Consider the following 219522-nt stretch of genomic DNA (forward strand, 5'->3'; position numbering starts at 1 on the left):
GTGTATGGGAAGGCTCAGGGCTGCAAACTGCCTGCCGGAAAACAAATAAACATCCCATCCCATACACCATCGTCATCATCATAATCATAAATAATTAATAATAATAATAATCGTCATAAATAATAATTATTATTATTAATAATAATAATAATAAATAAAAGCAGCTACAATTGATGGCTTTTTTGGCTCTTACACTAAGACCTTGAGATAACTGACCCCTCACTGCACCACTGCAGCTGCTTTCTCTCCTAGTGCACCTCTGAGTCCTCAATCCCCCCATAATGAAGTAGACAGGACATAATGGGCTTTCCATCACCTCTTCTGCAGTAGAACATGCGTACACGGGACAGTGACAGACCCCATTGGACCTGGAGCACTTCAGGAAGATATTTCAGTCCTTTACAGGGCTGGGCAGCGCAGGGAGGAAGGCATCAACTCCCTTTTCAGTTTAAATCAATGCAGGGCTCCCCTTCGAACCCTTTATCCATGTGATTTTTGGCCAATGCCTATTTAAATCCCTCCTGCAATGTCCTGGTGGGGAAGGAAGGACACAGTAGGAAAACACGTCCCCATCTGACCCCTTCCTTCCCCACCCTGGATCTGCAGCAGCCGCCACTGACATTTAAACCCGCTATTATTAGGCATCAGCTTCATCAGGGCCCTTTGCACCTCGCAGGGTTATGGCTTTGCCAGGCTGCCCTCAGTCACAAGCAGATGCCCACCTGCTAAACCTCCGTGCAGTGACCTCCACACATGTCCTGCCCACCTCCTCCCTGCTCCTCAGTACCCATCCCAAGGTGCTCGCTGCATCGCTCTGTATTTACGGTCCTGTGGAGCACTGAGCCCTTCGTTACACCCCACTTGAGCCCAAAGGTGCTGTAAAGCATCCCCAGCTTTCCAAGGCTGCTCCTGGGCACCAGGCAGGGACCTGGGGGCTGTCCTAGGAAGAGACCCTCATGGGCTGGAGAAAGACATCTACCATAGAGAGACCACGGGGTTGCTTGGGAGGCTTTACTTCATGGGCACACAAACCACTTCCTTCCCATTCTTTGGTCCTGTTCTTGGGGCTTCCAGCCGGACCATGAGGGAGCAGGCTTGGGTAAGAACACTCTTGGTCTCCAGTCACACTGCAAGAGGTTTCCTGGGTGTTCAGGGCAATCCCCTCGCCTATGCAATCCTCCATCCCAGACCGAGACCTCAAAAGGGAGAGGTGTTTGCTACATGCCCCTCTCCCACCCACCCCACGCTGCTTCTTGCTGCCAATGCAGAGGTCCTTGGACCAGTCTGAGGACCAGTATGTGGCTCCGTTTTGGCCCTTGCTGTGAAGGGGCATGAGCAATCTACAGCCTGAAGGCAAAGTAGAGTTGCAAGAGGGGTCATGGGGCTCCCCAGGCCCTGCTCTTGCTTCACCCTGCTGCAGAAGGGGATGGTAGGTAACTGGTGCAGCAAATACAGCCTGACCACTCCATCACTACCACAGGGACTGATGAATGGCAAAGGACCCCAGGCCAGAGCAGCTCCGGTCTCACATGAAGCTGCCAAAATGCTCAACAGCCTCCAGAGTTAACACTGCAAAGGCTGCTTCCTTCTTTTCCTGAGAGCCTGTCCACGTATATTTGATTTACTTACATATGTGTGTAAATATATATATATATGAGGGTCACCAACATTGCTTCCAGGACAGCTCATGCTGCTAAAGGCCAGAACTGGACCTCTCCATGGAGGAGGAATCCCACAGGACATGGAGATGCAGCGGATGGAGGCAAGGAACAAGTCTTGACTCTGGCTCCTCTCACATAATGCTGCCAGCCCCACATGGTCATTCTCATTCTTATCCTTACCCCAACCTCAGCTTCATTCACATGCGAAAAACCCCTCTTTCTGCTAAGTGAGCTTTTCCTGGTGGGTTAGAGGGGGTTGGAGGGCAGCAATCCAAACCTGGATCCCAGGGGACAACCAGCAAGTTTACTCCTTGGAAAAAGTGGATCCTTCTCAGGTTCCCGTATGACAAAACTCTGTGTTTTGGGCTCATCTCTGGGTTGGATGATGCCAAGAAAGTCAGAACCACAAGGTCCAATTGCTCACAGAGCACCACATCACATTAAAAGCTGCAGTTATTTCTTACACTTCCCCGTTAAAGGATGAAGGGATCACCTTTTGGGCTCCCTGGGTAAGAACACGTGTCCTTACATTCTAAACACAGAATGCTACAAGCGTTGGGGATTACAGAGCACTTCACCTACTACAGGGGCCCCCATCAGTTCACCAAAGAAATACACACATCAGCGCTGGGAGACAAGCCTAAGCTACGCTGGGAACGTCAGGTTAAACAAAGGACACTGATTAGGCACAGAGTAGAAATATATAAACAGCATATTTCTTTTTATTTTGCTTTTAAATACAGAGTTTCCTTATCCAATAAAGGAATTCCCTCTCCCTCCCCCCTGCCCCAAGCAACTCTTATCAAAAGAAATCATTCACTGTAAAATCAACACTAGATAGAGGCATGCGCTGTAAGAGCGGATTTAGCAAGTGCAATATCTATAGGCCATATCTCCCTAAACAGGAACATGTGCTTTCCCTCACTTCAAATAGTCCCCAGCAGCCTGTGACACAAACCTCCTGGTCACCAAATACAGACACGTTTAACCAGTTACGTGCCACGGGACCTGCTGGAAATCAACCCGCCGCTGGTCTTCTGCATGGAAAAGGGATGCGGGATTTGAGATGAGCTGGATCCGCTTCTGCCTTCTCCTGAAATCACATCTTCGGAGTTTATCCTGCATTTACACCCCTTCCAAGGGATGCAAGAGGGGACAATGAGGGAGTATTGAAGGTGCACCCCTTTTAGGTTGGACCAAGGGCAAGGGGGGTTGGTTTGCTCTAATATTCAATAGCATGTACTTCGGAGAAGGTGTTTCTTTAGCAGCTGAGCTGCTGCACTTCAATAGGAGAATTCCTGCTTTATTGGGTGACAACAACTGTGTAGGAACAAGGTACAGCTCCACATCAATGAAGGGCAGAGAGAACAGAGGGGCTAAACACCTCCGAAAATAACAGGGCACTAAGCCACCTTCCTGACTAAATCAGACCAGCTCTGCCGGACATGAAAGGCTAAATCCTCAAAGGGCCAACAGCACGATAAGGTGCCCACTTTGCAGCTGAATCATGCTTTGTCCCATGGGAATAGATCCATTTAGACCTGGCTGGGCACGAGCATATCCCATGCACATCCTGGTGGCCACAGCTTCTAAACACGGGCACTTCAATGCAGAGTTCCGATTACACTTTGGCATCAGAAGGGTTGGAAATGGGAGGTGGCTGCTAACAGCTAGGTGGGCAAATGGAGCTCCATAATGAAGATGCGAATCACTTCTAAGAGCCAAACTCTGCTGGGGATGCAGTCTGGAATCAGCAGAGCTGGCCCCAGATTTGAGAGGTTCACAAATACATGATGCTTTAAATAATAGAAAGGTGGCTAAGACAGCTCCAGAGGTAAGCAGTTTACCGGGAGCAGGGTACACTGCATGAGCTCAGTCTTGTCAATCAGATGTCAATCAGTTGCCTCCTGCAGAGAGATCACCTTCAAACTGGAGATGCTGTCACTCATGGCACCAAGGGATGCACCTCCTATTCCAGCCATATCCATCAGAAACCAGTACGGCTTGTAACCCTGCTATCACTCCTATGGACACTTGCAGAAACCATCTAAGCCATCCCATCATGTGAAACTTACCTAAACATGATACCTGGAAAGAGTGTGCTGAGACACCCATGCTTGCTGATAGCAGAGCAAGAACTGATCTCAGCCCTTCACCCGGCCTCCCAAGCACCAAAACTGATACTGCTGAATTTGATATGCTGATTTCCTGCAAAACCCTGGTCACGTAACAAATACTTCACTGCTCGAGAGCTCTTTTTTCTCCATGCTAAGAGCAGAACTCCAGCATGGCTCAGGTCAAGGAGGACAGAATTTAATTGCAAGCTGGTTTTTCCAACTCTTCACCGTTTTGTTCACCTTTTGGACTCCTGCAGCTAGGACAAGGGATACCAATTGCTTTTACAGCAGCAAGGATCTGACCAATGGAGATGCCACATGCATCCCCCTCTTCTCCCCCTTCAGCTCTCCAAGTCAGCGAGCAGCAATTCGCACAGAGATGCAGATGGTGAGCAGAAGGCAGCATCTCTCCCAGGACAGGCTCTTAATATTTAAAGCGACATCAGAACAACACCAAGTGATCCGAGCTCATGCAGAGTTTTCTACAAGGGAAAGGCAGGCACAGCCAAGGATTGTGTGTTTTCCTTTCAAACCAAGACAAAAGCTGAGGAGGAAAGTGCTAATTTGTATTTCTAAAGCCTGTACTCCAGCAACTCCCTCGTCTGTCTGCTCTTTACACAATATTGATGGTTTGCTCTTTGCAACCAGATCCGCAGCCAGTAAATGTAATGGACAGGGTTTGGTACTTAAATGCCTTAATTAGATATGAAAACAATTACAGAAGACTATTCTCTTCTAACATCCACAGGCCTCAGCACAGATAGAAAATGGGGCAAACCCATCCCATTATGTCTATTTAAGTTGCTCTGGAAGCTTGACAGATGAAAGGAGTACAGCCCAACTGGAACACTGTGCTGTAAAGTAATCATCTAAAGAGATGCAAGAAGACAGTGCAACTGTAGGACAATTATGAATCCTTTGTAATTGCTTATTATTATGGCAAAGTGAGTCCCAAGGGAGCTGACACTGCTATGCTGCTGCTCAGCCACAGGCTTGAGTTCTCCAGAGAAAAAGATTCCCAGTCTGGCAGCATTTCCATAGTGGAGATGTCAGATCCAGCTTCCAGAGAAGGGCTGGGGAAGATGGGAGCTGGGTCAGGAGATGACAAAGTGGCTGGCACTGAAGTTTGTGGGGGACAAACAAAAGGGATGAGATTGAGCCAACTCTGGTTCTGCCCATTTACAGTCCAGGTGGGCAGAAACACTGCAAAGGGCAGATATAAAACACAACAAACAAGATAAAAAGTTTGATCAAGCAGTAACATGAACATGCGCCAACAGATAGTGTAGATACATGCTTAGCGGGACACAGACTGGAAAAAGGTAGGTGCTTTTGGTGACATGGCATGTCTCAGGTCCCTTTTTTGTTGCTGAGAACTCCACAAATAAGAAACCCCCTTCCCTCCCATCCCAAAGCATTCTCCAGCTATATCCAGCTTTGGCCAACTTCATCTTTCTTCCAAGAGCATCCACAGAACGCAGTCCAGCAGCAGTTTCTAAAGCAGCCAAATACAATACACACAGGTTTACAGTTTCAGTCTTTTGGTGCAGCTGAGGATGTGGACCTTTGGGGAGAATCATTTGACCTACAGTATATGGAAATGTGACCATCTACTGTATTTCCTTCCAGAGCATCCCAGTTCACTTCATCAGGAAGTATGCACCATGTCTCAGTCACTGGGCTCATCGTGAAGCACATCACCAGCCCTGAAGCAAACCAGCTGAATTCATTTACTCCATGCCCATCCTCTCGCAGCAGTGTACTGATGCATATCCAAGTAGAGCTTGACATTTATTAATAGCTTCCAATGTTGACGCCAGGGTATTTGGGGATTGTTGCTAGTGAAGTTGTCAGATTCGCTTCCTAAGCAATCTAGAAAGTGCAATGCTGCCTGATCAGCAGTCCATGTTTTCACCAGCTTCCCTTAATTTACACGGAGAAACACATCTATTTCCATACAGAGCGTGTCAAGAGTATTTTTGAAGGCAACAAAATCAGTCTCAGACCAACAAAGCTATTCAGGTATAAATCCAGTTTTAATTGTCAAGATAGTGTCTAGCTCCTACATTCAATGCAATGATCAAAACCTACAAGTTTAAGGGTAGAAGTTTATCCTATCCCCAGATTCTGATCATTTTGGCAGCTGTCAAAAAGGTAACTTCCAAAATCCACTTGTTTTAGAGGCTTTTTACTACCTGCGCTTCCAGGTGAACATTGTGGACTCTCCTGATAGCCATCAAGATCTTTCAAACCCAGTTCTTTGGCAACAGTTATACATAGCATTGTGCGTATATAAAGAGCTTATAATAAAACTTCTTTTACATTCTAATTGTCTTAACCTTCACAGAAGTATTAAAGTGCTCAGTCGACTCTCAGCTCCTTCCCTAGTTAGCCTACTTCCTGGAAACGCCTGCACTTAAGTCAGCAAAACCAGAAGCAAACAAGAAGAGAAAAGGTACTTGTATGAAACAAAATCCTCTGCAGGATCATTACAACCCCTTATTAGGCAAGAAGCCTCGAGTCTCACATCTCCTTTCTACCCATATATTAAGACATGGGTCCAAATATTCAAGAAGTCTAAGCCAGCACAACTTCTCTTCCCAAGTTGTGCTGATTTCCCACCAGTTGATCCTTTGGCCCCTGACTTCTGTAGAAAGAAAACCCTATGAAACAGAATCCTATTGATGCTACAAAGCAAATATGAACACTGAAGTCATAGTGGTAAAGCAACAGCAATAAAAGATACAAACAAGAGTTGTGATGGATATTTAACACTCACACTCCCAAGCTATCTGTATTTTAAATTATCTCAGTTAGCAACATTTGACGCTGTTTGAAATGGATGCTGTCAAAAGGGCTTTAAATGGGGGGCTTTTTTTGGTCCTTCTAAGCAGGGGGATGGAGGCTGCATCTCAGAGCTATTTCCTCTGGCAAGACCTGTGTGCCAGTTCACCCTACTATGCTCTGTGCTGGAGGAATTTTTACCCAAACCCTCTGCTCTTCCTCAAAAAGGAGCAGAGCCGCCTTCCCTTGGACACATCCTCTCCTCCCTCCAGCCACAACATCCACAGTATGATTTAAACCATCCCACAGGGTGACTTCTTCCTGCCAAGAGATGAGACACCAAAAATGCAGCGCCAGGACACGTGTGTTTAATAGCTTACTCAACCAGAGGATGCTCACACACTTTTGATCCTAGTTTTGGTTAAATCTTTTGACATCTGTGGGAAAAGCACGTTATTTAAGCATCATCAGGCCTTTGCACTCCCTGTCTTATAGCAGGTACTGAACTGTTTGCTGTCACCTACTCTTTTTCTGTTGACTGAAGATCAGACATCCTTTAACCACCTCTGCCTTTACACTGCCCCAAAATCCTGTTTGCTGACTGTCTGCACCCTGCTTCTACATGTAGACCTTCATAACAGCTATTATTGATCTCACCACATCAATGACTCAAAAGCCAGGAAATATTGATGAAGGTGCTCAGAATCCACACACAGATTTATACCTGCTGTCACACCACCCATCAGACATGGCATGAGTGACCCTTGCTGCCTCCAAGACAGACAGAAAGCAAAACATGGTGTTACCTGCTGATGTACTGGAGTGGTCATCCTGACCCTGAGACTCCCAAAAGAGTTGGTGGGTGCAATATGAGCATCATTCTTTCAACGTCTTGTAATGCTGTTTTGGCTTGCTAAGCTGAGTGCTCCTGTGATTGCTTGGGGATATATAAACCATGGCAATGTTCTTGGGAACACTTACTGATCTCCTCCGTCAAATACCAAAACAGAGATGAAGAGTTTCATAAGAACCTAAAAATTCAGTTTTCCATACAGGTTTTAAAGCCCTAAGCAGCTACATTAAGATGAAATAACACCTGATATTTAGTGTAAATACACCAAATCTTCAGTGGCTTGATTCTGGCTTAGTTTCAGCATAGTCCTCCCTCATAACAGAGCCGGTCTTCCTCATCATGCAGAGGAACACCCAATCAGTAGGGCATGTGCTGATAAGAACCCTGCACCATTTACTGGGCCAGCAATTGGTAGGTAACACTTCCCTGCGCTAATAATATATTTGCATTTCATTTTGCATTACTTTTCTTTCCTCATTTCTACTCTTTTGAAAGTTCATTACCTTCAGAGGTCCACATTTTTCGGTAACACTTCACCTGCTATCTGTAGTGTGCAGCAAAGGGCAAGCACTGAACTAAAGGGCAGCCTGTTTCACAGTACTCCAAATCAGAAAACTGACCATAATACAAGCAACTTTAAATAAACTGAAATATAAAAAGACAGCAGAAATTAGATTCATCCAGAAATATAATATAACGTCTGGGAGCGGGGGAAACTGGAGATGAGCTACAAAACAGAAACAAATGAAATGACTGACAAATATTGATTAGGCAAAAGAGGAAAGCTTTCATTGCATGCTGTACATTAAAATTAAATGCAAAATTCACACATTGGAGCATCCAGACAGAATGATGAAGGCCTCAAGCCATGGGAAGGAGAAAGCAAAAGAAGACCTTGAACAAAACAACACCTGAACAAAAACAGTAACTGAAAAGTGACCATATCACAAATGAGAAAAAGCAGCACTGAAGCAGAGAACGAGTACGTGGTCAAGACATCATGGGTAACACTGCACAAAACACTTGATATTTGGAAAGAATCAGGCCTATTTGTATATCTATGCAAAATATATACACAAATCCATATGTATATATGTACACATAGGCACTACTGTACATATGTATATGCAATCATTAACACAACTGCCCTTTGACAAGCTTCAGCATCTGACTCTGGGTGCAAGCAAGAACGTTGCAGTTGTGCAAAACTACACTTCTGTCTTTGATTACCGAGAAGTATTGGTAGAACCATCCAAAATAATTCCCAAATAGCTTAGACCCAGATGTGGTTTCAACAACATCTCCATGCGAGCCCAACTTCGAAACATTTCCAGCTCATTTGTAGGAATTACATATTCATCCAAAGCTGTGGATTTTATCAGTACAAATTAAATCTGTCTCCAGCCCTGCTAATCTGAAGAGATGGCCAGACATCTCTCCTGACATCATCAGTGGTTTAGCATGAGGCTATCCCACCCAGAATACCAATTTGGGAATACTGGTTACATGGAAAATTGAACTCCAACCAGAACAGGACTGGCATTCTGTAAAAGAAAGGTCAGTTGCTGTCCTTATAGTGTTTTAGAAGAAAGGGACACAGTGCATGAAACGATTCCCCCCACCCTCAAACAAGGGGCTACATGACAACTCTGAGGATGCGTGCTCCAACCATACAGACATGCTGGTCTTTGGGGTTTCCAGTTTGGGGATGTGGAAAGTAGCATTTTCCATAAAGCTTGCTTGCCTCACAGCTCCAAAGAGCATCGGCCTCCCAAGTCCAAGGCTGGTTTGGTCTGACACTTCAACGCTCAATTGATCTTTGATATGTGTGCATTACCAATGCTGGATTAGAGCAGAAAGAAAGTAGTGAAAGAAAGAACTGCAGATAGATTGTTCTACGCTTCGGCAAAGCCACCTTCCAACTCTAACAGAGCTGTCCTCACTGCTCTGTGTGCAGGGGACCTCATTTAATGTTCTGCATCCATAGCATCCAAGTACTTGGCTTCGATGATCCTAGGGAGCAGGTTATACCTAGGATTGAACCAGAAAGGCAGCATTAGTGCTTGCTTATAGTCATGTAACATTGTCTCAAGACTCTCAGTTGAGTTTATCCACGGCCATGCATACATCAGATTCACCCAACTGAATGGGACACGAAATGCGGCAAAGTGAAAACAACCAATCATGCAGGCAAACACAGTACTTAGAGGAATAACAGTGCAGAGCTCCTCCTGCAAGAAGCTTCCTCATTTCAGCTGAAGAAGAAAGAGAACACTGTTACCCTTCACAAGAGAAAAAGTCACTTGCCTACAGCATCCTGTCACCATGAAGTCTTCAAGGGGCCAAAAATGCACCATCTCACCCAGTCCTCTTCTATGCTCCTGGTTTGTGCTGGGGAGCCAGTTAGTAACATCCCTCTGCCCCTAGTTTGCCAGTGGATTAATTACTTTGCCAAGAATCACCCTCTATTTCCAATTACAACTTTCCTCACCACTTTCCCTATAGTGGGAATGTTAGCCCAAAGACCTGCATACAAGGATTGTCTTGCACTTCCTCAGTTCTCCAAGTATGCCACATCACTCCCTTCAGCTCTCACCACAAAGAAGCTTTAACAGACAACCCTGAAGTCTTAATCTTTAGAGAAGCATCAAATATATTAGCAAGACTTAAGACCATGACAAGAGGCTAAAAAGGGGCTGTGATATTCATCCCTCCAGCTGCTGGTAACACTCCATCCCCATCCAGTGTCTGGATTCCCTGTTGGATTGTAGAGACAGTGATTCCCTTACTTTAGGGGTTTGGGGTTGCTCTCATTAAGTCCTGCTGCAAGTTTAGTTTTGAAACTTCTCCTTACTTAACAGGAAGCTATTCTTCAGCTGTTAAAATAAGGCACAAAGCACTAAAAAGCTTGGAAGGGCCCTTTCAATAGCTGTGCAAGAGATCCTAAACAGCACTTACTACTGAGAATACCAGCATCTGCTTAAATGGACCTGTCATGAGATAAAACTGAGAGCTATGTAAAAACAGATAAGCATCACAGAACTTGGAGAGAAGATTCTTCCTCTCTGAGGAACTAAAATCCAGTCATCCCAAAGTTTTGAATCAAAGCCAGGAACTGGTAATACCTAAAGAGATCACTTGTTCTCCCCTGCAATAATGAGAAGCCAATGAAATCCATTTACTTTCGCATTAACACTACACCACTGGTGCCTCACCACTGACAACACAAATCATGGGTCTAATGCTGTTGGACAGATGGAAACGTGGGTTTAAAACTGATAAGTAACATAACTGTTTTTCTGGACAGGACACTGAGCCATGATTTACTCATCTGGGTTTGATTCTAGACTTTGACCCCTGGCTGCTGTCCCATCTCTTCCTTCCTTCACTTCTTAAGAAGAAAAGAGATTTAATTTCTTCTACTCTGTCTCATCTACTTATAGTGCCAAATCTTTGTGAAAAAGTCACTGCTAACTACACAGCTACATCATGGTGCTGCCTTCTCTGCTGGAATCCAGAGGAACTACATGAAGGCAAAAGAAATCGGAGAGGAAAGCCGAGGGCAAATCTCTGTATTGTGCCTGGTAGCACCATCTTTCCCTTAGCAGCAGGGCTGATTATCCAGCTACTAGAAAAAGCTGCTCTGTAAAGGGAAATTAGCAGCAGAGCTAGGATGACAGTATCTTATTTACTTAAAAATAGATATTTGCACCACCAGATTATCTAGCTCTTACTATAAAATCAGGTTCTTTGACAGCACTGTCTCCACACTGATTTAGCTTATTACACTATGCCCAATGTCTTTGGCAAGAGTGTCCCATGTTTATTTCTATACTGAGCTGCTCTGTGCAGAGACCTGCAATTCCCACAAGAGTCAATCACCAAGCACCGCACACAGCTGAAATCCTTACCAGCAACTTCAACAGTCATCCAAAGTGATGCCTGTGCGATGGATGGGTGACAGACTCTTACCACAGGAACAACACTTTCAGTGTTTTCCAAGATTGTTTATCTCTAAAAATCCAAGCCAAACAGCTCTAACCTGATCCTGCTGAAGGCCACGGCAGCTTTGACATTTGCTTTTGTTTTGGAAAGAACTGGTCTCATCTTTATCATCCGAGGAAAACACCGCAATAGCTGCTTTTGCAGATTATCACGTTGGTAGCTCTGAACTTTGAGATCAGACAGAAAAATCTCTGAGACTGCAAGTTCAAAGACAGTCAGATATTACTGGATACCATCCTGGCCTAAAAATAATCGAATGGACTGGAAACAGATCTGTTCCTTCCAAGATCTTATTATGGCTTCTCATTATAGCCAAAGGATGGAGAGCATGAATGATTTAACTGGAGAAGGATGGGCAGTCACTGATAATGAACATTAAGGAAGAAATTAGTTAAATTTCTCTATGATTCTCTCTCAAGACTGCAAGATATTAGCCAGTTTGACCTAATTGATCATTGGCAATAGCATTCAGCAGCGCAGGAGGTCTGAAAGGTCACCACAGCTCTGGCTAAGAGATAAGGAAAGGTTTCTAGCTCTGCTCCAAGCACAGGGCTTAGGAAATCAAATTACAAAGCAATTTGATGAAGAGAACACTATCAAATACCACCTAGGGCAAGGCTCAGCCTACAGCTTCTCAGGAGCACCAGGCATCTTACAGGCACTGCAAAGGGAGACTTATTTGCCTCTCTGCTAGCTGGAAGAAGAGTCCATGCCAGCACAGAGCCTTGTGCACAACACCAGCATCAGTGAAATCACAGGCTCTCTGCATTATTTCTCCTCAAACCTGAGCAACTGGTAAAGAAGAGGTCACCATCACCCACCTCTAGGATCTGGCTATTCAGGAAAGTGCTGGTTGCACTTCCAGACCACTTAGACTTCCGGCAGTTCAAGCCTGAAGACAAAAGGTATGAGAGACAAAGAAAGTGCAGCCAAGCTTCATACCTGATTGGGATCATCCCTATCATGATGAGTGGGAAGATCATCTTCATGTAGGGCAATGGTGACATGCCAAAACCACAGAGGATGAGGAGCTGCAGGACCTGCAAGCCTGTGAAATAGTGGATCTTCCTCTGGGGCACTCTGCGGATGTAATGTGTCGGAGGATAAGCAGTCTGGGAACAGAAGAATTACATGTTAGACAGGCAGAAACCTAGACTTGTGACTGCAGAATGTGGCACAGGCTTTTGAGCACAAGGGTTTTAAAGAAGTCATCAATTTATACACACACAGAGTGCATCAGCATCAGCAGGTTCAACAGCAGAACACAGGATTTGTAGGGTTAAAGCAAGTGTCTTAAACCACAGCACTGGCAGCAACACACAGAAGATGACTGGCACTAGAAACCCGTAGAAGAAAAGACACACCACAGAAGTAAGACTGCCTCTGGGAGCATCTAGAGTGCAATAACATATCTTGATAAGTGCAGTAATAAGATTCCCCTGAGTAGGATTATCAGGGCTTTGCAGCAATAGGTGAAGTGCCTGTGGGCATGGCGGGGGGGGGGGGGGCGGGTGGTGATGGTAAGGAGATGCATTCAGGGTCTGTTACTGCTGGCTGGTTTCTCCACCTGCAAAACAGCTCATTATTTTATAGCCTTCTGACCTCTGCTGACCGGACTCAATCTCCATGCTTGCCCCTAGTGGTCCCACTTCCTTAAGCTGAACCAGGAGATGTGGTTGGGGAGGTGCAAGAAGATGCTGTACTCACTGCAGTAATTTTCTTAAGTCATATCAGATATTAATTTTTGAGAAAGAAGGTGAGGGGGAAGTGACATTAATAGGCTAAATATCACTAGTGGTTTCTTTTGACAGTTCCTTGCTCATGTCTGAGCACGGGCTTTGACTCATTGTCTATACATCAATGAAGAGTATGAGCGACTGTCTGCTGGCACTGATACAGACTCAATGGATTTCAGATTGTGCCATGACTCATTAAAAGGTTTCCAGAAAAGGGAGATCTCCATATTTGAGAATAGTTTTTAATTTTCCAACTTGGAAAATTCCACGCTATTTCTAATAAAAGCAGAAGTCGCATTCTACACACATCAGTAACCATTCAATCCTCGTTCAAAAATTGACATGACAAATGTAATCTTTACCCAGATTTCACAGTTTTTAACCTCTGGGATGTAATATTAGAGATCAAGATGGATTAGCAGAGATGCAGAGCCAAATGTTGGGCTTATTAAGCCCTTGACCATTGTTACATAAAAGAAGGTGAGATGGAAACTCACAATTGCTCCCAGGTACTGCCTACACTGCAAACTAACACCTTCGTAGCACTTGTAACAGGAAGAGCTTGAAAACACATCTTCCAGATTTGTCTGCATCCCACATCAGAAAGGCTTCAATAATGTAAGTAATTTCATTTTAAGTTTAAAAATCTTAATCTGTGGCATTTCACACATGTCAAGATGAAAGTGTAAAACACAGCAAAAAAAAAAAAAAATCACCTATTGTGAATTTCTGTTGGGGAAATGAAACATCACCATTTACTGACATCGTGCCTGTGCTTTTTGATATTTGTTATTATTGGTTTTAAAACACATGGCCACTGCAGCTGACAGCATCACAGAGGGGTTTTAAAGCTTACAAACATCCAACATTCAGTGAGCAGCAGTTTGTGCAACTGTCTTGTTTCAAAAGGCATTGCCTATATCTCTTTTTGGTTCGGTCTACAACAGGGTCTTCACTGATAGCAGCTATCCTGGCTCCATCCATGCACTAGCTTTCACTTTCCAGAGACAGAAGCCCCACAGCAATTCTGAGCAGACTGAGAAGGATTATATGTAATATAATGTCCTAGTTATAGGACAAGTGGGAATGGCTTTAAAGCTGAAAGAGGGTAGACTGAGCTGAGCTCTTAGGCAGAAGCTCTTCCCTGTGAGGGTGCTGAGGCGCTGGCACAGGGTGCCCAGAGAAGCTGTGGCTGCCCCATCCCTGGCAGTGCTCAAGGCCAGGTTGGACACAGGGGCATGGAGCAAGCTGCTCTAGTGGAAGGGGTCCCTGCCTGTGGCATGGGTTGGAACTGGATCAGCTTTAAGGACCCTTCCAACCAAAACCATTCTATTATTCTATATCCGAGATATCACTCTGAACAAGAAAGCTCAAACACTTCTGTGGCAGGGAAATGCAGAAAGCAATTAATTCAGAATTAGAAGACAGAAGAGATGCAATGCCATTCTCCGAACAATTCAGCTACCACCTCTTTTTAACCCAAGAATAACCATGTCACTTTCCCTATTTGACACTACATTATTCACCCACTTATTTGTCCCCTTTAATGAAAAAGGCATCTCTTGCTCTTGTCTCAGTGGCAGACCAGGCTAAACTGGAGACACCAAATTTCATTCCCACTTTGCAGAGAAAGCTGAAATGGATGCAAAGTTCAGATTGGAGCTGCAAATCAGCCTGCCAAGAGCATGAGTGTTAGGGCTAGTCCCATTCCCATCACCAGCACCTTTCCGTGTTAGCTCCTGCTACGGTTTGGTGCTAAAGTGGTAAAATAAAGGTTGTAACTAACGTTTCCTTTCCTGTTCCGCCAGCGCCGTGCCCCAGACTGTGTACCTGTTCTTTGAGCAGGAGTGCCACCCTTTCAAAGAGCTGGTTCCCATCAATGGAGGTCAGCGCAATGTAGAGGAAGAGGCCATAGAGCACTGGCTTTGGGATCCACTGGAGAGGGAAGGGGAGGAGCAGAAGGGAGAGGCCAACCAGGAAGTTTGCCACTAGACTCGTCAGCCGGGTCTCCTTCACACTCACAATCCTGGAAGCGAGAGAACAGGGATTAGGGGAATAGGATAATATTGCAGTATCCACATAAGATTATCGCTGGGGCTCACTGTACATAGGTGCAGGACACGTGCCGCTTGGGAAAGGGAAACTCATCTCCACTGCACTGAGATCAGCACTTCTGGCCTCGCGCTGACATTGAGAAGGCAGAGCTCTGCTGGATCCAGGCCAGGCACTTAATCCACAGCTCAAACACAGAAGCTGGAAAAATGCCCAATTCCCCTTCTGCAAAGCTCCACGGACCCTATCCTGAACTGATTTGCCCTCTAAACTAATTCTGTTCTACACATTGAAGAAAAAGAAACACCAACAAAACCAGAACCCAAAACCAAACTAAAACCCCCAACTAAATAGGAATCCTTTTCCTGGGCAGCAATCCTTTCCTCAATTTACCCAGTGCATATGCAATTGGCTCCTATCCAGAAGAAAACCCATTGACTTCTACAGGAACTAATGAACCTCTTGTAAAAAGAACTCTGCATTTTATTGCCTGCGAGTCAGCATTTCTGATGTATATGAGCATCTCCTTGTTTATACGGAAGGGAATGCTGAGAGCACTATGGAGGGAGCTAGAAAGCCAATTCTGCTGTGGATAATGGCAGTTGCACTGCAAATTGCCTATTACCATGCAAAACATGTAATTAATTAATGCAGGTTTTCCATAGCTGGCAGAGCACAGATTGATTTTTGGGGGGTGGAGGAGTGGGGGCGATTGACAGGAAAGCAAGCAGCAACTTTCAGAGCCCACATGGGGAATGAAGGGAGGTTGCTCTGTTTTCTTTTCACTTCAGCTAAACCTGTGAGCATCTCCTCCTACTTTGAAGCAAATTACCAGAAACAACAGGAGGAAAGAAAAACCTCATATTTTAAGACTACTTGTAAATAAAGAAAAGGAGGATTCCTAACTTCTTCTGAGAAGATAAATCCACCCCTTCAGTAGATAATAGGGGGATTTACTCACTAGCTTATCAGGGGAAATGAAAGTCCGTAGGCTGTTTTGGTGTCATCTAGTGGCCTTATTCCCTGAATGCAAGACTTCATATTCCAAATAACCCTATACCCAAAAAATCCCGAGGATTAACACGAGAACCAGCCATGAGATCTATCAAAATACATTTCCTTCTATTACATATGTACTGCTGGGACTTCATAATCCCTTCTGTTCTAAAAAAGATTGCTTCTCAGTGATTTCTTTCGATATTAACTTTTTGAGTCTTGCTTATAAAAATAAGGTCAGGTTGAACTTCAAGTCTGTGAATACATTCAAGAGCATAACGAAGCTGTGGGGATGAAGGAGCCTTCCACACTTAGAGAGAACGGGAAGGGTAACAGCCTAAGGCTCGCTCTCAGGGTTTGGATAACATGGCAGAATTAACATGAGCTCAAGAGCAACAGATATCCCAAACAGTACACAAAGTCCTGAGGACAAGGCTTGAATTTGTTGATGAGTAAGAGTGGAGATCATACATATTATCTCTGATTACTAAGAGAGGATGCACCGAAGAGCCACAGGAGGTGCTAACCTTTAAGTAGCCTCTCCCCTCCCTGGCTAGGTTTAAACACCAGAAAAAAACAGCTTTCCTCCTTCAAAACAGATTTTGTTCAGATCCTCTTGCAAGTCTCCTATGTCAAGGGGTCCCTGTCGCTGCTTAAAGAAGCTGAGGGAGAGCAGAGCGCTTGACTCTTATCTGCAGACTGCTCTTTCCGGCTCTGGAAGAACTGGGACATCACCTAGGTGGATATAGCTTGGCACCTTTTCCATTGTCTCCGGGTCTGGATCACCACAAGAAGAGAAGTCTCTGAGATGAACAGAGCCAAGCAGCTTAAAGTGCAATAGCAAGTGCTAATTCAGAACAATTTGATAGACTGATAAGGAGTGGTCAAGACTACCTGAGAAGCTCATAGTGGTTCTGGTAGCTCTGAAGTGGCCCAGTGAAGCAGGAGTGAAAAGATGCACCAACTGATTTAGCTTCACCCAGGTACAGCAAGAGTTTCCCTGGCTTCAAAATCGGGCAAGCTACAGAAGCAGCATTTCTGCTACTTCAGGCAAAGATCTAAGCTGCTGCTGGGGATGCTCATGACCTGCAAGCATCAGTCTGAGCACACACATCTGCTAGGTTCAAAGTCATGCAAGCTGAAGAGTTCAGGACCAAAATTAGAATCATAGACTCATAGAATAGTTAGGGTTGGAAAGGACCTCAAGATCATCCAGTTCCAACCCCCCTGCCATGGGCAGGGACACCTCACACTAAACCATCCCACACAAGGCTTCATCCAACCTGGCCTTGAACACTGCCAGGGATGGAGCACTCACAACCTCCCTGGGCAACCCATTCCAGTGCCTCACCACCCTCACAGGAAAGAATTTCCTCCTTAGATCCAATCTAAACTTCCCTTGTTTCAGTTTGAACCCGTTACCCCTTGTCCTGTCACTACAGTCCCTGACGAAGAGTCCCTCCCCAGCATCCCTATAGGCTCCCTTCAGGTACTGGAAGGCTGCTATGAGGTCTCCCCGCAGCCTTCTCTTCTCCAGGCTGAACAGCCCCAACTTCCTCAGCCTGTCTTCATACGGGAGGTGCTCCAGCCCCTGATCATCCTCGTGGCCTCCTCTGGACTTGTTCCAGCAGTTTCATGTCCTTTTTATGTTGAGGACACCAGAACTGCACACAATGCTCCAGGTGAGGTCTCACAAGAGCAGAGCAGAGGGGCAGGATCACCTCCTTCGCCCTGCTGGTCACGCTCCTTTGGATGCAGCCCAGGATACGGTTGGTTTCTGGGCTGCGAGCGCACACTGCAGCCGGCTCATGTTCATTTTCTCATCGACCAGCACCCCCAAGTCCTTCTCTGCAGGGCCGCTCTGAATCTCTTCTCTGCCCAACCTGTAGCTGTGCCTGGGACTGCTCCGACCCAGGTGTAGGACCTTGCACTTAGATATGAAGTTATATTAGATATGAAGCCACCACATTTCAGTCAGATACAAACCTGCAAGTACAGAACAGGTTGTAGTAGTAGCTCTTTGGTAATGGATTTTTGAAGTTCATGAAGTTTTCTACTGTGAACTCTTGGGATGCAGCAATCACGGCACTAAAGAGTGTTTGAACACATATGAAAAATACTGCAACTACTACTGCCAGTTCCTGCTAGTGCCACTTAAAGTAGTTAGGAATTTCTCATCAGAACACAGTTAAAATTACCCATAATTGACCAAAAATGAGATGTTTAAAGCTGAAATTCCAAGTCTCAAATTGGTCTTCTGCCAATTCTAGCATGTTTCTTATTTCTAGGGTAGGGACATCACAGTCACATTAAGTCAAAAGAAGAAACTCTGTCATTTGCATGTGTTCAGAATCCGTTTTACCCTTGAGGAAACAGCTCCAGAAAGCCTGCTGCAATGGAAATGAAGCAATTAATGGAAATTAAAAGAGCATAATCCAGGCTCATTTCCCCAGAATCCTTTAAATCTGGCTAGCACAGGATTAGCCATTCCTGACCTCCTCCATCTGAAGAGTGAGAGCCTATTTGCTGCATGAAACTCGTGTGGTTACTCTACAGGGGAGAAGAAAACTTTGCTTTCATTGAGACAGGTCTTCATCCTTGTTTTTATCATCATCTTCAATAGGAGCTTTGATTTGAGTGCAGGAAAGGAGCCTGCCAGGGGAGCCAGCACTGAAAGAACTCCTGATTTTTTAACTGAGCTTCAGTACATTTCTTTTTCAGCAGAGCTGACTAGGAGAAAAAGCAGAAAGATGACAATGTTGCTTAGAGCCTCCTGTTTATAACTCAGTGCTTTGCAGAGAACAAAACCACTTCCGTCTCAAAGGGAGTTCAAATAACTAGGAAATCCTTGTTCCCTCTTTCACTCCCAATATCAGGCTCAAAGCACTCATCTACCTAATGACTTGCCTCCAGCAGAGAGAGAGCTGTACTAAGAGGGAACATGCCTAGTGAGATGAGGGCATCCCTCTGCCCTTTTGGGATAATCACTGGAGCTGTATTAGATTTTGGCTTAGCATGGCCAAAGAGGGTTCTCTGAAGCTAGTTTTGGGCAGCTGGGTAAAAGAGGACAAGGACGGCAGGTAGACCTTAATTCAAGCTGAGAACTTGACTTTGTCAAGAAGCAGCCAGAATGCAGAATCAAGACAGTGGGTGGAAAAAACAAGGGAATAGCTACCAGGAATTAAAACTGACAACGGAAGAAACAGGAGGGAGGCTTAGTACAGGGATTTCAAAGTGTAAATTCTGCCTTTCACAAAGAAATGGAGATCAAAGATATCTTAGAGCAGATCAGGAAGAAATTAGGAAGAAGTTTGTCCCTGTTAGGGTGCTGAGGTGCTGGTAACAGGCTGCCCAGAGAAGCTGTGGCTGCCCCATCCCTGGCAGTGCTCAAGGCCAGGTTGGACACAGGGGCTTGGAGCAAGCTGCTCTAATGGAAGGTGTCTCTGCCCGTGGCAGGGGTTGGAACTGGATGAGCTTTAAGGTCCCCTTCCAACACAAACCAGTCTGAGATTCTATGATTAGGGACACGAGGATCAAGGGCACCCTACAGAACTCAGATTGCAAAGTTGTTGGGAATTTTAAAACAGGGTTTAGCATTTATTCAAGCCAGATACAGCTGTGGGAACAACTAATACCAACACATACTACTGGGAGTACAAGCCCAAGAGACTGATCTCCCAGGAAAGGTCTGTAAAAGCATTGGAGGAAGCAGCAGGACAGCAATTTCCAGATGTGGAAGGTGAAATCTGTACATCACTGACCCAAAAAGCAGCTGTGGCAGGTTGGGCTGGGCCGGCTGGCACAGAAAACAATATGAAGGTGAGACTGAAATGAAAGAGACTGACCCACTCCATCCCCCAAAGTAAATGGCCACTTAGCCTCGGTTTAGATAAGTGGCAACTCTGAAAATGGAAACCAAGGCAGGATAATTAAAACTAATGGTATGTGAGTGGAAATTACCACTTCTGAGGTAAAAGCACTCAACTGGAACATCCTGAGATCAAACAGACCAGATATATTCCCTATTTTGAAGCAGGTTTCATGAGAAATGAGATATTTCATTTTAGTTTTTCTTTAAATAGGTCTCTGATAAGAGTGTGTTGGACAACTCAGAACAGCCAAAAAGCTGGTCTTAAATAGGAAGTCGCGACCTGGGCATGGCTTTGGAGTTGCTTTTGCTTAAAAGCAGGAGAATTTAATAAGAGTCTCGCATTCCCGGAACGTGGCAGAAGATGCCATGGGAGCTCTGAAACAATGCTGCATTTTTCCTACTCTTTGTAATAACCACCAGACAGGTTTCAGCCAATGAATCAGACTGGATTTTTTTCTGGTGGAGACATCTGGGAAGATCTGGCTAAAGCATCTCTCCCCAGCTTTCCACAAGGATAAACCTGAAAAAGGCCTTGGCTGACTCTTCCAGAGGACAATTTGTGCTGGAGTGGGTGGAATCCCTGCAGACTGCATAAAGAGCATAAACCTCTGTCCTAAAAACAAGCACTTTGGTGAAGGAGGATGAAGCCAGGTCACGGGTCACGCTGGCTGAGGTGGCTTCATTTGGCACATCTCCCCTCTACCTCCATATCTTGCAGGTCCTCAAGACGACAGCTAACTCCTCAGCCATGTAACCCACTATACCCAAAAGGATTAGGAAGCCACAAATAAACCCAAAGATATTCAAGACAGTTCCGCGGTTCCTACTTACGTCTCATAGATGTGTCCACTTTCAACCCTCTCTTCCACATAAGCCAGGGCACGGACATGCATTGGGGAATGAGGGAAGGCAGCATGGATCCATGGAAGGCCGAAGACAGACAGCCCTGTGTTAATCAGCGCAACAAGCAGGAGGTCCCAGTGGTAAGCTGTTCCCTTCACCAACCTGAAACGAGGTTTTTGTTGACAGCAGTTACACCCAGCACAAGCTGACAGGCTGCCCTTGCTGAACCTGGGCTGCAGTGTTAAACACCAAAGTGCACTTCCATGCACCGAATGATTCCACACCTCCTGCCTTACAGTCTGTGCTACATGAACACAAAACGTAATGAAGCTTGATAGCTTGCTCCCAAAGCAGTCATCTCCTGGAAAGAACAACACTGAGCAGAAAGGCAACCCACTCAAGTAACAGCCCATGAAAACTTCATCAGCATTTTGCCCCTATGCTTGCTGCTGTTCACTCAAAATCTGTACTTGCTAGCAGAGTCCATGTAGGGAGTGGTTGTAAGCCTGGGCATGGGTTTCCTAACTACTGATGTTGAAGTTTCCCCATCTGTCTAATTTTTAACTCTGGCCTCCCTCCTTCCCGATGAGCAGAACACGCGCTGCAGTAATCCCCTGACTGTGTAATGTTACTGTATGATAAGAAAATGAGGCACGAATTCATTAAACTTCAGCTCCTCCTTTGTAGTCAAACAAGGAGATATGCTCCTAGCTTTGGTGAATACTGGGGAACCTCTGTTTTGTTTCTTAGAGGACAGAGGAAACTGGTAGCCTTCATCAAGGAAGCTGACCTTCCCTTTGCAAGGACTACACAGAAAGCAGCTACTAACATTGAACTCACATCTAGTTTAACCTTGCCTTTTTATGCAAGGTCTGCCCCTTTCCTCAATGTACCCATCTGGTACAACTCCTCAGATACTATAAGTTTAGAAAAAGGCTGGGGAAGGATTTAGCTCTCAGACTTTGACACCTAACTTAAAAGTCTATTGCTGTTTTCCTGCCTGGCCATCAGACCAGCCAGCAGTTGGTCCCTCACATGTAGGATCAGCTGAATTGCTCTCCAGGCACCATCAACTGGAAAGGGATCACCATTTAGGTGTCTTAATGTCACCAAACAAGCTCTGTTCAATATGTAAGCAGAGACTCGGAGCCATCCAAGATGCTCTAAGACATGAGGTGCATGGATCTAGTAGACGTGACCCAGCACATGAAGATCTATGCCTAGTTTCTACCTCAAAGAGCAGTATATGCCATTTTTTAGGCAGCAGAAATCTTGGGTGGGGTTTGGTTTTGAAACAAAAAAGATTTGTCTCATTGGAAGTGCTCACCTCTATTGACTGAAGAGGCCGCAGGGTGACTAGGTCAGGTAGATGTCTACACTGCAATACCTCAAAGCTGGAAGGTGCTGGCAGGAAAGGTGGGATTGTAAACACACTTCCTGCGTTGGCTCACACTTTGAAAGCACTGCCCCTGCTCATGTGCTGCTTTCTCAGAGCAAAGGCATCTCCGGCATCCCCAGGGTTATCATTTGATTGACCTGTCTGCCCTTTTCAGAGGGCTTTCTATGTACAAAGGCCACATCATTTTAGTCCCCTTGGGACACTATTTGGTCTCAGCTACCTGGTAGCACTGTGTAGTATACACCTGCTTTAATCAATGGATAAAGCTACACTGAGCCTGTCCAGCCCAACACACAAAGATGCCTTATCCTAGATTATCTTCACATAGCCCAACCAGCCCAGTATTCCCTGGACTGCCTACACCCTTGCTTTGATTATTAACAAAGCACATTAGTGTACTTTCAGGCAAGCATCATCTTTTCCCTGTTCTTAATACAGGAGGAAATCACTACTTTTGTAAAGACACCAAGAAGTACATTCTCCATTTGGCTGGTGTAGACAATGGTATTTTCATTATGTGATGGTACAACAAACAGAAGGTGTCAAGTCCTGTTGTTTCCATCTCTAAAAACCCATGCCCTGGTTTCTGCTCAGTCCTGTAACAAGGCATTACAAAAAACACTAGGAAAACCACTGAAGAATATTTTACATTCCTTAAAGATGCTTTAGTGGAAAAAACCCACAAAAGTTTAGAAGAAACTCCTATCAGGAAACAGATGACCCAGTTACATTACAAATTTATGCAACACTTTTAAACAGATACAATAAAGATGAGAGGAACAAAAATCAAGTGGTCACAGAAAACCAAATTAGTATAACTGAATCTCAGCTTGTCTTCTCCCCGCTCAGTGTCACTCTAGCTACAGCATTAGAATATTAATGTAGGTTATGCAAGGAGAGAACCCTCCCACACATTACATTAGCAAAAGAATCCTCTGAGACATGGTAGTTTCCCTGGAAAAGTCATACACGTTCATTCTTGATATCATATCTGATTGCAGCTGGCACAGAAACATCAGAGGGAATATTTTAATAGCGCAACATCTCGACTCAAGTTTGCACATAAATCAGACCTATCAGACATTAGACATACTGTGCTATTTCCACCTTCTCAGCTGGAGACTAACAGCTCCAAACACTTTTTTCTGATGCTCAGCTGCAGCATATCATGTTATGACATTTATGCAGGTCATTGACTTTTTCATTTTCAAAAAGTTCCCTGTAGTGCAAGAGCAGTGCAAGTTTTAGACTCCCTAGATATCTGTAGACCTCAGACCATACAAAAGATCTCCATAACATTCACACACTGGCAAAGAAAAAACATGCTGAAGTGATGAACTCATAGATGCTCTGTGGTTTTGACTTACTGCCACAATGTTGGGTACTGGGGATGGTGAGGAGTTAAGCAGTAGAGTTAACCTCATCTGTGACAACAGAAGTTCTGAGGAACTGATGTTCAAACAAGCTTTGGACAAGCAATGCTGAGAAGAGACTAAGTATATCCCTTCACACAGGAGTACTAAAAGCATTACCTGTTCTCCGGTGCGTTTGTGAGTGACGCCACGATGTTCTGCTCTATAAAGAAGAGCATTGACAGGAGGAACCCCAGCCCCATGGCGCTCATCACTGACCCAATGGAGAGGGACTGGACTGGGGCCAGCACGAACAAGCTCTCAGATGGATTGTAGTTGAATTTGGACACTGGAAAGAGTAGAGGAATGATGTTAGGAGGCACCTTCTCATCCAACCATCCACACGGACTCAAGTAATATTTTTACACATCACGAACTGTTGGGAACCAATGCAGCAAACCAGACACGATGCTCTGGCATGTGGGAGCCAGAAGGCCATAGAAGACAAGCTCATCTGGCTGTTTTAGTTTATTTTTTTCCTCCATCCTCTTAGAACTTGGCTGCTATCCTGATTTGACAGATTACTGCTACTCCTACTGAGGCATTACATATATTTGAACAAAACAAAAGAGGGAAACTTGTTTTCCACAGATGCAAGGCATTTTTAGATTAGAAAACCTTATTTCTAACAACAGTATCGTCCTCCTGCTCAGTTAATCAACCGACAGAGGCATTTCAAAACTTCCTCATATCCAACAAGCTGTGCAAGGCATTTGAGTATGAAATGCCCCTACTTTCCTGTCATTGGAAGAAATCCATGACTAGGGATAAATCACACATGGCCACACATCATTTTACAATCCAACTGGATGGAATGGCCATCACAGAAAAAAAAAAAAAAAAAGCCATTTCTTATTTGTTTCCATACATTTCCTCACATCACCCACTCACGTCACTACAGGACAATGCAATTCCTGTCCCCATTATCACTTCCTGATATGGAAAAGCTGATCTATTTGGCCAATGAATGGTGCCTCATATTTAGATTTCCTTGTGTTAACTTCAAACCACGCAGATGCTCTGCACCATTTCACCTAAATTAGGAAAACGTAAACTGGAGACAAAGACAACAGACTGGGATCATCAACTCTATGCCTGTATGACTGGCAACAACCCTTCCTGCCTGCTAATTACTCTTCCCTTTGTTCTTGGCCAGAAATTGTTGATCCCCTTCATTGTAAGAAATATGTATTTTAAATTACATTGACACGAAAACGCACACCACAATAATTTGTCTAGAGAAAAAACTTCATCCAGCCTCATTTGATTAAGGGATTTGGATTAATTAAATCTAATACTGCGGAAATCTGAGGTCTTTGGGTGGTGCGAGGCACGTGAGGCATTTGTGAAGTTGTATGGAGTTATATTTGCTATTTCTTTTGCATAGCAAAACCTTCCTAGGATTTAATTTCTCTTTTTTATGCATCCTACTATTCCAAAGCATAAGAATATAACTTACTTTCAATTTCCTTGAAGATATAGGAACCCACAGCAGAGAAAGTCAGAACTGAAATCGGTAAGGCACAGTCGGATAGAATTTCCCGTACTCTGGCATGCAAATAAGGGCTGCAATTTAAAGACAAATAAAACCTTCCATCAACACCACACTGTAGGGACAATCATGCAATCCAGATAGCATTAATGCTCTAACAAGTGAAAATTCAGTCCAATCTTGCAATTCTAAAGAGATACTTGGAGTGAAAAATTAGTCTGCAAATCAGCTTTAAATCCTCTGGAATCTATAGCCTTTGAAGGTTGATGAATGCATATGCAAAACCCATAAAGAAAGAAGAAACTAAGATGCAAGCTAGAAAATAAGTCCTCCAAACACCAATTTGTGTCTCGTTTCCACTTTAGTTTAATTGCTTACTCAAGCATTTCAAATGAAGAGCTTTAAAGGCAATGGGAGTAAATCCCAAACTACAGCCGGGCATTTGACACCCAAGAGGTACCTGAAGGTACATTTCCAGCAGACCTTCCAGCACCATCAGTGATTTTTGCCCACCAAAATGATTCAATGCCTATTTTGAGGGAGTTACAGGAGTTCCAACACGAAATACATGGTTCACCCAAAGCTTTCTAACAAGTCACTTGCGACGGCAAACCAAATAAGGAAGGACATCGTCCAGTGACTGAACATTTTGTTGTGCTGCAAACATTTTCCAGGTGGCCAGCCAAGTTCATGTCTGACTTTGGCTTCCACCAGCACTAATGGAAGAGTTCCATCTGATTTTTCTGGGTTACAAAGTTAAGATCTAAACCATTAGTGACTCCTCACAGGTAATACGAGATAATCAGTAGTCTGAGCTCTAAGACTGAAGTAACTCACCTTTTCTTAAACTGATAGAGCGTATGACCAAGCCAAAGGGTACCCAGCATCAACATGAGACTAAGGACGGCAGTTTCACGTCCATAATGCACATCATGCGTGCCTGTTTGATTCTCTAGGGACATGGATCTGCTCACTGATGAATTCATCAAGAAGGTGGTATTGATGCCGAGGCTTGGAATAGCATCAGTTGGTGCTTTTTCCAAGTAACTTTCTCCTGTGCGCCCACTGTAGTAATATTTCTTAAAAACTGCACAAACAACCAACAGGCAAAGCATTAGGATACGTTTGTGACAATCAAAGCAAGTAAAATAAAGTGGTTCTTCCTTGCTTGATCATGCAGTATTAATGTTATGCTTCACCAGGTTTATAGCTCTACCCTCGAACCAGTGAAAAGAAGTCATGAGTGCTGCTTCTCTTATTTTAACAGCTAAGAAGTTAAGTTGATCTAAAGCAACGTTTGAACTGTAAGGACTTTCAGTGCTAATCATCAGTGTGATTTTGTTCCTGGTACTGGAATCACTGCCCTTATATGAGTATATACATATATATATATATATATTTAACACTTACTTACAGCAGCCTGATAAACAAATTCCATCAGCATCTCTATAGAAATTAAGAGCAGCCAGGCTGCACAGATACTTCAATGGACCTCAAAATGTACAGTAATTACTTTTCCTCCAAGGCTGGTCCAGAGTTTAAAGGTAAGTGTTGATGGCATGCAAAACCTGGCAGAACATTTGAATTTACACTGCAAATGGAAATTGAGTTAGAGAGTACCCGAAGTAAACCTGTACCAGTGAAACACCCATGAACACCTTTGGAACGATCCATAAATGTATTAGGTTAGCTCAGAAGCATTTATAGAAGTAATTAACGGTTGAAAATACACTCTTGTTTTTGAGCATTTAGGCAGCTGTGTTCCCATTTCTATAATGTTGGCTAGCTCCCAGCATATAAATGTGGGTTTGGAGTGATTTCACCTCTTTGGGAAGCAAGAGCTTGAGGTGCTATGAGGAACAAATAAAAGCAGAAGATGGAAGTTGGGTTTTGCATCCTTGGTGCTCCTATGATCAGACAGCAGCAGGCAGCACCTGCTGCCCCCTGTACCAGTGGGAAGATACAGAAGGATGGAAACCACCATATCAGAGCACTGCGGCCTCTCTACCTCTCTTCTCTTTAGTCAAAATACCCCTTGAACTTTGCATAGAGAAACTCAATACTCTTGAGCCAAAATCACAACAATCTGAAGCTTAGGCTACAATACCCCTCATAACATCTCCCCCCAGCCCCAAATAACAGCCAATTTTCTCATCTGCAGCAGGAAAAGCAGGCAAACCAAACTGGAATTCTAAATAGTTGAAACCAAGCAAAACTTTAAGCATTCTTGCAAAGCACAACTGCAATGTGCAACCACCTTGATTTTGGCTGAAGCACAGTTTACTTCTGGTTTGGAGCTCACCCTAGTGTAAAATGCCCCGTGTTTTACCATTTTGTGATTTTAACGGCAGTAATAATCTTTTTCTACCACCTTTACGTTTAAAAAGCAGTTCGGGCATTTGGCAAGTGGATAGAGTCAAAAGGACATACAAGTCATGAGAAAAAAAAAACCCTGGTTGCTTCACATTCAATACTTCTGTATATGGATTTATAGATCATAGAAGGTTTACAGTTCAAGATTTAACCTTTCAAGATTTACTCTCAGCCACAGAAATAAGGAGACCATTGCACTATTAAAGCATGAGGAAGGTTCCCCCAGGAAGGAGCAATTACAGCCTCAGTTAGCACCGAGTATTCCTGTACCATGAGCTGCGGAAGATATTTTGCTGTCATTTCCTCCCTCCACCCTCACAGCTGCATCCAGCCCAACAGGACACCCACACCTGCTTTGCTAAGAGGTAAACTGAGGCACTGAGCAGTGCCATGACCCATGTACCAGTACAGAATAGGTTGTGTTGGAGGATTTGTGGTTTCTGGCTCTAAACATGAAAGGACACTTTTGTCATAACAGAAGTGATTATGGCAGCATTTCCTGGGGATTAGCAGCTGGCCAGGGCTAACTGGCTGTTCACATCTCAATTGACCTTAAGCATTACTAAATCCTAAAGACATATACAGTTACTGAGCATGTGATAAACCAACAGCGTGCACAACCCAGCAACTATGCAGAGTGTATTTGCATTCATCTGCATTTAGATTTGAACTAGAATGAATAAGAAACAAGTTACTTTGTGCTGGGTGTTGTGGATTTGTTCAATCTCCCAACACTTAGAATCATAGAATCAACTAGGTTGGAAGATCACTTGGCTATATTGCAATAATACATTTAGGGCTGAGCACATCTTTGGTGCCCTGCCTTCAGCCTGACTATACCCACACTTCCTCTCAGGCTTCAATTTGCACCCACATCAAAACCAGACAGGATTGCTCCACTCAATCCTGGATACAGAGAAAGAAACTTTGACTTTACTCTTTAGTTAAAGCATCAAAAACATGCCAACGTGGCTAATGAAGGCCTTCATCCTGCACCACGGACTTGCTATAATGTGACTCCTGCAGATTTATAGCTAATTTTTTTGTAACAGAGATAAGTGAATCTGGTTGCCCACACTGAGAGAGAGCAGCAGAGCAGGTGGTTCCCTTGCTGAAACAGAGCCATGCTCAAGCCTAGCGTGTGCTCAAGTTCCCTCCAACAACATTAACTCGCTTTGTTTGCTTCAGCCAGTTTGCCACCATTTCCTGCAGAGTGCAGATGTCAAGATCAAACAAACACAGCTTTGGTGGCTGGGCCACATGGCGAAAACAAAGTGTCACCAGGATAGCATGAATGCACATGGCTGGATTCCTCTGTATGGTATCACATCCCTCCCCCCTTCTTTCCTGCACATGTATGAGTACCTTGCAAAAAAAATCAAGGCTATAAACAGACTGAGGAAAATATATCTGGGCAGGAGAAAGTGTCCTCTTGGCATTAAGAAAGCCCAAAGCTGCTGTCAGCTGGCTAGCCATAACCAGAACACATTGAACAGCATGGAAAAGGTACCAGCTTTCTCTTTCTGCTTAACTGCTCAACTGAAGCTCTGAGTGGGAGGAAGAGGAGGCAGCAGCAGCCATCACCTCCTACTATAAAACAAGAGTGAAAGATGACAGACAAGCATGCAGACATGGTCTGCACTGTTATGTGTTTAAATATGAGCACTGAGGGGGTTAAGAATAGTCTGTGCCCAGCAGCATCAGTGCCTTTCACCTGGGGACATGGCTGGATCTGGGGTCCCATCTGTTGAGGCACTGATAGTCCCAGGTGCAGCTGAAGCCAGAGTGAGCTGGAAAATGGCTGGAGTGTTGGTTTGATCTCATTACCATTGTTCCTATAAATTCAGCCCTTCCCAAGTACAAGGGAGAATGGCACTAATTCACTAATTATACTAATTAACCTCCAGAATCCTCTCCTGTCCCTGCTGCAATATTCTTGCATTGAGTAAATACTCACATATTACTTCCATTTTCCTGGGAGTCTGGCAGCTGAGATCAATGGATGCTTTCTGTACCTTTAACGTGCATTCTATGCCCCTGCTATGGGAAATCAGCTCTCTCCTACAGAAGCACTGTGAACACTTGCAGTTGCTCACTTTTACAGAGCAGCTGAATGTTCTGTTCAGGAGCACCTAAATGCCACAGGGAGACTGTCCTATGCCTCCAGAACAGGGCACCAACACTACACAGTAAGCAAAGTTCAGAGCTACACAGTGAGCAAGTAGAAAGCAAAGTATCCCAGAACAGCTTCTCCTTCACCAAGCTTTGTCTAAACAGGGTATTTGAGAGATGCAGGTGTTCTGCAGAGTTAAATCCCCCTCCTATTGCACAATCAAAGCACGTATAAGCCAAATTAAGGATTCCCGATGAAGCGAAGAAGTATCTCACTTCAAATTGCTTTGCAGTGTCAAACTTGCTCTTTGAAGGTGTTCTCATTGCATGCAAGATACCATGAGCCAAACCGAAGTATCTCAAAAACAAGGGGTGTGCTCAGTGTACTTAAGGTATGTCCTGAAGGATTTCAAAGGTCACAAAACCCAAGGAATGTAGACTCTGACAACTTCCCACTGGGATGAACAGAAAGATCGCCACCCACAGGGCATTTCTGCCAACATCTTCCACCTTCACAAATACATCCTGCCAATTCTGATGGGAAGAGAGGTACCAGAGAAACCTGTTACATCCCAGGGCTGCTCACCTAGAACTTAACTAATGAGGACCTAGACTGGAAGGGCAGAATAGCTTTAGGAGCATGCTGGAAAGCACTAAGTCCTCATGCTGCCGTTAAGAAAGGGTCTCGCATTAGAATGGGCAATCTCAAGCCATATAGTTTTAATAATACAGTTAGGAAAGAGGTCTAGATGCCTTGCATTTAGAATGGACCATTTTTATTTTTGCCAGGACCAAAGAGACTGGTATCAAGAAAAGACTTCCACAGTAACATTATTATGGTTTCTCCATCCAGTAAAAGTTAAGACATTAAATCCTATCTCAGCTAACTGAAATTAGATCTGATAGAAATCCTGAACATCCAGGTAAACTGCTGACAAAGCGGTACTTCGATCTCACACTGACAAAGTTTCCCCCCGGAGACCCTGAACGAACATGGAACAAGCAAACATCATGCATATTTGCAGCCTTGCATTTCTCTGACAAGGAAACAAAGCAGAGATCTGCATTGAAAAACGTTGCTGGAAAACTTACCTTTAATAATGCCTTTGAAGGCATCAAGCACAAATGTGATGGATATAAAAAGTGCAATTATTTCTTCTGTTGACCTGTGGAAAAAATTCCAGGCATTAATATAGCCATTAGCAGAGTCTGCATTCAACTCCATTCAAAGGAAAAATCAGCATATTCATGCATTTACATAAAATTATACCGATTTTAGTTAAACTCCAACTCAGGAAACAAAACCCAGCGAATCTTTTAAGCGCTTCTTTCAAGCTGGAACAATAAGCTGAAATGATACTAGCTTCATCTCGTAAAACACATTTTGCAGTAAGTTTGTAATTAAGGAGCTTGTGGAATGTATAATTTTTCCATTTGCTGAATAATCTGATCAAAATATGACTTCTTGAAAATAGCTACCTTTTAAAGAGTTTCATCAGAAGACTGAAATTAAAGAGGGAGTACATCACAAGGAAAAAGCTGTTCCACAGTCCAATCCAGGCATAGAAAGCACTGAAATCCAAGTTGTAGTCATCACAGATTCCTCGGATGACTGCAAAAGTGAAGCATTCACGTGTCAGATTAAACTTCTGATATTACCACCCTGTGAGCACCATCTGCTTGATGGCAAAAAGCACCATTTTAAAGACTTCACTCCAACGGACTTATGGCAGATACCGTTAAAGGTCTGTTATTACACATCCAAGTGAGCAGTGGATCAATCCAAACTGTTTTACTCTTCCCCGCCCCTTTCCTCCACTAGAAATGGGAAGAAGCACTTGGAAAACTATTCTCTGCTCAAAGCATCTTTCCTAGGGATTAAGGCCCCAGAATCAGCCCTTGGAATTTGCTCTCACTGACATTTCAGGATGCTGTTGATCAAGGTGTCTCATACATGTTTTTGCACCCTGCATGCTCAGCCACTGTGCTATGGACAAAACCTCACGTCTTAAACCTTTCAACCTTACCATAGCCTCTCTGATTGTTCCTATAGATATTGAGTTTGCTCCTTCATACCTCTGGCTCAGTAATAACAGTGTGCAACTGCAACTAGAAAGCTATTAACCACATCTTAACAGACAAATCAAAAAGCTCCCAAACTAACCCACCTCACCCCCCATAAAAGCTACCAAACCAAACAACAAGAAACATTTTGTTTCAGGCTCTTAGCATCAAGTTTGTTAAAGGCAACCACATAAGAAAACCATTAGATGAAAAATATTTCCTCCCTTAAGCATTTCTTTTCATTGCTTCATCTCACAAGTGTTTTTTCTACACGAAATGATTCCTTTAGAAACCAATTTTAACTAAACCTGAATCAAATTTCCCCCCTTTCCCTGAGCACCAGAAGCATCTCTTTAACATTGATATATTAAACAAATGCAGCTAAAGCTCTAACAGGATTGTAAAGTTCTTGCACAAAGTCCCATTCCACCAAACCCAATCACACCAGTCCCGTGACATACATGTTTAATAGACTTACCATTAATGTAGAGTGCTAAGGGAGCTGTAGTTAGGAGTACAACTAGAGGCTGCCCTGAAAACAGTGCATAAAGAAGCCCTCCAATACACTGGCCAACGATTGTCTTCTGCACATCTACAAGCAATTAGGAAGGAAGGAAACAAACAGCGTTTTAAACCAACACCTTCTTGACCAAGGAGCATTCATGAGGCATAGAAGCCAACTGCTAACGAGTAAGAGCGATGTTCAGAGGGTATAGAGGTAAGATTGTGAAAGCAGGAAGTGATTCTTTGCCAACAAACTTGAACCAGTAATTTAGGAGGCCATCAGGTTTCCAGATGTTAAACTGCGAATGCTGGGGTTTTTATTTGATTTGAGGGTTTGGTTTCTTTCCCCTCCCTCCTTTGTTTTGGTTTTTAGCACCTATTTTGAGCAGCTATAAAAACATAACCAGTGTTTGTGGAGGCCTTCAGGACAAGATTTCAACTAAGACTCCTATGGACTCTAACAGCAGTATGAACTGCTTCAGGGCCACAACTGAGATAGAGCAAAGCATCATTTGCTACAGCAGCAGCTTGGATACTGGCAATCATACTGGCAATCAGAATCAGATCAAAAGCACAGGAAAAATGTGCAGATTACATAGTCATAAAGTGGGCATCATTTAAAAACACAGCAGCATGTATCTAAGTTCAAGTCAGATGATACTATCCAAAGTAGTGTTAATTTTTTCTAGTCTTCCAAGAAATAGTCATGGACATACAATTAGAAAACCTTCAGTTATGGGGTTTTTAAGTAAATAAAAACTATCACAACTTTCTGTGTCCAGAAAACTATCACAAACTTCTGTGTCCAGAGCTACCCAGTTTGAATACATGGAATCTTATAACAGATGCACAAACTGATAAACTTACCAATAACGCCTCGGGTATTTTCATCATTGAGTGACCCAAAGGCAATGGATGGAAGGAGGCAGGCAAAATACAGAAAGATCATGGTTGTGATGTATTTCCCTATAGCTTTGTTGTTTCCAATAATACCTAGTGTAAACCATAACAAAAGTCATGTTAGCACTGTCCATTTATAAAGGATTCAAACTCTACTCAAGTCAGCCATATGTACCAATAACTCCTTTTCATGTTGAAAGGCAGATGTAGAAGTTCAGTCCATACTTAGTCTTAACATATAGGTATGTCTTTAACATTTGATTTTGTATAACCACGCTCTTTTGTTCATCTGGGACCATAAGGAGAAGCACCAACATGCCATCAGTTTGCTTCAACTGGCATTCCTGGCATCATAAAAGCAGGAAATACTCGAAGCCTCCCATTCAGTTTTGTCAGCCCCAAAAGCTTGGAATAGGATCAAAGCAGAAACTGTAAGTTTAGGTTTTATAAACCCCCTATCCCTACCTTTTTAATACCAATTTTATAGGCATCCCGGTCTATGCCCCTAATGAATTTCATGACGATCGCTCATCTTCACAACTCACAATGCCTTGGGCAGGAAAACATGAAGCACTTCATTTTCCCTTAGGTAGAAGTCTGAGATTATAGGCTTGAAATCAATAATAGTCTGAGATTATAGGCTTGAAATCAATAATATGCTATGCTGAGCCAATTAGTGCTAGCAGACATACAAAAACAAATAGCACAAGAGGTCAAGAATGTGTATGTTGAGAGTTTTGTCCTTAAAAGAGCCTTTCTAAAAGAATGGCTTCTTTCTTTTCCATCCACTCACCCCCTCTCATCTCCATCGGAAAAAACACACCAGGCCAAAACAAAAGCAGCCAGAGAGAGAATTAAAGTGTCATAATATGAATTTGAGGGCCTCTGAAGTAGCTTCCCTTCCCTTTCCTGTTTTCAGGCTGATGCGCATCCCCCAGTGAGCTCATATCACACAAGAGAAAGGATGAGAGATGGCCACAGCTGATATTGCTTGAGGAGAACAGCTTTTCCACAGAACAGCCTCTTCAGAGAAAACCTTAAAGCAGCCTTCAAGCTGCTTGTGCCACCATCCTTGAGGGTGTTTCTGTTGTGAGACACTTGGACGAGATTGGAGTTGCCTAATTCCACTTTCTGGAAGCCTCTTTAGCAGTTAAGTCTCACACAGGCATCTGCCTCTAAGCTCCCCAAAGTCCATCTCAGCTTCTGCAAGCATCAGTCCCTTGCCAAGAGAGCTACAAGCTCCTGAGTTGAATCAGAGAAGGGAGGGCTTTGCATTAGAGGCTCTTGGTGCAACGCAGAGAATCTGGACAGTCACAACAGACTAACTGCATCACTGGAATGAAATTTCAGCCAATGACTTTGGGATCTTATCTAACATCTGCTTTCTGCACCATTTGCTGTGCAGAGATAAGGAGAGGAGGAGGATGCAGAAACCAAAAATCAAAGATGATGAGTAATGAAAAGGCAGCCACATGAATAAAGGGACACCTTAAAGGTTCCTGTTCACAGACACAAGAAACAGACAAAAATAGGAGTTTTGATGCTCAGCAGCCTCAAAATAAAGGGCAGGGGCTAAAACTTGACAAGAGACATTTCAAGCATGCAAATATGAACCTGACCTTCAGGAGTCATAGGACCAGCTGTTTCCAGGCAGATTCCTTTTAGTTTACTATGAGGATACAGAAACCACAGACCACATTCCTGACCAATCTTGGCAACCAAAGGGCCTGAAATCTACTTCTTGCAGATGAAGCTTTCTCATGTGATCTTAAGTCCAACAGATGTAGGCTCCTACCTCACACTCCCAAGTGCCTGAGACCTTGAGGGAAAAGGAAAGACTTGGCAGGGCAAACAGTGGATTGAGTGGCAGATTTATATGTTGAGATGGTCACATCCTTGTTCAGAGGACTCTGTGCCACTCCAGAATACTACTTTTTAGACAAAGGAGACTTTCCAAGGTCAAAGGCAACAATGCCTGAAAGCTTTGAAATCATTCATAAGACGACTGGCAACCAGGACCAAAGAAACAACTTATAGTTAGGAAAAGAAAAGCTCATTTGCTGAGCAGAGAAAGGTACATAAATGATGAGGTGCTTCCTAAAAACACCTTTCAGGTAGATAAACCATAGTATGAGAGGGCTGAAGGAAGGAAGAAGCCTTCAAGAGCATCACAAAAATCCATGCATGGCTTTTAGTTTCAGGTTCTATCCTTGCAAAGCAAGCAGCAGGAGTCCTTCCTGATCAAGGGGGTCCTTCTGCCACATCATGGCTGGATGCAAGACTTCCTGTACAAAGCAATACTTCTATTAGACCATAATCAGTCAGATGAGATCCAAGGAGCAAAGAATCCCTCCTGGTAGGCAGCAAAATTCACTTCATAATGGAGACAATAATTGAACATCCTCTTTCACAAACATGATTAATCACTTTAATTACAGTTTAAACCATGATGAAATACAGCCTCATTGTACAGACTCACCTGAAACAAGCACTAAAAATGCAGTATTAACCACAATTTACCTTTTGCCTTTTTAAAGCCAACATCTGGCTAAACAGATTCAGGGTCTATTTGCAATCTAGGGACTGACATGACTTCATTGAAAAGAAGGTGGGCTGCATCATGATGGCATTTCGTCTGCAGCAGGCTCATAAAGCCATTGAATAACGTTGTCACTCCAACTGCACAATCTAAATGTGTAGCAGAGAAATCAGCTCTGGGTCCAGCTGTGAAACTGGAGTAGCTGACTATTACAGAAGCAATCCTTTGAAATTAAGGTACATCTACGCATTGAAATGGGAGGCAATTATGTGCATCAACATGACAGTTCTATTTCACTTGCTTCCATTTCTAAAATGTCGTCATTTTTAAAAGACAAGGTTAGAGCAGCAGAGAAAACCGAAGCACTGCTGGCCTCACTTTGCTTCATCAATAAATTAACGGCCAAGACACCCAGAGATTGGGACTAGAGCTCCTTAATCTACTAATTGTACATTTACTGGAGCAAAATTGAGACAGATGAACATTCTACGTGATGTCTATTAACATTCCTTCCCAATTCTCTGAAATACCCAATGCAAAGCAAGTTTAATTACACTGATCTGCAGCACAGCAGCGAGGATGTGTCTATTAAAACCCTGATTTAAAAACATCACCTTTCAGTGCTAAAGCTCAGTACGGATATCTGGTCACAGGTTTTGAGCCATAAAAACTCAAAGCATTACAAACTTCTGCTAATGCCATTAAGCTGGCCATTAACTTATGTGAATGGCTGCTAAATTCTGCCCAGTTTTCTGAAGATGAAAAGAAGATCAGTCTCCCCTTATGTCCTGTGAAGAGTAAATCACCATACAATTGAGACTAAGAACTGGAAAAGGAGCTCCAGCCTTACTGATTTTGGAGCAGAGAAGCCAAGCATGTTCTCAGACTAGAGAGGTATGAACAAACAAATCAAGGGCTCAGCTTTTGTTTCTTATTTCTTTCAGCCCATTTGTCATAAAGCCTCTTGGAAGGAAACATCCGCAGACAAAACAAGATGTTTTTATGTATCTTTGATGTGTTCCCATTCACCATGAACAAAGAGAGAGACTTCAAAAGTAACCCAGGTCATGATGACCCAGAGCAAACCAACAAGTCTGTCTTCAGTTGGACACTGAACTGTTACATTCAGGTTGCAAAGTGATGTAAGAGCTGCCTTATCATCTAACAGAGGGTAGCAGAGGCGATGAAGGGAAAAAGCCTATATGCAATCCCTTTGCTCTTCTTCCTCATTCAAGGATACAGTCCAGCCAAAGTAGTCAGTGCAATGAGGTGGGACAGTCAGTGAAGGTTTGGCACATGCCACAGTCAATCCACAGCAACTTAAGCTCTGTGCTATTGTAGACAGCCAGCAAAACAAAACTTCCCTTTCACATCCCAGTTTCCCGGTGCCTTCTTCAAGCCTTCCTTCTAAGCCTGCTCACATTACAGGGAGCTCTGGAGATCTCCCCCTCCTGCAAACCATCACCATCAAATCCCAAGGATGCTGCCAGCAGATGCCTTACTCGCAGGAGCTGGTGAGGGACCCTCTGCAGGACCAAGGACAGGGAGGAATCCACATTTCCAGCTGAACCATTCACTCACCACATCCATGTGTGCTGAGGACACAGGTCCAGGAAAACAGAAGGAAGCAGAATAAATCTCAGCTCTCCTATCTTCCCTTCACCCTCTCTCCCCAAGAGGGGAAGGGATACAACAGAACACAGCATCAAAGCTCACCATAAGAATCTCAGGCACATCAAATTTCCCCTCTGGCACTCCAGGCGCTCCATTCATAAGTGTTTATTCCTCCATGTTGCAGCAGGAAATACACACTGAAGAATAAATGTAGCAGCTTTGAGGGGTTTTGGGAAACTGAGAGCTGAGTCCAGGCAGAATTCCTTCCTCCATTCAAACCAGCCATAATATTAAAAAATTCAGGAAGCTCCTAGAGTTTTGACTAAGTTTTAAAGACTAATAATATTGATACACATATATTTTGAACCTATTTGACAAAATCAGAATGACACTTGGTACAAGCTTTTTTTAAGGCAGAATCCCATAAAGAAAGGTTGTAGTCATCAAGAGGAAACTACATATCAAATGGTGTGAATCCTAAATTAAAAGGAAAATGATAGGTGTTCTTAGGCTCTGCATAGCCCAATTGTTCACCTTCAGATGCTTCCACTGGAAGAAACCTATTACAAGCCATAGTTATCACTAAAAGTTTAGCAAACTCTTCCTTGATCCGTTGAGCATTCAATAGAATGCGCAAGACTTCACAACCCAAAGCAAAGTTGACAAGTTCCTAATCTGCAGGTAAAAGAAATGAGAATGATTTCTTTCTCTCCTCTCCCAAATCATGATGTAAGGATAATTTAATAGCCAGATTTGTGCAATGTGTGAAGACCACCAATCCCACTAACATCCAACTGACCAAACGCTTGCTGGCTCTACAAAAGCCCTCTTATTTATCACCCTGTTCATCTGTCTAACCCAAAACCCCAGGATGCTTCTCAGAGTGATGATTTAGAGACTCCAACCATTGAAAAAGGCATCTTTGTATGTCAGAGCTCTTTGATGGTGCATGTGTGGTTGTCTGGAGTGCAGACATTTGGATGGCTCAAATCCCCAATGTTCTGGTAAGCTGCTGCTTTGAGATGGCCCAGGAGTTTCACATTCCTGATCACCTTCAGTCTTGGTTTATGGCAGATGCATTATGCTCCATCTGGTTTTCATTCCATGCTGATCCTTAAATAATTCATCCTAATTTCTGATATTTTTAGGAAGAAATGGCATATACTAAATATATGTTTCTGGAAAATATCCTCCTTTTCCTCATCCTATTTGAAAGAGCACAACTGCTCCTAAGGTGGATATTTCACATTTGAGCTTCAATATTTCTTGAGTTTCACTTGGCTTGTGTTTGTACTTTCTTCTCTCCAGACATTGTATAACAATGCTCTGACACTTTTAATCACATACCTGCATTTTATACCAAAATCAGCTTTCTGGAATGTTTGTAACGCTGGATTCTCACTATGACAGTGTTTTATCACTCAGGGCAGATGTATGATGGACCCAAGGGAACAATTATTTCAAGCTAGTCAATCCCGGCACCTTGTTTATGCCAAGCCTGATCTGCTATGCACGCCAGTTCATTGAAAGCTTGTGGAGCTGGATATAGCTGACAGGCAGCTTGCAGAGTTAATTTGGATACATAGAGAGCCAAAACATAAACCCTGAAATGCATTTCCAAATTTGTTGACAGCCAAAGTTGGCCACAGGACCATCATATGGTCCTGTGCTTCTGAACCTACTGTGCTCAGGACACCAACAGCCGCAGCACATCTGCAATGGGTCCTTACAAGGTGTTTCTGCAGCACTTCCCTTCTGAAGTGCTTTAATATCCCTTTATAATGAAAGGTTAGCACTACAAAGCAACAACCATGGAGATGAAGTGTCTTGAACCCACTCCAGAGGTGTCCGGATTAGCACCATAAGTCCCCTGCCACATCTGGTGCCAATGATGCACATGCTATTCTGTTTTGTCAGACTCCTTGTTGTTCCCTCTACCCCCAACATAGGCTCAAATCCCCTATGAATATAGTATTACCTTGACTTCAGACAGAGCCTGTCCTCCTATCACCCCAAGCCTCCTGCGAATAGTTTCACCCCAGCAATTACAAAGCACCTGGAGAAAGCATCCAGAACTCAACCACTGTGCTAAGCCAGCATCTCACCCCATTTTATTCTTTCCAGCACAGTGGACATCACTAGCTTCAAAACACACTGTGGTGGATGAAGCATTCCTAGTCAACAAAGCTGGATCTCTGCAGGAAACAACTACTTGGCAGCTCCCCCAGACACATGCATCTCCTTCAGCCGGGCAGCCATTAGCTGATTCCTATGTTTCTCTGCTGGTGGTGACCATCCTTGTCAAAATGCGGTGAAGGACACACATCCATACCCTGCTCATGCTTGCTCTCAAGCTTCAGCTGCTGTGAAAGGTGGCTTTGCACTAAAAGACTTATCTACAAGATGGGGCTCAGGTATGCATCTTCTTTTCTTATGCCAACTCCAAGGGAGAGAGCCTTCAGCAGAGGTGCAGGGGGGAAGGCTGGGACACTGTGTCTCAAGCTAAGAAGGATTTAAACAAAAGAAGGTGTCTGATAGAGCCCCAAGATTCTCCTTGCCAACACTCTTCATTTTATGGGAGCTTTCTTGGTTTGATACTTGAATATATTAACCAACTCTCTAGTAAGCTAGGAGAATTGAACATGTTTTGATGTCAACCTGAGGCTCTACAATCATGGTTTGCCTTGAAGACTTTTCACAGCCTTTAAGAATCTCTGAAAGTGGAAGTTTGAGAGCAAAAAGGGGAGAAAGTGACTCTTAAAACTAAACAAGGGCATTGTGGGAGCTAGATAAAGCCTGAAACCTGAGGCTCAGTATAAACACTCCTGTGATCCGGCTACCACAGACAAGCTATATCCTGTTTTTAAAAGCACCGAGCTGAAGTTACTACAGCTCAGAAGTTGTTTAAGCATTCTCAACTCCCCCAGCATCACCATAATTGCTATTGATGCTGGCTTGCAAAGACAGCAGTAAGGGTCTATTAGCCCAGAGCTGAGCAATTAGGTTGCAATGAGTTGATTTGTGTCTACACACGACAACAATCAATCCATTTAATCGCTTCATTGCTTAATAAAAATTAAGATCCTCATCTACATACAGCCAGCATCTTCATTAAGGGAAGACTGCAAGACTCATCCATAGCGTGCCACGCTGCCTAGTCACGGGCTTTAGTCAAAAGATGCTGTTAAATCAGGAGTCAGAGAGGTATTACACATATCAAAGAACACATTCAATGCACACTGTAAACAGGACATCACATCACAAAAAATTCAAGATCGGGCCAATGCTTTCATAAACATTGGCCAACATACCATCAGTGAAGTCCAAAGCGTACACTGGAAATCTTCGTGCAATGTCATCAGAAATCCCCTTGCCAACATTGAGAAACTCATGCAACTAAAGAAAGGAAGGAAGTGCTGTGTCAGTTGAAAGACTCATGTATTGTTAAAGAGATTAACCTCCTTATTCAATACTGATAGGAGCAAAACTGGTCATGTTGAATAGGGCATTCAAATCTGATTCTGTAATGATAATAACAATAAACTCATTGCACTTCAATTTATATCCTCGGAAGCATTGTGAAAGAGAAAAATCCCCCAGACCACCCTGTTTTCCTCCCTTCCTTCCCTTTTTCCCCTCCCATTCATGTCTGCTTTGCAGGTGAGGGAGCTGATGCACAGTGTGACTCGCTGAAAACACCCTGGCCAACAGCAGGATTAGACCTTGCACACCCTGGGGTTAAATATCAAGTCAGAGATGCCTTTCCTGTCTCTCTAGCAAGCTTGTTTTTCTTTGGATGCCACAACAAAAACTCTTCCCCCAAATTCATGTAAAGAATTTGAAAGGGGATCCCCAGAAAGTGCTCCCTTCTGTAGCATTGCCATGGGAAAAGGCGATCTCAAATCGATGCTCAAGGCAAGTTGGACAGAGCCTTGGTCTAGTGTGAGGCATCCCTGCCTATGGCAGGGGGTTGGAGCTAGATGATCTTAAGGTCCTTTCCAACCCAAACTATTCTGTGATTCTAAGGGAACTGTCTAGACCTCAAATGCCACCAAAAGCTTGAATAACTTCATATAACCAAGCCATAATTACTACCCATTAAAAGACGGTAGGGTCACTGTGAAAAGGTTTCAAATACCCAACATCTTCCCTTTATTGCTGGTCTGGGGGCCTGCAAGGTGCAGTGTGATTGTTTATAGGATATGATGCTCGCCACAGGCAATAAGGAGCTTCTCAGAAGTATGTGACAGCTGCTACTGACTTACAGCCTCCCAATTCTAACAACTACATCCTTACAGAAAGCACATGGAAAGCATCAGCATAGGCAACACTTGCAAATGAGGCACCTGTCAGTTTTTTTCCCTGTTATTCTCAACTCAAGAGGACACATTCTACTCTGAAAATCAAATGCACCTTTATACAGTGCTAATTACTCCAGCTGTCTCCTCTGAAACATTCCTTGTTTGTTGAAGAACTAGACACACAAGACTGATTACCTCTGTAAGGGTGGGAAAAGAAATCACAGATCCAAAATTTACATCAACACATCAACACAACATGGACATCTTCCTTGGGATGGTTTATGTGGAAACTGGTAACTACTGCTTTGGAAAGGACTCAACACTACAGTGCTTGTTTAACAGCCTACACACATGCTTTTTCTCATGGGACTCACCTGCTTTGCAGCTCTTGGAAGATCGAAGCCGTAAGTAAAACACAGCAAGGAAACCTCTGCTTTAGAAGGAATACCCTGGGCACAGCAAGCACCAACGTTTGGGGTACAAAAGATACCTCAGAGGACCAACTCCTGCATCTACCACTGATATCTCATCTTTCAGCTACTTAAGTCAGTTCTGTTGCATTTTGCCAATGCACCTGTATTACTTTCAGACAGTTTCAACTCTCTAACCTGAACAATCAGGATGAAAAGACAAACACCTGCATTTTAAGCGTTTCCGAAAAAGCTAGGAGCTTAAAACATATTTGGAGGCGTATTTGGACATCAAAGCCATATGCACTTGAAAAGCAATTTAATTTCTACCCCCTAGAAAGAGATTCCAGAAGGCACGAGTCAGCCAGAGAATCACAATAGCTGTAATGACTAATATGTTTACTCATCTTGCTGCAGTGAGTACATGGAAAACAATGCTCGGGGTATCTCGTGCAGAAGCCACAGGCTCACTGCTGGTCTGGGGCTGCGTGTAGGGTGGGGAGGGAAGGGGCATTCATGAACAGCACCTGTCCAAAGGCAGCAGTGAGTGCGCAGAAGGGGAAAGCGCTGCCCAGCTTCTCGTCCTGCAAGGTACATCGAGGCAAATTTTGATAGAGGGGTGAGCCAACGAGTTATGTTTGAGATACCAAATACCTTCATGCATTTATGCTTGCACGTGTGTGAGTTTAGTCGAGAGCTGGACATAGGGATGTCGAGCTAAACCTCATCTAAATATGGGGGAACCTGTTTCTTCTGTACAGCTAACCCTCCTCTTAACTTCCCTCTCTATTCTACTAACCTCACACTTAACTTGGGTTACACTGAGGAGATAAAAGACCAAGTTTACTGACCTCTGAAGTTCCTGCTCTTTCTGGTTTTACTTTTATCCCCCAACCTGTCCACCACTCATCTTCACTGCCCAGCTCCACTCCAGACATGTTTCAGTCTGGCTTTTGCCTCCTGCCTTCTTCTTGCTCCCATCTCATGAAGTTTCAAAACCCCTTGGGAAGGGCAGAGGTGACACTTCATTCTTGCCCCTTTTTGATCTGCTTCCTCATTCACTCCAGTGATGGGAATTTCTTGGACTGCCATTCCCTGCTTCCTTCTCCTTCAGTGGGTCACATTTGGCTGACCCATTGGCTTTCCACTCCTGTTCACGGTGGCACCTCCCATGGCCCTAGTGTCTTTTGATTTAACATCCTGTGTGGCCTTATCCAGGAGGCCAAAGCTGCATCCCCTGCCAACACCAAGCTCAAGGCTTATTAGCTTTAGGAGCCACAGCTCAGGTTCCCAACACCTAACCCTCCTTCACTCTCCTTATTCTCTTCTTCTGAAAGGCCTTCCAGTGCTTTGCCCATGCTGCTCCTAATACATAACGGAGGAAAGAACAGCAAAAGGACACACACAAAAGACCTAGAGCAAGTTCATGAATTTACACTCTCTGTTTTACGAATCCTTTCAAGTCTCTTCTTATAAGTGACAATTGTTTGTGTTATAGGAAGAGGCCAAGCCAGCACTTAGAATCATAGAATAAACCAGGTTGGAAAAGCCCTTTCAGCTCATCCAGTCCAACCATTCCCCAGCACTGCCAAGGCCACCACTGCCCCATGGCACTGAGGCCTCATCTCCACGGTGTGTGAACCCTTGCAGGGCCGGTGCCTGCAGCCCTGCCCTGGGCAGCCTGTTCCAATGCCTGAGCACCCTCTGGGGCAGGAATTGTTCCTCAGCTCCATCTAAACCTGCCCGGGGGCAGCTTGAGGCCGGTTCCTCTTGTCCCATCCCTTGTTCCCTGGGAGCAGAGCCCAGCCCCTCCTGGCTCCATCCTCCTGGCAGGCACTTGTAGGGAGCCATCAGGTCCCCCCTGAGCCTTCTCTTCTCCATCTGAACCCCCCAGGTCCCTCAGCCATTCCCCATCACACTTGGGCTCCAGGACCTGCACCAGCTCCACTGCCCGTTCTGGACCTCTAGAACCTCTTAACAGCAGTTAAAAGGTCAAACAGAAAATACCTGTTCCAATACCACCTACTCTTTCTCAATCCTCCCCTAAAGTACTGGGGGGCTGCAGAACTATTTTACATAGACCAGGGACACACACTATCCTCCCTCCTGCTAATGCTGAGCAAGTATAACCCAGCCATTTCAGCAAACCCACACAGGTATCAAACAGACACAAAAATCACAGCCAGAAAGCATCACAACTGTCGGAGGCTCCTCCATGAGCAAAATCACAATTAGATGCCTCAGTAAACAAGAGGATTTCAGGCTGACTTAATTATGACTGAGTCTGTAGACTTCCCTAAACAGTCCTCAGACACGAGCCAAAGCAAACTGACTGTGCTGGAAGCACAGCATGGTATGCAACTGTCATGTCTCCTTCAGCATTTCAGCAGGGGTAAAAACAAGCACTTGCAAAAGCCCCACAATCAGAGAACTTGAGGCCCATTTTTTCCCCGTCACTTCAGGGCCAATGGTGGAAAAGATCTGCAGGAGGCAGATTTTTATGCTACCAAGAGACTTAACCCTCCTGGTCCCTCCTTAGGGCTCACTTGTAATAATACAGTGGCTCTGACTTAGGGTATTTATTTCACTGGGGGTGGTTCACAGGTTGAAATTACACCCCGGTCTCATATGAGTTTGTGCTCATATTAAATGCTTCCTTCTAGAAGACTATTGCACTAGGGCAGGGAGAGGGGGAAGAGATGCTGGAGATGGCTCTCATAGGAACTGAGGAACACAGGCTATGATCTCCAATCAACCTCACTTCTCCAGGCAGATCTTTGCTTGCCAGGAAAAGAAATCCCCAAGCCAGCTCTTAAGGTCTATGCTGGCAAGGTGGAGTGGGGGACAGCTTCTTCCAAAAGACAGGAGAAAGCAGAGTTACTACTAACACAGGCTGCATCTCCTGAGGGCCGCTTCAAAAACAACGGTTTACCTAATCCAGACCAAGAAAGATCAATGCCAAGGGCAAGCACTAAAGAAGCAAGCATTGCTATCTACAGCACTAGCTCAGAACCATCAGAAGCCTGCCTGGCCAAGGCTGCTTGCCCAGCAAGGCAGGTAGGAACCACCACTTCTCAGGGCCAACATTGACAAGCTCAGCAATGCATCTAGCCCTCCTGCTCACCAAACCAGAAAATCCTCTACAGGATTGTTTTAGCAGAAGACAGAGCCAGACACTTCAACTGCTACAACAAAAACTCCTTTGAAAGACCAAGTGTAAAGGGTTAAACCTGCTTTATCTAAATGACACCTTGGCAGCTACTCTGAGTACTACCACTCTGCACAACCTAGGTTTAAAGAGGGCTTCAGGACTTGTTCTGCAACGTTAAGAGCACGTATGGGGTGTAGGAAAGTTCAAAGCGCTACCTATAAGCAAGAGGATTGTGCAGGAAAAACATGAGCTTTGCTTATTTCCAGATGTGTAGATCAAAACCCAGGGGGGAGAAAAAAGAAGTGATAAGTTAACCAGCTTCTGCACCGCAGGCAACTCAAAGCTTTAAGGTTATTTGTAATTCAGGGACAGGAGCAGCAGGCTAAAGACAGCACAGTTTGTTTTTCAGGTATGCTGTCTGCTTAAAGAATGAATTTCTGAGCGGAAAAACAAAGCAATGACCAACACACAGGAAATTCCAGGGGAAAAAAAAAGCAGGGTTACAGCATTTCCCTCGTACTTTAAAGTACGGAGCAAGTAATGTTTTACAGAGCTACAGATCAAACAGCGAGAAGTCAGGCCAAATACTGACAGGCAACTTTTAAGTGAAATTACTATGCAGAGATGGCCAAGAAGTCTTTTGGCTGTGGAAAAGACAAGCAGCAGTTTCCTTCAGAGACTGCTGATTCTAAGGATTAAGTACCCTGGACTGACAATGCACAGTGATCCATTAATCCCACCCTTGACTAAGCATCTGGAATCAAAGTCTTGTAACCATTTCAACCCCCTGCTGTTCTGCATCCCTTCAGCACCTGCCTCTTTGAAGTGGGTTTTCTCTTGTAGATTTACAGTAGGAGCTAAGGAAGGTGGACCTAGACACAGAAGCAGTGTGTAGAAAGCTCAGCACTGACAGCTTGCTAAGGGAGCCCAGTGGATGCAAGCAGCCCGAGTGCTTCATCATCTTACCCACCCCCATTGCATTTATGCACTTGGACATCCCTGAAGCAGGGGTAGGGCAGATGTTGGCTGGCCTTACCTTGAGTGGCTTAGAGCCGTGCGACTTGTGCCCATCGCTTATCGAAGGTCTTTGATTCACCACCGTCAATAAGTGGCGTTGGTGGACTAAGGCTTCCTTGAACTCCTCTTCTGTTTTGGTTTCTAAGAGCTTCTGCCGAAAGGTTATGTCTGAAAACATTGTGGCAAAGGTCCTGCCCACTTCTGTGGCTGTTTTGGTACTTTTCTGAACAGGAAAAAGAAAAAAAAGACAGAAAAAAGACACTTACAAAACTATTTCCTTTCACTTCTATAATGCAAACCCACTGATTTACCCCACTGAGCACTGAAGAGCAAGCTGCTTGGCTTCCAGGACCTGAGACACCCAATGGAAAAGGGCACATGCGGCAGCTGTTGCAAACAAACACACCAGCCACAGAAGGATCCTGTGAATTCATCAGCATACAGAAGCACTGATCCATCTTACCTGATCAACTTCCCAGGATTGATCCAAATCTGAATTGTGCTAAACATGCATTTTATCCCTTGGTTTCCCTTCCAAGCTGCTAAGACTAAACAAAGAGTCTTTACTATCCTCCAGCATCTCAGTATTACTGCTGCTAAGGTGGAAAGATGCTGTAGTCAAGGTTCCTGCAGGTACAAGTGTCCTGATGTCTTTTCTGTAAGACTGAGATTATTGTGCGTATCTGCTTCATAAGCTTCCCATTTTGGGGGGATTAAAACCCAATTCAGTTGGCCTCTCTGGGGCAATTCTGGCAGCACAAGTGGAGATTTAGAGCTCTCAGCTGAAATAACTACTCGCACATAGGAAAGCATAAGAAAGAAGCAGCTGAGCATGCAGATGAGCTGCCCTATATAATCATAGAATCATAGAATAGTTAGGGTTGGAAAGGACCTCAAGATCATCCAGTTCCAACCCCCATACCATGGGCAGGGACACCTCACACTAAACCATCCCACCCAAGGTTTCATCCAACCTGGCCTTGAACACTGCCAGGGATGGAACACTCACAACCTCCCTGGGCAACCCATTCCAGTGCCTCACCACCCTCACAGGAAAGAATTTCCTCCTTAGATCTAATCTAAACTTCCCCTGTTTCAGTTTGAACCCGTTACCCCTTGTCCTGTCACTACAGTCCCTGATGAAGAGTCCCTCCCCAGCATCCCTATAGGCCCCCTTCAGGTACTGGAAGGCTGCTATGAGGTCCCCACGCAGCCTTCTCTTCTCCAGGCTGAACAGCCCCAACTTCCTCAGCCTGTCTTCATACGGGAGGTGCTCCAGTCCCTGATCATCCTCGTGGCCTCCTCTGGACTTGTTCCAGCAGTTCCATGTCCTTTTTATGTTGAGGACACCACAACTGCACACAATGCTCCAGGTGAGGTCTCACAATCTCACTATCTTCATTAAATGTTTGGAAGGGACAGGAGACATGTAAACACAAAAGAGGAACAAGTGCTATGTGCAGGTTTTAACCTTTCTGTGAGCCACAGACCTGATCTTTGAGGACCCAGCTTCAACAGTATCCAGCCTGCTTGCTTAGTGCTCCAAGCACATTAGCAATTAGACACAAAGGAACAGGAAAGAAGAGTGAGCTCCCCATCCCTGCACAAACCCACCAAATCCAAAGCTCTACATCCCTGACCTGCTCAACTGCTTTTACCACTTTGTTCAGGACAGATACTTGCCAAGGCAAAGTTATGTAGAACCATAGCTCATTAAGAGCTTCTTTCAATGCAAAGTTTTAACCCATCCGCCTTAGCTATGCTCAACACTCACCACGCAGCAACTGCCAAAGACACCCAAACAACCACCCTCCTTTGGAAAGCCTCCAACCTCCTCGCAGTACTGTGAAAAGTAGTAGCGAGCATGTGTGATTGATCTGAATTAGTTTGCATGATTCATAACAAAGCAGATGAACAAACTCTTCATGAACACAACCAAATAATTCATTGTTGCTTGATGGAAACAGCATGGACATGTGGGTGGCATTGCACTAATCCCAGAGGCATCACTAACGCTATACTTCCTCGTCACTCACATTGCCCTGCCACCCCCTCTCCTCCATCACCCTTTCTTCGTTACAGAGAATATCCCTTCAGGGATTGCTAGGACATGTTCAACTTCACTTTTTAGGGCAGGGTTTGGATTAAGACAATCTGCTCTGGGAGCAGAAATTGTAAGCTTGGTTCTTTCAGCCTGGATTTCCCATCACAGGAGAGTCTTCTCCTTTCACCTCTAAGCAGTGGCCCTTGGGCTGGATGCTGCAAGCAGTTACCCCAAGCTTCCCAATGCTGCTTCCTTTCTTTGCTTTCCAAGAGAGAAGGAGCACTGAGATTTGCAGAAGAACAAGTTTTTTTCCATTCTCTACATTAGAGAAGGCCGAGGATCTGGATTCCTTAGCACAACAGATGCCCATTTTCTGGGCTTTTTTTTTTTTTTCCTCTCCCCAAGCAAGGCTCATTTCATCTGTTACTGTCAGCAGGTTAATTATTTTAACTGCTGTACCAGAAATGCGTACTTAGAGCTGGCTTAGATAAACTCATTTAAAATAAAAAGCACATTGGCAACTGCAGCTCTGCTTGGCCTCCACTCCCTTCCCTTAATTTGATGCTGTCCATCGGAAATGCAAACTTTGAGGCTACAAGCGGATGCAGACCCGTTTGCTGGGTGCTTTGCACGTAGCTGGCCGGAGATAAGCAAGCTGCCATACAATGAAAGAGAGATCAATGCAATTGCACACAGGTTCAGTTGTTTCCCTGCTGCTTTTCATAAGGAACATCAATATGTTTTCAGCCTGTTGGGTTTGAGATCTATGCCAAAAGCATTGAACTGCTCAGTTGTGAGAAATCTGCCAAAAATCCTGGGAAATAAGGAAACACCAGTATTTCCATTTAAGCAAGGGTGGTGGTGGAGGGCTAGAGGAGACAGACAGACCAGACTAGAAGGTCCCAAGGTCACGCAGACAGCATTGAAGAGCAGGAAACTGAATCAGGATGTGTCCTGCTCCAGACAAGGTCTCCAACCTCTCCAGCACCTCCCAGAAGCACAGACCCAGTAGTCCAAGGGGTAAACAGCCAGCTTAAGTGTGAAAAGGTCTTGAGCTTTGAACCATTCAACCATTAGCTAGAAGAACACTTCATCTTGATCAAGCCAGGGCTTTCTAGGAAGACAGGATGGTGATCCTCAATTAACCTTGATGCCCCCCATGATATTACAGTAAATGTAATACCATGCTATTTGTTGGACTTGTCTACACCAAAGAACCAGTACATTTGGTCAAGTATTAGCCTTCCTGCTTTGAGCGCCAAAAGCTATGAAAGCACATCCCAATGGGCCTCAGGACAGTCTGAGCTTACAAGCACCCCAGCCCCCAAGTAGTCTTGCCCGTACTGTAACAGAGCTCACAAAATTACATCTTCCTCTTGGTTACATCAGTCCATCTGCAACTGCTGCAACCACATCTGCAGGATGACTCAGTGTTCCATCAAGAGAGCTTGCCGGGAAGCAACCCCGATCTTTGCAATGGGGTATCAGCTGCAGACTCACAGGCATGGCTTTAACCAGGACTGGCATTCCTTACCTCTGAAAGTAGTAGCTAAACCAGTAAAGCTGGAGGGGGGAAATCTGTGGAGTTAAACATGCATCACAGCATGCAAAAAGTGCATTATCTGTGCAGTAAAGCATGCATCACTGTAGCTCTAGCAAAAAGTATATGGAGACTAAGACACATTTGATCTGTAATGTTTTCCTCCCAGTCAGGCTAGAGGCCATTCTTTGGGATGAGACTAGGATGCAGCTGACTAATCTACCCCTCACAAGCACAGTATAAATCATCTTGACAGCTACCGAGATGATCTCGGGCTTTTTCACATCCCCTTGTGTTTAAAAGAATAATATGTTGTCATTAACCCTAAGGGACCAAGGAAAAGCAATCTTGGGAGAACACTCTGAAGCACCAAAGCAAACACAATACTCACCATTTTTGGAGGAGCCAGGACTAATATCACAAATCTCACTTCGCAGGAGTTTTCACCCCAATTCTGAGGCCTCTCCAGGCGGCTGATGCAAACATGACGTCGCTGAAGGGACTTTATAGTGCAACTGTCAAGGAAGATGGCAATGTTATACTAGGCTCTATGACACAGAGAGTCACGGAATCAACCAGGTTGGAAGAGACCTTTAAGATGATCAAGTTCAACCATTACTCCACCACTGCCAAAGCCACCACTAACCCATGGCACTGAGGGCCTCATCTACACGGTTTGTGAACACTTCCAGAGATGGTGACTCCAGCCTTGCCCTGGGCAGCCTGTTCCAGTGCCTGATCTACTAACATCCAGTCTAAGCCTCCCCTGGCACAGCTTGAGACTATTACCTCTTGTCCTATGACTTGTCACTTGGGAGAAGAGACCATGGCATGCTCTTTCCAACTTTTACACACACATTTCAACTTTAAGAAACACCAGATGTTGGTTGTTAAAGGGTTACCTCTGAACCCTTAAACAGTGCCTTTAAGTTACTACCAGCCCAATTCTAACTCTTGTATAAATTTACATCCATATTTTATGGGAAATAACTTCACAGATTTCAGTCTTCCCTCTTCCCTATCTGCTTTTTAATAGCCAGGAAATCAAAAGGTAGAGAGTGCAACATACCTAGTACTTGCAGTGCTACGGAAGCTTCTACAGAAAAGCCCTCTTCAAAACAACCACCACCTAAACATTATTGGAAAGCAGTTTACACTTCATTTCATTTCACCTCATCTCCCAAAGTGCTTTTGGAGACATCAAGGCAAGGTGCCAAACCAACATATTTCCACTTTTGCCTTGGGCTGCTCTCTCTGTTGGAAAGGTTTTCCCTCTTTGCTCCCAGCTGTTATTTTCTCCCGTTCTGGTACAGGTGAGTTATAGAAACCAAGCTGACCTCCTTGCTCAGGATCTACAGAGGCTGTAGCAGGCAGGATTACTGCTCAGAGGGAAATCCCTGGCTTCAATCCAGCCAGCCCTACTGGTTGTGATGACTGTTTGACTCCCATAACAAAGACTAGCAACAAGTCGAAATAAACACAAAGCATCTTTGGATGCTGTGAAAGAGCAGAATGGGATATTTAAACAGAGCTGTGATCTGAATAGCCATCTTTTTTCCTGATGGGAAACTCTGATTAAGCAGCAAAGTGGTTGGGTGCAGTTGCAGTAGGTAGCTGACACCAGCCTAGACTGCTACTCTGTTCCCATTAAAGCTACCTACTACTTCCCAACTCCTCTGAAAAGCACTGGTAAAACACGTACATAGGGTTTGCCTGTTGACAAGAAAGAAGTATGGAAGTGTGTTTTCCTACCTCAGAGTGTGTTTCCCCCTTTTTTTCCTGGTTCAAAGTCACTTTGACTGCTTGCTACACTTTATTCACCTAGCAAGCACCCATCTCAGTCCTCTGTGACACGAGGATTCATCTCTCCTTTAACTTCTCTCCTGCAATCCTAGCCTGTTTCATTTCTTTCCTTTCAACATGTATCCTCACACCCATGTACCCTGAAGGCAGCTGCAGTAATGACTCTTGAAGAGATAAAAAGCCATCTCTTTGGCTGGAGATACACTCATCAGGAGCACGTTGTATTTTCTATTCAGTTCTCAATAATTTGCATGCAAAAATCACACCACCAAGTGTTTTCTTATTGACTTCCTGATCACAGATTGGAAGCAGCCTACTTACACAAATTAATCTGACAAAGGCACTTGTCAGAGAACAACCAAACAGCTTAATTAGAACAATATAGGTCATGAGTAAAGATGACAGTATTTCATTTATTTCTCAACTCTCCTCCATCACAGTCCCTTGTGCTTTTTCTACTTGAATCAGCTTTGGAAGAGAGAAAGATTAAAGTAGGTCCTAAGGTTAGAAGCAAATCTCTTCTAAAGTAATTGGAAACAGAGTGTAAGCTATCATCTTGACTAAACCCACAGTTTGGGTCTGCAACAACCCTTGTCCTTCCCTCCCAAGGGATCAAATGAGCACAGACAACACTATTTCACAAGCAAATCAAAGCTCTTAGTAGCAATCCTGCTGTGGCTGGACAGCATACAAGTCTCCTTGTGTTGTATTTCAACAAGTCAATGGGGAAGGTGCATGAACTCTGGGCTTTAGACCGGATAAGAACCTTCAAGTTCTCTCACCTTCAGCCACCTGGTCACCAACAGTGAATGGTTAATGCACACGAGCAAACATTATTCTTGTATTTCGAACTCTGTTCTCAGCATTTTCACACCTCTGCTGTTGAATTCATCTATTTGTTTTGAAAAGGAAGTCTTTCTGGGCATTCTGAGCATCATTTCTATTCCTGAGATGGCCAGAAGCAGATATCAGATACCTACTGCTCACACAGCCATACTAACTACACTTAGCTGTACTGCACTTCCCAGATATCATCCCTTTCCTACCATGTCTACTACATGTTTCCTACTATGTATTTCCCCTAGCAAGAAACTACCTACACGCAAAGTCTGGCCAGAGAAGACTTATTAAAGGGCAAGGGCTGATCACACCAGCACATGCCCTGATACCTGAAGTGGTGCAGGATACCAAGTTGTGCACATGAAGATAAGTTTACGTACGTGTTGTGGAGGGACAAGTTATTGCAGCCGTCTCTTGGCAGTGCTTCTTAGCAGTGCCTGCTCCCACCCAATTTGAGTAAATCTAATAACAGAAACCTCACGAAAACCAGTATTCAACTGCTCCTACCTGGAGCAGAAAAGCCACTGTGCCAGAGCCCTGATCCTCAAGCCACAACACATCAAGTCATGCTGCAATTTAGCAAGTTATTTGGAAAAACCTATTACATAGTGTAATAATTAAACAAGCCACATGCTCTTCTGTAGCTAGTTTTCTCCCTGAAGTGACAGGGTTATGTTCCAGCACTGGTAACTAGTCCCTAAGGCTGTGCTCTCCAGAAATGACAGTCCTGCCAACAGTGCCAGTCCACAGAGCTACACCACAGTTCAGTTCAATAACTTCTTGGGTATGGAAGGGAAAACTTGACTCTAAAAGGCTGCTCTATTGGATCGCTTTCACATACAACCAAATTTTCCTGGCAGCTAAGCCAAAACCTTGTGTTTCAATGAATCAGGACTCCACTTTTTCCTTAACTGGAGGGACTGGGAAAGTGTGCAACACGAGGATCTTGCAGCACTTAAGCAGTACTGGAAGATTTAGCAACACTGAGCAGGTTTATAAGACTCCAAGAAACCCACTGTCATCATTACTCATTTTTATCTGAAGTAGTTTTATCTACAGTACTGGAGTTTGAAACTTCTCACACCTATGAGGCAGTTCCTTCCAACTCTTATGTGAGGAGCTCTATTGACACCAACACATGCATATGAATGCCAGCATCACTTACACCAGTAAAGCTGGTAGAGCAGCAGCCTAGTTCAGGTCTATGTATGGACACAAGTCAATAATACCTTTATAAACCAGGCTGAGTTGGCTTAGTGAGGCTAAACCAGAGTAAAACCAGACTTAAACAGGTGACACAGAGGTCTGATGCACTTAAGCACTGCTGCAGGAAGAGGAGCAGCAGCAGTGCCTGTGTACAGAATCCAGCCTCATCTTCACTGAGCCTGGTCTCCCTCTGTTATTTCCATTTATCTAGGGGAAAAAAGGTGTCTCAGTGATTTTGGTGCAAGGACAAGTCGCTTTTGCACAAGCACCATTCAGCATCTCAAGCCTTCCTTCAAATCTGAGCCATTATTTACCTGACTCAAATCACATTCTCTGGTGTAGCACTTACAGCTCCCACTTTTCTTTCTATTCCAGAATCAAATATAATACAACCCAAACTGCAGTCCCTACTAGACTTCTGCAAATATTTGTAAAGCACAAAAAGAAATAAAGTTATTCAGTTCACACCGCGAAATCCCACGTTATGCAAGAGCGCAGGTAAAACTCAGCACAGCTCAGGCCAGGAAGAGAGTCACTTTCAAAGTGAAGCAACTTATTTCAAGTAGCACTTAAGTAAATTCCTACTAGGAAAAAAAGCAGCAATAATCTGAAGGATAAATAGCCAAAGCTCCCAAAAGCTTAAGGACTAGCAAGATGTTTTCAGTTGACTCTAAATCAAGTCTGGTTTGGCCAAAGTCTCCAAGTTCCAATTTGGTTTGGTTTGAGCTAAATTTGATTCCCTTTTGGTTTGGCCTGAAAGCTGAAAAAAAAAAAAAATCTATTTTCACCAAGTATTAGTCACACAAGACAAAGCTGGGCTATGATTTAATGAGATGCCAGGTTGTGTTCTCAGCAATTTTATCTTGATCCTCCAATAACTGAGCTCATAAAAAGGGCATTTAAGTTACAGCATTCATTCTGCTTCGCTGTGCTCCTCTCGTTCCAGGCTGTGTATCTAGCAGCATTGAGTGTGGCACTCTGATGGTGAGAACTGGCAATGCTCCACCAAAATCACTGATACACCGAGTCACACACAGCTGCAGGTCTGCCCCACACCCAAGATGTTATCAGAGTAATAACACATTTCTCAACCAAATCATCAAAAGGGTCAGACTATGGAGACCCAAGAGAAACAGAAACCCTCTTTAAACAGGGCAAGAAAGGAAGTTAATTCAGAAACAAATGATCCCCTGCAGTAAGAAAAAGTGCCCAGCAGAGGTAATCAGCTAGCCAGCCTTTTCCTGTCCTGATGCAGAATAACAATGACACTTCTTGTTCTCATCCACTGCACATAAATCTTCCTCCATGGAGCAGCTCCAGGCACAAGCTTTCAGAAACCAGAATTTGCAAGTGAGGAATGAAGCTGTGACCAGCAAGCCAGCTCACCCGCAGCTTGGCACAGAGCTGGTACAGCAACAAAGTCGCTCCAAGCTGGATCATTTTGGACTGGTAAATGCACTTTGCTGGGCTCCAGAAAGACCCATCCTCTCTAGCAGTTAATCTCTCTAGGGGAATGTGTTTCCTATGGGTCAATGCAGAAAGAGACACCTCATCCTCTCTGTACAGATGCTGCAGGCACTGAAACGAGTCATCCTTCTCTCCAACAGATCCTCTCAGGGACCCATATTCCATATGGAATTTGAGAACACCTTTTCCTAATGCAGCACCTGCAAGAGCTTCAGCTCTCCTGCATAACCTGTGAGAGCCCAATAAGGGTGGCCAGGCACTTAAAAGGAAATTAATCTGTTCTTTGAACCCAAGGAACACTTCAGATAGATGACGGTGATAAATTTTGGAGAAGAGGCTCTTGTAAAGAAGACTCCATATTTTGTAATCATAAATCTGAAGGGCAGTATTTGTTTTAAGCAGCTGAACTGTTTAATTTCCCATAGCACCCGATTTAGCTCTTTGAAAGAGGGGGCATTATTCTGAGGAATACACAGTAACTGAAGGACTCTACTTGAAATCTATTCAACATCTGAATCAGAAGGAACATGGCTTTACCCACAAACCTCTGGGTCTACACTAATCCTTAAAACCTGAAACAGCCTTTGCATTACTTATGTTACCAATGGATCTCTCCACAAGTTTCACACAACCATCATGCATTAAAGTCACTACCCAAACGTTACTCTATTTGGCCAGCAGTGTTGCTTGATATTCAACATAGCCTCACAATACCTGTTTTTGAAAAGCTACCTGAGTTTTTTTGAGTTAAACTTCTCCATATGAATCATTGCAATGACATGCTATACGAGAGTAAGCAATTTTTATAGCAACACAGAGCACACAAACCACTAAACCACTCTTTGCTTGCAGAAAGGCTTTTTTCCTCTGCTTTGCCTGTTAAAACAACTTTAGCAAATCAGTTTAATGCACTGCAAATATGTCCTTCACCAATCCATGTGCCTCAGCAATGCAGCTAAAGGATACTGCTCTTCAACTGCTCAATCCAGACTATGAAGCAGCTTGCTTTCTTGTTTTTCTAAGGATTCAGCTTTGGAAGAAAGCAATTATATGTATCTCCTGGTGAGAAGAATATAGCCTGCAAGTTGTGATGCCTGGGGAATTCCACTCAGCTCAGGGAGCATTTGTTCAATAACCCATACAGCTGGTGTTTCTCCTAGAGGACTTCAAGGAGACATCCACCAGCAGTCAGTTAAAAGCTCCTTTAACATTCTTACCATTAGGTTTCATTCATTAGAAGTGAAAAAATAGTTTAAAATAGGCATTTGCATCTTTATATGTCAGAGAGTGAAAAAAACAATTAGGTGTGATAGGGCTTAGCTTGTGATGAGAGCTACTTTCCCATATACTCTCCATTGGATAAGGGTAGAGGCCTTCACTGAGCTTTTTGGGCTACAAAACTGTGCAACACCAAACCCAATAGCTTTCACAAGGGTTTCGTCCCCACCTTTCATGATCCAGGCATGCAAAGCATCCAGTTTAACTGCTCCAGACTCCAGATCATGGGAGGTCTGGGTGGTTCATAGGGAGCTCTGAGCACCCTCTTACCAGCACACCTATGTCCAGCAGTCACTGCATGCTGGAGGGGTACCAAAGTACACCCCTAGGCTCCTGCTAATGGCAGAGCTTCCTCATGTTAAATAACTGAATAAGTCCGAGGATAGGAGTTCAGCACTTCCCATTCTGGGACAGGTTCGGTTATCCCTCATCCCAGCTTCTCTAATGAAACAATCAACCAGCAACTTCACAGAGTTGGAACAGCAAGAGATCTCTATGCCAGCTTGCGTCTTGCTGTTCCGGCAAATATCGTGAGTAGGAGGAAGAAAGAATTGTGTCCATAGTTTCCAAGGTAAGAGATCATGTCCTTGGGCTAACTTGTACTCTGAAGTTTGTTACTAATTTGTAACTCTGAAGTTTGCTTTCCAGTTAGGAAAGCATGACATACACAATTCTTCCCAAGCTGAACACTGCTGGCTAGCAGGCTGTGCAGGACTGTGCTACAATCTCAGCTACATGGAATTCCACTGAAGGAGTCTCAAGGTTTCCATTAGCTTATGTTCCCTGGTATAGCTTCAGCAAGAGCAGGTTTTGGTCATGCCTGACAAAAAACCCTGTTGTGGATCAGAAGCCAGTTGTTTCCCTGGACTTCAGTAGAACATTCAAACCTTGAGATCCTCAACTCCTCATTTGTTCTGTCATGTGGCTATAGCCCAGATCCATATAGCACATCTGACCTTGCTGGTGGTTCAATAGACCTGAAACCATCAGGAAGGAACCAATTCCAACAGAAGCAGAACAGCTATTTCACCCTTGGTTTTCCCCATCACTCTTCTCACTGAGGACAACTAGTTAAAGGGCAGCCCTTTCTCCAGCACAGAAGAGAGAGGAAACCAAAGTATCATGTCCTTTAGGAATGGTCTTCAGCAGCCGGGCTCTGCACAATTCTGAAGATCCTACACAAGTCTTGTCTTCCTTTTTCCCCTTGAAATCAGTGCAGAAGCAACACTGCCAAAACCATATCTCTGAGCTGCTCTTCCTCATTAATATAATCCCAGAACAATACTCAAGCCTGTCTCATCCACTAGGAATAACAAGTTGGTGAAGGTGCACAAAACCCAGCAGTAGTGGTTTAAAATACAGCCAAGAGTATAGACTAAATGCAAGAATGAAGAACAACGTATCTTCAAGCTTCTCCCCGCTCTTTTCGTCAACAAATTCCTTTTACTTCAGAGCTTTGGAAATCGTTTTGCAATCTGACTTCAAGAAAAATGTGAGATCTAAAAATATGGTTCACAATCTGTTGCACAATCGCTACAGCAGTAATACAGCGCAATAATTAGATAATTATAGTTAATAACTCATCACTGCTTTCCCACCACTTTCTTCTCCCTCTCCAGAGTAACAAAAGGGAGAAACAAGGAAAGTTTTGCACAAGACACCTTCAGGCTGTAAGCTTAGTTTTCAAATCATGTCTTGTCATGGAAGCTAGTATTACTCACATGGATGCATTTAAAGCTTTGGCACACTTTCTACGGAGAGGCTGAACCTACCCTTTTCAGTTTTATGTATATAATCACAGCATTTGTATCATGATCTCTAGAAATGCTTTGTTATTAAGTCAACGCTCTCCAAAGCCCTCCATAGAGCCGTGTCACATGCCACGGTAGAAACTTCCACCCTTCCTAGAGTAGGATGTACGTAACCTTGTTGCCACTCTGTTACCTATGGTACCTGAGGTGGACAAAACTGCTCAAAAGCCTCTTTATTGATCAGTATGGAAAGACTGTTTTCCTGTATAAACTCTTCCTAGTTTGTGCAAGCTGCTCTGTACATACCAGGCATAAGAGTAGTACAGGTAACATAGCCATTATCCAGTTCACTCACAAAGAGCAGAGCCCTGATATGCAAGTCCCCTTTTTATGTAGAGATGATTTCCTTGTCTCTAAGGAGTTAGAAACAAGGGTGGATTTTTTTGTTGCTTCTTGGTCATTTTTTATTCTTTTTATCTTTTTAATCATCTGTTCCCAAGGCAGAATACTCCACATTTTTTCCCAGCCATAAGCAAAGGGCTGGAGAAGAGCTGATAGTACAAGGAAAACTATTGTGACAGTTGTCCTAGCAAACTGGCTGTGAAGGCTAAAATATGTGCATGCACTCCCCAAGCCTTTAGGCCCCTATCCAACATATCCTAGTAATTTCTCTAGGAATTAACATCCTTCTTGACAATTCAGCTTAGAGACTGCATATGCATAAAGCAACAGACAGAAGTCAAACTGCAATGCTTTGGTTGGCTCAGTGACTCAGGTTCTGGCAGGGAAGAATGGGCAAGCCAAATTGTGAAGGGACAGTTTGGCTTGCCCAACATGCTTGACTTGGAGACAATAGTTTCAAAACCCACTTTTGGTCAAGTGGAAGCTGGGGTGAAGCCACCGTGTCTCATAAATCCCAGGTGACAGAGTCCTTACTGTCTTGAGTGTCTGCTCCAATGTTTAGCAGCGCTGACAATTAATCAGCGCCTGAATTAATTGCCAGACAAAGTAATCACTGTCTAAATAGTGTCAGAATTTCTGACTTCAATTTTCAGTTACAAAATTTAGATGTTCTCATCAAAGGATCTATGAAATCTTTTGGTATGAGTTCCCAGACTTTGGCAGGCAAAGTAGTCCATCAACCAGTCTGCTTGTCCCTTTCAGAAGTTCCTCTCATTAACATTTCTCAGTAATTAGGATTTTCTGGCTTGAATTTATTTTCAGCATTCTTAGCTTGTTAACACCAGATTTCTATAGCATCCAAGAGTTTAATGGCCTGTAGAGACTGTGGTCACCTCTGCCTAGGCTACTGCTTGTCCAAGAGGAGCATCCCAATGCTGACACTGAGATCCCACAGGGTGGATGAAGAGGGCATCACCATCCTGACCTACAAGAATGCATTCTGAAGCATTATTCTTCCCAGCAGTAGCAAAAGTGTCAAGTTTTGAGCAGCCAGAGGATTCTGTTAATCTAACCCAATTACTTACATGATACAGAGCCAGGACTGCTGATACTGCACCCCTGTGACTGTCGCTGTGACCCCTTGAATTGTATCTGATAAGAGGTGAACTAGGAGGAGAAGAGAGGGAAACATTACAGACTGTTTGGTTTGTCACTGGAAATAACATTTTCTCTCAAATGGAAGCTGAGTACTAATACAAAGCACACTTATCTGCACAGTGGATTGATGCAAGGGCAGGGGGTGACAAAGGTGGAAACGTTTGTCCTGATGCTTTTGGATTCTGCCCTTAAGCTATTCACAGCTTGGAAAGGCAGCAGTTTGCTCCTCCCAACATCAACCTACTGCAATATTAGGCTATTAGTTTAGCATTATTCAACACACACAACACAGAGACAGGACTGGAAGAGGCATCTTGTGAATCCCCTGCCCTCTCACCCCCTCTTCCCATTTACTGTTTTTATGGCACTGCTTAGGTTTTTCCTTACTGGCAGAAAGCCTAAATTAAAGAGATCATAAATGCAAAGCTTTAAGACAGGTAGCAAGAAGTAACCAAAGCATGAACATGCTTACTACATGCTCAGGACTTGACATATCTGTTAAACAAATTCACTCAGGCTGTGACAGTTACATTTGAGGTGCGATGTACATGTTTGTATATTCGCTCCTGTTGAGTCTGAAACATCATGGGTGCCTACAGAGAAATAATGCTTGGTTAAGCTTCTTTACATCTTGGGCTAAAAGGTAGTGATTTAGATTATGCTATGACATTTGCTGATAGCTTAAGGTAACATATTTCACAACGTTGGCTACAGCTGCCCCACTTGAGTTTCTGGAGGAAAAAAAAAGTTCTTCTTGTCCCTTCCAGTGGGTAGCAACATGAAGGCTCAGCCTTCCCCAACCAATCACTCATCCAAAGCAGGCAAAATTCCCCAGCCTGTGTGAATTCAAATGGAAAAACAATCACAAGGCAAAGGAGCCATTTCTGAAGAGACACCATCAAGTGTCTCTGTGCTGAAGAGCACTACAAACTTGTCTGAGGACAAGCACACCTAATGGGTCCAAACAGACAAGACAATTCAGTGGGTAAACTTCTCACCCCAGAGAACACCACTACACGTTATCTTAATGAAATAGGGAATCCACCAAAACATAAAAGCTCTGGAGACATGAGACCCTTCACTCCAACTGACGTGGAAAAATAAGCCCCCAGTGACACGTGCAACATGCAAGGCTGGGGACCACGCAGTACTGAGTGTTCAACACACCACCAATGGAAAGGACGACAACTTAACAGTAACCCATAGGCAAAAAAGCAAGTCAAGAGTTGGTTACCATTCCCTTCTCGTGGGGTCCCTGAATCTGTGAATAAAGTGCTCATGATTTTTTCAAAGTTGCAGCTTGGCTCCATGTTCTCAGGATCTTCAGCAAAGTGCTTCAGCATCTCTCGAAGAACATCGTCTAAGGAGGTGGCCGTTTCATCGAGGATGATGCTGGCTCTGGCCAAGAAGCCATCCAGGTCTCTGTGGGCTCTGACTTCCTCCTCAAAGTTCTTTAATTTCAGATACTGTGTTAAGAAGAGGTCAGAGCATTAGACAGGTACATACAACACCTAACAGCAAAGGCCTAGGATCTGTGCAGTTCACAAGCAGTTTTTGCTGATGTTACTGCCACCCAACCAGTGATTCTGGAATCAACTTGACCATTCAGATCACATTATAGAAGAAAAAAGGCGGTTTATACATTGATGCATTGTGCATTCATACACTGAAGGCTTGCATTTTCAAGGCTTATTCTGACACAGTACCCATAGGCAAATGCCTAGACACCATTAATTCTGCTTTCTATGTCAGGGTATAAAAAACAGAAGGGTTTTTTTGCCTAGGATAAAGCACATAAGTTAGCCTAAAAGAAAAATGCCTAAAGGTAGCATTTAAAATCCTCTTCAGGTTTAAATAATTCAGGAAGTTCACAGAAATGTAGAGAAGTTATTTGGAAGGAAACTGAGCTCAGTAGCATGAAAAATCACCAGTACGCATCTCAATGCAATCTAATCCAGAACCATCTCTCCCCAGTGCCCCAAGTTAGGGAGCCTGAAATGGGAGATGTTTTCTTCTTTTGTGCATAACATTTATGCTTTGAATCAAATAAAGAAGGGCAGCAGACAGAGGCTGAAACTGTCTCAACTCTCTGCTGGTTCCCTCTATTGTACCAGGCTCATTGGCCTTGAGATGGAAGAAACACCCATGCTGTATTACAGAATCTCAACTCCTTTCTGTATGTGTCAGCTGTGAAGTTTGTTAATTGAGTGATCAAAATGCAAATGCATGGTTCCCATTGCACAGTCCTTGGAAATCCACACATGAAATTAGCACTCACAGTGCTGGTCAGGAAGGACTGACAGTTCTGTCCTTTCCTTCAACAGCTCAAGATTGAGTGAGGAAATGGGAACCGCACTTTGTTATATGGATCTTCCTTCTGATGGGAAAGGAGCCAAGCTTGAATTCATGATGTTGAGGACCAGATTGTCAAGATACATTTAAACCTCAGCTCCCCTTAAGCTCAGTAACAAGCTCTGAATTGCTTTCACAAATCTGTCACCAAGTTGCCTTCACAACCTGGACCTTGGCACATTCTCCCCCAAGTTAAAGGGCCACCCCTAAGCCTGACTCATGGATCCCCTCCTCTCACACGTACCCTCTCTACCTTTTCCATTTATAGCCTAGACACAGGGAAAAAAAATGCTAACATCTCACTAATTACTGTAATTATCACAGCAACTATCAAGTTGTCAGTACACATCCATTGCAATTAGCACTGTTTTACTTTGCATCAATCACTTCTTACACAGCATTCTCGAGAGGGAGGATTCTCTGAAGTATTTCAGCTCCCACCCCCAAGGCTTTGTTACCATCTGCTCTTAGGAGGGGAGACAGTGACACAGCTTCATTAAATTCCACCTAAAAGAGACCATATAACTGCAAGCAGCTGAGTCAATCTCAAATTATCACAGCATGAGAGCAGATTAAAACACCTATCACCATCTGTAACATTGGTGTTCATAGGGTCACCACATGACCAGCAACCACCTCCCAAAGGCAACTCATTTTGGTTTGTTTGGCATGCAGAGTCCAAACTAGGCTGTAGGCTCAAACAGCAAAGAGGCCAAATGACCTAGACAGGATTTAACAAGGCGGATGGCAGAGGAGATAGCCTTCCTCATACCTCCATGGGTAAGAGCATTAGGAGTGCCGGGGGAAAGAGTGGCTTCACGTCACCAACTGCTCCCATGCATGAGAGAAGCCACCAGAAGCAGAACACTGGAAGGAGAAAGTTGAGCGATAGCTGAGGGAGAACAGAAATGAATCAAAGGCATTCAGAAGAGGGCTATTATCTGCCCGCATCATCTCAATCATTTCTGATCCTCCAGCAAGCTGTGCATGACAGCATCGTTTGCTTGTCGTGGCAGGACAGCCCTGTCAGCAGCTTACTGCAAGTCACAAGGATGAGGCTCCAGCTCTGCCACAGGTTTCAGGCAATGCCTTGGGTACGTGATTTTCCATGCTACAACCTTCTATCTTCCTGTTTTATTCCCTTGCTTCTTTACAGGAAATAGGGGCAATATCCATCCCTGTTATCACTCCCATAACATCAGGGAAGATATGTTCATTTAACATTACAAGGCAACTACCATGGAAGGATACAAATACACCACCCCCCCCCAACACAACCCAAAATCATATTGGTGGGAGCATTGGTACAGCAACACCTCAGAGATAGCTCAGAACAGAAGGAACTGTTCCAGTCAGGACACTGGTGGTTTCAGGGGAGATTAATGATTGCTCCTTCACAAATACTTTTTAGGTAGATAGTTAAGTCACACCAGGATACCTGATGCTGGAAACTTGATGCTGGAAACTGCTTAGCAAGAAACCCAAGACAGCTACTCCAAAGCCATTTTAATAGCACTGAGTATCCTTGATTGCAAAGCTGCACATTGCACGGCAACAAGAACAGAGGCTGTTGGCTCAAAGAGGAACATGTTGAAACAGCCACCACCAACTTCAGGCATGTCTCTTGGCCAAAGTCACACACTGTCTGTGCAAAAAAGAGCTCTCGATGCTCACCAAGAAGGTCTGAAATGCAAGTTATCTGCTGGTTGGCTGTTCTGAAGACCACCTCCACTTACAGACACTGCAAGAACCTTACAAAAAGGGGTATCCAAAAACCATATTGTCCCTGGCAGAGCTCTACCTGTGCTACTGCTGTGGTCACTTGGGCAAATTTGCTCAGAAACACACCATGATGGTAATTAAATAGTTCAAATCACATCAACAAGCTACTCCTTATTTATGCCTACCAAGTGCCATGCTGGACAGCAACTTGCCTGAGGCACAGATGGCCCTTCCAGTACTCCGGAAGGGACACAAGCACCACAGGCTATCATCAGACACAGGGACAACCTAGGAGGAAAACATCTCTAGACAAAGCTTCTGACTTAACCACTTTTCTGCTAACAGTTTGCTCTTCACAGACACTTGAAGCCATCTCAGGTCCCAGTTTCCTTTGCATTTAAAGCACAAAATTTCCACTCATCCTGCCTGGAGGCAAAATCTGGTAATAGCATCTTCTCTCAAGCCCTGCTAAAGCATGCTAGCTCTCTGGTATTTGCTGTTCAACAGCTCACTACAATGCTCAAGCACGAACTGTAGGCCAGAAAAAGCAGGAATCCTACAGCTCTGAAAAGGAAAATTAAAACAGAAGAGACACTTCCATGTTAGCAGTTTTAAAGTATGGGAGGCAGATCCTGCATTGGAGGTTAGAATTTGCACTTTAAGCGATTAGGTTCTTAGGTTACTTTCAGTCAAGTGTATACAGCTCAGAACCGCAGCACTAGTATTAGACAAAACAAATTACTGACAAAGACGTTTCCATTCTGGAGCACAGAATAACTAATTTTAACTTCTATGGCTTAATAGCAAACAAGGTTTAATGTCTTTTTGATGGTGGTGGGTTTGTTTTGTTGAGGATTTGTTTGGGTTTTCTTGTTTCAACTTAAGGGGAAGAAGGTTTCACCTACATCACACATTTTCCTCCCCGTATTTCTTCAGCCCACTCAAATACCTTTTCAGGATTTCAGCTTAGAGGCCTAAAAGCAAAGCAGAGCTAAAGAGCTCTCTGTGATTCCCTAAAAAGCCCCCAAGGCTTTGGTACATAGATTTCAGAACCCGAGGTAACAACCTTCAACAAGGCTTGCAATATGATTTACCAGGATCAGTGATGCTCCAAGCTCCCAAGGCAGGCAGGCAGGCAGCCCCTCCAACCAGCAGATGAGGCAAGACTCAAGACAACTCAAAGCTTCACAACCCCAAAGACTTCATGTGGTATTAAATATCAACCCATTTCCTCCCTGCACACTTTGTGTGCTTTCATAGTCGGAGGTTTGTAAGAACAGAGAGTTTATATGAGGGGTTGTTTTTTGCACTTTCACCTTATTGTTATTGAGTTACAGTCTCGAGAGCAAGTGTAAACTAAGCATTGTTTCCTAATTGTCCTCCTAGACTGTGTGTTTCCAGGGAATTCACTCCTGCTGAACCTCATGAAGGCAGACCTGATTAGATGGAATAAACAGGAAACCAAAAGCACAGCAATGTCTATTGGGTGTTTCTGCTTTCGGCTCGAGAGGAGCTCAGCAGCCTGAATCTCTATGGTGTATGCTTGGATCCCTTCGCAGGCAGCTGCAGAAAAGAAAGTGATGAATTAACACGTCAAGGAATTGTCTCAGACAAAAAGCAGTGGAACAATCAGAATTACAGAGAAACAGGAGAATGGGCAGCACATGGCTTGTTAGGTTTAGAGAAAGAGGAATTCAAGGAAAAAGGCACTAACATGCCTTCTGTCTAGGCCAGTAACAAACATCTCTCCACTCCCACAAAGCGTTTTAAGGTCCTTTTCTCTGCTTCTAGATGATGTAAGAACAAACTGACCATGCAGCATCCCTACTTACCTTCCTTGATGTGTGCAGTAACACGCAGCCAGCACTTTCATTTTCATCTAGGAAAGGGAAAAATAAAATCCAATCAGAACAGTGTTGCTATCGCAGGTACCTGACAGGCAGCAGGAACCAAGCAGAAGGCTCAGAATGAGGTGAAGTACCACTCTTTTGGCAGAGGGTGATCTCTAGAGCAAAGCAGAGATTCAATTTTTACAACATTTCCCATTTTGGAAGTGTAAACCAATTGCAGAAGCAGCATTTAGCATTATCTGATTAGTAGGGGGTTGTCTCTTGCAACTTTGGGGGGTTTTATTTTCAGATTCTCTCTATATTTTTACTCTTCTCTTCCCTAACCCCCGCCTCCCAAAACCAACTAACTCCTAATCCTGTAGGTAATCATTTAATCCAATGCATCGTTGTTTGATAGATTGAGGCTAAGATTGCATGAGTCACGCTCAGTTGGAAACCATTCTTGTCCTCCTTAAAGAGTCAACAATAACACCCAGGCACTTCCAAGGGAGCAGGCTGCGAGAGATCACACGCAGTGACTCCAAGATGAGCAAATTAATGTCCTGTCAACTCACCACGCTGCCTCTATAAATCTCAGCGTAAAGCAACTGCGCTCTTGGGAAAGAAAACTGCTGTTTAGTGACTATTAAGCATCACTTAACATGTGGCCGAGATACAGAGGCAGGGGTACAAGGAAGTTCCCAGTTCAAACTTCCAAGCACCAATGTTAACATTTTGTTGGGGTATTTATGAAGCAACTTTTGGGGTATAAGCTAAAAGACAAAGAAAAATCCGTTGGTTTTGCCACAAGCCCATTCCATACTGCTTGCATCGAAGGCAGCTTCTCTGTAGCATCCTTAGTAACACAAGTACTGTCTGTGCATCCTTCTCCTTAAGTCCTCATCTTCACCCTCCAAAACACCCACAAGACTGAGCTGCTACCAAAGTAATAGCTGAAACACGTGAACAGTTGTCGTTCAAATGAGCATGGAAAAAACCCACTGAAGACCAAAAACTTTTCCAGAGGCCAAGCTGTGGAAAAGTACAGAGATTTAACACAGGGTTACAGCTACTCAGATGACGGTTTTGCTTCCTTTCCAGATTCGGGCTTCCAAATCCTAGCCTATAAGAACTGCTGCAATCCCTTTTCACAGGCTGAGCACACACACAGAGGCACCTTCGAGCCCAGCCCTTGTACTCTCCAAAACATAAGCTGATTGAGGATGCACTGCACATGACAACACCAGAACTCAAAACCAACCCAATTACTTTTTGCACAGAGAAAGCTGCTTTAACCAACACCATTGCTGATCAAACAGGAATTCAAGTCATGCCCATGGTAGGGTTAAAAGGCTACAACTCAAACTCGGAGCAGATTTGACTGCAGTAGGGAAGAGGGTTCATTTCCCTTATCTCCCTCTAAACAAAAGAAGCCAGTTCAGAGGCTTTGGTTACATCACCCAACTTTGGAAGAAGTTGGGTGAAGTTGGATGCTGTACATGTGATTAAAAACATCACTTTACTAGACAAGTCTGCTGGTGCAACAGTCCCAACTATTACTGCACTTTTGATGCAACTTTTGGAAAACACAAGCTGTTTCATCTAAAGAATGCTATTTATTATTAAAAAGCAAGCACCCAAATAAACCAGAAACATCAAGCATTTTCCCTAGGCTCTTATATCTGTAGTTCTCCATGGCTCACTCACTCAACTTACAGCCTAATTACACATGCAAAAGTATGCTGGAAAATTTGGAAGCCATAAATATTCAGTGAGGAGAAAACATGTTTTGGTTTTCAGCTCTTGCGAGAAATAGTTTTATAGAGACAAAAAAAAATACCCCCAACCCTGAACAACGGCAAGCACGTGCTAAAGAGATATCTGCATATCTGCACTCTGTCCTTACAGATGCCTGCAAACACAACAGAAATTCATGCTGTCCTTTTATCGCGCAGCTACAGCATTACTCAGGGACAGTAGCAAGTCCATCAGAACATGAAAAATAGGGGGAAAACACACACAGACTTGCTAAGTGCTCTCCTACCTCAGTTAAAAACCACCCATTTACTTACTGTGGGGGAAGCCACTAGGCAATGTGGGATAAAACCTTAGCAGCATTCAAGGCCAGGTTGGATGGGGTTTGGAGCAACCTGCTCTAGTGGAAGATGTCCCTGCCTATGGCAGTGGGGTTAGAACTGGATGATGTTAAGGTCCATCCCAACCCAAACCATTCTATGATTCTATGACACATCCATGACACATGAACCAGGAGATAGCTTGGCTAAAGCCCAAGACCAACCACCATTAGCCTTTCACCCATTTTCTCCTCCTTCAAAGCACTATTATTGCTTCCTTCCAGTTATGGAGGAGTTGGAAAGATGCAACACCCTAGAGCCTTGTCCCTCTGAGAAGGAGCCAGCCCTTCATGAGGCCAAAATAGAGAAAGCCATGAATCCATCCTCTATGACAAAGAAGAAACCATCCATTAATCACCAGCTACATCTCACTACAAGGAGTAACAACTAGAATTCACACCTGAATGTCAGGATTAAGTGTACTTAAACAGAAAGAAGAGGTCAGAGCCATGAAAACTTTTCACATCTATTTTTATGGCCCTCCTTGCTGGACAAAGTACACTGCAAAACTCTATTTTAGGCAAGCTAGCTAGCTACGGGCATTATTGTCTGTGTCCTCACACACAGTTAAAGGAGAGCTGCCAGGGGTGGCCAACCTTATCTGTTGGGCTATGTTCCAGGTTCTGCCCAAGGGAAAACCAAAAGGCCAGCAATGCATCTCCAGCATCCCCTGGCAGGCACATCAAGGGGACACTCATATCCCGAATTCCTAGGACGCGTGCACACAGGCACGCAGCTCTACTCACAGTGACTCGCTGGGAGTTCACTTCAGTTTTAGTGAAGCTGAGGAACTGCCAATGTTAGACTTACACTTGTGGCCTCGTGTCAGCACATTGAGAGCCCTGCCAAGGCACTGTGGCACGTCTCCATTGTTTATTTCCCACCATTTGCAGAAGAACAGGACCCATCCAGCTTTAAGATGAACAAGGAGATTTAATACTTGGAAGCAAGAAATGGAGCAGGAAACTTGCTGTATTCCAATGCCCTACAAATAACACCCCTGATAGCAGCCCAAAGAAATTAAATCCCCTACTTGCATCCCTGTCACCCCCTGTTTGGACAATGCCATCTTCTATGCAAAGGCAACCCTGAAAACAAACCCATGAAAGTCATACGCTAAAGTTGAAGGCTTTTCACCTTGCCTTAAGAGATCTCCTTTCACTTAAGATCCCCTTTCCCTGCCACAGGTTCCCAGTGCTGCCCTTAACACCTGAGAAGATCCAAAAGTCTTTGGAGTGAAGCCACCACCGGAGGCTTGCAGCACCTTAAGACCATGTCTTTCCTTGGGATAAAGGAGTGTAAATTAGAAAGCAGAAATTTTGCCTGTGCAGGTCTCAGTGGACATTACTTTAGATCTATATTCACTTCCTAGTGCATCTGCATGGTAAACAGGCTAATAAATCAGCGCAGAATACATTAACACTTCCATGGTTCTCTCAGAAAAATATCAAGCATCTGGTGTTAAGTGTAAATATTTAACGTATGGGGAGTTTTAGTATGAAAAAAAAAGCTATTTTATCTGGGCTTTCTTCAGAGGGTTGAGCAAATCTAAGCTCAACCACTTGTATTGGACTATGTTGTAAGCAGAAAACGAGTCTGCTTTTAGAATCTGTCACCTTAAAGAATAAGAACATCATCACATAGTGTGATGAGAGCTTGTTATGAGCAGTGAAGATACCTCTAACTCATCACAAACAGGATCTCAAGGGGATCCTCTGTTTCGCTGTCCTGCCATGGCTGTACTGAGTGCGGACTAATCCCCATCAGACCCGAGTAATTTAGGTCAAATATTGTTAGATAAATAACAGTGCCCCAACTATCCCACAATAGCACAGTGAGCTGAGCTGCAGCAGAAAGCCTAAAATCAGCTGGGTTCATCCCTCTTAAACCAAAACCCAGGTTAAAGGCAGGTGGGAATAAGCAACAAGCTGCAAGTTTCTGGAGCAGGCTGGGAAGGAGCAAGCAGGGTGAGAAGGAAAACCTCACCTGAGTAATGCTCAGCACAGACATCACAATGGCTGGGGGTATTAAAGACTGTCGCCTTGCACTGCACTATGGACATCGTGTAGGAGTTAGAAGATGACAGTGCAGACAGACTGACCGGGGCTCCTGTACAGAGCCAGGACCAGATAAGAGTGCTGAGCGCTGTGTCACTTGTCACACGCAACTCCTCAGACACGCAAGCACTGCAAAGACATCTTATTTGCTTTGTGCTTTTTAAAAGAAAAGCTGCGATAGGTTTCACAGCATCATTAGGGTTGGAAGGAACCTCTGGAGATCATCTGCTCCAACCTCCCTGCCAAGGCAAGGCCACCTAAAGCAGGTTATACAGGAATGTGTCCATGGTGGGGTTTGAATGTCTCCAGAGAGGGAGACCCCACAACCCCCCTGGCCAGCCTGTTCCAATGCTCTGCCACCCTTGAAGGGAAAGAAGCTCTTCCTCATGCTGAGGTGAAACTTCTTGTGCTTTAGTTTATGGCCCCTGCTCTTCGTCCTGCTGCTGGGCACCACTGAAAAAGAGTCTGGCACCATCCTCCTGGCACCCACCTTTGAGATGCTGAGCTGCACTGATGAGATCCCTGCCCAGTCTGCTCTTCTCCAGACTGAAGAGCCCCAGCTTCAGCAATCTCTCCTCCCAGTAGAGACCCTCCATGGAGAGATCCCCCTTGTCCATCCTTGTGGCTTCCACTGGACCCTCTCCAGTAGGTCCTTGTCTTTCTTGAACTGAGGAGGCCAGACCTGGACACAGCACTCCAGATGTGGACTCATCAGAATCAAGTAAAAGGGGAGGATCACCTCCCTCGAGCTGCTGCCACACTTCTCCTGATACGCCCCAGGATACAATTTGCCTCCAACTGCAAGGACAGGGTACTTAAAAACCCAGGAGAAGCTGCCCCAAAGCAAACTCAAGGTGAAGCACCTAAAAGGAAGAACATTGCCTTTGTGCAGAGCCATTCCTGCTACCCAACCCCCCCTCACACACATACACCTCCCTTGGCTTTGTGAACACCGCTTTGAAAACACCCTCATCAGGAAATTCGGAGGGAGGTCATCTCCCCCCCCACAACACAACCAGCGTATCCACTTTCCATTAGAGTATAGGAAGCTTCAGGAGCCCAACATCCCACGCTGACATCAAACTGCTAAAACAGGAGTTATCAGATGGAACGCGTGGGTCAGCATTGTGCCTCAAGACATAAAAAGGACCTTGGTATTAATGTGAGGAAATGTGACTATTGTGTGCAGAATGATACCCATTCAGGCCCAGACCACTTGTCTCTGGACGCTACTCTCTCTGGAATATCCTTGGCGCCAGCATCTAGCATTTCTCCTCATCCCCTTAAAGAATAAAGTCATCTCAGCAGGGGCTGGGCCAGGACTTAGAGCACAGTGTTTTGCTCGGAGCAGCAGCGTCGGGCGTGCACGTGTGTGCCTCTGGAGTGGATTACAGGAAACTGTTGATTCTCCGTATCTAGGAATGATCAATTGTCCAGAGGGTGGAACAGGCTTTAATTTCTCATGAAGCGTAAATCGTGTTCCGTTATTTCCCCCCCCTACACCCTGACAAAGCCACATCCTGCTTTCCAATTGGCTTTTCACTGCCATCAGGACTTTGCTTTCTCCCCACAAAAGAAACTGCTTCAGGCACCTCTCTGCAGCTAAACCCACCGGTACAAGCATCAGCTACAAGTGACAACACATAATGCCAAAAGTTGAGCAGCTACAGCCCCACAAATCCCTACTAAGCTGTGCCCACATTTAGGAAACCCCTGGGCAAACACCTCTACTGCAATCTGGTAAAAGGAGGTGATGCATTGTTTTTAAGGCCCCAATTGCAAGAATGAGGTCTAAAGAATTGTTTTTAACCCCCAAACCGCAAGAATAAGGTCCAAATGATGAGAATATTTGCCTGGCTGATTTAAGGGGGCTGTGAAGCAGACAAGAACACTGTGACTGACAGCAAGGCTGTGGCTCTACACACTTCACAGACCTACTGCAACAAAAAGAGGCTTGCATTCCTTGTCCACAAACTTCAAGGCTTAACCTAAACCAAAATGCTGGATATAAATCCCTGTGAATGAATACAAGCATGCTACAGGTAAAGCAGCAAGTGGTTGAAATCACTAGTTTGGTGTTTCTGTGACAAGCTGAAGGGATGCAGGTACATATACCTGCAGCCCAGCCTTCAGAGGGATTTAAGGAAAAGCCTATGTATAAAATACAAAGAGAGACAGTCAAATTGACATCCAGATAGCAGTAGGACAGAAGGGTTAATACACTTCTAGCTAAATGAGATAATGGGAAAGCAGTTGTAAAGCCATCCTGATCTTCCCCTACAAATGCAGATCCCAGGTCAAAAAGCATCCAGCTTCACATGAAGACTCACCTTCATGTTGAAGCTGCTAACATTTGCTGAAAACACAAGTATTATCACCAAAACCTAAGCCAGAAAGATGAGAGACCAAAGAGAACAAAAAGTGCTTTTCACCAGCTACTGCAAGGGAACAACAAAACACCCAGGAGAAGGGACCCAAGTGTCAAGATTAAGAAGCATTAGTGCCTGGGCATCTGCACCGATTTTGGCCCAGTATTCTATGCAACTACAGCCAGTATTCATGAAAAATGCAATAGGCCATGCCTCAAAACCTAGATTTCTTCAAACTCTCCTGTTTTATACCCAGCTGTGCGCAGAGCCCAGCATTTTATGACAATGGTTCATTGTCACAGTTTTATGGGCCGTGCTATGTTTTGTTGGCTCAACGTTTAATCCCACGCAGTGATCTCTTTAAAACAGAATTATAGTAAAGTGCATCCAATTATGTTCATAAGCAAGCTGTACATACATCATACAGAGACTAACAGCTTGACAGGATGATGGCAGAGCTGTCACCGCATCTGTAATTCCACTTAGGTTGCCTGCCAGCACCCGGACCCTGGGGTACCAACTTATCCTCTCCCCAGATGGGACTTTTTGGATCTTTCAGCCCTAAACTAAGGTGAGCAGCAGCCTCACAGCAGCTTGCCGGAAAAGGTCTCTATCAGGAGAGAATCTGGATACCACCTTCAGCCAAGAAACCCAACAGTGATGCCTGGAACATGCAGAGACTCACAGATACCACATTTGTCTTGTTTCAAGTCACTCTAGAGGTTTTTCCTGCTGGAGACTGAGCAAATGTATTTCATGCAGCAAGTACATGTGACACTAGGGAGCTAATCAACAAAAGCAGCACTGGAGAGGCCTCTTTGTACAAGAGGGCCCATGCTCAGTCCATCTTTGCCCAAGCCCCAGGAGGTGATGAATGACAACAGCACAATATCAAGCTTTCTGGCACAAGGAAGCCTTTCAGCTCAATACAGATTTCACCCAGCTTGGAGAAAGCAAGAAAATGAGATGGTGATGGAAAGATGTCATTCCTAGTTTTGCTTTTCCTCTGTGTTTAAAGTGCACCAGAGGATCTTGTAGGATCCTGGTGCACTAGGTCTCTTACGGGTTGGAAATGAGGTGTTTAGGGGATGCTGCATTGCCAGGACAAAACCTGCTCTCTTGTTGGAGACAAGCACTGCAAGTGCTCAGCTCCACAGTTCTGTTCCAGGAATGCAAAAGGTTGAGTATAAAACAAAACTCCCAGAGAGCAGCAGCAATGCAAGGGCACTTGTGGAAAGCATCCCCTTGCAGAGCTCAGTAAGGAACAACACGCATACCTTGGTCATGGCATAGTTAAACTTCATTTCTAGAAGGGGCTTAAGAAACTTGTGAAGAGGGTCTTTTTTTCAGCAGGTCACGCTACTTTCATTAGAAGAGCTTAAGGGGCTCATCTCGGCCACTTTCAACCACCTCAGAAGTCAGCTTTCCAGGAGGATCAACTTAACTCTCTGCAGCCAGAGACTGGCTTTGTGTGTATATAATCCACTCTGGAAGATGCTTCACTAAAACTACCTCTGAGGAAGAGCTGACAGCATAGAAGACTCAAACACCTGGGGTCTGAGGAATCCTATGCCTGATAGAGAAGAACCTGAGTTTTGGCTACCTGGACTGCTTTAATGTCGTGGAAAAGCAGGAAAAATAAATCTCACTTCATACCTGCTCTTACTGAAAGTCTGGACTTTTGTTCTGCCTGAAGTCCACTTTTAAAAACCTGCATCCTCACATTTGTAAAGGAATTCCAGCACATCAGAAGTCCATTTTGCCCTAAAAATGCTAAACATCTCAGCTGAACAACACAACTAATACCACCATCACAAACATCAGTGCTGCAGGGAAATAAGGAAACCTTTTTTTGTCCTGTTTTGAATGGAAGGGAAAACAATTATCAAAAGCCCAGGAAGATACACAAGGAAAGTCAGCTTCTTCAGACACTGAAGAATCCACAGCACTTGCATTCCTCATCCCAGAACAATGCACCCCACGGCATTAAGCCCGGACTTGCCATAGCAGAGCACAGCTCCGTTTAAACCTTTCCATTAAGATGGCATTTGTAAAATTGGAGGCTTGAAAATTGCTAGATATTATTCCTCGGTGAAAGTCACTGCTCTGGTTCAGAAAGCAGACTTCAAGATGGCCAAAGCAGACGTCTGGGCCATGCCTATTCTGCATCACCATTTCCAATAATCACTCACTATAGGTCAACTGTAACCTAAAAATAACTTAAAGGACCCTCCAACACTGTGACTCCAGAGATAATCCAGAGCCCTTTCATTTACCATCCAAAACAGTGCCCACACAGGCTCCAGGACGCCACCAGATGCTGGGATGAAACCCAGGCTGCTGCCATGTCCCAGAGCTGCATTTTCCAGCAGCTGCACCATTTAGCACATGCATTACAGAGGATGGTAAACGGTGTGCTAGAGGCAAAAGCAACCTTTAGAGCAGACCAGGGATTTTATCCTTTGATAGAAAGCAGTTTAGGTTTCCACACATTTTGCGTTAATCAGGCTTTGCCCTTCACCTTGGGCAAAGCTTCTAAAGGGTGCTGGCTTGGCAGGGAGCACACAAAGAGCACAGTCTGGGGCAGATATGTCTGTCTGCACAGTTACCTGTCTATTCCCAGTCAAGGAGCAGCACACTCCCACTGCCAGCAGTAAGAGCCTTAAAGCCCCTGGTAGATGAAGCACTCCCTGCCGCTTGCTTTCTGATCAGCATTCCTTCACCCTCTCCCAAATCACTTGGCACATAGGGGCAAAGCCACCACACTGCAGCTTCATGAGGATGGAAGCCTTAGGGATGCGTTTCTCTGCTGGATTCACACCCAGCACCAAAGAGCATTGCAGGCCCCCCCACCACAAACAAACCCTGTCCTCCTCCCCTGCATGAAGCTTGCAGCAGGTACAGATCCTGCTAAAGCATATTTGGGGGAAGAACTCACCTGGACCAGGCAGTTTGTATTTGTAGAGCATGGTGCCCAACAGCAATGCCCAGACTGCAGACACAACTGCCTGGCCTCCATCAAAGCTGTCTAACAAGACAGTCAATCTCCTCATATTTGCTATCTGCCTGCACACAGCAAGTATAGGGATTACTTGCCTCCAATCCAGGGTGATTAACCCCAAAAGGCAAGTGCCATAAGCCCCAAGACACCTTCTTCCTTCCCTTTCTATTTGCTGTGGAAAGCAGTGACTGCCCCAGGCCATCCATGCCTCCCACTCACCTCCACCATTTCCAACTCAAACACAACCAAAACACCTCCAAAATCCTTGGGAAGCCCCAAAGCAGTGCCTGAACGATCTATAGAGATCACATGCACCACAAAAATCCCTATTTCCCAGCTAGAAATGGCTCTGGAGAGCTAGAAATGGCTCTGCAGCAAGCAGGCAACAGCAGCAAGAGCAGTGGCAGGGTGTCAGGCCCCAAACCCGACACCTTGTTACCACAGGGAAGGGGGAAAAGGAGTCAGGACACTTCATGCTGCTGCTCAGGAGATGGTTTCCTCACGTTTTCCATGCTATCATTCCCAAGTTGCTCAGGGAAGAGCAACCATGCTCCACAGAACACTTTTGGGGTGGTGGCGGTGGCACTCACCGGCGGCGTTCGGCGGCACCTCGAGGTTAACGTTGACAAAGAAGCGGATGCTGTCCCCCGAGACGACGGTGTTGTTCACGGCGTCGAAGAGCTCCTCGCCCCCCGTCTCCTCCTTGGCCTCGCAGCCATCGTCCATGTCGCATTTGAGGTACCCTGGTGACAGTGACAAGACGGGGAGGGTGGTTAGGGACAAGGCGGCGGCGCCGGTGTCCTGGCGCTGGTTGCGCTGCGGCGGTACCCACTGGTCATGGCCGCGCAGAGGCCTCAGCAGCACCCAGCGCCTCGTGACGGGCTTCTTTGTCCCCTTGTCTGGTGGAGGGAGAAGCAATCAGCTCAGGTGTGGCTCTGAAGGGCTGCTTATGGAGGTGAGACTACAGGCTTCACCCCCCCCGGTGTGTGTAGCCAAGCCGAGAGTCAACACCTTGCCCCTCTCAGCTCCAAATCCATAATGAAAACTCCCAACATGAAGCCATAAAGATCACCAAGCAGGCACCGCAGCCTCAGCCCACCCCAAACCCAACATCTCCATCCCCTCGGCTGTCGCTGGGCAGTTTGAAACCGAAGGAGGAGGGAAGGAAAAAGAAAGGGAATAAAAAGTTTCCAAGGAGACACCTGATAGGGATGGACAGACCCGGAGCTCCCCATGGGGCAGAGGAGCAGTCACTGGAGATGGCAGCGCCGAGAAAGCGAGACAAGACTCTTAATTACAGCAGACAACTCCTTAGCCTTTTGCAAGGCTTCTAATGAGAGTTTAACCTAGCTTCACTCGACAGCGAAGCTGGCTCACTGCAACGCTGTCTTACGAGGCAGCTGGAGGACTCTTGTGGCGTGCTCATGTATCGTGTTTAATTAGGAGAATTAGGAACATCATAGAATGTCAATTTTTACATTACCGGGATTATTCACCAGCTTCTCACAAAGTCTTTTCATGCCTAATTTGAAGCAGGAGGGACCCATTTCACGAGCAGCGCAATGAAAAGGGCGAGCTTCGAGGCTTGAATGGGAACTGAAATATTGATGGCTTTTAAAGGCTCGTATAAGCAAACGTGGAGGCGGCAGCAGCTGAAAGCAGCAGGCAGAGCCTCGGAGGGATCCTGAGACCACAGCTCGCCACCGCAAAAACAAGCCCGGAGCAGGGAGGCCACAAACAGGAACTCAGCAACACAGGACAGGGGCTGCAGCACTTCCTGCTGCGAGCAGAGAGATGACAGGCACTTGCAGTGTGCCCGGGAGGGCTCAGAGCTTGCAAAGGGGATTCAAGCCTTCAGGTGGCTTCTGAGCTGCTTATTCAAGGTGTGGAAAACACAGCAAAACCCTCAATTCATAGAATATTCCCTCTCCTAATTTTGGCCTCCTTCATTTGTCTGCTTGAAAGGAATAAACAGGAATCGTCCCTAGCAGAACCGCTCTGAAGGCTTCAAAAAGCATCCAAGGTGCTGCAATCCCCACCCAGCCAGCCAGCCAGCAAAATGCACCAAGGGTGCCATCCTCTGCTGGTGGTGGAGCTTAGGCAGCCGTTGCCATCCCTGCACGATGGAAACTTAGAATCATAGAATCATAGTCAGGGTTGGAAAGGACCTCAAGATCATCCAGTTCCAACCCCCTGCCATGGGCAGGGACACCTCACACTAAACCATGGCACCCAAAGCTCTGTCCAACCTGGCCTTGAGCACTGGCAGGGATGGAGCACTCACAACAGAATCACAGAATCCCAAGGGTTGGAAGGGACCTAAAAAGATCATCTAGTCCAACCCCCCTGCAAGAGCAGGGTAACCTACAGTACATCACACAGGAACTTGTCCAGGCGGGCCTTGAATATCTCCAGTGTAGGAGACTCCACAACCCCCCTGGGCAACCTGTTCCAGTGCTCTGTCACTCTTACAGTAAAGAAGTTCTTCCTGATGTTAACGTGGAACTTCCTATGCTCCAGTTTACACCCATTGCCCCTTGTCCTATCACTGGATATCACTGAAAAAAGCCTAGCTCCATCATCCTGACACCTACCCTTTACATATTTGTAAACATTGATGAGGTCACCCCTCAGTCTCCTCTTCTCCAAGCTAAAGAGACCCAGCTCCCTCAGCCTCTCCTCATAAGGGAGATGTTCCACTCCCTTAATCATCTTTGTGGCTCTGCGCTGGACTCCTTCCAGCAATTCCCTGTCCTTCTTGAACAGAGGGGCCCAGAACTGGACGCAATATTCCAGATGCGGCCTCACCAAGGCTGAGTAGAGGGGGAGGAGAACCTCTCTTGACCTACTAACCACTCCCTTTCTAATGCACCCTAAGATGCCATTTGCCTTCTTGGCCACAAGAGCACATTGCTGGCTCATGGTCATCCTCCTATCCACCAGGACCCCCAGGTCCCTTTCCCCTTCACTACTTTCCAGCAGGTCAACCCCCAACCTGTACTGGTACATGGGGTTGTTCTTCCCCAGATGCAAGACTCTACACTTGCCCTTGTTAAATTTCATCAAGTTTCTCCCCGCCCAACTCTCCAGCCTGTCCAGGTCTCGCTGAATGGCAGCACAGTCCTCTGGTGTGTCAGCCACTCCTCCCAGTTTTGTGTCATCAGCAAACTTGCTGAGGGTGCAACCTCCCTGGGCAACCCATTCCAGTGCCTCACCACCCTCACAGGAAAGAATTTCCTCCTTAGATCCAATCTAAACTTCCCCTGTTTCAGTTTGAACCCGTTACCCCTTGTCCTGTCACTACAGTCCCTGATGAAGAGTCCCTCCCCAGCATCCCTATAGGCCCCCTTCAGGTACTGGAAGCTGCTATGAGGTCCCCACGCAGCCTTCTCTTCTCCAGGCTGTACAGCCCCAACTTTCCAACTTGTCCAAAGACAGAAAGAAGTGAGGCGAGGGAATGACAGGGAAGCCTTGAACACAGCACCTGAAGTACCATGGCACTGCAGGCACCACCGAGGATGAACCGGCACACGTGCTGGCAGATGTGCCAGGACTGAGGGGCAATGTGTCCTGGAGGAATGGAGGACACCTACACAGGGTGCTTGCTGGCATCAGAAGTATTACAAAGCCCCGTGCAAGTATCTCCCAAACAAAGCACCAAATTTGGGGTTTGTTTCCTCTGAAGCACATCATAGACATCATAACCCTTCCTCACCAAAGCAATGCTGACAGTCTCCCTCGTGCCAGAAGAGCTTGGGCAGCCCTACAAAGCAAAAGATCAGCTTGGGGTAGGCTCAAATCCATGATCCGGGCTTTTCCATCTCAACCTTATCCATGATTGCAGCCCCGGGGCAGTTGTCACAATAGATTTGTGCTTCTCCATCCTTCCCTCTTTGGGGTCAGATGGGAGGCACATGGGGCAAGCTGGTTTGAGCACACAGCTCAGAACATGGTTGAGTTTTTCCCCTGCTGTCCTAATGCAGTTAAGGCACAGATGGGTAAGTGGGTAAAAGCCAAGCAGTGAAGAGTGTTTCTTCACTTCCCAGGGCCACTGAAACTGGCTTGGTATAAGCACAGCAGCAGTGGTGGGCCCCGAAAGCAGAGAGAGCTGGAGACAGGCGAGAAGCAACACAGGAGCTGGAAGAAGGGCAAGGGTGGAGTAGGATCAGAGGGCTGGGCAGAGGTCAGCGAGGACTCTGGCAAGGGAAGCATCCTCTGTTCCTCCCTCTTTAGGGGAGGAAAGAGCAGAACAAAAGGCAGCCGAGCCTCATGTCCCTTGGGCAAGGGAACGGACAAAACACTCAGCTAGCAAATAATCCCAAACCTGGGCTGCACAGGAACTGCACTCCCGGGCAGGTGTCTGCTTTGTCACTAAACCACCTCAAGGCTTCAAACCACTCCTGGGTTGAATCCTTCAGCCTATCAGTCCGCCAGGCTGTTTTAAAACATGAGCCAACTTCTGCCTGTCAAACGCAGGGTCACCTCGAGGTGAGGAGATAAGCTGTGTGCACGGCAGATGCACCTTCCCTTCCCTCTAAGCACAGCTCAATGGCTGCCTCCAAGCCTTGCAGCTGTTTTCTTCCCCATGGCCTGATGATCACCGAGTGCCACCCCTGCTGTTTGAAGGGCAGCAGATGCCACAAGCGACAGCAGAAGCTGTTCAGCTCCTCTCAGTGTCTGATTGGTGTTCTGCAGAAGTTCAGAGTGGGATCTGATGAGGCCAGTGCGTCATTTGTCTAAATATCAGTCAGGTTTCCATACGGAAGGACTGTCTTAGTAATACTTTATAGCCTGTGTTATGAGCAGTTGCTTCAGTGAGGTGGAGGACTCAGACACCCTTGCATACTGACTCAGATCAGCTGGGGAAGAGTTTAAGACCTCCAAAGTAGTGCTCCCTTCATCCCTATCACTGCAGATTACTACCTTCATATATGAGGGCAACATTTGTTGAAGCTCCATGAGATACATTATAGGCAAGTCAGACCTCTGAGCACAGGATGTACAGCTTCAGCCTGAAATACGGTCTAAAAGCACTACAGACAAGAGATTTAACTGAGTTAGGAACCAAGTTAAGGGCGGTTGAGAATAGGTGCTGCCCTCCTTTAAGAACACCATGGTCATGACAATCCCCCTCACTCCACCCTGCCAGACAATTTATAGCAAAGAGAAACGAAAACCACAGAAAAGTACATGAGGGCAAAGACAGCAAGGCACCACCCTTCAGTGCTGCAGGAACTAAATCCACTCCTCACTCCATACAGCCACGAGTAGCTCATGCCTTGGCCCTAAGTCTTCTAACACCTTAAGCCCACCCTATGCAATATTAAACCATCTCTCATTTTATGCAGATTTTATTTTTTTATTTAAAAATATTTTTTAAGATTTTTAAGAATTTTTTTTATTTAAAAAAATAAAGCTAGAAAACGCCATTTCTCCAACCATTCCCCCCCCACCAAAGCATCACCTCTTCCCCTGCAGTTCATGGCTGGCCCAGGCCTGTCTTGCCCTGGTATCAAAACACCCATCACTAGCCTGCTCTCCTTCCATCACCTCCTCAGATCCACTCCATCTCCCTGGTCCTGCTGCTATAAACCCTCTCACAGCTTTGACAAGGCACCTGCCCTGCAGCTGTTTTGCTTTTGAGCTGAGCTTTAAGAGCTCAGGGCTTTGTCAGGAAAGGCAGTGAATAGAACAGCAGCAATGGGAGGTGGCATTGCCTCTCCCACCACTGCTTTGGTGACACTGGCAGCTGCACCTGGAGTGATAAAACTCAGCACAGTAGTAATTAGCAGGAAGCACAACTTCAGCCACATCATGTATGCTCCCTAGAAAGGTTTAAGTGCTCTGCGGGAGCAGCACTTGCAGCTCAGGGCCTGCAGACTTCTTCAAGAAAGCCAAATCTTAAACTCAATTTCCTGGGAGAGAAGCAGCTCTATTACCAACAACATCATCTTGCATCCCAGGTTATGAGGGTTCTGCCAGAAACAGCCCCAGCATAACCTCTCAGTGAGCCTCAGAGAGGACAAAGCAAATCATGGTATTCTAATCAACATCTGCAAGCATGCACCAGGAGGCTGGGAGTGCAAATGCATCTACCCCTATTTTCTGCAGACTCAGTTTAACACTCTAAGCCAGACAAAATAACTAAGAAGGACGTTTGGGGGTGGAGATGAGGCATTTTTCCTTTTAGCATTAGCATAGTTTGGGGCATTTGCATGCTACACGTTTTATTTAGGCAGATATAGTGCTGCTATTGTTTTAACAGCAAAAACTTACACAGGCAACATTAAGGTACATACGCCTGTAACGAGATTAGCAGGGCAAAATAGGAAAGCTGAAAAATCAAAGCTTGTCAAAAGCTATCGACTTCTGCCAAGTCTCTGCAAGAACGGCTGCCTTGATTTCTGTAGGACCACATATGCTGCGCTAACACTCTGAATACCCAAAGCAGTTTTGTGGAAACCGCTGATCTTTACCCTCCTCTTCCAAGGTAGTCTACACTAAATCTGGAAAAGCATTCTCATTTATAGCACCTGTTTGCAGAGCAACACCTATGCCCTCAGCCAAAAGCAAGTCCCTGCTTCCAGAATGACATTGCCTCCTCTTCAGAGGTGGTAGTTTCTTCCTCCCACAAAAAGTGTCTTCAATAAGCCAGAAAGCTGAAGTTACATTAAAAAATCCCTTCTGAGCTCTTATGGTTGGCAATCCAGCTTTATCAACTAGCAGTTTCAGGTTTCTCAGCTGAGATTTTAGGCAGAGAAGGCAGCTAATTGCAGGACAGCCCTTTTTATTGACTATGTGAAACAGCATTTGTGGTCACCTTGCCAGAACATAGGAGCATCAGTACACGCTGTGCTCTGGCTGGATTCAGCAGCCTCAGGCATTTCACCCTGGGAAAAGAAAAGGCTTTCCTTCTAACATCACTGTTTCTGCTATTTTTGTCACTCATCCTGATCCATTCAGACCTGAAATCCAGCGGTTGGCCCCACTCAGCATTTCCAGCTGTAAACCTCACACTGCTACATAAACAGCCAGTCAAGTGAATTGGCAAGTTCTTGCTTTAGAAGAGCCCAAGAGCAATTTACATCAACTTTCTCAGAAGAATTACACGTCAAGTACAAAAGGGCAACTGAAGCAATAATATATTCAATAGCTTGTAAAGGTAACAGGGCATCACCCTAAAATCAGGTCTGGTCCTTTGAGCAACGCAGTGCTCAGCTGTAAAGGAACTCAGAGAGAATTAAGCCTTGTATCAACCCAAACCCTAGTCATGAGACTGGCATTAAGTTAGAAAGAAGTCAGCTTCAGCTGATTTTTCCACTCGTGGATTTTCAACTTGCTCTATCCAACAATAGACACTCATTTTCAAGAAAAGCATGAAGTTTTAATTAACCTGAAGTGATCAGTCTGAGCTTTCAGCTCGTGCTTTGTTCCCCAAGTGCTGCAGGCTTGCAGCTTCACTGCGTCACTCGGAAAATACCCAAATCCCCAACACTGGGTGCAAAAGGAAACTCAATTAATAGTGGAGCCTCCACCTCCATTTTGACCTTTACACTCTGCACAAAAACAGGGACTTGTGTTGCCTCCAAAGGTTAGATAACCTTACAGTTAGTTAAAATTAGCAGGGATCAAGCAACCAAAGGATTCAAGAGAGACCGGGGAGAACTTTGTACAAGTGTTAGCAGTCCTCCAGTCTGCACAGTGTTCTAGAGAGGAAGGTTTAAACAGCATCCCACTCGCACACTAAGCAAGACAAGCTTCTGATCACATCTCATGTGTCAATGCACCTCACTTATCAAAACATATATTTCAGACAAAAAAAGAGACCAAGTGCATTGATGGAACAGCATCTTTTTGGTAAATACTCTTACGTGCTTCTGTTGAGTTTACTTATTGTTTTGACTCACAAGAGTCTGAAAAGCAGTCGTTTAAGATTCCTTCCTAACAGTTTACTCCATTTCACAGACAAGAACAATTGCAGGGCTGTACCCACAGCGCGATACCCTCCAAAGGCTGCCATCAACTCACATCTTGCAAAGCTGTCTCCCACAGAATTAAAGATGTAAGCGCTGCTGATTAAATGAAGGAGTTCTCCGCATACAGCCGGGTGCTCACTAGAATGTTAAGCTTTTTCTTTGGTTCACAGTCAAGAGATTCCCTGGCAAAGCTCACTATTTTTGTCCTAAGGAGCTTTATACCTGTCATGCAGCAGGCAGCCGCATGGACAGGGTTTATGCCTGCTCAGGAGAAGACAACTAGGGAAGGTAGGGGTCACCCACACACTCTGTTCTTGGACTGAGGGTTTGCTGCTGACAGCTTATTGGCAAAAGGGGTCCTGAACCTACCTCCCATGCTTTTGTTAGAGGACCTCCTTTATTAAACCAGATATTACGCATTGGCACAGGTAAGCTAGTGACTTCTGTGGACCATCTAGATGGGATTTAGAGAAGTATCCCCAATCCCAGCCCCTCCACAGGTAGCTTAATGGGTAGATGTGGGGAACTTTTGGGTGATGCTTCTTGGCTCTTGAGCAGTCCTGAGGAGCACATATTGGTTTGCACCCTTCTGGAGTAGTAGCCACCTGCTATGGAGATGTCAGTCCATTACCTAAGCTTTCAGAGTGCTTTAAAACAACACATTAAGCTTCTCTTGTCAACAAAGAGAGATAGAAAGAGGCTAGCAGGTGAGTCACCAAAACCAGACCTGCATCCTTGAAATAACAACTCCCACTACCATTGGCCATAACTTCAGATGCACGTTTCCAACTCTACTTCAAGTCACACTTTCATCAGGAAGAGCCAGATGGAACCATAAAGTTTCCCCTGCCACTTCAGTAATAACTCATACCAGAACTGGAAGAACTGATCTGCTACACAAAAAAACAACACCCAGGCACTTTTGAATTAATTCCAGTATTGTATTTTGCAGCCAGATTTCTAGGAAATGTTGTGAATAATCCAAGTAATTCAGTGGGGCTCTGTTTTTATTTCTTTGCCTTGTTTTCACAAAACACAGCAGCACGTGGAATTGCAGTTCTATACCAGAACCCACGGAAACCAAGAGTGTTCATTTTCTTATAGGCCTCCTGATAGTTCTCAGCAATAAAAGCCTGCAAGAGACCTGCAAGCCTTGGGCTGTTTATAGGCAGCAGCAGTGCATCTCCTGCTGGTAAAAGGAGCATCTCATCGAGGAAAACCCATCACAAAAGGATTTGCTTCCAAGACATTTAGATTAATCTCCTAGTTAAGGAAAGAATTCCAAGGCAGATAAAGACAAATTTGAAGAAGAAAAAGAACACCCCATAGCACAGCATACCAAACTGAACAACAAAACCAAGCAGACAAAATACAGCCAAGCATCCCAAGCCAGACTGAGGCCTTGGGGACCTTCGACACAACTACAATTTATTGTGCCAGCAACACCAATTAAAAAGTCAGAGGAGACCAAGCAATGAGGGATTTTCTCTGGAAGACAAAAATCTATGCTGCAACATCTCTTGAGCCAGTTTTAAAACAATGCAGCAATTCAGACATCCCCAGCACTATAGTGGGACTCCTTTCCTTTGGATTTTCCAAGAGGAACTAGAAAGCCTCTGGTTTTGCATCTTATCAGGGAAAGTTCTTGGGTCAATTAAAGACCCCATCATATACTGACAGTTTAATCACTTGCAGCTAATACCAGTGCCTTCAGAGCTAATCCACTTGTAGCAGGCACTGAATACTCCCCCATCACCACCAAAGAGGGTGCAGGAGGCTAACAGCCAAGAGACAATGTGGGGCTTGATGAGTAGTTATTCTACACATTGATTGCCAAGCTGCATTTCATCAGGACTCCAATTATCTTCAGGTCTGGATTGGGTCTACACAATCATCTCATTAGTCACTTAAATTTGCCAACTCATTTGAAAACTCATTTGACAAATCAACCTTGCTGAAGATTCAAGTGAAAAGCACACAGCCTGCTCCTGGGGTGGGAAGGGGACACCAACTATTACTGAGCCATGCCAGATTTTGTTCATTTGTGTGTGCAACAGGCTTGTTCCAGACTCAGAAGTAAGAGTAAAGGCCTGGATTTTCATCAGCAACACGTGTCAGAGGACAGCTATTATAACTGACACTGTACATGGGTTGAATATAGAACACAGCCAACAACTGCCATCATACCTTCTGCCACCACACTCCCCAATCAGGAACTTCTAACTGCACAGGCACAAACTTCTTTCCTTATTTTTCCTCTTAATGTTGCCTCTACACAGCAAGGTACTAAAGAGCTTATTTTTTTCCCCAGTCATACTGCATGCATTTACCTTCTGCAATGCACTAAAGGCTACAAAACTGGCTTTCAGTCAAGTTCTTCCTAGCGATAGGGGAAAAGCAGCATATGCTGGAAAGTGGAACTTGCAGCTTACAACAGGGACTCTGATTAGCTTTCCAGACTTTCAGCCATTTAAGAAGTTATCTAATAGGTTTTTACATATTTGGGACCATAACAATCCTCTGACCTTCAAGAAGAACCATATATTAGCATATGTTCGCTAGAAAATCCTTCCTGGGCTTTCCTCAGCTCGTCAGTAATCAGCAGAGCTACAGATTATTAGATCCTTCAGTAAGTTTTTATGAACAGTAAATAGGCAACAGATTCATACAAAGCACTGCTTTGGTGCCCCAGCCAAGATGACCCTCACTACAACAGCTTAAACTCAAACTGGAGCCTCAGCTTTTAAGTTGTAAGCATTGCTGCAGCTGCTATTGAGAACACAACAAGAGCATGAAAAAAGGAGCGAGCTGGCAGACAGACACAGTGTCTGAACAGAGCCTCAGATACGGTCAGAAACAAAAACATCCTAATTACTAAGGATACAGAAAACCATATGTATATGCAAGATCTTAGGAGGAGATAAGGGAAAAGCTTGACTGTGCAAAGAGCAATAGCACTAAAAGGTGTTTCTCTGCTGAGAATCTAAGCACCAAGGGAATCAAAGAGGTTTATTGTTTTTTCTTTGCCTTCCCCCAACACACAGCTTAGGGGATTGGTTTTTATTTTACAGGTGGGACAAGTGCATCTCTTGTCCTCCATAACCAACTGGCAGATCTGATCAAGTGGTGCCAACAAACACTTAATGATTCCATAACTCAGTTTCAAAACCACACGGTTTTGAAACTATGTGAAAAGGTGGCTTCTTTCTCTGTTTCCTCTCACCCTGATTAAGCTTCTGGGTAAGTCTTTAAGAACCTGAGTGCATGAACCTTCTGTACAAAAAGCACCCAAGCACTGCCTTGCAGGGGGATGTGAATATTCACACCGGCAGCCCCTGAGATGTGCTGTCCACGTATTCTGTGCAGGAAAAAAACAAGCCCTGAGTGAAATCAGGCAGTAGAAGGTGACTCATCACTCACCAGCAACTCAGCTATCAAAAAAGGTCAGTTTATAATGAGAAACAAGAATGACAGCGGATTTGAGCATGAAATAACCAAGAAATGCGCTGTATTTTCAATGTCAATTAATACAACATTCAATACCACATGCAGGCTGAAGAGGAACTTTCAAGCAACCTTTCCTCCTTCCCCTAAACCATGCAGAAACAGGAAAGAAGTATACAGAGTTTCATTAAATCATTAATAGCAGCTTGAAGGTAGTAACTCCTTAAGATAACAGAGGAAGCTGAGTAATAACACAAATAGGGCAGAAATAAATGCTCACTGCCATGGCACTAGGTTGACAAAGAAAAGCATATCTCATAGGGGAGTTTTGCACAACCACAAACGTGTGCTCTAAAAACATTCAGAGGTTTGGGTTTGGATTTATTTGTTTGGCTAGTCTGAGGAAGACAAGGCTGATGTAAGAGAGTAAGAGACCTTCCACATAAGATGCTATGACAAGTAGCTGTGCTTGTGTTCTGGGTGGCAGGAGGGCTTGGGATGAAGTAGGTGACTTTAGAAGATCACCACGTTTGTCCTTTCTTTAAACACAGCAGCATTTCTACCCAAGCCCTTAGAGGCTGGAGGCTTAGTCCAACCTGGATCACTCTTACATTCTCAGTCCTCAAGAAAGCACCAACAACATCCCAAGGGGCCACAAGTACGCTACAGAAGGTAGGAGCAGGGCTACCCATGCTCCACATGCCCACAGAAAGCCTCCCTAAGAGCAGGCATTAGTTTCTGCCCTTCTGCAGCTCAACCCAGCCTTCAGAAAAGACCTCTTACTAGAGATAAGAGTATTTGCTTCCAGTTTCATCCTTTTACTCCTAGAAATTGGCTCCATATAATGCTTTCAGAGCAAGCAGTGCCAAAGGAAGCACTGTCAACAGCGATGATGGATTTACTACAGCTGATGTGGCAGACATTCAGCTTCCCCTTCCCAAAGGTTAACCTAAGTCTTGGACCCCTGGAACAAGAAGGAATAGCCTTGTGACAGCTTGCAAGCATCTGGAGACTTAACTGGAGCATTTTAGCCTTCTGCTCTCACCCTTTGGAAGACCCTGAACACTCCCAAGCACTGCACCTTCTCAAGGGCAAGAAGCCCAAACCCTTAGAGGCTGTTCTTGAGTTAAACACTAAAGATGATCTCTCGCTAACAACCCTCACACGTATTATTCCTCCAAATCCAGTAAAGAAGCTGGGACTTCACTTCCCGTTTGGTTGTATGATACTTCCCCCCCTTGATCAGTACAATATCTCCAAGAACTCATACACTTTTGTTAGGGCAGAGGATACGCAGGTTTCTAAATGCCAAAACTTAATCTTGCTTCAAAGAAAACAAATCTTAGCGAGCACTTTGCAATAAATATGCGTTTACCAGAGCCATCTGACATCTGCCTGATGCTCTTGGCAGGATGTCTCCAAAGGGATCTGACACCTACATCTGTTCTCCGCTCCAGAAACAGAGACAAATACACCTGCCAGCCTGTATTACAGGAAAAACATAATGAAAGAACTTGAAAATCAAGGAGCCACCCAGAACAGTCACTGATGACAACATGAAGATGATTATTTACTGCTTTGAATATCTACAACATCTACAGGATTTAAAAATGCAGAGTCTGCTTCCAGTACAAGATTACACAACCTCCATGCAAGACTGTCTTTGCTTGCTGCTTAAGCTAAATAGATGTCGTATCACCTCTTCCAAGTTCTCCCTCCACTAACGTGATATAGTAGGCACAAAGAAGACAAATAATACTTGCCACTTTCTTCAAAGAAGTATCCATTTCTTGACATCGCTGCTGGTGGGGACTCTAAAAAGACAGGAAAGAAAGGAAACATAAGAATCATCAAGACGCTGAATGTCTTCACCTTACTGCTAAACCCACTGTAAGCCTGGATTACAACAGAAAGCCAGTCACAAAATACTGCGGTCATTAGGTTTTCCTGAATGTGGAAACTTTAACCTTTTGATTATTGACTTGAACATTTACCAGACTATCCCTTACAGTCACAGTCACTGCTTGACTATAAGCTAAGCGGTCTCAGGCATCCTGGGCTGGGACCACAACGCTGCAAGACTAAAGATCAGGACAAGGCTTGATCATCTCGCTGACATATCAAACCTGAACAAGTGCATCCAAACATTAATAGAAGCTAAATATCTACATGGCTTTTATATGCCATAATGAAGTCTAAGCTGTAGCTTGTGCTACAGATAAAAAGAACCAGTTTAATTTAGAAAACACAACTCAATTTAGCTGGGAATGGGATTTCACATCCTATTTTGCTGCTCCCTAATCATTAGGATACCCCCAAACAGTGCTTGGCACTTGAAGATAAGCACCAGAATGCTGCCGCTTTCCTTGGCCCACTTCCTGAGCTGGAGTCCTGCAGCAAACACCATCTGCACCAATAGGGTCCTCACAAGGAAGCCACAAACAGGAAATGACGCTGACCAAGAGTGAACCCACAAACACAGCAGCACCAGGACTGAATCCCCATGGAACACACTTTATTTGCTGGTGAGTCATTTCTGCAAATAACTGCTGGTAAATGGCGTATTTATTATGCAAAGAGATGATCCAGCAACAGAGGAGCACCTGCTTGCAGGTGTGATCAGTCTGGTACCCAGACCCAGCCTGGCTGTTTTTAATACTAACAGTATTTGACAGTTCAGACTGTGTGGACTAGAAACACCAGCTTTCCAGTACAGGTGCATGCCCTATTTTATGGTGAGATAACCATAGAATCAGATCAGAAGAACTCTTCATATCAAGCCCTGAGGAAGAGTCACCCAAGCAGTCCCTTCAAAATCTGCTCCTAGATGCTGCCTCTTGACATGCTTCTCCCCAGCCAAAATGCAATCAGAAAGAGGAATAGATTTACTCTGTCTTTCCCCACTTCATTAGGCTAATCAAACATTACCTACACAAGCCTGGGATGAATTTGGGCCAACAAGGAAAGAGGTTTTGCCTGCTTTATTGTTCTACAGATTAGGCTTCCTGCTTTTCGTTTGAGGTACGAGACTGTTTCCCAAAGACACTTTCTCTACCCCATAACTTTTGGCTTACAGGTTACATGGGTGGGTTCCCCCCCCTTGCTTTTACAGTGCACCACATTTTCAAGCATCATAATTCATCCAGGTCCACCGGGAGCCTTTGTTTGTCAGGCGGATACAAGTCACACCACTGACGACAGCACCTTCCAGCCCTAACACTTGTCACAGCCCAGCATGGCTCAGACCTTTCAGTGCAGACAGCATTTAACTGCACAGGCTCCTGGAGGGACACCCTGATGACCACTTCAATGCCAACAAACCAACCACACAAACCCGAGGACAATTCAAGTGTCTGGTCCAAGAGAGAAACACGATGTTCCAAGTTCATCCCAGAACAATGGGTTGGAGGAACAAATGCGCAGTGGCCAAGGGGCACCCATTACAATAGTTTCCCTCCACCTGGAAGGGAAGGAGAAGATCCATCCAGGCTGATTAGTATGGTAGTGATCAAAGGAAAGTTCTTTAAAGAAAGACACTCTTATTGTGTAATGGTTGCATTTACGTATTTCAGAGAAACAAACAAAATACGCCTAAGCGGACAGATTACCCAAGGAAGTGACATTCCCATCAGGATGGCATATCCATTTCTCATCCCTACTATGGCTTCTGAGAGAGCCTGAAGCAACACATTCATCCTTGACTAGGCAAAATGAGACGCTCTTTGCTTTTTCTTTAACCAGACACCCTTATTTCTATGGGTTGATAACACCCAAGGAGCAGGAATTCAGGGTTGGCTGATTGGTTTCTTCATTAGAAACATCTTCTAACTGCAGTATTGCCTGGGTTGACTTCACGCCTTTATGGGAGACTCTGGTTTGGTCGCTGCATGGACTAGGCATGAAAAGGGCAAGGCTGGGGTATTGCAGCAGGCAGTGCCATTTCATTAGGTGGCACTCGTTGCTTTGAGTCACTAATGAGCAATAGTCCCCTAGGCAACATGCTCAGGCAATTATGTTGGAGGTGCTGTTTTTTCAGATGAGTCATAAACCAGAGGTCTTAACCTTGTAATTAAAAGATGCAATGGCACGTTTGGGAAAGAGTCAGGCGTTCACCTTACCATGTCCTGGCTAAAGTCCATCCCTGGTAATTTGTCTTCTCCCTACATAATCCTGTCCCATTGCAACAACGGGATTCAGACTTCAAAACAGGCTTGTTGGAGCCTTTTGAGAAGTTGTTACAACCCCCACGGAAGGGGCCACGCACATTAACATCAGGAATGGTGTGTAACATGCCCAGGAGGTAAAAGGTGGTGGGGTGTATACACAAGTGCAGACACAAGCATGGAACTATGGGACTAGCTTAAAGGTCATCACGTTAACGGAAGTGATGGCAGGAAGGGTAAATTGTGGGCTACATCATCTGCATCTGAGAATCTAGAGAGAGTGGCATCCAACTATTTAACTGAGCAGAGTAAAAGGAGACAGATTTGGAGAGCGTGATTAATCCTTCCTCCTGCTCTTCATATTTCCCCAATCAGTTTAGCACAAGCAAGCATAGCTTGTGTTTATGGGGTGCTAGCTAAGGACAAGGCCAGCCAGACCGTGCTCAAGTGCATGCTCAGTAGCAGCCAGCAAGGCAAACATATCAGCAGGCTCCACGTGCCTCTCCTTTCACAAGGCTTACGGGATTTTAATATCCAAGGTCTTGGCTCCTTAGTCATGTTTTGCTGGAGAGAGAGGAGCAATGGGTTCGAGTTATGCAGAACAGAGCAAGGCAGCATCCTCTTTTCTCTAGCAATATGGTACAGACTCACAGCCTGATGCACACACACAAACCCACATTTCCTCTCCCCATCTCAGCTCCACTCTTGAAATTAAAAGAGCTCAACCAAGGGGCAGTTATAAAACATTGCAATAACCGATGCAAGTGTTTAGCTCGGGGAAGCCTGGGCAGGAATACAAGTCTCCAGACGCATAAGAGATCAACATTACAGTGCTCCAGGGTTTGCCTGAAGTTGCAGAAGGGATTCCATGAAGTATGAATCAACCCCAGCACTAGCCTTTGCAGGCAGGAGGAAGAGACCTACGGTCCCGGGAGCACTTTATTACCATGGTGTAGGAGTTCCCCCTCTCCACACTGGCACACCACTTCCCTCGATCCATCAGTTCCTTTTCCCCCAGGTTTTTTTTCCTAAGACTTCATCACTTAAAAGAATGCAAACAAAGCAATTTCAGCAAGACAGAAGGTCAGGCTTCTAGAGACAAAACTGGAAAGCATTACCCCAAGAAGCTAAGATACACAGCACAGCACTCCACATTCATGCCTCTGGTATCTCCCCAGGTCCATGTCTTCACCCTCCAGACTCTGCTTTCTCATCTAACACCTACAAGGACAACCAGATTTCCCTATTTCTCTCCCTCTCAAAAGGCAGAACAAGAAGCCATCTTCCATTACACACCAAAACCCATGTGGTATAGTTCTTTTAACAGTTTAAGCAGTGCTCTTAGTTTTTATGAGTGAATTTACTGCAGCAAATAAGTTTTGACTCCCACCCCCCCCCCTTATTCCCTACAGGGATATCTATTAGATGAGACTAAAGTGAAAGTGTCACCACTTAACTGCTTTTTCAAATGCAAGCTTCTGACTAGCTTCTCATCCCTTCATGAGCACCGAATTAAAAGGTGGAAGAGCTGGAGCACTGAAGTACTGCAAAGTGGAAAACAAAGCCTATTTCTCTAGACTCAAGATGCAGCTTAAGACTTCAGAAATAAGCCACTGCCCTTTGAAGCAATTGCAGTGACTCCAAGAGCCACCAAGGGGGAGGTACATGAAGTTTACTTAACTGGTAACTACATTTGCTGTAGTTTAAGGTTCTTGGTCTGAGGACTAGGATGAATCAGATGATCTCTAGCGGGACACAGAAAGTGGGCACACTTCCTGATTTCTTACATTCTTATCATTTTTACATTTACATTTAACAACAAAACGAGGTAAAAGCCCACCATACCATCCTCCGTTATTAAATTCCTGTGGGAAATGTGTCTCAGAGCTAATAACCCAGTTTAACTCTCTTGTTTTAAGGTTAGCAATAAGTTCTCTTGAGCCTTGCAATATTAGTGGATTACAAACAAAAACACATTCTCTGGATACTCCAGTAACTCAATTACAATGTTCTGCTGCTGGCATCTTCCAAGTAAACAGTCCTCTGCAGCACAAGCCTTATATTGAAGCAAACGTAGCTCTGGAACAAGCTTTCTACAAGTGGCAGTACAGACTTCGGCTTTTATGATTTCCCTCCAGTACATCTCTCCAAGTCCTAGTGTCCTGATGTTTAATTGGAGTTCACTTTGAAACAAAACCACTTTTAAAGGAATTACTGGAAAGGTTTTTGCATTTACAAGCCCTTTAATATCGGCTGTTTCTTGGGTTGTCTCTGAACATGTAGTTACCCTATAAGTAATGAGAAAACATTATGTACCTCCATAATCTTTTACTCTGTGTGTGCTCCAGTATCCCAGTTTCCACTGCCTTCCTCAACACTGTTTTGCTCGCCCTTTGAGGACATTTCTGAAGCTCATCAGCTCGTGCGGTGCCTTGCCTTAAATTTGATAAAGCAAACCACTTGAGCCTCTGAACAAGAAGCTAAACAAAAATCACTTGCTCAGCAGAAAAAGACTTCAGACTTTCCCAGTTTCCTTCCAGGAGGAATTACCAGTTCTTAGCACGACAGACTGAACTGCCCAGTTATCTGGAAAGAACTCTACTTCCCAGAAGACACTTCAGGCTTCAGCTTTGAAGCGAGGTTTTGGCCACTTCAAGCTGACTTCCAGGAGTTTGTTAGTCAGTGCCAAAAGTGTCCATCACTACCATTAAATAGTTGGGCATCAGTTTCCCTGCATGGTTGGGAACATTGCTGTTAGTGTCACTACATCAAACAGACCCAGCGCCAAGTCCAGCTTAACCAAATATATTGTCTCATCCAAGGCTTACATCCAAGGGAAGATGACAGAACCACCCCATCCAAGGCATCACAAGACCTGGTGTTCAATACTAAAGTCCGAGCTCACTTCTTACACTTAATTCTCTCCCCCCTACCATGAATTAACATCACAGGACAAGCAAGCCCAGAGCTACGTAAGTAACCTGGGAGCTGCACCCAGGATTGTGCAGTTTGGGGCAGGAGGAGAGCCACAACTTATGTGCTTCAGATACCTACTAACCACACGATGCTTCTTCCTCCCTCCACCCAAAGTCAGCAGAAAAGCAGACAGACTTAGCAGAAAAAGCCACACGCACAAGGAATATCCCAAGGGAAATCTGCAGGAGAGGACTTTTTAAAAACAAATTATGTGGAGCATCATCTGAAAGGAATCCACAATTGAGAGTTTAGTGTTTTCTGTATGCAGCAAGAGCTCAGCAGCAGGAGGATGAGGAAGCCTCAAACTCCTTTTGTAATACAACCACATCACTGCGGAAGAACAGGGAAAGAGGCAAAAACCAGGCAGCAAATCTGATCAATTCCAAATGCAGCAATATTGCGGGATTATCATTCAGAGCATCACTTGTGCTTTTAAAATATGAGATTTTGGCAGTTTTCAGGGAAGAACCAAGCAGCGAGGTCTCCTGGTGGAGACATTTGCTGCAGAGTGGAACTTGGACCATCCAAGTCATCAAGAATGAATGGAGAGCAGCATGCAGAAAGCCATTTTGCCTGAAGTCACCACTTCTCATTTCTGTCTACGCCTCAGTAACTGATCCCTTTCCCACAGCATACTTGAACTGGAAAACACTGGTGAAAGCACAGCTCATCCTGACACAGTCAGAGATGTGAAACATGTGCCTCTGCTGCTGCTCTGGGCAGTAACAACTGACAGGACAGGATCTTGACATTTTACTGCATTTTCTTTACACCTAGAGAGGCATGACAAAAGAAAGGGAAAAAACCAAACCTCACAAGTCAGGATTCAAAACCAGTCACTGTAACTCAAGGAAGTGTAAGATGAGTAAGATGTGCTTGTTAATACTTGGGCAGGAGAATGCCCAGGTACATAACTGCTGCATGTGGCAAGCCCAGTTTTAGACCTTTCCCCCCAGACCAACACTTCGTATTGATAAAGGAAAACATAATAGAAAGGAAAAAGTAAGAGAAAGTAAAGGAAAATGTAATAGAAAGTAAAGGAAAACATAATAGAAAGCAACTCAGGGGGGTAAAAAGACCTTTTGTAAGTCATTAAATGAGAAATATCAGCACCACTACATCACAGGGAGTTTTAACTTGAAGGAGTAAGAGTCATGATCAACTAAAGGACTTGTCATCGCAGCTTCACAGGCTAACTCCCCCTGCAAGCACCACACCTGCTTTCTCAGTGCATACATACATAGAATCATAGGAAAGTTAGGGTTAGAAAGAACCTTAACATCATGTAAGTTCCACTTCCATCCATAGTTCATCCCAGCAGAGGCTGACAGGAATAAACCCTTTCACACAAGGCACACCAAAGCTCTATCCCTCCTCAGCTTCCCCTTTCTTTATCTCAGTGGCATAGCTGCACAGCCCCATGACAAGCTACCCAGCTCCACAAAGAACCAGCTGTGTTCCTCCTCCCCCTGATTATATCCACATGCCCATCACACATGTCTAAATATCTTCCTGTCAGGCCTTTGGAAAACACAGCCAGATGCTGAAGGATGGGTGAGGGACACATCCTCGCATGGCATGCCTAGAGGTTTAATGGAGGCAGCAGTACCAGCAGGTATTGGCACCACATTGTAATAAAGCAGGGATTTTTGTTGGAGATCTTTACCTAAATGGGTTGATTAAAACATCGCCTGCATGCAAGCACCTATAAGAAATCATCTTTTGAGGTCTTGAAAACAGTCTACAGGACATCCATGACCCAGGAAGATTTAAGTCTATACTCCAAACCCCTTCACCTTGGTAGGCTTTCAGGAGATGATAAAGTAGTTGGCCAAAGCAAGCACAAAGAAGGAAGGTGCTTTTAAAGTAACCCAAAATCCAATGGCATATTGCTGCTTAGCCAGAGCACTCAGCCCTGCAGAGACACAAGCTTTGCTCTCTTTATGTGTAGGCACGGCCAAGTCCTCTGGCAAAGCTTACAAGAGCGGGTGTTGCTGTTAGTAAAGAGCACTCTTGATAAGTTATGTGCATTGAACACACTCTTCTTCCATGGAATTGCATACATGCATCACTTGTGTCCCCTGCCCCCTTGCTATAAATATCCCTAAAGGATCTTTACCACCTTTTTGCTTCCTACCATGGTTTCATTTCCCCAAAACACTTTTAGGACTGAGAGGCTTGGATTACAAAAATGAAACATCTCTAGCACACCTGGGTAGCATCCCATTTCTAGGGCTTTTGAAAGGCATGACTCCAACCCTCTGATATTTCCATGGTGCTCTGCCATAGTGCGCTAGTCACTTGGACAATAAAGCATTGCCCCATGGATCTATGCAAACAGTATCCTCCACCACAATGTGACCACCCTGGCCTGCCAGTCCCGAGCCAGGCAGAAAATCACCTTTACAGCTTTGTGAGAGAAGCTGTGGCTGCCCCATCCCTGGCAGTGTTCAAGGCCAGGTTGGAGAGGGTTGGCCCAATGGAAGGTGTCCCTGGCCATGACAAGGGGTTGGAACTAAAGGAGCTTTAAGGTCCCTTCCAATCCTAACTACTCTGTGATTCTAAGGCTCAGGAATCATAAAACATCAAATCAGGGATTATAATGCAAGGGGCTGGATATTCTTCTGATGAAAGCAAAAGGTGCGAGGAGGTCTTCAATCACGCCACAGTAAATGAAATCCCAGAACTAATTTTCACAGCTACTGGCTGTGAAAATCAAAAGCATCTTATTGAAAGGATGAAGCAGGAAGCATCCTCCTGCCTGCTCACTCCAGGCGAACACACACCCACACACAGGCTCAGGGATCAGACATGTCTGCTTTCAAAGCATTTCCCTCACTGCACTCAACAATTCCCCTCTTCATCCCTTCCGCACCTTCCTCCAGAACGCCCATTGCAATAAATCCAGCTAATAAAAGATCACTGGCTGCAGCAGCGACAGCTATCAGAGACTTCCCATCTCACACACAGTAAGGGTTGGTATCAGTGATGCTTGGATGTACCAGCAGCAACAGCCTGTCCAGCTTGAGTCATCGCAATATAGCCCACCCAAGCAATCAATATCCAAGGGTGCCTCCCAGAGGTGAGCTGCAAGAGGAAATGACCCTGGAAATGGAAAGCCGTGCTCTCTGCTAATGGGATATAGCTTCTTCTCCTCCTCAGCTGGGTTTCTTGGTGTTTTTCAGGTGAGCGGGACAAGCTGGGCAGCAGGGGCACAACCACACTTTGGGATTTGGCTGGAGGACAGAGAATTTGCCCTATCTGCCTTTCTTCTTGTCCAGGTTGAAGGGGGAGGTTGCATTTGTCTTGCTAAAGAAAAAGTGATTTGAGACTTGCGAGGATTTCTTGCATAAGTGCTACACGGAAGGGAAATGAAAGCAAATACCTCCAGAGATCCCACAGGCTGGCAAAGGCTCAAGAACAGACCGGTTGAGGCTTTTCCCTAGACTTTTCCTGAAGCATTTAAATAATTTAGAAAGCATTAACTCTTCCTGACAGCTTTTCAGACAGCTCTTTTGCTTGCAGGGCCCTGTCCAAACCCTCATAACTCTTAATAAAATGAAATACCACAAAGGTCCCAAATCGTGGTCACGGTTGAACATGGATTCAAAAAGGTGCCTGAGATGTGTCGTTGTTGAAATGCTTCCCTTGGACAGGGCAGGTCTTCCAGAGGCCACCACCTGCCACTTATCAGTAGGGGTACTGTGTAAAACACGCAAGAATGGCTATGAGACAGTCTCAATGTTTCACTTGCTTGGGGCTATTCAGAGGAAGGGAGCTGTTCCCTGCAGTGGTCCAAGTGTCTTAAACTAGAGCAAGGTGTAACCTAGCAGCTATAAGATTAGTTAGGGGTTAGTTGGAAGAGATGCTCCAACAGCAGCAGGTTCACACTCCAGCATCTCCCCAGGGTACCAGGGTCACATTTTGGAACAAAGTGCATTTGTATGAAGCAGAATCTTTGTTGGACAGGGCTTGGAGCAACCTGCTCTAGTGGAAGGCATCCCTGCCCAAGGGGTTGGAACTGGATGAGCTATTAATTAAGGCCTCTTCCAACTCAAACATTTTATGGTCTTATTACGACCAGAAACGAGAACAGCAGCAGTGGCCAGGCCAAGCTTTCACAGAGTAATTCCTGCACCCCTTCCCATCACCACCCTGCAAAAGGCATCTGGATGAAACAGGAGACCAGCTCCAATTCACACAAAACCAGAAGTGATAGCAAAACTCAAGCTCCATACTGGAAACACAGAAAGACAGAAGTAAAGCAGTGAACTCAGCCACCTGGATCACCAAACAGATTTTCAGCTGTGGTCCCAGGCAAGACACAGAAAGAAAAAGCCTCCTCCTGCTACTAAGAGTAAGAACAGTCCAAAGGATGCTCTGCAACCTCAACCATCCCCTCAGAAGCAGGGATTTTGGATCTCAACAGGCTTGACAGGATAACACACATCACCCCATCCAGTCTTTATGTCTAGGAGCCACAGAACAGCAGCAGTGACAACAACAACATAGGAGGGAGCAGAACCAGCAGCACCAGAGCTGATTTTGCTGTCCATCATCAACCTAAAATAAAGATGCCCCTTATCCAGTGGTGAAATAATTGCAGTCTGACAATGAACGATGAAGTGTTATTCATTAGGACCTTGTTTATGGTTCGTCTACACGGCTTCCATGGCTACAGCACCAGGGCTGATGTTTGCTAGCATTTTAGATTACATACATGCATTTTGTTTTCACTCAGCACTGCACTCTCCCCACGTGAAACATGAGCATGTAAAGCCTCGCAGCCAGGCTGTGAGGATGTTTTAGCATTAATTAGACAAAAAACAGAACCAGGTAAGGATCTCTTGTGCTCATCTCTCCCCCCATTGCATATCTTGAAACTAAATTCAAAGCCTGACAGACAGCACTCTGCTTAATGTAAATTGAATTCAAAAGGTATTCTCCAGCCTTAAACACAACAGCACAGAGACATCCAGCACAGGCAATAGATGTTATCACTAAGCAGCAAAGCCCACTGGAAACGCATCAAGTACTGCCTTATTTTAGTGAATTAAATAATTCAAGAGCTGGCAGAGCTGGGTTTCTACATTTCCTGTCCAAATGCATCACCCAGCAACAGTAGTGCTCCCGTTTGGGGCTTTTCCCCCTTAAGACTACAACTTACCTGCACTACTTTTGATAGAGATGCTGTTCCAACAGCCTCCGCTCCCCTCCTGGCTGCTCTCCCCCCCGGAGCCACCACACTTTGTCGCCCAACACCACTTGCTCAGGTGGCCACGGTGGCAATGGCTCTTGCTTTTTCAATGGCTCCAATATTAATCCATCCAGAGCATCTTTCTCCCTCACTTCCAATTGGTGAGCGGCGGATGGGTGGAGTGAGAGCACAACCCATTAGCTCCCAGATGGACACCTCCAACCCGGCTCTCCCAACCGGAGCAGCGGTGCCGGCGAGCCGCTAACTTCACACTGGCAAAGCACTGCTCGACATGCCACCACGGGCTGTGGCGTTTGGGTTTTCTCCTCCAGCCACCCAGATCCCACTCCCTATTGGAGCTATCCGCCTCTGGTAGTGAGGAGGAATGATAGAACAGTTAAAGTGCCCCTGCGCTTCGGAGCCGGAGGGTTTTGCTGGATGCTCTACGGAGAAAGCCCGTGTGCCTCCTTAAGGAAGGAAAGAAGCTTTGTGGCAGCTAGGCTGAACTGAAGTGAGAGGATAATGTACATTACAAACAGAAGTACAGGGAAAACGAGAGGATGGGAAGATGCAGGAAGAGGAGAAAGAGGAGGAGAAACAAAAACCTGCTGCTAAGAGGTAGATAGAACAGATTTCTTAAAGCTATAGCTGCTGTACTTTCCGAATGTGGTGCCTGGCCAGTACCGGGGCTCTGGTGTTTTCTCCATGCTGCTCAGCATGACAGTTCGCTGGCAGCAGCAATGCGAGGGTTAATGCATGCATTCAGTGAGAAGCCTGCCTAAGGGAATGAGAAGCAGGGCAGTAAGTCTGTGTTCTAACAGCAAGTCACAGAATAAGAACTGAAAAGACCTCACCTCGTCAGAGACTTCTATCCAAGCCTGTCTGCCCAATGCCTAAAAAGCTTTGGAGGGAAGATGCCTCATCCTCTCCCCCCTCCTCCTCCAGCCTATTCTGCTGCTTCACTTTCCTTACAATTCAAGATTTTCATAACAATAAGCCAAGTCTCCCCCAGCTGGGTATTTAAAGCCCAGAGGAATGGTCTACCCTGGCCAGAAATAAAGGAAACAGCCCCCCCCCCCCCCCCCAACTCCCCAAAGCAACATCAAGTCAGCCTTAGAAAAGGCAGAATCCTAAAAAGAAATGAAACAGAAACAAACAGCGAGTTATCCTCATGCTGGCAAGAATGGGTCAGTTGAGTAAAGGTTTCATCCTATTTACCAGGAGGCAGCAAAGGTTTCCCAGCACAAAGCACGGCTCGGGAAGCAGCATCGATTGTAGCAGCGGGATTCAGGCAGAGCCACATCGCCCCGTTTTCAGTCCCTGCCTCAGACTTGTTTCCGCTGCATGAAACCACAGGCAATGCATGTTTTTAAACACCTCCTACACGTTTTCTCTGCTGAGACTGCTCATCCAGCCTCCTCCATATTCTTTTTGCATGCCACCTGACGAGCTTTGCCAGGTAAGCGCATCCTATTCAGGCTGTTAACAAGACGTAAAGGAGGTACGTTGTGGCTCATGGAGCGTCTTAGAGCGGGAGAGACCTTTGGAGGTCTCCATCCCGCTCCTTGCTCAAGGCAGGACCACCTTCAAAGCTAAATCAAGCTGCTCAGGACCTCATCAAGCCTCATACCTTCCCAAAGAAGTTTCACAAGCTCCCATCCTTGGCATCAGCACTTACAGCCACGCTCAGCTCCTAAACCAGGAGGATTTACGAAGTCTCCCTATATAGATGCTTTGCAGTAAAGCAACATGTAAAATTCCAAGTGAAGCTGACGCTTGTAAGGTACTTCTCCTTTTAGCAAGACAAATCTGCTATAGAGGATCTTAATACCTTCCCCTATACCCACACTTGATACCTTCAACAACAGTTTAAAGGACAGAGTTGACAGCATCGCAACCCTGAAGGTGAAACGAGCCTCCAGCAGGTATTTCAGGTTCCCAACCCCGGATTCATTTCAGCAAGAGCACCAGCTTATGTAACAAAGGACTGGCTAAGATCAGCTTCTATTTTTATTTTACCCATGCTGAAGTTGTTTATCACCTCTCCCTGGCCATCCTGCCCGGGCACGAGGGTGTAGCAGGGACCGGAGCTGCCCCTTAGTGGAGATGACAGCAGCCAAGCACCATCGGGAGAGGTCCAAGAGGAGAGCGCATCAATACACCCATACCAATGCACCCACCAACTCCTACCTGCCTTGCTTCCCTCCTTAACCACTGCATCCAGAGCCTCCCCTCAATCTCAGCGGGCTTCTCTGCCACCCCAACCCTTCCACCCCCATTAACGCACCGTCCACTGGCCTGGTCCATCTCTGCGTCACCAAACGTTGTGGCCATGGAGCCAGATCCTGGGAAGAGCCAGCACTTGCCCCAAACTGGCCATAGGGCGAGCGGAGAAAGGTGAGCCGGGGGTAGCAAAAAGAAGCCGGCTCCATCAGGACGGAGAAGAGAGGAGAGCCAGGTACAAAGCAAACCGCGTCTCCCTTCACCTCCCTCAGCGGGTACTGTTGGGACATGCAGTCTCACAGCCTTCTCCCCCAAAAAGTTCCTTTTTAGAGAGGAATTAGTGCAAAAAGAAGGAGAATAAAAGCCACTCGAGCAGCCCCGCTGCTGCTGTCACAGCCCAGCAGAGCACACTGGAAAGGCTGCGTCTCCAGCCTGTATTTAAACGCCCCTCTCAGAAAGCAGAGATGCAGCACAGGAAGAGACAAATTCCAGCTCTGCGTCGGGCTGATAAGCCAGGTTTATAATATTCAAGAAGTATTGGCATTACTACAGTTCCTCCTCCCCCCCCAAGCGAATGTCTTGTGCAGGAGCTTCTTGTGCACAATAAGCAGAGGAAAAAAAAAAAAGGAAAACTCAATCCCTAAAAAAAAAAAAAAAAAAGAAATCAGCCTGTTCCGGTGGGAACAGCCAACACGGTGGAATAAAACAAACACACGCGTGTTAAACCCTGGGGATGCAATTAGGCTCGGAGCAGGGAAGAGGCGTTTAACTCCAGCAGAAGGAGATAGCAGCGGGCAAGAGGAAAAGGAGAATAAAGCTGATGCCTGACACTGTGCCCTGTGGGATGCTTCTTCCCCCCGGGGGTGAGCCCACGTGGCGGCTCCTACCGCTGCAGGGTGCCAGCTCCAAAGGGGGAGGAAGGCCGCCTCATCCTCAGCCCAGATTGCCCCATCTTCCGCCCAGATTGCCCCATCCTCCTAACTTTCCGCTTATTATCTGCCCCCATGAGTAAGCAATAAGTCATTCCATCACCTTCACTGTTCAAAACCCACCCGCAGCACACTGACACGAAGGTTGCCCAGCTCCAAGCACTGGCCAGCTGAGATCTTGTGTCCACCACCTTCAAATCTAACTTTTCCCACCCTGCTAAAGCCCACATTATCACTAGTCTCCATCTGCCCCACTGGGGTATGGCTGCAAAGATGCCCCCAGGGCACCCACAGCCCCACGAGCGCTTCTGCTGCCATTTGCATCAGCTTCTTCAAACCTGTGGAAGCCAAGAGCACAGGGAGGAAAAGGTTCCTACCCAACACAAGTATAACGTCAGTATTACCCACTCCAGTAGCTTGTATCAGGTTTTCATGCTTTGCTCCCCATCTTCATACAGTTTTTCAGCAAGGCATCCATGAGGATTGAAACTGGACTCTATTCTGTATCCTACCCAAATCACAGCTCCCACTGGTTCATCACAGCTTGCAGATCCTTGCTCATAGAATCCCAGAGCGGTTTGGGCTGGAAGGGACCTTAAAGCTCATTCAGTTCCAACCCCTTACCACAGACAGGGAGCCCTTCCACTAGGGCAGGTTGCTCCAAGCCCCGTCCAACCTGGCCTTGAACACTGCTAAGGACGGGGCAGCAACAGAGTTAGACTCTTCAGCCACAGAGTTAGATTGAAGCCCTTAGTACTGCCTTGGTTTTTAATTGCAAGTCAGAGCCAGGGATGAATTTAGAAAGAGGGAATAGAAAAGCCACGGAGTTACAAGTGATAGCTAAGTGCTTTGATATCAAAGCCAGCAATGACAGATGCAGAAGCCCACAGTGCTCTGTTCCGGGCCAGCATGTCACCATGCTCTGCAGACAGGCTTTATGAGGCGCTTATCCTAAATCATATTTAGTAAGTTATATTGCAATAATAAAAATAAGGAGAAAAAGATGCTGTTTCACCAAATCCCAGCACAAACTCCCATAGGAGCCTCCTTGCAGATTTCCTGCCCACAAAACACTGCTTAGACCCATGAGGATGAACTTGAAGGAACTACCTCAGCATTCCCAGCTTTTAACCTTTCTGTACTGCCTCCCTCCCAGCAGGCTCCCTACCAGCAGCGACAGCACCATGCTGTGCCCCAGCTGCTGCTAGCAGCAAAGGTAGCTTGGATTTAACGTATGCTGGGTATCTGCTGGTGTGCTTGGCAGCTATTTGCATATTTAGAGGGGAGATGACAGTTTCATGATGATGAGTCATTAAAATGTCCCAGAGTTGTTTACTCCCAGAGAAATCCTACATAAGGAAACGGGACCTTTCTGGAAGCTGTTTTGCATTAGGGAGATGCAGCTTAGTGGGTTTGCATTGGGAAGAGGTAAGTCAAGGGCCACCCAAACTACAGCAGGAGAAAGCTTGGGTGACATGGTTTAGGGCGAGGTGTCCCTGCCCATGGCAGGGCGGTTGGAACTGGATGATCTTAAGGACTTTTCCAACCCAAACCGTTCTATGATTCTATAATAAGCACTGGGGCCCCACAGAGAAGCCTAAATCACAGCACAGTATTGTAATTACTCACTAAGAAAAGCTTTCCCAAAGGTAACATGATTTAGCACCTGTGTTTAGGCATGAAGTACACACACAGAGCATCACCACAGCTCTGCAAGAACAAGGCTTGAGGTTTGGGTCGCATACAGGCAAATAAAACAACGCCAGGTTAAGTCTGATAAAACTCTGGACTAAAACCCAACTTCACAGCTTGCCTCAAGCGCCGTTCTGCAAGAAACAACCAACTTTTCACAGGCACTTCTAAGCCAATAAAGAAAGCTTCCATTTCAGATCCTTTTGCTTTCAAAACCAAGGCATCTTTGTTCTCACATCCACTCCACATAAAAGTAAAGCTTGCTTTTACAACTGTTTACATCCTCAAATGATTTACTACAGCTTCACTGGAAGTCAAGGCGCTGAGAGTTTACATACAGCTATCTTATGCCACCAAGGGAGTCAAACAAGTGCTCCGTTTAAAAGCCCAGCACATCTCTAGCACTCCTTTAAACAAGCTGAAGTGTTCAAATCACCAAGGAACAGCACAAAAGCTGGAGAGGAACTTTCTCTGTGGTACTTGATTCTTACAGAGCAGCAACTGTATAAAAGCCACTGATATTTTGGAAGTTAAGGGCTCTGGCTGGTATGGATTAGCCAATACATCTTTAGAGCAGGGAAACGGTGACGCATGGTTCATAGGGTGGTAGGAATCATAGAGTGGTTTGTGTTGGAAGGACCTTAAAGCTGATCCAGTTCCAATCCCTGCCACTGGCAGGGACCCCTTCCACTGGAGCAGCTTGCTCCAAGCCCCTGTGTCCAACCTGGCCTTGAACACTGCCAGGGATGGGGCAGCCACAGCTTCTCTGGGTGACTGCAGACAGGACTGAAGCTTTGCATCGAAGTTTCCTTCCAGCCTCCAAATAACCAGCCAAAAATCCAACAGCAGCAATGCTGGTAAGAAGGGTGAATCACGCTGGATTTATCCAGTCCTGGGTCAGGCAGTTTACCCCATACTTTAGCTACAGCATTTGAGGGGGAATAACTTTGCAGAGGAGGGACAAGGATAGGTTCAGACCTACAGAAAACCCACCTGAGAAGTCCTGCAAGCATCACAAGGTGCAGTAATCTGGGAACGAAGGTGTATATTCCCACGTTGTTCCCATGTGCATTGCTGCTGGACAGCCAGCCTGCACTGGTCTACGAGGGAGACGGACAGACATGGCCATGACAACACCAGGTTTGGACAGGGCTTGGAGCAACCTGGTCTAAGTGAAAGGTGTTGGGGGTTGGAACTGGATGAGCTTTAAGGTCCCTTCCAGCCCAAACCAGTCTGGGATTCTGTGACAAAGCCGCACAGAAGAAAGCTTTAAGGAAGAACATCAGATCCAAAGCAGAACTTTTCCATTAAACTGGGAGGGGGGGAAAAGCCCCAAGGACAGAATCCTCCGGCAGAAAAGATCCTCAGAAGAAGCTGGAGGAGCGGCCTCCCGCTCGCTGCTCGGCGGGCAGCAAAGCTGTTGTGCCACCTACAGTTGCTTTTACTCCAGAACAAACCCCGGCTTTCCTGCACAAACCCAAGTCCCTGTCACTTCGCTTCGTGTCAAAGCCGTGCTCACGCAGCCATGCTGATTAAGGAAGTGCTTCCTTTGCTAAGGCGAGGGGGGAGGCACTCAGAAAACAACTTGTAAAGTTCGGTGTAATTCACAGGATGCGTTTCAACCCACCCTCTTCCCTCCTTCCAACGAAAAGGAGGGATCACTGAGCCTTTGGCCAATGCACACGACTGCCCAAAGCCCTTTACGTTAGTTCAGCTTGAGCCACAGTGTCACCTTTTTAGCTCTTCCCCCTTTTTATTGCAGCCTTTACAACACGAAGTCAGGCAACCGCATCCGCAAGTGCCGGAGGGGAGCTGAGCCCCTCACCGTGTCCTCCTCCCATCATTATGTATAAGTATATAAAAGGGGGAAAAAACACACCCAGAACAAACAGCTCTGAAGTTGCCATCGCTCTTTCACTCTTTGGTGGCACTTTTATGCTGTATGTGGGCTGACACATCCCGCTACAGCCCAGATTCAGAGGGGTACCCCCGTCCCTGCAGCCAGCAACAGGCTCCTCAACCAAAAAGCCTTGAAGCAAAGATCCAAACCGAACACTTCCCACATGTCCCCCTCCCTTCCAAGAAGGAAAAGCAGGCTACATCCTCCCCATCACATCCTATCCCCTCCGCTGCTGCATGAGGCAAAGCTGGAGTGAAAGAAGGGGGTGGGAAGGGAAAACCCCGCAGGCTGCCGGCCAAAACTCATCACACTTGTGCCCCCCTGCCCGCGGAGGGGGGACAGCTCTGCCTCTCACCGCATGGCTGGAGGTGGAACAGCCGTCTCACTGCCATGGCTGCCTCGGTTCCTCCGCTCATCCCGTTCTCATCATCATCCTCACGACGCTTTTCAGGCTTTCTTGTGGTTTCAGATGGGGGTGGGGGGGGGGGTCAGTTATTTATTTCCCCTCCAAACCTCATAAAGGCAAATTAAAGGGAGGCAGCACAGCCCCCCAAATTAATTAATGAATTAAATGAGCTACCCGTGGAGTGGGAGGGGACGGAGCGGGGTCACACCCCCGACCGGGTCCTAGCGCCCGCCCCGCCTTCGGAGCGCATCGCGCCGCGTCCGGCTCCTGGTGCGCCCCGAAGGAGATGATGCGAAATCAGTTCTCCCCTCACACATCTCCTATGCTGAGGCTGCTCACTTCAGACAAAAGGAACAAATCAGTTTTCACTTCTCGAGAGATGCTTTGGGAAACATTATAACAGGTTGCCCAGGGAAGATGTGCCTGCCCCATCCCTGGCAGTGCTCAAGGCCAGGTTGGACACAGGGGCTTGGAGCAAGCTGCTCCAGTGGAAGGGGTCCCTGCCCGTGAGCAGGGGTTGGAGCTGGAGGAGCTTTAAGGTCCCTTCAACCCAAGCTATTCTATGATATCAGAAGCTTTATCAGGTGAAATGCTGCCAATAGCTTTGGAGCTGGGGAAAAGCATTGAGCTGACAGATCTTGCTTCTCCCATGAAGTGTGCTGATGTACACCACAGGCTCCTCTCTGCCCCGTTAGAACCGGCACAGGCACATTGGAGCCCCAAACAGCCAACTGGGATTTAAAAATCACCCCGTGGAGCTCAGCACTGGGATGCAACTCAAGTTCCTTTACAACACCAAGCAACATCACCACCACCATATTTAAAAGTGGGCACAGAACGCTGCCCCCAACCTCCAGCCTTCAAGAATAAAACAAGCACATTTCTTAGAGTCTTACACTTCACTGCTCTTTTTGGATGTTTTCCCCAGCTGCTGCCTTGTTTGCTCACAACCCAGGCAAGACATGGTGAGGGGTTTTTTGCCTCTCTGCTCAAATCACTCTCCCCAGGAGGTAGATGACAACACCAGCAGCACTGGACATGAAGCAGTTGGGGAAGTGGTGAATGAAGCTTAACACTGAAATAAAAGCAAGGCAGCAATAAGAGAGCAGCAAGAGGACATATGCATCACCTCCGGTCTGTACACTGTATCATATTAGGATCAATAGCTCTACTACCACAAAGACTGGACTTGGACCATCTTGTTTCTCCATCTTTCCTTCCTCCAGAAGGGTCTGAGCTGATCCAGCTCCAAGAAGCCATTTGGAAGTTAGGAGTGAAGGGGATTTTTAAAGAAATCTTAAGAACACCTTGACATGTGATTGCTGCAGATCTTTGTCTCATATCTGTGTATTTGCATATCCACAGCAAACCACCCCCATCCCCTAAACCAGCAAACCACATCCAGAAACATGCACCTAGAAAACCATCTGACATCATTGCAGGTAGAGGTGGGAACCCCCCTTCAAGCTTTGGAGGCTTAAGCTATTGTATAGATCAAGCAGATACTGGAAAACAAAAAGAGCATCCATGCCTATTTAGCACCTAGATTCATTTCAAGAGCTTATTTCCCAGTTTCAAATGCTATGTTCCACCTTTGAGCTCGCAAGAGAAACGCATTCCCACCCAAAAATTATCATAGGAAGAAGAGTGAGGAGATCTGATTCAAATTCAATTATGGTGGGCTGGAAAATGCATGCAGTGCAGAAGTCCGTGCTTGGTTTAGTGGTTTAGACTGTGTACATTTAGGACAACACATTGTTAAGTACACACTTAACACCTTGCCAGCTCCTCCTGGAAGAGGACGACCAGGAAGAAGACAACCAGGAAGGAGACGGCTATGGGAATACATGCGAGAGCATGCAAGGATGGCTTTGCAGGGCTGCATTTCACCCAGGTCTGCAGGATGCTGCAGGATTCCTTCAAGACCTACATCCTATGGGCACACAGCCAATGGTGGGAAGTGGGATCTATAGTAATTCCCTTTTATATGTCAAACCAAGCCATGTTCCTCTATGAAGATGAAGAATCATTACAGCAGTAGGTGCCCTTTGCTAGTAATACTACCCCCATGCCAGTATAGCTTTCTGCAAGGTATCAGCTTATCTGCTATGGTGCCAGGCACCAGAGACACCTTCTGCCTGGCACTCACTGGTCTACCCCTGTGTCTCCAGACCTGCTCTTTACAAGCAGCCTCTGCTGGCCCAGCTAAGCAGAGTTACCCAGAGGGAGCTGGATCCAGGAAGCAGGAATTACACCCTACCACGAGCCCTTCAGCTTCTGAGGAGCCTCACTGAATATTCTCCTCCAGCCAGTTACTAACTTTATGCACCTCCCTTCAAGGCAGATGTTCATTATACTCTCCTAGCAACTTGTTCCTTATTGACTGTCTCATTGGCATTAAGCAGCTCTTTGTACCAAGGCTGGTTTGTGGCTAGGAACCAGTAGGAAGTGGATTTGTGCTTGTGTTCACAACCAGATCATACAGGACCCGACTGCCTGGTCCAGCAGGACCAGCCATGTATCTGAGCAGAAGGCACTCAGGTTTCCCCCAAGCCAGGGACAAACCCCAGGTATATTTGTTTTCTAATAGGAGGCTTTTGCCAAGACTGATGTTCCTGGTGGGCTGGCACTGGGGACTGCAGGAGTCTGGAGCAAAGAAACACTAGGTGGACCCAAGCATTGCAGAGAAACCCTTATCCAACACTCATGCATGAAGCAGCACTGGGATCCCCATACCTGTGACACAGCCAAGACTAAACAATAGCAAAGGGATCATGGGATCAAAAGGCACCATACCTGCAGTCAGAGATGGTTCATTCCGTTTTAAATATGCCCTGAACTCCTTAAATCATTGAATAGTCAGGGTTGGAAAGGACCTCAAGATCATCCAGTTCCAACCCCCTGCCATGGGCAGGGACACCTCACACTAATCCATGTCACCCAAGGCTCTGTCCAACCTGGCCTTGAACACTGCCAGGGATGGAGCACTCACAGCCTCCCTGGGCAACCCATTCCAGTGCCTCACCACCCTCACAGGAAAGAATTTCCTCTTTAGATCCAATCTAAACTTCCCCTGTTTCAGTTTGAACCCGTTACCCCTTGTCCTGTCACTACAGTCCCCGATGAAGAGTCCCTCCCCAGCATCCCTATTGCCACCCTATAAATCCCCTCCCTACCTCCTGCTGCTTTGACTGCATCTGAAGTGAAACCTCGGCTTGCTTCCCAAGTGGAGCCCCTGCTTTGTGCCACCAGCTCTGCCTGCAGGACAGTGCAATAAATGCTGCAGCACAGCAGAGGGAGCAGTGTCCTGCTGGGAACCCCCTTCCTGAGGGGGAAACCACCAGGTAAGAGCATCCCTTTGAGCTCTTACCATTTGGAAGGGGTTTAAGTGTTTATCATAACACTATTTTGCTGGAGCGCTCTTGGGTCGCAAGCCTGGAGCTGAATCCCACAGGTCTCAACCACAGCATTAAGTATCCCACTTCAGGACATGCATTTCCAGTTGCTCTGCAGAGACCCAGGCTAGTTTGTGGCACCGGATTTGCTTTTAGAGTCAAGAAAATTCAATACTAGAGACTAAGGCTGCTATTATGACCTTGTCATTCAAGCAGTTGCAGCTTGCAAATCAAGACATTGGGGTGAGCATCGCAGCTATTGCCTTGCTCTTTGGTGCCTGTCCTCTAACTCACAAGGCCACAAATCAATACCAGACAGAACAGTGTTGGTCCATCCAGATGCAAGGGAGCACATCTCAGGACATCATGAAAGAGTCACATCTTTTAGGGTTGCCCCCTGCCTGAGAAACTCATCCAAATAGGAGAAAGGAGCACAGGAACAGTCACAAAACAACTCCAAGGAAAGGGACAACAGTCTCTTTAGCACAAGGAAGGAAATCAGGGGAGTTTAAGGAGCAGCACAAGGAGCTGACCCATAAGTCTAACGCTTTAAGGCAAAGATGCAACACTTTGCTTCTCCTTGCTCATGTTCACAACAAAGTTGAACAGCCAGTCATGTCTGACAAAAGAAGTTAGTTATATATAAGAGGTACAAATACATTTGTAAATACATATAATGTATGTAACAAATACTCATTCCTTTGTCTCCCTCCTGTAGTTTCTTCTCCTACACCTTCCCACAGCCCCTCAAATCACTGCTGGCTCTCATCCTCAGATGCTCAGAGCTACGCAGGTCCAGCAGGGACCAGAGCTGGTGCTCCAACCCCGGGCTGCTGGGAAGGTCAGGCTCCTTTAGATGCAGATTGCACCCAGATGGTGATTTCCTCCTGGCACTAGTAGGAGCTGGGAAGGCAGCCAGTCCCTCCAGTGTGCGCTGCCAGAGCTAGAGGCAGAAACTCCCTGGCAAGAGTTATGCCAGCATACAGGTTTTATTAGGCCAGGACTGCACAGCCAACTCCTGTTGCCACCAGCTAGAACAGGGAGATATGAACAGGACTGAGTGCTCAAACACTTAATTGTGTTTGCTGCACAGTCCTTACCCTAAATACAAGCCCCCATCCTCAAACACCAAGCCCCCATCCTCAAACACCAAGCCCCCCATCCTCATGCCCCAAAACAGGATTCATTCTTCTTGGGAAAAAGATGCTGTCACCTCCAGGAGGTATTTAAGGTCTCTTGTAAGCACATAAAGGGAGCAGCTCTCACACAACCATTGTCTTCATGGGAAGGAGCTGAATGCCACAGGAGGGAACTGCTTGGAGAGGATCTGACTGCAAAGCCCCTGCTCCAGCTCTCCTAAGGGACACGAATGTGGGGAAGGGATAGCAGGAGGAATAAGTCTTTTCCTCTTTGGAGGAGCTTCCAAGTATGTCTCACATCAATAGCAGCATCAGGAATATGGATTCCCTAAGAAAACCTAAGCATCCCAGCTGGAAGGTCTGCAATACTAAGTTGTGGTCCATGTGATAGACACCAACACAGCCTGGGCTTTTGTCTCTTGATTAGCAGGGACTGAATGAGCCCTGTTCTCCTTATCTGGTGCCCTAAGGGCCAAAACGTTAACTAGAGACTACTTGGGTCATCCCTGGAAGCTGCATGCACACAGTAAGAAAACCACCCTCTCAGCATGCGTGCAGAAACCAGGGATGCTCAAGCCTTCCCCTCAGTAGGGACATACAGAGATGCTCCTCATCCAGCCACCTATTTTCACAAGCCACGGTTGAGATCAGGCAGCCTGAGACCAGCCAAACTCACACCTTACTAGCAAGATAAGGGCACAACACTAAGACAAGACTTTGTCAGACTTAGGTCCCCACTAGCTGGGCTTAACTTGGACCCAAAGGGAGCAAGAGAGACATTTGGAGGTCTGATAAAGAGCTATTTCCTCATGGAAGTGCCAACACAAAGCCTTATCTAAATCTAATCCAGACCTTGGAGTTCTACAACACACCAGCACCATCTCAAGTCTTTCCACCTCTTACAGGAAAGGAGAGATTGATCACACCTAAATAAGGTAGGAAAGCTGAAGGGAGCTACGGGGGATGATGCAGAAAGAGCAGCACAAGAGAGAATAGAACACAGACTTCATTGATCTTACAGCTTCGGTCTGTCCTTGGGCCCCTGAGCATGTTCCACCCAAGGGCAAGATTTGAACCAGAGATTGGAGGAACATTGGTCATGGTTATTTTGGTCTAAATGAAAGGGTTATTCTAAGGAAACGTGCGGTTGGAATCTGTCCTCCAACCAGCAGCTTAAGCTCCAGCCTGCCACTTCAGCACTTGAGTGTCAGTTTACCTTTCTGTTGCAGTTAAACAGAGGATGTCTCCATGGAGCATTGTCTCTATTTCATTGACAAGAGGGCAAAGTGCCTCTGCCTGTGTCATTGCTCCCTGGACCCAAGTCAACCAAGGATCAGAGCACCCAAGCTCCATCTCCCTCCTGCTAGAACATGCCTGAGAAGCAGCGCATAATCTTTACAGGACACAATATACTTGTACAACAGGATTAGCAAACCTGGCCGTGCCACTTGAGAGGTGACATTCAGAGGATGATTTTCAATTGCTTTGGTTTCTACATTGGTAAGATCATGGGAAAAGCCTACCCTTAAATGACATTACAACTACGCGAAGAGTCCTACAAGCACAGCGAGCAGGTCTCAATCAGAACTAAACACAATAGATTTGCACAGAGCCACCACTCAATAGCTGACTTCAGCCTCCGAGCATGAAGAGGTTGTTGATTCCAGTACAGAACACACTTGCCAGGCGTTTATTTGTGCAAGAGTACAATCTAAACCCAAAACCCCCTCAGTTACTAGAGCAGGCACTGGGAACCCAGCCTGTCTTCTGCAGTGTGCCGCCACTCAGACAATGTGAATGTTTTCACTGCTGCTGGAGGCAGCGTGCTGGCACTGAGGGCTTTAGCACGGCGTTTATTTATTTGCAGAACTCTAATGGATTTAGACATAAATTACGGCCCTTACCCAAGACTCAGCTGAACGTGTTATGAAGCTCAAAGAACAGACTAGAGCAGCAGATCCAGATGATGTCATGTAATAGAGCAATAAGGAATTACACAACTGAGGGCAACAGATAAAAAACAGGAACACTCAGCAACGTCTGAAGATGCAATAAGGAATAACCTTCGGTCTTAGCTATGCACACTTGCAAAGCCCCTTGCCTAACACATCCACTTAGATCACACCATAGAAAGGGATGTAACTATTTACCTGAAACCTTCATGACCAAGAAGAGGAGGGCACCAAGCAGGAGCACAGCTTCGTGCCAAGCAAAACAACACTGAAAGCAGCAGAGATGGAAACAACAAAGGCAAAAGCCTAACAAAGACCAGCATTACCCAGGCAAAGACTCGGCAGCAGGTTCACAAGGACTTGCAGCACAGAGGAACTGGTAATTGGGAGCTGCTCTAACAGCTTCCACACAAGCTAAAATCCCCTCTTTTAGCACAAAAAGGGATCATTATCTGGGATGCCGTTTTGAAGATTCTTCACTCTTTGGGATGACGCCTTTCATCTCACTGAACAGATACAATTGCTAGCAGCAAACACACAAGAACTGGAAAAAGCCCAAGTCCCACACCAAGCTTCAAAGCCCAGTGTTTTACTCGCTGCTGAACTAGATTCAGTTTGCTATGCTTGTTTAGCTGGAATGAAGGTGCGCGAAATGCCCCTCTCTTTTCTCTTCTTCGATGGCCACCCTCTCCAGTGATGGGACAGTAGGGTACAAGTAGCAGGGGTGCACTGTTTTTTCTAAGTGATTACAACTTGACACGTCCAGCTTTGACACTGCAGACTGGGACCAGAACTGGATATTTGGGAAAGAGGATGCGGCAGAAGAGGCATTTCAGTAAACATGTCAAGTCCAAGTAACCAAAGGTTTGGAACCGAGTGTGAGAAAGGCGTCATCCCTGTCCAGGTCCTTAGAGAATGGGCATTGTATCCTCTGTGAATTCACCAGGGGCAGAGGGTGTTCCCATACCCATGGGTTATCACATCTGCTCAGGTTTGAGATCACATCACTTCAAAACAGCACCGGTTTTGAGTAGACAGCCTCCAAAACAAGTAAAGGAATGGTAAAAGCTAATGCAACAGCACCAGCCAACAATGAAGCAACGCTTTGGGACTCAGCTCATCTTAACAGATGAGGAAGTGAATGCAAATGCCAATACCTTGTTCCTACTGGATTACCTCTTGGACTACCTAGATAGAGAGGTTTATGGTGAGCAGAAGGCCCCACCAGCAATAAAGCTGTGTTAGAACTGAATTTAGTAATAGATGCTCAGATTAAGCCAAACTTAATCTCAGCTCTGGTCAGAACAGATCATGGCTTCACCACCCCACCATTGGCACAAACACAACTTCCAGGCTCCTGTAAGAAAACAGCAAGGGGAACAGTTTTCCTACTGTTAAGTGGAAGCTAATAGATACCAGTGCGCTCCAACGATATAGACAGGACAAAACGCTTTTAATAGCAGCTTCAGTCTGATTTGGGGCACTAAGGGATGAGCTTAAAGCTGCCTCGCTTGCAGTCCCATATCTCCACTAAGGAATGAATGACACTTTGGTCATTCACAGAACTAAGATGTTAGCTGCCTCCACCACTTTCCTTGGTAGGAAATGTTCTAGCATAGAGCAGCCAGGCAGCATTTATACATATAAGAAAAAGCCAATAAAATAGCTCAAGTTTTATAATTATAAAAGATTTCCATCCTATTCCAGCCTTAGAGATACAGGGTAGAAATATTCCCATTTACAAGTCAGCCTTTCAGAGCTAATTAGAGCATGAAAGCAGTAGCTGGGTATGCACGTACTGAAGCACACGCTATTAAAATAGTGCTCTCAATCAAAAACTTAATCAACTGCTTGATGATTAGTGGCAAAATAGACTGCAGGAGCCACTGCCTGAAGATGAAGCCAGAGTTTTACCTATTTCCACACACAGTTAGGTGATGTGGGTGCAGGGGGACCATCACCCAGCATGGTTTAGGATGCTGGCACACACAAACCTTACACCATCACTCCAGCATCAACACTAGCAGCACCCCTCAACAGCAAGGTCAGCATTTTGTAATCCACCTCCCATACAAAAGTTGTTTTCCCTAATGCCGTATTAAACAAAAATCAACCTCTCCTGATGTTAAAAGCTCAACTCAAATATGCAAGCTATTAGGACTTGTTCTTAAAACTAGTTTGGATCAGTAGCATTTCCAGCACCCGAAGAACTGGATAAATGAAGCCCTTGATGCTGTTATGAAGGAGCTCAGTACCTGTATAGTTGTATTTTTGCATGAAACGCCATAGACTGTTGATGCCATCAGGGACTTTGCTACTCCCCCTGTGAACAGTGACAATGTATAAGGCCAAGCATGAAAAAGTCTGGAAGCATTGCAAATAGCCTTCTTATTCAAGCATATACTTGCACTTTGTTGGTTAATGCAAGTAGTCAGGCTCTGAAGCTGTGTTTTAAATGTAGGTGAAGTTGACTCGATGCTCAGGGCTTTCCTTCTTGACCTTGCATTTCAGTTCACCATTCCACAGTGAGCTGCCCATGGCATGTGTTGAACCAACCTTCTCACTCAACCCAAGGCTTTTCTAACTGAAGCAAGACCAAGTTTGCTTTCAGAAGAAACCTTCTGCAGGAACTCAAAGGGTCTGCAGAGAAACACATCTACCTGGCTGAGGCTGGTAGATGGTGATAACCATCTGCACCTTCTCCAAACACCACCTCACTGGTTGGTTTTGGGGTTTTTTCCCTCTTTAACACCATCCACACACTTCATTTTCTTATGAGAGGGAATAAACAGCTGGACAAGCCATTCTTGAGATAGAGTGTTTGCAGTTGGAAGGCACCTACAATGATCATCAAGTCCAACTGAAAGGTGATGAAGCCTGCTTTCTACAACCCTTTGTAAAAGGGGTAAACTGCTTCTAGAGTGGTTTGGAGGCCTGTAGCTTTCTTAGTCTTTGCAAGACACAAAGGGGAAACTCTTAAGCATTTGATACCCAATCGAGGATGCTTGAAATCGCTTGCCACTCTATAAAAGCTTCAAGGAGAAGCTGTTGGGTGAAAAATTCCAGGTAGACAGCAAGATTCTGTGCCTATTTTGTGCCTCACATTTGCCCCATTCATATCCATAATCAAGCAGCTCTACGTTAATTGTTGGCATTTTAATAATTCAGCTCCATTGCTTGGCATGAAACATTGGGCAGGTAGATATAGAGCCTGCAGCTGGAATCACTCATTCCAGCACTGTTGGCAGAGAAAGAGGATACTGAGAGCAAGCAATAAAATTATTATGGTTTCTAAGCAAACTGACCTGAAAACAATTGAGGACAAGCTTTGAGACAGAGGAACTGGGAAGGAACAGAGCAAAACCAAGCAAGGTGATTCTGGCTCACAAACAAGAAGGATTTCAACTATTACGCCACTCAGACCGCGGCTCAGTCATCCTCTCCTAGGAGAGTATCATTCCTACACACACACTGGAAAAACCTACAGGTTGCCATATAGCAAACAAGGGTGTTTGGTGTGGTCATGTTTTTTTAATAGCAGAGATTTGCAAGAGAAACAAGTGGCTCTTATCTCTGCATTCAGTGTCTTACCTTTAACCCCGTGCCAAAAGAATGTAAAATTACTTCCTTGTCCCTGAAAAATCCCTGCATGTAAAGGGATGCAAGATGTTCAATGTAGAACCCATTTCTTAAACCTTGCAACTGCACACAACGATTCAGCCATGTTCAGATGCACGGACACCGCAAGGCAACAGAAAGCTTTTCTTATCTGTGTAAGAGCTCATAATACATCCAGGTAATTTCAGCTCATACGGATGTGAATGAGGACGCTCAGTCTTGGTGCACAACAGCAAACCCGCAGTGTCCAGCCAAGCTTGAAGGCTTCAAGCTAATGTCTCCAAGACTCCACCACTTCATTTTTTAATCTATTTTTTAGATAGCATATCCATATTCCCCTTTCCTCCTTCTCCACTTGAGATTACACAACTATGTGACAGGGCTTAAAGTAGAGCTCTTCCCCTGACAATGAGCAGAAACAAGACTTACACACCAACCTGACAAATCCCAACCTTTATTTGCTGGTTTGAGAGCTGCATTCAGAACCGTTCACCATGGCAGACTTGCGTATGCCAAGCTGCAGGTCCTGTTCCGCAGACGGCTGCAATTGCAACACCTACAACACCTACCCCTTGTCCTTCACTGCTAGATATTTTTTGGGTGCTCTAGCTGAAGATAACAAGTAGACTTCAAAGAGCCACCTACAGAAGCGCTGGCATGCTGTCATCTATTCAGATGGTTTCCTCTCACAGACAGACTGGCTCCTGGCTAGGAATCCTGAGGAAGTAGGTAGAAAAGACTCAAATTAAAGCAGAGTGTAACTTGACAGTAATTCCCTTCTCAGGAGCTCCCATATGCTGTGCCCTGCCCTTTTGCCAGCCTCACAGTGAGGAGGAACGGTCCTGAAGTCCTAGGATGCAGCAACTGATACACACAAGACGACAGACTGAAGCATGTCAGGAGAGCAACTCCATCACAACACCATGCCCTCCCTTTCTTTTGAAGCATCCACAAGGAAGGAGCCTCACCTTAATTCCTGATTTCTCAGCACCAAACCACTAAAACAAGGGTAGGTTTCACTTAAAATCATAGAATAGTTTGGATTGGAAAGGGCATTAAGATGATCCAGTTCCAACCCCCCTGCCACAGGCAGGGACACCTTCCACTAGAGCAGCTTGCTCCAAGCCCCATCCAACCTATCCTTGAACACTGCCAGGAGCAGAGCATTCACAGCTTCCTTTGGCAGCCTGTTCCAGAGCCTCACCATTCACACAGTAAGGAAATTCTTCTTTATATCCAACCTTATCTCCCCCTGTTTAAGTTTAAACCCATTATCCCATTATAGGGAGGGAATACTCCCTTGGACTGGTTTAACACCCACTACAGAAAAGCCATGTGGCCTCTAAATAAAGCCAAAGACCCTTGGTAGTTTAAGGGGGTTGCTCCTTTGCCTGGTAAAAACACAAGATTTAGATGCATCTCAGATCTGAAAATCTCTGATGTCTGGGTAACTGCTGCTATGAAGAGAGGCAGCTACACTCAGCTGATCAGACCGGCCTGCAGAACTGCTATTCCCACAAGAGAGTATCTGTGCACCCTGGTAAGGCAGACAGCACTTTGATTTTAAGAACATTTTGGTTCAGAGCTAGGAACAACTCTGCTATTCACAGCATTTTCTTTCCCCAAGACAGCGCCAGCCTCAGATTGTTTTGCTTCTGAACACTGACATCGTGAACTTGAGACCTGCTGGGAATGAGAGAAGTAGCGAGAATTGGGGTCACAGAGTTGATGTTATTAAGCCAACTAATGCACGACGCCGTGGAGGATGTCCTTAAGTGATCATGTTTACTGTAACTCCACACTGCTCTAAGCTTTAGGGAAGGAAAGGTTCAATGATGCCTTTCCTGGATCAACCTGCCTGCAGGGCAGGAAGAGGTTGAGCTTCCATCCCCTTCCAGGCACCCAATCTGCTGATCCATAGAAGATACCTTGTCAAAAATGCCTGCAAGTGTATTTGCCTTTATATACAACCACATCAAACACATATTGCACATCAAGCAGTGCTCATCCCCAAAACAATGATTTAGGTAAGAAGCTGCATTACATCTACTTCATCTTCTTGGCCATGAAGCCGTTTCAAGATGTTTGTCCATCTTCCCTTACCCGAGTCATGGTTGACATGAACTTTATTCCTTCAAATCTTTCTCTCACCATCAGACTAAGCTACCAGCAGGCTGTAATGCTGTCAGCTGGTGAAGGAGGGGAGCAAATCAAGGGAGCAACTCAGGCAGGCTGTTTTCAGCCTGGAGATACAAAGCAGATACCCACAGAGCATTTGAATAGAGGGCTTGTGTGCCATTACGAGTATTTTATTGATTATACACTAAGAACGCCGCAGCAGTTAACCGCCAGCCATCTTCTGTCAGCATGTGCTCCAAGACTCCAATCTTGCTTAGTCAGGCTATTTTGATGATTGCTACCTGAATTATCACAGTCTGAATACTTTATTGTACTCTGAAGCAATGCCACGGGGATTACAAAGTACTAAGAACCAATGGTAGTCATATTTGCTGAGTAATACAACCTCCCCAAGCCTTTTCTCACCTCCTTGGCATACAGGCATTCAGTGCCCAATAGATAGGGATGAACATATTCCATCTTGGTTCACACATATAAATTAGGCTCTTATAAATCACTCCTATTAAGAAATCCTCATTGAAGATTTGACCTGAGTTTGCTACCCAGCTTTGTGTTATCTATCTTCACCATGAGCTATTCTCCCTAGACAGCCTGCTTAGACATCACGTCCCTGGTTTTGGTCCCCCAGCAGCAGACTGGAGAAGGAATTCTTGTCCTCACCAGAAACAGGCTGGTTCTGTCCCAGTACCAAAACCCACCAAGGTTTTAAGCTCTTCCCCAAGCAAGGTAAAAGATCTGACAGCTCTAGAGCAGTTCATAGCCTTGCTAAAATCCCGTCCCTTATTGCCCAAGGTGCATGCTCCAGCTCTGAACAGTTTAGCACAATTAGCAGTTCATTTCAAACTATGTCAAGCTTATCGCTGGCTACATCTGGTGTGGGTTGAGACCGTTTTCAAGCCTCACTCATTAAAAAGGTGGAAATCACTAGCTAGTCCCACAGAGCATACTGAAGTGCTGAGAGCACCGTCCTAACCAGATTCAAGGTTATTATCTGACTTTCTGGTAGATTAAGAGGTTCACCTGGTACCTTTCCTCCATAAGAAGGGTTACGATCATCATCAAACAACAGAAACTATGAGGAAAGGGTTTAGCAAGTCCTATGAAAAACAAAGAACAGCTTAGTAAGAGCTAGGGGACAAAGGTAAAGACTCAGCCCATGTTCCTTACAACATCCATGAGCTGTGGGCCATGCTTCCCACACAAACATCCCATTAAGGTTTTGGTTCTGCAGAGAAAACCAAGGCCTGGAGCACTGCTGCTATCAGTACGTTACCTTTGAACACAATGGGAACTGCTGATGATGGGCATGGTAACCCTTACACTGAAGGGTTCACTCATTCTTTGAGGTCATCTGCATTTCAGCATCTCCAAAACCCTGCAGCAGGGAGCTCCACAGCTTAGTGCAGTGCACAAGAAGAGTTTCCTTTTGCTAGATCTTTAATGTACCTTCATTTCCCACTTGGGTCTGCGCTTTTCAACCTCTTCCCTTGTGACCTTTTTCAAGTTGGAGATAATCTAACTTTGCATTATTCCTTGTACAGAAGCTGTTTCTGACCTTGTCCATCCCTGTTACCTTTCTGACTCCAGTGATGCCAAGGGACAGTACAGGCACCTCTGCATTTTGAAGCATGGCATTTAATAGGAGTACAACCCATGTTTAAAGGAACAAGGGAAGCAAAGGCATGAAGATGCCTCTCCTTGCCTACCAGAGGTCACAGTGGTTTTCCTCCATTATTGTCTGCATAAGCCAGAAGCTTCTCACTGCACTTCCAGTAACCAAGAGACCCTAAATCAAAGGGAGATTAGATCACACAGAGTCATTCAGATCTTCAGCCACACAAACAGAATTAGTGGTGGCCTGGAGGAACACAACTTCAACAGACTATTTTAGGTAGGTTAAGCAAATTTAGCTCAATAACACAAGTTGTTGTTCCAGTCTGCTCTGTAAATCATGCCCCAGTAATGACACTGGAGCACAGCTTAATGAAGATAGCATGGATTAACAGAGAGCACCACAGAGCTAAAGCTGGGAGTTAGATTGTCCGCTTATTATCCCAACAGAATACTTGCTGCTAACACAAAAGACTTCCAAAAACTTGGTGCCTGATGAAGCAATAGCACCTCTGCTCCAGAGCGAGGTGATTTGCACAGTGATTACAGCCATCTGGAAGAGGTTGTTGGAAGGCACAAAGCATGGCAGCCCAGAACAACAGAACAGTTAGCTCTATGGGGGAAGGAACCAAGATGCTCTGAAGCAGGCTTCCTGCAGGTAAAGGCTTCCCTATTAGAGGGAGATACACACAGATGTACTTCCAATCAACCATCCCTGAGGACAGGGTGATTAGGGAGCAGGATGAGATCAGGAGAAGCAACAAGTTTACCTGTAAAGTAGAATTCCTGCAGTTTACAGCAGGAGCTTTCATATTCTTTGAGCAGACAGTGCCCTCAGGGTGGTATTCCCATTGCCAGACTATCATGCTGGTGGCAGAGGGGTACTGGAGTCCTGGTAAGTGTCTGGGGACACCACATCTGTCGGAGATGACCAGAGCATCCTCCAATATCCAAGAGATTCCAAGGCTGCCAAAAACTGCCTTTAACACAATTACAGGCTTGGAACACGGTTCCTTGGCACAGGAAAACTTGACAGCAACCCTTTTCTACCTGCACTGCTTTGGAGCCAGCTCCTTAGAGCTGGAAGCTCTCCATAAGTTTAAGACCAGCAATTTTTGGGTGGGTTCCAGGTAGTTTTCATGAACAGCTCCCAGCCAACCCATACTCCTGAGGGCTGGAGAGGCCTGGGAATCCCAGTCTTGGCGAACTTGAGCTGCTGCCTCTGTACCTGCTCTAGGAGCAAGAATGAAGCTGCAAGACCAGCAAGCACTGGAGCTCTCCAGGGTATACCAAAGCCCTCCATGTCCTCCTTCACCCACCTTGCAGCTCTACAGGGCAGAGACCTCATCCCCAGCTGCATTCTGCACCACATTGTGTCCCATCTGACCCACAGGATGCTCATCCACTTAAATACATCTTGTTTTCTATTTTACCATCATAGATTCAAGTAGGATGGAAAGGACCTTTTAGACCACAAAGTCCAGCCTTTACCCCAGGACTGCCAAGGCCACCACTAACCCATGTCACTTCATCACACTAATAGTGTGTCTGAAAGCAGTAAGAACCAACTTGCAGTAGGACAAGCTCTCACCATCTGCTTTACAACCCCCTCAGGACCTTTTATTCCAAGGGGGAGGCAGAAAGACATAAGCTGAGCAGATTTCCTACTGATAGCCCTGCCTCCAGCCTCTCCATCCAAAATCAGTGCTAGTTTGCTACCCGAACTGTCACAGCCCCAATACTTCACTGTACGCTGAAGCAATGCCATGGGAATAACTCAGAATCAGTGGCAGTCATATTTGCTCAGTAATGCAATCCCCAAACCTTTTCTCACCTCCTTGGGATATAGGTATTCAGGGACCAATAGAGAGGGATGAAGACATCGGCCCTGCCATCACCACCTTTGCTGGGGGAAGCCACACCATGGCCATGGACTATTCCACCACCTTGCCTCCTGCTGCTTCATCCTAACCCATGAGTGGGGTTTTCTCCTCTTCACTACGGCAGTCCAAGGCTGGACCAACGCAGTGAGAGTTGCACGGGGCTGTGCTGCACGGATCCTCCAAATATAGCCAGGAAAGGGCTGGCATCCCCATGCAGGAAGACCCCCTGCCTCCGGAAGGAGCTCCAAGGGGAAGCGCTCACTCAGTGGCTTCCTGGCTGGGCTGGCCAGGGAAGCTGTTTGCGCTGGCCATGTTTTGTCTCTGCTTCAACAATTACCCACATCCAGGGAAAGCCCCCAGGGGCCTTGCTTGGGCACTGGGAACAAAGCCACAAGAGCAGATAATAGCATCCCAAAGCAGCTCATCCTTTCAGGATCTCCTGAGGTGCCCCAACTCCTGCATGGGCTTCTCTTTACTCCCTTTCAAAGAAGAAAGGTTTGGAGGAGACTGAAGCAGAGATAAAGGCAGAAGCCCGAACTCAAGAGGGGAATAGAGCAATAGGAGCAAAACTGAGGTCTCTCCGGTCCCAGCCATGCATCTGGGTGATCCTTCCTCTTCTCAATGCCCTGTGGCTCATTTCCTGCTTTGATAAGCCTGGCACCCTCATCCCTGTTCCTTTATTGCCCTCGGAGGGGCTATTTCTTGGAGAAAAGCTACTCCTACCGGGAACAGCAGGGAGGAAAAAGTACAGCTGAGAACAGCACATGCACTTCAAGCTTCCTGGCTCAAGGGGATATGGGAGAATAATAATAATTATCATAAAATGTTTAAAAAGGTTAGAATTGTGTGCAAGCAAAGCTGTGTTCTGTAACTGAGCAAGTTTGTGAGGCAGAGCCCAGTTAAGGCTGTCACTTCTGAGAGTCACAGCATTCCCGGCACAAGCACACTCTGCTCACAGCATTCAGTTCTTAGAAGTATTAAAGGAGCAGGCCGGCAAAGCCTGCTCTTGAGGTTTTCAGCTATCCAGATGCACATGGAGTGAACGCAACATGCTTAAACGCAGCAGAATATCTGTAATGGACTTTAAGGTGCTCAACAAAAGCAATCCAGAAATGTCCAGAGGGATCTAACCAGGTGCAGACAGAAGCAAATACTCTTCAGAAAAGCTTCTGCAGATCAGTTCATCTTCAGTTGAAATTGTTCTCCAGATTTCCCCCAGTTTCTCTAGACTTTACCCCAACATCACGGTACTAAAACTGACCTTGGAGAAATCACAGCATCCCAGATTGGTTTGGGTTTGGAAGAGACCTGAAAGCTCATCCAATTCCAGCCCCCTGCCACGGGCAGGGACCCCTTCCACTGGAGCAGCTTGCTCCAAGCCCCTGTGTCCAACCTGGCCTTGAGCACTGCCAGGGATGGGGCAGCCACAGCTTCTTTGGACCAGTGCCTCAGCACCCTCACAGGGAACAGCTTCTGCCTTGTATCTAACCTGAACTTCCCCTGTTTAATTTGAACCCAAAGTCATTTGGGCTGTGTGGTGTATTGACCAAGGCTGGATGCCAAGTGCCCAAAGCCACTCTGTCACTGTCCTCCTCAGCTGGATGAGGAGATTAAAAAAATGCACTGAAAGGCTTATGGGTTGAGATAAGGGAGAGATCCCTCATCAGTTACCATCACGGGCAAAACAGGGTGGGCTTGGGGAAATCAGGTTAATTTATTACTAATAAAATCAGAGCAGGACTACGAGAAATAAACCCAAATCTTAACACACCTTCATGTGACCTGAAGGCAGGGGCACAGCCTGCCTTACTGTGGTGTACACCAAGGGATGCAGAAGGACCTCTGCTCCAGCATGAGAGCACCTCCTGCCCCATTCTGCACTGCCCTTGGGGTCTACAGGGCTGCTCCTCTCACATATTCTCACTCCTCTCTTCTCTAGCTGTAGCTCTCATTGCACAGTTCTCCCTTTCCCCCTCTTAAATTCGTTATCCCAGAGGCTCTACCACTGTCACTGATGGGCTCAGCCTTGGCTAGGGGTGAGTCTTTCTTCAAGCTGGCTGGCATTGGCTTGACTGAGCAAAGGGGAAGCTTCTGGCACCCCTGTAGCCCTGCCTACCAAAACCTTGCCATTTAAACCCAATACAAAGCTTTTCCTCATCTCCTCAAGAGCATGGGACACCAGTTCTGCCAACACCTTTCTTGACCCCTGTTTATACCCTTGCCTCTGAATGGGTCCCTCATCCATCTCCAGTTTCACTTCTCTAGCTGGAGCCGAATAATCTCTCTGGTTATTTCCCTCTTGGTAATGTCTCCAAGGAAAACCTAAAGGCACGTCAACAACCTGAAGGTGTTTTTTTCAGAGGCAGGAACCACAATGCAGCCTGTTTTGCTCCCTCACTTTGTTGGTGACAAGTGTTTCACATCCAGCTCCCTCTGCCCGCTCCATCCTGCCACACAGACCCTTGCTCCTGGGGTGGCCAAAGCCAAGCTGATGACTAAAGCCATTTCAATAGCTAGCTGCACTTTTAGTGCAGTCTGTAGCAGGGTCACACATTACGAAACATCTTGAATTAGTCAAAATGGACTTTGCTACATCTAAAAGACCCCCGCAGTAACGTAAGAGTTTCTTTTTAGAGAGGCACTCTGCAACCCCACCATTTAGCAAAAGGATTGCTATGCTGCACTCCATGCAGTCATTCTGTCGTGCTGGATTGGTTTTGTGCTGCAAAGTTAACTCTTCCAGACAAAGAGGGAACACAGAGTGGGGTTATGACTTCCTTCTGTTAAGTTGTTTAATAAGAAAGGAAACCCCAGCAGAATATACAGCACAGCATGTCCTGCTTTGTCCTGCACCATAGGATTCCTGTTCTGCACATCTTGAATCGGACTGAATTTAATTGCAGAGTTCTGCTTTTCTTCCCCCCAGAAGAGCATTTTCAAGAGCTGGCATCTCCCAGCATGAGTGCCTTTGAGTGTCAGAGGCTTTTCTGGGGACGGCATGTTTGTACAGCCAGAAGAGCCAAGGACAGCTTGAAGAGGAACCCCAACCACCATACAACAACCATGCTTTTGTAGGCCAACAAAACAAAGTCCAGAATAGGTACGTATGGTGTGCTCTGCTCAGTTCTGGCCAGCATTCCTGTTGGCATTGCTGTGACATCTGTTCCTTCATAGCAAAGTTTCATGTGTGTAATCTCACAGGATTCAGCCCTTGCAACCTTGCCAACCTCGCACATCATTACCACAGCCACTTCTCATGCTCCTCTATGACACCACCTTAGCCTACAGGCTTGTAGTACGATCTGGCCATCCAACCCATAAAGCAGGACTGCTCGACTAAAAGCCCTCTGAAGTGGGCCTGAACTCCTGGCTCTTTTGGATTGTGGCTGGATAAGCTCTGGATTTGCTTTCACACACTCCAAGTTAGAAGTCAGTCAGATGTGAAAGTGGACATTGAGCCAGAAAGAGCTGCTGGAGCTCAAGTTCAAAAGACTCTCAGATCTGCTATAAATGGCCAAGCGTCCCAAGGGAGAGTCTGTAGGAATTAAACACTCGGTGCCTTAAGAGATAGATTTGTTCTCCATTTGTAACATGGGGGTGTTATCCCAGGGGTTAACTTTAGCTTTTTAATAAGCAGAAATTACTCACATGGGAGACTTCTTAGGAAGTTTGCAAACTCAGACCTATCTTGCAACCCAGCGTGACTTTAGCAGTGCTTTAAGCTTAAGAAGCTTTAATTTCAAAGAGTTGTTTTGCATTTCATCTCAAAGTTCAGTTGGTTTGAAAGAAACACGGCTGCCAGAGATGGGGGGAATGCGTTAGGCTAAGACATCTGGGTGCATTAGTTAGCAAGATGTGCAACCACAGGCAGCTCACCAGCCTTATACTCTGTGAAGGGGATGTGCTGTTACAGGTAAATCTTCCTTAACGCAGCCATCCTCCCTCATTTTGCAAGTGAGGAGTGCTCATAGGCAGAGTAGGGCATCCCAAAGCCTCCCAAGCACTGACAGGAGAGGTGAACAGGGAACACCTCTGCTCTGCAACGCAAGCCACAGTGATGATCCCTTCTCCCACAGCTTCCCCAGAAGATGAGGGGCCAGAAGGCCACGTGTGTTGTTCAAGAGGAGAGGCCAAAATGGCTAATGGCATTGAGGGAAGAGCTGATGTAAGTGGATCAGGCTGGTTTGGGTTAGCAGATTCTTGCTGCAATAACACATGGAATGAGCCAAAGGCTTGGCTAACCCACAGGGAATTTCAGATACCTTAGACAGGATATTTTGAGTACTATGTAATAGATATATTCTATACTGCCTTACCCTGAGGGGACCCTTAAGGCAAATTTAATTTCAAGTGCTCAGATGATACCAGTATTTCTGTATTAATATAATGACTGGTAATGCAAGCAGGTATTAGAGTGTTGTTTTAAACACTAGCTGCCTTATACTTTTCCAGTGGCAATTTCAAACACCCTCATTAAGATCATCACTAGTGGCCGTTTAACACAAGCCTTACTAACATCACAGTACCCTGATAGGTAAACCTCACAAGAAAGCTTGCTTTCCGATCTTGAAAGCACTGTTACCTCAGGTACAAGTGATTAGGACAACCAGAATGGGTTTACCTTAAGACTACTAAACCCACCCTTATGGAGGGACCTGCAGGCACTCATAGAATGGCGTTGGAAGGGACCTTGAAACTTCAACCCCTGCCACGGGCAGGGACACCTTCCACTGGAGCAGCTTGCTCCAAGCCCTGTCTAACCTGGCCTTGAGCACTGCCAGGGATGGGGTAGCCACTGTCGCAGAACTTGTTTTGGGCAGGCTCATGGACATTATTGTCCTTTTCATGTTAAGGGCATTCAGGGACCTACAGCCGAGTGCTCTGGATTATCCACAGTTTGTGCAGAAGTCAAAGAGTTTAGATGCTTTATTCTTCCCATCCAAGCAGCAATGAAAGACTTGCAAATAATGCAGTCCATCATGCAGAACTGTATTTTCTAAGAGGTTTTCAGGCAAAGCGAGGTGGGTATTAACTTCTTTTAATCTCCTGCTCTGCTTTTGCTACTGCTTGGATAGAGAAAACCAATTTTATATTTATTAATAGTAAGACAGCATACAAAAAGCTCCTACCATAGATTCATTTTTAAGCTGTCAGTGCCAGGCTGGCTCTCAATTCAACTATAAATGCAGCTAAACCCACATTCACACGACCTGTTTTATCTGAAGTTGGATTACAGATGTATTTAACGCTGCCCTTCCATATGATCAGTCAGGTAGAGCAGACCCCATCACCCCATCTCAGCAATAACTGTGAAGAGCTGATGGATGGCTTATTACAATGGGGGTCAAGGTCACTCCTCACTCCATGGAGGCAAAGAGCAGTACTCTTTGCTTTTAGACACTTAAGCAAAGGCTTCAAAAGCCTCCAAAACCCATCAGAAGTGAAAAGTGAGATCAAATTTGCAGTGCTGTCCCCTCCAGGACTTCCCAGGATGCTGTTTTCCACATTCCCCCCCAGTTCTCTCACACAAGCCCATTTGGTATAACTAAAACTTACAATTAACTGAGAATCCAACAGTCAAAGGCCTTGCAAGGGTTACAGAGGATGCGCATGCATAGCTGTGTTCCTGCATTCAACCTTTAAAACAGAATCATCAAACAAGCATTGGGGAGAGCCTGCCCCACACCACATCTCATTCAGTCACTGGAGCCGCTCTGTTAGTTGCTCTCCAAATTCATATTTCCCATTGCAAGTGGTGGTCAGGCAATCATCCAAGCAAGCAAATAAACTTGTGTTCTCCAAGACACACAGCCTGCCTCCACAGATGAATATTCATATGCTCTATCAGCGTATCCTTTAAGACTAAAAAGATGTTGTTCTCAGATTCTTTCATCTGCAAAGCTGGGGTCACCAAGTGACCACGGTGCCTTCATGGCATGTGAATGCTCTCCACTCAAAGTTGACACGCAGGTAAAAGAACTGAGTCAGCTTAAGACATACATGCCCAGACCTATTCTTCTCCAAGAGTCTCTGCACTACTGCATACAGCACCTGCATCATGCCTTCCGACAGTTTTGGGAGAAGGCAACAGTCCAGCATCAACACATCAGGATCCATCTAACTATTCATATGGCATAGGATGGCAACAGAGCCCCCACAGCTGGAATTTGAGCATGGATGAAGTCTGGGCAAAGAAGAAATTCAGAGCGGCCCTGCAGAGAAGGACTTGGGGGTGCTGGTCGATGAGAAAATGAACATGAGCCGGCTGCAGTGTGCGCTCGCAGCCCAGAAACCAACCGTATCCTGGGCTGCATCCAAAGGAGCGTGACCAGCAGGGCGAAGGAGGTGATCCTGCCCCTCTGCTCTGCTCTTGTGAGACCTCACCTGGAGCATTGTGTGCAGTTCTGGTGTCCTCAACATAAAAAGGACATGGAACTGCTGGAACAAGTCCAGAGGAGGCCACGAGGATGATCAGGGGCTGGAGCACCTCCCGTATGAAGACAGGCTGAGGAAGTTGGGGCTGTTCAGCCTGGAGAAGAGAAGGCTGCGTGGGGACCTCAGAGCAGCCTTCCAGTATCTGAAGGGGGCCTATAGGGATGCTGGGGAGGGACTCTTCATCAGGGACTGCAGTGACAGGACAAGGGGTAACGGGTTAAAACTGAAACAGGGGAAGTTTAGATTGGATCTAAGGAGGAAATTCTTTCCTGTGAGGGTGGTGAGGCACTGGAATGGGTTGCCCAGGGAGGTTGTGAGTGCTCCATCCCTGGCAGTGTTCAAGGCCAGGTTGGATGAAGCCTTGTGTGGGATGGTTTAGTGTGAGGTGTGGTTGGCCCATGGTGGGTGGGGTTGGAACTGGATGATCTTGAGGTCCTTTCCAACTCTAACTATTCTATGATTCTACAAAGTCACTCATCTCCCAGACCAAGCTTTAGCATTTCCAGTAGAACTTTTACGGATGTATTTTGCTAACAGACACCATTTCCTCTGCCTTGTGAGGAAATACTTATGTTGTAGAGACCCCAATCTTCTAAAGAGCTTCTGTTGAACTTGAAATACACTTTCTTGATGATCTATGCAGACTCTGATTAATCTGAGCTAGAGCTGTCACCTGTTGCCTTTGGAAGGTGAAAGCAAAGCTACTCTTATTCCTATGCAATTAGGTTTTCTTAAGAAACTCAGCTTCCAGCTGCTTTGTTTTCAGAGTCAAGTACCACTCCTGATGAGCACTAGCCCAGCTTCTGAAGGAACTGCTTACATCAGGGATGTCATAATTAACCCTCCTCTCAGGTAGAGCAAGATTGAAACACCATAAGCAGATGCTGGTGTATAAAACCACATTTAGATCAGTGAAAAAAATCCACCTTCTAGGAGGCAGAAATTGGACAAAAGCTGTCTCTTAGACAGTGAACAAGATACAGGAGACCCATGGCACAGAGGACACCCTGGATCAGTCAAACAGGAGGGTTGGGGTATTTGGTGATGAAGAGGGTACCACATATGAAGGTTAAGCTACACTGAGCTCAGGTTGATACCCAGCTTCACACATCCGAGAGATCTTTAGTTCTGCAGGAAAATGACAACTTACTGATGTATGTCAGCATGAAGAGAGCTGAATTCCTGCTTGCAACTAATAGCAGGTAGAGGAAAAGCAGAGGGACATACAGAGCTATAGTGCCCCCACAGAAATCAGCAATAGGAACAAGGTACACTTGATGTATGCAAGTAAACAACACAAATATACAGTAAGAATTCATGATGAATCTGCTTTGCAGCTTGCTAGAAGAACTTAAGAGAGTGTTTTCCAAAAGGGAAAAGGAAAACCATGTTGACATGGCATCAGTATGAGCTGAGCAAGAGGGTAGATTAACGGCAACGAAGAAAACACAAAACCAAGATGTGCAATCACTACCCATACCTTCCTTCCTTCCTCCAGGAGAAAGGAGCTGTCACCACAAATAAACAGCGCTGATGAACTGCTGAGGACGCCAGTTAAGCCGAGAACCTTGTTATTTTAAGACATCTTTTCTTCCCCCATCAAAGAAGGTTTCCTTAATAAAAACCCCTTTTTGCTTATTTAAAAGCAACTCGAGCAAACCCGATAACATCCTCACACAGCCAGCCTCTATCTTTGTATTTTGGCAATCCTGGTTATAAACCATACCTGCTAGGGGAAGAATCCACAATCACAGTGTGGATATATCCCTTCCCTGTAGCACATTTCTTGGTCCCTGGTACACCATGTACCATTTGATATATCCATGTAGAAGAGTGAGACAAGAGCTACAGCCAAAAATTATTCAAGAAATAGTCATGTTAATAGCAACCTGCCTCAGAGAATTAGTGCTGATCATTTCAATCTTCGCATACCCATCTGTATTGGTCTCCTTACTAGCTATCTGCGTCACACTTGGGCTACATAACTGTCTGCCAGACCTCCATCTTTTACTGTTTTAGGTAGTAAATGACTCCAATATAGGAGCATCCCATTCATTTTCTGCCAGTAGCCAGAAGCTTTATTTCCTAATAGCTACAGTAGAATTTAATGCACACTCAGTACTTTTGAGATATAAAGTGTTATTTAAGTGCTATCATGAAGTATTAAAAAAAAGGCATTTTAAGAAAAGCTAAGATAATTCAGCAGGGAAAAATCATTTGCGTTTCTCATAAAGAAAGGGTCTCTCTTCCAAGTGTTTTTCCATCAGCAGTATCTTATCCGTAGAGTTTTCCTCCCCTAATCAGCAAGATGGGAGTCATACATACATTAAACCAAAATGCAGTGGGGAGCAGTACCCTGGCTTGTTACAGCTCTTCAGTCAGCCTTGGAGAACTTCATTACCAGAAACAACAAAGAACAGGAAAAGCCTAACTTGTCAGAAAGAGGTGATTAATGCTTCAGCAGCAACGCTCCCATCACTCAGGTTTAACTGTTTCTCTGAATGAACAAAACAATGGATCAAGAAATAAAATTGGTGGCTGGATTCTGCTGTTGCCAATAGAAATTCAATGTTCATAAGAAATTCAATGTTCAAAATCATTCCCCACCTCTGCACAGGGGACACAAACAATCCTTTCCTTGCCCACGCTTATTCTTCACCTGCTCCATACTACCACACAACATGGGGACATGGCCAGATGTACCACACTAACTCCCTACATGCCAGGCCCACCAAGAGGGAGAGTGACTTCCAACAGTTTCCTTTGCAAGCCAGCATCCACACGCTTACATATGGGGCACGCTCTCAAGTTTGAGCTAAAGCATTGCTCAATGACTGAGCAGTTACGGGGGCTGTTACTTTCAGGAGTGCAGATTTCCAAGTTTAATGCCCAAGAGTGATGGAAACCAATGCCCAAACCCTTCTCAAATTGATCCTACATCATCCACCTCGAGCCCAGGCTGCAGTTTCAGTACCCAAACTCATTGGCTGCTGTGCCTTGTGGCCCTATTGTGTTTCTATTAGATTATATTCATACAGCTCTCATATGCAGTAGGTAAAAGATGAGCACAAGGACTTCTCCATTTGGGAGTGTTAAAGGCTGAAGCAACACATTTCCAAGGCTCCAAAGCCTGTGATAGCTCATGTTGCCTGGTCAGCTCAAGTCCTGGCCAATTTCTAGGCACTGAACAGCATTTCCAGTAGACATGAACTGGTCTCCTCCAACGTGCTTGTGTTCACCTTCAGGTAGAGGTCTCTCTATACATAAGGAGGTCCTCAACTCTTTCAGCACAGAAGTTGAAGCCTTTCAAGGCGGCACTCACACGCACAAATTGGAACTCCTGAGAAGCCAACGAGCTTCAAGAGTACAAGATGTACTGTTAGAAACACTTTAGAGGACATGAAACAAATCCTCACCAACACTTGCCAGCTATCACCACCCTCTGATGAGAAATGGAAATCCCGTGGCTTTGGGAAAATCCAGTTCCATTAACCTTTGTCCTTTGCTCTCCAACCCACAGCCTAATGGCAAGACCCTTAAGATGGTCATGCTGAAATCCAAAGAGTTTTCTAGCTACTCTGGTGCAAAGGAGCCCACAATAGCTGGAGGGCATGTGAAGTGGATGCCTAGCACTATGCTCACTGCCTGCTGCTTCTTGGTCCCTTCCCTGAACTTACTCCAGCTCCAGCAGAGCCCTGCAGAGCAGACCAAGGGCCTATTAGAAGAACAAGACTTGGGTTGTAGGTTCATGAAGTAGCATTAGTGGCTACTTCAGTTTGAACCCAGGTCACACCTGAGCCAGGCATCTGCTCCTCCAGCTGCAAGGCTATTTTATAAGAGCTATTGAGCAGAAGTGGCTATTTTCCTTGTTAATCCCTTTGCTTGTTACCATGGAGCTCTGTTGGGAGTTCAGTGCTGTTCGCCCACGCCAAGCACTGAGGAACATTATTCCAATCAAGATGCTTCAAGAGCTGGTCAGGGAGATACTCAGCCCACCCAAAATGCCATGAGCAATGTAAGTTTCCGTCAACAAGTGTAGCTTGAATTCAAAGTGACCAGTGAGTGGGGTGAAGAAAGAGGTGGTAGACTTTGTTCATCTCAAAGCTTGGCACCTATGTTCATCCCAGGTTGAATGCTAAACACTTTTAAGGCTCAGAGCATGAGAAGCTTGGAAAGCACAGAGGAAGGGAAAAGACAGACTGATGCACTTAGGAAGAGATGTCGGGCTTCAGCTTTACAAGCAGCAGTTGTACACATCGACAGCCTGACTACTGTACCCAAGCAGCCAAAGCTTCAGGGAGCATTGAGGAATAGTTCTTCTGGTGGGGACTAAAGCAACTGAATTAACATCAGACTCAAGACCATTTTAGCAGAGACAGATCACACACTGCAGTTCATCTTCATTACTGCAAACCCCAATTCCCAGCCCTGTTGGCAGCACCATACCTTGCTTGCCACCATAATTCAGGCCTGAGAAAAAGAGTCTAGAGGTGTTGTATGAAAGGATTACTCACACATCAGCACTTCCGAGTAAGGAAAGAGGAGGGAAGAAAGGCCTGGCATAGAAAAGGATCTAAGCAGAGGTCCCTCATAGTCCAGCACTACAGATGTGGCATTAAAAGAACAGCAAAGGCAGAAGAGGAGCCCTAGTTGAGCATCACAACTAGTATCTCTTCATTCTTTCACATCCAGGCTGAGGGATGGCAAGGATCCTTCACTGTGGGGAGTCTGAACTGCAGAAGTTGCCAACATGCTACAGCCCTTACACACATGATGGCCAAACCAATGGAAATAAAGACTTAAAATCATTCTCTCGAAGCCCGCTGTGAAGCACCAAGTAATACACCATAACCCCCTACCCAGGCAGAAAAAGACACAGAACACTGCTCTTTTCCCCTTCAGTCCCCAAAACTGGGACAACACAGCCCCATCTAACACATAGGTATTCATGCTGGCTATCACAGAGCTCACACACGGATGTCAGGCGACACAAATGCCACTGACCTCTCACAGGAAACATCTCCATTGCTCGAACAAGTCAGACGAACACACTGTGAGACTGCCAGTAATAGAGAGGCCAAGGAGCAAGTCTTGAGAACCCAGACACTGGGATAACATTGACAAAACACATTCAAAACAGTGAAGTCACCCAACTCCAGCTTCCCCATTTAAAGAATCACTAGATCAACACGAGGCTTATTCCTTAAGATACAGACAGTAGGAGATGAAGTTTTTAAGAAGTTGTTGAATCACACCCATTCTTAAAAATAAATCAACTATTAAAAGACACTCTGCTTTAGAGATACGTATTCCTCATTGTCCTAATTGCAAAGTTGGCTGAATGCAGCTCTTTGAATAATGAAACACTTCTGTTGTCATGCTGTTTCAGCAGGGTGGTGTGGCAGAGGAAGTCCTCCAGCAGACAATGTTCTTTCAGGGCCTGATTGTATATCTAAGGGAGGGCCACATGGCCCATGACCCCTGAAATGCATCCATTAAGGAAAAGAGACTTTGCAAGCACACAAACGTTTCCATTTGTCTTTTGTGCTATTGTGGTGGATTCAAGAATACTGGGCTGTTTAAACAGGAACGATGTGGGGTCTGTGGAGGTCTGCGCAAGAGCGTGGCAGGGTTGAATTAAACCCTTCGTGTTCTTATGGGAATTCAGCTGGGCTTCATTTTCTCATTTCTAAAAGGACACATTTTAAAGAGATAACCTTCCTCCCAAAACCGTATCTTTAGACAATATTATTAATGCTGCCTAACCCTTCCCAGTACTGTTTTCAGTTGCTTATAAATTCACCAAGTCCTGGCTGTTCACGATAGGAGTTTGCATGCTAGCTGGGTCTGCCTCGGGCAGAGTTGTTTTGGAACATGTGAATTCAACTGCTTCTCAGAAAGCAGCATGGGAATAAACACATTGTTTTGTTCAATTTCTGGTGACTTCCCCCCCCCCCCCCAAAAAAAAAAAGCCTCAGACCCATGATTTAGAACTGGGATTTTAATGAGCAGGGGATGGCTTTGTGTGTCCAATTTAATTTTTGTCATCGCCAAAGCCTAGGCAAATTATAAGGCTTTTGAGGGGAGAAGGAAAAGCAACTAAATTGCATATGTTCAACAACCCTTAGACATTAGAATTTAAGACTCGAGGGTTTTGGCTTTGCTGAGTAAAATTGGAAGCAGGTATGGGGCACACAGAAAAATAGGGGCCAGTGAAAAAGAGAAGAGAAAATACGCAGCAGCAGGAGATCTAACAAGATAATTGGTGACTGAAGGAGGTTGAAAACCCGGGTTTGAAGCCAGCAGGCCAAGGTAGCAGCTTGGGAAGACCAGAGCTGTAACAGATAGTGTTGGACGGATGCAACAAGAAGTCCTCTGCTAGGTCCATCACAGGACATGCCTTCTGTATCATGGGGGGATACTCATTTCACCCCTTTCCTTGTCAGGAGAGCTGTTGGCCAAAAGTACATTGTGTATATCCAGTGCTGCTCAACTGGAAAGCCCTTTGCTTTCCAGGAGCAGAGCCTGCCCGGCAGCTCTGGAAACGCAAACCTAGTGATGGACAAGGCTGCCGCCAGAGGCACACTGAGAAACACTTTCACAGAAGCAGGCAGGAATTAGCTTCTGCAAGTTTTTCTTATTTTGTGAGGGAAAGAGGGGAAGTCAGTCTTTAATTATCCAACCATAAAACACACAGCGTTAGTTCCATTATGCTGTGCTTTCGAGCGATGCTTTTGTGGCCTGCGCGTTCTTAGCAGTTTGGCATGAAGTTGAGCGTTGGGCATTATGCTTAAGGGAAACAGATCCAAAGCAGTACTGTTTACTAAGCTTTACTGCACATTTGTAGAACCTTATAGATGATTATTAGTCAGTTTGCCTTTATGTTTTGGAACAGAGATGAGCTATGGTCACCTCTTCCTGCATGAAGTCAACAATAGATGACTGCCCAAGGAAGCTGTGAACGCTCCATCCCTGGCAGTGCTCAAAGCCAGGTTGACATGGTCTAATGGGAAGTGTCTCTCCCCATGGCAGGGGGTTAGAACTGAATGATCTTAAGGTCCTTTCCAACCCAAACCATTCTATGTTTCTAGCACCATAAATTGCTCCAGAGATTTCTAGCTCTGTGGAGTGGAATCTACACAATACCCAAAGATAGAAACCAGTTGTACATGGTAAACTACCCATGCAGGGTGCAAAGGTTATAATTACAACTACTCAGCGAAGTGTCTGGCCATCTGATGTCTAGAACATGGAGATGAAGGACACATCTCCAGTTCAAATCTCACATCAACAACATACACACAAGTTTCAAGCAGTCTTACTTGTGTGGTAGAGGCTTTGTGAGAAGTCGGAACTCTGATCTTTTCCTCCTTCAAAGCAGCTTCAAAATCTGGTAACACCTAATTATGATTTTTCATGCTTAAAATGAGTCTCTAATGCAACTGCAATGGGTTAACTGCAGTATTTGAGCATTTCACTATTTCCTGGTGAAAGCCAAGTATACCCGCTTTTAACCAGACATCTTTAAGGCAGAAACCCTGCCTGTGACCAAGAGTAACATACCACCTCTTTCTGTAGAGACTGGATTTCCCCAATATATACAGTGTCGGTTTTGAGCTGAAGAGGGAGAATCCTGTCAAGTGTTTTGAGGTTTATGTTGGAAGTGTAAGCAACTAGAGGTACACAACTTATGCAAACTTAACCTTCAGTTCTGACCCCAGCAGCTCTTTCTTCCCCTTCCATCAGCCTACACTCTTGAGAAGGTCAACTTTATATGTTTTTACTTCATTTTTCTAGCCCTTGCCAGCTTTTCATCCACACAAAGTTTTCCATAACTTATTCAGGGTACAGTAAACATATGATAGCATCTGAAAACACTGCAGAAATGGATCTGTTACACTGCTTTATTGAATCAGTGCTTTGCAGAATGGTAATGAAGCCTGTCCAAAACAGGAGTCTACCCCTAAATGTTACCCCTTGCAGTTCAGTTTCACCATTTGCAATTTCACAGCACTTAGTGTCTATTTACTGAGACAAAAAAAGGTTGTTTACAATGGGATTGCTTTCACAAATGAGGTTTTTTGGATCCCCAACCTAGGCAGAGTCCTCATTAGCAGTTCTGTAATCCTCCTGTGCTTTAGACAGCTGTGCTTACAGTACAAGCAGTCATTCTGCCAACCTCTGTCAAGGCAAGTGCTTGTTAATGATCTCAACTAAGACCCAAATACGTCAAACAACTTTGACTTGCTCTGCAAGATCATCCTTGTAACAACTGCTGGGCATAGCAAAACTGTTTTAAATTCTTGGAAGTTGAAGGGTGATAACAAGACTAGCATCCAAACCTGATGATACCAAGCTAGAGAATGGGTCTCACCCAATTAAGATGATGATCTCTTGGCTTTCGAGCCACGGGGAGTAGTTGGGATACCGCTCTCAATCTATACAGTCTTCTTCCACAAGATGCTTCCTCAGGAGATCATGAAGCTTTATATCAGCTTCTTTCTTAAAACTCCCAATCTCATCCTCAAGGTTCAGTTCTTTATCTACAGAGGTAAGAGCCTTCTAACTAACTTTAAGAAGTCCAATATAAGCTCCCCATGTATGTCACACCTCTCCCATTTCAACCACAAAGATCAAGCGCAGCTCTGCCCAGACTCAATAGCTTCATACTTGACACAAAGAACAATCCTACATCCATCCTCTCATGCTAATATGAATCACTGCAGCTCATCACAACCTTTTCCTTACTGGAAAGGGACTGAGCAGCAGGTCCTTTCCCTCCAGCCATGCTTTAGCATTGCCTCATTAACCAGGTTTGAGCTGCAGAGGTTTATGAATAGATGAAGCAAATGACACTCTCACTAAGTGACACTATCACTTCCTCTGTGCTTGTGCAGTGAACGCCCGAAGGCACATTGTCCTGCAGGATAGGCAGCTGCAGAGCTCTTCCTTTGCTTTCTTGTTTCTTAGAAGTGCTCTGCTACCCATTTTAGCATCCTAATCACAGGAAGTTATCTCAGTCTTAAGAATAACCTCACCCACATCCACTTTTTCTTACACAAACTGATAGTGCCTTAAGTTGAGAAACTGGTCAACACCAGCGTTGAGGAAGGTTCAACTCTCAGCTCAGCCACATGATGTTTATGGGGTTCGTGTGTACACACAGGCTTTGCTTCAGGTTTGAGCCCTCTCAAACCTTGAGTCTCTCAGCCTCATACATCTGCTCTCAGGTCCTAAATAACCAGGATGCATCCTGTTTTCCTGAAGCAACAGAAACATGGCTGTATGTCCAACAAACATCCTTCTTCCAAACAGCTCATTTTCCCTGCAAGTGAATAAACTTAAACCCAATTGCACAACTGCTTTGTGCTCCTGCTCCAAAATTAGAGTGAATAGGATTTTGGTGAGGACTGCACCCACTGCCAGCATCACTGTCACCCACCTCATGTCAGCTATGCTACACTGCCAGTCTTGCTGTGTTGTCAGGAACCATCAGTCATCAAAAAATGACAGGCAAGGGAAAAAGGTTCAACTGTACAGAGTTAAGGAGCTTGTCAGAATAAAAGTTTAATACAACCATTATCCATCCAGCAAAGCATTATTTTAATAATGCTTTTATTTCATTTTATTTAATGATAAAATATTAATGAGACTGCAATGCTCTGCAAAGCGCAGCCTCCAACCCTCTCCTACATCAAGGAATAGAAAGGAGGGGGCTAGTTAGAAGTAGCTATATAATCCAAGTTGGACAGGACTTTGGTATTTGAGACTAGCACTGGATAAATAAGTCTTTCCTTGAGAAGCAGAACGAAAGTCAGTGACTTAGATTTATCCCTGGAATCAGAATCACAGGTGGATTCCTCAGTATCCACCATAGCACAAGGCAGCTCCTTTAGCAGGATGCTAGTTAGTTCTTTGCCTCTTTGCACCCCTTCCCTTTAAGTCTTGTGAAAGGCTTTGAAATCACCTGTCAAGGCTGGCTGTAGCTGGTTGTGAGAGGAGGGACACACGTGGTACCATTACATAAAACCTGCTTCCTTTAGGGGGTAAAGCAGCTAAAAGCATCTCCTCCATAGTTATTAGCCTACTTCCAATACCCAGTGCAGAGACTACAATAGATCTCAGAGTGACAAGATCTGGATGCAGACAGTGCTGGGGGCTCAATCAAGTTTGATTCTTCAGGGACTGTGACAGCTCATGGCGCACACAAGTCCAGGGGAACATTTCTGAGGACAAAGTACCTCATTCAGTCACAACAACAGCTTGCAAAGGCTTTGACATTTATTTCTACTTTGGTTCGAAATAAAAGGCATCCCCTAGGCTGAGCAAGCTGTCAGCTACAAGCCTCCAGCACACAAAACAGCCATTTCATCTCTGCTGCACAAGGCATCGCTGTGCTGTTTTGTTATTATAAACCCAGTCCTTAATTCCCTTCTCCTGGGGGGGAGATGCCAGCAGGCTGATAGGGCCTGGAGAGCCAAACCCTCCTATTCATAGGAGATACATTCCTGCTTTTCAAGAAAAGAATGGCTAATTTGAAGGGAAGCTGTAACTGCAAGAACACAGGAACCCAGAGATCAGTAAACCAGCAGCCTCTAGGATCAGCCTAAGGATCATTTTGCACAAGCAGACACAGATGTGCAACATACATGCAGGTACATGGAGGCTCTGACTATGCAGCTGTTAGACTCTAAACCCAGACCTTACTGCAAATAGATATTGCCATTGCCAGCAGAACCAGACAGGTTGATGGAGGAGAATGGTATCTCCTACCATGTCCACCCTAGCAACCAGATGCAGTGTTCTGCCCCATTCCCAGGAGCAGAAACCGCATCTGAACCTACCAGTGAGGGGCAGGAAAAGGAAGTTTGGGGTCTGGATTAGTGATAGGACAACAGGAATGGCTTGAACCTGCCTGAGGGGAGACTGAGCTGAGCTCTTAGGCAGAAGCTCTTCCCTGGGAGGGTGCTGAGGCGCTGGCACAGGGTGCCCAGAGAAGCTGTGGCTGCCCCATCCCTGGCAGTGCTCAAGGCCAGGTTGGACACAGGGGCTTGGAGCAAGCTGCTCCAGTGGAAGGGGTCCCTGCCCATGGCACAACTAAACGGTCTTTAAGGTCCCTTCCAACACAAACCATTCTACGGTTCTATGATTGTAGCAGTGTTATGGACAAACACTGGCAGAAGCTCCATGTGATAGAAAAGCAGGAAAATCCCAGCACTCACTTATTTTACCTTTTGCTGCTGATTTAGCAAGATGACTTAGCTGTCAAGCTTGTAAAGCAAACAGTCTTGAGAACAGCTTCAGCAGACATACAGCACCGACCAGCTGCTCTGATCTAGGGAATGGCCCTCCCCATGCAATAAACTGGTTATCCCAGAAAGACTCAGTTTGAACCAAAACAACATAGGCAAATATATCAATGCCCGAACTGCTCCCACCAGAGCAGAGCTGGACCTATAACAAGTAGTAGCAATAATGTAGCCTGACTTCCTAACAAGAAATAAGCACAGGCAAACTTTAGCAGCCATGGCTTCAGACCTCTTGTTAGGACAAGACCAGACCAGACATTTGCGTAACACAGCTGAAATCCCACTGAGACGTCAGATACAGACACTTGTACTTGAAAGAAGCGTTTGTCATGACAGAGTTACCACCAGATTAGGCAACAAGGCAGTGCCAAGGCAGAGTTACCACATGAACAAGCCTGGCCACATACAAAGGAATCCAGGAAATCACCCCAGGAGCCCTCTGGTCTCACTGTCTGTGCAGGTGAAAGCCTCCCAACTCCAAAGTCACCAGGCTAATTGCCTAGAGAAGCCCATTGTTTTAGTGCTAAAGCAGCAGCTGGTGCATGAAGTTTTACACCTTTCAATTATGAGTCATCTGAGAGCTGATACCAAGCTTCAGCCTGTTTGCTGCAGCCTTAAACCTTTTGTTTATCACCTTAATGCAAGACAAGAAGGAGCCTGAGCATCAGGTCGCCTCCCTCACAAGCAAGTGCGTCATCTCTCCTAAAGGAACAGAGGAGGAAGCGAGTTATTTGGGGAAATGCCAACGTTTAGAACTATTGAAAGAATGTACTTGCACCAGAGCTGTGGGGTGGCTATTGTTATTCGTGAAATAACAATAAGGGTCTACAAGGATGCTGGAGAGGGACTCATCGCTAGGGACTGGAGTGATAGGACAAGGGGTAACGGGTTAAAACTGAAACAGGGGAAGTTTAGATTGGATATAAGGAAGAAGTTCTTTCCCGTTAGGGTGGTGAGACACTGGAATGGGTTGCCCAGGGAGGTTGTGAGTGCTCCATCCCTGGCAGTGTTCAAGGCCAGGTTGGACAGAGCCTCGGGTGAGATGGTTTAGTGTGAGGTGTCCCTGCCCATGGCAGGGGGGTTGGAACTGGGTGATCTTGAGGTCCTTTCCAACCCTAACTATTCTATGAATCTAAATATCTTAGGGGATGCTATCAGCTTCATTCTTGAACTAGCAAGATCCGAAGAAACAGCTAAAGCTGTGTGTTTGCTCATCAAGAATAAGGGGTAACTCAGTGGGACCTCTCCTTTTGGCAGGCACACGTGAACCAGGTTGCAGTAGAGGAACACTTTTCTTTCAGACTACCAAGAGCCCATGGTGTTTAGGTCATGGTAAAGTAGCATTACTACCATTGCTTTGTAGATTCATAGTAAGATTTAAGCTCTTAGTTGTCTCATCTTACGCTATTTTGTGTTTTGCCTTTCTTCTTTTGAAGAGATAACCAACCAGGAAAGCTGCTGCGTGGCTTCTAACCACTGTCTTAAAGCAAGCAGCTCTAACAGTGACTAAGAGTCAACACAGAGCCAAATTCAGGTTTGCTACTTGACAACATCCCAGACAACCTCTGTTTGAGAGCATGTTAGTTCTGACCTCAGGAAGCAGTGGGCTTTGCCTTGGCATCTTCTGCCATGTACCATGGATGTAGAAGCTCTTCTATAACTTGCTGTCAATTCTTCCCCCCTGGTCAGGACTGATAAGGCCACATCCCGAGTGCTACATCTAGTCCTGGGCTCTCCAGAACTAGAGGCAATTGAAGTGAAACCAACATGGAAATACCAGAACCACCAGGGACTGGACCAAACAGTGTGTGAGAAGAGTGGGAGAAGTGGATCTGTTCAGCTTAAGGTAACACATTGCTGCATGCAGCTACCTAGCATAAGGCAATAGAGAAGACAGACTTTAGAGATGTGCAATAACAAATGCTAGCTGTAAAAACCAGAAATGCCAACTTAGTAATATTGTGGGGTTCTTTATTTCTTCCTTAATGACAGGATCAGCATGTTAGGGAGGTGGGAAAGTCTTCCATCCTTGGAATTACAGCTTGACTGGACCAAGCTCTTAGAAACTTGGCTTTAAAAACCACTGGGTTTGGAGCAAGGGGTTGGACTGGAGACCCCCAGACTTCCCTTCCAACCTCACTTATACATAAAACATACGTTTTTGCCAAGACTGCCAATCTTTGCTCAAGAAATTAAAGGCACTTTCCCCTCAGGACAGCATCCACACAGGGGGAGTACAATTCCGCTCCAGACTTCTCTATCCTGCTGTCATGGTTTAACCCCAGCCAGCATCTAAGTACCAGGTATCCATTTGCCCACTCTCCTCCCACCCTAGTGGAATGGGGAGGAGAACTGGAAGAAGAGAAATCCCATGGGTTGAAATAAGAACAGGTTAATAAGTAAAATAACACTACTAAAGAAGAGGGAGATAGAGATAGGAATAAACCCCAAGACAGACAAGTGATGCACAATACTACTGCTCACAACCTGCTTGACTGATGCCTAGCCTGTCCCCAAGCAGCAATCAGTGCCTCCTGGGCAACCACCTCTCCAGCTTATATACTGACCATGACATGCTATGATATGGAATATCCCTTTTGGAGTCTTATGAAACATACCTTTGGGTCAGGTGTCCTGTCTTTGCTCCCTCCTGACTTCTTGTGCCCCTCCGCACTGGCACAGCATGAAAGACTGAGAAGTCCTTGAGCGGGGTCAGTGCTACTGAGCAATAACTAAACCATCACTGTGTTATCAGCATTGTTCTCAGACTGAAGCCAAATCACAGCCCTGTACAGTGACTAGGAAGAAAATTAACTCTATCACAGCCCAAACAGGACACCTGCACAGATTAAGACTAAGCATTATAAGAAACACTGCCTAAGTCTGCCGCTGTTGATGCTGAAAGCACCAGTGAGTCACGTCACAGTATGAGACCAAACAACAGTTCCTGAAGGAAGCTTAGAACAGGCTGGGAAGTTTACCCAGAGTGGCTTCAAGACAGATATTTCTATGCAGAACAGGGCTAGAGTGATGCTGCAGTTGGGGTTTGCCTTTCAGCTTCAAGATAGCTCCCTTTGCATGGGTAACTCTTGAGACGAGACTGGAATAACTGAACTGCATATTGCCCATGGCAGGGGGTTGGAACTGGATGAGCTTTAAGGTCCCTTCCAGCACAAACCATTCTGGGATTCATGGCTGAAATGGAATATACATGTTTTCTATTAAAGCCCCACCAAACACCCTCTGTTTTGTCTCATTCATCTCCTCCTAACCTTTCTCTTATGAGGACTGCAGACAGATACAGCACACACACACACCTTCCCATACCAGCTCCTCCACCTCCAAGCACTCAAATGTGAAGCAAGTGGCATTTCTGACAGCTGCCAGTCACAAGCTTTCCTTGCAGAACTACAGTTCCCAAATGCAGTCAACTCAAAGGAAACCCTGACTTGCCTGCCAGGAGATAGCAATCAGAGGCAGACAGCACACAATACTCTAGGAGAGCAAGAGGAAGAAAATACAGTCTTTTTGCAGAGAACACGGCAAAGCTGGCAGGGGCTGTTAGTTTTGGTGTGGGTTTTTTTGTTTGTTTGAGGGTTTTTAATGTGTATTTTGGCTTCCCCCCCCCCCCCCCCCCCCCTTTTTCATTCTAGGATGACAATTCTGTTTACAAGATACAAGTCTCCAACATGCAACACTGGTTAGTCTGCGAAGGAATGTTGGGGATAGGGGAGGACCACTCAGTAAGGAAACACAGATCTGGACTAGTGGTGTTTGCCCACCCAAGTACATCAAGCCAAGGCAGACCCTGCAAACAGACTGTCTACACAGCAGTGGCTTATTGAAAAGGATTGAGAAGCATTTGAACAGCTTTCCTTTGCCATACTGTATGCCTTAACCAAGGCGCAGTAGCAAAACATGTACTTTCCTACTGCCATCGTGACCATACTTTTACCACCAGGAGTCCACCATCCTACCTCAGGGCTTTTAACAACAGAGATTTGTAGAGCCCCAGAACACTAATGAAAAACAGAGAGGTCTTTCAAAGAAAGAGCTACACCCAAGCTGGTATTTTCCTTTCAGCTGTCTTTATGACCTGCATTTCAAAGCCCACAACCACAGAGTTCAGCAGCAGCGACAAGGTAACTGTGCCCCCCCCTCCCAACAAACCAAATGTATTCAGCTGAGATTTCAGCAGCCGTCTCAGGCAAGAGGAGAGTCGGTCCCTGGAGATGCTTATGGTCACACTGGGAGCATCACAGCCTCAGATCAAAGATCACAAACAGCAGCCTAACTGCAGGCTGCTGCGAACACAGACATGAAACAGAAAAGTGTTAACCAAGGCTAGACTGTGGCTTGTTTTCTGTCCTGAAGCCACTCTCCACTGGTCTCTTGGCCATTGGTTTGTAGCACTGCAGCTGGCAAACTGGATGCCAGCAAGGGCAGCTAGCTAGGACTTGCTGCAGGGTTTCTGGAGCCTACCTACCAGATCTTATCACCTAGAGGCGTCAGGGAATACAGGAGCCTCAGCCAGATGATGCATTAAGCACATCCACTTCAGTCCCTCCCTCCAGGTGGGAAAGGGACCAAAACATTTCTCTGCTGTCATGCAAGCCATTTCAAAAGCAGATTGTATCTGCACCGGGAGCGATTCAAAAGGAAGCAATCCTCTTCAGGCTCCAGCTATCACACATGCCAGTTCCTTCAGACTGGGAGCTGATGAGATGGAAGTTGTGAAACACAGTGTCTCTGTTGAATGTGACCTCACCACATCCAAAGGGGGAATCAGATTCTCTCTATCCAGACTCACCACGGCTGCACATAACTACCCTGGCAAAGGATGGGATGCTGTCAGCACCTATCACCAGCCTTCCTCATGTGCACTTCAGAGGCAGGGAGCCATCTCTAACCTATTTGAGAGGCTCTGAACCCAGACAGCCCAACCCAAGCTTAGATTTGCATAAGCCAGCAAGCAGTCATGCATGCGCAGCAACATCAGCCTGACAGCTCCACCTCCAGCAGCTTTGCTGCCTTGCCTGTTCACAGCCTGTCCACCTTTATGAGATACAACACATTCAGAGTGGGAGGCATTATCTTAAGCCTGACCTTTATTTTTAATTATAATGGCACAAAGGAGCTTTGGAGCAATAAAACAGCATTTGTGCTAGAGGCTACTTGTTAAACTCATCTCCACTCAGTCTCTCCCATGCAGGGCAGAACGCAGAGGACACTACCTGTAAGGTCTCATCAGAGCAACCATTGTAACTGAACGGCAGGGGCTCTCTTGAGAGGGAAAAGGCACGTCCAATGCACTTGCCTACTGCAGGAAGAGTCACGTATCATAGAGGATGGGAAAACCAGGTTTGCCTTAACTAAACTTTGCAGGCATAACTTCTTCAGCAACCCAGGCTGCAATAGGAGCACAAGAGGTTGAGTTATATATTCCAAGCTTTAGGTGGAGATAGAAAAAGAACCTGGAGGAAGAATAAACCTGACTTTCAAATTCACCACATCCGTTACTAGTATCTCAGCTACAGGCAGTTGTGAAGCTGGGGTCCTTTTTAACCTCATTTGAATACACAAGTCAAGTTAAAATTGCTGAGCAGAGACAGACAATGGTGCAGGAGCCCTGCAAATCGGAACTGAGGTTGCACAGAATAAAGAATCTGATAGGATCAGAGTCGTTTGTGTAGAAGGGGACCTTAAAGCTCATCCAGTTCCAACCCCTGGCACAGGCAGGGGCATCTTCACTAGACCAGGTTGCTCCAAGCCCCATCCAACCTGCAGGCAGCTACTATCCTATTATTGTCAGGAAATACCTTCCTAAGGATCAGCCAGTTTGAAACGAATCACTGTCATCTTAAGATATGATACAAACATACACACAGCCACTAAGATAAAGAAATTATCAGTGTTTTCCTTCACCAAGTCACCTTCCTTGCTTCATAGATTATGTGTTAGCGGCATTTATTAGGTGATATTTCACCTGATGGAGCAGAGTAAAAGCTTGAATAGCATCTCCCACAGGGGCCATTCCACTCAACTAAAAATAGTACTAAAGAGGTCTGTAAATAATTAAAAACAAGGGTTTCTTTTCTTATAATGCATATATATTATATATGTACACATATATACGCACACACAAGCAGAGCAAACTCAAAGCCAATACCCATTAGACGCACCTGCCGACAGCTCGCACAAAAGGAAGAGCAAAGACAAGGTTCTGATCTGCACCCACCTTTGGCCTAGGGTTGCCTTGGCCAAGTGCAGGCAGACGCTGGCAGCACAAAGCTCTTGTTGGTATCATTGTTGCCAGCCATGAGCCTGTGCCAGATTTGACTGTGCCAAATGCAACTTTGCAAAGTCATGCAAAACAGGAACCTGCCTACCTCTTTGAATAGAAATGCTTGCCATATTCCACACTATTAAGATGCCAACCACGATCAACATGAATCGACATCAGCAGCAGAGCAAACAGGCCTGAAAAGCACATATTTTTTCAGCCCTCTCAGATTCAACAACTGCTCTCAGTTTACATAGTAATTATTCAGATTTCATTTGTCATGCTGAAAAGCGGTGAGAGAGAAATAAGCCGGGTGCTCGCTTTCCTCACTAGGTGCAGTCCAGCTTTCCCCATGAGCTTTTCCATCAGGATGTGAAGCTCAGCTGGCTCCAAAAACCAATTTCAGAGCCATTTCAATATGCTGCGTTAGTGCATCATCTATACAGCGTCACCGAGAGGAAGACGCAAGTTTATTTTCTCTTTCAGTTGGGCTATTTTCTTTCTACTAGATGAGTTTTGATATCATGCTTAGCAGGGAGCCGGAGATAAGCCGTGTGCCGGGCGAGAGATCCGATGTTTTTATAAAGCATCTTTCATAAGGCAGCGAGGCAGACGTTAAACAGGAAGTGTTTATTGACTTTATACTCACTTCATAAAACATTTGCATGGTTAAGAGGAGAAACAGGAGCTCCCAACAACCCAGCCTGGGTTAAAACAAATACGAGTTCTCTCATTGTTCTAGCATGCAAGTGACCTCAAACACCGGGCAGCCAGAGCTTAATAAAGCCGCAAGGCACTCCTGGAAGTAGCAAGACAAATGGAGCTATCCCAGTCAGGGTTCTCACTACTCTGCCACTAAAGTATAGTTAGAATCACAGAATGGTTTGGGTTGGAAGAGATCTTCAAAGGTCATCTAGTCCAACCCCCCTGCAATCAGCAGGGGAAGTTCAACCAGATGAACTAGTTATCTGACATTTTCCTTGCAATAACAAACACACAAAGAGCCTGTGCATTTTCAGTTTTAAAGAGATGTGAACATCACAAAATGAGTGCATGGAGGGGAAAAAAGTTGCTGGTGCAGGCTAACTGAGGAGTTCACCTGCAGATCTGCCCATCTGCAGCCTCCCAAGCTCTGATCACACCAGCCTCTCACCCCTCCATCCTTTCAAGGAGCTGTGCTGCCAGCACCGCCCTGTAACTTACCCATGTTGATTGCCCACCACAAAGCTGCATTTCTTGTATCTACTCTACCATTCTCATCCAAGGACCAGCAACTCCCAGCCCTACATCAGGAGCCATCAAGTACAGAAGCATTAAGGAAGCAACACTTGAACCAGCTTTATGAAGAATTACATTCAGTTGGGCATTTGCACGTGTCATTGCACATACTTCATTCCAAGCGAAGTTCAATGCACGCAAGTTCAATTTCAGCTCATACTCGATGACTCAGGAAGGTTGGCACACATCACAGACCATGCAAGGTCAGGCTGGTGGGACAGACACACCACATCCACCAGCAACACATTCACCAGCCATGAGAGCTGCAAGCCCCTCAGCTCTCAAGTCTTCCGTTCATCTAAGAACAAGAAGTTACTTGGGTATATGAGCAGCATTTCTCATGCTACCCATTTAATTGAGGCTTTTCAAAGCCTTCTGTAGGAAGCTAAAGCCTCAGTTTTCCTTCTGCCCCACAACAAAACCAGGAAGGCAATTGGAGGCAGTTGCTATGCAGTTCAGTTCTGCACCACCACCGTGTTCAGCAGCGGAAGCTGGATCCTCCAATGGCATCCACCAACCAGGGTATTAACATTTCACAGCCTTCATCCTCCTTATATCACTGGTTCCAATTTCAGTCAACACTCTGGGTAGGAAAATCAGCCCTCATCCTCTCCTCCTCTAAACCCCTCTTTATACATCTGCAGTAGCCTTGTGCTACGTGCTACAAAAGCTTTGGGACTCTTTCATTACCAGTTATATATGTATAATTATATACCTGCATAATAACCATGTTTAATGTACAATGTACACATTTTAAAGAAGACACCATGGAACCAACTATGAAAACAGAAAGCTTAGCCCGGTAATAGTTTCATTTTATAAAAGCTTATTTCTTTATTAACTTGACAAAGGAGCTATTCCATCCTGGCATCAAGCTGAGCAACCCACTTGCAGTCTGGTAAGGAAGCATGGAAATATCCAAACCTAATTAAAGGCATTTCCCATGAAATATGGCATTCTAGGAAATACTTCAAATGCTCTTGCCTACCACACAAATTGCATCCCTACCTCCTTCTGAAGTTGCTGACAGATGCCACATATCAGATCCCTTTTTTTGTTTCAATTGAATTAAGCAAAGAGCTTGATTCGATTAGCGTGAGGAAGCCAGCAATCAAGATGTTCTCACAGCAGGAGCAGCGGGTCCTGACCAGTCAGTCTTCCAGCTAACGGGTTTAGACACACATCACATTGCCATCATGGGAGCAAGAGCACAACAGCACAAGTACCACCCGCAGGAGGAGAGTTACCATCAGCAAAGATGTTCTGCACATGCTGAGAACGGATGCTTCAGATGGAATACCTATAGGCTATTTTAGATTGGTCATCCAGGCACCACTCACAGCTTCCATGTGTTATTAATACACCCCTTGCCTAGATGGATACAGCCACAAGCCCTAACACACCCATGTCAACATGCATTATGCTTTTAAAAACACATTCATTTCTTTATAACCCAGTGCAGATTTCTGCATTTTGTTCTATTCATTAGCTGAGAATTGTGAAGGAAGGGTTCCTATAGTCAAATGAAGATAAAAAAACCCCAATGCATGACATCTGGAGGTTTTGGCCTTAATTCCACTTAATGGGAACAGCTGATGTAAGTGTTTTTGTTCTGGGAACTTACATCCATTAATTCCAACTGCACCAGAGCATCTAGAAAGAGCCACAGTGAGATCAGTAAACCCCAGATATGAGAATGAATCAGCCCTTTACCAGGGCTTATAGGGGAAATGGGTGAAATGGTCTCTCCAAGCTCCAGCAGACCATTCCAGCTGCTTTATCACAGCATTTACACAGCAGATCCAATTCCCAACAGCATATCATCTTGTCTATACACCAGGTGTGTGGCTGAAGGATGCTGCACCCACATAGCTTCCTCATTGAGTACTGCTGAGCCATTAATAGAGTACCTCCATGCCCTCTCTGAAGGTTGATGGAGGTCAGTAGGTGCTAGCTACAACAGCTTAGAACTCAGCAACCTTCCTTCCACAAAAGGGCTTCCTCCTGGGGAATACCCCCCTTTAAAAAATTAAATTATGAAGATATCTTTTTATTTAAAAAATAAAAAGATAAAAATTAAAAGATAAAGAAATAAAAAGAACTATGAGCTCACTTATCGATGATGAACAGCACAATGTGGCTTGCTTTCCCCCTCAAGAATCTTCTATTTGAGGTCTCACAAGAATACCAACCTCTGCTTCTACCCAGAGGCCACCAATATCCCAGACCAGAGGCTATTAAGTGTTTCTCACTCTAATGTTATAAAGCAGAACATCAACCATCCTGTTGATGCTTTGCTTTATGAAAGGTCTGTTTCTCTCCAAGCTGATCTCTGATACCACACACCAGTACAAGGTGCAGCACCAGAGATACCAAGCAGACACAAAGAAATACCTAAGCGTAGGCACTGTTTCTGATGATGGGAACCCCTCCTGTCCTCTGTATTATGCAAGCCTGTCCCCTACCAAGACCAGTAGAAGCCTATGGCTAAGGTGGACTCCATGTCATCCCTCAGACTCCTATGTTAGCATATATATTGTATGGTTGAGGATATGAGCATGTCCCTTACCTCAGTTCCTGCCAGGAGCATGCAGATGGGATGATTAACATTATATCCTGCTTCACCTGATTCTGACCCCGCACTCTGATGGGGGGAGCAAAACTTGAACAGTCAGTTCTACATCAATACCAATAAATCATGGGACTGAACAAGGGTTTGGCAAAGGGCAGCTCACTCCACGTGCATATACCTGTGTGAAGTAGAAGCTTCTGACAGGCAACTGTAGCTGCTGAACCATAGAATCATAGAATCATAGAATGGTTAGGGTTGGAAAGGACCTCAAGATCACCCAGTTCCAACCCCCCTGCCATGGGCAGGGACACCTCACACTAAACCATCCCACACAAGGCTTCATCCAACCTGGCCTTGAACACTGCCAGGGATGGAGCACTCACAACCTCCCTGGGCAACCCATTCCAGTGCCTCACCACCCTAACAGAATCCTCTAAGACACTGACTGACTGAGTAGTTGCACTTCAGGTTGGTCACTGGGATGAAGGGTCGAAAGCCCAATTGATTGAATTATCACTTCTCAATGATAAACAGTAGAACGTGGCTAGTTTTTCCCCCAAAACCATCTACCTGCGGTCTCACAAGAGCACCATCCTCCATTTTTTACCCAGAGAGGGTACCAGTATCCCAATCCAGAGGCTATTAAGTGTTTCTCACTCTTATCCTATAAGGCAAAACAAGCATCCTGTCTCTGTTTCTCCCTCAAGCTAATCTCAAGATACTCCACATCAATTCAAGGTAACGCAGACAAGGTTTACAGCATCTGCCCTGGGTTCTGACATGGGAAATTCTTCCCCAGGTCTGCAAACCAGAATGTAGTCAAAAAGCCATCTCCAGTTTCCACCCCCCTCTCCTTTGCTGGCAGGTTTTGGGAATTGAAGATTCCCATTTTACTAGAAACAATAATTACAGAAGTGGTCAGAACAAGGAACCAAAAAACCTCCAGGCTGTCTCCTCCCACCAAACAGAGTTAAGATTGGTCAGTGGGTTAAAGAACAGAGGATTTAGGGTTTGGTTTTTTAAGGGTGGGTGACAAAGGGCAACCTGGGAAACAGGAATGAAACTTGCAGACCAAGCAGATGATGCATCTCATCCCATCAAGAAAGAAAGGACGATTTTAAGGTGCGAGTTTCAGTTCCAATCCTTTTTTAGAGGAACACTTGCAGTAGAACAGAGTTCCAGCTAATGTTCCTTCAAATACCAGAGAACTGTGAAGTTCAGAGTTGAAAGGCACCCACTGAACCATGGCTTTCCCAGGAAGGGGAGCCTGGCTTCATTAGAAGATTCTCAACCACTGCTTCCCCAAAGGGAGCTCTTCTATCACGACCAATTGATTTATGAAAGGGAAATGTTTCTCTGCTCCCCAGAGTCTCCCATGGAGCTCCCATGCGAGTCCCACCCCACAGCTTGATGTGCAGGGACAGCCTATGGCATCACAGAAGACATTCATCAGGAGGGAGATAACAGGGGCCTTCAGCTTTTGACCTGCAGCTCCTATTCGCTGCAAGGAACAGGAGACAGCTTCATATTCTGGGTCAGTTCCGTATCTCAGCTCAGCAAATGAGATTATTGCTTTGAAGATTGAACTGCAGGGAGGTTCAGTCTCACATTTTCTCCCAGGGCCACGCAGAGAGAAGTTGTCCAGCTCCCAGGAGGAGGACAGTTTGCTCCTCCGTAGCTTTTCCTCTACAATAGCAGAGGGCACGGCGGCATACCTAGATCCCCTGGGAAGGAGGCAAAGTGCCTCCTTTCACAGCAGTGACCCCGTAATCAAGTCCTAAGCAGCAGAAACAAGCATTGGATGGCTGGGTTGCAGAGTACATCTGAACTCCAGAGCACGAGTGACACACAGGTTGGTGCAGCAGGTGACTGAAGTGACTGCTATGTGCTAAGACACATCTGAGCCTCTCACAAACAGCAGCCCACCAGCTACAAACACAACCTTTTAGATAGGAGGGCACCCCACATCAACAGCAACCTCAGGGATTGAGGGTATTTTCCTAGGCATCTAGTTGCATGCTAGGGAACATTTTCCCTTGAGCTCATCTCAGCTGCCTGTATCCCAGACCTGATGTATAGACCAAACAAAGGACCAGACATTCAACCCCCTTCATGTCGCCTACATACAAGATCCCACCTTATGGTTACCTACATCCCTCCTTCTTTCTCTTCAGGAGTAACCTGACCCATCAAGATCTACTTATTGTCTCTTCTCATCAAGATAAAGGAAAAGAAATCACTCTTGGAACAATGAGTCTCCCCATTGCCCCACCATCAGTATTCATATAAAGGTGGCTCTTTAGCCAGAGGTAACATGCACAGCCCAAAGGCTGCTCTCATATGTGGATGGAGGAATAATCACTGCACAGAGTCCATTCCCATAGCTTCATTTCTGTCTCTCAATGCAACTGTGCCAGGTCCCCCAGCACAGCATTACACAGGTTGTGGCCTCATCCCTGGTGACCAAGTGCTTGTAGCTCCTTTCACACTCAGTTTATTTCATCCCCCTCCAGCCCAGGCTCTCATTGGGCATTGTGTGAAATCCCCAAGCACCACCACTGCCTGGTCTCCAACCCATACACTTAGCTTCTCCCAGCGAGGAAAATCTTAGCATTAACCCAAACAGCTCATGCATCACCCTGTCCACAAGCTTAAGCTACCATAGGAGACACAAGGAGCTTCACTGGCTGTTCCTCTGAAGAACAGCAAGGGAATTCCTTCCCAGGAGCTATTGGCAATAGCTGCCTTTTCTCTTGAAGAGCACAGTTAGAGATGCCACCACTTAAGGGAGAAGAGACACAGCCTTTCATCACCTTGGCTTCCCCACTGCCCAGGCTGTGGTGTAGCCTCTCTGCCAATGGCTTTTTGTAAGCTAAAAGTACAAGTCAGTTGTGGGATGCGTAATAGGCAGGGGGGTTTTAATAGCAACTTAATATTAGAAGATTAATAATAATTGAATAAGCAGTCCCCTACACCAGCCTTTGTATTCAAGGGAAAGAATTTATTTCTCACCTCTGTCCCTTTCATTGTTTCACATCATCTCACAGCTTTGCCTCCTCTCCTCCCTTTACAGTGAGGCCTCTACAATGACCCCTGAGCATTGCTGTTCTCAGAAAAGGCATAACAGACAAACAGGGCTCCTCAAAAGCACACTAGAACTCCCTAAATCCTTAAAAAGAAAAAGGAAATACAAAAAAAATCAGAAACCAGATGCCCTTTAACCAGGCTGTTCAGCAGCATTCCACTTGCTCTACCAGCCCCACACAAAACCCAAGCGCTCACTGCATTGCTTCCATTGTCTCCCTTCAGTTAAACCAGCCACAAAAAGACAAGAAAACAGCAAAAGACAAAAGGCACAACTTACCTTGCTGGGCAGAGAGCCCGTTTTCATCAATCAGAACCTCTATTGACTCAGTTTTCATCTTTCCAGGGCTCAGGAGGTGGAGGATACAGCCCCCTCCTTCTCCTCCTTTCCTGCTGGCTCCCAAAGGAGTCACCCCATTCATCACCCCACTACAAGCCCTAGAGAAAGGGCTTCCCTCTACCACGAGAGAAGAAAAAAGGGCACAGGGTAAGGTGGCCAGGTCCTTTAATGAGGGTGGGGAGGTTATCTTTATGCTCAGCTGTTTCCTATAAGCTGATTTTCACTCTATCGTGGGGGAAGCTCCACAGCTCACTGGGTTAAACTCAGTGGTCCAACAGCCCAGGCTTGACTTGCCTGGGGAGGTTAAACTCAAGTGCTTAGTGTGTCAGCCAGCATCTCTCCTCCAGGCAGTGGTGATGGGTCAATGAGGAGTAGCTGGAGATGTTCAGCTTGGTGGGTTGTTGATGAGGCAGTGGTGATGGGTTAACTGCTGCTCCATGGGATCCTCCTGGGGTTTGAAAACACAACAGATGCTGGGGTGGGACAGGGAACTGGGGTGGGATGGAGGCTACACAAGTGATGCTGGGCAGCCTGATGGGGGAACTTGGTTCACCTGGGGGCAGGAGCAAACCAGGCCCCTTCTACAGGAGTATCGTTTAGGGAAAGGAGAGGTTTAGAGAGGTCATAGTGAGTGATAAGTAAAAGGAAAGATCCCCAAAAGAATTGGGATATCTGGGGACTACCTGAAGGTATACATATATAAGAAATATATATATAAATATATATATTATATATATATATATATATACACAAGGAAAGCTTAGACCATACAGCCAAGTCTGCATTTAGTTCTTTGTCATTTCCCTGCTTTTTCAGTGTTATTCCAAGTGATGTTTTTCTGGATTGTAACTAGGGTTTCTGGTACAACCCCACACTCCTGATACTTCTCCACAACAAGATTCTTGTCCTGGTATCAGAGCATGTTTCTTTATCTTTCTCTCACAGTAGTGACAAGATATTGATAAGATAGAAAATGTCAAGGAACCATACAAAAAGAAATGAAAATCAGCGGGTCAGTATCATTACAGATTCTGTATCTCAGGGAGAAGGCTTAATCCCGGTTTCTGAGGAGAAAAAACGTACACCCAAGTACCTACTCAAGTGACAGTAAATCTCACTCTTTTGTATTATATGGCATCTATTTCATTATTTCATTCTTTTGTATTATATTATCTCATTCTTTTGTATTATTCTACATAGGGCTGTGTCGCACAGTCCTCCTGTTACCAGGTGCAAATGTTCATTATTTGCTTCTTCACAAAATCCCAGCCTGGTTTGGGTTGGAAGGGACCTTGAAGCTCATCCAGTTCCAACCCCTGCCACGGGCAGGGACCCCTTCCACTGGAGCAGCTTGCTCCAAGCCCCTGTGTCCAACCTGGCCTTGAGCACTGCCAGGGATGGGGCAGCCACAGCTTCCCTGGGCACCCTGTGCCAGCGCCTCAGCACCCTCCCAGGGAAGAGCTTCTGCCTAAGAGCTCAGCTCAGTCTCCCCTCGGGCAGGTTCAAGCCATTCCCCTTGGCCTGGCCCTACAGGCCCTTGTCCCAAGCCCCTCTCCAGCTTTCCTGCAGCCCCTTTAGGCACTGGAGCTGCTCTCAGGTCTCCCCTTCAGGAGCTTTCTCTTGTCCAGGCTGCCCCAGCCCAGCTCTCTCAGCCTGGCTCCAGAGCAGAGCTGCTCCAGCCCCTGCAGTGTCTCTGTGGCCTCCTCTAGACTTGCCCTGACAGCTCCATGTCCCTCTTGTATTATTATATTGTGTCTTACACTGGGTCTAAAGAAATAATCAAAAAAACTTCATTAAAGTTGCAAAGTTTTGAGCTTTACCCAACTGCATTTTCTCATCTGTTCACTGTGATCTGGATTTGCTCAATTACAGATATTAGGGTTTCCTCCTCTCATCAGGGCCTTTCACTAAAAAGAAAACTATTTGCTATGTCTTTATATCCTTCATACTCAGTGTGGAGCTGGTTTTACTTAAAGACCACCATTCAATCTTGGCTCTGAAGATGGCACAGCTTCTTGGAGGGCAAAATCCATGTTGATTTGCATATGGTAGTTTACATGGACTTGCAAAGAGCTCTGAAATGATGGGGATAGTGTTATTACTCCCTCTGTATAACTGCTGCAGTGAGCCTGGGAGATTAGGGGCAGATGCTCAACTGGAGCCCCTGTTTTCCGTAGGTGACTGTATTTTGTGGCAGGTTTCTACAGGGACTGACTCATTGGCAGGCACAGAGCCAGGACTGCGCACCTCTGCCGCACTGCCCAGGAATGGGGAGGGAATATCCTCCAACCCATTTGCTTTGTAAAATCACTCATAATTAATGAGATGCAAGAATTCCACTGTGAAAATAGTTTCCACCCAGCATGGAAATTACCTCAGCTCTCAAACATGTTGCCCCTGACAGCTAGGTTATACTATACAACACAACTGGTGCCAGCATTCTGCTGCAGCGTGTTAGGACTCAAATCAGAGATCAGGTCACCCATCAAGTGGGATTTCCTCTGGCTAGTCTCATTTACAATCCCTAATTGGGATCTGTCTTGCTATTTTTGATAGTAAAAGCAATAACTTCACAGAGTTGTTGTCAGTGTGAAAGATGGAGGATTTACTCTTTAATGAAGACATGTAGTGGCTCAAGAAGGCAGGATGATGCCATCACACACGTCTTGGTTAACTGAGTACCTGAGCTGCTCTTACGTGAACACCTACATCCAGAGCAGAATCTGGCATCCTCAACCTTTCTCACTTAAAACCAGACTGAAAGCCAAATAGCTGTGGCAATAACTGAACACAGATGTCTGCTTTCCTATGGGTTTGGGGTGAAGAGATGTGTGCTGCTATTCGCAAGGGCATGTTACGGGAGCAGGAGTGCATAGGAGATTTCTGTGGTCTCCCGCTTCTGCTCAGCTGTTCTAATGGAACCTGCAGAAAATCAGTAGTCTTATGGTTCTGCTGGAATCAGGGCAAGGAGTAAAATATTACACCAGGGAGGAGTAGGGTGGGAATAACATGTACGTTCGCACAGGATGCTCCTATGTACCCCATTGCATTAGTAAAGAAGGCTGCTAATGTTTCCTATTTTCCGTTCTTTACACCAGAAACACCGTTGTTTCCTGCTGGAGATGCCTAGAAACTACTGTTATCTGCTCCTGTAGTGCAGAGGACAAACACCACTGCAGCAGAGAAATGAGAGTGAGATGGAATACATTAAGCTCCTTTAGCAGTCACCCTTACAGACCCAGGTGAACCCCAGCCCTAGCCTTGCTCTGCTCTCTGCAGGGAATTTGCCTGCATGAAACATATTCTGCTGAGGCTGATATTGTCTTGATAGTGATTTCACCTTAAAGTAAAGCAGACTTCACATTTATTATTCTTTTTTATTTGTGGGACTCCAATGGATTTGTCTGGTCCAGCTCAAATCTGTGATCAGGGAAAAAATACACTGGTTTTTCCTTACCAAGGAAGGCGAGAAATGGGTAGAGGATTTTTTTCCCCCCTAGAAACCAGTTTCCTAAGGAAATGAGGCCTGCGACATGAAGCTGTGTGTGGAGGGGCAGGTCAGACAGTCACACAACAAGGGAGTGCCGTCCGCTCAATATAGCACATTTCTGAGGTGCAGGCTGGGAGCACGCTGTCAAGATCTGACAATGAGGACAGACAGGGATTCGCTTTTTCTCCTCGGAAGGTGACAATTTGCGCTACAAGAGCCTGAGAGTATGGAGCCAAAATTAACTGAAACTTGTGGGTTTCAAAACGACAGCATTCCTTTAGGACAAATAGGAGTGGCCATGCTGTTGAGGAGTTCAAGCCTTTTATAGCCACTTGAGAAGCCACACAGAGCGATGTTATTGTTGATCATAGGAAGAGCTTCAACTGGATCTCTTGTGTGACTAGACGTGAGAGCTCAGCCATGAGATGCTAATCCATATGCCAAGGACAGAAGTTAATCTCTCTGCTGTTCCTTGAACTCCTCATTTTCTTCTTCAGTTTCACCGTACTGCCCTGGAATGGATAAATTCAGGGAGCTAACTGAAAGACAGGCACTTGAGCACTTAAGAGTAATGCACATTTACAAGAACTGGATCATATAATAGCTACCCACGCATCCAGGGCCATAATCTCAAATGGCAACAGCACAAGGCAAGTTAGTAATAGTCATTGTTACATGATTAAATTAGGTAGACAGGAATAATCTTTGCAGGATTCGTAATGGTTCTAATGATATTATTTAGTTACCAAGAACAATATATCTTCTCTATTCATGAGTTCCTGGAAATCAAGGGTGTTGGGTTGTAAAATATGTTTTTAAAGACAGAGTTGTGAGCTACAGCCTCTCTAGAAGTTAGTTATATACTATAAAACAGTCTTACAGCTCTTTCACTGTACATACTTACTTGGCCAGCAAGCAGGAGCAAGATGTGAATGGGAACAATAGGTCTGTGTGTGATGTTTTGGTGAAGTTTGGCTTTTAAGTCAGGATCCAAACTCTATGGAGGGATTTCAGTGGGTTAAAGCACAGAGATCATTTGCATCCCCCTTGCTGTGATTGATTTAGAGGAAGTGGTACCATCATAACACAGGTTGATATTGATGTCCTGCTCTGTGTCTGCACTGTATCCTGGACCCATCAGAAGTAGACCAGCCCCACTTGGATGTCCCACCACACAGGTTGGTGATGTGGCTTTTGGGATGCCCTACATGGTATTTCACCTTGGCTGATGTGGTGGCAAGATGGAACCAAGGCTGTAAGTGAGACAGGAGCACGATGCACACAAACTGGACTCGATCTGGACCATGAGAACTGGATGTGCTGAGTACCCTGTGCCATATGAAACATTTCTTTCATTTTCCTAGAAAGCCTTTGCAGTTTTGTAGTGTGCATTCTCCATGAACCACATAAAACACCCAGAGAATCTCCAGCTGTAGTGATGCTGCTCTGTTGCAGTGCTGGCATTTGTCAATGTCTTCACGCTGCTGGGAGTTATTTCACAGGGCAGTTTGCTGTGGAAATGCAAGCTGAAAATCAGGATGGCCTACAACAACAACAGCAAATGGACATTGAGTTGAATCAAAACAGGCCTGATAGCTTTTTCCTCATGCTGCTCACAGTGAGACGCATCTGAATTCATGGTTGTCTTGAGCTGGACTGCACCAGCAGACACACCGTGTGTGGGTTGTTCCATTGCTATAACAGCAATAGTATTATAAGCACATTGCTATAAGTCCAGTGGGGTGAGAGCCAAAGAAAAGCAATTGGGAAGCAGAATAGAAAGCCTGGAGGAGCAGCTGACTGTATCTCCCCAGCAAGGGAGCAACACATGCCCCTTGATAGGACAACATTGAGAACAGAATTGTAGAATCATAGAATTAACTTTGCCAATGCTATCAAGAGACCAAGATGGCATTTATGCTGAAAGAATATGACTGTGCAGGTGGATTTGTCAAAATAGATAGCAGCTGAATATCCACCCTTGGGAAAAACAGCAGGAGGGAAGCAAAAGCTACATGGCCAATGGCTGGCAAGGAGCACAGAAGATGCACACTCTGACTTTGGAGTAAAGGAACAATTTCACCAGGCACTTTAGAGAAACAGTGAATGGCAGAGAAACATTTGTGGCTCCCAAACTCCTCCTTTTATCACCTTTCAGACTGTATTTTGACAACATCTGTCCCAGTCAGCAGCCTAGTCAAGGCTGTGAATAAAGACACCCAGCTTTCAGCTCTTTATATAAACTCATACCTTCTCCCAAGAGTAAAACCAACTTGCTTTTGTTGTATTAACTCAAATAGACGTTCTCTCATGGAGCAAGGCTGACTGAATGTGTCAGTGTGGACATCTTCTGATGCCAGCCTTCACTGGCAAAATGGAAGAATGTCATATAAGGTTGCATGTAGATTTGTCATCAACTTTTAATGAGTTAACAAATGAGATCACTGTTATCTTAATTTCATTATTAGATTTAATGTAATTCCAAGGCTGCTTCCAATAGGAAAAAAAATAAAAGGAGGAAGTCACAATGAAAACGTTCTTGCCAACATTTGCAGATGTCTGTTACACGGGAGGGTGTAACCCTCTCCAGTGGCACCTGCAGAAGCTCATGAAGCAAAGGATGAATCCCTCTCTGTGGCAGTTTGCAGATTAAGGGTGCCCAAAGGCTGACAGCAGACTGTCTATCAAGGTTCCAGCACAACGTTTGGGGTTCTTTTTCTCAATTCAGCCAAAAATTCTGCATATTCTCAGTAGCCAAGAGATTAGCTTCTGAGATAAAGAGAAGTAGCTGCAGCCATCAGCTGCTAAGCCCTTGCAGTGTAGACCAAACTGAGTGAATTTAGCCATGTTTCCTTTTGACTATATGAATTACTTGTGTATTCTAAGAGCTTCCCCCTTTTCCCAATGTGGACTAAGCCCCTCGTTCCACCAATTATTCCCTGTGAGGGTGCTGAGGCGCTGGCACAGGGTGCCCAGAGAAGCTGTGGCTGCCCCATCCCTGGCAGTGCTCAAGGCCAGGTTGGACACAGGGGCTTGGAGCAAGCTGCTCCAGTGGAAGGAGTCCCTGCCCGTGGCAGGGGTTGGAGCTGGATGAGCTTTAAAGGTCCCTTCCAACACAAACCATGCTGGGATTATATGAATGTGAGATATGGGGGACCAGTGATTTCATGGTCGTACCTGATTTGGGTTGGAAGGGACCAATGGAGATAATTCTCTACATAACTACACCTTGTACAGAGAATATAGAGAATATAACTACCCAGCACCTTGTAATGATGTTAGCATGAGGCCAAGCCCAGATCAATTCATCCAAGCAAGGAAAGACTCTGCCTTGATTTCCCTTGCAGGAAAACCCAATGGTGCTGCTTTGCTGGGTTTGGGAAGGAAAAATGTTGGGATTCATTGCTAGAATTGAGGTAGGAGCCTGCCTTGGTAGTGCCTTTTTGGGATAGACATAGAGTCACAGAATGGTTTGGGTTGGATTCTATAATATGCAATTACATTTTAGAGAAGACGCTACCATTTACAAGGAGACAACAGTCCATAAGTGCTGGTGGGAATAGCCCTGTGTTATCTCTGCCCTGAGCTCAGTGGGCTTGTTTGAAATGTCAGTACTGGAGAAGGCACTGCTAAGGTGAGTCTCCCATCCCAGAGAGCTTGCCCCATGCTGGAGTAAACTGAGGACACAGCTGGAGCTGAACATCCAACCTGAACTCTGCAGCTGCAGGCTCTGAGTGCCTGATCCTTCTCTCAAGCTGAATGAACGTTATTGTGTGTTGGGTTGATTAAGCATTATTAAAAGAAACCACTTATCCCTAAGAAGAGAGAAGCAAAAAAGCAGTAGAATAAAGAATTTGTCAAGCAGATTTGGATCTGCCATTCCTGTCCCTGCTTGAGAAAAGCTTGAAGAGGCAGCTAGAAACCCTTCAGGTGTTGATGACAAAAGCTCTTTGTGATGGCCCAGAAAGCAGAGACCACAAAACATGTTACATAAGGTTTAGACATCTGACAGCATTTCTGTTTGATGCTGTATTAATCTGCCTGCAAACAATAGTCACATTCCATTTCCCTCCGCTGCTTTTCTGTCTGTATTAACACTCTCACTGTGATCTCCTTCTCTTTCCTATTTATTTGTGAGATCACATATATCAATCTGATAAGCAAATAAAAGCCAGAGCTGTCCCAGTGGTGATGGAAAGAACAAGTGAACAAGGCCAGGTTGGACACAGGGGCTTGGAGCAAGCTGCTCTAGTGGAAGGTGTCCCTGCCCGTGGCAGGGGTTGGAACTGGGCAAGCTTTAAGGTTCCTTCCAACACCAATCATTCTAGGATTATATGATGCTATGGACTCCAGCATGTCCTCCAGTGATGTCCTAGCAGGTTAGTGCAATCAGGTCTAACATCGACTGGCCTCCACAAGGGCTTTTCATAAACTTTGGTGAATCTCGGGTAAGGCCTTACCCCGGAGAAAATGGAATATAACTGCTCAGTGATACGAGATCTCTCAGCTGCAATGGGTCAGAGGAGAGAAAGCGAAAACCACAAGTTTGTCTTTGCTTTACACAATCAAGCAACGTGGCAGTAGATACTGTGATGCAGTTTGGGTTGGGTTTTAAATACCATATCTGGACTAAGCTGGAGCAATCAGACCTTGTGTCCATATTCTGATCTTGGGTACATCTAGAGCTTTCTCACTGATTATCCCAGAATTAAGTCATTTTGGGGAGTTTGATGCCCATCAGCCTTTTGACGGAATGGGGTTGAACTCCACCTTGAAGCTGTGGCTTTCTCTGTAAGACTTTTTCTTGGCCAATGAACAGGACTGTCGTGTTGTTCGCTTTTGTGCTGATGTGAGAGCATGTTTTGTTGGCATAGTTTTTGCCTTCTTTCACTTGATCTCTACAAGCTCTGGTAGGAAACATCAAGGAGAAAAGAGCTGATTCCCTTGCCTCCCAAGTAATAAGACCTAAGAAGACCATAGGCAACTTCGGTTGAAGGGACACTTCTTTGCAGCACATACTGTCTCTTCAAAACGGGCTTTCCTATTGTTTGTAAGGCACTTGCATCTCCTCATTCTTGCATTCAAGAAGAGCCAAGGGCAGGTCGTTGTTCAATACTAACCCACAATAACATCCTCTTGTCCCTCTCCACCCCTTCACAACCCACTTCATGGCCCTCATGAACTTGGCCATCTTTTGCTCAGGACAAAGCTCTCCCCTCGAGACAGAGGATAATGTCTGTCATGACTCACATTGTAGTTGGAGGTCACAGTGTCTGATGCAGTTCCCACCCCGCCGCCTCTGAAGCACAGCAGGAACCATTCTGTGCCTAGGAAATAATATCTCCACCCCTAATTCTGAGGCCATCTCAGACAGAAAATCACAAATACCGTAATGAATAACCACAGGGCTGAGGAAACGTCCCAGCAGAGGCAGGCTCCATTGCTTGTTAATTAGCCCAATCATTAGGGTGAATTTAATGCTGTTTCTGGAATCCTGTTGCCTGGTACTCCCAGCTTTGTTAAGTGAGAGCTCCAGAAGAGATGCTTCACCAGCTGAGGTAGCTGAGAGGGCTTCCTTGCAAGGTTTCTATGTTAAGTCATAACAACGCTGTTTGTGCTAATGGTGTTTGCAAGAGCTTTCTCACTTGGAGCAATCCCAAACATGGAAACAGATTGGGCAATGAATGGACTGAAAGCAGCCTTGAGGAGTATTAGGGGTGTTGGGTGAGGAGAAGCTCCCCATGACCCAGCTTCAGTGAGCGCTTTGAGCTCAGAACCCTGCCATGTGCTGGGCTGCACCCCCAGAGTGAGCAGCAGCTCAGGGAGGGGATCCTGCCCCTCTGCTGTGTGATGGGGAGACCCCCCCTGCAGCCCTGATCCAGCTCTGGGGCAGCAGCACAAGAGGGATGTGGAGCTGCTGGAGGGAGGCCAGAGGAGGCCATGGAGATGCTGCGAGGGCTGGAGCAGCTCTGCTCTGGAGCCAGGCTGAGAGAGCTGGGCTGGGGCAGCCTGGACAAGAGAAGGCTCCTGAAGGGGAGACCTGAGAGCAGCTCCAGTGCCTAAAGGGGCTGCAGGAAAGCTGGAGAGGGGCTTGGGACAAGGGCCTGTAGGGCCAGGCCAAGGGGAATGGCTTGAACCTGCCCGAGGGGAGATTAGGGAAAGAAAGGAAAATGTAAAGGAAAAAAGGTTCCCTGCTTGGTTTGTTGTTGTTGGAAATATATGTATAATGGGCAGCACTCGTAGGGCCTGGGCAGCACTTCAAGAGAGTTTTAGACACTCCTGCAATCAGACTATTTCACAGCAAAAGGGCCAGGGACATCCCAGGTGCGAGCACAATCTGTCAGAGAAAATGCACCACTTCCCTTGTTCACGCAGTACTTCTTTGACACAGAACAACAGTCTTCAGGAAAGCTTGTGCAACCTTCGCAACAATGAACAGAGACCGGAGGACCAGGGTTACAAGAGCCCCATTTTGATGGTGCTTGCTGTTGAGCCACTTTGATTTGCTAATGCAACTGATGCTGCCAGGGCTGGCTGCGTGCTTTTAGGGGCAGCATCTCCTTGGCCATCCAGGGAGGGACAAGCATTGATCTGCTGCCCTGTGTTCAGAGATCAGCCAGAAATTGGTGTGACTTCCTGCTTTTGCCCAAAAGAAATGCCTCAGTGAAAGAAAAACGCAACTGAGCTGTAGCCACACTGGTTTTGTCATCAGGGACAAAACCTTGTTGCACCTCTAAGTCTACTGGAAGTCCTCTCCATGGAGGGCAACAGGCACCCTGTCGTTCATTGCCATCGTCTCAGTGCACAGCATTGATGAGAAGATATCTGTGTCCAGCAGCATCTGATCAAATGCTTGGTATAATAATCCTTCACTCAGGTCTCAGTAACCTGCTTCCCATCCCTTATTCTTGGTCCGTCCCCCTCCAGCCACTGTGTTTTGCAATGGTTTGTTTATACTGAGGAGGCTTCTGCTGTCAGACCCTTCTTTGCTACACCATAGGGACTTGTATAGATTGGGATTGAGTTGCATCTTAACGTTCATCCTGGGCTCTCTGAACTTCAGACCATTCTCTAGTTCTACTTTCAGAAGAACTAAGTCCATGGTAAGCACAATCCTCCCATTCCTACTTCATGTTTCCATACTACTTCTGCATGCCATGGTCGCTTCAGTCCTCTGGTCACCCAACAGCAATGGGAGCCCGAGTTGAAATGATTCCCACCACACCCCCAAAATTCCCAAAGCCCATGCCCATGGATTACTGCTGTCTACTCACATACTTGGCCATGCTCCAATGCACCCTCATTGCGTGGCAATAAAAGATCAACATTTTTCTGTACTGCACAATTCCTTCCTCCATCATTTATGACTTCCCTGCTCTTTGGGTCACCTGGAAGGTTTTATCAGCAGTGAATGTATGTTTTCTTCAAGTCATTAATTCAAACGTTAAATAGTGTGGAAATGCTTTCTGCCCAACCCCAGTGGAAACACGGCCACTGCATTTATTGCTGCCTTTACACTTACCCTTTGAATCCTATTCATTAGCTAGTTTGGAAGCCATTTAATGTCTTCCACGCTATTGTAACTCTAATTCAAACTAAACCCAGGTCTAACTTGAAGCACCAAGTAACTTCTGACAAAGCCTATGAGATCAGGCCTTAGAATTCAATGAAATTTAATAATGTTATTTACAAAAGGTACCAAATTCACTCAACAGCATTACTACTTGTTCTTATTTTGTTACCCTCCTTTAATTTCCTTCCCTTATTAATGATCTTCCCTTAATTTATTGCGTCCTGTGTGAGATTCTGTGTTATTTTCCCTGGGATTAATGCCAGATTAACGGATTTACACTTTTCGAGGATATCCCATTTACCTTTTGGAAAACATAGTTATGACATTGGCCGGACCCTCATCGTTCAGAACCACCTAAACCAAGTGAAAACAAACATCATTAATGTTCCACAGACCTCCTCAGGCAGCTCTTTTAAAACTCCTGGGTGCAGTTATCTAGATCCAGACGTGTCAGGAATTAATAGCTGCTGCCCAAACAACCCTTAGGGGTTACTGTTGGAATGGAAAGCATTTCACCATCTAGGCTGTGATTACATTATCTGGCTCTTCCCAACTACAGAGCAGAAATACTTAGGGAACTTTTCTGCCTTCATCATTACCAACCCTTTTTTTGCTCCATTTCAGCTTGGTAATGGCTCAATACCACTGTGAATATTTCTTTTGCCTTTAATGGCATTTTAAGACTCCCCATTGTCCTCAGCCCTCCTGGCCACAGATCTCTCCTTGCATCCTTTCTCTTTGTGACCATGGGGCTCCCCCATTTTTCCCTGCTTTTGCCAGCCACAAGACCGATGTGCAAGACACGTAAGTGGCATCAGGTCCACCATGAGACTCTGCTGGGCTCCATGAGAGAGGAGATGCCAATTTGCTCCCGCACAGCTGTGCCCTGAGCCTTTCACCTCTGCACCTTGATGGGTTTGGTTCTGGTTCTCAGCCCTCTGCACCAACAGCAGTGCAAATGTACTGTCTTGCATGAGGAACTATGATGCCATCAGTATGAGGGGGTTTACAGACAGTTCCAAAGCCACCCATGAGATGGCAAGAATGACTATCCTTACTTAAGAGTGGAAAAGGCAGGTGTGGGGAGGGCATGTAGAATCATAGAGTGGAATCATAGATTAGTTAGGGTTGGAAAGGACCTTAAGATCATCCAGTTCCAGCCCCCTGCCATGGGCAAGGACACCTCACACTACACCACATGTCACCATGTCACATTCTTATCCTAAGATCAGAAAAGTTTATTCAAGCTGCAGAAGCAGTTGGGCAGCTCCATGGGAGAAGCTTCCTTGCATGTTATTAAATACAAAGCAACATCCTTGGATAAAGACATCAGTTGCAAACCACTAGAGGCAGGAGAGCAGAACCGGTCCATTGTGGCCCTGATCTGACGCATGCAGCTCCCCAAACATCTGCTATGGACTGGAGCACTGGCCTTGCTCTAATTCCATGGAGCTGGTGTGCACCCAGACCCAGGGTGTCTGTTCAGAGTACATATCCTCCAATGATTATTTCCTTACATTCCAGTTTGGAAAAGGATATACCAGGAAAAACATCCAAATGCTGTACTGGAAAATAATTGAGCTGCTTCACACTCAGTGTTCAGCCCTTAAGAAGGTGCACTATGAGCAAACAAGGTAAGAGCAGAGATGTTAAGAAGAAGGGTTTATTTGTATTCAAGTAATATTTGATCAAGCTAGCTACCAAATTTGCTTCAAAAACCTTGGAAGCATTTGTAGTAAAAATCTTTTTTATATGTGGACACTGTTCCCCAATAAGAACGGCTGTGAATAAATAGAATATCTGCACCTAGTCCATCTCTATTTTTCTCTAATAACGAAGTGCTGCAATATGTGGAAAACCCAATTCTTCATTTATATTAGAGCTCCTTAAAACTCTCACTGTAGTATTGTAAGGGAAAAAGCACTATAAGCTTTTGCTTCAAATCCTTTTCATCTTTGTGGGCTTTTTCTGAGCCCTTTCATGCTCAGGTAACGTGGGTAGAGCTGTTTTGCCTCTTGCACAACCCTTCAGCCTGCTATCCCCATCTCTGGCTTGCATTAAAACAGTCTAAAACTTCCCCTTGTAGCATCACTCCCTCAGCCAGTGCTTTTACTAACATAAAGGAAAGAGATGCTAAATAAAAGAACAAAACAATGGCCAAAGACAAAGTCACTCACCCCACTAAGAGCTCTGGAGAGGTCACTTGGCTGAAGCAGCCACTAAAATATTCCCTACAGCTCCCAAGCTAACTGGTGCACAGTGAACTTCAGCTGGGTGAGAAAACCACCCTATGCGTTTGAATTAAAAAGGGACAAGCGATGTGTGATTCCTTTTCCCATTAACTTGGATGTATGTGATGGATTTTAAGGTTTCATGAGATCTTCTACATCGTGTTAGACTTGCTGCTGTAACATCACAACATACAGTACAGGGCTTCTCAGCCTTGTTTATTGCCATAGTTTCTTCCAACTAGGACAGCTGTGAAATCAGAACTAAAACCAGAGTGAAACTGTGATAATAAGAAATGAGAAGCAATTTCTATTCAGAGTATTTATAAACCTTTGTTTCATCAAAGTGTTCGTTTGCTCAGAAGTCTCCTTTAGGAAAAAGAAGTGGGTTTTGTTAAGATAACATAATTATCCTTTCACCTTAGGGACTGGAAACCTTCTAGTTCACTTGAAAGCTGGGTAATGTGACTAGAAATGTACAGTGCTTCTGTTTCTAAGGCTGAAAACAAGCAAGGAAAAAGAGGGGCATGATACAAACCCAATAGAGAACATCAAGCACAGCACTAATACAGTACAAACACCAAACAACATAAAATGCACTATTTTAATCTTAAACTACATAAGCAGAAGGGAAAACGTGGAAGGGAAGGCTTCAGCTCACCTCTTTCTAGGTCCTTGCAAGCTATTTCTAACGTACTTGAAGAAACACAGACCTAACCAACCCCACATATAAAAGCAGCCACAGCAGCTGAGCCAAGGTCCAAGTAACCTCATGTCCTGTCTCCTGGCCAGGGCGATAGCAATTGATGCCTAAGGGTGAGCATAAGCTAAGGGGCAGTGTGTAGCAACACTTGCCCACAACACTCTGTCAGTCTGCAATTACAGCTCAGAGGCTTCCTAAGCCAAAAGTGAGGTCTTTGTGTTTAAGTCTTCAATGGAATTCTTTTTCTTCTCTTAATTTGCCCAGTTGTTTTCACCCCACAGAAAAAGCTGCAGGGCGAGTTATGGAGATGGGGCACCCCGCCAGGACCTCGTGCTGATGGGGAGAAGCTGACTGACAAACAGACAGGAACGTTTCTCATTGCGAGGTGGTTAAGTCAAGGAAAAGATTTCCACCAGCTGGCACTGTTATTGCTGCAAATCCCAGGGGAGTGCTTGGTGGGGAGCTGGCTGAATGTGTGCAGGCCAGCCAGGCAGCAGGGAGGAGAGGAGATGGAGAGGGCATCTCCACAAAGGGCAGATATTGCTTTGCCTATGGAGACAGGTCGCAAAATACATGGTTTGACACAGGGAGATGCTGCCTGATGGACCAGACTGACCCTCAGCATGTGGGGTTCACCTCTGCTTGAACTAGACCCACATCTGGATCTCCCTTTGCCAGGGCAGAAAAGCCCATCAAAGAACATGGGAAGGATTCAGGGTTTCAAAGAGTACGTGCAACCAGCACGTCTGCTGCTGTGTTGGGTTCTCTGTCTAGTTTATAACACCCTGACCCAGGGTGAGGATGCCTTGTGGGTATGGGGAGACTATAGTGAAGGTGAGGAGTATCCTCCTATGCTTATTTTCCTGCCTTTCCTAAAAGGAGCGGTCATAGGATTGTGGGATGAAGATTGTCCCAGGCAGATGAGCGAGGATTCAGGCATAAACTTTATCTACAAAGCCTTTTTAATGTGAAAACGAACACCAGGCTGGTAAGAAGCCCAGGGTATGGAGCAAGCTCTTCCTTCTTCTGACCTTCCCACCGGAAAAGCTCCAGGAGTTAAAAAGAAATAGCAGCTCTGCAGGTGTCTGCTCCCTTTTTTAGCATGGAAGATGAAAGAGACAGTGAGATTGGAAACACAAAGCTCAGCAATGAGCTGGTTGCTTAGGGCAATATGCTAAACCAAGAGACCTTACACACATGTGGCTACCAGCCCACAGAGCAAACAAACCGTGCAGATAAAATCCAGCCTTGGAAAATGGAGAGCTGAAGTGTGGAGAGGTGTTTTCTATGGCAATTGCTTTATACACTCATTGTAAAACAGAAGCTGGACTTAGAATCATAGAATGGTTTGGGTTGGAAAGGACCTTAAGATCATCCAGTTCCAACCCCCCTGCCATGGGCAGGGACACCGCACACTAAACCATCCAACCCAAGGCTCTGTCCAACCTGGCCTTGAACACCGCCAAGGATGGAGCATTCACAACATCCTTGGGCAACCCATTCCAGTGCCTCAGCACCCTCACAGGAAAGAACTTCTTCCTTATATCCAACAAATGGGAAGGAAATCAGTGCTCAAAACGCTTTGCAGTATCTGACTACTACCCTGACTCCAGCCTCATCACAGACTGGACTCTGAGATCCCTTGTGCAGCACCTAAACTGCACCAATTATGCATTTAATGACTGCCCAAAGTCAAAAGAAACTCCAAAGACCCACTTTGTCTCTGTCTTACACTATGAGGATCATTGGTAAGGGCTGGAGCTCATTCCAGCTAGGTTGAAGAGAGAAGGCTGGGTGGCAGGACAATTTCTTTGCCTCCAATGAGACTCTAAATCTTGGTTTTCCTGCACTGTCCTGCCTGCATTTGGACCCCCTGCATTTGTGGATATTCTGGGAAAGTGGCAAAAGACATCTATTCACAATAGGATTGCTGGAGACAGCTGAGGGACTATTTCCTGGAATGATGGAAAAGGCTTCTTTGTGGATATCTGGCTCGACTCTTTCTATTTGAGTGATGATTTGATTGCTCCTGGGGTTTTGCTGAAACATTCGTTATACATTAAGACATGCTGACCCTTGCATGAGCATCTTTTTAGTATTATTTGAATAGAAAGAAGCTGGTGAATACTTGGGCTGAATAAAGGCAGCAATATGCAGCTGAAGGCAAAGATATTTGGACTGGGGAAGAGCCTGGGTCAGCGATATTGTGTCATTTCTTTTAACGGTTGAGTTTTGAAGCTACAGTCCATGGTGCTGCTGCAGTGCTGTATGCCAGAGATGTTGTTTCTGGGGTGAAACGGAAAATGATGCCAAGCTTCCCTTTGGGGTATATAGGCAAAGCCATATCCACAGGCAGGTGCTCTGCATGTGTAGGTACTGACTATGGTTTGGGCATGGGGGTTTCTCTCATCCTATGGCAGTTTCAAGCAGGCTGCTCAAAGCAGTGACACTAAAGCCTCGCTGCATCTGAAACTGGGAAATTACCCTGCTCGGAAGGGAGAGAGGACACTCAACTGCTCGGCTGTAGACTTTCTCATGTTATCTGATTCCCTTCTTTTTTCTTTCTTCCTTCCCTCACCCCATTGAGCAACCTGGTCTAGTGGAAGGTGTCCCTGCCCACGGCGGGGTGGTTGGAAATGGTCTTTAAGGTACTTTCCAACCCCAACCAATCTATGATTCTATGATCGCTTGCTCCTTTCATCTTCATACACAAGTGCATCGCAACCTCACTCCCTGCAAGTGGATCTTGCACCATCCCATCCTCTACCTTTCTTCTTGCTGAGCAGTTCAACCACCATCTCAGATCCAGCACAGCCAAACCCAGCCTCAGTGGGATCAGTCACCACTCCGCAACATGAGGTCACCTCCATGGTGTCACCATAGACCCAGTCCTCTCCTTTGAACCACTCACTCCACCTCTGTCCAAATCTTACCACTTCAAAACCAAATCAGACTTCCCCTCCTGTTTGCTTGTGGAAGCAAAGACCTTGCTTCAACCCTCCTTGTCCTGTACCTCAGCTTCTAAGTGTTGCCTGTTGTCTGTCCTTGATGGCGACAACTTGTTCTTCTCCAGCTGGTGTTTCCAGGAGCATCCTTTTGGCTCAACCCTACCACTCCCTCTTTATGGACCTTCTGTGCTCACGCTCCTTTCCAGGGATGACAAGATCACTGTTGTCTATGTCAGGTCATCCAAGCTTCAAGCTATCCAGCTCTCCTCTACCAAAGACAGCAGATTTGGGCTCCATCCCCTCACTTGACCACCTCTGTGCTCCCCATTGACACATCCCCTCTTCCTTCCCCACCACCTCATCCACCAGGATCTAGCAAAGAGACAAACAACCGGTTTATGAAAACAAAGAGGGAAAGCCAGCAGCAGCTGCTTTAAATCTGTTGTAATGCTGGCAGCAATTGCATAATGCAGAGGTTTTGTTGATGTCCCCACCCCATTCCTGAGAAATCATTTATTTTAGTGTCACTGTGCCCGCTGCCCATGCCTTCAGCACATTCACAGCGCAGGAACCACCCGTCCACATCTGCAGCACGCTGCCAGCAAGTGGCAGCATCAAAGACCAGCTCTGGATTCACTTCTGCCCTGATGCGATCCCACAAGAAAGAGGCAAGATTCAAAACAGCCTCCTCAGACCAACCCGGCCAAGCTCCTTGTCATGCCCTGGACAAGCAGAGCTCAGTAAACAGATGGGTCCCACTATTCCCAAGGGGCCGGTGACTCTAGACTCTGATAGAGCAGCAGGCTTCAAAACTTCAGCAAGAGACAGCAGTCCCCAGAAGCTCTTTTCTGCTAGGAAAATACATTGCTGAGCTCAAGGCGTGCTGGAGCGTGGACCTGTCTTTGGTTTGTATTAAACATTTAGAATCATGGAATCCCAGACTGGTTTGTGTTGAAAAAACCTTAAAGCTCCTCCAGCTCCAACCCCTGCCACAGGCAGGGACCCCTTCCATTGGAGCAGCTTGCACCAAGCCCCTGTGTCCAACCTGGCCTTGAGCACTGCCAGGGATGGGGCAGCCACAGCTCCTCTGGGCACCCTGTGCCAGCGCCTCAGCACCCTCCCAGGGAAGAGCTTCTGCCTAAGAGCTCAGCTCAGTCTCCCCTCGGGCAGGTTCAAGCCATTCCCCTTGGCCTGGCCCTACAGGCCCTTGTCCCAAGCCCCTCTCCAGCTTTCCTGCAGCCCCTTTAGGCACTGGAGCTGCTCTGAGGTCTCCCCTTCAGGAGCCTTCTCTTGTCCAGGCTGCCCCAGCCCAGCTCTCTCAGCCTGGCTCCAGAGCAGAGCTGCTCCAGCCCTCGCAGCATCTCCATGGCCTCCTCTGGCCTCGCTCCAGCAGCTCCACATCCCTCTTGTGCTGCTGCCCCAGAGCTGGATCAGGGCTGCAGAAGGCAATGTTTCCTCAGTAGAAATATGCCAGTTTCAAAAGTCCTGCCTCAACTGCAAAGTCAGGTCTCACATCTCCAGCCCTGGCAGCTGGAATCTGCAGCCTCAGAAAGTTTGTCTTAAAGTTGCCTATAGGCTTGTTTTCAGCAGGTGGGAGCAGGATCAAGATGCTCTCCCAGATGCGGTACCCAGGCTCAGCAGTGGCATCACTCCATGGGTAGGAGGAAAAGCTAACCTAACAGTGGGAGAACAATCAGATTTTCCTTTCCTATCTCTCTGCAGGACACCTTTCACCCAAAAACATTTTTCTGGTATGAAAAACCCATCACCATAAAAATGGTGGCAGTTCTTAGAGCCCATCTATTATTTCTGCGGGGTGAGCTTCACGGCTGACCTTGGGCATGCTCATCCTATAACTAAGTATATCCTCCCGTTTGGTTTGACAACCATCTGGGGAGAGGTAGGTAACCATATTCCTGAGACATTAATGCAGGGAAAATCCTGCAGTTGCAGAGGAAAATACTGTTTATGTATTTTGGAAGTGGAAGTTGTAATACCTGCAGGAATCACAGAAGGAAGTCAACAAAGTCCCAAAATCCTAAAAATCCTATTAACATAGAACCATAAAATCCCAGCCTGGTTTGGGTTGGAAGGGACCTTAAAGCTCATCCAGCTCCAACCCCTGCCACGGGCAGGGACCCCTTCCACTGGAGCAGCTTGCTCCAAGCCCCTGTGTCCAACCTGGCTTTGAACACTGCTAGGAACAGAGCATTAATCTAAAGCAAAGAGATATCTAAGAGGAATATGTTGCAGACCCTGTTATGACTGGAGCACCTCCCGTATGAAGACAGGCTGAGGAAGTTGGGGCTGTTCAGCCTGGAGAAGAGAAGGCTGCGTGGGGACCTCAGAGCAGCCTTCCAGTATCTGAAGGGGGCCTATAGGGATGCTGGGGAGGGACTCTTCATCAGGGACTGTAGTGACAGGACAAGGGGTAACGGGTTCAAACTGAAACAGGGGAAGTTTAGATTGGATCTAAGGAGGAAATTCTTTCCTGTTAGGGTGGTGAGGCACTGGAATGGGTTGCCCAGGGAGGTTGTGAGTGCTCCATCCCTGGCAGTGTTCAAGGCCAGGTTGGATGAAGCCTTGGGTGGGATGGTTTAGTGTGAGGTGTCCCTGCCCATGATATGGGGGTTGGAACTGGATGATCTTGAGGTCCTTTCCAACCCTAACTATTCTCTGATTCTATGATTCTATGACTGCAGGGCAAAACCAATCTCCCCCAGCATTTCAGCTATCTGTGCACAGATTATACACGATACAGTTCTGTTCATCCCTGTGCGATGTAAGGACCCTGGGAGGATGGGCTTTTTCTCAGGAAAGGGCTGCCAGATTTAAACAGATGAAACACATTGAAAAAGAAAATCTGGTAGACTAAAAATCTGCTGTTCCCATATGGATGCTTTCCCTGGCTTCCATTCGTTTCTCTTCGGGGACTTCAGTACCATTGCAGGCAGCAAACACCTCAAAAAGGAGTAATGAAGCACTTAGAACTATGATGGTTAAATCCGTGGTAAGACGTATTTCCAAACGGCTTGTTCAAAGCTATAGAGTTGACGTGTAACCCTGCCAGGAAATAAATCCACATTCCCTAAGCCCCAGTCAGTTTTCTTAACCAGAATATAATTCATTCTGTCTCCAGATAGGGACATTTGAAGGTTTCAGTCTGCCCTTTCCGGGCAAGAAGGATAGTTGTTCCTCCGAAAAATCTAAAATCCCTATCAAAAAAATATGAATTCCAAGCTGAAAGTCTGAAATCTCTCTCTCTTTTTTTTTTTAATCTCATCACTATTTGGAGTGAAAGAATTTTATTCAACTTCTCAGCATCTTGCTTCATCCTGTTTTGACTTGGTTTAAGCCCGTAAGTCAAAATAAAACAGGATGATGAAGCCTGAATGCAGCTTCCCTCTTTCTCCTCCTTCTTTCAAAGCAAAAACTTGGAAGAAAAAGGTTTGTCTTTCTCTGTGGCAAATAGGATGAACCCAATGTACCTCTATGAAACCACTCTGCTCCTGCAAAACTCCTCCTGGAACCACGAGCCCTTCTGCACACATCAGATGTTTCATAGAATCATAGAATGGTCTGAGTCTGAAGGGATCTTAAAGCTCACCCAGTTCCAACCCCTGCCATGGGCAGGGACACTTTCCACCTGAGCAGCTTGCTCCAAGCCCCTGTGTCCAGCCTGGCCTTGAGCACTGCCAGGGATGGGGATACTTTCTCTGGCTCTTCCCCATGTTCACATCACTACTGAGAAAGGTGGAATATTTTTTGCTACGTTTCAGAAGAATTTCAGATCAGAAAATAGAACAAGGCTTTCCCCTGCCTTGGGGACTTCACAGCTCGTTGAGCAGAGAGGGAGAAGAAGGGACATGAAAGAACGCCACAAAATGATGGATGCTTCTGAGAAAGCAGGCTGGGAATCCCTTATTTTACTGTTTTCATCATATCTAGACAAAAAAACCGCAACCCAACCCACCCAACTCAGCTAAAAGACAGAGCACCTCATCAATTTAAACTGTGTGATTTCAATGAGCCATTAAGCAGTGGAACACATCACCAAGAGCTGTTACGCAAGCTCAGAGGTTAGAAAGATTGGAGGGAAAGAAAAAGAATTAAAAAGGAAAGAAAATGCCATTTGTTTGGTTATTGGAGCATCTTCAGCTGCGTTAGATGGGTTTGAAAAGGGATATCAATTCTCATACTGCAGAGCACAAACAAGCTACCAACAGCCCATTAGGATGAAATTTCCCCTGTGGGAAAATTGCACAATTTATCAAGTGGAGCGTTTCTTACATCTTCCTTTGAAACAGCTGGAAATGATTCGTGTCAAAAGCAAAGATCGGGAGCAAAGCTGGCCACTGGTTCTGGCACACTCTGGCTGTTCCTGCACTGATGGGTAATTAAAGCTCAGAGAAATTCAGCAGGTTGGGAGAGAGTTAAACCATTCTATTATAGTTTGAAGACTTCCCATCTGGGTGCAGAAAACTGCCTTCTCCAAAGTGTTATTTATCCCTGGAAAACCAGACCCTCTTATGGAAGTATTGGAGGCAGTTTTACGAAGTGTTTCAGAGCCAACAGGCAAAGCTAAAGCAATGTGCACCCGGATTCCCAAAGTGGATGCTGAGGTTGCCTTGGTGACAAATGATGTGGTGATTGCAATTCAAGAGGATGTTAACCCAAGGGAGTAATCTGACAACAGAGAGAAGAGGTTGCTCTTACCCATAAATACAAGGAACTGCAATGATCTTTGTGTTTTCCAGGCCATAACAGCCTTATAAATTGGATAGAAGAACCCATGTTGTCCACCAACAAAGGTGCCAGCCTCATTATCAGTGGTAGCAGTAGGGAACCTTCCTGGAAAACCATTTTAGTGTCTCCTGCCTTGCACACCAATTGAAAGCAGTCTGGGAAGGGGACTGTCTTTCTCTCCTTTACACAGTACTTGGCATGGATTTAGCTGTATCCACAACTGGTACTTTTGAGTTTCTCAAATACTACGAATAATAAAACTGGACAAAAATCTATTAACCAGTTTTTTATTTAATTCCATTTCCTGGAAGCAGTGTTTTAATGTTTTACTTCTCATTGAAAGGACTTCAGTTGGACAAAAGATTCCCTGACGTACCACAGCCACAGAAACTCATCATGTACCCTGAGGGGAGCTGGCATGCGAAGGGAAAAGCCATGAGCCATTGCAGTTGAATGGTGCAGAAGGCCCACAAAGGGACTGCTTTCAGTGATATTTCCAAAAATCGGGATTTTTTTTTCAATTAAAATATTGAAATATTATTTTTAATGGAAAAAAAAAAAACCTCCAAGTTTTTCATGGGGAAAAACCGTCACACTAGTTACAAACAAGATACTACTGCCCTTGCTTCAGCTGTTTCTGTAAACTGATGTACACATGGACTAAAGCTGCCTGCTGTAGTTATTGATTCCAGTTGTCACAAGCCTACATCCCACAGAACTGATCTTTTTCTCACTTCCATGTAAGTGAGAACATAGATCAGGAGCAGCACAGCATGTTCACTGTCACAGTTGCCGTACATGTAGGAATCCATACAAAATTGCAGTCCTTAACCGTGAAGCAATGTCATCTAATCCTTACAGGGAAACACACGGAGACGCAGTCAGTTCTGGGACCACAATGACAGAAATGAAATAGTAAGTCCCAAGATCCTTCCAGAAGCAGCTTAAGGTCACCCTTAATGTTACAGGAGATCAGGAAGGCTCCTCAGATGACAAGCTGTCATCAAGAGCCATCAATCCAAGATGTAAGTGTATGCCAAAACGGGCAGATACTTGCTCAATTTAATTCAAAGATGCCAAAGGTGCAGGTACAAGTGAGTGCTCTCTTCATATGAAGTGTGCTGCAACCTGATGGAACACAGTGTCTCGGTTATCAAGAAGGACAAAAACATCAATAGGCTCCTGAGGGAATTACCAAATTGCTGGAGGATGGCTCTAACACGAGCAACAAAACTTGATGTTCTAGCTGTCATCTCTAACGTGCTAATTGCTGCAAGCTTGGTGGGTGCCACAAGGAAAAGGGACTGCACTTCTCATCCTTCTTTCACTGTTTATCTAATGATCCCCTCTTCGCCTTCTGTGGACGGTGCTAGATGGACTTTGGGATGAACGAGGTTTGACATCCTTTCGCTCTGACCTTTTCTTTGGTGTCGGCCAAGAATTTCTCAGGTGTAGGAAGTGCTTTTTTCCCATCAGACTGGGGTCTGTTTGCTTTTTGTCCTTGTTGCAACCTCCACCAGACACTGAGTCACTCCTTCCACTTCTCCCCAAAACCTTGATGTAAAGCCAAGAGTCATAAGCCTGCTGAAACCCCTGTCCTCCTCTACTGCCTTTCAGTTTTCCAGAGCTAGCGCTGCTCCTTGAATGAGGAGACAAAGCCACATGAAAGGCTGTGGTGCCTGCATGAAAGTCCACTTAGACACGAAATCTTGGACTCCTCAACAAGGAGGGAATCACTCCAAGGTGCCTTCTGTTGCCTAAGACCCCACGCTCAGAAATATCAAATGCAGCTGACTGCAGGAATAACATTAGCATCGGCACCTACTCCAGCTAAATAGGACACTTAATTCCCATTAATGCTGAACTAATTAGACCATGGTGAACAACAAAAGAGAAAACACAATCTTCCTATCTGTGTAAAACTATTCATGATCTCCCGTACAGAATATAGGCCATCCTTTCCTTCCTCAAGCTCAAAGGAGGGTGTATATTCATTGGCTGGAACAACCACCAGCAATCCTCCAGATTTCATCTTTCATCTTCAGTTCAGGGATAAATTTATCTACAAAGAGGAATCTGTAGATATTAATGAATGCAGGCAAAGACAGTCACATTAGTCAAAGAGCCTGCATTGCTAAATACAGTCTGTGCACCGAGAGTGACCTAAATTTCAGTGCAATTACCCTGTCTAATTTCAAGCAAGGAAAAGCTACCCAGAATTACTTTAATTAGCTTAAAAGGATGCTGTCAGCCACTTTCTCAAAGCAGATTTAATGTTCTATGTTATTTGTTATACGCGTTGCACCCTATGGTAGGAAAACAAGATACTTTTCTATTCACCACTGTTAATGTTACCATTATTTCTTCTTACCCAGCTCTCCTTAGGAAAAGCAGTTTGTGCTCCATGGTGTGCTCATCTGCACCCAATGTGTTTCAAAGCCACTTGTCAGTTCTAAGAAACTGGAGGAGAGCTAGCAGTCATTAAATTCCACATTACAGTCCAGAAAAGTCTGCATCCTCTTGACTGCACAGCACCGTGGTGGACTAGACCTCAGCATCCTAAGCTGTGTTCACTGGAGGCAAGAATATGTGGGCAAAGTTTGGGCTGACTTGCTTACAACCTTTCTAGATTTCCTATATTTTCCTATATTTTCCTGTTGCACACTGGCAAGAAAATGGGCAAAGTGACGTTTCAGTCCAGGACAAATGACCATTTTTATGTTCCTTTTGCATGTATTAATAACATTGCACTAGGCTAGAGCTGGACCCCATTTGGATGCCAATGTTTCAGCAGGGTGGCTATCTGGGACCAAAGCCAGCAGCTCCTTCAAGGAGGTGGTAGGTCTTTCAGCAGCTCTTAGCCTGTGGTCTGCAGTCACAATGATTGTGAAGCTCTTGATAACTGTGGGCAAACAGGGGGAACCTCAATATCCATCCATGAGGTGTCATTTCTAGTTCAAGAGTGCAACAGCTCGGTTAGAAGTCTCTATTTTTGAGTTCTGGAAGGAGAAAGGATGACTCGTCCTGCTTTCCGCTCTAGCTAAGGAAAGGATCAGAGAAATTCCTGAAGTGCATTTGGCGGGGGAGAAGAGATGTCACACTGATCAACAGCAAACTGGAAAAGGCTGGATAAACAAGCAAGCTTCAAAGAGAAGTGTAGCCTTCAGCGTTCCAGAGATTTGGAGCATCCTTCCTATGCTGGGTCTGTTTCCTGAAGTACAGCACAGTGACTATGGCAGGGAAAATGGACTTGGAGCACATGAGGCAGCGGAGAGGCTGAGGAGGCACAGACACTGCTGAAAACAGCTTAAATAAACCAGCCAGAGCCTCCCTCTTTGTCACGGGAGCTGCATTTCAGCCCAGAGAACAAGAGAAACCCAGACCACAGCCTCTGCCAACCTGGACAGCCCAGCAGGACACAGCAGGGGAAGGAGGAGAACTTCATCTCTTTAATCACTTCCAACTGTGAGAGACGGGCTAAGGCAGGCACCTTGCCAAGGCATCGCTGGGTTTCCCAACCTGACTCTATTCTCCCCACTCTTCGGTCCCTGCTGCCTCCCTCCTGCCTCGGGTTCAGAGGCAACGATGCCCAAATTCAGGCCTTGTGAGCAGGGGCAGGTTTTGACCCTTAGAAAAAGCCAAACTAGATGCTATCCTGGTCGGGACTCGAGATAATACGTCCTTCAAGCTTTTAGGGGATGCTCACTGGCAATTAAACCTGTCCCAGAGCTGAGGATAGGTGTACACAACCCAGAAAGTGACTCCTTGTCTTGGTGAGGAGATGGGAGCACAGCATTAAGCTCATCATGCACACAGATAGAGGAGTGATAACCCCATGTGTTAAACCTGCTATAAAGACATGAAATACCTGGTTGGAATGTCCTGGGAGGCTGAGGGACTCACATCTTTTAAGTGCCTACGGCAATGATGATTTCCTATTATACTTTAAGGACTGGAGTGCCATTAAATGGGAAATAATCATCTTATGTGACTAAACCAATGCTGTGATGCTGGGTGACATTAAACACTGCATATCCCCATCACCTGCAGAGCCCTGGAGCTGACTCAGTTCCTCTCCCATTCCCCAAATCTGGTTAATGGCTCAGGAAATGGAGGAGAAGCTGTGAAATGCAAACAGGACCAGAGCCCAACAGAGCCTCCCCATGCCCACAACACCCCTCCGCTTCAGGAGTAAACCTGATAACGACTCCTCACTTCAGAAACTCAGGAGGGGTCTGGGGAATGACTCAATGTATTACTACCCCCCTTCGCTTTGCTTGTGATGCCTCCTTCTTGCTCCAGAATTAGGAAGCCTTCCAACTGGAGATGTAAGGAATGTAAATTGATGTCTTCTCTCTGACATGAATTATCTGACTCCTGCGGCCGTCTCTGCAAGATTATTTGAGCTGAACTCGACTGTTGGAGTAATTAATTTCCAATCGAGCAAATTTGCGTAAATCTTCCCTTTAGAAATCTGCCTTAAATCAAGGGTTTAGGCACCACATTCCAGCTTGGTTTCATTAAAAATAGATTGCTATTGAAAGCTGCCAGCGCTGTAAATACAGGCACCACGCCACCCTGCAGGACAGCTTGGATACACACTTCCCACATAATGAAAACCTGCCTTCAAAACCATCTCTGCAGCGAATGTCCGCAGGAACCAGGGGTGGCTATCACCAGCCCTGACATCCTTCTCTTGTTGACGTATCTAGTCTTGCAGGGGTGGCTTTGAAGCAAGCCATGTAAGTGGGACAAGGGCTCGAGGAGAAAGAGAGAAGGTCTTGCCAACTTGAGAAGTCTTCTCAGGGGTATTTTGTGTGCAGCCCACAAGCCAGAGAACAGTCTTTGCTGCTCTGAGAGGAATCATAGAATGGTTTGGGTTGGAAGGAATGTTTAAAGGCCATCTAGTCCAACCCTCATGCAATGAGTAGGGACATCTCATTGCTTATAGCCTCATCCAACCTAACCATAAGTGTTTCCAGGCATGGGGCATCTACCACCTCTCTGGGTAACCTGGTCCAGTGTTTCCACATCATAAAAAAAAATCTTCCTTATATCTAGTCTGAATCTACCCTGGTTTAAACCATTTTAAGCAATTATTCCTTTTCCTACTGCTACAGGACCTACTAAAAAGTTTGTCCCCAACTTACAAGTGCCCTTTAAAGAAGAAAACCCCCTCTCTGTAGGACATGAATGGCATAATGAATGCCAAGTGATCGAATGATCATTTTAGATTGGATAGAAGGAGGAAATTCTTTCCTGTGAGGGTGGTGAGGCGCTGGAATGGGTTGCCCAGGGAGGTTGTGAGTGCTCCATCCCTGGCAATGTTCAAAGCCAGGTTGGATGAAGCCTTGGGTGGGATGGTTTAGTGTGAGGTGTCCCTGCCCATGGCAGGGGGGTTGGAACTGGATGATCTTGAGGTCCTTTCCAACCCTAACTATTCTATGATTCTATGATTCTATGAATGCATTACCAGAGGCTGAGAGAGGAGAGAGAAGGAACAATAAAGTTACAGCCCTCCAAAGTGATGTGATTTGCAGAGGGGAAGGAGTCGTGGGTGCTCTGTGTTGGGAGGAAAGGGGTGAAAAACTGCAGTCCTGCAACCTACATTGAGCTTGCAGCAGCCTCCTTCTCAATAGGGTGCTTGTGGAGACGCCATGCCCTTGGGAAGGCATGGGTGGAAGCTTTCTTTATAACCTCTGTGCCTTCCCTTCCTGTCCCAAATGTTTGGCTTTACCTCTATGCCCTTCTTTTAGTAACTCCGCAGAGGGAAGGGTGCCTTGACCAGCTCTAATGCTTTTAAAGGACTGTGAGCACTCACATCACAGAAAATAGTCCTAGCAACGTGAGAGTATATCCAAGCCACCTGCAGAGACTGAGGCTTGACCAATCCATTGACATGCCAAGAGAAGCCAGTTCCTTTTAGGAGTGCTGAATCCTTCATAGGACCAGGCTGTGTTATATAGAAATCCATCAAAATGCCCTGGAAAATAGAAATTCATTCACCTATTGCTAAGTCTTCACCTGGGTTTTAGAGTTGAGGTCTTTTCCTGCACACAAGTGCTCCATCCAACATTGAGGTCCTCACCTCTGATTTGTCTCCAACCAGCTCTGAAGTCCTTAAGGGGGTTGTTGTCTCTGGTTGTTGGTGGTGCTTTTTTAAAGGAAGAGATTGCTGCAGGGAAAGAGCAGGACAATTTGGAGCTGGGCAGAAGACTATCGAGTAATCCCGATTTCCAGCTTCTTCAGCCGCTAAAACCACAGGGAGGAATGAATACTTGACAGTACAAGCCTGCCCAGTGGTTGAAGCATGCTATGTATTCCAGGCCTGTGAATGAATGAGAAATCTCCCGGAGAAACTGGCATCTCAACATGCTGTTCTGAGACCTACCACTGGTATTTTGTCAAAGGAAAGAATCTGTCATCTTTTCTCAACACCAGGATACAGGAGCGGATAAAGCTCGGTTCTGGAGGGACCTTTCTATTTTCTGTACACAACTCTTCTATTTTTTGTTTTTAATGACTCATTCAGTTGCTTCTGTTTTAAAGACTGGGAAAACAGGAAATCAGATATTCCTGCACCCCTTGCTCACCACAGACTCCCACCTTTCTGAGACCCCCAGAGGCAGGACACAGAAAGCCAACACCTCTTTCTCCCTTCTCCTGTTGTAAGATGCTGATTTCAGCAATGGGACGAGCCATTAATTAATTCTAAATGCACTGATTGGGCTTTGGGGCAGATACCTCTTCAGTGCCCAAAACTAAACACTTAGAGGAGTCTTACTCAGTAGATAGCCAGAGGATTTTATGGGGAGTTCTTGTTCTTTGCTAATGCTCTTCAGTGTATATGTGTAATAATCCAGAATATGTGTATATGTGTATAATCCAGAATCCACCACTTCAGGCTGCTGGTTGGTTGATCAGTATCTTGGGTAAAGACTAAGCACTAAGATCAGTACCTTGAGTAAAGACTAAGCACTAAGATCAGTATCTTAGGTAAAGACTAAGCACTAAGATCAGTACCTTAGGTAAAGACTAAGCACATTCCTCCTATAGTGTATTTATAGTCCCCCCCACTTAGCCCAGGATGTAGCCTAAGGATCTGACTGATGCTGGTCTTCTAATCCAGAGTGTAAAGGGGGACTTCAGACCAGCTCTGCTGTGAGTCCAAAGATGCTCCCTAACGTTTCCTGGGTCTGACAGGAGACAGACTCCCTTTATCTCTGCCTTTCTCCAGCTCTCTCCTCTTCTTCCTCTAGTACATTCCCCTACAGAATCATAGAATCAACTATTTTGGAAAAGACCTTTAAGATTATCAAGTCTAACTATTAACAGCATTTTGCAGGTGGTCCTCTCTTCTGCTCCTTTACTGCCATTGCCTCCAACTTTGATGTTGTGAGCTGGTTATAGCTGGAGGAGCACACATCAGGCCTTCTTCAGGCTAGGTGTCTGTGAGTCTTTCTGCTGTGCCTAACACCTTCTCATCCACCACAGCCTGACCTTGGGCAGGGGGAGAAGATGCTGTTTCAGCTGAACTGAGTTTTAGTGAGACACTTTGAAGCCTTTTATCTTTAAAACGTATTTACCACTGATAAAAGGTGCTGTTGAGAAGCTTGGCAGAACCAGTGTTGGGCAGCTGCAATGACACTTCAGTCTGTTATTACCCCACGGACCATGGTGGGAGGTAGGCAACCTGGTGAGGAACAGCATCTCTGGATGTGGGATACTGAACCCATATGTAGCTTCCTTGTCCAAAAAGACAAAACAGAAAGGCATTATTGACCCAGGATGACCAGGACAGCAGTGGCAAAGGACAGAGTCCAGCTTCCCTTCACTCTTTGTCAGCAAAGTCTGCCAGAGCAGTCATTCTTCTCCATTGCACTCGAGGTATGAAGCATCTGCCCTGGGAAGAAGCTTAGGCAAGCATGGGCTGATCGCACATCGAACAAAGGCTAAGTTATGGAGGTACGAAGTGAAGTTCTGCCCTGCCACAGAGAGGACAATTTATTCTCTCCAGTCACCACAGCATTTCTGCTCAGGGTGCTGAGACAGGGGAATGAAGGAGAAATAGGCAGAAAGCATCAGGAAAAAGAAGGGAATCGGAAGGATTTTGTTTTCCCAAAGCTATTCGCCACATTCAACGCTTCCCCTGAAGGAGCATCGCTTCAAAGAGGTATTTAAATCACTGTGCTGAAAACTGGGACTTCTCCTCTGCCATGTGCACTGTCAATACTTCATAAATAATGGAGATGTACGCTGTAGGCATTCCTGCCATTAATCAGTAGCAAACCCACATCCCTAGTAAATGCATTGATAGCACATATACAATCCAATTCATGTTTTAAGATACTTATAAAACCCCCTAACTATAAGGTTTCTTGTTTTTCTGGCTTCTGCCTTCCTGGCTGGGTTAGGGGATGCTTAAGAGACTGTTGCAAAATTACTTTCATCAGCTCCTGTTCTGTTGGTCTCTGAATCTATTTTCCAGACTCCGAAGCAAAATTACAGTCATTCAATATTGAAGTATTTGCAGAGTGGCATTAAGAAGGGCTGCTGCTATTTTATTTGCCATGGCAACTCAGGATGCTCATTTTTCTTTTCCCTAAATGTGGAAGAGCCAAGGCACTCAGAAATACACCCTTAATGTGACAAAAGACATTGGTGCTGCGCAAAGCATTTTACCTAATCAGAGAAGCCTCCCTGTCACGCCAGGACAGGCAGAGCTGGGGATGGGAAAGGTGTTTGTCTGCTCAACAGATGACACAGGATTGCCTGGAGGAATCAGGCCCTTTCATCCATTATCTTCCCTCTAGGGCTGGGCAGACAGGACTCCAGGAGGATTTGGACCACAAGGATCTGGATATCTCCTGCAGAATAACATGGGTCACTGCTGTAGGGAACCTCTCCCTGGCTTTTGCTTGAAACTTGGTCATTTTGAGTATTTTGCAGTGAGTGTTTCCATACTCACAATGTTTTTATGAGCTCTCCTCAGCTCAAGTACATCCAGGAACAACATGCTCCAGTGCCTAAACTTCCCTTCGTTTGCTTTAGCTCTGCCACCTTTCAGTTGCATCAAGCAGTTTGTTGCTCTCCATGACTGCTGTCATCATTTGGGGTGCGCAGCAAGACATGTACATATAGAAATGGTGACAATCTTTCTGAAGGAGGCAGTGATGTCCTTGTTCCGCTGAGGTGACACAGGGTGAAACAGTTTATTCAAGTGTTCATGAGGGAACTTTGGAAGAGCCTCTGAATCCCAGCCTGGTGGATAAACTACCCTTGTGGTATCTAAATACATCCTACCATTGGCCCAGGCACTGTTTTGGACCCAACAAAGCTTCCCATTACTTCTGCATCCTAAGCAGTCTTGTTATCATCAGCTTCTTCCCATAATGAGCTTTTCCCTACTCATTCTGTCTGTGTCTAGAGAGCAGGAGCATGTGCTAGACATGTCCCAGGTGTCCTTTAGAGCATGCCCTAGTCCTTCCCCTAATAAACCCCACTGGAGGATGCACTGCGATGCATCACATCTCATCCCACACCCGCATACCCAGATCTTCCTTAGAAACTCAACCGGACAAGGCCTTGCCTCAAGCCATGGAGTCAAAGCATGGCCATGGTGCACTAAGGAGCCTGAGGACTTCCATGAACCACTGCTGCCCCATAGAGCCAATTCAGTTTCTGTTCACCCCTCCCAGGGAAGGGGGTCAGGACAGCCTGTTCTGTGGCAGAGAAACACAGTTTTGCTGCAGCGGTATGATAATATCTGCTTATTAGCAGAGCTCTTGTCCACTCTAAATATCTGGTGTGGTTTGTGTGGTGTTCCCCTTCCCTTGGCTGCTGGTGTCTGAGGATTAGGCTGACATGTTATTCTTAGCTAGTTCAACATTTACTTTGGATTTGCATTGTTTATTCAACGCAGAGAGACACAGCCCAATGGTTCGTGGCACTGAACCTTGCATATTCCTCTGACAAAGCCTGTGCCAATTTCTCAGCCCTCCCTTCATGGTTCAGCCCACATCATCTGCTCTGTGGTCCAACCACCACCACCATCTTGCAGCCTTCTGACCAGAAACAAGACACACAGAAGCTGTCAAATCACATCAGCTTCATCACATCTTGGACGTTCCCTTCAGCCAGGGCCAACCACAGATCCCTGACTGCAAGGTGGTCCTTTGCCACTCCTGCAAAGTCAGTGGAGCTCCTTGTGGTCGTGAATACCCAGGGCTCTTTACATGCGCTTGTGAAACTCATCACCTCTTGTCCATCAGCATAAAACTCCTAGGAGTTATTCAGCTGATTCCCTATTACCTGTCACCCAGCATTAACCCAAACACCTTATTCCTTCCCCAGTGGCCTAAAAATGTTGAGATGTGAAAAAAAGACCCTGGAGTTTACTTGTTCTGCAGGCACACACGGGGTGAGGGATGGGTTTGGGCAAGTAAGTGCCAAACAATTCAAGAGTCCATTAGCATTCTCCTAGTTTTCGATGAAATCTTCAGGAAGGTGAAGGGGAAGAAATAGGGTTGGTGTAGGAAAGCCTGCTGTGGATGAGAGCAAGTGTTGTAGGGCCAGCTACAAAGGAGAATCTCTGCCCCAAGGGAGCAGGGCTCCTCTCTCCAGCTCTGCAGGAGGGAGAGTGTGGAGGCACAGTGTTTTTACAGCGTTCAATCAGTTCCTTCTTCCTATATCCCATCCCATGCTGGCCATGTGAAACACAGACCCTTTACCAGCTCCCTCCTTTTCCCACTGTCCTTTACCTTAGTCTCCAGCAACAAACTTGTCCTCCAGTCTCCACATTCATCTCTCATCCAGCCTATGTCCTCTTCTCTGAGGCCTTTTGCCTCAAATCCCTTCACCAGACTCTCTTCTCTTCACTGTAACACATTGCTTTGATGACACAGCCTTTCTCAAACCCTTCTCCTCTTGCCCCTCCCCTCATCCTCTCTGGATCTTGACTCAGCTTTTCTCATTCCTTCCTCTTCACTTAACAAGCAGCCCTGCTTCAACTCTGCCTTTTACTATTTCACCCAAGAGCTCATTCTCTCTCCCTCTCCATCAGAGTCTCTCTTGGTCACACCTGGGCACATTCATGACCTCTCCCTCTCCACACACCTCATCCCTGAGCTCCCTTGATGCCCTCAAGCATCACAATCATCTGCCCAACCAGCCTTGTCTCATACCCTGTATGCATCTCTGCTATTGACATCATTCCACCCATGTGGCCTTAATCCTGCCACCAGGGTGGCTTTCTTCTCAGCAAATCCATCTTCCTTCCTCCAGCTCTTCCACCATCCTCACTAGACAGTTCCACATCCAAAACATCTTTCTGGCAAGTCCCACCCCAGCCCACACTTCTTCACCAGCCTAAATATCAAGCTCCTTTGCACTGTTCCTTCTCTGCTGCCTCATCTCAACTGTGTACCCACCTCAACCATGCCCTTTTCAGTCTCAGCTGGAGCATTCCTGTTGACAAGCAACACAAAGCCCTTTTACATCCCTCCATGTGGTGGCCAGGAGGGACTTGCTTGGGAGAAAGGCAACAAAGTCCTTCCTTATGGGATCTACATACACATGGCCCTTGCAGCACTGCCAAGCGAGTGATGTGAATGGAGATGCCCCTTGCTGAATTACAACGGCACTACAAACCCCAGCCCACAATGTCTAATGTAGAACTGTAATCGCCTCTGCAGAATGGAAGGCATGTTGCCAGGCCGCACACAGCTTGGCCTTGGACAATAAAGACATAATTATGGCTTCAGTGGGTTGCTTTGCTTTGAGGTTTCCACCAGTGGTGAAATGTTGTTCCATCCTAACCTTAGGGAAGCAGATGATCTCATGAGCTGAAACTGCACAGGCCATGCTTACCAGGGCGCCTATGGAAATGGGAGAGCTGGTAGCTCCAGTCCCCTTCCAGTAGGCTAGAGGAAGTAGTCTGCCCTATACCTTGACCTCTAGAGAAACCTGCTTAGTCCTGGTTTATTTGCTAAGGTGCAGACTTGGTGCTGTGATTTCTGATTTATCCTAACCTGGGAGGTCATGAAAGTCACTTTCCACTCTGCCCAGATGGTTGCAGTTCACCAGCAGTGTCATTGCAAGGTATCACTTCAGTGCTGTGTGCATTACCATAACAGTGGTCCCCTGAGCATGACAGCACTGTGTCCCCATCAGGTTATGCCTCCATTAAGCTCACAATGGGCTTGGCATCCAGTTCCTGTCTCTGATGGCCCAGAACAGCTCGTTTTGTGTTTCTGTTTCCAGGTTTCTCTTCTACAAAAGTCAGCACAGAAGAAAAGGAAATACACTCAGGATGCACCAGGAGCCAATCTTCATCTCCCAGCTTAAACAAAGACTTGCTGCTCAAAGTCAAACTGAAGAGTGTAGAATGAGGAATGGCACTGTAAAGTAGCAGTAGTGGGGCTGACATGAATGTGTCCACTCAAGCTCTCTCTAGGCATCACTCAGATCAGCAGTCTGTTCACCACCTCATGGTTGGGGTGTGAAAAAGCCACTTTCTAAACCCCATCCAGAATTTATTACTCCACAGTTTATACCACAAGTGTTTGTGCAGGCAGCCTGGTATCTTCCACAACTCTTCTTCCTTGTTATTCACCCCAAACATACCCTCTCAGCTCAACCAAGCTCTATAAATACAATGCATTAGGCAGTGGAAAGTGTGGATTAGCAAATTAAACAGGGCTAAGGTCTCTTCTCTGTCCCTGAGGACAAGTGGACCAGCATGGCTTGTTATCACAGTCTTCCCCCCTTACTGCAAAATAGGACAGGGTTTTTGCTGTATTTCCTACCTATTTTCCTATTTCCTCCTGACTTGCTGTCCCCTGCAATGCCTTCACACTTTGTTAGGGACTGCATTAGTTGGCACAGACGAGACCAAAACCTACTGAGGAGATGAAATATTTAGGTTATAATTTGACCTTTATTTAGCTCATTCTTCATCCTATTTATTATGCCGTTATATCTACTTGGTGGCACAGAGCACATTGTAGACCAGCCAGCTGCTGAGATGTCTCTCATGGCTTTCTGTTGGCCAGCAAGGATTCTTGTCCTTTTTCTTCTTGTGTTTTTCAGGCTGTTGGGGTTTTCTGGTAGAATAGGCTCCCTTTAATGTCATCCTGTTACTGCCTCTTTCCATTTCACTTCACCTTCCTTGAACATGGAGAGGCGGAAGGAAAAGGAGATAGCCAAAGTTGACCAATCTGTCAAGGTGAAAAGTCTCCAGGGCCTTGCTTACTACCTGGTCTGGCCTATTCAGCTCTTATAACCACTTATTTGATGGTTCTATGATGAATTTACTTGTGATGGTTTATTTACTATGAATTATTATGATGATTATTTGTGATGACTTGCTACTCTCTGCAGACCTGCATGTGTTTTAATGAGTCTTGACATTTTTTCCCCTGTGTCTTCCCTTAAGTTTCCAAAGGGAGAAACTATGAGCCAATGGCTTAGAAAGCTGTGAATGATGCTATTTGTCTCTATCACAGCCCAGGCTAAGTTTTGCACTGTCTCAACACGCCATGGGATTCAACCGAGCTTAACTTCATGATATCACTGACACATTCTGCTTTCCCTCTCTGCAGCTGCTGTGACCTGCCTGCAGTGGCCTCTTGGTCTCCCTGCAGGGAAAACTGGAGAAATTAGTTGGATTACATTGCCTGATCCCTCATGTATTGCAGGGAGCCAAGGTTTTGAGTCCAGTTTCCTCTGCTGTGTGAGGATCCTGCAAAGGAAGACAGTGAGATATGCTGCATGACAAAAGCCGTGGTTTTGTAACCCAGTCTAAGCAACACCAGTTTGTTTCTAGGCTCTACATTCATTTTCAGCTCTGCCCTAAAAGACATGTTTTCTTGCAAAGCTCTTTATTTTATATGACATTCAGGGAATTTTAAGAGGCTACAATTAAACCCAGCTTTTACCAACAGCAAACTATTTCCAACAGCACGTTCGTATACTCCAGCAGACATTCCCCAGCCCCAGTCCTCATCTTTGGCTGCTTAAATTTGCTCTGAAAACAGTATATTTGTCATGGTAAACCATTTCTAAGCTCTTCCCTTCCTACGTATTTGAGTGGAACCCACCCCAGAATAACAACATCAAAACCCCCAAACACAAAGTGGGCTGAAGAGAACATTTTAAGACCATCAGTCTAGTGAGGACATTTCCAAACAAGAAAATACTTCTTCTTTTATTTCTTTCTTTCCCCACAAACCCAAACTTCACATCTAAACTACCCAGGTTGGTGAGGAAGAAACCATGGTAACTGCACATTTTAGTTGGATGGTTGTTGGCTAGAGAGAAGGGGAAAGACTGCATAATTGGTGCTGGGGAGTCTACATAAACATGACGTGGTTTGGAGAGCCGAAGGGTTCTGCTAAAGGGGAATGTGATATAGCACATCTGGCACTGGGGTGTATCTATCTCATTTATGTAACACAAAGCCAGAGGGTGTCAGGAGCTCTCTATGGCCTCTCCAGAACAGCACAATGCTTCATGGGTCAGGCCTGAACCTGGGATCAGTCCTAGAAACAAAAAGCAGTCGCTTCTCCTGGGTCTTCCCCTCTCCTCTGAGCCCTGTTCACTTCCCAGTGAGGAGAAATGATGCATTGGGCATTCTCAGAACTCAAAACACAGCTACCTGGGAGTTGGATCTGAGAATAGCCAACAGACCTCAAATGCTCCCCCTTGGCAAGATGAACCAACAAGCTTTTGGCTGGCTTAGTGCTCTGCCCTTGCTTCCTCTAAAATTCTCCTTTTCCCCCTGCTTTCCTATGTTCAAGTTACAGGCTTCAGCCCTTGTTTCTCAGGTTTCCCCACTGAATAATGTCTTCTTGGCTAAAATACAGCATTGACCCATCACTATGACACTTGTGCTACAATTCCTGAGCTTTTTGTACACCACCTTCCCATTTGCAGCACCCACCCATAAACAGGGTGCTATCTGCAGCTTGGTCTTCTCAGTTAACTGGTGTCTAAGCCTTGTAGGTGAACTCTGAATAGAAGATCTTAAAGATTATGTCTGCCGTGCTGGTTGGGTCATAAGCACCAATGTACTTGGTACAGCTGGTAGCTGACTGTACCACTGTTAGGGTTCTGCACAGGAGACTTCTCAGTCTAAAAGGCCATCTGGGACTTACTTAGGCAATGGGCAGGTGAAGTGCAGCAATAACAGCTCCTACAGGCTGGATATTGTGTCCCTTCTTCCCATAACTGATAATAAACCCACAAGGAGGAACAAAAGTGCTTCCAACCATGGATCTGATGATGGAGTAAACAGCACAGGAACAGTGGCATTAGTGCACCACTATAAATAACATAGAATCATAGAACTATAGAATGGTTTGGATTGGAAAGGACTTTAAAATCATCGGTTTCCAACCCCCTGCCATGGGCAGGGACACCTTCCACTAGAGCAGCTTGCTCCAAGCTTCATCCAACCTGGCCTTGAACACTGCCAGGGATGGAATATTCACAACTTGCTTGAGCAGCCTGTTCCAGTGCCTCACCAACATACATTAAGGAATGGCAGCATGAGCTGTTCATAATGGATGAATGTGATCCGTCCAAGTTGACCCTACGTATCCATGTAAATCTTCTCAGAGCTAAAGCCTTTCATTCATCTCCACCTTCACTGACTGAAACTGTCTTTTGGGCTCTCAGGGTCTTTTCTGCAACATCTGGGTTGGGCAAAAAGGCCTAGAGAAGATGAAGAGAAGGCCAAAACGAAATGATGGCTGCGTGAGTCAAAAGACACAAACTATCAAAACCATGAGTGGAACTGGGAAAGGGTAGCTGATCACTCCAAGAACATGAACTACAGCACACCCCTGACCTCAACACAAGCATCAAGCCCATTCTTGTCCCAGGGTAACTCACAGGTTCCCAACTACCCTTTAACCCACTTGTGACTCTCCCACATTGCTCGCTGTGCTGAAGGAGCAGCTGGGAATGAGCCGGAGTGCTCCTAGCCAAGCCTTGCGTGTCTGGGGAGTGAGCAAACCCTGCTAAGTGGAATCTGGCTGTGCTGTTTGTGTTGCTAAAGAGCAGCACATGGGCACGGATTTGCTCGGCTCCGGCAGTTGGTGAGGGAAGGCTGGAACCCAGCTGATTTCGAAACACGAGACATAAACAATGATTTGCCAACGAGAGTAAAAGTAACTGCTTCTCAGCAGAGGCTATAAACAGCCTTGCACATTGTATCTGGAACTGTAGGGCCATTACCCTTGCTATTGATACCCCAACAACACGAACCAGGGAGGAACCGCTGCCAAGCTGCCATTGTAGATCCTCTTCTTGTACGGCCTCTTCTCTTCCCTCCATCAGCAGAAATTGACCTTTTCTGCTTTCTCTGGTGCCCGGTGTTGGGTTCCCCAGTGCAGTTAAAAATTCACTGCAAGGCCTTATTAGATCTAAACTGAAACTGAACCAAGCAGAGGCACCCAATATCTGTCGGTGGAGGATCTGTCCTATATTGGAGAGGAAAAGGCTGAACCCTTCCACAGTACAGTGGATGTTAAGACAAACGCTAGCCTTGCAAGCATGGCCAGGACCTCTTCGCTTTCCTGCAGCACTTGGCCTGAAATCCCCACACTGCAGCCTTATTTACCCTTGCACTTGGATGTACAGGACACATGGGCTTCCCAAAACTCATCCATCTGCCCATGAGGGCGATAGTGCAGAATGGGGTTTCACAATCAGATGTTCACCTGAACTGGAACTGAGAACGACCCTGGGCTAAAGGGAGTTTCTGACTAGCTCTGATTCCTGAGAGCTCCCTTTCTGTTGGCCTCTCCTCCTCTGTCGAACCCTAGATCTTCCCATCCACACATGGGAGCATCCTCCTTGCTCCTCACCTCTACTTCTTTGCCAGTCTCTCTGCTTCATTTCACTACTTATTCTTGGCATCTGGCCCTGTGCTTCAAGGCAGGGCTGGGGAGCAAGGAGACAAGGGCTGCTGACAGGGAGATGTTCAGCTGATGTGAGACCACCAGCATGATGTATCTCAAAGGATGCTGCTGTCCATCCCTCACTCTTTCTTCAGCAGGTTCTTCATCAGAGCTGGTGCATTTCCAAGCCTGGCAGAGAACACACTGACGTGAGGGATGCAGATGCATTTAACAGAGGTGCAAAGACCCAATTTCTATTAAAGCAACTCACTACAGAAAGACACACATTGGTAAATCCCAAGGCTCCCTCCAAGCAGCTCCAAAAGGGATGGACAAAGCTTGCACAGATTTATTTATGACCAAGCATATCCCTTCATCAGAGAAGTTTGCGTTTAATGCTTCACAGCAGGGCTTCAGTTAGAGAAGAAAGAAAACAATGAACCAGAAATGGTGTGCATTGTCATCTGAGAAGAAAGAGACCTGTTTCCCCTCACTGCAAGATGTAATGCTTTCTTATGCCTTGCTTAGAGGCCAAAACAGATTACAGAGAAATGTCACCTATTTCCTGTGAGAGTAAGACACTTACCACTTGTGAAATCGTGTGGAGTTTGGTTGTGTCAGTCACCCTGTGGCTCCTTCAGGCTGAGAGAGCTGGGCTGGGGCAGCCTGGACAAGAGAAGGCTCCTGAAGGGGAGACCTGAGAGCAGCTCCAGTGCCTAAAGGGGCTGCAGGAAAGCTGGAGAGGGGCTTGGGACAAGGGCCTGTAGGGCCAGGCCAAGGGGAATGGCTTGAACCTGCCCGAGGGGAGACTGAGATGAGCTCTTAGGCAGAAGCTCTTCCCTGGGAGGGTGCTGAGGCGCTGGCACAGGGTGCCCAGAGAAGCTGTGGCTGCCCCATCCCTGGCAGTGCTCAAGGCCAGGTTGGACACAGGGGCTTGGAGCAAGCTGCTCCAGTGGAAGGGGTCCCTGCCCGTGGCAGGGGTTGGAACTGGATGAGCTTTAAGGTCCCTTCCAGCCCAAACCACTCTGTGATTCTGTAACCCTGTGATCTGGGGATAGACCTGTTAAGTCCCAGTGCCCAATACGATGCTATGACCAAAGATGATCAAGGCTTTGTATGTGTGAAGCGGGGCAGCTCTTCTTCCAAAGATCTCATCTAAATCTCCCCTCTGACAGTTTAAATCCATTCCCCTGATCCTGTCACTATCTGCCCTTGCAAAAATCCTTTTCAGTTATTGCTTCCCAGCAGCATTTCCTACCATACAGATGTGGCTTACCTGATGTTTCTTGTATTTCAAACATCATAACTGACAGTATGAAAATAAAGAAGTTTTGGCCTTTAACTTGTATTTCAGTGGCTTTTCTGAGGTCTCCGAGGCCGGTCTTCTGCACAGCATCAATTGCTGCTTTGTAGGACACCAGACTCTTTGTTGAAGAAACTTGTTTCACTCCCTTTGTATCATGCACCTTCTAGCGCTGGGTAGAGATATGCTCTTTGAGTGGAAGAACCTGAAGCATTATGGGTTGGTTAAACAACAGACATCATATCATAGAATCACAGCTCATTTGGATTGGAAGGGACCTTGAAGCTCATCCAGTTCCAACCCCTGCCAGGGGCAGGGACACCTTCTACTAGAGCAGGCTGCCCCAAGCCCTGTCCTGAGCAAAGGGTGAGCACAGAGCATGTGCTCTTATTTCCTTCCACTTCCAAGTGTTTTCTCATTGCCCAACCCTTAGCAGATGTACCTCCTGCTCAGCAAAAGGTTTTCAGTCCCCAAAACATGCAGCCAGAAAGAGAATTCCCCAAAGCCACGTCTATTCACAGCAAAGCCCTGTGTCTCGTGCTGACATCGGCCTTCTGCTGCCAAACCCTGGGAGATGCTGCCCATTTTCAATGAAACCCACCTTGACCCTTGGGCTGAGCTCATTTTGATACCTCAAAAGAGTGAAAGGATTGAGCAAGGGATGTTGAGGGGGGGTAATCCATTCATTTATCCCTCCATCTGAAGTATTCAAACCCTTGTGGCAACCAGGGGTGCAGGAGCTCACAGGGAAATGAGAAGCTGAAGTTCCACTTGCTGGAATTCTTCATCATGAGGAAAGGAGAGGAGAGGAGAGGAGAGGAGAGGAGAGGAGAGGAGAGGAGAGGAGAGGAGAGGAGAGGAGAGGAGAGGAGAGGAGAGGAGAGGAGAGGAGAGGAGAGGAGAGGAGAGGAGAGGAGATAGAAGAGTAATGGGAGAAGAGAGAGAAGAGATAGAAAGAAAAGAGGAAGAGGAAAAGCAAAAGAAGAAAGGGGAAAGGGAAGGAAAGGGAAAGGGAAAGGAAGGGTTAAAGGAAAGGGGAAAGGAAAGGAAAGAACAAAGGAAAAGAGAAAAGAGAAGAAAAGAAAAAGGAAAGAGAAGAGAAGAGAAGAGAAGAGAAGAGAAGAGAAGAGAAGAGAAGAGAAGAGAAGAGAAGAGAAGAGAAGAGAAGAGAAGAGAAGAGAAAGGAAAAGGAAAAGAGAAGAGAAAGGAAAAGGAAAAGAGAAGAGAAAGGAAAGGAGAAAGGAAAAGAAAAGAAAAGAGGAAAGGAAAGGAAAGGAAAGGAAAGGAAAGGAAAGGAAAGGAAAGGAAAGGAAAGGAAAGGAAAGGAAAGGAAAGGAAAGGAAAGGAAAGGAAAGGAAAGGAAAGGAAAGGAAAGGAAAGGAAAGGAAAGGAAAGGAAAGGAAAGGAAAGGAAAGGAAAGGAAAGGAAAGGAAAGGAAAGGAAAGGAAAGGAAAGGAAAGGAAAGGAAAGGAAAGGAAAAGGAAAGAAAAGGAGAAGAGAAGAGAAGAGAAGAGAAGAGAAGAGAAGAGAAGAGAAGAGAAGAGAAGAGAAGAGAAGAGAAGAGAAGAGAAAAGAAAAGAAAAGAAAAGAAAAGAAAAGAAAAGAAAAGAAAAGAAAAGAAAAGAGAAGAGAAGAGAAGAAAAGAAAAGAAAAGAAAAGAAAAGAGAAAAGAAAAGAAAAGAAAAGAAAAGAAAAGAAAAGAAAAGAAAAGAAAAGAAAAGAAAAGAAAAGAAAAGAAAAGAAAAGAAAAGAAAAGAAAAGAAAAGAAAAGAAAAGAAAAGAAAAGAAAAGAAAAGAAAAGAAAAGAAAAGAAAAGAAAAGAAAAGAAAAGAAAAGGAAGAGGAAAGAAAAAAGATGATATTTCCTTGCAAGTGTTCAACCTGAGTAGTTACAGTTCAGGTGTACGCACAAGCCTTTCTTTCCTGGGTGGAAGCCACGGGGGGATCTTGTCCTCGATTTTCTTTCTTTTCTTCAGAAATATCCACTGCTTTGTGGTATCTGGCAGTGACAACAGCGCTTGCTCTTGGGGGGTGTACAGACCCCAGGGGCCACTTGCTCTGTAGCACGGATATTGCGGAAGCACTCTGTCCTCCCCCTCCCATTGACGGCAGGTGCCCAGGAGAGCAATAACACCCTGCTGATAGTGGCACACATTCATCAGCGGTCTGTTAATTAACTGACAACCAGCCAAATAACCAACCCTTATCTCCCAGCACACAAATGAGGCTGGTGAGGCAATTCTGCCTAGGAGTGGGCTTTGTTAATGCCATGCGAAGAAGCCAACCTCGGAAGGAAAGCATCCAAGGAAATAGGAGAGAGAAATTCATAGTGGTGTCTGCATCTTTCCCACCTGGGGTAGCAAAATACACCTCAGCTTGCGTCTGAGAGATTTGGTAGTACAAGAGACCCTTGCAAACACATCACCATGGAAAAAGTGCCAATTAAAGACAACTCAGTGCTCTGAGAAAGTCAGGAAGTCTTCCCTAACTCTCATCTTACCTTTGGCAAGGGATTTCTGACCCTATAAATTGGTTCATTCCCCAGCAAACATTTTACTTGCATTTGACACACACACATTCAATATTTTCTTCTCTTTCTGGGGCTATGGTTCCTTGTGGGAAAGCTTATCTGGAGCCTTAGTGTAAGTCTGGAGTTGCACTAGAGAGACAGAGGCAACCCATGGCTACAGCCCATTGAAACGCTGCGGGGATGCGAAAGAACATAAAACTACAGTGCACATTTTATAGGTAGTATGTTCTTTTATAATGGGCATCAATAAAATCTTCAGGGTTTTTAACTCTCTCATTCAGAGGAGAGACTGGGTGAAAAATCTGAAGAGCTGGATGATTCAATTAATCCTCCTATACCAACAGAATGGGAATTGGTTCATATGAAACAACACCAAGGACACAGGGAAGGCTGAATTCAGATAAAGACAGTGACATTGGGTAAGCTAAGTTACACATTTCTCTGCCTGTAACCTTACAATATTCTCATCCTTGACTGTTTCTGATCTACCTTGCATCTGTTGAGCCCCTCGTTAAGGCTAGCTGGCCACAGAGCCAACCCTATGGGCTTGTACATACCTTATAAGCTGCAGATGCATTGTGCTGGCCACCTCCCATCTGTGTCCTGCCAATATGTAATGACTCCCTGGTCCTTGCTTGGTTTGGGATCTTTTGGAGTTATTAAATCATCTTTTAAATGTTCCCATGCCAAGGTATTTGCCAAGGCTCAGCCTGGAGCAGTTATTCCCTGCAGCTGCAGCTTCAGTGTTCACGGTGCAGGGGATAGATTAGTCTCAGGCATCGCATCCATAGGAATCCACCAGTGACAGAATGGGTCCAGGACTGGGTCCTCAAAGACTTTGATGCCGGAAGATCTCTGAAAAGATGGATATCCTGCAGCTCATTGTCGGGCTGCTGCTCAATGCCTGGGTAGAAGTCTGCTGAGGAGGAAGGTGACTACCACACTGGGCTGAGGGATTCACACGCTAATCACAAGATTAAGGTTTGTCACGACATCTCTTCCTTGCATGCAGCTCATCAGAGCTACTGCTGCCCACCAGTACCTGCTCTCCCTCCTGAGCATAAGGGGTTCAAAGTGATACATTCATAGAATCCCAGCCTGGTTTGGGCTGGAAGGGAGTTCCAGCTCCAGCTCCAACCCCTGCCACGGGCAGGGACCCCTTCCACTGGAGCAGCTTGCTCCAAGCCCCTGTGTCCAACCTGGCCTTGAGCACTGCCAGGGATGGGGCAGCCACAGCTTCTCTGGGCACCCTGTGCCAGCGCCTCAGCACCCTCCCAGGGAAGAGCTTCTGCCTAAGAGCTCAGCTCAGTCTCCCCTCGGGCAGGTTCAAGCCATTCCCCTTGGCCTGGCCCTACAGGCCCTTGTCCCAAGCCCCTCTCCAGGTTCCCTGCAGCCCCTTTAGGCACTGGAGCTGCTCTCAGGTCTCCCCTTCAGGAGCCTTCTCTTGTCCAGGCTGCCCCAGCCCAGCTCTCTCAGCCTGGCTCCAGAGCAGAGCTGATCCAGCTGTGGAAGCATCATTGGATGATTGGATTATGCCCCTGCACCATACACCTTGAAAACCAGATAGGATGAACCCCAACTGTCATGGTAGGCAATCAGCTGTTGCTCAAGAGAAGGATGTGCTTCCTGACAGCAGGAGCTGCCACTGTTGCTTTCCTCCTATACCTTCTCAGCGTAGTTGCCATAAAACAGTGTTTTTCATGGAAAAGAGAAATATAAGAGGTCTTCTCTCTGAGCACCTCACTGATCTATTTGCTGACATCATGCCTGGCATCTTGTTTATTCAGTAACTTCCTGGAAAAGAGCATTAGTTCGGAATACGTGAAGATGAGTAAGCACCAAGCTGAGGACAGGATGGAGACAGCACCAGGCTTTGATGGAAGGGAAACCTATCGGTGGGAGTAAAGTTTCTAAATGGAGTTGAAAGGTGGGAAATCTGTCCATTTTTCAAGTATATATGGATTTCCAGTAATAGTTTTGACTAAAGGAAGAGCAGGGAGCTGATGATGGCTGAGTCCAGAGACAAAGACTCTGCAGAGAGAAGAGGTGGAAATTACCATAAAAGACAAAATACCTGAGCCTGAGAGCTAAAAAGGGTGGAATTTAATAAGGTTGGAGAGTGCGTACGGATGGCATCAAACAAAAAGTTTGACTCAAAGGGACAAAAATTACAGTTTGGAAATAGTGGGAGAAGAGAAAATGTGGAGATACGGGGTCTTTATAACGCGAGTAATGGAGCCATCTGTGGAAATGTCCTTGTAGGATGTACCAGGCAAGGAGTTTCAGTGCCGGTAAGGCAACTTTGATGCTGTTGCATCAGACTTGTGAGACCATAACAGGAGCATCCTGATAGTTCTGATTATGCTTACTTTAAAAGGCTGAACCCAAGCTGTAATTCTTGGAGGAAAGAGACGCTGCGGTGGTACTAAAGTGAGCAAGAAAGCAAAAAATCTAGGTTTGCAGCAAAACTAAGGGGCTTGGAGGAGCCAAAACATGTTATCCCTCCATTGCAGAGTGTCTGGCATCCGCATTCATGCTGCTGGAAGAGAAATGCACTGGCTGGGAGAGGCTGCAGGACATCCATCCCAAACCTCCTAAACAAAGACTTAGAAAGGACTGTTTTGGGTTTCTTTTCCCCCAAACAGTGCATGGAAGCAGTTCTATGGAGTGCAGGGAGCAGGCAGGAGCGCAGTGTGCTGGCAGGGTGGGAATCTGCTCAAGGGTAGACTATAGCCAGGTTTAATTGGCAGGAATATAATTGGGATCTTACATCCAGAGGAGCGAGCATCCTTAGCTGCCCTCCAAGCCCAGGGACTGCAGTGTGACCTGAGCTGCTTTCAGCTATGTCACGGTGCCTTTCGGTTTGTTCAGCACTATGACAGCAGGGTCTCATCCAGCCTTATTTAATCCAGTGTTTCCCATGACAGGGCAGATTTAGGATTGCTCCTTGCTGCTTTGAACTGCAAAGCTGTAGCTTTGGCATCGTGGCTGCAGCATTGTCTCTGTTACCTGCCTTGGCCACAGCTCTTAGGGGCAGCAACAGCTTCATCTACTCTGCAGATGGTTTGTGGGGATATCTCCCATAGCAAGGCTCTGCAGTGACGTGTTGCAGGGATCTGTCCTCATTCCTGTACAAACAGCACTGTTTCTAGCTGCTGTGTCTGTCTGTACCACAACAAGGCTTCTTCCTCTGTCCCATAAACGTATGACTCTTGCACACCAACAACATGGAAGTGCAGCCCATGCCTCGGTGCCCAAACCAGGTGCTGGTAATAAAGGTTAAGCAGCACCAAATTCTGCTGTTTAGGGCCCAGGCAGGGCTTGTTTCCCAACACAGGAGCGGATGTCAATAGGATCCTGAATAGGATGTGGAGAAAGACATCTCCAAGCACATCACATCTGACTAAGGGGCAGCAAGAAGGCAGACCATTGAGAAGGGTTAACACTGCACGAGCTGAGCTTTTGCAGGAGAGGAGCTGCCACATCATCCCAATTCACAAGACAGTAAATGGAGATCATGTGTTCCCTCCTGCCATGAGGGACAAAAGGGGAACCCTTTAAAAACCCCTGAGAAGAACTGGTCAGAGCTTAAACAACCCATTTGGGTGGCAGCTCCCACAGGCAGAACCACAGCAGAGGACTCCACAGGAAAGGCAACAAGATAGCTCCCTAGGAGTGGTGGGGAAGAGAGATTACAGATATTTCCTCTGTTTGTTGCTCAAACAAGATAAAGAGACTTGGTTTCACTCCTAGCAGCGATGCACAACTGCCCTCTATTTACGTGCACCGTGCACCCCGCTTGTCCTCAGGTCCCTGACTCTCCCATGGGGATAACACGGAGCAGAGATGAAGATGACTGTAGTGATTGCATGATGACTTGTGACTGGTTCCAGTGATAACAGCTACCCTGCAGACACCCGCACATGTGGGCTGAGCATCCCACAGCAAACCTGCCTACGTCCGTCAGACCCTGAGGAGCTGTAAAAGCCACCCCACTCAATGGAGGCAGGAAAACTCCTCACCGCCTACAGGAGAAAGCTCTCCAGCTGGCTTCCCAGCTTCTCCCATAATTTCCAGGCAAGGAAAACATGTCTGTGCTGCTTCGTCCTACCTCTTTTATCACCCAATCTGTGGTGCCAAAACCCCTCTGACCTTTCCTGCCCACATTCCCTGCACAGGCAGGTAGAAACTATCCTGGTTTGGAGGGGATCAGGAATCCCTCGAGTCATTTCAGCCGGAAAACCTCAACTTGTCAAAAAAAGAAAGATGAAAGAGCTGGGAAAGCTCTTTTACACTGCTATGGAATAAAACGGTTGTCAGGCTGTGGGTGGGAGTGTTTCTGATCCATGCCAGAAATCCACCCTCTCTTTCCTAACTCAACGCATGGCCGTGTCTGGAGCGGTCACTGGACATCAAGGGTCAGGCCCCATCTCCAGAACAGAAGTCCAGGTTCACCTTAACACACCTAAATTGCTATTTTAAGACAGCATATATTGTATTATCCTGGTTTAGATGTTTTCTATAGCTGTGTCTCTATAAGGTTGAAGTCCTGCTTGTCATCTTAGCGACTGCATCCAAGGCTTGAAGATTCACTGCAGTGCCTAACTGAGGAATACCCTAAGGGGAAGTCTCCACCCATTAGCATGCCCATAGGGAATAATGCTGCTTTGTACATACTTTACTCTTGTTTTAACACCTGACTATGCTTAAACTTATACTGGGATTTATCTAAAGTAGAGATTGTCCTCTTTGAATGTTTAGAAATACGCCATAGCAGGAACTGCAGTTCCTACCAGCCAGATTAAACTCACATTCAGACTAAGCCATACCTGTCTTGTTTCTTTGTGTATAAAAAGGGTAGAAAATGGAATCATAGAGTCATAGAATGTTTTGGGTTGGAAATGACCTTAAGATCATTCAGTTCGACCCTCCTGCCATGGGCAGGGACACCACACACTAGACCATGTCACCAAGACTCCATCCAGCCTGGCCTTGAATACTGCCATGGATGAAGCATCCACAACTTCCTTGGGCACCCTGTGCCTCAGCACCTTCACAGGGAAGAGCTTCTGCCTTATGTCTAACCTAAATCTCTCCTGTTTCAGTTTGAACCCATCACCTCTTGTCCTATCGCTACAGTCCCTGATGAAGAGTCCATCCCCAGCATCCCTATAGGCCCCCTTCAGGTACTGGAAGCTGCTATGAGGTCTCCCTGCAGCCTTCTCTTCTCCAGGCTGAACAGCCCCAACTTCCTCAGCCTGTCTCCATACAGGAGATGCTCCAGTCCCTGATCATCCTCGTGGCCTCCTCTGGACTTGTTCCAGCAGTTCCATGTCCTTTTTATGTTGAGGACACCAGAACTGCACACAGTGCTGCAAGTGAGGTTTTGTCCTATCTGTCTCCTCTGCAGACGAGGTGCGTGTATGCACTTCATTGAAACAGAGTTTCCCTGTTGGCTACAGGTTTATCAGGACTGCAGCTTCTCAGGAAAATGAAGTTTTGGCAAGACTGAAAATTTCTCTTGGAAATCAGTCAATTTGTCAGAAAAAATTAGAATAAAACTAAAAAAGGAGGGGAAAAAATCGCACCTAATGGCTCTTCCGGGACATCAGCTGGGTGCTGACTTTATCCGGGATTTCTCCTGCCTGCCAGTCCAGCTCCATATTAGTCAGCTTTTATTTCTGCCTGCAATCAGTTTTGCACAATACTGAAAGCAGCTATTGCTCTAATGCAACATCTTACCTGCTTGTCTGAGCTGTGCCTTGCTGCTGGAAGGGAATTGTTTGACATTTGGAGTTAGGTGGTAAAAGAAGTTGTTTCACTAAATAGTAATTAAAGGAGCAGCTGGTTTATGGTGTTCTGTTGTCTGGGGGGGTTTAGCATAACACAGAGTAAATGAAAAGGAAAAGAGAAGCTGAACTCTCACAGAGAACCTCGACATGTAGGTTTTGGTACAGCTGAGAAAGAGGCTTTCTGAACTGTGACTTCAGGATTCCTCTTTTCCGAATCACTGTTTCCCAGAGAATTGGGCTTTCCAGCAAAAAGGACTTCCTGAGTTTTGCCTGGTGATAATTGCAATGCATAGGCACTGCTATTAATTTTATTGTACTCCAGGGATCCTGCAGATTACAATAGGGTTTAATGTGTCCATGGAGATCCGTGAAGAACAAGAGTTACGATTACAGAGCTGCTTGTTACACCAGCAACAATAATTAGCCCAATGAAAATAGTCCTGGGGTGTGTAATATTGGATCCCAGCTGATGCCAGCTGGAATCAGGCTATTGCTTTCAAGCACCACACACACAGAGTCCTTCTAAAGGGGGAAAAAGCCCTGGAAACCCTAAGCAGCACTCATGGGTTCCCGCAAACCTGCACGACCCAAGAGGAAAGGAGCAAGGCACTACAATAAACTGAACCTTATTGTATGTAAGAACAGTAGGAGCACCCCTCTGCTCAGCTTGTTGGCCAGGAGTTCTCTCTCCCAGATCTCTTGTACATCGATGGGACCATCAGGAGAACGTTACTTTGGTCACACCTCAATAGTGCACCTCAGTCCTACAATGTCAGTACCGTATGTACTGTCCTTAGTCACCAAACCAGGAGAGGAGCAAGTCTCTGGTTTCAGAGCAAACAACAGCCCCACAAGTGCTAAGAAGAACCAGCCATGGCCTTTGCTCTTCTCCTTTGCCCGGATACAGCATCAGCAAACCACTGACTGCTAAGAAGTCACTCTATTTTGTTGTTCTGTTCCCCAAAGGGGTTTGGTTGAGTTGACGTTGATGTTGAACACCCATACTACAGCCTGTACCTTTGCCTATCCCTGTACAACAGAGACAAGTTATTACCCACCACTCCAGATGGAAGTGGATTTTTGAGCAGAAACATCCAGCCCGTTTACAGTGATGTAGTATCACCCATGGATATGAAGCCAGCTTGTCTTCTTTCCTACACCTCTCCAATAGATGGCATCCAAGGTCCCTTCTCTGTTATTTTAGGACAGCCAGGCCACAAAGGAAAATGTAAGTCAACATTACAGCCCAAGCACAGCCAATGCATGCTGTGTGGATGGCCAGGCTCCTGAGGAAGGTGAATCCCTCCTCTTAGCTCTTGGAAAAGAGCTGGCTACTTGTCTCAAAGATTTCTCCTGTCTGGTGGTTGTTCCAGGGGACTGGAAGCTGTCCATTTTCCTTGCAAAGTCACCTCTGGACCCAATTCAAGGCCTAAAATCCAGGTTTGGTGGTTTACAAGCATAATCTTGCATTGATTATGTTCTCCCTTTCAATGTGCAAGGATAGATCACTTGTTCTTCCCACACACTCCATCCTTGCAAAGCAGGAAGGAGTAAAAATACACAAGACGTATTCCTGGGAATGCATCTCGTGTAACAGCCATCCCTGTCTGCTCTGACTCAGGTATGACCCACAGTGGATGGAAAGGAGACAAAGACCAGTGCAAAACCAAAACACACAACACAGTGAGCGTTGCTAATGCAAGCTGGGAGGCGCATTTATCATTACATCCTTGTCTCTAAATTGGAGAGACATCAGTTTGATAGGTGGACCACTCGGTGGACAAAGAACTGGCTGGATGGCTGCACGCAAAGAGTTGTGGTCAATGGCTCGATGTCCAGCTGGAGACCAGTAACGAGTGGTGTCCCTCAGGTATCGGTGTTGGGACCAGTCTTGTTTAACATCTTCATCGCTGACATGGACAGTGGGGTTGAGTGCACCCTCAGCAAGTTTGCCGATGACACCAAGCTGTGTGGTCTGGTTGATATGCTGGAGGGAAGGGATGCCATCCAGAGGGACCTTGACACGCTTGTGGGGTGGGCTGATACCAACCTTATCAAGTTTTCAGTGATATCCAGTGATAGGACAAGGGGCAATGGGTGTAAACTGGAGCACAGGAAGTTCCACGTTAACATCAGGAAGAACTTCTTTACTGTAAGAGTGACAGAGCACTGGAACAGGTTGCCCAGGGGCGTTGTGGAGTCTCCTACACTGGAGATATTCAAGGTCCGCCTGGACAAGTTCCTGTGTGATGTACTGTAGGTTGCCCTGCTCTTGCGGGGGGGTTGGACTGGATGATCTTTTGAGGTCCCTTCCAACCCTTGGGATTCTGGGATTCTGTGATTCTGTGATAAGTGCAAGGTCCTGCACCTGGGTCAGAGCAATCCCAGGCACAGCTACAGACTGGGCAGAGAAGAGATTCAGAGCGGCCCTGCAGAGAAGGACTTGGGGGTGCTGGTCGATGAGAAAATGAACATGAGCCGGCTGCAGTGTGCGCTCGCAGCCCAGAAACCAACCGTATCCTGGGCTGCATCCAAAGGAGCGTGACCAGCAGGGCGAAGGAGGTGATCCTGCCCCTCTACTCTGCTCTTGTGAGACCTCACCTGGAGCATTGGGTGCAGTTCTGGTGTCCTCGACATAAAAAGGACATGGAACTGCTGGAACAAGTCCAGAGGAGGCCACGAGGATGATCAGGGACTGGAGCACCTCCCGTATGAAGACAGGCTGAGGAAGTTGGGGCTGTTCAGCCTGGAGAAGAGAAGGCTGCGGGGGGACCTCATAGCAGCCTTCCAGTACCTGAAGGGGGCCTATAGGGATGCTGGGGATGGACTCTTCATCAGGGACTGTAGTGACAGGACAAGGGGTAATGGGTTAAAACTTAAACAGGGGAAGTTTAGATTGGATCTAAAGAAGAAGTTCATTCCTGTTAGGGTGATGAGGCACTGGAATGGGTTGCCCAAGGAGGTTGTGAGTGCTCCATCCCTGGCGGTGTTCAGGGCCAGGTTGGATGAAGTCTTGGGTGAGATGGTTTAGTGTGAGGTGTCCCTGCCCATGGCAGGGGGGTTGGAACTGGATGATCTTGAGGTCCTTTCCAACCCTAACTATTCTGTGATTCCGTGATTCTGTAATTTCACACCTGGTGGCATCATGTGGCCTCTTCTGGGGACTGATTTTGGAACTATGTGAACTTTAAGGTCCCTTCCAACCAAAGCCAGGCTGTGATTCTATGATTTGCTGGTGGCTGTGTGAGCAGTTTTGTTTTGCAGACTGTCACAGCCCAGCACCATGTCTGCAAACCTGCTGTGGGCATTCGTATGGACCCCATGGACTCTCTGCTTTGGTTTAGGAAACAGACCTCAAGGACTCAAAGGTTTGGTCCATCATTTTCCACACCTTTTCCCCAAGATTCATGTTAAAAATTTTCCCTAGATACCAGAACATCTCTTATCTTTTGGGATACTGTGTAATCTTGAAGTGTTTAATGGTGCACCAGTTCCTTACTGGTACTTGCAACCGGAGATGAAGGACAGTCATTCTCCCTGTCAGAACTGTATGCAATCTTAGCATGTCCCTATGGATCAGCTGAGCTGTGGGGACTTTTTACATCACCAGCCAACAAACCACAGCCAAAACCAACCCTTCTGCTGTATATTATGAGAACATCAGAAAATCTTATGGGTCGTCGTGGATGCCTGAGTGGGACCCTTCATCAGGGATTGTAGTGATAGGACAAGGGGTGATGGGTTTAAAGTGAAACAGGGCACGTTCAGGTTAGATATAAGGAAGAAGCTCTTCCCTGGGAGGGTGCTGAGGCGCTGGCACAGGGTGCCCAGAGAAGCTGTGGCTGCCCCATCCCAGGCAGTGCTCAAGGCCAGGTTGGACACAGGGGCTTGGAGCAAGCTGCTCCAGTGGAAGGGGTCCCTGCCCGTGGCAGCGGTTGGAGCTGGGTGAGCTTTAAGGTCCCTTCAACCCAAACCACTCTGTGATTCTACGATCATGTGCTCTGTATAGTAAGACATGCTATAGAGTAGCAAACCATGGCAATGCCCCAAGGAGGGTGTATGCTCTAATCCTTGGCTGTGCTTCCCCATCACTCCAGCCTCCTCTAAGGAAAAAGGTCACTCACATTGTTCCTTCGCTTTGTCTGCAGCAGCCTGACAGCTTCAGCACGATGACACCGGGCCAGCTCAGTGATGTCAATTAAATGCTTGTCCAAGCTTCAAAGATTTTCATGTAAGATTGGTGCCAGACGGCAGGCTTCAAAAGGGGACAGCTCTTTGTAGTCCTATTAGGGGCTCATCAGACATCATTGTTGTTGTGAGATGCCAGCACCATGAGTTCAGAAAGCAGAATGTGCCCAGTCTCTGCGGGATGGTTTGTGCTTTTGATCGAAATAGGAAAAACCCAGATTTGACTCATTTCTGGTTCAAGTATTCACCTGAAAGAATAACAGAACCAAACAGAGAAAAGGAAAGGAAACACTGATGGAAAGGAGCTGTCAAAAGGCCTGTGTTCTTCCCCAGTCTGCAAAAAAATAACTATTCATTAAGCAGAAACAGTTGGAAAAGGTCGTCAAAGGCAATGATGCACGAGGTGAGGCAACTTGGTGACAGACGTGCCTGATGCATTGTTTCCTGTATCGCTCCTCGAAGCGCACCTTTGCACCGCAGCAGCTCCAGCTCCCTGGCACAGATGGATGAGCTCTACCAGAGAGGAGCTCACTCCCATCGAGAGGCCTTTTTGTGGCACTGTAAAAGTGTTCCTTGTGCTGCAGCAGTGGGGAAAGGTCCCACCTGAGACTGAGTCCCATGTGCTGAGGTTGTGAGCTTCAGCTCCTGTAAGCAGGTCGGACAGAGCCTTGGGTGACGTGGTATAGGGTGAGGCATCCCTGCCCATGGCAGGGGGTCGGAACTGGATGATCTTAAGGTCCTTTCAACCCAAACCATGATTCTATGATGAGCATGCAGAGAGAGAAACTGAGGGACATGCGCATTTCTACCTGTACTCCTCATTGGATTAAGAGACACCAAGCGTCGCTGGTTTATCTGACAGCCTCACAGAAGAAAGCAGGAATCCCAGTTTTCAATTTCTTTTTTCTAGACTCCTAATTTCTTACCTTCATGAACACTGTAACAAAACAGCTTTAAAACAGAGTGTTAGAGAGACCTCTAAATCAGAAAACACGCTGGAGTGCCACCTGTTTGTCTCATTTTTCGTTAGTTCTTTATGCTCTCAAAGGCCACCCAAAACCACAAATCCTTCATTAGCCAGGGTTGCTGTGAGCTTCTTAGACATGAACCACGGAATGGTTTGTGTTGGAAGGGAGCTTAAAGCTCATCCAGCTCCAACCCCTGCCACGGGCAGGAACCCCTTCCACTGGAGCAGCTTGCTCCAAGCCCCTGTGTCCAACCTGGCCTTGAGCACTGCCAGGGATGGGGCAGCCACAGCTTCTCTGGGCACCCTGTGCCAGCGCCTCAGCACCCTCCCAGGGAAGAGCTTCTGCCTAAGAGCTCAGCTCAGTCTCCCCTCGGGCAGGTTCAAGCCATTCCCCTTGGCCTGGCCCTACATGCTTGCATAGAACCCCTCAGACATTAACCCCAGCTCAGTGAGTGAGGTATAAAAAGTGCCCTGACCCACAAAAAACGCACATTTTGGCCAATGACTTTCAAATCAAAGGATGGGTAAGCAGTGTCCAGAGGTGTCCATTGCGGACTGGAAAACTGCAGAGTCAAATTAAACCAGTGGGTTTTGTTGCAGGAACAACCCCGTGTTAGCTTCTGAGTGGCTGGGGTGAACTCAGCCCCTCCTGGATGCTTTGATTTGAGTTGGGGTTCCCTCCTGAAAGTCATTCAAGCACAGCTCACTGCTGGTTTCCAAACCAGCTGTGGATCTCCCTGCCTGCTCTGGGCTTAGGATCTGCTAGGTTAGGAAGGTAGGAAAAGCCAACCCACACCTACAGTAGGGGAAGGTGCTTGTCTGGAGGATTCTCAAATCCAGCCGTTGTTTTATTTCCATGTATTCATCCCCTCTTTCCAGGGAAATAAACTGGAAAAGCCGCTCGCTGCCAATATCTGCAGAGTGAGCAATTCTCTCTTGTCTCTTAAATTCTGGATTCCTGCTGAGTGCTTTAAAAAAGGAAAAAAACCAGGCAAAAAAACAAACCCCAAACCAGCTCCCGGCTTTCGAGCCAAGAGGCTCCCTGAGCCTGGAAGGCTTCGCAAGTAAAATAAGAAATCACAATGAAAATTACTTTCTCAACCATACTCTGCATGAGGAGGCTGCAGAACTGCTGCCACGATCCATCCGCCTTGGTCCGGAGCCCATGGCCAGTGCCTCTCCGAGGCACAGCATGCAGCTCCAGCCCTGTAAGTCCCATATTGCTCTGCAGAGATGAAGCAAACAGCATGAGCTCAGCCCTGGTTCAGAGGTAGATACTTGTCTGTCTGAAGTTCCTCCTTGCTCTGCAGTATTAGCAATGCCATGCCTTAGCAATGGGTATGGCCTGGGGGATACAATCCAACCCAATGGGGTAGTTTTATCTCCTCTCCACAAAGGTGGGGACAGCACAACTATTAGACACGAATCATAGAATCACAGACTGGTTTGGGTTGGAAGGGACCTTAAAGCTCATCCGGTTCCAATCCCTTTCTATATCTGTCTTGGCCTTATCTGCAAACACCCACTGACAGCTACAAATGGGTGTAGAAATTGGCCTTTCCTGCTATACATTGACAACAAGGAGCAAATATATTGAACTTTTAGTTGGTGTGGGCAGTTTTCCCTGCATAGCTGCACCACCCCACCTGGCATTTCAAAGCAGTGCCTTCCCCTGCCCACCAGCTCATCAAGGCTCTTGTCTCCGCACTGGGTTACTGCCGCAGCTTCTCAACTGGGCTTCTCTGATGTAAACTGGCCATCATTGTCCATGCAAAATACCTCTGTGCAAGGGTATTTTTAGTTCCTTGCCTTGGTCAAGTTAACTCTTCCTGTACCCTGATTCTGTTTGCACTGTTTGCCCTTGTGTAAGGAGGGAATGAGTGATTTGCCTTTGTTATCTAGGGCCTCTCTGCCCTCTCCTGTCTCATCTCTGATCCCACCTCCATCCCCAGGCTCACCTCGCTCATCCTCTATTATCTGCTGAATCTCCAAGCAAGCAATGTTGTGTTCTTTTCAATCATAGAATCCCAGGTTGGAAGGGACTTCAAGAATCATCTGGTCCAACCTTTCCAGGCAAACCATGACCTAAACTAGATGTCCCAGCACCCTGTGCAGCCCAATCTTAGCAGTGTCCAACGCTGGTGAATCCACTACTTCCATGGCGAGATTATTCCAATGGCTGACTGTTCGCACTGGGAAACATTTCCCTCCTGTGCCCAGTTGGAATCTCCCCAGCAGTAACTTGTGCCCATCACGCCTCCTCTTTTCCCTGTCTCTCTGAGAAAAGCCCCCGAACGCAATCACAGCAAGGCCTCATCCCTCTGTTTCAACCCTCCCCACAATCTTGCCTTTTCACACAGCACCTGCAAAACCCCTCTGCCTCTGGTTGGTGGTCAATAGAGCTGCCCAGCCATGGCAACTCATACTGGTTCATCACTGTTTGGTCCGGTGTGGGGTTTTTCCTCCTATTTCAATTGTAAAAGCTTTAATTCACCCTTTGGACGTCTTCTAGCAAGAGAATCCCATAGCAAGGACAGTGACAACTTGCTGTATATCAGAGACCGAAGCTCAACCTCACCTTAGTTGTGTCACTGGTGAACACGGATGAGCCAAATCTGTTTCTGTAGCCAGTGGAAGGAGGTGAGCAGCACCTCGGTGAGATGTCACTGGTTTCCCAGACTAAAGAACCAGAGTCTCATTGACAGTGGGCTCCACCATGGCCAGATTGTCTGCCTAGAGGCATGAACTCACACCTTGGCTCCAAAACTACCTTAGCCATGGGGTGTTCTGCCTTACAGAGCCTTTTGCAGTGTTTCAGCAGATCTCTGGATTGGGTAGAGACCAGCACAAGGCCACCAACTGCAAAACAGACCCAGGAATAGCCACACATAACTGGAAACATCTTCGAGCTATGGCATCTCGTGCTCCTTCCACAAGACCCAGGAGCTTCCTTTGCCAGCCCCGGGCTGCCAAAACCCACTTGCTGTGAAGACTTCATTTTGAAGCCGTTTTCTGCCAGTTAGAAAGGTTTCATCGCTGGGACCCAAATGACACGTTGTGCTCTCCAGCGGCCGGGTGTGGTGGCCACTGCATCCAAATCAGAGCCAGCCCTGCACCGAGAAGGGAGCCAGCGAGAGCCTGCAGCATCCGAATGCTGTGGTTTCCAAACCCCAGGTAAAGGGAAAGAGCTAAGATCCGGGGGGGAGCTTAAATGAAATGTTTCTCCTCTTTTCCAAAGTCTTTTCCTCCTTCTTTTTCCATCCCAAAATCCATTCCGCTGGCAAATATTTTTCCTCCCTTATTATTTCCTGTCTTTTTGATGAAGAAAGCTTGGAATATTTGGAGAGAGAGTTAAAAGGAGTGAACAGAAACAAGGGAGATGATGCCACTTAGTGGAACATAGATAATAATAATAATGGACAATATTCCAACAGCCATGTTTGAAGTTCTTGGTCACCTCTATGATGATGTTCTTAATCCTGATGAGAGCTGGGGACTTCCAAGTGTACTAAGTGAAAAACGAGGGCTGCAAAGCAGCCTGTGCTGTGCAAAGCCAGAATCCAGAGTTCCCCTTCCAATCCTGCAGATGCAGCCCAATGGCAAAGGGAATTTTGCAGCAGATTGGGAAAATTAAGGGTGCAATAAGTTCAGAGCAGATGCAGATGATGGAAAAGGTGTTGTGAGCATCTCATAAGGCAGTAAGATCTGTCCAAGTGGTGCTATAACGGAAGAGAAAGGACAGCCTCAAAACTCACCGGATAACTCTGCTCTTGGCTTTCCTCACATTCCTACCAAGGCAAAGCCAGGATGGTGAAATTCAAAGCACTACAAGAACACCCTGAAAGGTGCCCAGAAAAACACAACCAAGGCAGAAACACTTTAGGGAACCCTATAGAAACACCCAAACACATCGCCTGCCCTCCCCAGGCAGGGGCGATGGACACAAGCCAGCCACTGCTGCCTTGCCAAAGCCTGGCTGCCGATAAGAGAAAGCCTCTTATCTCTGCCCTCTCCCTCCTGTAAATACAGCCTGGCCCTGATGCTCTGCAGGAGTGCCAGGCCTGCAGAGGCTTGGGTTGGCAGCAGTGATGTCCCCTTGTTCAGCGGCGCTTTGCAGTATTTTTAGCCCTCCTGACATTAGAAAGGTGTGACAAGAACACAGATGGACCTGATTCGGCACGTGTATAAAAGGGACAAGGGGCTGCCCTTTGCAAACCTCCGGGAGCTACGGCTGCGTGTGAGCAGGGTGAGTAGGAACATCCCCATCTTGCAAAGGCTTTGCTTGCTTTGCCTTTAACCCCCTTGAACGCTGCTATGGGTCTCTCCTGGTCCTGACACCACAATGGAGATAATTTCCCAAGGTTTTATCACCCTTTTGCATTTATTCCCATCTACTTCCTTGTCTGTAGCATAGCAGGACAAAGTGACACATCCCCATGTGGAATGGCCATGGTTTTGCTTCGGTGGCCTCCTTATGGTCTTCCCGCTGTCTTCTGACCATCTCTACCTTCCTCATCCCAAACCCTCTGCACCCCAACAGCTATTTTGCCTGCTCAGCACTCCCCAAGGCATTTCCCTTCCCCTCTCCACACCCTGCCAGGCTGGTTACCATGGGAGGGATGCTGCTGAGATGTCAGATTGTCTCTCTCTTTATGTTGTTGAGGTTTCCCACCCAACCTGTAAGCTGCTGTTACTGCTCATAAAGACAAAGCAATTCCTGTGCTCCCAACTCTGAAGCTGCATGAGCTGCCAACGTTAATGTTGTCTGCGGTACTTAAAAATTGCATGTATCTGCTTGGAGCTAAATGCCTGCCTAGGAATGTGAGTCAAGAGCCTGCTGATAGCACAGCCATCCCTGGGAAAGCAAGAGGTCCTTCTCCTATTCAAACCCCGGCAGCAGCCAGCCCTTCTCCCTTCTGTGCCTGAGCCCTCTGCAATGGTACCCGTGGGGTGAAACATCCCCTATGGAGCTGGCATTTCATGGATTAATGTGTTATGATCTCCAGGGCACTACGGGATGTGGGGAAGGGGTTGGCCAACCTGTAGGTGCAAGTAGAGGTTGCATTAAGATAAGTGAACCATTGTCTACAACCATGGATTAAATCAGTGGGGAAAGTAAGGAGGCAGCAGTCCCCTGCTGTTTTCTTCTCTGATTATTGGCAAGCAGTGATTTTTGAGGTAGGGGCTGTGTGTGAAGCATCGTGATTAAGTCACGGGGAGAGGAAACTCTTCAGGCTAATATCAAAGTGGTGCTTTTCCTTAAATTTATTTGAAGCCATAAATACAGAAGTGACATGGATTTAACATAAAACATTCAGTTTCAACCCAAGGAAAAGCGCTCAGGTTAAGAAATAAAAGCAGGGAAGTGAGGATTTCTGTATTTTCTGTCATCTGGGGAAAACTGGGTTTTCCCAGTATTTCTAAGACCTGACAGGGCATCTTACACCCCAGTTACAGAATCACAGAATAGTTAGGGTTAGAAAGGACCTTAATATTATCCAGTTCCAACCCCCTGCCATGGGCAGGGTCCCAAGCTATTTACTCCCTTCCCAAATGACATATGGGAAAGCAGCACAGAAAGCATAGCTATGGAAAAACTTGGCTCAGGGCCCCCCAGTCCCTCCAACATGGGGTTCACTTTGCAGAGCAAGCTCTGCCAAAGCAGGGAAAGGCCTCTGGCACCTGCTGGGCTTTATGTTGTGTTGAGTTACCATGCCCCAGTTCATGTCAGGTAACCACCACGGAGGGTTCAGAAGTGGCCTCTTGTTGCTCGCTTAGGAAGTGGCAGGCAAATCCCCTCTCTGCCTGTGACAGCGGGTGTCTGGGGATGGGAGGGCAGCCCAGCAGCGGCCGCAGCTCATGTGCTCAAAGACAACTTGAATGTGTCAACAGCAGGGCACGAGCAAGTCTCTTTGGGCTCAGATGTAGTCTGGGAGTGAATAGAGAATGCACAGGCTGGGTGCATTTGTGTGGTTTGGCTCTGTCCTACAAAGAGCATCCCTTACACCTATATAGGGGATATCCTCTCTTTGGGGCATCCTCTGGTCATCCGAGCATCCAGCACTGTGTTGATGCTATTTGCATCATCTCAACATTTGAATGTGCATGCATGTACTAATAGGAATAAGTGTCATGATCTCAGCCCTTCGGGTCCTACCTTTGCAATCCTCCATCCCAAGGAATGAGCAGGGAAAACCAAGGTAACAAAAAGAGGGATGAGTGACATCCCGTTTTCCTGGAAGAGCGAGGCCAGTGCCCCAGTGTTGAAAACCCAGCCTGCCTCCTCATGGGAGAGGCTGGCTGAATGCAGAGAGTGACATTTCAGAGCTACACTAAGTGGCTCACAGCAGGCTCTGCTGTTTGCATTGCACAAATAGTCATTTTATGATTAAAAACAACAACAGCCAAATAGAAGCTAAACCATGATAAAACTAATGAGCGCCGCGCAGATGTTGAGGGTGTGCAAGAGGCTGGCTCTCCCCACGGCTTTAACCCAAAGCCTTCATCAGTCCTGGATTGCACCTTTCCTTCTACTTGTTCACGTTTTCCTCCTACAAGATCAACACACCTGCATTTCCAAGGCAAAGCAGTCATACAAAGAATGACATTTTCATGCAGAACCTGAATGGCAGAAGAGGATCTGAGCAAAGCAAAAATATCCTGGGTGGGAGGCAGGAGTTCTCCTAAAGGAAAGATTTCCTGGAAGATGTACACCTCTAAAGCACCAAAACCCTGATTCTATCAGTTCTTTGCTCTCCTTGATTCCTGGCCCTGGAGGCAAGGAGGAATACTATGTGATTAGTCCTAGATTCATGTAGGGAAACTGAGGCACCCACCCATTCTCTGCACTCACTTGCAGACCTTTCTGACACACCGAAATGTCTCCTTGCTTTCCTTTGTGAAAGGAATAACCCTGATTTACCCATTCCCTTACAGTGCAAAGATGAACTGCTCATAGCCCACCCTTGTATCTCCTACTATTCCTCTTCCCCCATCCCCAAAAGAGTATTTGCACTTCGAAACAGGCCAAGAGCTTCTCTGTGGCGTTTCCATCCCACCTTACTTCTGGAATCAGGAGAAAAACGAGTGCTTTTGGGTAAACCCAGCTGGCCAAATCCTGATTTGCTGTAATTAACCTTATAGACAGGCAGGCTCTGAAGCAATCAGTGCAGGGCACATTCTTCTTTTGAAACCATCATCTGTCTTTCCATCCGCAGGCCTCCATGGTTTCATCACCCGCTTACCCACTGCACAGATGAAGACCAGCTATGACAGAGGCAAGTCATCCAAATCACAGACTATCAAAGCAAACGAGACGATTCCCTCCTGTCGCTCCAGGAATGGCAACCACCATGAAAAACAAACCCAAAGCACATCGAGACAGGGCCATCCCAAGAGCCACGAAGGAATCACGGTGCCATCCCAGACAGCAAACGTGCTGCCTGACTGGAGGGAAGCTCGGATGTCAGATGTCTGTAATGGCAACTTTCCCCTGGGACATGGTTCTGATGAGATCAGCTGCACGACCTCAGAGCAACTCCCTCATGGAGTCACCAATGCAAACAAGGAGAGGGTGCTGAAGAAAGGCTCAGCTACACAGAAAGTAAGAGATGAGCCCAAGGATTCCCCTTCCAAAGCGGTTTTCACGTTTTGGGCCAACAAAGTGAACAACAGCAGCAAAAACCCTCCCTTCCAAAAGTCACCTGTGACTGCAAGAAGATGCTCTCCAACCCTGCATCCCAAGGAAGGGCTTAGCATCCTGGGAGGAGAGAAGCAGGCTGAAAGTCCCCAGAGAAAGGCCAGGAGAGATTTCTTCTCTGACTCAAAGGTTTTCAGCCACATAGACACCCACGTCCTACATGTGAGCCAGCAGGTAGGTCCTGGTGTCCTTCAGCATGAACACAGTGCCATCGGCACATCCACATTCGAACATTCAGCCTTTCACCGTATGCTCCGATGACAGCAGTGACAAGGTGGTGCCTTACAGCAAAACTAGGCTATCTCACAAGGGCTGAGAATTGGTCATAACCATGGGCAAAGGTTGCTGTGCTACCTCTAAAGATCTGCTGCCAACCCAGGGCCCGCTGCTGCCTGCTTCCAGCATAGCTGCAATATGCAGCACTTGCTGCAGCTCACCATGCAAAACTGGGAATAAAGGCTGGTTACACCATGGGACAGGATCTTATCCCAAACAGGATCCCAGTGTGGTAGGGGGATCCTGGAAAACCTTATAGGAAGGGCGCAAGGGGGAGAAGAAGGGACTCAGGATGCCCCAGGGTATGTTTAGTTAGCATGGGAGCTTGTAAGCCAGCATCCTTCTTGCTTATGGAGCCAGCAATAACCACATGGTCGGGCCACATCCACCAACCCCATCATATCCGCTGCAGCCCAAGCAGGAGGCATCAGCTGTGTGTCCTCTTTTCAGGCTGTTTGCAGTTACACATCTCTCCCACTTTGCGGATGCGCAGGAGCCCGGAAGGAATTCTTCAGTTCCTTCCTGTCACCTGAACCACGTGCAGTCCAGGGCCAGCAGGATTTGTCTAAGCAGGGAATGCTGAACCCATGCAGTGTTTGCAGCTTATAGGTCAGCTCTTTAGTGAGAGTGAAGAGGCACAAGGGTAATTGTGCTCTCTATTATTGTTGAAAACTGTAATTTGTACCTAGCCTGAGGCTAATCTCCTTTGGGGAAAAAGGATGCTTGAGGATTTCAGAGTCTACCTAGTCTATTGAAGAGAACAGAGGAGGAGGGAGTTGGAAGATAGGAAGAGGATAATAAACAACCAAAAATACCTCCAAGGCAGAGGGAAGCCATGGGAACAACTCGTTTCCCTGTTCATTCAGAGTGCTGGCTGCACTGAAACCTGGTGCTCTTCAGCTCTTCCGCTGAGCCATGAATACTTGGTGCCAAGAGCAGCGGTAAAGCAGTTTACTGACCACCTATGAGTAGCGTATTGAACCTCTGCTTGGCCAGCAGTGCCATGGGGGTACTTTGTCCCCTTTCCCCATACACCAAGCCCTGCTGCCTGTCCCCTCGGAGAAGGCAGTTGCTGGGATTGCCCCAGGCAGTGCAGGCACAGAGCTGAATCTGTGCCCTGGCCATTTGGGAGTATTCTGCAGACTGCTTGCATGCATCCCTCTTAACCCTATGAGAAAGTCTTGTCAGGATCACTACCTGGGTGGGTTTGGGGAAAACAGCTCCATCCTTAAACCCCAAACGCACTGGTGCAGCCAGCAGCTAATGCAACGTCAGATGCTCTGACCCAGGGTCCGCAGGCATGGGCAGGACCAGGATCACTTGGGAACATTGGAACTCTCAGCCTAGGACCTACTTTTACCATCTCTGACTGAAACAAAGAATAGCGTTGGCTTGGGCTGGATTTGCACCAAGATGTGCAAACAGGGAAGAAGGTAACTAGGTATTTAACGGCTGAGTATCATTTTTATCCCTTTGGGAATAAGCCTCTTTATTTGTTTGTCTACTAAATGCACACTGGTAACAACCTCGTGTAAGCACCATCATTTTGACCTAGGTGCTCTCCTGACTGCACTGATGTTTTTAAACCAAGGAAAATCTTTGGCCACTACAAAAGCAACGTTTCCCACAAGCAAAAAAGGAAAGACATTTCCACCCCTGTGAAGCTATCTCACAGATGGTTGGGGCAGGAAAATCACTGAGGAACGAAACAGCAGGGGAAGGACGTTGGAGAAGCGAGCTGGACTATATTTAACTCACTGAAAGAAAAGCCCGCTGCTAAAAATGTGCTATTACAAAGGAGGGAAGAGCCCAGAAATGCGAATGCATGAATGGGAGGAAAGGGGCAGAAAGGCTTTGTTTGGGGTCAGGTATGGATTAAAAAGTGAAATTATAGTGGTAAGAGCAAAAATCTTTCCAACCATTTTGGTGCATGGGTTTCAGTGGGGTTGCACAGCCTCAAGAAGAGCAACTGGGTCACAAGTGTGACTCTTCTGTAAGAGTACACTGAGTGTTAATCAGTGCTGGCTGGAAAGCTGTTGTCCTTAGTTAAGCCTTGCAAAGTAGCACCACTGAGAGAGACCCACCTCTAGGACACGCTGATCTGGACAGGGAGGGCACCAGAGCAGTGGCACGGTACGTCCCAACCAGCTGCTCCAAAGGCATGGGAAATGCCATCTTCATTTCCTCCTGCCCTCAGGTATTGATAAAGCCTAGGAAAATGAGAAAACACCCTGTTCCACCACAAATGGTAGTTTTCAGTTCTAAATTCTGGGGTGGGAAATGCAGCTTTAGGGTTTTCATGGTGCACATTCTCTTACCAGTGCACCATGTGGAGCAGCATCCACCCACAGAGCAGTCACCCACCCAGATTCCCTCTAACTCACCCGTCCTCTCCATTGCAGTTGAAGTCCGGGCACTCCGCATTATCCGTCCAGGCCATCGTTCCACTGATCACTGCCAAGTCCCAGAGCAAACTGGAGGCAATGCGGGCAATATGGTTCTGGCTCTGCCACAACATTGGTAAGTCAAGTCTGGTCCCTCTCCTTTTGAAGGGAGGTGACAAGTCCTTTCTTCTTGTCACTGCCTGGATTTAGGCTCTTCATGCCCTGCGGAATAGAGACTCCACAATATTCCTGTTGTTGTTGAATGAGTTGGAATGATTCCCTTTTGAATTCAGGGAAGTGCCTGGAGTAGGAACTGGTTCCCACTATGGCATCCTTCATCCTGGAAATGGCACCTTGCTTCTTTGGCACATAGGTCCAGCCTCCTGGAGACACCAGTAAAGCCTACCTGCCTGCGGTGCACCATCAGAGGCTGTTGACAATGCGCATTTGATGAGGCTGAACTAAGCCTGTTAGCAGTCATCTGGGGACACAGGAATCTCAGCACAATGCAGTCGCTTTGTGCTGCTTGACCCTACTACATCCATGTGTGCAAGACAATGTGACTGTCACTGTACCTCAGTTGAATGGCACAAAGGCTTTTTACATGAGCTGGGAACCCAATTCCCCCAAGGCTTTGGCAATTCTTTGCTCGTATAGGGAATTGTCAGGCTCTCGAATAATAATGGATAGAAGAGCTGTCATGGCTTCCAGGGTGGGTAAGCAGAGAAATAGGGTTGGGCAGGAGAAGGAATGGGATTGTTTTGGAAATAATAAGCCTGAAATTGCATGGTATTCTGCCTTTCCTAGAATATGATGTGGATGGATTCTTGGGACTGTCTCAGAAGATTCACATGCCAGAGGAGGTCCTGCAAACAGGAAGAGCTGTGTGTTCTGGTTATGCCCATTTGTGCCAGGAAATGTGCAGGTAAAACTCACCTTGGGTTTTCTTTTCCTGCCCCGTTGAAGAGCTGAGGTGTGGACGTACATCTGGCATGGGGCTTGCCATACAACAGGATTGCTTAGGTACCACATCCCCCGGCACAGCAGCTGCCTCTCTCCGACTCTGCTTGGATGGAGGAGTGCCTACCTGTCCTATGGAGCCAGGCTGAGAGAGCTGGGCTGGGGCAGCCTGGACAAGAGAAGGCTCCTGAAGGGGAGACCTGAGAGCAGCTCCAGTGCCTAAAGGGGCTGCAGGAAAGCTGGAGAGGGGCTTGGGACAAGGGCCTGTAGGGCCAGGCCAAGGGGAATGGCTTGAACCTGCCCGAGGGGAGACTGAGATGAGCTCTTAGGCAGAAGCTCTTCCCTGGGAGGGTGCTGAGGCGCTGGCACAGGGTGCCCAGAGAAGCTGTGGCTGCCCCATCCCTGGCAGTGCTCAAGGCCAGGTTGGACACAGGGGCTTGGAGCAAGCTGCTCCAGGGGAAGGGGTCCCTGCCCATGGCAGGGGTTGGAGCTTTAAGGTCCCTTCCAACACAAACCATTCTATGGTGTCTCTTTGACAGATTAACCAGGTCCAGAGATAGGAGGGATAAGGGTTGGGAGTAGCTGTGGGGAAAGCATGGGGCTAGAACCAAGCTGCATTAGGCCACCAGCTCACACAAGCAGGGCGCTGGCTTTAAGAAGGAGATTGCAGTCACCATGCAGGCTGGGCTGCTCTCCAGGGCAGCGAGCACAAAGCAGTGTTTGGGCTGCAGTTCCCTCCCATGCTGATGCTTCCTGGGCAGGGAAGCAGGTTTGAGCTGCGTGCAGGTCCCAGGGTTTGGCCGGATCCCGGGGTCCCGTGGAGGCCGGTGGTGCCAGCAGCAGAAGAGCAGCCACATGTGGAACGCGGTGGAGCTGGAAGGGCAGTGGTGCCTCTTGGATGCTTGCTGGGGCGCAGGGACCATGGATGCAGAGAACAGGTTGTTCATGCCCAGGTAAGACACCTCTTCCTCTGGCATCGCATGAGACATGGTCCCCAGCACAAACAGACAAGGCTCACCCTGACTTGGGATACACCCTAGAAAAGTCACCCCAACCCTTCAAATACTCCTTAAAGTGTGAGTTCACCATCCCTTGATCCCCTATTTTCCAAGTACCCTCCTAGGTGCTGCTTGCAGAAGGACCAGAGAGCTGTTCTGCTCATCCTCAGCAATGATGGGTGCTCAGGGACCTCATGTAAACATGGACCATCCGCATGTATCCACCTCCATTAAGTGCCTTATTCCCTGAGCTGGGGCAGTAACATTTCAGATGATAACTTCCCCCCTGCAACTTGTTTTTAATCTGCAATGAGTATCACTGATGAAGTAACAAATCCTCCTTTTCACAGCAACTTCGCTCTGATGTGGCTCCATATGTAATTACTTGAGATTTCTCAGCCCATGCTAAGCAAATAATGACTCTCATGAAATTTATTTGTACAATTTAATAATTCCCATTAACTGTATTATGGGATTGTATTTTTTTTCCCCCTCTAATAATGCATAATGAAATAATTGCGCAATTTCTAATAGGTAATTATCTTGCTGAGAACAGCTTAAAACACCAGTGAGTGTGGGTCGGTTTTAGCTGAGCATGGGGAAAAGAGGAGAGAGAACGAAACATCTCCTAGATCAACTGGCAGAGATAATAGCTTGTTGTGGGTCCACCACAGAGTCCTCAAAACCTTCAGGTCAACAGATGCAAAATGGCTGCATGGGATGACCCCAA

At 46.0% G+C, this 219522-nt stretch overlaps 1 protein-coding gene across 5 annotated transcripts; it reads right to left on the bottom strand.

Moving 5' to 3' along the window:
- Positions 1-5023: 5023 nt before the first annotated feature.
- On the bottom strand, positions 5024-153248 carry SLC4A11 (solute carrier family 4 member 11). Of its 5 annotated transcripts, none has more exons than XM_065662198.1 (21): positions 153045-153248; positions 88344-88394; positions 75751-75903; positions 65602-65648; positions 60930-61161; positions 60226-60288; positions 59623-59704; positions 50182-50305; positions 46226-46429; positions 40639-40723; positions 33142-33267; positions 32249-32362; positions 31186-31318; positions 30799-30872; positions 26059-26308; positions 25189-25295; positions 23850-24018; positions 20907-21080; positions 14987-15182; positions 12363-12532; positions 5024-9446 (listed from the first exon to the last, which is right to left on the bottom strand). In XM_065662198.1, the coding sequence occupies exons 1-21, from the start codon at positions 153184-153186 to the stop codon at positions 9383-9385; spliced, it is 2760 nt and encodes a 919-aa protein (XP_065518270.1). In that variant the 5' UTR covers positions 153187-153248; the 3' UTR covers positions 5024-9382. The 5 variants fall into 5 exon arrangements, with proteins under 5 accessions (XP_065518270.1, XP_065518288.1, XP_065518254.1 ...); XM_065662216.1 differs by lacking the exon at positions 153045-153248 and adding an exon at positions 106016-106135; XM_065662182.1 differs by lacking the exon at positions 153045-153248 and adding an exon at positions 101204-101534.
- Positions 153249-219522: the final 66274 nt, after the last annotated feature.

The sequence above is a fragment of the Lathamus discolor genome, chromosome 1 (genome assembly GCF_037157495.1).
Source record: "Lathamus discolor isolate bLatDis1 chromosome 1, bLatDis1.hap1, whole genome shotgun sequence".
Classification (NCBI taxonomy): domain Eukaryota; kingdom Metazoa; phylum Chordata; class Aves; order Psittaciformes; family Psittacidae; genus Lathamus; species Lathamus discolor.

What these genes read in the sequence shown, in the direction of transcription:
- SLC4A11 (XM_065662182.1), bottom strand. Translation starts at nt 101,429, where the DNA reads ATGTCCCAACAGTACCCGCTGAGGGAGGTGAAGGGAGACGCGGTTTGC. An exon ending in ATGTACATCGCACCTCAAAT is followed by an intron (nt 59,705 to 60,225) that starts GTAACTGTCACA and finishes TTCTCCTCCTAG; the next exon opens with TTCACCTCTTATCAGATACA. An exon ending in CGCTTTGGACTTCACTGATG is followed by an intron (nt 33,268 to 40,638) that starts GTATGTTGGCCA and finishes GGTTTACACTAG; the next exon opens with GTATTATTGGAAACAACAAA.